Here is a 246337-nt window from a genome sequence, read left to right on the forward strand (position 1 = left end):
CAGAAGACATGTTTCTGAAGTCTCAGCCAGGTTTCATTATCTTGATGTGGCACTCACTCTGTTAGATGTCTCAGATTTGGGTTGTATTGTTATTTGGCTTTACTCTAGGAGTTCCCCAATGAGAGCCACTGGTCTGGTTATTCTCTTTAAAATCAGCACCTTGGTTGGACCAGTTAGATGTTGCTCCAACGTGTTGTTATTTAAAATCACTGTCTGAGTTATCTCAGTGTTTTTCGAACTTTTGAAGGGTCATATAATTTCCATAACCAGCGTTTACCTCCACATTTACTGCCTGTTGGTTAATTTTCATTTCCATGATCTCCTTTCTGTAAAAGCTTGTCAATGTCCTCTGTCAGGAAATGAGGCATCTTGTGCTAATGTGGGCTAGTCCTTCTCTCCGGTGTGATTAACAATAAAATAAATGCTTTAAAAACTGGTAAACACAAAGAATCCTTGAAACGTATAGTTTTGTCAAACTCTCTTTATCATTGGCTAAGAGATAAAGAGGTAAAATGTAAAAATATTTATAAGCTAGCTGGGAGCAAGGGAGAGGATCGTCTGAGCAAGCAAAGAGGTGGAAGAGTGGAATTGCAGTGGAAATGACACTCCCAAGAACATTAACATGTTTTAAGCTTTTCCAGTAGTTCTAGTGTAACATTTCCATGCAATTTTATCAATTTGCATAAACATCTTTTTTCCTCCTCCAATAAAGAACAGAGGGATAGAGAATAGGGCTGCTCAGTGGCACAGTGGTTAGCACTGCCTTGCAGCAAGAAGGTTCTGGGTTCAATTCTTTCTGCATGGAGTTTGCATGTTCTCCCTGAGCATGCGTGGGTTCTCTCCAGGTACTCCGGCTTCCTCCCACAGTCCAAACCATGAATGTTAGGTTGATTGGCTTCTCTAAATTCTCCTTAGGTGTGAGTGTGTGCATGAATGGTTGTTTGTCCTGTGTCTCTGTGTTGCCCTGCGATGGACTGGCAACCTGTCCAGGGTGTACCCCGCCTCTCGCCCATTGACAGCTGGAGATAGGCACCAGCACCATTGCGACCCCACTCGGGACAAGCGTGTAAGACAATGGATGGATGGGATACAGAACAGAGGGAGAGCATCATATAAATGCTATATTTCCACCAATGAAATAACAGAAATTTCTGACTCAAAAACAAAAGGGTAAAATCCTCTCTGCTTTCCCATACAGCAACTATTTAAATCTTCACTAGATATGCACCGTTCGTGGAGAAAACCAGAAAGCCAGAAAAAAACTTTTGCCCAGATGTTCTATTGAGAACAAGCACCAATAACTCCTAAGACAGTGAGATTGAGATCAAAACGTCTTTCCTCTTGTTAACTCTGCAACAGGTTTTATTTACTCTATTATTAGGAACGTTTGTAGTGGCTAAACTACTTTTTGTTAATCAGTAAATATAATCTGACCTCATTGGGGAGCTGACAGGAAGTTATATGAGCACTGTCCCTATGGTAGTAATAGCACAACTCTCAGAAAGACAAGCAAAATATTACTCTTTATCACATGATCCTGTAGCATCTTACAGTTTATGAGTTGGTTTCATATGATATCCTTCATTAATCATAATCTACAGTGAATATTGTGAATTAAAATATGTTTGAATTGAAATGAAATCTTTTTTCTATATCCCAAAAGCCTTCTTCTTGGATTTTGTCATGTCTGTGCTCTCAGAAGAGAAACATGTAAAAAAGCTTATGCTACCAAAATCAACCCATCATAGCAGCATGCCCCTAACCATGAAAAAAAGCATCCTCATGTGTCTTAGTAGGTTCAAAGGGCGAGCAGCCGGAAAGCAGCAACTGGAAACAAAAGAACTTAGGTCAGTTTAGGTCAGCGTGTGACGGAAAAATGGGCACAGAGGAGGAACAGAGGACAAGGTTGGTAAATTAATGAACTGAACATCTATATTTATTTCAATGGCTAGCCATAGTTTGACATACATATTAGGAAAAAAAACTGGTTGTTTTGAAATGTCGTCTAATTTGTCAATATGGTGGCTGTTTTAAGTTTCATTTAGCATTAAACATCATTATTAGTGCCACTCTTGAAAGTGAATGTTTAAATAGAAGTTACATAAATACTTTATTCTAAAGCTATTGCTTAGCTATTGCTTTGTTTACTTTCTTCACGGATTCTTACTAAAAGCTGAAATCAGATTATGATTGAAAAAAGTGTACAAATGTCCTTTATCTATATTCTGCACTTTATGACAGACTGACAATAAATTTGTTTGGATGGTCCTATAAGACAAAGCTGACATTAAACAATCTGAATAAGATTTGACTGATATGTTAAGCAATCTTTTTTTACTTTTCCTACTCAGTTGATCTGGGTGCCATCAGTCCAACTAGTAGCCTAGTCTTTTTAGATAGAGAAGTCCTGGTTAATATCATAGTATGTTGCAGTAACAGAGCAAATTAATCCGTGTTGACTGTTTTCTCTTTGTTAAGATGTTTTTTGCACCCTGAGGCACACAACTAAGATTTTCAGAGCCTGTTTCACAAAACCTCCACAGACTCAAATACCAAACACTACCCCTAGTTGAACCTTTTCAACTGAACTGAACCAAGTGGATACTTTCATCAAAAAAGGCTTGTAAACAGAAAGATTAATATCATTCAGATTCCCCAGTGTTGGGCAGCTTTTTCTCTATCTTTATTTCTAAAGATCAATCTTGAAAAGTGTTGATATTGAGTTTGCAACATTTTCCTAAATCCCTCTCTTATGCGCTATTTGAGACTGTAGAGGCAGCTGTGGTAAAAAGAGGAATACTTTTTTACTCTTCCTGCAATTTTTAAAAGCGGATATAAAACAGAAAAAATATGAATAGGTAACCTTTAAACCTGGGCAATGCTCCTTAATAACAAATTCCTTAAGCTGCGAAGGAGTCTGAAAAAATCTCTACAGGCTCCAATACAAAATATTATCATGTGATGAAGTTGTCTGATAAGACTTCCTGTATTTTGTTTCATTGCTGAAAAATAATACAGCATTTTGTTTCATAAATAATAGAAACAACAGTGGAGAACTCCATATGCAAGACAGAGGATCCAAACAAACTGGAACCTTAAAGGGGTCATAGAATGATTATATAGGGTATTTGGTGCTGGTATTTTTTTGTAAGCAGCCTTGAAAGGTCCTGCGTTGTTTCTGAGCAACTTGTCCGTACATTCAACACTAAAGTTTAGATATCTGAACATTTGCAGCATAGCACTGAGCCTCCAGCAATCAGAAAAGTAGATCCAAGAGTTTTCTGGGAGACAAAGACTACAAGCTAATGGCAATCGCTTTTGCAATAGATGTCGGCATAAGAAAAAGTAATATGTGTATATATAGTTCCACAGATTCCTAAATGCCAGGAAATAGATTTTTTTTCTGTTCAAGGAAAAGAGAGTTCTCCAATCATTTTTAGACCACAAAATATTTAATTTTACTGAAATTTGGCAAACAGTTTATAAATACCTACATTAAAATGCTAAAACCTGCTAGCAAAAAGATTCTATATGCTGGTACTTGCTGTTTTTACTATGAATCTAAAATACACATTATTTTGACTTTCAGAGACCATGAACAGCAATAGGAAATTCCAAACAGCACGGCCCACTTCAGAGAGCTTTAACTGGGGCATGCTGGTATGCGCGAGGGTCTGACGTTTTGAACAGGAAAAGATATACACTGTAATTTTTTACACAAAAATAAAAAACTAAATAAAGCCAATGCACTCTCCAGATCACAATGAAAGAATAGAATAGCTTGACGACTTGAGCGTTGAGGATTCAAAGCGTCTGACCTTAAAATGCACAACTTGAGGTGTTGAATGCCTTTTTGAAGTTTAAAGCTTGTTTAAAGTGAACACAGCAGTAGAATAAAGGCTGATTTATACTTCTAAACTAGGTCGTCTGCGTAGGTGTTGCGGTAAACACAAAGACCTCGCCCCCTCCGCAGACACTCTGCTGCACCTCTCCCAAAATGTAGGTGATCGCAGACAGTGCCACAGACAGGAGGTCTCTGATTGGTTAAATCTACATCCGCTTATACTATGCGTCTCCTGTTTGGTACCTAACCGGCTTGTTTTGTTTGTATGACCGCGATTGTGGAAAACGACTCGTGAAGTTGGACCAGCTAGGAGAGCGAGGTGCGCGAGAACGCTGGGACCCTTTTTCCACCTGGGTCCCTGCTCTTTTTCGCCCTCATGTCCCTCCATTGTCGGACAGACTTGCCCCCATTTCCTCACCGCCTCAGCCGTATCTAGACCCACACCTAGTTCGTGATTTCCTCCTTTTGCGTTTTGGCGTGGAATAAACATAGTGCAGACCACGCTTCAATATTAAGCATAAATCAAAAATATCTGCGTCATACCTGCGACAACCTCACCGCGACACACTGCTGCGTAACAATTGATGGGTATAGATCAAGTGACTACAGTTCATCTCTGGCATTTCTGTTGCAGAGTACAGTAACATCTATTAAAACTGCTTTCTTTCAGCATATTCTGCCTCCTGTTGAATAATCAATTGCTGCAAAACAGTTAACAATTTAACTTGTCCATTTTTGAGCAAGTGGCAGTTATAATACAGTTTGCAAATACCAAAATGATGCAGAGATAAAAAAAAAAAAAAAGCAGTAGAGACTGGGGACAAGATTGGCCAAGAACATGTAGGGAATGTGCTTGGTAGCTGGGGTGGGTCTCCATCAATACCTGTAGACCTGGAAAGGCCACAGAGAAGTTCATCATGGTCCACGTTTGCATTCTATAGGAAATAGATCAGACTATACATTTATATTGTCATTGATAATTGTCCTATTTAGAACTAAAAACTTGTAAGGGTACCTACTCTTCAAAACTCCAAAACATTCATTAAAGAGAGTGTGATTGTGAGAAAGTCCTTAAATTTCCTTAGAAGCTAACCAGGTGTTTTTGATTTGTTTGATTGCTTGTTTTTTATTTAAGTTTTTCTTTTAGTATTTCCATGGTTTTTTTTGTGTTTTTCTAATGTATTCAACTCCATTTCATTCTGGGAGCTTACAAAAAAAAAATCATAGTGACTATATGGCACACAAAGAGCTATGAATTAAGAAGAGGATGCTGGAGCTGATGAAGCACAATGCAAGACACAGTGTGACACAATGCATTTAATTAGTATAAAGGAAGCAATGAATAAAAACAATTCACTGCTGAGAGCTTTAGTTCATTGATCTCTTCCAATTTACATGTTTTCAAGCCAAGGTTCTTCTATAACTGCTTACCAACTAAAGTTAGACTGACTGACTGGCCAACATTTTCAGTTGATAGTTGATAGTGTTTTTATCTTGTTTCGGAATCAGGTGAAATGTGCTTATCTTTGCCGATTCATTAGTGCATTTGATACTTTGATATTACTCATTACTTAAGGAGCATGCATAATCACTCGCTTTGCCTCTCGGCCGGAGGTCATCCTGCAAACTAGATTTCTCGGACCTTCTCTCCCTGGAAGGATCAACTGAGCTTTAAACTGAGCTGTGGTTCAAATAGGAGGTTTGGATCCACTTTCCCCAAGAGATCGTTTGAGCTTCTCACTGAGAAACGGATTATTCTCCACTATGACCCGTTCAAGTACCACAGGAAATCTGAGTGGCAGTCAGTTTCTCCGTTCACCATCTAACAACCGCATTCTGGGTAAACCCTGTTCTGCCCTCCACCGAATCAGACAAACACTGGAACTACGACACACAGAGAGGAGTCAAGGATTCAACAACTTCTCTGGAAACATGAATCAGCAATCAAATCTTCTCCAAGTTCATGGGTCAAATTCCCCACTGAGCCTGAACTAACTGCTGTGTCTTCCCCTCTCTTTACAGTTCTGGTTGAGCAGCGTTCAGAGCAACACTTCTCCCTCTGTTTAACCTCTTCAATAAAACCTGTTATACCTTTTCCCTGGTCTCTCTGTACGGTTTTCTGCATTTTGGGTCTGAACTTTGTAACATCATGACAATCGCAACATTTGCTATTCATTTTTGCGTTATCTGTACTTTTTTTATCGAATGGAGGAAGTATAAGAAATTTAAGCCTAAATAATAATAATAGCAATAATAATTTAACTTTATTGATCTCCCACTGAAGACATTTACCTCTGTTTTTTAACCCATCCCCTTGGGGAGCAGTGGGCTGTGATTTTGTGGCACCCAGGGAGCAGTGTGGGGTTAAGGGTCTTGCTCAGAGATCCTGTGCTCAGTGTGCTACACTGTTCCTGTTTCTATCTTCTTAGCAACTCTTGTTTAATTCATGAATATGTCATATTTACATTTTCAGAAGGAGCCCTAATAGCATAACCAAAAATTGTGTTCTATTGCAGATTTTCACTTTATTTTGCAAGAGCCATGTGCACACCAATTACTTTGGTTACTGTTAACCACTTTCTCCTATAATGAGGGAAAACAAACACCAACTACAAAAACGCATGTCACAACACAGGAGAGCCAGTAGTGTTGTGCAAGATTCTGCAGTACACTTGCACCTCAAGAACAAAGTACACACCACTGATGATCTAAAAGTTCAGATTTTGGACTGGTATGACATATAGTTCAAAAGAGCAATAAAGGAAGTTATCTCTGTTAAAAATGAAAAGTCATCCTTGAACAGAGGGATAAGATTGCTGTTGTAGTGTGCCAGATTGCAGTTGCAACTTCCAAGCATTTACAATTCCTTCATGAAACTCATTCCAAAGAAATATATAGGTATATAAGTACACTCATCATGATTCAAATGTTCTTATTGTTCAGCTCATACAAAATGAAATTGTCCAACAACTCAGGCAGACAACAGGTTGTTCATTGATTTACATCTGACTTGGAGTGTGCTTGGAGGATGGACCTCCATGCTGCTTAAAAATTGCTTTAACATCAGCCAACAGAACAAAAACTCCTGGATAGATGTCAAAACATCTTAAAAAAAACTGAGTGAAAGTCTGGTTGCCTGGAATTTATTCCTGTTTTGTGGCTACCATGACATGGATGACTGAGAATTTACACAGCCATACAAGTACAATCTCTTCTGCTGAAAGAAAAAAAAATCTGGTCTTTCTAATAAGTTTATTTTTTCATTTACTACTACAAGCATTACAAAAAGCAACTACCGTAAAAATATAAGAATACAAATTTCAGTTAAAAAAGCTATTAGGAAGCCAACAGTCCTAAATGCATGGAAAAAAAAACTGAACATGACTGAAATCCTTAAGGTTAAATATATTTAATTAGAACCCCACTGCAGTCATTAACAAAATTATTATACTGTGTGGGGTTTATAAGTCCTTTTTAGCCTGTAAATTCCCCAACAGCCTCCTTACTGACTTCACAGTAATGCAAAGGACAAATATGGGGTTAATGGCATAGGGCAGGGTGGACTGAGATGCACTGGTTAATTTTCTTGACCCACATGCAGAATCATACATGAAGGCCACTTAAAGTGATAAGATGTATTTACAAATAAAGATTTTGTGCAAATCTTATTAGATTTGCTGGTAGGGAAGAAGGTCACAGGAAGGGTTAACCTAGAATGAGGGGTGTGTTGATAGCTGCAAGCAATAGGGTGATGTATGAGAAAGGAGGAAAATAGTCTGCCTACTGTGGGCCTGGTTGGCAGTGGGTGTGAGGAGGGAACAGGAAGGATCTAGTGTGGTGAATGAAGATAAAAAAAATTTAGAGGTCAGTGTGAGGTCAAATATCCTGATGAAGCGAGGTGAAGCACGGGCAGGTGGACTTCCATGTAGAATCCTCAGGGAATAACACAGGAGACTGAATTCTTCTGGTGAGATTTATCTGGAAATAACAAACACCAAAAGAAAAAAAAACAATATTCAGGTGAGAAGATGAGAAACAAATCCAGCTAGTAATGAGAGATAACTTAGAGACATGAGAACAGGCTGAAAGACTACCAGCAACGTTAATCATCCTGTGCTGAGTGGAAGCTCCGTACCCTCCTTTATCCCCAACACTCTTATGAGGCTAATGAGTTCCACCTGCACTCGCTGCTCAGACTCTCCAAAAGAGATCCTCTCTGGAGCAGATGCCTTACTCACATTCACATAAACACAGACATAAACGCACACAATCACATTACTCTATCTTTGTGGAGACTTTCCATTGGCTTCTATTCATTTCTAACCCATTTCTAGAGCCTAACCTTCACCCATATCCTAAACCTAACCGTTAAGGGTTTATAACTAACCCTATCCTCAACTTAAACTCACTTCACATCTTAGTCTTAACCCAACACTTAACCCTAACATAGCATTTGTACCCATGGGGACCAGGCATTGGTCCCCACTTTAGTAGTCGGTGCCTACAATGGGCTTGATTTATGGAAAAAGGCCCCTACGATCAAATAAATACACACCCAAACACTGGTACTCTGACATGTTGAGTTCCCGGTCCATAGGCTTATTGAGTGCATCCAGTAACCATGCAGGCTTTGAACAGAGAATGTCCAATGTACTGCTTCTGAGGTGTAGAGCCACCACTAGAGACATCATTAGATAGGGTGAGAAGCTTGTAGGCAGATCACAAGAAGAAATAATGGTATCGGTTCTTTATACTCCAAAATCACATTTCTTAGAGGTGTAATCATTGTTACTTAAATAATACAAAGTTATGATTGTCTTTCTCAGTGAAAAGATTACAGCTCTCATCTTTGTTTGCCCCTTAATACGTTGATGTAGTACGGTCTACGGAGGTTTGCATATGCAAAAACATTCCAGTGTGTAGCTGGCTGTCCGTATAGGGTGTCACAATGGAGAGCAGCTTAAATCTTACCACTTTGGGGGCTGATTTCAGATGCAGTCAGTTTCATGGCCTCATTGTTGTCATGAGACTGCCTAAGCAACAACAGAAGAGACTGTGCTCCTTAAAATACTTTGAAGATTGTTAATTTTCAAATGGTCATACCTTCTTCATTTCTTTTTAATTTCACACAAGTTTAAGAAACCATCAGAACTCTAGTTCTAATGGTTTCTATGGCCCTTTAACCTGATAACTCTAGGGTAAAGGACCACTCCAGAGTAGTGGTGCGGGGGTGGAATGCTTTTCACCCAACTGCTCAATTGTCCCATGTAGGGGACCCTACACCATCGAGAGGGATGAGGGCTGCTTGGGTCAACTGTTGTGTCGAGCAGTGTTTCTTTATTTGATTCAAGTCATTAACTGTCCATAATGAAGACCGTGTTCAAGCTAAGGGTGTTCATCATTGCTCTTGGCATTGTGACACCCAAGGCTAGAAGTCAATGATCAGGTTTGTAGTAATATCTTCTGAGCTTTGGCTGCATGTCCTGGACTCCTGGGTAAAGAATGGTATGTAGCTGTCCACAGGGATCAGTGCTAGGACCAATTCTCTTTACTTTATACATGCTCCCAATTGGTAGAATTATTAGACAGCATGGGATTAATTTCCACTGTTATGCTGATGATACCCAGCTATATCTGTCTATAAATCCAGATGAAGCTAACCCATTACATAGATTACAGGCATGTCTTGAAGACATAAAAACCTGGATGACTCTTAATTTTCTGCTTCTGAATGCAGACAAAACAGAAGTTATAGTCTTTGGACCAGAGTCTCTGAAAAAGAAACTGATTAGCCAGTCACTTCATTTGGATGGGATTAAACTGATTTCAGATAATAAAGTAAAAAATCTTGGTGTTATTTTTGATCAGGACCTGTCATTTAAATCCCATATCAAAGAGGTTTCTAGAATTTCCTTCTTTCATCTGAGGAACATTGCAAAAATTAGAAATATCCTGTCCAGGGGTGATGCTGAGAAACTAGTCCATGCATTTGTTACTTCAAGGCTGGACTATTGTAATTCTTTACTATCAGGAAGTCCACAAACTGTAGTTAAAAGCCTTCAGCTGATCCAAAATGCTGCAGCCAGAGTTCTAATGAAAATGAAAAAGAGAGATCATATCTCTCCTATCCTGGCTTCTCTTCATTGGCTTCCTGTTAAATCAAGAATAGAATTTAAAATCCTCCTTCTCACATATAAAGCCTTAAATGGCCAAGCTCCATCTTATATCAGAGATCTGATTGTTCCTTATGTTCCTAACAGAGCACTTCGCTCTCAATCTGCAGGTTTACTAGTGGTTCCTAGAATTTCTAAAAGTAGAATGGGAGGCAGATCTTTTAGTTATCAGGCTCCTCTCCTGTGGAACCAACTACCAGTTTTAGTCCGTGAGGCAGACACCCTGTCTACTTTTAAGGCTAGGCTTAAAACTTTCATTTTTGATAAAGCTTATAGTTAGGGTGGCTCAGGTTATCCTGAGCTATCTCTATAGTTATGCTGCTATAGGCTTAGACTTTTGGAGGACATAGGGACCCCCATTTCATCATTCTGCTTCATTCTCTCTCTGTTCTCCTATTCTGCAGAATCTGTTAGTTCAATCTCTAACCTTCTGCTCTCTCTGCTTTTCCTCAGAGTAGCTTGGCCTCGTCTGTTCCTGTTTGGCTGTGACGTCATCCTGGAAAAAAACATCAGCTGTGCTGCTTCTATCAACACCCTTGTTAATAGATGTTGGAGATCGGCCTGTTTTCCAGTGTGGTCCTGTTTCTCTGACCGTGACTGAGTGGATGTGCTCTCTTCGTCCTCTGGCATGGGAGCTGCCTTGGAGCTCGTCTGCCTGGCTGTGTGTTTCCTGGACGGGGCCGCCTTTTACAGCTGCTTTTTGTATCTCTGCTTCTGTCTCCTTGAACCCCAGTCGGCCTCGGCAGATGGCCGCTCACACTGAGCCTGGTTCTGCTGGAGGTTTCTTCCTGTTAAAAGGGAGTTTTTCCTCTCCACTGTCGCTACAAGCATGCTTAGTGTGGGGGATTGTATTTGAGTCAATGAGTCAATGCAATCAACTGGTTTTCCTTAGATAGAAAACTTTGTATCAATTTGACTGTATGATCTGGTTGAACTGTAAAGTGCCTTGAGATGACATGTGTTGTGAATTTGGCGCTATATAAATAAACTGAATTGAATTGAATTAATCACTACCTGGTGGTGAGGTGGATGAGCTGGAAGTGGAGGACGCCAGACAAACTTGGCAGGCATAGGCAGTGTGTGCTGAGAATGTCTGTTGGAGCTTCTAGTCAAGGAAGTCAAGTTTTTCATAGGGCCTGATCTTCAAAGAATCTGAATAACAGGCCCTAAATTTCACATGCAATTCTTTTTTAATATCTAGAATAAATTAGCATGTTGAATATGACCTACAAAAACTGATTCAGTTTTGCCCATTAATTGAGAAGATTGCTTCTACTGGCAGTTTGAGGAGGAGCTTAAAAGAAAGATGAGATTGAGGTTATACTAATAATAACGAAAATAAATAATAATGATTAGTAAAAGCTGGCTTTATCCTGTACTAAAGCAGTTTTGGACCATACCTCTAGTCTTTAAAGCAGAAAAACATGACTAAGATGTTGCGAATGGAATTTATAGGCGAAGCAAGGCAAGTTTATTCGTATAGCACAATTCAATACAAAGACAATTCAAAATTCTTTATATGAATTAAAAAATAAAAAATAAGGAAAAATCTAAAGCATAATGAAAGGAAGTAACATGAATAATAGGGAATTTAACTTCCATCCGGGGGGGACAAATGGTAATGGCATGTACTTATATAGCGCCTTTATTCAAGTCAGGAGACTTGACCAAAGCGCTTTACACTACATTCATTCACCCATTCACACGCACACTTACACACTGATGGTGGCAAACTACATTGTAGCCACAGCTGCCCTGGGGCTCACTGACAGAAGCGGGGCTGCCATACACTGGCGCCACCGGGCCCTCTGACCACCATCAGTAGACAATGCAGGTGAAGTGTCTTGCCCAAGGACACAACGACACTAAAAATCGAAGCCGGGGCTTGAACCGTCAATCCTTCGATTTCAGGGCAAACTCCTACATCCAACACCACTGTCGCCCAAATGAGAATGATTTCAGCTAATTTTACAGTAAAGTTTTTAATGCTTCTTTCAGTTAGGCTTAGAATACCTGTTTAATATGCTATTAGTAAGATAGCTCAGATGCACAGATAAGGTTCCCTTTTAGGTCAGTTGGAATTGCCAAATAATCAGGCAATCTTTGTCAATGTTATCAAAGGAAATAAAGCTAGGTTTCTTGAAAAAAAATGTGCAAATATGATTAAGACCTGAACAAATCTGTCCTCATAAAATGGTTGGAATATAAATAGGGTTTCAATATGGTTATGGTAGACAAAAGAGATAAAGCCTGCCTTAATTAATTTCTCAAGTTAAATGTGTACTTTATGTATTAGCTAAAAATAGAATTATTACAACCTATTTCTCCTCAGCTAAATAAGGAAGAAGTTTGTTCTTAGAAAAATGTGCAAAGTGGACGGCAGCATTTCTTTGTTCCATTTTCCACCAGACCAAGTTTGAGTGCTTGAGGTTAAAAACTATCGTCCTTATTTACATTTGTTCTTATTCACATTTATTGTGAAATTACAACTGTTTTACGTTTTTAGTAAAAAAATTAACATCTGATCATAATAAAAATGGCTTGATTGGAGTAAAATAAAAAAAAAGATCAAACAAGACAGAACAAGTCAGCTAATGCAACCTCTAATCAGAAAGCAGCTGAGTGTAAAAAAAAGAAAAAAATTAAGCCACAACTTTAATGGCTGCCACATATTGGAAAATGCAACATAAACATCATAGCAGCTATATATAGAAAATGTGTTAATGACATCACACGCAAGCACACATTCAGACATGTTGTGCATTTGAATCGTCTCACTGTTTGAAGTAACTCAAAGTGAATATGTGATTTGTCAATTGATTCTTTTGCTCCCAGGCTATGAATAAAATGCTTTAATTATTTATGTTCTGACGTCAGATATTCGCTTGAATGTTGTATGTGCTGCAGACCTCTTTCTCCGGGCAAGCTATATCCCCTCACCCCCTGCTCTAAACCCAGCATCCCCCTTCCATCTCCAACATCCCTCCCTAATCAGACATCCTCCCACCCCAGCTGATAAATGTACCTGTCAAAAAGAAGACTTTAACAAGTTGATTTCAGCTAACAGACATGAACTGATGCAAAAAATTAATTCTGCATCTCTGTATCTGCCACCCCTCCCTAGGATCTGCTGCAGTTGTATTCACAACAGGCTCATTCATGCCAAGTTGGCCGAGCACTGGTAAATGGCAAGGAATTGTTAAATGCAATAAACAGATATAGGCTGAATAAAAATCAATTAGATGAACAGTTTGAAATTTTCTTATCTTAACATTTGTAACATTAAAACACCTAAAGTTTCAAACATGTCAATACATTTAATGAAATGCTTTTTTTTATAAACATTTAAACTATTTTGCATTTGCATGGATAGTTTAATAATATATACAAAAACTGTATTTACAGTGAAGACTGCGGCAGGTTACCATTTGTTTCACATTTCAATGCCCAAATCTCCATCCATGTTAAATATATATGCTAAGTATTGAATAAATGAAGCTGTAAAAATGATTGACAGTTCCAGCGAAGATGTTTCCAAAGCATGTTTATTTCAGTAAAAGTCAGGTCACATTCAGAATACAAACTTCTGAAAGTACTTTAAGTATGAAATTATTACATACTTTTTAATGCACGATAAGTTTAGTTTCATTTGAATGTTCTTTACCAGAAACATTCATGTTTGTCAAAGAACACTACGGTGCAGTATCGGCTGTTGAGCAAGTCCCAATGCTGTATCTGGTGTTTGTGACAACGCACTATTATCCATGATGGTGATGAACAGTGCAGTATATGAAGTAGAGTGCAACAGATTAAAGACGTGTTGTTTTCTTTGAACTGGAAAGGTGAAATAACAGTTTTTTTTTCACTTTTACCCAATGTATTACAACATCCAACAGCCATGCACATGGGCATTGTCAGTTTAACTATAGCGCTCGTGAATTTCAATGGTGAGGTCCTCTTGAAATCTTAAATAACTGATGTTGATTGCAGGCGAGTCTCGTAGTTCCCCCTGATTTTTCTTGTAAAGAAGGGAGAATGGCGCTAGGTTTACCGCACCGTGACGTCACTGCCGGAAGATGTTAGGAGTAAGGTGTTACTATATTTGGGGAAAAAATGGCCATTCCCGTACACAGTGATCGTGACGAAAGAAATTGTTTTTATTTTTTTACTGATAAACAGCAAATTTATTAAATCCCCGCAAAGATATTAGATTTAGGTATAAATAATGACCCATTGGTTATTTCTTGCTGACCGGACTTTTCCTTTAAAATATCAACACTAAATAAGTCCAAAGTGCTTCTCTTTGTTTCAGTTTTTAAACAGAGAACTTGAATATTTTTAGCAAATATACTTAGGTCTTTCTCCAATTTTGTCTAATTTACAGATGTTTAAATTTTTACAGTAATCCTGCCATGATAGAAAGAGGAAAGTTGGGTGAGTTTGATTTTCCTTGTGTGATTATGGTCCTGGAGTTAACAATAACTCTGAAACTTTGACTTGAGTAAAGCTGGGTGATATAAAAAAAAAGGCTTCACCCTTGAAATTGACCCATGCTCCAAATGCTCAAGACTCAACTTGTCTTGGATTTGAGTCTAATGAACTGCTTATGTAATTAGTTGTAAAAAAAAAAATAGGCTTAATAAAAGGGTTGCTTATTGAGCTTTTGAGCAAAGTTTTCTACTCTTAGTCATTGCAGGATAAGAAAATGACTGCTTTATCAGTTGTCTAATAGAATAGAATTGTATAGAATAGTACCAGACCATTTGAACTTTAAAAGGTTTGCGATATAAACAAAACCAGAATGCAAAACACCAAAACTGAACTTAAAGGTATAGTGGCGGATGTTCTTTTTCTGGGTGGACCATCAAAATAAGTGTCAATCATTCTAATTGTCAATCATTCTGGTGACATGTTACCATATCACCAGAAGGCCATCCTATGTGCTCATCCCCATTTTCACTTACCGGTGGTAAGTCTGACATATTGAAAAAAATGCAAATCTTCTTTTGGAAAGTAAGCTTGTATGAACGATGCAAACAGCAACTTTTAAACAGAGAGTGCACAACTAGAAATGGGCCTGGCATGCTACCTTTAAAGTGGAGAGGGTCGGTCTGTTCAAAGATTTGTGTAAATCCTCCACAATACCAACCAAAACTGAATATGAACTGCCACCCAAAAACAAGAAGCCATCATGGAGATTGTAAAGGGTTATTGGAGGGTACATCTGAAAGTGTGGATCCTTAACTTGTAGCAGGAGAGTGTTTTTTTCTGTTGTTAATGTCATACTGCAGGGTCAATAGGAAGCACAGTTGAGATGCTTCTTAATTTATCAAATTGGAAGGGTAAGGACACTTAAGCCGGCGCAGAAGTGCATCAGCGATCAATCTTATCAGTCCTATCCGAATAGAGCTAGAAGTAATGAAGGAGCATAGCTTAGGACCTTTTGACAGTCCTATCCACCGCACAGGAGCTATACGGTTCCCCAGAATTCCTTATACAGGATGGGATACAGCCAAACTAAGAATGATTTTACAACACTACATTTCAAGACATGTGCTGTTTGACAAATGCAAATGTATGCATCTTCTTTTGTTTGGGGTTTTATAATGAAGAGATTCAGTCGTTCTCAACATTTCTGTCACTTTTATCTTTCCTGAAGACTCTAGTCCCAATCATCATCGATGTACATGTCTTGAGGGATGTACATGTCTTAAGGCTAAAGGCTGTCCTGATTCAGCATGGCATTTTCTTTCTTTCCTGCCCTTACAGATGCTATGAAAGATAAATGGATAGGAGCTAAGAACAGGCCATAGGAGCTACAATTTGATATATTAGGAACAGTGGTGTCAAAAGTACACATATTTGTTACTTAAAGGAGAATTCCGGTTTTTAACACTTTTAGCCCATTTTCTGTAGTGTCCAGGATGAAATCGAATGATCGACACCAAAATTTTGACAATTGGTCCTGTCTCTGCTTTTTGGCTCATTTAGAATCACCCCCTGGCTGCTTCAGAATGGCTTTCATAGTGCATGTCCGATAATGTCCTTAAAACAACCTTAAACGTTCTTTTTTTAAAATATGCTACTCACCGGGTCGTCAGCGCTGTTCAATGACGTTCCAAAAAAAGTTTCGTAAAGAAACCCGTTCCTGTAGTGTTTTATTTAGCATTTTGTAAATCCCATTGAGTTCTGTTGGAATAGTCAATATTCCCCTGCCACCGGAAACGGAAATGGGGCCTGTTTACACAGTTGTAGTCTTTTCGCTTCACTCTGTGTACTCCGACGTCGAGGTGCTAACGTCTCTGTTAAACACAAAAACTCTGAAAATGGAATACGAAAGGTGGATTCTTGATTCTCGACGTCGGAGTACACAGAGTGAAGCGAAAAGACTACAACTGTGTAAACAGGCCCCATTTCCGTTTCCGGTGGCAGGGGAATATTGACTATTCCAACAGAACTCAATGGGATTTACAAAATGCTAAATAAAACACTACAGGAACGTTTTTTCTTTACGAAACTTTTTTTGGAACGTCATTGAACAGCGCTGACGACCCGGTGAGTAGCATATTTTAAAAAAAGAATGTTTAAGGTTGTTTTAAGGACATTATCGGACATGCACTATGGAAGCCATTCTGAAGCAGCCAGGGGTGGATTCTAAATGAGCCAAAAAGCAGAGACAGGACCAATTGTCAAAATTTTGGTGTCGATCATTCGATTTCATCCTGGACACTACAGAAAATGGGCTAAAAGTGTTAAAAACCGGAATTCTCCTTTAATTAGAAGTATAGATACTGCAGTTTAAAAACACTCTGGTAAAAGTTGAAGTATGAACTTGACCTCTTTACTCAAGTAAAAGTGAAAAACTATGTGCTCCAAAAACTACTTAAAGTATAAAAGTAGGAAGTAACCGTTACAAAAATCAGGCAGATGCCACTATATGAATTGAAAGCTCAATATTTCAACTGCTTCGAAAAATTCTTTGAGATAGGGCCAAGGATGAGGGAGGTCTTGTTGGTCTCCATCTCCGTCTCCCGATACGCTCTTGCCTGTGTCCGACCTTTCAGACATTTCAACATCGTTTTCTGAATCCAACATTGTGGCATGGCATAGACAATTCATGTTTGAAGAACACCTGCTTGCTTCTGATGATTTCCTTTTGCTAACGAATGATTGTTTGCGTTATATGACTCATCCAATTACACTAGTTTTCAGTAGATGTGGATGGTGCCAATGATCTGCACTGGATGGTGCACATGACGTGAAATAAATATTTATAAACTTTATACCGAAGCCAAGAGTAACAAGTAACTTTTGTTTAAAAAATTTAAGGAATAGAAAGTACAGATACTTGTATGAAAATGTAATGAATAGAAGTCAGAAGTAGGAGAAAAGATAAGTGATGGAGTAAAGTATAGATACCTAAAAAGTGTACTTAAATGCAGTAACGAAGTATTTCTACTTTGACACCTCTGATTAGGAAACAGTCTTTGTCATATCCACTGAATGTGTGAAGGGTTTTTGTGTTTGTGTTTAGATGCTCTTCTGTTTAAGATTTACTACAACAACTGGGGTAAGATATACAGGATGTAGCGAGCTACTTTAACACTGATTCAGCTCGGGACCAAGCGCACTCAGATCACTGTTAAATTTAACTGTTAAATTGTCTCTTTAACACTGTACAATGCGTTGTAAATTGGAGCTATACAAAAAAAAAACTGAATTAAAATAAAGGGATTCAGTGGATTTAAGTTTTATCAAAATCTGTTGTCACTGTTCTCTTGAAATGAACTCTACATCAAAACACTTAAGGGAGTTTTAAAAGAAACAACTTACTCTGACTATAAAAGCTCTCTCTTTTAGATTTATTTAGTAATTATCAGCTCACTTCTACCCATTTCACTGGAGCATAAATACATACACGTATTTTTAGTGGGGCACATATAGTACACCTGACACCTTTTAAAATATTGCATAAATACCTTTAGGCAGTGAGACACTGATTTCATCCCTATTGAAATTTTATTTAGAGCATGTGTGGTAATATATATATATATATAAATAAATATATATATATATATATATATATATATATATATATATATAATGAACTACTGCACCAGCAAACAATGTGAAATATCAAATCACTTTTATTTGATGAATATGAATATCTGTAGAAACCTATATGTTTTGTACAATGCCATCTGAACAGAAAAGCAACACTTCATAATGTGGCTGGAGGGTAAATTGTTGCTTTAAATGAGGCCAAGGATTTTCATTTACTTCACAATGAGCCGCAGCTAAATAAGATATCTTTTCTTGCTATTGTAGCACTGTGTGCTTTTTTTTTATATTTTAGACTAATATGAATGATGAGCAACACTTTCTGTCACAGCACAGCACTATGCAGGCATTTTCAGTACATGTTCCTCATTTTCATAGTCTCTATTGTCATAGTTGCTTTCATAGTCATAGGCATTTAATGGAAAAAGCAGCCAAAGAACAAATATATAATTATCCCAATAACACAATCACCTTAAATAATAGAACAAACAACTGTTAGGGATGAAATTCTGCTTGTTTAATAAGATTTGCACAGCATTGTAAGAAACGCAACTAAAGAAAAGTAAATTTTTCAAAACACAGCCTAAAATTGTTTTAATCTGTTACAACTAAATGAGCGCAAACACATACCTGTCATTTTTAAAGGAAAAAGTTTTAGCATTTCTGAAGGTATCGATATCAATTTGCATTTAGGATATAAAAAATTGTTTCTTTCTGGCTAGAAAGGAAAACACATGGAGCTGATAAAAAGAAACACATAACAACTGCTCATTTTGGTGCCACTTTTTGAGTTATAACCTGTAAAGTACTATAAAAAACTGATCTTCCTGTGCATTAATGCTCTGTTACTAGTTTTTCTACATGTTTTAATTACTTGGTTTGCAAGTCAAATCTGTAAGGTGCAACTTTATATGCTTTGTCAAGTTAATAGATTTTAATTTAAAAGGCTATATTTTATTACTGAATAATTAACCCTTGAGGGTTTAGGAGTGATGACAGTAAAAGTCCCTCACTTGTTGTTAATCGCTTCATTATCAGTCAGTGCTGTTTGGGTAAAAGCTGCTGGGAAATGCCCCGAGGGAAAAGGTAATCGATGGAGGTTTATGGGGTACATTTTGTCTGAGCGGTTCAACTAAATTATTTTAAGCGTTGTTCTGCTGGAGATGGGTGAATCATCCTTGCAGAGATCCATCACCAGCAGTATATTCTGCATTAATAAGCTCTTCATCAACATAAACCTTCACCGCAGATGCATCTGCTTTTTTAAAAGATGCTGGTTTGTTGCCTGGCTAATAGTGCAGAGCAAAGGTGTGATTCACTGTGGTTGCACCATTAAACTGTTGTCTAAACACAGTTGGAGCAAAAACATATGTCAAAACTGTCAGTAAATCTTTATATCTGTTTTTACACACATTGTGATGATGCTGCTTTTGTTATTTATATGTTCTATTTAGCACCCTCGCCCTCCAACAACTATTAAAAAAGAAAGAAAGCACCACCCTAATTAGAAATAAATCTTTTAATGCTTGCCGAGAACCAATGACAACGTGTGCAGAGGGAGACAAAGACAGACAGGCAGAGCTGGGACTGGCGTATGCCATGGATGTGAAGAGATCCTCCTGAGGAGGTGGAGGGATGGAAGGAGGCAGAGGCACATTGAGGCAGATGCAGAGAAATGTGAGAGGGTGTTAGTGAGACTGGTGATGACGCGCTCATGGCTGCGGAGAGCTGGCGAGGCCGCGGCCCTGGCTCTGACTCACCTCATCCCCACGGGGCCTCCTGGTTGACGTCACTCAGTGTGTGCTGTGGCATTTCTCTGCTTTAACTTCTTTGTGCGCAGCAGCCACACTTCAGCCTTTCACATATCAGAGACTGGAAAAAAAAAATACATATGTATATACTATGTAAGCATGCAGGTATTTGTCTCTCTGCCTGTCTCCATCATCTGTTACTTAGACCTTGAAAAATAAATCTTTTAAGTCATATTTTCCTCTGATGCGATGAATCTTGATGCTTTCAGATTCTAGGTGGGGCAGGAGGAAACAAAACAGCCACCTTGAACACTTATTGTGAGCTCTCCATTGTCTCTGAATTTCAGCTGTGTATGTAGCTGATCACTGACGGGGTAAGACTAACAAAATGGAAGGAAAAGTATAAAATTTGCAGGAATCTAAATCAACTAAGTTAAACCAGTATTTAATTTCCCTTATTGAGTTTTTCTTGCTGCGTTTGGAATATATTGTCCCTGTAGCACTATCTTCCCCTTTCATAGTAGTATACTGTCTATATCACTGCTTTAAATTTGGACTTAGCTTAGTTTGTTTACGTTTTTTTCCTAAGAATGACATTAAAATATTGCTAAAAATTAATCAGACATTATTAGATTTCTGATGTGTACAACATCAGGGTATCAGCAATATGAAAGAAAGTGACGCCAATGGCACTATAAATTGGTGTTAAGTAAACTAGTTTAACTAAAATTTGGTACTCGGCCGGCAAGACTAATCAGGGTGATTATAGTGGTTGTCATTATTAGTTTGTTGTAAAGTTTTATTGATGGAAATGTAAGTGACTGTGTGGCAGTTGCAAGGTTAGATCATAAAGCTTTAATAAGGGATGTAATGTGTGTGTGCTGATACACACAGTGATATGCAGTACTGTGTTTGTTTCTTTGCAAATATAAATGATGGCCACTTCCATTAACCCTGCCCTGCATAAATCCTGTTTCCCTGAACAGGCCTCGTCTGTGTGTTTCTAATCATCTTTAAACAAGCAAAGAAAATTACTGTTTCAAAAATTAATTAAAAATAAATTCAAAATTTTTTTTCTTCCTCATGTCCTCTAATTTGGTCAACATTAGATAAAAACTATTCAAAACAATATTGCTCGAAAACGAATGCAGCTACACGTTTTATTATTGTCTAGAGTAATAAATCAAATGGTTTCTATAGCTTTTGTCCCTTTATACATTCTTTACCGATTTATGTACCGTATATGAAATTTTGTATTTTTACCTGTGATGATCTGTACTTTAGGAGGAATGAAAAATAATCCAAGTGCAGACAGTGCATGACAGTATATGGGTTGAAAAGCAAATTAATCCGAAATAGTGGCCTGTTAAGCAAGGGTTTAATCAACACCTAAACACATACAAGTAGGATTTGAATTATTTTACTATAGTAATAAATATGCATACCACTTAATTGACTTGCTGCAAGTTGTATGACTTTTCTAGAATATAGTTAATAGAATAGAATACAAAAGAATAGAATAGACTATAAACAAACCTTTTTTAACTCCTCAGTGGGGAAACTGATGTGTCCCAGCAGCAAGTGCAGTGCAAATGGATGTAGATATAAAAAAAATTTTAATAAAACAAGAATAAAAAACAGGCTGTTATTTGGTTATTATTGGAAATCAATACTGGCATTAGAAAAGGAAAAAAAAAATATTTTCTATAGTAATACTTGATGTAAACCCTTGCAAGAAAGAAAAAAAAAAAAGAATTGTGAATCCAAACGAGAAGTCACTTGTGTCATTCTGGCATACAGTAAGTCTGACATGAGTGGAGCGATGATCTATCTGTTGGTGTTCAGAGACTACACAGCTCTCTGACCAAGGGGGGACACTCCACCCTCACTTCCTACTGTTACTCTGGAAGATCCTCACCCACGGGTCTATCCCTGATGTCACACAAACATCTTGAAGACGGCCACCTGTCAAGAATCAGTCACCACACATGTTTAATGAGCAAATGACACATTTGATGCTGGTTCATTGCCCTTGTCACTTGACAAATAACATCCAAAGACATTACCAAGCAACACTAAGCATCTAGGGATATTTACATTTCTGTTTAGTAATTTCATTATAGCATCAAAAACAGATTTATTAGGAAAGTCAGTGGGGGTTCTACTAAGGTAACTTATCGATGGCAAGCCATCAAAGAGGATTGCCTTCATCTCTAAGTTTTGATGATGTATGAAATCCTTGTCCGGAAAAAAGAAGCTTGTCATTTTTTCTTTGTCAACTTGTAATTATTTCAACATTTACAAATGTTAATAACAATGCTGAACAAGGTTATATTAAAAAGTACTGTATGCTTTTTTTTAATCAGTTTAAAGGGTATCAAAGCGTTATTAGTCTAAAGCACTAAAGACCGGTCTGTTTTATAGTGTAGGGATGTTGGAGGTGATGGCTACAAGTTTAAAACCTCTTGGCCAGTGGCACACTCAGGCTGACTCGGTCTCATTCAGTACTGTTTGCCAACCTTTTGCCAGGTTCTCCATTGCTAATGCTAACCTTTGGTTAATGCTACCTGTTCAGATAAAATAAGGCAGCAAACTCCTTGTGACTTTGGAGCCCATTTGCTTCCATAAGTCTGCACCAATGCTTGACAAATGTTTACCCTAATTTTGCTTCTTTTTGGTTTATTTTTATGTTTGAATATGAGAAATTTAATGCCAAGAATGAGGCAATGGTAGCAGCTCTATTACAGAGGTTCTGCGATCTGGCATAATTGTAAGTAAATATTTATATATTTTGGACACACAAGAAATGATAAAAATTTCGAGTAAAATTATTTTTATTCTGCCCTAATTAGAAAAAGCTCTTACTAAGGCCTTTAAAAAATATTTTTGGGTTGTCTATTTGTGTGCTCTATAACAACATTGAGCTAATAAAGACATTGCTTTTTTACTTTACTTTAACATATGAAATATAGCAGAATCCGTGGTTCTATGTTTTTGCGTATGTTCTCATTTGTTACTGATCGCTGCTGACACTGTATCAGGTTCTCTGTATGCTGGAGAATTATTTCTGCCAAACAGGGAGTTTTCCTTTCCACTGTTGCTACCTTCACTCAGTGTGATAGAGTTTTGCAAAGTTAATGACACAAGCAACCTTAAGCCATATTACATGCTTGTCCAGGAGGAGTAAATAGTATACGTCATGGATCAAATTAAATGTTTACCTTTAACCACTGTATTAACCAATAATAAACTGAACTTCAATACATTACTTTATATTTAGGATATTGATTGTTGGAATTCATTACCTTAATTTTGAATATTGCAAAACAGGCTTAAATAGGAGGCAATCAGACTTGCTCTTCGATTTTCTATTTTTATTGCTGATCGAAATTCACACAGCCAGAATTCGAAAATGTCTTTGTGAATTGGTGCGTAATAAATAAACTGAATTAGATTCTACTTATTGTTCCCATAGAAGAGTTTCTTGATCTAGTTTGCTTTTCATCACTTTTCTCTTAATTGACTGTTATAGTTGATGGTTTGGAACCTTTTGTCTGCGATCCTTCACTCTTATCTTGTTCTTCTTGCCGATGGCGTAACGACACAACGATAGGCCTGTAAGCAACATTATCTGGGTGGGTCCCATATGAAGTAAAACACGTGATAAAGGTTCAGGATACGGCCACAGTTACATGAATCAGCCAAGAAGGTACAATTACGCAATTCTCAGTATATAATCACTAATCACACCTTGAATGGAACCATTGGTGACAGCGCACCACAACATGTTACAGAGATCCCAAGTTCCAAAAACTAATTTCAGGGAGATGCTTATAGAATCAGTATAATTCCAAGTCGTAGTGTAAAAAATAAAATACTCAATACATTGTTCTTTTAAGATCTTTATTGCAGTTTGAAACATATTATATGAGCGTATTTTTTTAAACAGTCTAATGAACTATACACAGTTATTAACATAGTAATTAAAAGTACCGCTGTCTGCTTTGCTATTGGTGTTGTGTTTAAACGGCTCACCATCATGTTGAAATCTGGCATGTGTTGGGCTATAAATACGGTCCGGTCCAGTCAGCCACTTTAGTATTAGGTGGGTTTGAGAGGAATTTTTCGCACCATTACATCTACAAAGAGACATCCTAGTCTACAATTGCGCAGGAGGCCCACCGGGTGTTACTGATGGGGCCCCTATGAGGTCGTGGGCCCGTAAGCAACTGCTGTCTCTGCTTACTGATATTTACGCCATTGCTTCTTGCTACTTATGAAGTTGGGTTATGTTGTGAAAAAGATTTGATTTAGGATTTTTTCGTTTTAGGGGTCTGAAAATACAATCTAATCTAATACCAAGAGCCACTGTCCAGCAAAATTTAGACTACTTATTTAAATATAATTAAAAATTATCTCAACACCATGCATTCAAACTTTGCAGTACTCAGCTACACCATAATTATATGAGTTAGGTGAGTTACTGAACTCTGTGGTTTACTCTCAACCAGCTTCCTTCTGTTTATCATCTTAAGAACGTCCATACTACTAGCACACCACATTCTGTGAATTCATACTTGGTTGTTTCATGATGATGTTTAGGCTTTGTAAAAGTGAGAAGGAAAGAACTTTATCTGAGGATTGGTAACTGTGGGTTTGAAAACACAACTAATACATTTTTAAGTCATTTATAACCCTGCACCGGTCAATGCTTAATTTGTAAACAGCCTATGAATATTGCCTTTACATATAGAAAAAAAAACACACTGATAACATACGGTAAGAACATAAGCTACCACCTCACTACGAGTATATTAACATTAACCTTCCTTATACAATGATCAAATTATTATTTTAGAGCAGAAATTGATTTGATTATATTACAAAATGAGTTCTAGATTTTCAAAATATTAAACAATTTAAAACACCTTACCAATGAGACCTTGGTTGATTATCATCACAAAGCCATAAAATGACCAAGTTATTGCCATAGAGTCACTGATGTGTGAACGAATAACAAGGTTCAGTGTTTACACTGTTGCTGTAATTTCCTTAAGCCAACAATGCATGCTCTGATAATCATTAAAAGAAAAGGTGTCCATTGAAGGCTTGAGCGATCGTTTCCTGTATTCCTGAGAAAATTAGACAACACAAACTCCATCAATTCAACCCCAGGGTGACTGTTCAGCATGTGACCTCTGTTTCACTGTTGTTGTGAAGAGTGGAGCCTCTCTAAGAGCCAAATGGACGACTGCTGGGAATATTACAGGCTTGTACTCAGACAGGCAATTTTCACCAGGGTGAAATAATGGCAGCAAATGGAGGGGAGGAAAGATTTACTCATATACTGCACACGTACTTGGAGGGAGGGGATTTTATTCTGCTATCACACCATCCAGTGTATTGGCTGATTGGTGGTGATTACAGATAGCTACTGTTCTTAAAATTCACTAAAATGTCAATAAAATTAATCTAAAAAAGCACATTTGTTGATATGCAAATGAAGTGGAGCTACAAGGTGTAGGCGAGTATAAAGAAGTGTTTCAGACAGCAAAAAGTAAATCAGATACTGTACTAATGAAGGTTTATCTTTAAAAAAAACCACAATAGCTCAATAAAGCTGGCTATAAGAAAGCAAGGACCAAGATTCTTCCCTCTTATTCATTTACTTTTAACCTTTTAAGCAACTGTCATGTTACAAAATAAAATACAAAGACACCTTTGCATATAGTTTTAATATGATTGGAATCATAAAATAAATAAGTTGAAAGCATGAATATAAAATAATGAAATACACTGAATAGTGAATTCAGAACTTTAAAAAAAGGTTAAAAAACAAACATGCAGATATGGATACAGATGGAAAGTCAGTTTATACAGATTTTGGTAGGAAGGAGAAATACTACAGCAGCATTGATTCAGATTACCACTAGCATCAACACAGGGTGGATAGGGTGCAATGAGAAGAACATTAGTTAAGGCCACACAAGGTACTACAACAGTACATGAGCCATAACAATTGAAAGGTAACCTGCTGGGGACAGATTGCCTCTTTGTCTCAGATTGGTATATTTTAGGCATTTTTTTCTAAATAAAAATGAAATAAGGTGACGATTTAGCAGGTATTGCATTTACATCGTACTCCTAGACTTTTTCCATTACGGTTTACTTAGACTTAGACAAACTTTATTGTCATTTTGTATACACAGAGTGTGTACAAAAATAAAATTTCAATGCATACAGCTTTTCAACAGTGAATGAGCAGCTTTCCATATAGAGTGCAGCAGTGATCAACAGTGTAAACAGTGTAGGAGAAAAGGAAAACCTGTTTAAAAGACCTGGTGCAAGTTTCATAGCAAATAAATGAATAAATATGGTGCAAAATGCAGTAGAACACTGAGCTGAGTTCTATTTAAATGGATTTGAAAATTCGCCACATAGTGCAAGTACTGTATGATGTTTACAAGCGTGTTGCATAGTCTCAATTTGTGACTTGATTAGAGATTCAACAGTTCAACAGTCTTATGCATAATCTGCTGGTCCTGCATCGAATGTTGTGAAGTCTGTTCCCAGAGGGCAGTAGGGAGAAAAGTCCATGGTTTCGGATGTGAGCGGTCATTGATGATGTTACAGGCTCTGCACATATTGCACCGGGATGAAATGTCTTAAATGGAGGGAAGAAGAGCCCCAATGGTCTTCTATGCTGCTCTCACCATTCTTCTCACACTCTTCCAGTTTGAGGCACTGCAGCCCCCACAACATACAGTGAGACAGCTGGTCAGAACGCTCTCTATGGTTGTTCTGTAGGTTGTGAGGATTGGTGGGGGCAGGTAGGCTCTTCTCATCCTCCCCAGGAAGTACAAGCACTTATCTGTCCTTTTGACTAATGAGGTGGCGTTTACAGTCCAGGTGAGGTTGTCTGTGATGTGCACCACAGGAATCTGGTGCTGCTGACAATCCTACAGCGGAGCTGTTGATGAGCAGTGAAGCGTGTCTTCACCAGCCCACCAGCTGCTCCCCTTCCTTGCTGTAGACCTGGTCGTTGTTGTGTCTGATGAGGCCAACCACTGTAGTGTCATCTAGAAACTTCACAATGTGATTGGTGTTGAACCTGGGGGCGCAGTTGTGTGTCACCAGAATGAACAGCAGGAGGCTCAGGACGCAGCCCTGAGGGGAGCCTATACTTAGGGCGATGGCATCAGAGGTGTTCTATCCGACCCGGACTGACTGAGGTCTGTTTGTAAGGAAGTCTAGCAGCGAGTGACAAAGCGGAGTGTTGCAGCCCAGATTTTCCCGCTTTCCTATCAGATGCTGTGAGATGATGGTGTTGAAAGCTGAACTGAAGTCCAGGAACAGCATCCGCAAGTGGGTGTTCTTCTCTACTAGGTGTGCTAAGCTCAGGTGAAGAGCAGAGGAGATGGCATCCTCAGTGGAGTGGTTTCATTGGTAGGCGAAATGGAACGGGTTGAATGTTGGGGGGAGACTGAAGACAATGTGTTCTTTTACCAGCCTTCATCATGATGGGAGTCAGTGCGACAGGCCGGTAGTCATTAAATGAGGTGACTTGAGGCTTCTATGGGACCGGAATGATGGAGGCAGACTTAAAGCATGCTGACACTATGGATTGGTTCAGGAGGGTGTTAAAAATGTCTGTGAGGACACCAGGCAGGTGACCTGCACTCTTCTTGAACACCCACCCAGGTATCTTGTCAGGGCCCGGAAGTGCCCTGACAAGGAAGCAAATAGTTAATCAGATCTAGTGTGAAAAAAATCAGAGATATCAGTTTTAACTCCTATAGCCCGGGTCTATCCAAGTAACAAGTGCAGCTCAAAAGTTGGTGTAGCATCACTTGACTATTTGATCATGTGAGTCCATTGATCAGGTCACAGACCTTCTGGTCAGAGCCATATGTTTAGAAGAAATCTGATGGGATCAACTAGAGTCAGATTTAAGAGCAATCTTTTCCGAAAAACTAAGACCAGAGAGCTAATGAAACCAACTTTAAACTTTGGGCCAAAACTATTCTAAATAACTTTGCCTCAAAACCACCGAAAGAACACCATAATTACAACAATTAATCACAACAATTCATATTACTGGCAGTGTTACGATCTGGGGGTTTCTTTCTTTAGTCTGGCACATGTTTTTTTTCGTTGTTTGATTGTTTTTAGATTGCTGTGATTAAGGATGTTTAAAGGAGACTAATGTGGACAGGTGGGAGTAAATGCAATAACAAAAAAGAAAATCCAAACCAAAAGAAGTCTTGCTAAAAAAAAAAAAAAAAAGTACAGTTAAACACAAATTCACACAGGACACAGAAAATGTAAATAAGTCTTATACTGTAAAATGTTGGAAAATGTTTATAGAAAATGTGTATGTAGTACAGAACAAGATGGTAAAACACAGAGAATACACACAAGAGACCCTGAGTGCCACATGAGAGATGGATATGCAGAATAACATAATTAGTACCAATATAGGGAATCCAATGGAAAACAGGGGAATAAGAAGGGAAATAAGAATCAAGTAAAAACACAAGTCTTCAGTTCATTAATGTTTTTTGCAAAACATAAAAGGAACACATTTGTCAAAAACATCCCAAAAAATATTTGAAAAATAAAATGCTGCTGTCAGCTTGAGACCTTAAGTCTTAAGCTGCTACCAGTCTCTTTAAATTGGTGGCTGGAAACAGAACAAAGGGGCTTCAGATAACCTTCTCAATCGATTTGAAAAATTATAAAATTGGTTAGCCAAAGCACAGTTGTGGCTCCTGGCTGCACTGCAGCATCATAGTAACTTTTCACAACAGGATCCATGAGACCTGCAGGCCTCTCAAACTATATTCAAACAACTTCAAATATTGTGCTTTGCTATGAAATATCCTTTTATAGCAGCTGGAGAAGCTGTGATAGGCAGGTAGCTGGAGAGGGAAAGAAGATGTGGCCTGAATGAGTTTTCCATTTTTTCTGAAATTCAAACACTTTTCTGTCTGTCAGAGGGGTAGTCTCCAAATGATGCATGCCTTTTCCTTAACACTGATAGCTAATGGTCACAGTACTTCACTCTTCTCTCTGCCACTAGCAGAGAAATAACAGAATACTGCTGTCAGGGCAGGATGAATATCAAGAGGAAATGCGTCGTCATTCATTTTGAGAGTGTTGAAATACTGCCTTATACTTTAGCCAGTGAGATATTTTTCTCTCAGCAGCTGTCTTTTTGTTATAATAAATCTCCTCTAGTTATGTTTTTGAGTTTTACTCTCTAAATAGATGACTCCCCAAAGCTGTTAAGTCAAAATATATTTCAATCATCTCTAAACAGTCTAGTTTGACTTTTTTGCTCCAAATTGCAAAAAAGACAATGCAGTCATGCATTAATAAAGATAATTAAAAACCTACTGATTATCATGCCTTCGTATTATTATTTAAAGTATGTGAAACTGCCAGTGATTTTGCAAACAGTTCTGATGGCAATGCTGTTTTGTTTTGTGTGGCTTTTTTCCTTTTCTTTTCTTTTTTTTTTTACCTCATCTAAGGCACTTAGCAGAGACGATTAGGTCAACATGGTTAAAATTTTCTACCTAAGGAAGTCCAGCTGATTGCATTAAATTATTGACTTGCAGCAGACCTTCACAACCAGCATGCAGTGAAAGTGGAGTGGAAAAACTCCCTTTTAACTGTAGAAAACTCCAGAAGACCCAGGCCAAATTTGTCTGTTTCTGTCTTCTTGAGGCTCAAGAAGACAGAAACAGACACAGGAAAATAACATAGAAGTATTGATTCAAAAATACTCTCTATTTTATAAAAGATATCTGTAAACCAGCTACAAAAGTGTCTCTGTCTAGGACAGAAACACTAAAACAGATAAGCAATGAGCTTTTTTCATGTCATGAAAGATGAAAGGGAGCAAAACAAATAGCCACGGTAAACATTGAGCCCATACCTCACAAAAAAAAATAAAATAAAAAAAATGAAGACCACTGGAAACCGAAGATAGACTTTCTGGACACTCAGACAGAAACAATACACGGACACCCACTGTTCTACTGCTACTCTGTTTTCGTTTTGTTTTTTGTTTATTTTTGCTTGTTTTCTTTCTTTACTTATAAAAAAAACAGAGTTAAAGAAGTGAAAAGTTGAAGCTGGGGAAACCACAAAGATTTAAATAGTTTTGAAAGGAAAAATATCATTGGTAATAACAAAACTGTGAATGTATGTAAAGGGACTTCTCTACTGCATAAACAAATTAACTTTTTTTTTAAGACCATTAGCATTTCAAAACAAGAAACAGGTTCATCCACAGAGATTGAAAGCTTAAAACTCATTAAGGATTGCTTCATTTGTTGACTTTTTTAAATGAACAATTGTTTAATAGCCCAACAAATGTAACACAAAACTATGAAAAATTGTATCCCCTTTCTGAACATCATTGATTTGAAAATCTGTTTAATACAAAAGTGGAAATGACCGGTGAAGAACCTGAGCAAAGTTTGACACAATTACAAAGATACCCCAATGTATGCAGTTTATCAGTCCTTCACTTAACATTATCATCATTAGTATTCATCCTTATTTGCTTAAACACTGCTCATTTTCTCTAAAGAATAATAAGATAATGTTCAGCTGTTATGTACAATGCAGATATGAATCTTTACCCTTAAAAGGAAAAACAAAATAGTGCAAATCAGCTTTGTTTAGTGTTCCCTGTAAAATTACAAAGACAGAAAGAGGTTAGATTTGGCTGCATTATACAGGATCTATAAGGTTTGGACACAGGTGCAGCTCAGAGTGTAAAAAAAAATCCTGAATATAAAACAGCTGCAAATAATTATGTTTCAGGAAGTCAATTTATGGATTGATCTAAAGGTTTAATAATAGCATCACCTAACATTATATTTACAGTTATCTCTAAGTTACTGTTTCCAGGGTGATTGAGAATCACAGTCATATATTATAGCATAGATGATGGTTGAAATCTTAGTTATCTTCTTCTCCATCAAGCAACAAGTGCAATTTACCTTTCTGCAAAAGGGGTTTGGAAACTAATAGAAGAAGACTTACTTTTTCTTATACATAAGTGTCTCTATGTATAAGAAAAAAACAAATTGCATACTAAAGCAAAATAGACCAAGCAGCCAGACATATATAAAAAGGCTCCTTTTCAAAAATGAAGATCATATGTTAACTTCAGTTCAGGAGCGGGGCCACGCCTCAGTCACACCTCTAATTACACTACAGTCTACTTACACAAAGCTCATCCATCCATCACAGTTTGATGGATGAGTAAGTTTGATAGATTGTTTTTTACCCCACCTCCCCTCACCAGGGCATTTTTGCAATCCTCATCTCTTCCTCCTTGATGCCTTATCAGCCCTATATCTTTTCTGACTCCTCTGCATTTTCTTTCATTTTATATTAATTTATATACCATAAAGTTTAAAGTTAATAAGGTGAAAAGAGCTATACAAACTAAGGGGTTTTCTGTCTCATTTCTGTATTTTCTTTCTTTCTTTCTTTTTTTTTTTTACATAGTGTTTCACTTTGAGTTTGATCTGCTGGATAACACAAGTGCTCTTGTGGTTCAGGTTATAAACTGACACTGGAAAACACTCTCCCCATTAATTGTGTACATGCGCTTATACTTGTAGGGTCAATGAGAGAGGAGCCTCTCTTTAATAGTCATTTGGAGTAAAGGTGGATTTAACCCTGGTCAAGTCAGACAGGGCAATTACAAACAACATTGCTCATTCACACTTTCTCCTGAGGACAGTTTGGAGACACTAGTTTAGTTGATGCTAATGTTTCCTGGACTGTGACAGGCAGCCAATACCCACCACCTACCTATGCATACATGTGGGGAAATCTCATGCAGAAAGGCCCTGGATGTGGTTTGAACCTAGGACTTCAATGCTACAAGGCAACATTGTGAACAACTGTGCCAATATGCAGTCCCCCAGTATGTCCTTTCCAGATATTCTGCCAGGGGGGCATATTTAATGGTTCCACAACTAACGGTAAAACATTGCAGTCTTCAAAAAAGAGAAGCAGTCCCAGACCACGGCTACCTTATTCTTTCTTCTCAAATGCTATTCTATCTTTATCTCAGGTATGTAACCGGTGGCACAACATGTCCCGTTGGTCTGATTCATACACAGATTCTATTTCCTTTAGAAGGAAGGAAGCCATTTACGTTAAGAGAGAAAAACACACCTTAAACAGAGGTTTCAGCTTTCGAAAACCCATAACACAGCGTTAGAGTGGATTCCTTCCCACTATCATCTCAATCCTCATCGCCATGCAGGTGGTCTAAAACGTCGCACCTGTTAAGCCAGGCCAAAAACGATCCTAACAACAACCTTAACGACTCACCATTACAAAGGGGTGTACCTGTTTTTGTTTCAATTTGCATGTTTCTAAGCCAAAGCCAGGCTTTGTTTGTTTGTTGGGCTACTCTATAGCCCCATTTACACTACCTCTCTGAAACGATCCGTGCCGAGTTTAAACCAAGTTTGGATCAGTTAACCATGCCAAGCTCGGTTCCTTACAACTGTTTACACATCACGCTAGGGTCCTTGCCCCCGAGTGACGTGATCTAATTAGTACCATGTTAGTGTGGTTCAGTTGTTCTTGCCATTTACACTCAACAGTTATCTCAGTTACCTTGATCTGACCGATCTTTGCGATCTTAATTTGAGCCTCATATCCAAAGAAGCAGCGTTTTAATGCTTATGATTAAATTCAGTGCAATAAAGTTTATTTATATAGCCCCAATTCACAACACGTCTTCTCAAGGCCCTTTAAAGTTAACCGGATCATACAGTCAAATTTATTCAGAGTTTTCTATCTGAGGAAAACCAGTTGATTGAATCGACTTATTGATTCAAAGGCAATTCCTCACACTTAGCATGCTTGTAGCGACAGTGGAGAGGGAAAACTCCCTTTTAACAGGAAGAGACCTCCAGCAAAACCAGGCTCGTGTGAGCAGCCATCTGCTGAGGCCGACTGGGGTTAAAGGAGATAGAAGCAGAGATACAAAAGACAACTGTAAAAGGCGGCCCCCTCCAGGAAACACACAGCCAGGCAGAAGAGCTCCAAGCCAGCTCCCATATCAGAGGATGAGGAGAGCACATCCAGCCAGTCACAGTCACAGAAACAGGACTACACTGAAAAACAGGCTGATCTCCAGTGTTGTGCCTGAACGTGTTCATTGAACGAAAGTTCATGAACTCGTTCATTCTGGTGTCTGTGATCGGCACACTCTCTCAGTTCAGCTCCGTTCAATAGGTTGCCAGATTTCTATAGAGCCCTCCAGGCGAAACCCCGGCTAAATCAAACCGTAAACAGGCCTTAATATGTAGCGGGAAAAACACCCAATCTGGCAACACCAGCTACCAGTTTAGGCATTGCGTCCAGTAACTGATTTAAGAATATAACTCATGCTTTAATAATATATTGAGGTCTTAAAGAAAATAAAGTCCGTTTAGGGAATTATTTAGAAAATCTGAATTCTGTGATTATTTCATTTCCTGTTGGACTTTGGGTTTTCTGAGGATTCACTGAAGTCTTGTTGCAGCAACCGGCCAAAACACATTTGAGCCACAATTTTAGCCAGCATACTGTGCTCACTGCACTGCCCTTCGGAGGCACTGTGAATGCTTTGGAAATGAGGGGTTAGTAATAAGAAGAATAACAACAATCTAAGACTTTCACTTTTCACTTAAGCAGGTCTGGATACACTGTTCTCTGCATTCTGAATTTTTTTTTTTACTTGGCAAAAAAAAAACAGCACATTCTTAGAAGGAAATGGTGTCCGATGTCCTATTTGTTGTGGCCCATAACCATTTTTAGCTTTACAGTTTTGGCTGATGTGGCAAACTGTGTGGTCTGAATTATCATGAGAAAATGTATGTTGTATCCACTCAGATTTTCTTTTAACGTCACAGTGCAGCTGATCAGTTTTTGAACAATAATGGGATTAACTGTTTATATCATCTGGGTTGGTCATTTTAATATCCTTACATTTGAAATACAGCAATGGGAGGTTTGGCATTCATGGGTATCAAGGTGATCTTTCTTCTGAAATCAGAGGAAAAGATTTAACTTTCTCTTAGAAAAGTATCTTTATTACATCAAATAATGCCTTCCCAGATGGTGCAAATTCTGTTCGTCACGCACATTAATGCACATATGCTGGCTCTCTAGTGTCAGCTCATAACAAGCTGAATTTCTCTATCATCACCTGAGACAGATTTATGCCAGCTGTCTGAAATGATAAAATTTGGTTGCTAACAGCATTTTAATCACCTACATGCCAAAACTTACTGTCCATAACAGAAGCTGTTGTAGGTTTTAAATGATTGCTTTAGATATAAACCGTGCGACCTTGTTTGCTTCTTAAGGACTCTCGATTCTATAAAGGTTGACTTCTTATAGCTTTTAAACTTTCTCACATATTTACACATAGAGGTGTAATCAAGTTCCAAAATACAAAAAAGTAAACTGCGAACAAAACTGTGAACAGCTCTGTTGAGTGATGGCTTTTCTCAAAAGCCAGAGAAAAGCCATCACTGAAAAAGAGGGGGAGGAGTGGGGTTTCAGCTTCCAAGCATTTACAATTAAGTCATTGAACTCATTACCAAGAAGATACATAAGCACTCCCATTATGATTCAAACACCAATCGCATAGACCATACACAACAAAAGGCTCCAACAATCCAGAGGAACAAAGAGTGGCTATTTGATTTGCATCTGACTTGGAATGTGTGCAGGAGGATGGACCTCCATGCTACTTAAATATATCCAACTAGAGTTTGCTCTGGTGCGAGCCAACAGCATTGACCCCTCGATAGGTGTCGAAACATCTTCTAAAAACTGATGGAGAGTCCAGTTTCTTTCCAATTCGTGTTTTTCCTGTATTAATTTAATGAAAATACAGACTAAAAATTGTTTTTCTTGTCACAAATATTTTTACGCATCATCTTATTCCTTAAGCGACTGAAGCTCTAAAAGCCCGTCCCGGAAAATCTTTTGACGCCCAAGCAACAAGACTTGCCCAAATGAGACCTTATGGTCGGTATGTGGTACAAACTGCAAGCACCAGAATAATAAAAGCAAACGACAGGTTTTAACATTTTAACTTAATTTCAGTGTTAATAAACTGTTTCAGTGGATGTATCATAGCGATCTGTATCAGCAGAGCTGTGTCTATCTCCCTGCCAAGATCAGCTTTTCTGATTGGTTGATTACATCATTATTGTTATTATGGTTATTTACCTAAAAGTTAAGTCAAAATATTTGACTTGAAAATGAAAACAAACTTCTATGTACAACTTAAAAACAATTTCCTTAATGTAATGTAAAAATAAAAAGTTGAACCTGGATGCAGAAAGCAGTAAAGAATCCGTTTACACAGTTAATTAGATTTGCAGCTTGGTGCTAACTAAATAAATGAGACCATCATAGAGATGATTGGCTGTTTGTCTTTCTATCATTTTCTATTCTAAGTTCTATTCAAACCAGGTCAGATACAATTATTATTATTATGAGTTCTAGAGACATTTGAGATTAGGCCGGTCAATAACCTGAAAGCAATCTAATGCATATTGTGTAAAAGGACAACATTTTGGCTGGTAAAGAAACCATAGTGGCTGGTGGCCTATAAAGTTAACTTCAGGCCCTGCCCGGGACCCAAGAAACCTGGAGGATAAGGCAGCTATGAGGTCCTAGTCCACACACTGCATCAATTGCTGCCATATTTTACATGGCACACATATCATTAGAAAGTCTGGAGCTTTAGCAATTCAGAGCATTTATATAACTAGAAGAAAGTCATGCTGCGTGGAATGAATAAATAAGTAAATAAATGAAGAAGGTGCATATAGGTGAGATCAAATGTTTGAAATTGTAATTTATTCTCATAAGAATGTAAATAGAGTAATCTATTTAAGATGCACATTGCCTGATTTCTAAGCTAAAAAGACCCCAAATGCACTTTTGCAAAATGAAAAAAATCATATATCAGTAAATTGGAAAAGCTTTTTTATGTATTGTACATTACATGCATTCATTACTTGGTTGAGGCTTATTTTGCACCATTTACTGCATCAATATTAAGTTGCATAGAGGTTATTAGTCTGTGGCTGATAACCACAGGTTGTAATAGAATCCTTCAGCTGGTCTGGATTGGTGGATCTGGTGTCTCTTTCTTCTTCCTATCAATACTTCATGGACCTATCAAAAATAAAGGACCCTATACAAGCAGATCCACCACCAAAAAAAAAACCTAATCTGGAAAATTCAGACTGGATCAATGCTCACTCTGGCCCCAGACTTTTAAGATTTACTTTTATCTGAAAATAAAGCCTTGGACCCCAACGCATAGTTCAGTCCTTTGTTCCTTTAGCCAAAATTAGACATTACACACTGTGCTTGCTTTAGGAGTAGGTTATTGCAAAGAATGCACAGTAATAACTTATATATAATGCAATGAACTCAGTGTTAATCACCTGAGGGTTAAACTTAGGATAATCACTTATACTGAGAATTGTGAGAGGATAAAGTCTTCTTTGTTGTAGCCATAATGCTGGATATCCAATTCCAATATGGATACCGAAAGCGTATGTGTTCATCTTCTGATACTCCTCAGACACTTGGCCTCTGTGAAGAGTTAAAATAAAAGAAAGACAATCTTAATCTCTTTATGTATCTCAAGTTTTACATCCCACTGATGTCACCAGGAAGGGGCGTAGAAAACTCAGGATACGCCTTTCTTTCAAATTAGCTTCAACAACAGCATATAAATTTAGATGCACTTGAGTATAACTTGCACCACGTAGTTACCAAGGTAACAACATGGGTATATTTAGAGAGCACAAACTGGTGAAAGAAGGAAAGAAAAGTGTTAATAATCTTGTTGAAGCAATTACAATTAGTCAAAGTCAAATAGTAAAGATCAAAACACCTCATCTGCTTACAGCTGAAGGTGAGAGAATGCTCAAGAACAACCACCCAGCTCATTTAGCACCACCTCTGACACTTGCGTCATTCAGTATTCAGTGGCATTACTGATTCATATGGCGCAGTAGAGGATGTACTTGGGCTACTCATCAAGGAGATTCAGGGAAAATATAGACGTCAATGAAATAAAAAGTACTTATGTTACTTTTACATGTTAAGCTTCTGAGCACTGACCAATACAGTTGCCATCTTAAAGTTTTAATCTGTTATGACGACTCATAGTCAGCATCACATTGTATTTAAACAATGAGATTTTTTCACGATCATTTTTGTGCATCATGATATATGATACATGAGTCATAAGTCATCGATTGATAAGTAATAGAAACAAATGCTCAAAGGTATTGTGGAGGATTTTCGCAATTTAGAAAAAAAAGACCCGCCCTCTCCACTTAAAAAGAGAAATGCACATGCACAACCCTGTACCTTAGGCATCCCCAAACTCGGTCCTTGAGGGCCGCTATCCTGCAGGTTTTAGAGGTTTCCCTGCTTTAGCACAGCTGATTATAATGATTGCAGTAGAGCAGAAGCCAATTAATCAGCTTTCAATTAAAATCAGATGTGCTGTAGCAAGGAAACCTCTAAAACCTGCAGGACAGCGGCCCTCGAGGACCGAGTTTGGGGATGCTTGCTGTACCTGCTCCTGAGAGGGAATGCCTATTAAACGCGTGTGAGAGCATGCAGCAGCCCATTTCTCTTTGTACAAGCTCTTAAAGTAAAAACTCAATCACTATATAGAGCGGAGACTATATAGTGGACTTTATAGCGAACTCAGCTAAATGACCGTTCGGACAGATGAGCACTGCTTTTTGCTCCCCGTTGATCACGTAACTCCTCCTCCACTGCATGGTGTTATCAGTCGCCACTGTCGGGTAGCGACAGGCTCCGGCAACAGTGGGCCGCTGTGACAGCAAATACCATAATGCTTTGCGAGGAGATCCCTTTAAATACTTTAATATGAAAACAAAAGGTAATGCTATACAATAGAAAAGTAAGATGTGATGGTAAAAATGGTGTGTCAAGAGGGTGGAATAATGTACAAACCCTGTGACAACTGGCTGGCTGGCTGGGTTGGCCGGGGCATGGATATCTGGCTGGTGTGGGAGGACCCTGTGGTGCGGTACTTTGCTCGCAGTTCTGCCCGGCCTCTCACCCATTGACAGCTGGAGATAGGCACCAGCAACCCTCATGACCCCAGCAGGAATAAGCATGACAGCAAATGGATGGATGGATGGATGGATGGATGGATGGATGGATGGATGGATGGATGGATGGATGGATGGATGGATGGATGGATGGATGGATGGATGGATGGATGGATGGATGGATGGATGGATGGATGGATGGATGGATGGATGGATGGATGGATGGATGGATGGATGGATGGATGGATGGATGGATGGATGGATGGATGGATGGATGGATGGATGGATGGATGGATGGATGGATGGATGGATGGATGGATGGATGGATGGATGGATGGATGGATGGATGGATGGATGGATGGATGGATGGATGGATGGACTCACCGGCCAAGTGGACTGGGAGAGAAAATTACTTACCGGCCAAGCCTATTTTTCTCAGCCCGAAATAAAAATTCTCTCATATATAAAAAATATTTAACTATGGCATTATGTTACAAGCAAACAAACTTACAGTAAAAGGTAGCCCAGATTAATTAAATGAAGTTATTTTCATTAAAGGCATAATCATTTTATTTGATAAATTGGCCATAAATAAAACCATTCAAAAAAAGCTAACCATTTCCACTCTAAGGGGGATTCTTCTTTGCTTCTATTAAGCAGCTTTTATTTCTGGTTGGCGAAAAAAAAAGAAATTGAAATTTGGTTGGCTGGTTCATCCCGATTGTCCATACAGGTCTGTGGTGAGCCACAGGTCGAGAACAGGGGCCGTCTACCATCTGCCCTCAGATAGTCGCTTGGGTGGTCTGTTCTTCACCCAGGAATGAGAGGGATCAGCTCCTGATTTTGGAAGCTGGTTACTCCTCTGTGGAATCTTTGCCTGGACCAGGAAGCATAGTGCACCTGTACCTTTCAGAGGTGATGTCTGGCGGTTGTGCAGGGAGGTGTTAAGAGTTGGGCATGGTCTAGGTCAGGCAATGTAAATCAGCTGTGCTGAAGCAGGGAAACCTCTAAAATCTGCAGGACTGCGGCCCTCGAGGACCGACTTTGGGCATGCCTGGTCTAGGTGGATGATTCCTGTCAAGCATCTTCAACAGACACAGAGAGAATGGGGGAAAGAGACACTCCAATGAACAAAAAAGGCATGAGGTGAAGCAACTTTTACACTACGTTCAGACCGCACGCTGCTGATACACCAGAAGCAGCTGGTTTACATGCAGAGTCAATGGTTGATGCACATCAATGTGCATCAAAAGGTCCGTTAGCACGTCTAGAGCAGCAGGAGCAGAGCATCTCGATGCATAAAAGCAGCGCCTCATGAGCACGTCACACGCTTCAAAACCAGATGCTGGAGATGGAAAAATTGAGCTTTTGCTGCATGACGTGCCACATCAACGAATCAGAGAAGCTGATCTGGGAGCAGCAGGGAGACTCACACAGCGCTGCTGATGCAGATCGCAATGATCACCCCCCTGAAACAGTTTAATGCCTGAATTAACTTAAAATGTCGAAACCTGCCAGCAAAATATATTTGATTATATTATTCTGGTGCTTACCATTTGGATTACGTACATGAAAACCGAAAACCGTCCCTTTCCAGGCACCACAAACCTTAGCTTATGACCCCCAAGAGGCAGACCACAGGTCTGCCGTTAAAAGGGTTTCCAGTGAAAGCATACCACCAGTTTACATGGTTTTCGTTCTGGTCTGACAATGAAATAATATTTGAAGGCAGGATTGTAATCTTGATTAACTGATGCACAGATGATGTTTTGAGGTGGACTTTCTCACTTAAAAACATATCAAAACTACTTTTTACCCACTTATCACCGCAAATATAGCAAACCCGCTTTCTGCCATTGAACACAGGAGCAGCAGAAGCATTAGACGTATCTGAACACACTTTTCTTGATGCGCTTCAGGAGCGTAAAAGATGCACTTGAGTTGCATCAGACATTAATGTTTACAAGCATCAAAAATAAGGCAACAGGTGCTTTTTTGCTGCTTCCAGCGCATGCAGTCTGAACATAGCATTATACCTCATAGCAGCAGAGCTACTCACATCAGTTACTCAGTGATGTCACAATGGTAGACAACAATACCAATTCAAAAACAGCCACCTGTTTAACATGAAGGTGGCAAAAATAGCAGGAATATTGCAACAAATGCACATCAAATGGTCAACACAATGCCTATACAATACCCACTTTAAAACATCCATGGATGTAAATTGTTATTTAAGGCAAAAGAATGTTTAAGTCAAATAGGGATTATAAAACCAGTGTACTGATAGTGAAATACGTTAAAAGGCCTGGTGTTTTTTTTAATCAATTTATTTATTTAATTGAAGGTTGAATGAAGGTTAAAAAGATGAAACAATTTTCCTGGCATTAACTGTAACTTGAGGGTAAAATACAGATGTAATTGGGCTACAGCCCTTTGAGAGAGGATACACGTATTTAACTATACTGAGCTTCTGCAGTCAAGAGAAAGCATTTTGTCAGGTGAGACACTAGAAGGTAAAATGGAGGAAAAGCTAGAATTGTATGTGTCTTATTGGTAATAGAGCTCTTTCATGAGCTAGAACTCCCGAAGCTGCTCCCTGGACTTGAGGTTTCCATACATGCAGAGCCTCTTCCATGCTGCTGTTTTTCTCCTAATTAGTAGGCTAGTTCTTGCTTCTTAGTATGGAACAGATGCATTTGTGCTGCAGAAAAAAACAGCACAAATGACCAGTAACTCAGCCAATACAGTGTTGAAGAGCCAGTGCTGTGCCATGCTGAATGCTACAGCAAACGCAGGTCAAACTGCGTTCTGTCTGAAACGGCCATTAGCCTGTATTATTTTTAACCAAAAGGCCCAAAAGCCATAACACATTTCAAGGACAAACTATTTCACTGCTTTATTGGGCAACAAAACTCAGATATTTGTACAGTATGGTTCTGACTGTAAAAAAAATATTGAAACCATAAAACACAATCCCTGCTGTAACTACCGCCGTAGAACTACACGGAGTTTTGCAGAGCGTCCACGAGGATTCTCTCTTACATCATCTTTTTCTGGAGTGACCACTTTTCTTTGTACAGGAAACCAGTGGGCATTTTTATTACATTCTCTGTTCTTGTCTACCAGTTTTTCCCTTCTACCATTTCTCTTGTTGTCAATGAAGTGGCATTGCTCCAAATGAGATAAATCACGATCCTGCAGGAAGTGTTTGACCAGTCTGTCCTCCAACGAATGAAACGTGATCACGCAGAGCCGTCCTCCAGGTTTTAGTGCCGACCTCGCTGCGCACAGCCCTGTGTGCAGTTCCTTCAACTCATCGTTCACAAAGATGCGCAGTGCCTGGAATGTTTTAGTGGCAATGTGTGCAGGACGATGAAGACGGTCTTTTCTTGCATGGACAATGGAGGCAGGAAATGCTCCTAAAAAAAGAAAGTCAAACAGGTAAATTTGGTAAGAGACTGTGGTGAAAACATTTAGTCGCCTTGTGGCGAATGATGCTCTGCTATTAACCGACAAAAAGAAAATGCATTTGGCGAGTGTTAATATTGGACCCTGGATACAAGTGTACAGAAATCCTCTTTGATTTCCAGCAACTTTAATAAGACATACCAAGCTGAGTGGTTTCCCTGCTACAGAGGCTGACCACATCAAAAAGGAAAGTTTCAAAAGTTTTGACATACGTTAAAAGGATATAGCTTCAACTAATGATAGTCAAACAAACTGGCTGCATGCACAGTGGCCAAAGATCCAAATCTAATTAACTACCTGTTATATGATGACATAACAATATTTCATCCTTCAAGTTAAAGTACCCAAGATATGCTTAAATCCACAAAGAACTATTGGTAGGAGTCCAACAAACAGCAAAAGAAACATGCATTGTCCTCCTGAGACTTGTTATTCAGAAAAAGTTTATGTCCAAAGAAAGCTTTGAAAGACCTTCTGGGATGCTTAGAAACTATTGCTAAATAGCTTTTAAAGAAATTACAAGACATTCTGACTCTTTTGAAAGAAATATAAGAAAATGACAGATGGCAATTTATTTCTTCTTAGCAGTGAATGTGCACAATTCTCAGACTGGAGAAAAAAAAAACTCAAACAGCTTGATTTATACATTGACACAAGACTGATCAGTTCAGAGAAAAGACGTCACAGCAATAAAAAAAACCCTGCTTATTAAAAGTATAAACAAGCCAAAGTTAGGAGTGAAGAGGGAGCATCAGTTGGACTGAGTGGTAGGTCCATCAGAGGCACTGTCTGGAGCAGATGGAGGGTGGAGATGGTGTCGTTATGGCTTATGTGTCACTAATTATGTGTCACTGTCAAATTCAAGTTAACTGTAGAATAATGTACGTTAGCTTAAGTTAATAAAATATAAGTTTCTTGTCTATATCCCCAACTAAAAGCATTTACAACATATGTCAGGCAAAAATTTTCTATAGGTTTTGAAGTCAAAGCAAAAGTCAACTAGAAATATTTAAACTTTAACATTACTACTACATGTAAACAACAAAAGAACAATTAGTCACCTAGCTCCAAAGAGATACAGCAATAACTATAGAGAGTGATGTGGCATTTCTGTCCTGCACTAAACAGGACTAGGTGTGACACTGTCACACTTCAATCAATACAATGCCTGCACAGCAAGGACCGGCTCTGGCTCAACCATGCCATGCACTCTTCCTCCAATTCACCTTTCAAATGTCCTGCAGGCAGCTCCATGGAGGCAGAGGAGATTACAGAAAGAGGAAATCTTCTAGTTAAGGGGGAACCAAAACACGGTGGGTGGGTAACACAGGACCGCAGTAAAAAACTCACATTGCTCTGTTTGTACAAGTTTATGCCTGTGGATAGCTTGTATGGTCCATATTAAGAGCAACTTGAAATAAAACCGTAATATGTCTAAATGAAATCAGGTTGTTTTTTTTTATCTTTAAGCAAAAATGAAACTGAACATTTGTTCATGCTAAAAATCGTTGGGTCAAGATAAATTTTGTTCTTAAACAATCTATAATGAACAAAAATGGATGGAAATCAAGTTTTCACAAACAAAAAGCAAAAATTGGGTTTTGAGCATTTTAGGAAACAAACTTAATGCCAAGCCAAAGCAAGGATGTTCAAGTGTCATGGTTTGAGGTATAGAATCCAACATAAATTGTATCTTATCAAAGAGATGCTTAAGAAAATATCAGACCAACTTCAAAAATACAGAAACCTGAAGAAGAACTGGACCCTTTAATATAAACAAGACCAAAATTATACATGCAATTCCAACAAAGTCTGGGTGAGAATTAATGCAATCAAACTCCTGTGAAAAAATAGCAGCCCAGAATGATCCGACTGATTTATACAATCATTTTATTGTATAAAAGTTTATAAGAAAAAAAAAAAGACAAAATTAAACGAAAGCCTCTTCAAAATCAGATCTATTTGAGCCAAATTCATAGTGGCATGAATCCACTTTAATTAACTTCAAGATTCATAGTGTTAATATGGAAATTAAAAATATAATTAAAAAACATCTAGTATATAAAATAAATGATCTTTAAAAACACGAAGAATTGATAACTGTGCATTAAGATTTCAATAAGCTCAATAAAGTTTATTCATATGAAATATAGTTTTTCTCAGTGCTAGACCTTGCCCAAAATGAAAATTATGAACAATCATAATTATCATAATAACTACATTAGAAATAGACACATTTTTCAAACACGGTATTAGAAATAAAATATGCAAAAAAAAAAAAAAAAGTTGCTCAAGTAAAAGAGGGACCTCTCTCCAGTCTCTGCTGTGATGGCCCCCCTTCCCATGAGCCCAATTTGTGTTAAAGTCGGGGAAAAAAAGGGCTACAATACAGCAGGTCATACTTAAAGTCGTGAGTTGATGAATCAGAAACAGCTTGGAAATGGAAATGCTTGTGTACATTTTGGACTTTATCTGTGCTGCAGTTTGTTTTCTACTTCGGCTCTTTCTACTGTGTTAGTGTTTTTTTCCCAAGCCGGGACACAGCTCCACAGTACCAGCTCCTGTCTACCTCTCCTCAGTGACAGGAAGATAAAAAAACTAAAATGTTTGGTGTTCTTTTTCCTCTTGTAAACGAAATAAAAAAAACAAGAGCACATATAAAGGATAAAAAAAGTATTGAACAAACCAAAATTTTTCTCAGTAACTATATTTCTAGAGGTGCTTTTGACATGACATTTTCACCATATGTCGGTAACAATCCATGCAAATCACACATAAAACCCCTGGCAAAAATTATGGAATCACTGGGCCTCAGAGGATGTTAATTCAGTTAGATTCAGAAGATCAGACATGATACAAAACTAATGTCCTGTCAAATGGCAACAGTCTGGCTTAAACCCCCAGAATCCACATCTGTCTCTGCTCGCCCCGCTCACGTACATCGTGTGGCGTAACTGTCTGTCATATAAATCAATTAGAACTGTTCCACATCCACCGCTGCTTCTCTGCATGTCACCGTCCACGTATGTGTTCTCCGTCATTCACCGTCAAAATACGGAGCCAACCTATTTTTTGCTCAGCTCCAGTCAGGTCAAGATCTGCAATTGCAATTGCACAAAGCAGGAAAAAGAACGTCGAGAAGATACAGTTTGTCAAATTAAAAGATAATAATGATAGATCAGTATCTAAAAATTAAAGCATCATTCTTATATATTCCCCAAAACTAAGACCGCTTAATTAAATGATTGGATGCATACTATTTGTACTTCAACATACCAGGAAGCAGATTTCTCATTTCAAATACAATATTTATTTAATATCGAAAGGCTTAAAATTTTAGTCAAATCCAGTCAAAACTTCCCAGATCTACAGCATCTCAGAATTTCAAAACAAACTTATGGTAGGCATGTATGAAGAGATGCGGTTTGGAAGTAGAGAACAAACATAGTTCATACAAACCAATTTTGTATGATCCTATTTATCCCCGTTACAAAAATACACAACAAAAAGAAAATATTTGGGAATCATGAAAAAGAAAAGAACGCTCCAAAACATCACTAGTATTTTGTTGCACCACCTCTGGCTTTTATGGCAGCTTGCAGTCTCTGAGGCATGGACTCCAGCTTTCTCCCATTGCTGTTGCCAGATCGGCTTTGCAGGTTGGAGCCTTGTCATGGACCAGCCAATGATTTTCAATTGGATTAAATTCCTAACTATTTGCAGGCCGTGACATTGACCCTTATGTACCTTTACTTGACATGCAGTCCCATATCATTAATGACTGTGGAAATCTGCATGTCCTCTTCAGGCAGTCATCTTTACAAGGCTCATTGGAATGACACCAGTCAGAAGTTCCAGCATCATCACCTTGCCCAATGCAGATTCGAGATTTATCATTGAATATGACTTTCATCCAGTTGACAATTATTTTTACTTAGCCCATTGTAACCTTGTTTTTTTTTTCCTGTTTAGGTGTTAATGATGGCTTTTGTTTAACTTTATTGTGTTCTTACAGCTCGGTCACAGATGTCGACTCCAGTTTTCTCCCATTCGATCCTCATTTCTTTTGTTGAGCATTTATGCTTTGATGACTTCCTTGGTCTACCAGTATGTTTGCCTTTAATAACTTCCCATGTCGTTTGTTTTTGCTCCATATTTTAGACACAGCTGACTGTGAACAACCAACATCATTTTCAACATTGAGTGATGATTTTACCCTCTTAAGAGTTTGATAATTCTCTCATTTTGTTTCAATTGACATCTCTACTGTTGGAGCCATGATTCATGTCAGTCCACTTGGTGCAGCATCTCTCCATGGTGTTTCCACTGCAAGCAGGTTTAATTTGACACAGGTGTTAGTTTTGGGAATGGAAATTTACTGGGGGATCTATAATGTTTTTCTCTACAAAATTAAACAACTGAATGAACATCCTCTGAGGCAGGTGATTCCATAATTTTTGCCTGGGGTTGTACAAAGAAATCAAACCATAAATGTCGAGAGATGTATGTGTAATAATGTGGAATGGCACAGGGAAAAAGTGTAAAACACGTGAAGAAAGAGAGGTGCAAAAAGGCAACGAAAGCCAAGACAACAGCCGAAATCTCTCAGTAATTAGAAAGCAATCCTGTTCCTTGTCGGTACAAATTAATATCGGCTGGTTCAGTCCCACATGATGGCTTATAAAAAGGTGTCTCTGGTATCACACAAGAAACATCTCATAATTGGTAAAAGTATAGAGCTTTCTCAAGACCTCCGCAACCTTATTGATGCTAATAATGATGGCATTGGTTGCAGAAGGATTTCTAAACTTCTACTTGTTCTAGTGAGCACTGTTGGGGCCATAATCCTGATTGGGAAAAAACATCATACCCCCATAAACCAACCAGGAAAAGGTGTTCTTCGCAAGATTTCTGACAGAGGAGTCAAAAATAATTATCAAAAGAGTTGTCCAAGAGACAAAGACCACTTGTGAAGAGCTTCAGAAAGCTCCTTCCAAAACTAAACTGTTAGGTGCTCTGTAGGGTGGAGAATTGATACGATTTTCACGATTACGATTCCCTTATCGGTTATGTGAAACGATGAACTTGATAAGTGCACAGTGACATTCTATTTCTACCTGCCTCAGTGAAAACAAAAGGCAGTGAACGGGAGCTGCCAGCCTCTGAACCAGCCAGGCTGCCTGTCTCGTCACAGTGATCCAAGTCAAATGGTGAAGGCATCCGTTTAATAAAAATTGTACATCCCCCCCGATTTAAATAAACAAGCGTCACAGAACTCCCCATTTTACATTGGACAGAAATCCAAAATAATCATCAAACTGAATTTTGGAATAAAAGTAGGCTAACATGAGGCTTTCTGGAATGGCTCGGATCTCAAAATTATGTTGAATATATGCACTACCCTTAAAAAACGTCTTCTTTGCACTAACAATTTCTTGAATTTAACCAAAACAAGGGATCGCCTTGTTATTTGTAACCGAAGAGTTCTGAGACTTAAAAACTAGACTTTCTGTTTTGGGTGATGTCAATTAAAATAATGGTTTGCAAACAAACCTTACCTTTAAAAATAAATTATTCAATAGCAGATTTAAAAGTTTTGTTTTTAAATTTTTATTTATTTAAATTTCCTCCAAACTTGTGCACAGAAAAAAAATGAACACCTAGGAGGTAAAAAAAAAAAACACCAAACAAATTAATGGTCAGAAATGCATAGAGGACATATGCAGGTCACTCCTATCAGCTCATTGCTGGTATGACTCTGTAGGAGGCTTTGGCACCAGCATATTTGTATTCATTTCATTTATCACCCGCTTGACTTAAACTGCTAGTTAAGCAGAAAAAAAATTTTCTAATGTGCTCAGTTTTCTTCTTATTGACATGCTTTAGTGATGTCAGTATACTATATGTGTATGATGTATTGCACATAAAGAAAATATCTGTATTCTAATCTTTATATTGCCAGTTTTACTCATGATTCTTAAAAAGAGCCAATTAGTACCATTAAAGTTTGCTGTTAAAAACTTAGCAAAGTATTATATTTTCAAAAAAACAAATAATTATTTAAATTTATGGAGTTTAAAGGAAGAAACAATATTCAAAACTTCACTGCCATTCAATTTATCCAAAATACGTGTCTCATTGAAAGGTAATAAACATATGCAAAGGTTTGACTGACGAGAATTAATACTATAGATGTATCAATCTGAGCTTCCTGTGGTCTGGAACTGCTCCACTGCAAGCTCCAAGAATCATTTACTGTCAAACAGAGAGTGTAAAGCCAGTTTTTCAGAATCAGAGTTCATGTTATAGCTCAAAGCCTAAATGAGAATATATAATGATAATAAAATAGGAAAGCAAGACGTATTGTCTGCATTCACCTGTTCACATTCAGAACATTCAAAAGCCTCATTAACACTTTATATGAATTTTTGACTTTACAAGGTTGTTTTTTTCCCGAAGGAACTTCGAACAAAGCTTGCACTTTGGCAACAACATGTAGCCTACAACGTTGTTGCCAGAATGCAAATGATTGCTGTAAACTGATGCAGTGCTCATATTTACTTGTTCATAGACTATGAACCTCATTAAATCACACCTCACATTTTAGGTTGTGATTTAAGTTTACAACTTGGACATTTTTAACAGTTTTACTCAGACAGACGATGTTTTTTTGTGTGTATTTTTTAAACGATTCAAACAAATCAAGAGGGATTTAAGAAAAAAACACAGGTCCAGGTGCAAGTTATGTACATTTCATTATGTATATTGAATAAAGTAGTTTGCCAAATGTGCTGTAGTTTTCTTCTATACCCATCTGTTTAAGGTCATCTATGTAAGAACTATTATATATAAAGACATGTACCTTTTCTGTCAGCTTTTAATTTAGATTCAAACATCAAGGCTTCCAGCTGATCTAAAGGCTTAGTTTTTATTTTTCATGTTTTTTTCATGCAACCAGAGTAGATGAAACCAGGAGGACTCAAACTTCACCTATTTTTAAATAACTTGTCATTAATTGCAATAAAGATGAAAACCCAGTAAAAAACGGTTAAAAACATTTCTTCCTTCAGAGATCAGACTTCATAAAACTTTTTCTGATTATTTTCTGACAACAGGTGAGCATAAAAAAAAACCCACCAATGAAATTTTTTAGGAGCTGATGAAGCTCTTGAAAAGACAAAGTTAAAAACGCATTTGTTTAGAACTGCCTGTGACTGTTGAAGTTAAAGTTTTAACTGAGGTATCTTAACACTGTGTGCAGAATTATTAGGCAAGTTGTATTTTTGAGGATTATTTTTATTAATAGGCCACAATTCAGAATCAGATCAGAATCAGAAATACTTTAATAATCCCAGAGGGAAATTACTTTTGTTACACGCTCCAGTTAGTTATATATATATATATATATACACACACACATCCATCCAACTACACAAGATAATCAAGATAAAAATAAAAAAGAGATAAAATATACAAACATATAGCTCTTCTAGATATATATATATATATATATATATATATATATATATATATATATGCATATGTAAAACTAAATCCAAGTAAAGTGAAAATGTTTCCTATTTTTGGAAGTTTGTGGGTTTTTTAGATTTGGCCATTTTATGAGGATGTCTGTGTGTGCTGGTAAATATTAATATGCAGAATTATTAGGCAACTTAATAAAAAACAAATATATACCCATCTCATTTGTTAATTTTCACCAGGTAAACCAATATAACAACTCAAAATTCAGAAATAAACATTTGCGACATTCAAAAACAAACAAATCGGTGACCAATATAGCCACCTTTCTTCACCATGACTCTCAAAAGTCTTCCATCTATAGATTCTGTCAGTATATTGATCTGTTTGCGATCCACATTGCGTGCATCAGCCACCACAGCCTCCCAGACACTGTTCAGAGAGGTACAGTTTCCCCTCCCTGTAGATTTCATATTTCATGAAGGACCACAGGTTCTCCATGGGGTTCAGATCAGGTGAACAAGGGGGCCATGTCATTATTTTCTCTCCTTTTAGACTTTTTCTGGCCAGCCACCGTGTGGTGTATTTTGATGCGTGTGACGGAGCATTGTCCTGCATAATATCATGTTTTTCTTGAATGATGACGTCTTCTTTTTGTACCACTGTTTGAAGAAGGTGTCTTCCAGAAACTGGCAGTAGGTCTGGGAGTTGATCTTGACTCCATCATCAACCTGAAAAGGTCCCACAAGCTCATCTTTGATGATCCCAGCCCATACCAGTACCCCACCTCCACCTTGCTGGCGTCTGAGTCGATTATTGTTGCTAAGAGGGTCAGAGTTGGTCGTGATCATGAAATTGATGCAGAAGGACAGGATAATGCCAATACTAGGACTGGGGAGGAGGAGAGGAAAGAGACAGATGAGGAGGAGCATGAAATGAAGGGAACAGAAGGGAAGAAGTGAACTGCAAGATAATAGTGCAGGAACCACAAAAAAAAATAGTTCCAGGTTATGGTCCAACATTCAGGGCTAAGTTGGCAGCAAGTCTTCAGCAATGCCAACCCAGAATTACATTAATATCTAGAGATCCAAGGATTGTAGTCCAAACCTTCTGAAAATGGTCCGAAAAGTTATAAATTTTCAGGGCTAGTTTGTATCTTAGGATACAGCTTTGTTTTGATTTTTTATATTTGACTTGATATTTTTAATAACCTTCTTGTTTAGCAAGCTTTAAAAAGTTGAACTTTTTTTTTTATTTCTATCATCAAAGAAAAACAGCTTTAAATGGTGAAAAAAGTATTTTTATACTGCAAATAATGTAGTGGTTTTAAAATGTGTTTCCATTTGTATCCATGGTGCAATTGGATAAAAGGTTGAAGGGCAAAATTTGTCAAAAGGGGAATGAAAATATACCTGAAAGATGAAAAAAGTCTGAAAATAGAGAAACACAGATAAGAGAAAATGAAGACAGATTTATAAGAAACAGTAAATTGATGATAGATTAGAGAACCTCTAGTCTTTCTCTTTAGCCACATCTGTTGCCAATACCCCCCCCCATCCCCAAAGGCCAAAATGCTAGGGGAAACACTGAAAACCATCAAAAATGACACATGTATCCACTTGTGATAAATTTCAAAGTTAACAATGTTTTTCTCATAACCTTTGGCATAAGTGGGCTGGTAACTTTAGGGTAAAGTTAACCTGGTTACACTATCGTCACTTTACTATCTTACATGTGTCACTGTTATGTGTAGAACATGAAGGGATTTATGGCTGAGAAGCAAGGGTACTGCGTCGTCATGGTTACCCATGTGTAAGTGACTGAAACATGGATGGAGATGTAGCATTTCAGACCTGTTGCTGTTCCCCGCGTGTCTTAGTGAGCTGCACACTATATGCAGTGGGGTAGTAAAACAGACAACAAATAATCTTAAATCTTTTGGATTCTTTTATGAAATGTGACTCAACATAATATGCATTTTTGTCCAAATGAATAAAACTAAGATTAAAACTAAGATTAAAACTAAGATGGATGCCAAACACAACAGTGATGGTAAAGCAGTTTAAGCTGTTCTTCAATGGAAACTGTTGCACATACCACACCATTTAAATTTATTTGGTTTTAATGTTCTCCTGAACGCATCAGTGCTACAGGTGGTCAAAGCTGCTCTCCAAGGAACTTTCCTAAATCAAGATGTCTAGGATTGTTTCAAATAAACAAAAATTGTTACTCGCCTTGCAATTGAAAAGAGATCAAACAGCTGCTCTTACTTACACCTGTTCTCCCAGGGTGAAACTGACGCATACACCACTGTTCAATAACTGCTGCAATGACATCTTGCATCTTAAAAATGAATTCATAAGGCTAGAATAAAAAACAATCACTGAAAATATAACTAAGCCATTTTGTACACACACGTACATCAGTTGTCCGAGGACATGTGGGTGTTTGGATGCTTGTTAGGTGTATATCTGTGTGTCAATAAAGAGGGGGGTGAAATGAAACAAGGAGTGTGGAAGGAGGGAGGGAGGAAGATGGGTAACTGCATATGAAATACTGTTTTCAAGGCATTAGCCACATTTGTTCCAGCCACCTCCATCTCTGTCTCATCTTCCCTCTTAAAAGAAGGTGTGGATAAAAACACCTTAAACTGAAGCAGAAGGAAAAAAGGCTGATGGCTGAGATCGCAGTCAGTCTAATTTTCTCAGACGTGTCCCTCAGGAGACAGCCTTAATAGCTCCACTTGTGTTTTATTTTCCCTTACAGCCCCAAGAATGATGCAGGAAATTAATCAGGGTAGAGTCTCACTACCTGCAACCACACTGGCCAGCTGATGTGTCCGGGTGATGGGGTTGACACGACGCGCCTCCACAATGGCTGAAGCTATTTTCCTGGCGTGTCTTTCTTCCCCATATGCAGTGAGGATAGATGCAAGAGCCTGTTGATCTAAGGTATTCACAACGTCAGCAGCGCAGGGCATGTCAGGGTACCTACGCACAAAAAGAAGCCCAATTAAGCTGCTTGACGTCATGTCCTTGCTGACAGAGGCGAATCCTGACAACTCTGAGATACAGCTGAAAGCCTGTATGGGGGACAATTCTGAACAAAATGATTTGGAGGCAGGGGAAAAAAGTGAAAAGCTGCCTTTTCATAAGTGTATGATGAGGTTAAGTTATGAGGTTGGTATGAAGATAATGCAATTGTTTAAAATAAAGCCATTTTTCTCAGCATATTTTACTATTTTTGCAGATACATGCTACAGTTGTTTGTATTGTTTATATACTTAATAGCAGGTTATTAATTGCTGTTTTAAACATTGGGGACATTTAACTTTCTTAATTATGAAAGAATGATTAGGAGCATAATGTTAAAAAAGATTCTGAAAATTGGCAGATATTTTAGTCATACAGAAAAAAACTATACTCAAAGTGTTACTGTAGGGTAAAGTTTTGCTTTGATTATTTTTAGACTTATGGTAATAGGAAAAAAATGTTGATGGTAGGAGATGGAGTACTTCTTATGGCTTTTTTATTTCAAAGTTTTTTTTTTAACATCCAAAAAGACCAAAGAATTTCTGATAAATTAGCAGAGGATTTGCTTTAAATGATCTTGCATTCTAACCACTGAAAATACAGCTGAGGGCAATTTGTTCAGGTTCCCAATTATTCATACCTCTTCCAGATTGCCGTTTAATGTAATCTTTAAGCAAAATGTATTAACATTGATACTAGTATAAAGTAGTATCAAAGATACTGAACTTTTACTGGATACTTGCTATTGTCGCAAATTTGTTTTGAAAAGACCTGCCGTCTCCACTTAAAAAAAAAAAAACTGCACATGCACAACCCTGTACCACATCCCAACAGGGAACGTCTATTAAAAGTGTGCGAGAGCCCATTTCTCCTCGTGTACGCTCTGCTTAACAGTTGCTGTTTGCATGGCTCATACAAGCTTACTTACCAAAAGAAGATTTGCAATTTTTCCACTATGTCAGAATATATCAGTGAAAATGGGGACGGCCTTACACAAACATCACCAGAATGATTGACAATAAGGAGGACCACATGTTTTGATGATCCACCCAGAAAAAGAGCATCCTCCACTAAACCTTTAACTCCCCTCTGACATCTAGGAGGAGGAGGAATAGCTATGGTCTATAAGAGGGTCTATAAATGCAAACAGCGATCGACTTCATTTGTCTGCTTTGAACTGTGCTTATCTGAGCTGGGTAGCTCTAACACCGTACTGTGTGATGTGATCTACCAACACTCTAGATATGATAAGGACTTTTTTAATGACTTTTCTGATTTCCCGGGTGTAATCATGGCCAAATATGACTGTGTTTTTTATTGTTGGGGATTTTAATATGCATGTGTTGTCCTGATAAGGCAAGGGACTTTTTAAATCTCATTGACTCTTCTAATCTTGTGCATTCTGTGTCTGGACCAACGCATAAGCGCGGACACACACTTGATCTGGTTCTATCATACGGTCTGCCCATTCTTAACCTAGACATTTGTTCAAGAGGTATTTTCTGATCATATGCCTGTACTATTTAATGATGCTCTTTCCTGTACTGTAGTTAAATCTGCTGCTAGGCGCCATCTCTCATTAACCCCTCCACTGCTGCTCAGTTTTCTGCAACCTCCATTATCCTTGAGTCCAGTTCAGAGGAGCTTAGATCATGGTTTCACTCTATCTACCAAACTGTCTTAGATACTATGGCTCCATTGAAAACCAAACACCTTAAAAGATCACAGTCTGGGTAAAAGACAACTCGCGCTGTCAGATGCGAGTGCCGTAAAGCTGAGCACAGGAGGAAAAGGGACATACTACAGGTTACTTTTCAAGTATTAAATGAGTGCTGGTGACATTATCAGAGAACTGTGAAGAATGCTAAGAGGGAAAATCTACTATTATTCTGTCTAACTGTCAGATTGACTCGACTTGGTACAGAGGCCGCTCCCACTGATTTTGAAAAATTTCTTCACTTTTTCATTGGTAAAGTCTCTTCTGCTAGATCTCTCATCTCCCCAGCCATTTAAGACCCTTGAATCTTTGTCACCTGCTCTGCTGTTTTTGACCAGTTCCAGCGTGTGACTCTGTCCTGATTACAGGACACTGTTGGTGAGAGCCTAAGGTTCTCCAAATGATGCCGTCCCTCCTTGGCTATTTAAAGAGGTCTTACCAACTGTTGGAACCTCTGTTTTTGCACATATCAATAGCAGTCTGTCCTCAGATGTGGACCCTGTTTATTGCTGTTTACTGCATTTATAAAATGCAGTCATATGACATCTGATAAAAAAAACCTGGGCTAGATCCTGTAATTCTTGCCAATTTCAGGCCCATTTTCAAGGAGCCTTTTATTTAAAAACATCCTTAAGAAGATGGTTTGGAGTCATATAACGGCCTTTTTAAACGTCCAAAATCTTCTTGATTATTGTACCTCCTGCACTTTATTCTAAACTTACTGAGGCTCTTGCTTATTTTTTTTCCAAAGTCTAGTCTTATAATTTTCAATTCTTTTCTTGGCTGACATGTGAAATCACTGTCTTGCTCCCTTTTTTCATTTAAGGAACATTTCAAAACTAAATAGCCATTTGTTTAGCTCCGTCTTAATACTTTCCACTTGATCATATATTACAGTAAAAACAATTTGGAGAGTGTTCTATTCTTCACTTTGAGTGGTAAAATCTTTAAAGAAAACCTAACCTTTGGAAAATAATTGTCTAAATTTAAAACTTTCTAGATAGTAAAGGTTTTCTAAAGTCTGATATAAAATACACTTACTACAAGCGCTTACGAGCTGATTTGCCCCAACCTCGCACAATGCACATTAGAGACTGACATTTTTTCGGGAATCCCACGGGTCACGGGATTCCCGTGGAATTCCTGTGGGATGGGAGTCAGTATTAGTAACGTGATCACGTGATTGGGACAGTACACGATTAAACATTAAAGGGAGCAGACGGGAGCGGGAGCAAACCAATAATGACAAAAAAAAAATAAAAATAGGATCGATGCCAAAAAATAAAATAAAATAGAAAGTAAAAAAATCCAGTACTGGCGTGGCGCCGCCATTTTGTAATTTTTTTCCTTGAGGACTATACTATAATGCGAGTGAAAAAAAACTACACGACCCAAAAACCAACAGTGCTTCCGCTCTGTTTTTTACCCGCGTTCAAAAAAAAAAAAAAACAAGAATGGGAGTGGTGCAGGAGCGGGAGTCATTCTGAATGGGAGCGGGATGGGAGTGGGAGTAATTTCACCAGGAGTGGGACGGGACAGAATTTAGATTTCTACTCTGGCCCTGGATCGGGAAGGGACACAATTTTTTTCTGTAGGAGTGGGACGGGGCAGGAGTGAAAATCCACTCCCGTGTCAGTCTCTACTGCACATGTGCAAACATGGGAATTCTCCTTCTTCATAGTCAGATTGCATAAGAGCATTGGGTTTAAGAGCAGATATCATGGTTTCGTTTTACAGTTTGCGCTGTAGCTGATTGAAAATATCATACAGTGTATGCCCGCCCTAAGCAGGAATTAAAAGTATTCCGGCTCGTAGCAATTGCCTGTGGGTAAAAATAAATAAATAAATAAATCACTCAAAAATAAATTGACTGTAAATAAATCTAAAATTGGCAATTGAAATCCCTCTTGCGTTTGTCAGCCAGTGCTAGCAAAGGAGCGTTCTGAAACTAACAATATTAGCCAAACAGAAGAGGAAGGGGGTGAGTGCTGTTTGTGCGGTCGCGCACACTACACGTTTGCCGGGAGCTGCGGCAAGAGCTAATTTACCAGTATCAATAACTGACCGTGTATGCGAGTTAGCGAGTTAAAAATAAGGGTTTGTGCTTTCCTCACTGAACACGACCTTTCATTCAAACTAGATATAGATGCACTTTTGCCATCTTCTGGCCATGTTTGGTAAAGTCAAATTTAGTCTTCAATCATTCATGCCATCTCTGATGCTATGCCCCACACCCAACTGGCATACACACACACACGGATATATATGTGTGTGTGTGTGTGTGTATATATATATATATATATATATATATATATATATATATATATATATATATATATATATATATATATACCAGGCCTCTGGTAGAGGACCCGAGCTTGAGGATGACACATACCACCCCACGAGGGGTGAGAAAACAGTTTTTTATATATATATATATATATATATATATATATATATATATATATATATATATATATATATATATATATATATATATATGTAGTTCAGGCTCAGGATTTTTTTTTTTTTTTTGCTTTAATCCCTGCCTAAGAATTAATGCTGGTCTTAAGGCAAAAGGGGCCCTGTACTACCATGGCTGATAAGTAGGGTTGGGTACCAAGAATTGATCAGAACCAGTTCTAACCTTTCAATTCTCCCAAAATCGTTTTTCTTAAACTCTTAGTTAAGATGTCCAGTCTGACTGAACTCGAAGCTGCCTAATAGCAGTGACGAAGAATCCAAAGGTGTGTATGCGCAACTATCTCTTTGTGTCGTATTTAAAAGTCTGGCGTAAAGCTAAATTAAAAATGACCAGTGGGCTACCTGCAACACTGGTGATGGGATTATATTATGCAAAGGCTGCAACTGACATAATTAAACATTGCTTAACTCGTCTTTAACCTGCTGTACTGGTGTTGCAAGGTAGGCTCCAGAGGGAATTTGTTTCTCCACTTAATTTATAGCACACCTTCAGGAGGGAAATGGAGCCTTTTTTATACTTTCTTCATCTTACTTCACATCTTAACAGATACTCGCCTTGTTTCCCAGGAATTCTGAATAGAATGGAAAACACTTTAATCTTGATCTGTCAGACTTGTAAATAATTCTAAGCTTAACTCCATCAATTGTTTAATTTAGCTCATTTGGGATTTGTTTCATATAATTAAACCCACTAACTAAACAATGTATTATGAAATCTAATCATTCCTCTATCCACAATATTAAAACATCACTACTTCAATGTCTAGCTGAGTGGAGCTGAGGTGCAGTAAACAATGCTGAGGATATAAATTCTGTCAGGATGCCTTCCTGCTGTGCTGCTTTTTCCTGCAGCTCACACACTCAGCCGAGAACCGCACCATAGTCAGAATCAGGTCAGTAAATAATAAAATGGTCTTATTCCAAATAAGTACCTGAAGCATCAGACAATGCATATATGGAAATGTATTTTAATTATGTATTCAAACAGGAAGCTCTGTCAAAAAATGTGAAAATAATATTTAAGGGTTGAAAATAATTGTGTGATAATTTACAGAGTTATATGTATAATAAAATTTAATTTTATAAAGAGGTTCACACTATTTTATCCAGACAGAGGTCCAGTTAGCCAGCTAATGTTATAATCCTTCCTCTTAAAAGAATCGGAATCGGTAAGAACTAAGATGGAAACGAGGAATAGGAACCATCCAAATCGTCCAAGTCACTGCCATCCATCAGTGTCTGGCACTTTAATGTGCCAGTCACTGATGGATGGTATCTATGTGGCACTGTCCATCTTATATCTGAAAATACTATTCTGTTAATTCTACATAAATATTTAGCTTTATTCCCTGGACAGACTCCCCTCCTCATCAATCAAAAGCTGCTAAGCAGTTATCAATCTAAATGACTGAAGCATCACTGAGGAAACAGGCACATCATCCTGCTATAGAGTTTATGATTACCCACAAACATCTTTGATAACTTTGTAGATAATGGAAAACGTAAGAAATTCCCAGGGAATTACAAATGTTTCATTTTTATTTACGGACTCTTTGAAAAATCCACTAAACAAATAGAGTAGTACTAGTTATCCTATTAATATTGGCTTGATGTTTAGTATTATTGTATGAAAAAAAAACTTAAATGTTGACTTAAAAAAAAAAAAAAAACTTGCATTGGCAAGCAAAGGCCAACATAAATAAAGAACTCCATAAATTCTTTATCTGGGATCAAGTTATATCAAAAAACAGTTGCTCTTTTAACTTCTACGATGTGAATTGTGTTTTTAAGTCGCACATAGGACGCTTAAAGAATTATGTAAGAATTTAATGTAAGTCCTTTTCATTTATTAACATCTAACACCAGGCTCGCACTGAATGCTGTGCAGCTGATTATTTGAGTTCCATGCAGGGTAGACTCTACTGGGAACTCAAATAATCAAAATCAACGTGTACACGCGTATAAGCCGCTGTGTGGTGCAGCTGCATTACTGAGGCTGTGTGGTTCGACACAATGTTTTAGCAAGAAGGTGGTATGGCGGGAGGCCGCAGGGTTCCTAGCATCAAGCTCCCAAAATGTACACGCCAAACAGAAGAAGTTGGGTGCCTGTATAGGAAAAAAAACCTGTCACTGTGAATTTCAAAATAAAATCAACTATCGGATCGAGTATGGTGGCCATTGGACAATTTTCCTTTAATCGCCCTGCAACTGCTAAACAGAAACACAAAGAAACAGAGGGGCCACTGGGGCATAAAAAGGGATATGAATGCACAAGGAGCAAGTTTTTCAACTCCATGAAAGAGAATGAATCTGAACGTCTGTTTGTCTTTAGAGCAATTTCTGCAGACTAGCCGCAGCTATTCTAGCCGGGTTGCAGTGTTCAGTTCAAGTAACTTTGCAGCAAACCTGTGCCGCAGCTGCACAGCAGCCTCACTACATTCAGTATAGGCTCAGCGTGAGATAATTGCTAGGGATGCACTATGTTGGAATTGTGGCTGATATCTGATATGCCGATATTTTACAACTACACTGGATGATAATCAATACTGATATTTTTTCCCAATTACCTACTTAGAGCAACTATTTAGTTTTCTTTCTTCTACACTTTGTAGTCATTTCAAATAACAGTTTGGCTATACGTTTCAATAACTTAAACCTTGCAAACCACCAACATCTTAAATTCAGCATTTTTCCTTTAGCAAACTTATGCCAGATTTGAGAGCATGCGACCTTTTGGGGCTATTGGTATAATCCTCACTTTTTTGTCACAAAAAACGAGTTACCTTTTATATCGGTGGGTTAGGCTGATGGAATGGTCAGTGTTAAATGTTTTGTTTAATAGCTTATATCTGCTGATATTAATAACACCCCTATAATAATATGCATCGATAATTATGGAATCAGTGAACAGTTAAAATTATCTAAATTTTCTAGTGGCTTAAAAAAAAATCCAGCATATCCAAATGAAAGTACCAGAGTACGTAGAAAACATCTTACCTCTCACCGTCCATTCTCATATCCAAGGGCCCGTCTTTGCTGAGGGAGAAGCCTCTCTTCGCCTGATCCATCTGCATGGAGGAGCAGCCTGCATCCAGCAGGACAGCATCAATGCTGCCTGGCTTAATGTTCATGTTAGACATCAAGGCTTCTAGCTCACTGAACCGGCCAAGCAGGGGTTTCACACGACCACTGGAGGATTCAAGGGAGGAAAATAATTAGATTTTGAAATGCAGTGCCTCCAACATCATTGAGCTTGCCGTAAATCTAACTAGTAAAAGAGGGTATACATCTGAGCTTTTTTTTTTTTAGATAGTACATATTTGCTTTTTATGTCTGAAGTAAATCAAATATTATTGGAATGACTCTAATCGTGTTCATAATTTCATTCTCTCATCAATTAGTTTATCTAAAAGCAACAGTAGTCTCCCCCTGGAGCATGTATGAGAAACCCCCGAGCAAGGTCTGGGTTTTCCCCACGGCCTTTATTTTCTCTCGAAAAACCAATAGTAGTACTATTCCTCTACTTTAATCTCATTATAATCTGATACCAACCAGAGTTCTTTTTTTTTTCCTGTCAAAATACAAGCACAAATAGGCAGCCGGACTATAGGTAGCACTATAGATACTATATAAATATTTCTGAAGAAGCATTGATACCTATCCTAGAGTTTTAGTCAATTGACCTGGCACCAACTAAGATCGCTCAATCTCCTCAGAAAGTCAAGCCAGTATTATCTTATCACACCACCTATGGCGATTAGGCTCTTCTTTAGGGAGGATGAACAATCCAAGAGCTTTTTTGCATTAAAAACAAATTTCCGTGACTATTACGTTAACCACTAACAAATGCTACAGTCATTGTGCTAGTTAATCTGATTGAAGACCCACCTAATCTCAACTTTTAGCAGGTATGATTGCTCTCTGCCTCACATCAAAGCATACTAATCTAAGAAAGTTTGCATTGGTTTACTGAGCTTGCACAGTGCGATCCCAGGGCCTATTCCTGATGGGACGTACCTGGAACACTTCCAGAGTGAGGTGGTTCACAAAGCAAAAAGATGTCCTAGCCCCCTCAGCTGACACCTCTCAATGTGGAGGGGAAACAGCTCTACTCCGAAAACTGTCTATGATCGAGCTCCTTTCCCTGTATCAATAAGTATATATTGTACCAGTCCAAAATATAAATGTATGGCCAGCCAATGTTTTGGGTTTAGTCTGGTTCACACCAAACAATTCACCTTGTTCACCTGCTGCTGGTCGCTTGACATTTTGTCTGTCTCACAAACCATTCCAAAACGCAAGGCTGCAACATGTACCCAGCTTGCTTTACAGCGGCATCAAATAAGTGGAGCTTCTATCAACTAGCCGGTTTTTATTGTCTGATTAACAGTATTGTGGACTTAGGAAAAGTGCTGTATGTAATGTGGAAAGCTGACCAATGGCATCAGGGCTGTGCTCCTGCCTCCATAGGAAGTACCACTACCATTTCAGGAGCTGCCTCTGGACATATGTCACTTCCAGGGGTACTTCAGTTTTTCCAGGAACCAGTATCAGGACCTGCTGTCCCATATCGGGGATAGATGGGTGACATAACCCTGTATTTTTTCTATTATTTTACCAAAGGAAAGATGGGTGATTTCAATCACTGGCCAGCTGGCTGTTTTATCCACACATTAAGCTTATTAAAGGATGGCCAACATAGTGCACAAGGGCATTGATAGTGCAACAGCAAACCCAAAACTTAAAAAATGGAGCAACCTGTAAACACAATTAAACTGCATCTGGTTTAGCTGTATATATGTAAAAAAATAAAAATAAAAATAAAGAAATAAAATATATACAGCTAGTCTCTGGTTTGCATCAGTTCTTTTTTTTTGTCTCAAGTTTTAGTGGATACATTTCTGCAGAAGGGTTGCACTGGGGAGAAAAGCTGCAGCTTGAAGGAGTTTTTGTGTATCAATATGAAACAGCATTAGGTTTTTTTGGGTCAAAAACAAAAAAGCTCTTAAAAAATGCTCTTAAAAAACTATCATTGAATGGCTAAATCGAGGTCAGCGCAGCCAAAATTACATCATTTTGGGCTTCCACGCCCCTTCACACAGACTCCATGTGGACAGCTGATACTAAGTGAGGGTTTGCAAATCTAAAGATCTAGAGACATCCTGTGATTTAGCTCATATATATATATATATATATATGTATATATATATATATATATATATATATATATATATATATATATATATATATATATATATATATATATATATATATATATATATAACCACTCTCAACGCATTGTGGAAAAACTCCAGGAAAAATAAATGCTCTCGAATTGTTCTCAAATTGCTGTCGAACGGCATGAAGACGCTTTGATAAAGTTGTAAAAGGTTGTGTTTTCTACTTCCTTGTGTGTTGTGGTGTTGTCACCCCCAAGAGCTAGCCAGAGCCAGCCACAACAGGAGAAAAGTTGTAATGAGAGTATAAATGCTACAGAAGATGTGACGGGCGGATCATTTTCTGCTCGGAACGTCCGTACCTCCAGCATAATGAGCCCTTGAGTCTAACATTGACGGTGGAAAGATTTGTCCAATCACCCAACCTGTAGGGTGTGATTTTCTTTCTGAAATCCTACTCCTCCTTGTTATGTGGCGGAGGTTTAATTAGATCACAATTCAGAATCCTGGAGAGGAAGAAGTATGACGCTTCAGCTCCTTGTAAGAAGGTGAAGGCCTATATCTATTGGTTTTTTATTTATTGATCTCACAGTGGAGAAATTTGCCTCTGCATTTAATCCATCCCCCTAGGGAGCAGTAGGCTGCCATCATGGGGCGCCCGGGGAGCAGTGTGGGATTAAGGGTCTTTTGCTCAGAGAGCCATAGTGGCGGTCTGTGGGAGTGGGGCTCCAACTCAGAACCTAAGGATTCCAAGCTCCATGATCTGACCACCAGGCACCACTCCCCTACAAATGTTAATCCCTTTATTGTTGCACAATGGAGAAACTGGTTCTCTACATTTAGACCCAGCCCCTTGGGGAGCAGTGGATCAATCAGGGATTAAGGGTTTTGTTCAGGAACCCATTGCAATTTCCAGCATCTTAAACAGACTTTTGAAATATAAGAAGTGGGGTTATTTTTTTTTTTTTTTTTAGTAACGCTTGCCTTGAAAATAAAGAAAATCCATAAAGTTCATAATTTTTAAAGAAATTGCTAGCTCTTTTCACTTTGGGTTCATATAAAGTTACTTTTAAGAATTTGTTCTTGCCATAAAATTGTCTACCAGTTTTGTTTGTTGTCAGTATGGACTGTATATCTGTATTTTCTACATCCACTTCTATAAGAAAAAACACCTAATGGCAAAAGCAAAATAATCCAGTTAGATATATAACAGTACAAGGTAGAGAGATATTCAATTCAATTTGAGTTTGAACCTTCCCTTGAATGCAACAGGACACTTTATCATAGCTTGTTAAATCTGATGTCTCACCCTTCTTTGAAGCAACTAGCAACCTGCTCACATACACTGAGTCACTGCTCTAAACACACAAAACTCCATCTGGAGGAAAAAGCTTGTTGATCTAGTTCAGTGGTTCTCAAACTTTTTCTGTCATTCCCCACTTTGGACAAGGGGGAATTTTCAAGCCCCGCCTGTCCCCATCGCCCCAACACAATGCTAATGAAATATTCAACAATCTTAAAATGTTCCAATTTTATTGAAGTAACAAGTAGTATCTAAATACAAATCTACATCAAATAACAGCAAGCTCAAAAATAAAGAAAATAAAAATGCAGCTGTGTCAAAATTTGTATCAAGCTCAAAGATAGAAAAAATTAAAGTGCCACTCTGCAATCTGTTAATAAAAGAAAAGAAGTGAAATCCATCTGGCAAGACAGGTCTATTTATCCCTGCATTAGTGGCTGCAATGAGCCTGTTTTGCATTGCAGTTTCTCAAAACGGGGTTGCAGGCTTGATACTGCCACTCTCAAGTCATGCTCAATGTTCAGCTGAGATCTGTATTTTGTTTTCATTGAAGCAGCAGCTGAAAAGCCCATCTCACAGAGATATGATGTGGCAAAGGGAAGAAGAATGCACACAGCTCTCTGCCCGATGAGTGGATACTCGCTCTCCACTCCTAACCAGAAACATGAACATGTGGCTGTGTGAATCAAACGCCGTTATTTATTTAAGATAAAATATTTCAAATTCAGTTATTTATGATCAACCTGCGCCGTCAATCCCGGCGCATGTGCGCTTTATTTGCAGTCTGGACGCAAAAGTTAAACATGCTGTGTCTCTGCTCTGACTGCAGCGCTGATAGGGACTCCTGCAATAGCGGGGGAGAACGGGGTTGGGACGGGGGAGGCGCCCCACGGCAGCACCTGCCGCTGGAGGACAAGAAAAGGAACGATACGTGCTTTCACGTAAGAGTCTCCAAAAGGCGCTAGATTTGTTTTTTTGAAAAAGAGTCGCTGGAGGGGTCTGAAATATAGCGACAAAGTCGCTGAGTTGGCAACACTGGGGCGCGAAAGTTTATTCTGTTACAAATAATATGCCGACGTCACGTCAATCATTATTTTGGCACTTCAGTTCCAGGGGAAATTTTTCTCATATCTAATGTTCTTTTAATTAGACTGCATGTAGGCTAGTAATGATTACTTTGTGGGTTTGATTGGTCTAAAAAGCGGCAACATACAGCTATAAGGACAGTTTGCTCTCACACATTCTACATTTATAGTCACACACACACACACAGACTGGTTTCCATGGGAAGTGGGGACTAAGTTTTCTATCATCACTTGTGGGGACCACACTTTCTAGTGGTTCTACAAACTCAAAAAAAATATTTTACACTATTTATAGCTGTATTACCCTATACACAGCTTCAAATAACTCAATTTCAAAAGTAGGGTAATCAAGCTGTCTGGGCCATCCTTTAAGGGGACTCAATAACTTTCTAAAAAACATGTCAGATGGGGACCAGATTTACATATTATTTGCATAATTTACACATACTAACTTACCTAGTGGGGACCTTTGTTCAATTTCCTGAAATATTCCATCAGCCTTATTAGATTTAAACAGAATGATCAATAATTTATCACTAACATCAGAAAATAACATCATTAACATAAGGAAATGATTACATAAAAACAAATCATTGCAGAACACCTTTTTATTTAACTAAAGGCACAGAGATGCTTTGTGGCTGTATAAGAAAAAAAGAAACAACCTTATCCTAAAGGTGTCAGAAATGAATCTACACTTCAAGTTTTTCAAATAAACATTTAAAACAATGAAATTACAAAAAATGCTTCTTTTAAATTAACATTGAAGCACAACGATGCCTTGTGGCTGTATAAGAAAAAAAGAAACAACCTTATCCTAAAGGTGTCAGAGATGAATCTACAATTTAAGTTTTTCAAATAAACATTTAAAACAATGAAATGACAAGTAATGCTTCTTTTAAATTACCATTGAAGCACAAAGATGCCTAGTGACTGTATAATAAAAAAAGAAAACCTTATCTTAAAGTTGTGAGAGATTAACCTACACTTCAAGTTTTCCAAATAAACATTTAAAACAACGAAATGACAAAAAATGCTTCTTCTAAAGTAACACTGAAGCAGTATGTAAAAAACACATCAAACAAGTCATTGGAACTTACATAGAAAAAGGAAAATGAAATATACATAAACGCCTATTTAACGGCTCTGAAGCTTCTTCCTGTTAGTTGTAATGCGGTTATGAATGAAAAATTTCACATTTTGCCATGTTCGATTTTTTAAAGCCACTGGTTCTGCCTTTAAGCATTTTTCACAATGATGTTTTCCTGGCACTGTGAAAGATTTTATGAAAGAACCCAGGTGTTTCTCGACGGCATTAACTTCGTCTGCAGTCCACGGTGTTCTCTTTGCAGGTCCTTTGCCTTAAAAAGGATCAGATAAGCAAACTGAGAAACCTCAGAACACATGTAATAATAAATACATTTATAAATATTGTGGAATGGCGGAATGAGAGAGAGGTAAATAAATAATGGGAGTATGACTGCTGGAACAACAGACCAGGCTGTTGACTAAGAGGTTGCGGGTGTGAGGGGCAAGAGAGAGGCCAAAACAGAGTAACTAGAAATCCATTATAAGGCCCACTCCAAATACTTGCATGACACCCTAACATCCCACAATGAGTTGTGGACTGAGTCAAAGTACGTAAGGGTTGTACTGGTTTACCTTTCGAGCAAGGTCTTGTTGTGCTGCCTTTCAATTGTATCTCCTCTTGATCATTATCTGTTGAGTATGAGGGTGGTGATTTACCTTTCCTTGATGCTGGTGGTGTCATGTTTCTATTTTGAGGAAGGGTTTGCACTTCTGATGGTTCTACAAAAATTAGAGTAGCATGCTTTTTATGATAACAACTGTGAATACAGCAATTTAGATCTTGCGTTGTACTTAAGGAAATAAAGTAAAGATTTGTTAAAGTGAAAATGAATTTTGGAAAAATATTCTAATTCTTAAGAGTTAGGACATCCTATAAGAATCTTTCCATTTAGTTACAAACAACTCAACTGTGTGCTCAAACCAGGTTATACATAAAGTGAAAAAACTAACAAAAAGTTGCTCTAAAATACCTTATATTGTATTTTACATATTCAAAAATCTTACCAATAGCAGAAGAGATTTCCTCATCCACCGCATTGTTGTCATCCTTGTTATCATCAGAGTTTAGATTTTCTGTTTAAACCACAAAAACATGTATATTAAAGGACTGTCTAAATCAGTTTTGCCAGATTTGGTGAATTATCTCACAACTGGGCAGTTTTTTTGCAGTTAGAATTTTTCTTAAATGAGTGGACAGGTTAGGAGCATGGTCAAGTTCTGAATTGACCAATTGAAAGTACATTTTAACTAGGGCTGCAACAACGAATCGATAAAAATAGACTTTTAAAAGCGTTGGCAATGAATTTCATCATCGATTATTTGTGGAGCGCGATTAATGCGTCATCCGCCGCCGCCGTCATCACTGCCACTTGACTGAAACGGGGGAAGAAAAAAAATTACGGCAGAGTGAGCCAGCGCTGCAGGTGCGCAGTGTTGCCAACTCAGCGACTTTGTCGCTATATTTAGCGACTTTTCAGACCCCTCCAGCGACTATTTAAAAAAAAAAGCGACTAGCGACAAATCTGTCGACTCTTTGGTGTCACTGGCGGCTTTTGGAGACTCTTACGTGAAAGCATGTATCATTTCTACTCTGCCGTGGAGCGCCTCCCCCATCCCAACCCCGTTCTCCCGCAGGAATCCCTCTCAGCGCTGCAGTCAGAGCCGCAGGATGTTTACCCTCAGCGTCCAGACTGCAAATGAAGCGCGCATGTGCCGGGATTGATGGCGCAAATTGATCACAATAATTAAAATAGCCTTTATAAATAAATTAACGTGAAAATTATGAGGGCAAGGCTTTTAAAGCTTAAATCTTCTGGCAAAGATAGAGTAAAGAAGATCCTGCAATTTATGGAAGTAAAGCAGAATAAAATCCAGCAAGATTAGTAATATGTCAATTAATTATCTGCCACATTCCCATGTAAATATCTGTCTTTGGAGGATGTGTTTTTTAGCACCCCTAGTTCTCTCATTTTTATTCCAAATACAATTCATAATTTGAATCACAGGGCTATTTTTATCTCTATGGTTCAGTATTTTCTCAAGCAGCAACTTTAACTGCTATACTTTCCAGTCTTAAAAGGCAGAACTCTTCTAGTCTAAAAAAAAACTCATTTGTTGAAATGGGGGGACCTATTGTTTGAACCCCTTAGGGGCTTTTAAAAACAAAAATGCCTGTCTTTTTTTGCGCTTTATGAAACAAAGTAGCCTATATTTTGTGGATGTACAGCTACATTTCTAGTGTAAGTTTGCATAGTTTTATCACAAACATTTATTTTTCATATTGCACCAGTACAGTTAATGAGCAACCTCTACTTGTGTGCTTGTTTGTTCTGTCTAAAATGTTTATTTTGGAATAAAGAGGTTAGTATAAAAAATATTTTTTGTCCGATTCATCGATTAATCGTAAAAATAATCGGCCGATTCATCGATTTTTAAAATAATCGTTAGTTGCAGCCCTAATTTTAACCAATCATCTATAATAATTAACTCATAGCCCTCTGAACTGCATTGTAGAAGATGTCTAATTCATTTGTGAATCATATATCTTCTGGTTGTACGAGCTCACAAAAGTCAAGCTCGTTGTGAGCTTGAAATTTGTGCATGTGGAGGAATATTCCAGTGCAAACATCAAGCACTGAGACTGCAGCTCGGAAAATTGGCAGGTGATGTTTAGAGTAGACAAAAAGCAGCTTCTGAGAAGCAGTTTGACCAGCTATAGTCTCCATAGGCTGTATTAATTTTTCAGTACAGTTTTCAAAGCTGCAAATGATGCACAGAACAGATAAACATACCATCCGGGTCGATCTGAATTTCATCCAAGTTCTTGCCATGAAACTCTGCCAATCTTCCATTTTCTAAGGCCATCAGAACTTTGCTGATCTTGGCAAGTTGTAGGGTCTTCTCTGGAAGCCTGTAGAACTCACGATGAATTCTAATGTCATGTCCCAGAAAGGTTGCCAGTTGATCCATTTCTGTATTAGTCATATTCAAGACAGTTGAAAGTGTTGCAGCATGTTTTCGTAGTTTGGTAGATGTCAGAGACCTCGGACACTTGGCGCCACAGGCTCTTGCAAAGTCACGGAGGCAGTCTGAGCCTCGGAAATGTGTCATGGCTTCTGGTCTTGCAAACAAATATAAGTTGTCTTTTAAAACGCCACAGGCTTCTCTCAATTTAACTAGAAGTTCTAAAGCAGACAGCATTTTAGGAGTTAGAAGAATCGGAACTGGCCGCCCTCGTTTTCCTCTGGTGACAATCCTTGAGAAGTGCTGACAGAGTTTTTTCTCCACTTCAGTAAGTGCCCAGTCGACATCTTGGTGCTGGTCAGATGTATCTCTGGACAAAAAGGCTGCCAAAGGCATGCTAGCAACTTCTCCTTCTCTACGTCGGTTAAAAAGAATGATCTGGGCAAGCAATGACTTTGTCAACTTTATCCAAGCTTCTGTAGAGGAACTTTCGGAGAGCAAACAGCAGCATTCATCTTGGATTTGATTGAGATGTGCATGCAACTTTTGGACATCTTCAGTAAAGGGCATGAGAGTTGGTACGTTCCACTTAGACTCTCTGATGTTTCTTAGGGCAGTAGCAGAGATTAACTCATTCCACTTCTCCTGATGGACATCTTGAAACGCAGTTGCCTTTCTCACAAGTTCTGAGTTATTCCAGATCAAACCCTGTGCCTTTAACAGTTTGCTAACTTTGACTAGAGAATTTCCAAGTTTATTAGCCAGTGATGGGATCTTGAACACGCTTCTTTCACTATCAAATCCACATGTGAACTGGACAGCTCTCACAGTCTCCATGTAGTTTTTTGGATCTATGAGTTCTTCCATTTTTTTTAAAGTTGTGTATTTCCTGGCATTGTACAGCAACCTTGCCAATTCTCTCATCTTTTCACGTACACATTGTTGATTCCTGAGTGAAGTACCACCCTTGTTCAGCAAATGTTGCCCTAACTCAGTAATTACAGAGTCATTCTTGACAAGATCTGTAATTGGACCAGGATTCATTGCACTGATTATTCCCCACAATTGTTTGCCAATGTTGGAAGGTACGCCACCAACATAAGTACAGAAGGACTGCACGCGATTTTTTCCTGGTTTTAAACGGACTGATTCTGGTCTAAGAGCACAACTCCGTATGTGGCGCCATAGCACTTTTCTTGTAAAAAGACCTTGGCAATATGCACAGTGCATGAAGTCTGCACTCTTCATTTCTTCCTTTGGTCGCTTGAATGGCACCAACACTCCATCACCTGATTTTATTACGTTGGCATTGTGAGCATAGTTTCCTTTATTGCGGATGAAATCTAGATGTTTTTTTCTCTCCTTGGAACCTTTTGGAAAGCTAAGTGCTTTAGCCACGTCCATTTTATCTTCATGTACTTGCTGGAGAGGTCTTGCCATTTTGGAAAATGGTTTGCAGCAGTACAGGCAGTAATGCTTCTTGTCGTAGACCCTTTTTCCTTCCTTCTTTTGGCATGCACCAACAACTATAGAGCATGATTCATTGCCAGAAATGTCTGAGACAACATTGACAGATGTACTGTCACATTCCATAACAGTTTCTGAAGATGAAAACTTGCTGATCAAGTCTGTATGGGAATACTTGGGCTGAATATTTAATGCCTCACTCCCAGTATCGCTTTCCTCAGTTCCGGAATCAGGTACGTATTCTTCGCCACTACCCGATAGTGAGTCAAAAAGGTCGTCAGAATCTTCAAGATCCACATTTTTCATCTAAATGGGACACAAACAATGAATATGCAGTTTTATTTTTAAAGATAGTGGTTCTCTGTGTAATACTAGGTGAAAGAAAAGCGTAAGAAAAGCTTACTATGACACTTTTAGCACGCCGCAATTTAGGTATTAATTTGTTTTCATCAAGACACTGTGTGAAATTCTGGAAAAGAGATAGACATATTTGTTTCAGTAAAGAAACTAGAGCCATGAAACCTTTGACCATTAAAAAATGAGAAACAAACAAATTACGAAATAACTTGATTATTAAGGAGATTTGATATCAGGATAATTGAAGATTCCTTTTTTTTTTTTATTAATGGCTGATTTTTTTTCCTACAAGGACAATAGAAAAGTTTCACAAAAGTAAAAAAAAAATTAAAAAGACCTCCTGTGTAGCATAAACATAACCAAACCATTTCCTGAAAATCAGTTTGCTTCAACACTTAACAGTGGTTAATGTGTGCTGTGGGGGCAATTAGTGTCCTTAAATAAGGATACTTAATAAGCAAACTTCAAAAACTATTCAGATAGAAAAATTCTTGAATATAGCACTGCAGATCCACTTCTACACGCACTGGTGTTCAGGACTAGTGTCCATTAAATGCAAGTTAAAAAGAATAATAAGTCAAACACTGTTAAGCATGAACCAAAATCTGACCCTCACTGTTACATTTGATTCAATTAGTATTGTTACTAAATTCTCGAGGTCCAACTCAGCAGCATCGAAAAGCTAAAACAGGAACCTGATACTGTAGGTGTCCAAATGCTGAATCATGTCAAAACCAAAGAATCATGACTAGAAATTGGAAACTAAAGCCCTAAATTATATTAAACTTAATGTCAAAGAAATAATCCAAATCTTGTACTTTTTCAGGCATTGCAACTGGGATTAGTGTTTTACAAATGCCTCAGACATGAGTTATGGGGACCCAACACACATGCAGTTAAACGTCCTTCTGGGGACCAACTTTGTTCCAGCATCTAACACACTAGGTAACACTGGTTAATGTGTGCTGTGGGGACTCCGTGAGTGTCCAAAAGAGAACAATGGTTAGCAAACTTTGGAAACTGTAACACTAGATTAAGTCTTAGTTAGATGTAGCACTGCAATTGCATTTTGACATGCAGATCATTCAACTGCTTGCCGTATTAGTTTTAAGGATTTGTGGCCATCAAATGTCAGTCAGCCATACCCCATGTCAACACAACACATTGTACAGGCACATCTGACCCTCACTGTTACATTTGATTCAAATAGTATTGTTATTAAAGTCTCTAGGTCCAACTCAACGGCATGTAAAAGCTAAATCAAGAATCTGATAGGTGTCCAAATGCCGACTCTTTGGTAAAATTTACCAATATACCAAATCTGCCACTGAGGATCAATATTACAATGATTTAAACAGAATAATAAGTAAAACAGTGTTAAGCATGAACCAAAATGTGAGACAACTACCTGTTTAGAAGCTCTGTCTTCCTCAGGGTCATCAATGTTCCTCTGAGAGCTTGAACAAAGTGACGGAAGACTGGAATCCATTTCTGTCGGTTCCACGCTTGCACTGGTCAATGTCTGGAACATTTAACACAGAGTTGTTGGTATACAAACATGGACAGCCAGCTAATTCAATGGAAACTAATTTCTTGAACAAATACATTTTTCAAATGAAACCAAAGAATCATGACTAGAAATTGGAAACTAAAGCCCTAAATTATATTAAACTCAATGTCAAAGAAATAATCCAAATCTTGTACATTTTCAGGCATTGCAACTGGGATTAGTGTTTTACAAATGCCTCAGACATGAGTTATGGGGACCCAACACACATGCAGTTAAACGTCCTTCTGGGGACCAACTTTGTTCGAGCATCTAACACACTAGGTAACACTGGTTAATGTGTGCTGTGGGGACTCCGTGAGTGTCCAAAAGAGAACAATGGTTAGCAAATTTTGGAAACTGTAACACTAGATTAAGTCTTAGTTAGATGTAGCACTGCAATTGCATTTTGACATGCAGATCATTCAACTGCTTGCCGTATTAGTTTTAAGGATTTGTGGCCATCAAATGTCAGTCAGCCATACCCCATGTCAACACAACACATTGTACAGGCACATCTGACCCTCACTGTTACATTTGATTCAAATAGTATTGTTATTAAAGTCTCTAGGTCCAACTCAACGGCATGTAAAAGCTAAATCAAGAATCTGATAGGTGTCCAAATGCCGACTCTTTGGTAAAATTTACCAATATACCAAATCTGCCACTGAGGATCAATATTACAATGATTTAAACAGAATAATAAGTAAAACAGTGTTAAGCATGAACCAAAATGTGAGACAACTACCTGTTTAGAAGCTCTGTCTTCCTCGGGGTCATCAATGTTCCTCTGAGAGCTTGAACAAAGTGACGGAAGACTGGAATCCATTTCTGTCGGTTCCACGCTTGCACTGGTCAATGTCTGGAACATTTAACAAAGAGTTGTTGGTATACAAACATGGACAGCCAGCTAATTCAATGGAAACTAATTTCTTGAACAAATACATTTTTCAAATGAAACCAAAGAATCATGACTAGAAATTGGAAACTAAAGCCCTAAATTATATTAAACTCAATGTCAAAGAAATAATCCAAATCTTGTACATTTTCAGGCATTGCAACTGGGATTAGTGTTTTACAAATGCCTCAGACATGAGTTATGGGGACCCAACACACATGCAGTTAAACGTCCTTCTGGGGACCAACTTTGTTCCAGCATCTAACACACTAGGTAACACTGGTTAATGTGTGCTGTGGGGACTCCGTGAGTGTCCAAAAGAGAACAATGGTTAGCAAATTTTGGAAACTGTAACACTAGATTAAGTCTTAGTTAGATGTAGCACTGCAATTGCATTTTGACATGCAGATCATTCAACTGCTTGCCGTATTAGTTTTAAGGATTTGTGGCCGTCAAACGTCAGTCAGCCATACCCCATGTCAACACAACACATTGTACAGGCACATCTGACCCTCACTGTTACATTTGATTCAAATAGTATTGTTATTAAAGTCTCTAGGTCCAAGTCAGCAGCATCGAAAAGCTAAATCAAGAATCTGATAGGTGTCCAAATGCCGACTCTTTGGTAAAATTTACCAATATACCAAATCTGCCACTGGGGATCAATATTACAATGATTTAAACAGAATATAAGTAAAACAGTGTTAAGCATGAACCAAAATGTGAGACAACTACCTGTTTAGAAGCTCTGTCTTCCTCGGGGTCATCAATGTTCCTCTGAGAGCTTGAACAAAGTGACGGAAGACTGGAATCCATTTCTGTCGGTTCCACGCTTGCACTGGTCAATGTCTGGAACATTTAACAAAGAGTTGTTGGTATACAAACATGGACAGCCAGCTAATTCAATGGAAATAAATTTCTTGAACAAATACATTTTTCAAATGAAACCAAAGAATCATGACTAGAAATTGGAAACTAAAGCCCTAAATTATATTAAACTCAATGTCAAAGAAATAATCCAAATCTTGTACATTTTCAGGCATTGCAACTGGGATTAGTGTTTTACAAATGCCTCAGACATGAGTTATGGGGACCCAACACACATGCAGTTAAACGTCCTTCTGGGGACCAACTTTGTTCCAGCATCTAACACACTAGGTAACACTGGTTAATGTGTGCTGTGGGGACTCCGTGAGTGTCCAAAAGAGAACAATGGTTAGCAAATTTTGGAAACTGTAACACTAGATTAAGTCTTAGTTAGATGTAGCACTGCAATTGCATTTTGACATGCAGATCATTCAACTGCTTGCCGTATTAGTTTTAAGGATTTGTGGCCATCAAATGTCAGTCAGCCATACCCCATGTCAACACAACACATTGTACAGGCACATCTGACCCTCACTGTTACATTTGATTCAAATAGTATTGTTATTAAAGTCTCTAGGTCCAACTCAACGGCATGTAAAAGCTAAATCAAGAATCTGATAGGTGTCCAAATGCCGACTCTTTGGTAAAATTTACCAATATACCAAATCTGCCACTGAGGATCAATATTACAATGATTTAAACAGAATAATAAGTAAAACAGTGTTAAGCATGAACCAAAATGTGAGACAACTACCTGTTTAGAAGCTCTGTCTTCCTCGGGGTCATCAATGTTCCTCTGAGAGCTTGAACAAAGTGACGGAAGACTGGAATCCATTTCTGTCGGTTCCACGCTTGCACTGGTCAATGTCTGGAACATTTAACAAAGAGTTGTTGGTATACAAACATGGACAGCCAGCTAATTCAATGGAAATTAATTTCTTGAACAAATACATTTTTCAAATGAAACCAAAGAATCATGACTAGAAATTGGAAACTAAAGCCCTAAATTATATTAAACTCAATGTCAAAGAAATAATCCAAATCTTGTACATTTTCAGGCATTGCAACTGGGATTAGTGTTTTACAAATGCCTCAGACATGAGTTATGGGGACCCAACACACATGCAGTTAAACGTCCTTCTGGGGACCAACTTTGTTCCAGCATCTAACACACTAGGTAACACTGGTTAATGTGTGCTGTGGGGACTCCGTGAGTGTCCAAAAGAGAACAATGGTTAGCAAATTTTGGAAACTGTAACACTAGATTAAGTCTTAGTTAGATGTAGCACTGCAATTGCATTTTGACATGCAGATCATTCAACTGCTTGCCGTATTAGTTTTAAGGATTTGTGGCCATCAAATGTCAGTCAGCCATACCCCATGTCAACACAACACATTGTACAGGCACATCTGACCCTCACTGTTACATTTGATTCAAATAGTATTGTTATTAAAGTCTCTAGGTCCAACTCAACGGCATGTAAAAGCTAAATCAAGAATCTGATAGGTGTCCAAATGCCGACTCTTTGGTAAAATTTACCAATATACCAAATCTGCCACTGAGGATCAATATTACAATGATTTAAACAGAATAATAAGTAAAACAGTGTTAAGCATGAACCAAAATGTGAGACAACTACCTGTTTAGAAGCTCTGTCTTCCTCGGGGTCATCAATGTTCCTCTGAGAGCTTGAACAAAGTGACGGAAGACTGGAATCCATTTCTGTCGGTTCCACGCTTGCACTGGTCAATGTCTGGAACATTTAACACAGAGTTGTTGGTATACAAACATGGACAGCCAGCTAATTCAATGGAAACTAATTTCTTGAACAAATACATTTTTCAAATGAAACCAAAGAATCATGACTAGAAATTGGAAACTAAAGCCTTAAATTATATTAAACTCAATGTCAAAGAAATAATCCAAATCTTGTACTTTTTCAGGCATTGACACTGGGATTAGTGTTTTACAAATGCCTCAGACATGAGTTATGGGGACCCAACACACATGCAGTTAAACGTCCTTCTGGGGACCAACTTTGTTCCAGCATCTAACACACTAGGTAACACTGGTTAATGTGTGCTGTGGGGACTCCGTGAGTGTCCAAAAGAGAACAATGGTTAGCAAATTTTGGAAACTGTAACACTAGATTAAGTCTCACCCCAGGCTCACACCGACTCCGGTCTTACCGTTGCGGTGCGGTGGGTGCGGCGCCGCAGTGATTCCAAGTCATTAAAAAGACGTAAACCTCTCTCACCGGCTGCTGAGCTGTCCGGCTGCGGTTACCGAGACACTCCGGCGCTGCAGAAAATCCCGCAAGAAAGCTATCCTTGCGGCGTGCCGGAGCCCTCCGCAACAAGCTCTCGCAAAAATCCTTTATTTGGGCCGTGTTATCGCGTGAAGTTACGTGAACTCAAGTGAACTTCTGTTAAATCTCCGGACCTGTTGCCGGAGCCGCAGAGCCGCACCGCACCGTAGTCAAAAGGGCGGTGTGAGAGGGGGTGTGCGGGAGTTGCGGTCTCCGTCGGCTCGGTAACTGCACCGGAGCCAGTGTGAGCAAGGGGTCAGTTAGATGTAGCACTGCAATTGCATTTTGACATGCAGATCATTCAACTGCTTGCCGTATTAGTTTTAAGGATTTGTGGCCGTCAAATGTCAGTCAGCCATACCCCATGTCAACACAACACATTGTACAGGCACATCTGACCCTCACTGTTACATTTGATTCAATCAATATTGTTATTAAAGTCTCTAGGTCCAACTCAACGGCATGTAAAAGCTAAATTCAAGAATCTGATAGGTGTCCAAATGCCGACTCTTTGGTAAAATTTACCAATATACCAAATCTGCCACTGGGGATCAATACTACAATGATTTAAACAGAATAATAAGTAAAACAGTGTTAAGCATGAACCAAAATGTGAGACAACTACCTGTTTAGAAGCTCTGTCTTCCTCGGGGTCATCAATGTTCCTCTGAGAGCTTGAACAAAGTGACGGAAGACTGGAATCCATTTCTGTCGGTTCCACGCTTGCACTGGTCAATGTCTGGAACATTTAACAAAGAGTTGTTGGTATACAAACATGGACAGCCAGCTAATTCAATGGAAACTAATTTCTTGAACAAATAAATTTTTCAAATGAAACCAAAGAATCATGACTAGAAATTGGAAACTAAGCCTTAAAGGAATAGTACACCCAAAACATGATTAGCCTTCATTTTCTACTCACCCCCATGCTGAACAACACTCTGGAGTACTTTTTTGATATCTCAAATGCATCTGGAGATCTGGGAGGCTTCTTGCTGTCTGCTGACATTCAAATAATGGAGGTCTATTGTGCCCGAGGCAGAAAGGTCCATAAAAGTCCACAAAAACGTGTCAATATTCCTCCATACTGCTCGTCCAATGTATTCCAAGTGTCCTGAGTGGGTAGCATCCAGAATTTACTCGAAACGAAGTCATTTAGAATGTTTTTAGAGCATAAACAGTAGTGTATAGGACTTCCTGAAAGCGCGCACATGCGCGTTCACGACGCTACGGAAGCCGGCAGACCAAACCAGCGCATTCAGCTTGGCAAAGAACTCATGCTCTTCCTCAACACTGAAGTCCTCAGACATTTTTCTTTCGTTGTTTCTTTCTTTGCACAGGTAAACAGCACATTTCTTCTTCTACGCTTGCATTATTGGCAGAGCAGACGCTGAATGCGCACTTTCATCTGGTTTGGTGTGCCGGCTTCCGTAGCGTCGTGATTGCGCAGGCTCGCGCTTTGAGGAAATCCTATACACTACTGTTTATGCTCTAAAAACATTCTAAATGACTTCGTTTCGAGTAAATTCTGGATGCTACCCACTCAGGACACTTGGAATACATTGGACAAGCAGTATGGAGGAATATTGACACGTTTTTGTGGACTTTTATGGACCTTTCTGCCTCGGGCGCCATAGACCTCCATTATTTGAATGTCAGCAGACAGCAAGAAGCCTCCCAGATCTCCAGATGCATTTGAGATATCAAAAAAGTCCTCCAGAGTGTTGTTCAGCATGGGGGTGAGTAGAAAATGAAGGCTAATGATGTTTTGGGTGTACTATTCCTTTAAAATATATTAAACACAATGTCACAGAAATAATCCAAATCTTGTACATTTTCAGGCATTGCAACTGGGATTAGTGTTTTACAAATGCCTCAGACATGATTTATGGGGACCCAACACACATGCAGTTAAACGTCCTTCTGGGGACCAACTTTGTTCCAGCATCTAACACACTAGGTAACACTGGTTAATGTGTGCTGTGGGGACTCCGTGAGTGTCCAAAAGAGAACAATGGTTAGCAAACTTTGGAAACTGTAATACTAGATTAAGTCTTAGTTAGATGTAGCACTGCAATTGCATTTTGACATGCAGATCATTCAACTGCTTGCCGTATTAGTTTTAAGGATTTGTGGCCATCAAATGTCAGTCAGCCATACCCCATGTCAACACAACACATTGTACAGGCACATCTGACCCTCACTGTTACATTTGATTCAAATAGTATTGTTATTAAAGTCTCTAGGTCCAAGTCAGCAGCATCAAAAGCTAAATCAAGAATCTGAAAGGTGTCCAAATGCCGACTCTTTGGTAAAATTTACCAATATACCAAATCTGCCACTGGGGATCAATATTACAATGATTTAAACAGAATAATAAGTAAAACAGTGTTAAGCATGAACCAAAATGTGAGACAACTACCTGTTTAGAAGCTCTGTCTTCCTCGGGGTCATCAATGTTCCTCTGAGAGCTTGAACAAAGTGACGGAAGACTGGAATCCATTTCTGTCGGTTCCACGCTTGCACTGGTCAATGTCTGGAACATTTAACACAGTTTTTGGTATACAAACATGGACAGCCAGCTAATTCAATGGAAACTAATTTCTTGAACAAATACATTTTTCAAATGAAACCAAAGAATCATGACTAGAAATTGGAAACTAAAGCCCTAAATTATATTAAACTCAATGTCAAAGAAATAATCCAAATCCTGTACTTTTTCAGGCATTGACACTGGGATTAGTGTTTTACAAATGCCTCAGACATGAGTTATGGGGACCCAACACACATGCAGTTAAACGTCCTTCTGGGGACCAACTTTGTTCCAGCATCTAACACACTAGGTAACACTGGTTAATGTGTGCTGTGGGGACTCCGTGAGTGTCCAAAAGAGAACAATGGTTAGCAAATTTTGGAAACTGTAACACTAGATTAAGTCTTAGTTAGATGTAGCACTGCAATTGCATTTTGACATGCAGAACATTCACGAAATGATCTACATACCAAATCTGCCACTCAGGATCAACATGTATTTTTCCAACTTTGTGTTTAAATTACAATTTTGCAAAGTATTACAAATCTTTTATATTGTGTTGATGACAATTCTTGATGTATTTTTTTCATGCTTCTCAATACTTCACTCTTTGCTAAGCTTCTTACCTGTGTCCTCCATGGACACACTGAACCCCCATAATCATAGGTGATTTCTTCTCCTTCTTTAATGTCGTTAACCGCAAACAAACAAAGGTGGGGTTTTCCATTCACATTAATTTTTTTCATTTTGCAGTTCGGTTGTCTGTGGTCATCATTTATGAGTCTACCTAGTGACCCATCTTCTCTGGAGGCATCAATGCTTTAAAGGAAAAAAATGATAAAAAGCAGAAAACATAAGGATAAAATAAACGTGCAAAATCCATTCATCAGAATTTTTCAAAGTACAGAAATATTTTAGCCCTCACCACCATGTTTTGCCGTGCCACTTAAATGCAAACATAAAAGCAGCACAAGCAGGGTGGTACAGTCTCCTTCTTCTCTCAGATTCTTCTTCAGTAATCCTTTCTCCATAATACTCAACTACAAACTCTCCTTTGTAAATTGAACTTTTTGCAAAGACCCCACGTCCTATAAAACATAGCACAGTGTCCTCTTATTAATTAGTTGCTAAAATGTTGAGATATGTTTGGTTGCTGGACAGTTTGACTTTGTTATTCATCTTTGATTGAATTTGATAAATAATGACATCTTACCTTTCACTGGATTAATGTACTTCACCTCAAGTTTTGATATTTTGTCTGTTCTCGAAACAACATGATGCATTGCATCTTTCATTGGACTGATACGTGGTGTCATCTTAACCTGCAAAACATAAAAATAAGCTCCAAACCAATATTTCTATAAAAGATGAAAACCTTAAAACAGCTAACTATTATTGCCATTTTTTGGCACTGAAAATATATAAAATACACATAAGCACTCGTGATTGCAACACATAATTATATAAACATTATTTTTGGAAGCAGACATTTTATGCCATCACTGATAATGAACATACATTACAACATGAGTTTCTTTCACAAATTTTAGAAAAATGGTGACTTAATGGCTAACCATGCCTCCCAATCTATGAGACATCACATGGCTAACCACCTGTGATTTAGCTAATGACAATAAAAGCACATAATTCATCCAAATTTATTCAAGTGCTCAGGGGATTTACCTCACCTGAAATGAAATTCACATTTTATCACTTGACACTAACAATTTAAAACCAAAAATGGACATATCTGAAATGACAGGACTTAGCTTCCTAGCTAGAGCTTGTCTTGCTAAACTACACATGTTTTTAAACAAATCACAAATGGCAGAAAACAACGATATGTAGATAATACATTACATTGCAAAACTTTCATACTTACTGAGCATTTTTTGGACCGTCACAGTTTTCTTAAAGTCCTGCGTGTTGTTTTTATCATGGAGTGAGCATCAAACACGTGAGAAACCAAGCTACTACCAGTTAGTTGCTACTTCCTGCTGTTTCCAAAATAAAAGCCTATAAGAGGAAGTAAAACTATGACGGAATTCTGAAGTTTTTTTTATTTATTTAAGACATTCCATAGTTTTTTGCAATGCTTAATATTGAATATTTCAGTTTTTCAGAAAAATCTGATTTAAATGTTGGCGATTTTAATTTAAAGGAATTCAGAAAATAAATAGAACGAAGGTTACATATGTAACCACGGTTCTATGAATCCCAGATGACCGCCAGAGGCGGTGCTTAAAGCACTGAATGATCACTCTTGCGCCAGAAAAAAAAAAAACTTTCCGGGGCGCAACTAGGGCTGGGTATTGTTCAAAAATGTTCGGTTCCTGTACCAATACCGATACCTTCACTTCAATACCGGTTCCTGAACGATACATTTTTTCGATACCAGTTTTATAATATCAATTCAAAGAAAAAGAAAATTACACAACATAAAAAAGTACAAATCTTGAGTTTTATTTTAAGCTCTGATTTTTCCATTTACATTTTTCCTCTTACATTAAAAAAAAAAAAATCAGTGTCTAATATTCACTGTTACAATGTGAGGACCTTTTTACTTAGCAGTTTTTCTTTAGAAAAATTACCATGTCTGGGATCCTACTGACAGCGCACCGCTGGTATGTGGGGGTCTGAGCAGCTCCGACAGAAATATTGGAAGGCAGGATGAACTGACTGCACTGATGTAAGTTTTCAGGTGGATTTTCCCACTTAAAAACATAATAAAACTACTTTATTCCCACTGATCACAGCAAATATAGCTGCAAGGAAAATAAAGGATAGAGTAGCTCCGCCCAACGTGTGTCAGAGCCACTTTTCGACTGCGCAGCCAGAGCAGCAAAGCTTCTTCAGCCGCGCGTCAGAAGCTGGTACAAGCAGCAAACAGGAAGCAGCAGATGTGATTTTGCTGCTCCTGCTGCGTCCAGTTTGAAAGCAGCATGATTCACTCCGCTCTGGCTTTGCTCTGCCCACGCGCTGCTGAGAGGAGGATGGTGGCGCCAGCTGCGGTCCGCTCTTCTTGCAGTCAAACACCGAGCAACTTTCTGCTCTTAAATTGTTTCCGTGCACGATGTATTGCATTGCGCACTATTGGCATCAGTCTTAATAAAGTGAAGCCGCACTTTTGACCTGGGGGGCATTTTAAAGGGGTTCCACGACGCTGCAACCATTTCACAACAGATACACATGAACCCTGGCTGTAGGCGGGACCACCTGTGTATTTTTCCTGGATGACGCAATCATGTTAAGTGTTACAGCCAATCACCGAAACTTGGTACCGAAAGACGAGGCATGTTTCGATACTCTGTAGAACCGAAGCATTTCGGTCGGTACGATGAAAGAACCGAAGTTCGGTACCCAGCCCTAGGCGCAACACAGAAAAAGAAAAAGGGAGAAGGATAAAGTTGTTGGCGGGATGAAAAAAAGCCTTTCAATGTGGTTGAAAGACAGTAGGTAAGTTCTGTCAGTGTATCGACAACAGGACAGGAGGGTTGTAAATATTCAGGTTAGATAAAGCTAGCCTGATACGGAGTCGTCCCATATTTGGCTGTTAAATGTTGTGTCCCCTTTTGATTCAATAAGGAACGCGATTTCTTCTGTATTGCTAGGAATATCTGATACATACGCCTGTAACACACACATATCCACACACTAAATGTAAGAATGACCGAAATAAAACTTGTGAAATATTAACACAGGAAAGCTAAAATGTCTTGGCCAGTGCTCAGCTATGGTCCAACGCTTAGCTGCAATTTATTCACTCATATGTACATTTCTTATTATTGATTTTTTTTAATTAAAGATGAGATGCACAAGTTTATGTGTGTATCAGACACATTAATCCAGTGTCATTATAGCCCTTAGACTCGGTGACCCATGTTACCAACCTTTTTGGCAGGGGGGCACTTGAGTTTAAATGTTTTATTCAGTATCACTACAGTGGTGTTGTGATGTATCTGATAAGTCAGATAAGATGCAGGGTCCAGTCAGTAACTGTTATCCAACAAGAAGATCATTCAAATTTAAATATTAATTTTTATTGTAGTTTGACTGCTTTATTTTTTTAACCCTACTTAACATAACATTAATGTAATTCAGCTGTGAGGATGGAGAGAAAGAAGAGAAGATGACAGAGGAATAATCAGTACAGACAGGGGAAAGCAACAGGTTGGTCTAATATTAGGTGGAAGTGAGGGAACAGCTACTTAATCCCAATCGATAATGTTTAAACATTATTTTTAAAAACTGTATTAAGATCTGTAATTTTTACAACTAATTTATAATGCTTTTTGACCATATCACTTAGTGAGAATGCCACAGAGAAGGGGTGAAGGAGACAGACATGAGGTCGGTGATAGAAGATACATTAGGGAGGCAGCAAAAACATAAATACCATAATGGTTTGAATTTCTGATGACCATCTCTCATTGTGTTCTTTTTTGGGAAAATTGGGAGAATGTGGAACAGAAAGGTGCAGATGAGGGAGAGGAGCAGAGAGGACCAGATGATGAAGAAGAGGGAGAGGAGCATAGAGGTTCAGATGATGAAGAGGGAGAGGAGCAGAGAGCTGCAGGGGAGAGTGCTGAGACAAGGCTTTATTCAGAAGATCCATCTGAATGGCCTTTAACACACAAAATGAGGGACATATTTAGGCAGTAGGCTACATGGTTGAAAATGACCCACCGAAAGTTTCTGATGGCCCATATCCAAGAGCAGAGAAGAGTAAGAGGATGACAAGTATGAGGAAACAATGTCTGCTGCCTTCACAGAGGGGGATTCAGGAAGGCCTATGGAGGCAACATGTTACTGATTGTTCACTCCACATTGCCTAACATTCTGGTGGAATACAGTGATATTCAGCCTCCACTGAAGTTCTAACATATTCTCATCCTTGTTAAAAGAGCGTGGCAGCAGCAGGAGAGTCCCTTATCCTCCACTGCACAGATTGAGACAGTGAGATAGATACTTAATAAACACTAGACGGTCATTCGCTGAAATCATATGAAACTATGTTTTAACGTCAATCTCCTGTATCCGCAGCTACCTATTAAAAAAGTAGTGCACTATACACTGGATATTTGCAATGCAAAATTCACTTTTTATGGACTCTGTTTCATACTGAGTTACTAATAAATTCAAACAATGAACCCCATTTTTGTATTTTTTAACTGTATTAAAGATCAGTAAACAGACAATAAAAATACATATGAACAATTCTTGATGGTGGGTATTTTCACATAACAAAAGTCTAAATACTGAATCAGTGGAGTCAATCTATGTAGAAAAATGTCAATTTTTAGTTAGAGTTATGAATTTTATCTTTTAAGTTGATATTGTCTTTTAAACAAAATCATTTCAAGTTTTTGCCATAACCTTCTTTTTGGGGACCAGGAAGAAGGCGGTACCCAACCATATTTGGAAAAGTGTGTGAATTACCGTGAGGTGCAGTACCAACCTGAAACCTTAAGGGGGCAGTATTGGGTCTCACACACTAACACAAAAGTGACCGAAAAACATGTGATATGGGCCATTGCTGGAACTTCACCAGCACCCTTAAAATGTCTTAAATAGTCATTTTAACCCATTTTCCTTATGGGGACCAACTTTTAGGTCCCCATGAGGGAGGAGGTCCCCATGACGTGACTGTGTAAACAATCCGAGGTCCCCATGATGTGATAAAAACAAGAACACACACACACCGGAACTTGGCGCGCCCCACCTGTCACGTCTCAATTCCCCACCAGTGGGTCGCGCCACACACTTTGAGAACCGCGGATCTAGTTGATGCCCACCATGTGTAAGCAAGACCACAATAAGCATTCAAAAACAACCTCTACTTTTGCAAATGTTTTCCATGCCTTTTTACAAGACAGGTTGGTATTTTAAGGTACACATTCACACATTTTAAACCAGTGTTTGTACTACTGGTTAAACATTAAAATAAATGAAATGAAAAGTGTCTTTCTTGTGTTCAACTTTAGTCTTTTAGCTGGCTATTAGTAAAAAAAATTTCTCTTAATACGGGCATTTAAAAAAATGAACAGAAGCTGTCAGGTCCTTTATTTCACAGTCCTTTACAAGAGGAGACTAAGTGGTGAGGCACCCATGCCACTTTTGCTTTGCTGCTGTTATTCACCATTTCTCATGGTGGCATTTCCTTAAAAAGTCTACATCAAACTTGTTGCTTTACTTCCTCACCTGCAGCATCTTTTTGTTTCATCACCTCCTCAGTAGCAGTCTACCATCTATTTTTCCATTCATTTAGGATGTCTTTATAAAAGTGCCTCCGTAGGCCATTTTAGGAAAGAGTTTAGAAACTTTTTATTGTCTCGCTTTTACAACATTTAACTTAACCTGGATTCTGTCTAAAGAGTTTTTTCGTTGACAGCTGGAGGTCAAGCTGTCCTGCACTGATCATGACTCAGCTGGTCTTGGATGCTAGTTTCCAAATTTATCTACCATTTAGTGCAGCAGACATAGCACACAGTGCAGCAGACACAGCATACAAACAGGAGTCTTTAAATGAAGAAATTATGGCAGAGACATTATATACATACATACATATATATATATATATATATATATATATATATATATATATATACACATACATATATATATAAACATATATATATATTATATATATATATATATATATATATATATATATATATATATATATATATGTTTATATATATATGTTTATATATATATATATATAATATATATATATGTTTATATATATATGTATGTGTATATATATATATATGTATGTGTATATATATATATATATATATATATATATATATATTTATATATATATATAATATATATATATGTTTATATATATATGTATGTGTATATATATATATATATATATATATATATATATATATATATATACATATATATATATACACATACATATATATATAAACATATATATATATTATATATATATATAAACATATATATATATAAACATATATATATAAACATATATATATATATATATATATATATATATATATATATATATGTATTTTTTTTTTAGGTATTTGTGCTGTACAATATTATTTATATAATATTTATATAGTAATCATTTTTTTCTAGGTCAAAGGACAAGTAGATGCAGATTCACCATTTCTTCAAATGTTTTTTTTCTAAAAATTTTTAACGTCAGGTTATTAAACAGTTGGGGAAATGGGGCAGTAAAAGAGCATTAAATCTCTTTTAAATTTTGATTTCCTATAAGCCTATTACGCTTGTCTATGGACTGTGTTGAGAGCAGAAACAAAATGTTTTGGCCTCTATTTGACCAAAAGGCTTGTCAGATCTACATCTAATAATGTGATCCAGTCTGTGTATGTCCTGCCTGTCAAGTTCTGGTGCAAACTTGTACAAGCTTATCAGCAAATTTTCAGCACCCATTTTACTTTGGTTTGAAACTGTAGAATGATGAGTCAAATGCTGGGGCGAATGCTTTGGAGAAGCTGACTCAAAAATAGTTTAAACACGAGTGTGAGAACATTGGCAAGATCCTACAACCATGCCGAAACCTTTGCATATTTTACAGAGATGGGGCTGCAGATACAGAACATACTTAACATCAGTGCCTTCTTGTTTACATTAATACTTTAAGGACAAACAAAGAGTCCTTGCTCATCAACAACAATGGATTCTTGTCATGTACAGAGAGAGTGAATCTGTAAGGCTTTACGCTATCAAGTGAGTGCAATATAAGGGATAACCTGTCACAAATGCATAAAGTGAAATTAAGCATTTCATTCACAAAATGATTCTGCAATGTTGAGTTGTTCCTTGTCACTATAACCATGCAACTTTCTTCTTTTGGCGTTCGGCAAATTATCAAAGTGGAGCAATGTTGATTAAAGGAGGATCTATTTTCTGCTACAATAAGCAATTGATTTAGGACATATGCTACGTGAGGAGAGAGTGTATGTCCAGGTTGTCAATTTGCAGTACCTTTATTCTACCTAGAGAGTTCACAAGTGTTATTTTGATACATGCAGGTGTATTTATAACCCTGCACTGCTGCCGGCAGCAAGTGTGACGTCAGCTTTTGTAACCTGGAAACAGGTTACATCAATGGATTTATGGCAATCACCAGCGATTTTTACCTCATCTCCTCTCATTTCAATGTTGGAAACTTTTATAGTTTGTCAACTGCAACACTGAAGAAAACAAAGCAGGAAAAAAAGTAATGCATATTTTAGAGTTGCATTAAGGGGCATCATCTGTCATCATAGCTTGATGCAGACAAAATTAACTTTGGTTTTCAGAATAAATCAATCCTAGAAATGTTTCTGTAATAGCCCACTAAATGCCAATAATCTGAAAAAACATGATATAGGTAAGAGGAGAGGCTAACTGTCTTTATAAATACATAAAGACGGATTAAAATATGGACAAGAATGGATAGGAGAATGTTTTAGACAGAGATACAACAGAATTATAACAGGAATGTCTGGATGGAGAAACATCAATAACAAAAAAAAAAAACAATAATATACTGAGCAATAAATTGAGCTGTGAATATATAAAAAAAAAAATCATGGCCTTATTTAGTCAGATATTTTATAAGTAGAACTTTCCACAACAGTGCCTGTGCCGCAGCTATTAACAGAAGATTCAAATAGTGACACCGCATAAAAGGTAAGAATGGTAAGAATAGGTGGACTGATAAGCTTACAACTTGTACTGCATGTCTGCCAGCCTACCAAAAAAATAAAAAGGTCTACGCAGCATATATACGTAAATGCAGATTAGAAATATACAAAATAGAGCTATAATAAGAAGGTCTAAGAAGTTCAGCTCTGGGAGAGGGTTGGATGTGTGCTTAATAAGACTCCACGCAGTACTTAAAAGCGTAAGATTGTGAAAATGTGAAAAAAAAAAAATGAAAAAAATATTTACAAATTTACAATTGTACACAATAAGGTCAAACAATTAATAGAACAGTTAGTTCTATTATGTTTTTTTTATGAACAAAGTCCAACAAACGGTACTAAAACCTTGCGCGGTTTGCAGTCTCCAGTTCATATGGCCCCCACAAAGCTGTATAATGTCCCAAAAAAGTCCCCAATGAATGGGAAAATACAAAGCCTGCATAAAACTGACCAACAATAAGCAGCTACTAATAAATGACATACACATTATATTCCATCCATTCCATTCATCCGTTTTCCGTCACACCTATCACGAGGGGTGCTGATGCCTATCTGTCTATGGGCGAGAGGCAGGGTACACCCAGGACAGGTCGCCAGCCAATTGCAGGGCAACACAGAGACAAACAGGACAAGCAACCATTGAAACACCCACTCACACCTAAAGCCCAGCATACACTGTGCGATTTGCGGGGCGATTTTTAAGTCGTGCGAAAATCTTTCCGTCGGGCCAACTTTCAGCCTGATCGTGGGTCAAAGAGTCCTGCGCCGCCGCCCTATAGAGATTCTGCGTGTCCTATGAACCCATCAAGCCGCCCAGCAGAGATCATACCTGGCCTGGGACAGCCCATGGGCTACCTCCCAGAGAAAATTATAAAGTCTATATGTCATGAATTTGGGCCATTTGAATGCTTGTTCCTGCTTGCCTCCAGTCTGCCCAAAGACTCCAGTAAGTTCTGCCATCATCCACCTACTTAAAGCCTGCTTCTAGTCTAACTGCCTGTATCAGGTACTGTCTTTTAAAGCTCGCTACCAGTCTGCCTGCCTGCATTCCTAACAACAAACCTTATAGGGATTACACCATATCTGGCTGATTATGACTAACTAACCAACTGTATCACTGTATGTAGTTAATTAGTGAATTATAGATATTCATGCATTTAATTGTGAAAAATATTGTAATTAAACGACAAGCATTTTTGTACATGAACATGAAATGATATGCCAAATAACAGGTTCTTATAAAGTTTTGCAGTTTTTCTATGCTGAGAGGTTGGGGGAGTACCCTAAAGCATTAAGGAGGTTTATGACGTTGACCCTTTGTTTTTATATGCTCCATTCACCATATATGCTTTATTTGCAATAATTGTTACCATTAATTGATTTGCTAATAGCATTTTTTTCCCAATAGAAAGCACACCTGTTACAGTGCTTTCATGTTTAGTCTTCTACTTCTGTTTAATTGTATCACTTTTCCCAGATGGAGCTAGCAGTGGTGGGTGGTGCATTTGGTCTTACAGCTGCTTATGAGCCAAACTTGTATTCTCTTCTCTGGTCATCATGTCAATATGAAATATGGACACTGGATCCCAATATCCGAAAACCATTATCATGGCATATGGCACAACACAATGATGGGCGTGAAGGGGTTGATATCACCACTGTCACATTTTAATGAAAGAAACCACCAAAAGTATTCAAATATGAAATCTAACAAGAGCAGGTATAACCGAGAGAAGGATTAGCATGAGGGTCAATACAGAGATTAAGCAAGAAGCCCAGTTAAGACAACGGCAAACTGTCCGCCACATTTACATCATCAGTAGCCATTCAGATTCAATATGCATCTAATTACCAGATAGAATAGAGCCTAAAGCATGTAAATAAAATATATCATGATCACAAAGCCTTCACAAAGCAGTGAGGCTTTGAAGGCTCTGACCCTCCGCCACTGGAGGCTAGTGCTGTCATTAATGACAGTTCGGCCCAAAAATAATTTGTACCACCGGTAGACTAGGATATTAAAAAACATTTTGTGTTCAGCTTCATAGTTTATTAGTGATACGAAATTAGACCAGTGCATCTCTTTCTAAATCACATTAAAAAATATGCATATTGAAAATTATTATACCCTTTTCAATAAATCATTGTAAAAGTCTTTTCAGCATTTCAGCAATCTAACTATGTTACTGATGGCCTGACCAACTTTATGCCTCAATTTCAATAGGTAATTTAACCACTTATATTTGCTAATGAGCTCCATGTATTGAAGGCTGGAAGCTTAACATTCTTGTCGTTACCCCAAACCCTCCATCAGCCAACGCTATGAAATTCAACTCTAAACTCTAGCCATGTCATTCAAAAAAGTGTATATTACTTTGACTTAGGAGATAGGTCCGTAAAACCTAAATATTAATTTAAACCATGTATTATTAATATATATTAATAAAATTTCTCCATTTTCTTTTCTACATATAGCAATGTTTCTGTATCTCTTATTTCCTTCCAACCCCACCCATTTGCAACAGATGGTTGTTCACACAGAGCATGGTTGCGGAGGGGATTTTGCCTAGTTTAAGAGACTGATTCCCTTCAGATGTTGCAGCACACTTGTTCAAGATGAGCAGTTTCTGCAACTGAGCTTGAGTATATGAAGTTGGATATTAATAAACAAATGATTAGACTTTAATTAAATTACTTTGGTTAATATCAATTAAGTTTGTAAACAAAATGGATTCTGCACAAGTACATAAATTAGATTTATTTGCCTTGGAATTAAATCTGTTGGCAAGTGGTGCTTTAAAAATAAACTGAAGTAAATTGCACAAAGGTGGACTGAGTAAGACTGGACAGGCACTGATAATTGTTAGCTGAATAAGAAGGGTTTGGATAACCTAGGAAAACATACCACTTAAATGTTTAAAGGATAGACATTATTTGGAGACCTTCATAATCATTTTTCATACATGGAATATCAATAGTGTTTTCAGACCTGAACAAAAAAAAGTGCTGAAGAGAAAACAGACTAATCTTTTATTGACATATTAAAATAGTCGATTCTTCAATTTTAACCTTAATAGTTTTATTGAAGTCATATAATGACTATTAGTCTTAGCATCTTCAACAAAACCAGAATTGGTCTTCCACTATTAAGTGATAATCATTCCTTCTAATTCACACTGTGACCTCTCCCATGTTTTGAAAGCATAAGAATCTTTAAAAAAATATGCAAAATGGTTACATAACATTTTTAAATTATTAACTTCTTTATGTGGTTTAGACAGAGTTGGAGATATAAATGCCTTATGTAAGGTCTTATATTATTAAAGAGGACAAGTTTTAGTGGTTTATGTTCCAACATTCAAGTGTCACTGCATTAAAAGTGGGATTTTCGTCAATATGCGGCACTGTAGATTGTCGTGGAACTTCAGGTTAGCGGCAGTTTACGGCAATTTGCAGGCTTCGCCGAAAACTCCCGTAAATTGTCAGAAATTGACGTGGACTTTGTTAGGCAGTGTTCCCCCCATGCCTCCCCCCCATGGAATTCTAGGGGAGGCTTTAACATGTAAATGAACATGCTGTGAGCTATACAAATGCAAATCAGGGTTGCAGGGGGGGTTTTACTCCAAGTGACATTTTTCTAAAAGATAAGAAAATCTCTGATACAAAGAGATCAGGCTCAGTATAGCCTCTTACATTTTAGCTTGAATTGATTTATTTAATTAAAGTATAGAGACCAAAACAGATCTTTAGCTGACAGAGCAATACATTTAGAGCAGTAATTATTTAAAAAAAAAATTGCATTTAAGATAAAAAATAAAATGTTGTCTGTCAATATGCTCAATTCACAATTACTTAAGTGGAAAAGTTTCAAGAAATGAGTCTGAGATGATTCACTTTATAACATGTGGCATTATCCTGCTGGAAGTAGCCATCAGAAGATTGGTACACTGTGGTCATAAGGTCCGGCCAGGTCAAGATCCGCAATTGCAATCGCACCAAACAGGAAAAAGAACATCGACAAATTCCGGTTCGTCAAATTAAAATATAGCAGCAACAGATCGGTGACTAGAAATTATAGCACAATTCTTATATATATATAAAAAAAAAATCTAACACCGTTTATTTAAATGATTGGATCCAAACTATTGGTTATTCACCAACGAGGAAGCAGATTTCTCATCTCCATCAAAATATTTATTTTATACCGAGGGACTTAAACTTTAATCAAATCCATTCAAAAGAAACTTCTTATTACAGGAATGAAAAGAGATGCTGAGTTTGGGAGCATAAGCGTCGTTAGACCTATTTAAGGGTGGCTTCAGTCATCCTTTCTTTGGCATTAGCCACCCTATAATTATTTTGCGATTTAAAACAAAATATTTTTTTTTTCTGTATTTATTTTTTCCTCATATTTTCCCAAAACAAATGCAGTAAAGCACCAAATAAAAGCCATAAAGAAGACAAGTTAATCTGAACGCCTTAGCAGTTGTCTGAGACGCGCAATATCTTCTAGGGGCTGAGCCACCCTTGTCTCTTAAACCTAGAGACGCCCCTGTTTGGGAGTAGTGAACAAGTTCATTCAAAAAAGCAGTTTTGAATTATCCTTATCCCCGTTACAAAAATCTACAAAGATATATATATATATATATATATATATATATATATATATATATATATATATATATGGGCAGAAACTGAACATATGCTGGATGATGGTGGGATTGTTTTAATATGTCATATTAAATTAAGCACTCACAGGGTTCATACAGGAATGAGTGACTCTAATTTAATGCTATTTTAATGCTATTAGAAATGATTTTAATGCCATCAACAAGAACCATGTACACAAGTTATTAGTGTACATGAAATATGAAGGAGCTGTAAGCACAGTTCCTTGACTCCTGTATGTATGTAAACACACACACACACACACATATATACGTATATATATATCCTCTAGCTTTTTCTACGCCTGGAGCGATATAATATATCTGACGAAATTGTTTTTATAAGCATTTTTTATTAAAGAATTATAAATACTTCGATAAACATATTTAAATAATTTTAGTGCCAATTAAGGCCTTGATTTAAAAAAAAATGAATGATTTTTTTATTATTTTTATTGATCCGCGGAAACCCTGGTTCATCTCGCGCATGCTCTCTGCAATCTCCAAGAAACTCAGAGCGGTGCAGTGTGCAGCCACAGTGGAGGATGGATGCTTTGCTTTGTGCAGGCAGTCTGGAGCGGAGTATGTCGGATTTCGGGGTAAAACTCCTCTTGGACGCGATGGCGACTCTGCATCGAACAAGACGAACTCAAAGAAGAGATGATAGCGGTAAATATATGTTCGATTACTGCCTGCTAAGCTAAAAGCAGCCTAGCCTAAGCTACGGCTAATAGCAGCCTAGCCTAAAGCTACGGCTAATAGCAGCTAATAGCAGTAGCCTTGCAAGAACAAGCTTTATTAAAGTGTATTTTTTTTGATTCACAGGAAGCAGTACGCCGTCTTCACAACTCGGAGACTAATTGCAGGCGCTATGAACCGGAGCAAGTGTAAGATTTAAAGAATATGTTTCATTCTGCGGTAAAAGGCAATGGATACGGATAGATACCAATGATCATGGCTGTACATTTTGTTTTCACAGACTACTGTCGTCTCACAATGAGGCGGTGACCTATTTGCTCGGAGCCATATCAGCAAATCCAGATTTGCACGATGTTGATAAAGACGACATTGTGTGTAAGTGACTTGTTTTAATGTTTTCTCCTTCCTTGTTACTGTGACTTGTGTTTGATCTTTTATTCATACCACTCTCATTTAATTGTTTTCCAGCTGCCTGTAAGACGTATTTTCAGACGGTACGCAGGAGCTTCAGATATACGCAGCCAGCCAGCACGTTGCGTGCGGAGGCTGCTCGGAGTCGGGCCAGAAGAAAGAGGGTAACACTTTATTTGGTGACTATTTTTCAGGTGCATTGATAGATGTGTTGTGTCCATACGCAGTGCGTTGATTCATTGTTTTTTTTTTTCAGCTGCTGAAAGCGAGGCAGAGTGTGCTAGCAGATGAGGAAGTGGAACTCTGGAAGTCCGCCACCGTCGACCTCATGTCCGACGAAGAAGATGGCGTCGTCGGCGGTGTCTCTGGATGGATTGTACGGTCGCCGCCATTTCGTAGGCCGGATCTCACTGAACTCTGTGTTAAGCTGCAGTCCCGGTTAGAAGCGATGCCAAAGTACAGGGCCACGCACAGTAGGCGTCTGCACATCGGACCTGCCTCGGAGGGAATGCTGCCAGTTACCTCCAACCCCGAGGAAGCAAACGGACCGTTCACGGACTTGTAATTTTTAGATACGCATGTGTTTGGATACGCGTTGTATATAGTTGTGTGTGTTTTAATAAAGCTCTTTCTTTGCATAAACAGCTTCCTGGCAAATGTTCATTTCCTGTATAAATTCATTCATGTCCTTGATGGTAGCCTAATAATTGTGTAGTAGTGTAGGATAACATAAATACACAGCATATGAATGAATAAATATATGAATGAATATATATATATATATATATATATATATATATATATGTAAATATATATATATATATGCCAACCAATCACGAGCGACTTTACTTGTTTAAAAAGAAGTGGTTCCGTCCAATACTCAGTAAGAAAATTAAAGCCTGGCGTGGCCACGTGTGGTTTTGCTGCCAATCACGAGCGATTTCACTTGTTTGAGAATAGTGGTTTCAGCCAATACTGAGTAGGTTATTCAAGCCAGACCTGGCCAGCCGCGCGGGTTTGCTGCATTCATATGCTAATTAGGGCCATTAGTACAGCTGATCGCTCTCCACATACGTCAGAGTCCGTTTCTGACAATTTGTGGCACGACAAACGCGGACAAGCGCGGGTTGCAAATTGTCGGAAACTGACGAAAATCAGGGAGATCTGCGGGAGTTTACGGGGGTTTACGGGGACGAAAATCTCACTTTTCATGCAGTGTGTTGGCTCATAATTACTTAAGAGATCTAAGTGTTTTTGAGTCTAGTATGGACAACTCTGACATCATATTATTTTGATTATAGTTATCAGTGGTTCAGACTCTGGTTGTATGAATTTTACTTAAAAATGTCTGGCAACCATGAAAAACTTTATCCAATAAACGGTATGTTTGAAAAAGCTTGTGTCGATGAGGAAAATACCGTCTGTAAGTCAATATTAAAGGAATAGTACACCCAAAACATGATTAGCCTTCATTTTCTACTCACCCCCATGCTGAACAACACTCTGGAGTACTTTTTTGATATCTCAAATGCATCTGGAGATCTGGGAGGCTTCTTGCTGTCTGCTGACATTCAAATAATGGAGGTCTATGGTGCCCGAGACAGAAAGGTCCATAAAAGTCCACAAAAAACGTGTCAATATTCCTCCATACTGCTCGTCCAATGTATTCCAAGTGTCCTGAGTGGGTAGCACCCATGATTTACTCGAAACAAAGTCATTTAGAATGTTTTTAGAGCATAAACAGTAGTGTATAGGATTTCCTAAAAGCAAGTTCACGAGCCTACGGAAACCGCGGCAGACCAAACCAGACGAAAGTGCGCATTCAGCTCGGCAAAGAACTCATGCTCTTCCTCAACACTGAAGTCCTCAGACATTTTTCTTTCGTTGTTTCTTTCTTTGCACAGGTAAACAGCACATTTCTTCCTCTACGCTTGCATTATTGGCAGAGCAGACGCTGAATGCGCACTTTAGTCTGGTTTGGTCTGCCGCGGTTTCCGTAGACTCGTGAACGTGCTTTTAGGAAATCCTATACACTACTGTTTATGCTCTAAAAACATTCTAAATGACTTCGTTTCAAGTAAATTATGGACGCTACCCACTCAGGACACTTGGAATACATTGGACGAGCAGTATGGAGGAATATTGACACGTTTTTTGTGGACTTTTATGGACCTTTCTGCCTCGGGCGCCACAGACCTCCATTATTTGAATGGCAGCAGACAGCAAGAAGCCTCCCAGATCTCCAGATGCATTTGAGATATCAAAAAAGTACTCCAGAGTGTTGTTCAGCATGGGGGTGAGTAGAAAATGAAGGCTAATCATGTTTTGGGTGAACTATTCCTTTAAGTGGAGCCTCCCATCTAAAAAAAATTTAATAAAAATGGTAAAAAGATATGCTTCCCACTAAAGGTCTACAAATATTTCCTGATTTCAAAAGTCCGGACCGCAGTTGATGAAATGCTTCAATCTTGTCATCTTGTTTAATCTTCCACTAACCACATAATGAGGTTAAGAATTGCTCTTTACAGAATCTGCAAACATCTACAGTGCCATGCCTACCTAGAAGAAATACATTTCCGAGACACCAAAATGTCAGTCTGACCATTTCTGTTGACTATTGAAAAGAAAAAGAAAAAAAAGGTCAATGTCCTTCACTCACTTCACTTTTCCATCTCATCTCACATTTTTATTATAATACTAGAGAAGCAGCAACCTCGGATTGAACCATGGTCATTCAATATGAGGCAGCCTCTTTACAAATCAAGCCAGAAATATTCCATTGTGTTCACCTCCTTAGTTTCTTTACCTACGTCACTGAAGCCTAAGACAAGATACTGATTGATTGCTTTCAGCAGGGAAAAGGGGACAAAAACAGTGACTGAAAAAAATAAAAGAATAAAAGAGGGATAAAAACTGGACCTTGTCAGTTTTTTTTTTTGTACTAAAAAAAAAAGAGCCTCAACTTAATTAAAGTGGGATACGAAAGATTTTCTAGTAGGTAATTAGTTTGGGTTGGTAAATAAATGGCTGCTTACTCTTATTGTGCATATATTTTATTAAACAAACATCTTTTTTTGTTTATTTTTCACTTTTCATTTTAGTCTAATTTAATTATTCTATACAAATGTATGTTTATCCATTTGGAAAGAGCTGTAGACGTGTGAGCATTCCTTCCATCTCCTCATCTTCAAACTTCAGTCAAGTACACCAGTCCTTTCAGGAAGAAGGGACCAAACATCAACTAAACTACTTTGAAAGGTGTCTGGAAGCATCCTTATCAATAATTGTTTGCTCTTTCTGTGTCTGATCTAAATTGGTTTAATTTGACAATTCCTTTAACAGGGTGTAAACAGGAAGGAGGAACTCTTAATTTAATGCTTTTTAATGCTCTTAGAAATATATATATTTATATACCTTTTTCTGTGCCTCGAGCTTCTGTTCCGAACAAATGGCTTTAGGATCAACCAGGAGCAGTTCCACGCAAACACGTAGAACCAGATAAATCTGATATATTTTACAAAATTTCTATTATTTTTTTTAATAAAGCATTTTAAATGCCATGATAGTCACATTTAATGAATTTCAATGCCACTTAAGGCCTTAATAAAAAAAAAATAATTTAATGACTTTTAATGCTTTTTAATGACCCGCTGAAACCCTTTTTAAGGAACAATATTACAACCATCACTGTTGCTAAGTGTAATACGATCATCGGAAATATTTAGAAAGCATCTTTAAAGCAAATATAGGCGCCTCTTCCAGACAACAGGTTTATCAAATTTCTGAATTCACCAAACTTGCGGGACAGAAAATGGTTATGTTTTCCTTTTCAGTTCCTAAGATTTACTGCGGTTAATTTAAAATGTTTTCACTCCGAGTTACGTGTGTGTATCAGTAATTGGGGATAAAAAAGCCAGTGTCAATGAAGCTTTCATACTTTGACTGACCATGGCAACGGCTAAATAAAGAAGAGCAACTCTGTTTAAATATAACTGTGCAAAAAATATCCTTCAATTAGCAGACTGGTTGACATTTGATTTAATAGTAACTAACTCTTCCGTGATTGAATTGAATATCTCTTTAATGCATGTAGTACAGTAGATGAACATCTGGCTCTGATTGGTAGAGTACTTCTTTAACAGGTGCTACATTTAAACAGTGATCAACAATTAAAAACTTCTATATTTTTTTAGCTTTAGCTTTGACAATGTATCAGATGAAATTGTTCCCATGAGTCACTTTGTATCACAGAAAGACACTTTATAGATTTTATTATGTAGTTGAAATGAATCACAATACAGTGATGACTGATACATTACTAATGTGGGTGTGCTGAAATGACTGGATGACGGGCTGATTTCTTATTCTCTCCTGGACAGCCGTCTTACAATGTATTTGCTAATACCTCATAGACATTTACTGCATTTAATATGCAGACACATAGCAAATACACCTTGTAGCCTTTTTTCCAAAGAGGGCTTTCAACATCCAAACCAATAGTTCACAAGAGCAAGCCCAAATTCAAACCAGCACTAAAAAAAAAATCAATAACAAAATAATTTCGTCTTTAGAACTTTTCTTTGCCTGCAGTTTGGCCATATAATAATTTTATGGAATAATCTCTGTGTGAGCCTTGGTTTATTAAAACACTATATCTCAAATAAATGTTATGAAAAAATAACATATTATGTTGAATCAATGGCCGCAGCCACAGTGTTTTTCTCAACATACTGACTTTATAAAACCCTGGTCTTTAAGTATTTCTATGTGGTTCTTTGAAGTTTTTCCAAGTTTAGAAGCCCTGTTTTATGGGCTGCAATAGTACGTCTAGTATTACCATCCTCCATCAAGAAGAACGTTAGAAGCTATTAAAATATGACTAAAAACACTGGATGCACATAAAACTTTGCATTCAGATTCGATAGAGAGCTTTCAGCATATTTCTACGAAATGTAGAACGAGATGTTCTATAAGTTCTGATGAGGATTTCTGCAGCTCACAAGCCAAAACAAGAAAGTTTAATATCCAAGGAACACTGAAGACTGTTTTATTCGAGGTCGATTAGGAAGAGGATCTCTTTTTGTTTTGCTTTTCTTTTAAAACACAATCTAAATCCTTTAAGCAAAAATGATACACATTATAAAACAGGGCGAGTAAAACATACTAGAACAAAGCCTTAAAACACCAGTGAACTACTACATTTCCTTGTTATGCATTAAAGAATTCAGATTCTATGCTGATGATAAGTAAATCATTAATCAGTGTGTGTGGCCCAATGTATAATTACCAATCCAATGTTTGACAATTAAATAATGACTAGTGCCATTTCAGACATGTATTGTGGGCGCCACAACTGCAGAGCTTCAAGCGCATTGAAGTCATAGCAACAAGAAGAATGATGCAGAGAATAGCAAGGCTCAACATGCAGGAGGCAAATCCCATTAAATACATGGGTGAATATTACTTAGGAAGCAGAGCTGCCTTTACAACCTTGTGCTTTTTAGGTGTTTGGACTTGAAATTACGCTTCTTGTGTGGTACGACTAGCTTCACCAGCAATCAACAGTTTGCATAAAGGATTTACTTTCCACAAGCTGCAGGAATAGAGAGGAGTGAGAAAATCCTCTAACCCTATTGTGTGGATGGACTGCATAGGCTGAAGGGGTCTTTTACTTAGGCTCGCAATAATATTGGTTAATTGCTAGATTTCTCAAGTCTCTCTCAACTTGCATCACGATTAGGCATGAAGCGGTTTACAGCAGGGGTATATTGCTGCTGACAGAATACAGGGTTCTCATTCTCGCTCTCTCTCTTAATTGTCATTCCCCTGCTCACAGGCACATTTCTCCAGCAGATTCCCTTGAGAGAGGTTTCCCCAGAATCTACGTAAAAGGATTCCTTCCCACGCCATGGTCTTAGGAACATCTCATTTTCATCCGCCCGCGCCTCGCTCATGCACACACACGCACTCCCTCCCTCTCACCCTGGCACTGTGTCCTCGTGTCTCCCTCCTCACTGTCTTTTTTCTTCTTCTCCCTTCACTTCTGAAACACCCATTGCCACCCCCTCCCTCTTTCCTATAACTTATGGATCCTCCGTGGGAGGCAGCATCTCCCTCACAAAACAGGCGTGGGCTCTCCTCTGACAAATGACATGCCGGGCCCACCAGCTTTGCGTGGGGGGAGAAAAGCTTTAAGTTAAGAAGGAAGGATGGATTTGATTGGATGCTGCAACTCATGGGCTGTATCTTGGCAAGCTGTATTGGATTGGTCTCAGGGAAGAAGTGAGAAATGGATGGAAAGCTGCAATGCTGCTGTTTATCAAGCCAACAGTATGTTTTAAGGGAAAGAAATGACCATAAAACCTAACACTCCTCACAACTGCCAAGCTGTCAACTGTTACAATATAAAGCAGAGGTAAAATATTAGCCATGTGACAGCATAAATATTTGTCTAGACAGTGTGTGGCTTTAAGTCCAAACTTGTGTCCAGGTATATTCGGACTTCTGCACTAAATCACTCACAAGTGCTGCTTGGCTAGCTGCTGAGCCAGAGAAATAGCTTCGGGATCTCGATCCAAGGCCAGGACCGTGACTTCAGGAACCGTGTTTAGTATCGCTTTGGTATGACCACCACCACCGAATGTCATGTCCAGGACCACCTACATGCGAGAAAGAGAGAAAACAACACATTCATCTCACAACAGGGCTCCGTATTGCACGATTCATCATGGTCACAATGTTAGCTCATTATTTAAGTATTTCTTTGACAGCAGTCTACAGTCAAAACATTTTTTGTATCTCTTATTTCAAGCAACACAAAATCTAAATGACAAAATGAGAAAAAAAATTAAATATATAACATATAAATATACATATATCCTTACTTTCTTCTAAAGTAAGATGGCTTTTTAACAAGGTTTAATAAGTTTATATCCCTATGCTTATTTTGACCCTTTACATCTTGTTTAAGTTTTGACAAGTAAAAACATTACTGAGCTAACAAGCATGACACGGCTTGTGTTTGTTTAATCATTCTTGAAATTGGTTATAATCTCCAGCAAGTTCTGGAAAATGTCAGAGATGACAGTGCGTTATTTCCAACAACAATAGTTAATTTGCAGGCTAAGTCGGTCATTAATCTTCTTCAGAAACCAAATTAATTGCTTCAAAATATAAAATCACCTTGTCCTCAGTTAAAATTGGAAAAAATCAAAATAAACTTAAATTAAAATGACAACTAAGCTTCGCTCTATATCGAACATACATGGTATAGGTACATTTATTCATCTAAATTGAAAACTGGGATCCTGGAATCCTACAAAATACACTTTGCCTATAACACATTTGATAGGCCATTATATTGCATATTTTTGCAAAAAGTATATTTGGTCAATTCTAGTGATAGACTTTTCATGGTTAAAAAATTGTTAAAAGTACCGGATCGTTTCATCCATACATTGCAATATTCAAAACTTAATAATGAAATATCCTGTTTTCCTAAAAATCTTGTTTTTTGCATACTTGTCTTTGTGATAAATTGCTGCCATTAGAGCTGCACAGTGTTTAAACCAAAAGAATATTCAATACATGTACTGCTATCTGAAAGGACTGTTTGGTTGCAGTATTTGGTAGTAATTCAGGTGCCATACATTAAAGTTTGTCACTAATATACATTATTTGTTGAAATCAATTAGTGTTTGGTGGCTTACAGGCAAGTCTGCTTTAGCCCTTTAGACCAAAAACCAATTACCGGTACTAAAAGAATACAGGGGTGATTGCAATGACCAGAGAGTGAGCCAACAGTTTAAAACAAATGCTGGTTAATCATAACTGGTACTGTCATTGCAGGATTTAAGAAGAATGCTGTAATTTGGGTTTCCTAATATTGTGCACCCTTAGATGAAATCTCAGTTCAATGTGCAGTGTAAACTGGCTAAGGTCTCGCAAGTTTGTTTTTATTTTCTTGGCAAATTAATTATCTGATTTCTGCTTGCTTGTAACGGCAGCCAAATTATACAGCCAGCTGCTGACTAGTAGAAAGTTAATAGGAAGTTGGATCTTAATAAAGAGCAACCCTGAAAGGTACCTGGAACATCCTGCTGAGGGAAGTAATTTTAAGTAGATTTAATAAGATTTTTTTTCTCAAAAAAGGTAAGTAGAATAGGTAAATAGGTAAGGTAAATAGGTAAAAAAGGTAAGTAGAATAGGTTAATAGGTAAAAACTGGTAAGTAGAATAAGTAAAAAAGGTAAGCAGAATAGGTAAATAGGTAGGGTAAATAGGTAAAAAATGGTAAGTATAATAAGTAAAAAAGGTAAGCAGAATATGTAAAAAAAAAAAAAAAGGTAAGTAGAATAGAGACACTACACATATATACAAGAAAGAAGTTTATATGAAAAAAATTGTTGTGATAAAAGGGCCTAGGGCCAGAGTGCATGTAATGTGGTAGATAAAAACTGTAAGTGCCCCATGGAGAGAAAACCTCGAGGCCAGGTTGAGGAGACTTGTTGAAGCTGGCTATTGCAGGTACAGGTGGCTATACAAGCAGATAACCATGCAGTAAAACTTTTGGTTTTTTTTTTGTTCTGTTCAGGACAAGGGTTGTGGAAAATTGCATCCCTAACTCCTTTTAAAATCTCTCCAAAACATAAAACTTCAGTGTCACATGAAAGCTGATTAACTTTTAAGTTGCTCACTTCCTTTTGGCAGGAAAAAAACAAACCCTTTGGATTAAATTTGGGTTGAAACCTTCTCCTTGGTCAAACTACCTCTTTGATGACTTTCATAAATGTAGTTATCTATATTTAAGGTGCAAAATATTTGGATTGGTAGAAAGTTTTAATCTACAGTAACGTCAAACAGGAAACAGGAAGCATTAAACCACAAAACTATCAGGGTAGATTTGCTGAAGGGTAATTTTAACACGTGTTAAGTCTCATATGTTTTCATTAATACATGCCATCTAGTCTGCCATGAGACTGCAATGATGTAGTTTAGGAACTGAACTTTTACCATTTGCCATCAAACCCAATCTCAAACGAAGTAATTCCTAATCTTTGAATCTTTTATCAAATAATCTTTTTTAATCTCTAATAACTGAAGTAAACAAGCAAAAAAAGCCCTTTTCTGCCCCCCAAGAAACTTAATATCCGTTTATTTTGCCCACAGCTTCACCGTATTTTTCTCCTCACTTTGAGTGGAGAGATCTGTATGATTATTCATAAAACATCTTTTAAATCTACATTTCAATAATTTTTTGGGGCAAATATAAAGGGTCATTTTGTTCATATTCCACTTAGCATACCTGGCATAAACTGATGAAATTTCTGTTATTAACCCACAATATCAGAGCGCAAAAGCAACTACCTGTTTCCTTTGAAAGCTGGCTTGATGAAGGAAGAATCAATTAGACCCGCTGGCATCTACCAGTCTTTAACTGACAAAACAGAACGGCAAAATAAATGATGAAAATAAAACAGACTGGATGAACCCCATAATGCAGTTAGAATTTTAGCGTCCCACAGTTCTTCTCTTTTATACATATTTTAATAAATGTATGCATGCAAAATGCCAATTTAATATGGAAACTAAGGTTTTAGCAGAGTATAGCAGATTTTCTGTTTTTTATTTCGTAACTTCTAAACTTTACAAATCGGTAAACACTTTTTTTCTTTTGCTTATTTCAAAGGAAACTCAATGACATATTGTCATAATCAGTTAAAGTGTTACAAACATTACCGTATTAATCGAGTCACTGGAGAGAGGGAATGGTAAAATGAGCAATAACTGTCAAGCATTATGCACCATATTTACTGTTAGCTGGGTCACTGTCTCTTCTGCATGGATAACACACAAGAAATCTCCAATTCAGAACTCAATTATTACATGAAAGATAGTCCTGTCTAGGCAATCAGACAAAAAAGGAGCTATCAAGTTTTTTGTTGTTGCTTATTTCTCTCATTTCCTCCTTTGTTATACTCTCATTGATGAGTATGAAACAGATGTGAAATTGTTCTAAAGCGAAATGCCACCTTTCTTTACAAAAATAAACATTAAACATGCTGATCGATAGTGACGTTGAAGAGAGGGCGTGTGCGTGCATGTGTGAGAGAAGAAGTGATCAATGGCGGTTCCCTTCTCCTTTCCAGCGCGCAACAGCAGATGGGGAGGGGGTGTGGGCTAGTGGGATGAGTCACACGCATAATGAACTTGCCTGTTGTGCTGTTCAATAGAGAAAAAAAAGTGAAAACGAAAACAGAAACACATAAAGCAAAGTAGGCTGTTTCTATAAAAATCATTGATACAGGTAAACCAGGAGGCAAACTGGGTCTCTACAGGAGTGAACAGAACCTGTCAAAAACAATTTTTTTGCAAAACTGTAGGAAAACTGTGGGCTTGAAAAAAATCCAGCTTTTTTTTTTTTTCAATGATCGAAATAATGGAAAACTGATCCATAATCTTTTTAGAAGTGGTAGCCAGTTTTTAACCCCTGGGAGCATCTTAAACTACCGCAAAAACACCACACCTCTCTAAATTTTCATTAAAATAAAAAAATAAAATAAGAAAATTGCATGTTTAGTAAGTCTTTCAGAAGAGCTTAATTGAAGGTATGCTCCCACTGTGAAAAGAAAAAGAAAAAAAGACTCCTTAGAGAAGATACAGCAGCTGGAAAAAAATATCCTCCTTCTACTATGGCTGGCAGATGGACAAAACAACTCCTTGAAAAGATTTGGTGATAATAGGTTTGGCATTTGCAAAGATGACTGACACCAAACTTGGGAATGAGTCATTCACATTGATATTTCATACAGAACAGTGCCTGCAAGGCCTTCGCCTATATGTGCCTTCGCAAAGAGGGCAGCTGGCTTCCAGAGCACAAAGTGGGAGATCTTGAATGCTCTAATACTCTGATAGAAGAAATAAATATTAAAAAAGGTAATTGCTCCTGTCTGCTTCATACTCTTTGAGAGGTGTGCAATATCTGCCTTTCCCAGCAGAGGGAACAGAAGAGTTAGGAGAGGTCCGAGTTGCACTGAAGCTGCAAAGTGCTCTAATGCAGGACGCTTAAGCAGTCATCACTCAGCATTATTATTGGGGACTTGTCTCTCCTGAACAAAAGCAAAGCTATATTAAAGATCCTATTTTGAACTGCTTAATGAATACAACTGAACGCAGATTTACCTGCCTGTTTGGGGGGGGAAAAAGTCACATTTTAACAAACAAAAAACAGCATGTGCAACAGGATATTGTTTCAAGACCATGTGGCAAACAAGACCCTCATCTCAAGCTTTCTTGTGGTTGAATTCATTAGGAAAAGGGGAGCAGGAACCTGAGAGATGCCAGAGTACTCACCTAAATCCTACTTATGACTCCCCAGCCCAGGTCAGTTACAGTGGGGGATCTAAAATGTCATTGAGGGGAGTTTTTACAGATCTTGTTACACCAACACACAGACCATTAGTGAGACAGATACACAGGTACAGGATCGCTTTTCTTGTCGCGTCCGTTGTCATGGTAAGACTGGAGGTAACCGGTTTGCATTTCTTTCTCTGTCACACAAAGTTCATGGCAAGTTACAAGTGTGAACAAATTTGGGGGATTTGCAGCATAAGAGCACTGTACAAAAGGCTAGATCTGGAAGTCTGCAATAAAGAAAGAGTTTTTGGGTCCACTAATTGCTAACAGAGAGCACTGCATGTCGCGTAAATCTCACCCTTAAATCTGCTGCTCAGCATGGCCTATGTTGCTATCATTTTACGATATGTTTTTAGTGACTTAAATGCTTGCTTATCTCTTTATTTGGAATCGTTTTACTTTTAAAAGGTGTAAGTAAAGCCTCTCCTATTCATTCAAATTAATGTAATAGCTCTGCACAAGGGTATAGCAGGTAGGAGGCGGACGTGCACAAAACAGATGGCCAGTGAGAGCAGACAAACTCAAACGGCATGAAAGCTTCCCACAATTATCCTGTCAAGAGATTATGTTGATGGAGATCAGTCATGTCTGAGACACATGCAGCCTTCTGCCTCATCTACTTAAATTAATAACACATAAATTCAATACTACAGTAACAAGTAAATAAGTAAGACTGAGTAGGTCAATGAGTGATAAAGGAGCATTAAATGCTGTAAAAACTCTTTGCCACAGGGGATCCTTCCAAATACCTCTCTATATGATGAACTAATCTGTCTTTTGTCAAAGGAATGCTGTAGAGTTACAGCAAACATTTTCATTCCTCATCCATTCACTTCTGTTTGTACTTTCCTGGCAAAGGTTTAAACAAATGTAGCCGAAGAGGTATTTCAACTGGTCAAGACAAGACTCGTCTGCTCGTGTAAAAACAGCATGGTTCATTTAAGAAAAAAACTGAAAAGAATGCTCGTCTGAAGTTTGTAGGTCATTCCTAAATCCAGGCATGAATAAATCCAACCTATCGTGCAGACTGTGTTTTCCTCAGTAGAATACAAGAAAGTGGTTATGAACCAAAAGCAGACGGAGATAAATTTGGAACTTTGGTCAAGGAAAAAGGACCACGCAGTTACACAAGTATGTGTCGTATATACAACATCATCAAGACATGATGTTATTTCAAAGGTATGGGCTTAACATTATTACGTGTTTTCATATATTTTACCATCAGTTAAGAGAGTTTGTCTTTAAGTTTGTCTGATACCAAGTCTGCCTATCAGAACTTTTTTTGCAATGTTATGAAAAAAAAGAAAAAAGTAGTGCATGTAATAATTTTCTTTGTTGACATCATTTGACATATTATAAACAACCCATTGAGAATTGTCAGCAAAAAAATGTGACGGAATTCTAGTCTAATATTTACATCAACCCATAAATTTCCAACATTCACCGTTTTATTTGAACAGGTCGTTTCCTTCTTTGTCCCTGTGATTGCCTGCAGCTGATCATTTCTCTAAATAGGAAAACTGAAAAAAATGTGGAGCTACGCTGATTTCCCAATTTTCTGTCACTACTTCGCCGAGATCTGGAACAAGCCCTCATAATATCACACTTGGAAGAAAATTAATTGATTAGGATGTTTGGAACCCATCCAAGAACCACCAAGGCTCAAGTCTGCCATGGATTGGAAACTGCAGGAAGAGCAGTTTCACAACATATCACTTCAAAACAAATGGGTTTTATATTAAAAGGCTGCAGACCAGGAACTTCACCTGGAATTTTAGACTACCTCTGTAACTTGTCTAAAATTAAGCTGCAACTTGCTGCTGTGCATATATAAAAGGACCATAAAAGATAAGTTAGACACTGTAGATGTATAAATATGTGTACAAATTTAATAGCAACAGCTTCATAAGAATTGGTCTGTCTTTAGTGAATTACTTTGAAAATACAGATGTTGTGCTTATTCATGTTGCTGTTTGCACACAGTTATTAATGTAGAATCATCCTGAACTGGTTTTTGGGCCTATTAGTTTCTGGCCACGTTCCAGCCCACATTGGTCTCTGCCTGGCCACCCCTTAGAAATGACTTGGCTCTGCCAATGTCTCTGGATAAAGTTTTATTCCGAGCTATTCTTCTATTGAATTATTGGTGGCATCTAATCCGCTACAAGTGATACGGAGAGATTACAGTCGGTGTATTCCTATTCTTAATCCTTCCTTCTAATTCTTCAAATTCTCCTTAAATTAATCATGATTTGTCACGCTGGCTCAGTGCTCCCACGAGTCTAAACACATCACAAAACTGGTTTTGGAATGGATAAATCAGACAAGCAATATTCCTCCTGAAATGTTTTTCTCAAAGTACTAAACCTCAAACTCTATTGAAAACTTTGGGAAAAAAAAAAAAAAGTTTTCCAAAATAAAAATAAAAACTTTGGAAAATTTTTGGCATAAACTTGTTCTGCAATGCTTGGCCTAAAACCAGTACTGCCCTCTATAGGTTGAAATGTTGCCACTGCAGTTGTTTCGCTTTAGGAAGGGGCTCTTCTCTGATCTGAAGAGGGCAAACCTCTTCAGGTCAGGAACAATGGACTTGGACTTTAAGGAGCTGATCCTCATCCTGGTTGCACACTATCCCAGTGAATACTTGCCCAGGTCTTGACAGTGTGCTGCCAATGGGACCAAATCCTGTGCAAAAAGCAGGGACAAAATCTACAGGTCCCTGAATCTGACCCCCTTGAGCCTTTGCCTATTCCTAGGTTCCTGTGCATAAAGAACCAGTGATGGAAGTCTGCCCTGCAGGAGTCCAACATACACTAGGAACAAGTTTGACTTAACACCAACAATGCAAACCAGACTCCTGCTTCACTTGTGCAGTGAGAGGATGACCTCTAGTAAAGAGCGTTGCGGGGATAAATCATGCCTTACATTGTCGTATCAGTCCACATGCATGACTACACTTCAATAGATATAAATTACTTGGACTATATATAGATATAGTGCTGGGCATAGACTTCTTTTGTCTTGCTAATTTGACATATTTAAATGTTTTAGGTAAAACAAAGTCTGAAATCAGTAACCTAAATAAAATACATTTAATTTCAGTTATTTTCCCTTAAATCTATTAACTTTTTGTGCTACATATATGTTGGTGGCAACATCTGTCATCAAGTGTTTGTTAAACCTGGCAGTGTCTTTTACACACTTTTAAAGGATTCCTCTCTTTTTGCCCTCTGAAGGATTTTACAGCATGAACTGCCAGTTTAATGTCGTACCAAAGTACCTCAATAGTATTTAGGTCTGGATTTCATCCAGGTAGCTCCAAAACCTTCCATTTTGCTATTTTGGAAGTGTCTTTTTTTTCACCATTTAAAACTGGACTTGGTGAAGTACTCTGTATTACTTGTCCAGTTTAAACCAAGTGTGCTTGGACATAAGGTTATTTACCAATGGTCAATGTTAAATGATTCAGCTTCCTGATTTTCTGGTTCCATCAATACAAAAAGAGACTCAATATTCTGTATAAAAAAGAAGCCCTAACTCATCACCCTAGCACCATCAATGTTGGAATGTCAGCATGATAATCTCTTTTCTGAAATGTTGGCACATTTTCAAAAAAGTTCAACTTTTGTGAATAAATTAAAAAAACAATAACCGAAAATTTGGATGATCATTCAGCTATCTCTTCGCTTTTGCAATTATAGTAATCTAAAGTTTTCAACTTAAAAATCTACTATGGATGCTGTCTTTGTCCTGCCTCCTTGATGTTAAATATTGAACAATGATAATTTAATGATTCAATGACATCATGCTGTATTTGTCATTTATTAGTGCTTTTGTGACTTTTCTGTAAGAATTCTTACTGTGTTCTTTTACTTATTCTTCTAATTTGGCAACTCATGGTAAACCCCAACAAATAGGTGTCATGTCTTTTAATGTACTTCAAGTTTCCACACAGGTTCTATTAAAGTATTATCTTGTTTCTACAGCTGTGAAAGAAAGTAGACTTCTGTGTAGTTCTTGAAACTGAACACAGCTTCAAAGAAATATGGAAAATTATACTTTATTCATAATTTAACAACAAGTCCATTACATTTTCATATAGGGTCAAGTTGGGTTAGATTCCATTTTTCCTTACCAAATAAATCATCAACTGAAAACTACTTTCTGCATTTGTTAAGGTTATCTTTCCTTAATTTTAAAACAAGAAGTGTGTGAGCAGGCAAGTATTTTTCCAAAGCACAGTGAGTAGGAAATACCAAGCGTTGCTTTGAAAGTGTCTTACATTTTAACCATGCACAGCATTTTGCCCAGCTTTTCCTGTTTTTCTTAGGACAGTCCTAGTTTGTATTGTTTTGAAGGTGACATCAGTCCTTGGCTGAGAGATCTGTGTACTTTTACTGGTAGCAGGAGACTGGGGACAAACTTGAAAAAGTATCTGAAGAATTTCAGGAGGCTGGCTAGTCAGTTTGTTATGGTGTCTTCCCAAACCTTATATAGCAAATTTTAGGCACAATCTAAGCCGTTATTAAACACATAGGAAAGGTTAAGCATATTTATGTTCACTCTTATGTCACTTTGCTTTACAGATCGAAAAGATTTATTAGGGTTCACACAGCGATGAAGTAACCATATTAAATTGATAGAATTTGTGGAAAAGCAACTAAATCAGATGAATCAAAAATGCAAAGATGGTAAAATGTTTAATCTTTTTTTTTTTTCAATACACCACATTGGTCATTTGCATAATGGAAATGGACACATTGCTATTTATTTAAAAGTATTTCTTTTTCTCCTTATTTGGTTTTGTTTTCAATTTAAAACACATCTAATAGTATTAGCAGAGGATTGAGAGAGAGAAGGGAGATTGAACCTAGAGGCCTGATGAGGAAAGAGAAAAACGATACCAGGCTTGAAATGCAGAAGAGGAATTACCCTCTGTGTGGCAGTGGGGGCCTCGAGGACAACAAGACCTTTTAATTTTCAAGTTTTGAAGTCAGCTTAAGCAGAAGTTGTTTAGACAAGTTAAAACAAATCGTTTATGTTTTGTTAGAATCTTACGGTCACAAATCAAGCCTTGTGTGCAACTTTGGAGTAAGGAATTGTATGGTTTAGTACAGACATTCATAGAAACAAAGGCAACTTTGCTCATGTAAAAGTACTGATCTGATACAGCTAACGGGTAGCGGAAAATATTAGGCTGGTCTAAATATTTTTTCACTCTACTTTAATTTAATTAAGTAAAGACCCAATCAAGAGGTCATGGGATTTTAAAGGATTTGGCAGTTGTGAGAATATAATTAAAGCTCTGACTCATAGAGATGACAAGATAAAAAGTAATAAACGGATTCTTAAGTGAGAATTTTAGCTGAAGCCTTTTGTTTCCTTGTTTTGTTGCCTTGTTTTTTTGTTTTAAAAATATGTATACAACTATGCCATGAACGCTGTCCAGGGTTCTGATCCTGTGACCACTGTAGCTGTGGAAGGCTTCGGAGGATCCTTGACTTGGTCCAAAGGTTTTAAATAAAAAAAACAGTTTAAAAACCTATTTTCTAAACTAGAGAGTGTAAGGTTCTAGAAAAAAATGTCAATTAAAAGTTTATTCACAGTTTAAACATTGTTAATCAGAACCAAAAATTAAATTGTGTTTAAAAATAGTTGATAATACAGGTGCTGGTCATAAAATTAGAATATCATGAAAAAGTAGATTGATTTCAGTAATTCCATTTAAAAAGTGAAACTTGTATATTATATTCATACATTACATACAAACTCATATATTTCAGATGTTTATTTTGTTTAATTTTGATGATTACAAATGACAACAAATGAAAATCTCAAATTCATCATATCAGAAAATTAGAATATTGTGAAAAGGTTCAAAATTGATGGCCCCTGGTGCCACACTCTAATCAGCTAATTAACTCAAACCACCTGCAAAAGCCTTTAAATGGTCTTTCAGTCTAGTTCTATAGGCTACACAATCATGGGGAAGACTGCTGACTTGACAGTTGTCCAAAAGACGACCATCGACACCTTGCACAAGGAGGGCAAGACACAAAAGGTCATCGCTAAAGAGGCTGGCTGTTCACAGAGCTCAGTGTCCAAGCACATTAATAGAGAGGCGAAGGGAAGGAAAAGATGTGGTCGAAAAAAGTGTACAAGCAAGAGAGATAACCGCACCCTGGAGAGGATTGTGAAACAAAACCCCTTCAAAAATGTGGGGGAGATTCACAAAGAGTGGACTGCAGCTGGAGTGAGTGCTTCAAGAACCACCACACACAGACGTATGAAAGACATGGGTTTCTGCTGTCGCATTCCTTGTGTCAAGCCACTCTTGAACCACAGACAGCGTCAGAAGCGTCTAAAGAGAAACAGGACTGGACTGCTGGTGAGTGGTCCAAAGTCATGTTCTCTGATGAAAGTAAATTTTGCATTTCCTTTGGAAATCAAGGTCCCAGAGTCTGGAGGAAAAGAAGAGAGGCACTTCATCCACGTTGCTTGAAGTCCAGTGTAAAGTTTCCACAGTCAGTGATGGTTTGGGGTGCCATGTCATCTGCTGGTGTTGGTCCATTGTGTTTTCTGAGGTCCAGGGTCAACGCAGCCACATACCAGGAAGTTTTAGAGCACTTCATGCTTCCTGCAGCTGACCAACTTTTTGAAGATGCAGATTTCATTTTCCAACAGGACTTGGCACCTGCACACAGTGCCAAAGCTACCAGTACCTGGTTGAAGGACCATGGTATCCCTGTTCTTAATTGGCCAGCAAACTCTCCTGACCTTAACCCCATAGAAAATCTATGGGGTATTGTGAAGAAGAAGATGCAATACACCAGACCCAACAATTCAGAAGAGCTAAAAGCCACTATTAGAGCAACCTGGGCTATCATAACACCTGAGCAGTGCCACAGACTGATCGACTCCATGCCACGCCGCATTGCTGCAGTAATACAGGCCAAAGGAGGCCCAACTAAATACTGAGTGCTGTACATGCTCATACTTTTCATGTTCATACTTTTCAGTTGGCCAACATTTCTATAAATCCTTTGTTTTTATTGGTCTTCAGTAATATTCTAATTTTCTGATATGATGAATTTGAGATTTTCATTTGTTGTCATTTGTAATCATCAAAATTAAACAAAATAAACATCTGAAATATATGAGTTTGTATGTAATGTATGAATATAATATACAAGTTTCACTTTTTAAATGGAATTACTGAAATCAATCTACTTTTTCATGATATTCTAATTTTATGACCAGCACCTGTATAGCAGCAGAATCAGCTGTCAGACTAGAAAAATAATTATACATAATATAGTGAGATTTGTATATATATATATATATATATATATATATATATATATATATATATATATATATATATATATATATATATATATATGATTTATTTACCCTGTTTAAGCAACACTTGCAGGTAATTTCAAGATGATATGTTTCAGTTCCTTCAATGGATTCACATTTTTTAAATAAAAAAAAATAGCCTCAAAAATCTGACAAAGAAACCGTTAGGCTTATTTCCTCCTCCACAAGTACAAGCGTTCATAAAGCCCATGTCAAGTGTCCACCCACTTCAAAGAGTCCGAAGACACCTCTCACACCATACTGATGCCGATGAGGTCTCCAGAGAAACCAGCATAAAAAAAAAACAATACTTGAATTCTTTCTGAGACTATAAGCATAGAATTCAATATCCACTTTATGTGGGCATTGCAAAGACATATGGAGTCTGGCTGTTTTATAGACTACATTTGCTTTGAGGTTCCAATGTATGACCAATTAAAAAAATAATAATAAAGAGCACAAGCATAAACTCACTGGCATTAAAAAAAAATGTTAAGCCTGAGAGAGAAACCATCTGATTTGGATGCTATTTGTTAGACATGCAGACTAGTGACAGTTACTTTGTTATGCAAGGGGCTGACGCATCTAGAACTGACACCAGAGGGCATCTGCGGTGTTATCGGGAGTGGTGTTTATTAGGCAGTGCCCGGAGAATCCGACAGTCAATCAAAAAACCTACAGGGCATAAAGGATACCTTTTAAGAGAACTTTCAAGAATTTGAAAAGTATCAGATGGAGACATAAATAAAGTAAATAGCTTCAGGTTAAGTTCACATTTTTTAAACTAAATATATTTATGTTCATACTTTAGAAAATAAATATTCCAGTCTAAGTTTTAATATTATCCATTTCAATACTATATATAAATTAACTGAAAATACTAGGATGTATATTTATGATTCATTTATTGAGTGTTTTGATCAAATAAAAATTATTTATAGTGCACGGATATCAAAATAACTGAAAGAGGGAACGATTATGAGTAGGGCTTTATGTTGTGTTCAGTGTTTAGAAGTTTAGAAATAATATTTACACACATTTCTTTAAAGAGGGAACTTTACCTGAGTGTTACTATTTTATTGTAATATCACAACTTGTTTCAGATCAAATACAATAGTCTGTGATGTTGTTCTTTACGGCTTGAGAAACAGAAAAAAAATGTAAATAATGCATTATACAATATGTTCCAACTCATGAGAATATGGATAAAAATATTCTTTGCTACTAATTATTATTATTTCTAAATGAAGAGCTATGATTTTGATCATGGGTAACTGCGGTATAATCGTGATACATTTGTAAAACAAACCATGAATTCTTTTTTTTGTAAAACAGCAGGCCTCCCTTTACATCTCTTGAAAATAAAAAGGATAAATCATGCAGTGTTTTTAAATATTACACTAATGATCCAACACTGATTTATTTTATCTTTGTTGTGTGTGGCACCACACATAACTGTTGGCACAAACAAAAACTCCAAGCAGACATCCGTAAAGAGACTCAGCAGAACCTATGGACGGAAAAAGATTATGAAACTTCCATTGGGCAGATTCAGGTAATTGGTTTGATTAAAGTCTAAGGTACATCAGGTCACTTTTGGTTGGGGATCAGATAGGCCTGAAACAAATAGGTAAGTAACTGCCCTGCTCCAATTTACCCCTACTGAGGCAGGACCCTGGTAAAGTCTTTCAACATGACAATGTGAACAAAACAGCCTGATGTCTATGAAGGGGCTGTTTAACTTGAGAGTTCTTTAGTAGCCAGCCAGATAAAGATGTGCGATAGCAACGGAAACACCCTAGCCTTGTGGAGATTTGACGGATTTTAAGGATAAGGTACAACAGATATGGTTTGACTCATGATGAGTAGGTGGGGTTTTAAAACAGCTTTATGACTTTACAACCAGGCCTAAGAGGAGTGACAAGGACCAATAAGAACATGACCTTCCTTTTACTTTTATTTCAACCAGTCTGTGAAGGAGCTTGCTTTTTCTAGGCAATTAGTGATAGTTGATTTAACTAAAGTATGTTAAGTATATGCATCAAATGATTATAACTTGAATTTAAGACATAACTGTATCCTTCAGTCAAAGGATTAGTCAGACTTTGACCATGCTGGAGGCAGAGGATTCCTGTCTGCATTCTGGTGTAGTCATGCCTCCAAGGAAAAAAACTGTGTGACAGAATGATATAGGCCGCATTTTTATTTACTAGCCATATCTTAAATGTTTGCAAATTAAAGCATTGTGGGGATCAGACTTGGAGGCAGTGAATGACAGCAGTGAAATAAAAAAAAAAATAATGACAAAGAAAAACAAGGAAAAGGGAGGGACCTGTACTGCGTGCATGAGTCATCACTCTCAGCCCCCACCCCCCAGTCAAACTGTTTTTTTTTTCTTCTTTGCAGGTTAGAGCTCCAGAGCTGCATGTTTTTAATGGAAAAAAATCCTTTTTGAGAAAAAACAGAAGACAGGCATCAAAATTCTTTGTATACATAAACATAATTTTACAAGCAGAAAATATCAGCGTTTTTCATGTATACTGGGATGTGCTGCATTTGATAGGGTTGCACAATTAGATTTATTTCCACCACATTTATATACCCACATCTGCCCTGTTTTAGTTACAACAATAACTATGATGCATTTAAATATGCAAGTACCTATTCTTCCTAAAAACATTTCTGTAAAAAACAGGAAACATGCTTCAAAAATGGGAGACTATACAGAATACAGCTTTCTTTTTGTAATGCTTGCTTATGGAAGAGAGTCACTAGTGCAAAATAAAAGGCATTACCATACAAGTTTGCATGGAGAAAGAATGTTATTATGGTAAGATGGTTGGTCATAATAGGTCAAATAAGAACCATCGTTAAAAACTCTGCTACGTTACAATGAAAAAGCAAAACCTCTTTGCTTTTTAAATGACATTTAAAAGAAAAGCCTGTCTGTGCGACTTCAGATTTCATCTATAACAGTTAGAAATTAAAATTCCGAAATGATTTACATTTTTCATAATCAAGGTTTCATAATAAGGAAAATTGTCCTGGAGGTATTTTATCTATTTCTGTATACATTTCTGTTTAGATGTAGTATATCGGCTTTCTTTTGTGGGAGTCAGCTCTATTGCTTGTATCAACAACCCTTATGAGACTTCCACATCTTAATCAGGGTCAACCTGTGCTTAATTTAATGCATTAAACATAATTAACATCTTGCACTTGTCTGTAAAATGTGTAACAAGTTAGGTGTGTCCAGAAGAAAGGGATAAAAAGGTCAAGTAAAGAGGAATGCATGGACTAGCGAGAAAAAAACATTATCTGAAAGTGCTCTTTGACATCAGTTAAATTTAGTTTATTCATAAAGCACCAATTCATAACACATGTCACCTCAAGGCACTTTACAGAGACAATTCAACCAGATCATACAGTCAGATTGGTTCAAAGTGTTCTATCCAAGGAAAACCAGCTGATTGCATCGACTCATTGACTCGAAAGCAATCCCTCACACATTGTGACGTACTTACAGAGAAGCTGTCAGTCTAGAGTAGTTAAAGGTGATTGATCTTAATTATATAGATAAGATGCAATGAATATAACTGATATGATCTAAGCCTTTTAGCCATGATGGCAGTTCTTCTTAATTAATAGATCCTCACACACTCAAAAAACAACATATTAGTAAAAATAATAATATTTGCACAGAAATTTTCAAAAAAAAAAAAATCAAGACAAAACAACTTTTGTGCACATTAGTGGGGAGTGGCTGCCAAGTGGTTAGGGCATAGAGCTTGGAATCCTGAGGGTCTGAGTTCGAACTCCACTCCCACAGACTGCCACTCTGTGTCTCTGAGCAAGATCCTTAACCCACGAATGCTCTCGGGCACCCCACAATGACAGCCCACTGCTCTCCATGGGCAAGGGGTACAAGCAGAGATAGTGGAGTAGTCTTGGCCTAGTGTGTTGGAGCAGTTCGCTTGTGGTCTGAGAAGGTTGCTGTACCCGGTTCGATCCCCACAGCCTCAATTCTGGGTATCTGAGCAAAGCTCTTAACCCCACACTGCTCCCAAGGCGCCACACAATGGCAGCCCACTGCTCCCCAAGGGGATGGGTTAAATGCAGGGATAGATTTCTCCAATGTGAGATCAATAAAGTTCAATTATTATTATAGTTAGTAACATTCTGCAGTCTGATCCAGTCAGACTATGCAAAAAGTTTAAGCCGACAACGCAAGAAATAATCATGTCTCTCCACACTGCCTAATTCCACAACAAAACAGATATAGTATCATCAAAATCACTGTAATGCACCTGTATGAAAGGCAGTGAGCCTTGTGGTTCTATCTTTTAAAATGTTTGGATAAATGTGACTTTTTTTCCCCCATCCCTAGTGGCAAAATGTAAAAACCATGTAAAGGCATGTTTCACATTATTTAAATTCATATTATTTCACATAATTTCTGTGAATTTGTGTTCCACCTGTACTGCCCTGTCTTTACCTATATATAAATAAATAAAAAACGCAAAGTAGTAGTGTCCAAGCAACCATGGCAACTGCAGTCAGTAAGGTAAAGAGAAAAAAAAAGTTCAGTATAAGGCTGTGTAATTAATTGCATTTGCAATATGACTGCAATTTAACAAAACACAATTATCAAATCAGGAGGAACTCATTTATGGTCATGTTACATTTAACAAAGGTAAGAAACCAGTTTGCGGCTGCACGGTTGAGCTGTGGGTAGCGCTGTTGCATGCAGCAAGAAGTTTCGAGTCTCAGCCCGGGGTATTTCTGCATGTTCTCCCTGAGCATGCATAGGTTCTCTCCGGGTACTCCGGCCTCCTCCCACAGTACAAAAACATCTCTAAATTCTCCTTAGGTGTGGATGTGTGCATGAATGGTTGTGCGTCTCCGTGTTGGTGACCTGTCCAGGGTGTACTCCACCTCTCGCCCGTAGACCGGCCCAAACTCGACCTTGACAAGGACTGAGTGGGAAGGGAGGGTGACACCAAATGTTCTCATTCCAGACCTATAGGTGGCAGTAATACACCAGTATTACCCAAGTGCCCCACACAGACGGGAGGAAGGAGGTGCAGCTAGCACACAGATCCATGCATGCAAGTAGAAGTAAGAACTTTTTCACATAAACGTTACAGTAAAGTCCAGCAACAAAGGACTTTGGACAAGCAAGCTTTCAGGGTCATGAACAACTGAACCCCTGGAAAGAAACATCTGCATGTGTGTGCTTATTGCAAGCAAAACCATAATAAAACTGGTATTGTATTATGGGTGCAAAATAATGGAAAAGTCGTTCAGCTCCAATTCCATGATAATAATATGATGAGGAATGTAGAGCTTAGGACATTGGACCTTATGAATACAGTTTTGCCATGTTGCCCGTTCATCCACAATGCAAATCAATCTATACCATATATCCTCTAGGGCTAGCATGGCTTATGGATGACTCCCCATTACCAAGTGTGTAGCCAGCTCCCTCTATATTCACAAAAACAAGGGCTAGCACCGTGTTACCGTTTTTTCTCTGTACACCTAGGGTTAGCTGTCCACAGTTAAACATTTCCTCTCAAAAAATATATGTATTGAACAATACATATATTTAATCTTGAATTTTGTAATGGTCTCTACAAAAGAAAAGCAAACTACAGTTGGGTGCATCTTAGGAGAAACAATCTCACACCCAAGCCAAAACTAAAAGCAAACCCAAACTTTAAAACGCTCTCTAGCATTTTGTTTCAGCTTAGACAGATCTTACTTTTTAAGCTGTGATTTTTATTATAAAAAATAAAAATTTTCACAGGCATTCACAGCAGCAACTGCTTGCTCTAACAGCTTTATCCTTGTGTACTAAGAGACCTGTGGCTTGTGTCCACAAATTTTAGCATCAGGACTCTTCAAAAACAAAACAAAAAAGATATCAACAACTTTCTACTAGAATAAGCAGAGATATATATTTATAATTACCAAACCTCTTAAAATAAATAACATATTTTTATACCTTTAAAACTTGACTTGTTTTATCCACAGCGCATGCAGACGGGCTATAAGGCCCCACCCTAAAATAATAAAGATTTGTTTCAAATCCCACCATAAAACAAGTAGTTGGAAACAGTTTATCTAGGACTATATATGATCCATTGCTAAAAAAAAAACCAACAAAAATCTACAGATGGACAAAAAAAAATCTCCAGGCATGTTCTGCAAACACATAACATGTTACCTAGATACAAATAAAATTTTCATCTGACAAGAAAGGTAGCAAACCCTGATCTACATGAATAAAAAATAAATCACTGAAAGAAAACTCAATTTCTTGTCTCAGCTGTAGAAGGAAAATGCTATATATAGCTTTTCCTTTTTTGCTGCCATGTGCGTCACATTACCTATATAAAAAAAACTGTCAGAACTACCATTTCTCTTTTTACAGAAGGCAATTTAAACTGGAAAAAGCTGTTTTAGTTTTGTGCAGTGGTTTTATTTGAGAGAAATATAGGATACCAAGGTAAGCAATTAAAAGTTTTATCAAAGGATATCAAAGGATTCTTCTTTGTTTTCCCAGGAAACAAGAAACAGGGTCAAAATTATGCCCCGAATCTATTCAAAAAATTATTTCATGCTTCATTGACGCAGCACTGAAGGAATTCTCTTAAGTGTAACACCACTGTCAATACAGTGGGACAAGCAAACAATGCAAACTACATAAAGCCGAAGACAACATACGCACAAAAGCGAAAAGAGTGGAGGGGGGACCCTTTACTATATTCACAAAATGTAAAGAACCAACAGACAAGATGGCTTTCTCTCCTGAAGGTAAATTTCATGGCACTAAAAGAAGACAAAAGATGAACAGGGCCATGTCCATTAGGGAGTGCAGAGAGAAAACAAACAAAATGAGGGTTACATGGTGAATGGCTCAGTAATTGTAAAAATAAATCTAGAGGCGTTTAAGACGAGGCTTCCAGTAGTTTGAAGCCTGGGCTGTCAGTGTGCCAAATGAAAGGAACTGGGCAATGGGGTGGGGCTGGAAAAGTGGCTCGAGGGAAGTGGTGGGCTTGAAGGAAATAAATAAATAATTGGTGTTCTTAGGGAAAATTTTTGGTTTAACAACACCTTATCTGTTTTCTGTCTACCAGATTCATTAGTCGGTACAAATAGAAGTTATACGTATGCCCCCATATTGTTCATGTGAGGGATGTGCTAAAACAAGTTAGCCCAGTACTAGTTCTAATGACAGTAACTGACGTGTTTAGCCCAGTTGTTTTGAAGCGGGTACTTTACTTTTTTGGAATGGATATTCATAGTTAACATATAGTTTTTGGTAAGTTTTGTTAACAAATGGGAATAATTTCAAAAAGGCTGATATTTACAACCTTGCCATGTTAAATCTCACATACAGGTAAGGCAAAGTAAAATATATTTTTCTTTTTTTTTATTTAAACTTCTGTTAATATTTAGGTTACTCTTTGCTACTCTTTATACTACATTTAATCTAGCAACTTCTTTTTTTTAACATAAGATAAATGTCATAATTTCAGTGTTTTGATGTTTTTGATTTTTAGCTTTCTCTTTTTCTTATTTCATTGTGCTCTTTAAGTATTGCTTTGTTCAGTTTACGTTTTGAGCTCATTACTACTAATTGGAGTTTTTCTTTGTTCATTTTTTTATAATAATTGAACTTTATTAATCTCAAAGTGGAGAAATTCCCTCTCTGCATTTGACCCATCCCCTTGGGGAGCAGTGGGCTGCCATTGTGCAGCGCCTGGGGATCAGTGTTGGGTTAGGGATCTTTCTTGCTCAAAGAGCCAGAGCGCAGGCTGTGGGGATCAAACTGGGTATTTGCAACCTTCTCAGAGCCATAGCGCCCTGCTCGAACCACTAACACCTGCCCTCCTGGTTTAAGTTCTTACCTTTGTTGTATTTGGATTTTCCACATATCACACATCTTTAGTCATGTCTCTCTAATTTATCTGTTTATTTCTAAAATGTCAGGTTTAATTTTTTTTAGGATCTTCCCACTTGTTCTGCTCTACTTTAGTTTTATTATTTTCTTTTCTTGTCTGTGTAATTATTGGGATCACATTCAACTGTTCTCAATCTTTTTTTTCCCTTCCATCTTCTCTCACTTAGTCTCTCAGAATCATGGTGTGGCCGGAGTCTATAAGCGAGAGGTGGGTTTGAAGTTCAGTCGGCCCTCGTGAGATGTTCGGGAGCAAATCCTGGTGTTGAGGCAGAGCTATGAGCGTCTACGAGCCGAGCTGGTTTACCAGAACCCTGGGCATTGCGCATGCAATGTGCAAGGGAGATCTTCTCCTTCTTCCAGATTGACGAATCCTAATAGCACCATCTCTTGGCATGTGGCATTTGGACGTACAGTGTGAGCAATTAGATTGCATCAGAGCATCAGGCCATACAGTGTGAGAACAAGCATCGTGAGTAGAGTTGCCACCCGTCCCTTGAAATACAGAATCGGCCCGTATTTGGAAGTTAAATTAAGCATCCCGTAATGAACTGATAAGGGACGCTACTTTTTCCATATTTTCACGAATAACCAATAAAAAAAAAAAAAACAGTAATTTCGGTTGCATTTGTGCACAGAACAACTCTACTATTGTGTGACCTATGTCTGCCCGTCCTGATTCTCTCTCCCTCCCTCTCGTAGCTAGAGCTTAGAGTTCTACTGTTCTTGATTCACCTTCCCCTTATGACGTTGTCTGTCTAAAGCATTCTCCACTCGGTAATCTCTCTTCTTGGGGCGATTGTCATGGTTTCCTGGTGACGGTCCTCATGTTTAGTTCTAGTTTACAAGTGCCCAGCTGACCTGCTCAGGTGTATTCAAACAAATACGTAGACCTTTACACATGAATACCGCTAGTCAGAAACTTTTTTCTTGTGTTTTCATCCAAACATCTATGTTCAAAATAGTGCCCAAAATAGTATTGGTGCTGTCAAATGAGCCCATTGAATCTGCAGTGTCTATTTTCATGCACAGAGCCATATTATTTATTTTGTAGTCCTGGAGCTGCTGTGCTGGTCTGAATATCCATACATCCAACATGATCTTGGACAGTGGTTTTCAAAGTGGGGGCCAGCACCTTGGGGGGCCACAGCTGGTTTTGCAGGAAAAGTATATCACTAACCTTGCACCAGTCCAAGCACGCCATTTTTTTTGTGAGGGGATTTTTGTGTGCGATGATACTGTGCAAACTTAACATTTCCATTTATTAATTATTTTAATTGGCTGTAGCTTATTGCAAGAAATACAAGCCACGCTCAAAGATCAAAATAAAGGTATGGTTCTGTGTTGAGCTGAAACGGGACACAACTTGATTATAATGCAGGAAATTGCATCTAAGAAATACAAAATTTTCTGGGGGAGGAACCCCGGACAATGAAGTTTCTATAGCACCCCCTCATCCCTTATTTCCATTTCTGAAAGGTGGTAACCCTAATCGTGAGCTTTGAACTTTTAAACCCTGCGTTTTCCACATACAGTTTGTGCTGCGGCTGAGTACAACGATTGTAAATATCGTACAGTGTATGCCTGCCCTTAGAGAAGCCAATTAACCTAACAGTCATGTTTTTGGACTGTGGGAGGGAACCGGAGTTCCCCACGCATGCAAACTCCTTGCAGAAAGACCCCGGGCCGGAAATCAAACCCAAGCCTTCTTCCTGCAAAACAACAGTGCTATGTCACCATGAAGCCCACTCTTGTTTTCCTTGCTGCCCAATTATCTAATTCAGTTCATCTAGGTTTTGCATCTCCTGCCCACCACGTCTTTCATGTGCAGCCGGGCATACACTGTACAATTTTTTGCTCTTTTCAGCCCAACTTTCAGCCTGGTCGTGAGTCGTGTAGCGTACAGAGGGTAACGAGGGGCAATCAGCCTCTCACGGCGACCTCCGGACCTGGAATCGTGAGGTTGGGAGAAAATCAAACCGCCGTGGGCAAATCGCTCAGTGGTCATGCGCAAACAAGGAATCTTCTTCTTTTTCTTCCTCTCAGATGAAAACACAGAAGCATGGCAGGGGTGCGAGTGGAAAAAAGTTCTTTCTGCAAAATTGACAGACTGTAGTAGCCACGTTTGCTCAGCCATGTCTTTGTCCAAATACATCATCGCCTTTTCTTTTTAGGGCTTTCAGCACACAAAATTGCACAAATTGCCAAGGCAGCGTGTTACACTCTAGTGAGCTTCATATTCCTCTTCTACTCATTTGACTTCCTGATAGACGAGTCCGAGTAGCGCCATCTCACTGAGTAGCTGCTTTTTACAGTCCAATATTGATACAATGCCAAAAAAGTCTGTTTATCTAGTCCATACTAGTTTTGTCACCCATGTTCTGGATGGGAGACCTTTTCATTTCAAATTGTTGTTTTACGTCTACCTAGAAAATAAAGGCTTTGCATCAAATGATTTCTACTAATCTGAATCACTTTCATTTTCTAAAACGGGAAATCGAGTGTTGGCTCTGCCTAGAAAAGCCCTTGGTTTTAACACAAATTATTTAAACAGTTACTTATGAACTAACATTAGTATAAAATTTAATTGTTCACCTTGTCAGGTCTGGATTTTGCCAAGCGAGAAACATTGTGGCCTTTAGAGTTTCTTCAAACGTGTGAAGCAAAATAAGTGTTGCAAACACTCTGCTCATGAAGTTCTGAACAGAGATTCATTTTTTTTTTTCTAAGGAAGCACAGTCTACTTCGGCTATGTAGAGTCAGAATGATAAGCGAGCGCTGAGAAATTAAAAAAAAACTGTTACTGGTTGAGGCCAGTGCAGTCATGTAAGATCAAGTGGACATGGTCCTTCCTGCCACATTAGCCAAGAAATAAAGTAGTAACGAGAGCCCCAACTCAGAACGAAAGAACCTTATTGGAACGCCAAAGGACTACAGAACATGTTGGCTACATATGATGTACTACATTTAGTTAATGAGAAAAGGTGCAACATCAGTTTATTAAATCTCATATAAGATACAGCAATAACTCACCAAAACAAGGAAAAAGGGGTTTCCCTATCAACTGGTTTTAATAACCTTTGGGTTGTTTCTGCCACAGGACTTGTCTTAAAATACTGTTGGAAGGGATTTTACAACTGGTAAGTTGATGCCAATCATTTTCGTCTCTGCCTCAACTATCATGTGTCAGGTAAAGTATAGAATTACCCAATTTACTTTACAGGATTACTTAGGTCCATACACTGTATGCCTAGATGATTTATTTTTACACATCATAAACAAGAGAATATCTGTATCATGTATAAAAAAAACATTTCAATTTGTTATTTACCTTCAAACACATTTAAATTATACCTTGGTCAAGCAAGGAAAATGACCTCTAATAAATATTTTTATATAATAATCCTAGACATATTTAAAAAAAAAAAAAAAAAAAAAGGGCTGCTGATTATGTAGCTGGCCCTGTTTCTCACACCGACTCGTGCGCACACACACTGAATAAAGATGTGTTGCAAGAATGAGTCATCTCAATCCAGCTGTCCACAGGGCATCCATCTGATAAGCATACCCACACTCTCACATCAGGAACAAATGTAAACATTGCAATAAAAACGACTGTAATAAAATCAATTCTGCATTCAAGATGGGCTCTAAAGTTATACCATTTAAATACTTGGCATCCAAGCTATATGCAAACACAACTTCTTGGTCTTAGTGTGGTAGAAGCACAATCTTCCCCGATGTGTCCAAATCACTGCTGTTAGTTATTCAACATATGCATAATGTAGAGCGCTTTGACTCACAAATCCATTGATCTTTCTTTCAGCTTTCTCACCCTAAACAAAAGCTTGGGTTCAGAAGGTTTACTTGTAAAGGGTAATTTATGTTATGCTTTAACCACATACAATGGGGCAAAAAGTGTTCAGTCAGTCCCTGATTGAGCAAATTTCTGCTACTTAGAAAGATGAGAGAGGTCATCATTTATCATAGGTACACTTCAACTTCGAGAGACAAAATGATGGGGAAATAAACATCCAGGAAATAACATTATATGATTTTTAAAGAATATATTTTAATTAGGGATGCACGATATTGGGATTTTGGCCGATATCCGATATGCCGATATTTTAAAACTCATGTAGCTGATAACCGATACCGATGTTAAAGCTGGACAAAAATAAGTAGTCATTGAAAATAGCAGTTTTGTTATCCATTTCTGACACTTTGAAAAATAATATACTCAAATATATTTTTATATGCTGATATCAAATTGATTTTTAAAAACGCGGTATCGATCTATTTTACTTTCAGAATCTCGTGAAATTTCATCGTTCTGTTACAAACTCTCGTGATATTTCGCAAATTCTTGTGAGATTTTGTTAGTAAAATAGATGGATACCGCGTCAATATCAACATATAAAATTTTGGCAACATTTCGTGAATTTTCGGGGATTTCGTAGCATAACGATGACATATAGCAATATTTCATTAGTAAAAGAGATTTATATGGTGTTTTTAAAAGGCAATATATCAACATATGAAGATATTGTGATATTTTAATGTATCAATATTTTATCCCTCGTCTTTAGAAGTTTTTAAGTCTGTATTATATCGTGCATCCCTAATTTTAATGGCAATGCCAATGATGCTTCAAATCAATCTCGATCTCTCTGTAATCAAAACCTCATAATACAAGGCCCTGTTCATTCTCCCCTTGCAGTGGATCACTCGTCAAATTTTCTTTGCAGAAACAGAGCTTTAAAGTATGATGTTCCAATCCCATGCTTCACCTTAGGTATGGTATTCTTGGGTCTGAATATGTACTGGATTAAGCAGGAGGACTGCTGTGTTTGAGTTCTTCTCAGTTTAGTGTGCTACTGATGTTTCTTTGGTCCCAGCACCCTGCAGGTTAGTCATCAGGTCCCTCCATGTTGTTCTGGAATTTATTCTTACCGCTCTCATGATCATTTTGACCCCACGGCATGAGATCTTGTGGGGCCCTGTGTTGTTGAAGATCATCATGTCTTTCATGCCTTCTATTTTCTAACAGTTGCTCCCAACGTTGATTTATTCACACCAACCTGCTTGTTTAAAGTAGATTTACTCTTCCCTGCCCAGTGTAGACCTAAAATGCTCTTCCAGGTTCCCGTCGACAGCTCTGTTTTTAGATATAGTTGGGTTTAGAGTTAGACGGTTAGAGGCAGTGGTCAGGTGTGTTTTATAAGGATAAGGAGTTCCGACAGAGGCCAAAAATACAGGTAACGAGAGCAGGACAGAAGAGCTCCTTAAAGAAGAAACTAGTGATCTGTGAGGGCCAGACATCTTGTTTGTGTGCGACACTGTAATTGACAAATATATTCTTCAAAAACCTACAGTGTGTTTTCCTACATTTTCTTTTCTCCTTTGGCTCTCTTAGTAGACGTTTGCCTATGATGAAAATTACAGACCTCCATTATCTTATACTCTATGGCGCCACTCTAACATCTTGGTTGCGAATATTTACTGTCCCATTTATTAGGTATACTTTCTGGTTTTGGGTTAAATCCCCTGCATCCCTCAAAACATATTCATTGACAGCATAAAGTCAACAAGTTGCCCGAAACATATATCCATTCATTTTCCATCACGCTGCTGGTGCCTATCTCCAGCTGTCTACGGGCAAGAGGTGGGGTACACCCAGGACAGGTCGCCAGTCTATCAAAGGGCAACACAAAGACAAACAGGACAAACAACCATGCACTTACACACTCACACCTAAGGAGAATTTAGAGAAGACAATTAATGCAACAGTCATTCTTTTGGATTGTGGGAGGAAGCTAGAGTACCTGGAAAGAACCCAAGCATGCTCAGGAAGAACATGCAAACTACATGCAGAAAGACCCCAGGTCGGGAATCGAACCCGGAACCTTCTTACTGCAAGGCACAAGGGCTACACACTGAGTGGCACTGCCCAAAACATTTAGCAGAAATGTTTCTCTGTATTAACACTCTGTTGTGAGCCATCTACAGACCTTTAGATGCATGTTCCTTTACATTTAAAATTAGCAATAAGCTTAGTTCAAATCGTATAAAAGCCTCTTTCCATATCAATATCAATCCGTTTTGCACCCGGTTTGTTTTTTTTTTCTCCCACACTGTTTACATTTGATCACTGCTGCACTTTAGGGAATGGAAATGTTCATTTCACTGCTAAGCTGCTGCTCGTTCACTGTGTGAAAGCTGTAAAGTAAGTTCCCACTGAAATTAGTGGGAAATTGACCACCTAACACTCTACATTTGGCTTCCTTCCCATTGGCAAAAAAAAGCTGGGTCTGACCTACTGTACGCTGGCAAGGTGTGTGGCCTCTGTGCGGCGACTGCTGCGTGTCTGGTGATGCCATCACGCTGGGTTAGCGTTGATGATGTCATCAATCTGACAAAAATCAGGAAAGTAAACCATTTAAAGCAACAGGGAAGGGAGCCAGGTCATACCAAGTTTGTGTTATTGTTTCATTCTTTTGTCCCCCACATATTTTTTGAGATCATCTACTGCTACAGTTCATTCGCATTAAGGTTCATCTTACCTGAAAAACAGATATTTAATTCAGCATGCCTTGGTTTTAACAAGCTTTTTAGCCAGAATTGTCTCTTTTTTTTAAAATTGTCTTTTTTTTCCTACTTGCTTTGACTCTGTTTTATTTTCCTATATTTTAATCATATAAAGCACTTTGCATTGTCTTTATACTGAATTGTGCTATACAAATAAATTTGCCTTGCCTTTCTCACCATGTTAAACAAATAAGGAAATTCTGCACTATATATGGCAATAGTAATACATTTCATCCCACATAAATGACCCCAACTGTTTTTTTTGCTTTAGAGGTGAAATCTGTTACATCCTAATGCCTATAGGCCTACATAAGTCAACTTTAGCCCCTTTTCCAATGAAAACTTCAGCTCTGCACAGCTCTAATCCACTGAGTCTCTCTTAACTCTGCACAGAACCTGTTGCGTTTCCATGATCCTGCATCCGACTGGAGCTATACCTATAAGCCCCACCTTTATCCATCAGTGATGCGCTCTCTGCCACTATTAACTGTTACTGTGTGACATTAACACTTCACTTTTAATTTCTTTTTCCTTCTCCCATAGTCAGTCATTAAACAGCAGTTTGGTCACATAATATTTAGGCTATACTTGGCTTAGTTCAAATCTACTCCTGGGTCACCAATTATATTAGCAAGCTATGAAACAAGTGTCTGTGTCCATATATGAACAGAAAGTACATTTTGGAGGTAGTTTTAGCAATGAAAGATTGATATTTTTAATAAAGAAGGTGGGGATATGTTTTTTTACACTGTTGATCATCTAAACTTGAAGCTCAGGTTTGCAAGATTGAAGTCCAAACAAGTCTAGCAGACAAAGCGGTGAAGTGCCCTCAAAGAGGCGGTTTGCTCAGCAAGGCTGAACAATTTGGCGCTCTTCAGGCTGAGGCACCCCATTTGGCTAATGAAGTCTCAGACTGTCTTCACACCACACCCCCACCCACCGCTCCACTATGAAATGTTCTACTCATGAAAGTAATGAGGCAGGGAGGGAGAAAGACTCTTCTGGCCACTGATAACCTCAGACTAAACTTGCAACCTTACTAGACAAGGGCCTAATATCTGGCTGTCAATCAGCCCCAGCATCCCCGGCTGGAGTGTTTAGTTACAAGGATCAATTATTTACTAGCCTCCTCTTTCACTACTCAGTGCACCCAAAAAAGGAGTGTGAAGACATAAGACAAGAAAAACACTGTCAAGTGGTAGCCACTTATGTATAAAAAAATGGAAAAAGAAAACATTTGTTTAGTGTCAAACTAAGTGTTTGACAAATTAACTGAGAATTACATATGATCTCACTTTAGAATATTACAAAACATCTCTTGCACGTTTTTCCACATTAGAAACAGCTGTTTTAGGTTGTTAATAGACTGAAAAAACACTTAAAATAAGATATCTGACAGCTCTAAAAAATGTTGATATCTAATGAAAACCATGTACAAACAGTATTAAAATGATGTAATTGCTCTGAATACATGTACTTCATATTTACTCTTAACCCACTGACTGCGAAGCCGAAACAGCAACTTCAGCCTTTTAACTAATTTAGAGAGAAGATCATATTACTGCTTCACTCAAATTATCATTAGCACTTCACCATGCTGGATGAGTCTGGAAATAAACAAAGTCACAGAGAACGTACATATGTAACCCCAAATATTAAGCAAAAAAGCACAACATTTATTTCCGGGTCAAGTCTGCGCTGTTATTAAAAGGTATGATTATATTTAAGTATTACTTCTATGGTATTTTCAGCCGTCCTCTCTTAAACTGATCAAGTTGTGCGATTATACTTCACTTTTTGAAAGAGCATCTCTGTTGAAGACTGAGGAGGAAAAACACAAATATGTACAAAACAAGAGTCTATGAAACAGTTTGTTCAAAGCGACTGAAAATTACTCCAGAGTTCCTAATATAATTAAAATAAAATCTATACATATTCTAAAAGTGTCTAAAATAGGATCGCATGATTTTGTTAAACTTATTGTGTTTTTTATTGTGTTTATCGGGTCCCGGTTACATTCCCAAGAACAATTTTTCTTTTTAAACTAATACTAAATTAACATTCATTCTGGGATTCCAAACAACACTGCTGGAATACATTAACTCTGCCAGCAGATGGCAATAACATTAACTAGTACACATATATTTAAATGAAGAAGATTCTCAATTAAGGTTAAATGTTTAGTTTAATTCTTTTGAGGTCAGCTTGTGTGAATTTATCAGTAATGCATCCATGAACTCCAGTATCGGATTAATCATTAATAATGGATTATTGAAATAATCATCAACTAATTTAGTAATTGATTAATTGTTAACTGGGTTATAGAGACACTAAAACAGGCCTTTAGCTGACAGAGCAACCCACTTAGAGCAGTTATTGTAAGAAAACTGTAAAAACATACATCAATGTTTTGCACTAAAGATAAATAAAAACTTTTTCTTCTGTCAATATGCTCAATCCAGAACTCCACAAGTGGAAAAGTTTGAATTTGACCTGGTTAAAAAAAAGTCCTCTTTAAGGAACCTTTTGCTATCCGAATAATCGATTAATCTAAAAAAATTATTGAAAGATTAATCAATTTGCAAAATAATCATTTAGTTACAGCCTTAGTCACATCAACACAACGTTACATCTTCAGAGTAGTGAGCCCTGACGAATTAGTCGGACGCCTGCTAAATCAATCCACCTAAGAAGAAGAGAGTACCACCCTTGATGCTCTTACACAACTCAAGAGGTAAATCCGAAATCTAAAAGTTTACATGACCCCAAAACACAAGTCCAACACAACCAGAAAACTGAACGGCTGATACAAGGCAGTTTAACCCATTTAGGCCTAAAACGCCTGGAAAAAACACCTTAAAAACCTATGGCCGATTTTAAAAAATACCCCTAAAACCTGAAGTTTTTCTGTAAATTCAGCAACTGTGTCAACGCCTTAATTATTGATATCTCAGCTTCTGTAGCAGATAGAACTCAAAATATATTTTATCTTTGAAATTCTTCCAAAAAAAAATGTGAAAAGCAGTAATCAAAAAAAAAAAAATTCAACCTTTTATTTTTTCCATATGTGATCATGTCTTCATTGAGAATGTGCAATATAAAACGTTTTCAAAATAAAGAACAAACATTACATAAATAACTATCTGATGATTACTTATTAACAGTATTATTATGCATAATAATGCATATGTCTGTGTTATAAATTGCATACAACTTACCTCCAGATGGCCACAAATCTGTCCCGGGACATATTTTGGGGGAACTGCGTCCTGAAGAGAGGTTTACATACACAGCCCAATAAATGTCTTCATCTCCGTCACAGTCACGGGTGACCACTTTGCCATCTTTGCTCTTGTTGGAGTTTGGTTTGTTTGGTCACTGTACCTATTCGTCTCGGTAACTAGATGCATCCAAAGTTCTTCATTAAAAATATGCTCAAATGCCTGCAGCGGTGTGGCGTCTGCAGGCAAATCAACTTTCACTCCAGGTGTGCGGTTGAAAACACTCCGTGCATTGCGGTGGTAGTTCGATTGGTTCAGCGCGTTCAAAGTCATCATTTCATCTATACCGTCATCAAAGCAGACACACTCCTCAAAATCACTGCCTTCCGACAACTCTTCTCTGTCAAACTCCTCCATGTTTGCTTGAAAAAAACTTCTTTCTTCTTGCTTGACTTATATGCTCTCCCGGCGTCAATGGTAGAATGACGCAACAGCACCCCCGGTTTGAATGGTAGAAATGCGGTAATGCTTTCCCGGCCTAAATGGGTTAATGAATCGTCTATCCAACTACTGAAGAGAAAAATGTCTTAACATTTTTTCTTTTTTCTTGAAAAAGTAGTTTGACTGGTGTCCGCTATTTGACCAATAAAGCAGATTGTTTCTTTATTACTTTACCACCTAACCAACTCTTAACCTTCTTAATCTTCATGCATAATGAAAAAAATTACTTTGGCACTTGTATGAGAGGTGTTGAAACCCTAAATGGACTAATATTTATAAATGTGCAAAATAAATGTATTTCCAAGCAGCTCCTTCCATTATGCATTCTGAACACGGAAACATTATGATGATAACGCGTTTGGAGTATTCTCCACCTAAACAACCTTAAATCAGTGATCTGATCAGTAGATATAAACTTTTATCTTACAAGACCAATTTCACCATTATCACAATTTCAAGAATATAAAATCAATTAAGGGAATAATTAAGACTGGATTAATATTAAATTTAAATCACCATCAATAGCTGTTGATCAAAGGTTTTGAAGAATATTGCATTCATATGGCCAGACTTGTTGACCATTTGTACACAAAATATGAAAAAAAATGTATAATTGATTATTTTTGGATATGAAAAACATTAGAAAGTTTTTATACTAATCAAACAAAAGTAAATTAAAACTATAAGGCTCATATTTTCCAAGAGGGGTAGTGGGTTAAAAAAAAAAGAAGTGTAAAAGTAGTCAGTTTGCTTCTCGTTCAGCAGCAGTGCAGGGTTCTTCTCCTGGACTCACAGCTCATTAATCTATTCCAGAGGAGGGCCTTGAAATCCCCCTATGCAAACCTTTTTTTAATCACAACACTATTTGTTTACATACTTAGCTGAAACTTATAAGAATCTAAAAAGAAAATTAATTCTTTAAAAGTCTTTTTAAATCTCAGTTAAATGCTATGTCTCTACTAACCAGCAGTACATTATATGAGGAACAGGCAAACATGGAGTATCCTAAAATACCTGAAATGACAGCAATTACCTGGTTGACAGTAGATCTTTAAGATACCTGCTCTGTAATGCAAACTGGGTTACCCTAAACACCTCAAAGGGTTAAAACTGTAACAGAGGCAAATAAAATAATTAAATCCACAAAGTTACAATTGGCAGCTCTAAGCTAAGTGTGCAGATAAACCGCTTGATGTGGAGGGTATTTACTCAACTCCCTAAAGGCCAGAGGATTTAGACATAAGAAATTGGGGGAAAGGTTCAGCAAGAAGCCTTTAAGAATACATTGTTTGGTATTTATATTTAGAGCTTGTGTGCACATGCTTATATACATATAGTGCATAAAAAATTAAGAACAGATTTTACTTTGTGGACAACTGAGCTGAAGCAGGTGTTTGCAAGTTTGAGTGAATTATGTGAAAGACTACTTAAAACAAGTGCAAGTTACAAAAATGATGTCCAATACCTGCGAGATAAATGCTTCAGATGTGGAAAAACGTTATAGAAGAGTGTAAAAAATATATTCATAATTCCATTTCCTAAACAATGGATGTACAATTCAGATTTATGGAAGGCCATGTTTAAAAAGATGGATCAAAATGGATCTATAGATTTTAAAAGGCGAAGACATTTTTAGATGATTATGTCAAAATGTTGATGACACATATTTTATTTTTTGTTTACATACCTTAAAATTAAAAGCAATATCAACTTTCATGCCTTCATGCAGCCTTTTCTTGTGTGTACTGTATTGCCAATATAGCTGTGCAAACAATGTTCCAGAGCTAGATAAAAGGCCAAAAGATTTGCTCTCTCAAGCAGACCATTATGGTTCTGCCATAAGCTTGGCTTTGTACTTTTATATGTAACTCTATTGAAAATCTTTTAGGGAATAAAATCGTACACAGAGATGAAAGCAAGGTAAGAGAGGGGATACGAAATAACGGGAGACAAAAAGAGATAGAGACAGGAAAGAGGGGCCGTTTTGTTTGCATGATTCCCGCCTTGAGAGCTGTAGTGTCGTCATCCCCCGATAAGAGTCGAGGAACCATGCTACCGTGATGTGTAAATGGTCGTAAGAACCAAGCAGAGCAGGGTTAACTGATACAAGCTTGGTCCATACACTGATCGGTTTCAGAGGGGTAGTGTAAATGAGGCAAACGACATGGTGCCCCTATTGTACTTATTGCATTCCTTAATAACTGGTGGTGGTCTAATTAAAAATAAATCAGTATGAGATTTTATTTTTAGGCCATATCGCCCAGCCCTATTGAAAAGTCACATTTTTGGAGTTATGGACAGTGGTGTAGTGTCTCCAATTAAGTCAGATTTCTTGGCTGTGTCTGGCAGAGTTCTTATACCTGATCCTAGAAAGATCTATCAGGCATATCCCTTGGAAATCCAGAACCCAGTACCAGCTGGCTATAACATTTTCTATTTCTGAAACTAACTGTCCTTTTTTTGTTGTTATCCTCCATCAGAAAGTAGGCAATATGACAATGTTATTATTTGCTGCTTAACTCTCCAGTAATATCAAAACCACAGCAAATATGCATAGCCCTTAGCAAGGTTCTGCAATTAGACTGTAAAATCCAAAGCTAATTTATGAAGGAACCTTAATCAAAGTTAACCCACAATAAAAATAGGCAACCATCTCAAATATTGCCCTGCAAATTACCTTTTTCCCTTTTAATAAACTAATAAATTCTCAGACAAAGCTTGATTTCCTGAGCTGCAAGCCAACCCCACACTGACATAACCTTATTTAGAAAATGTATGACCAGGGGACGTATGCACAAACGAGTGCGCATCTTTCATACTAAAAGTTCAAGGAGAGAGATTTCCTCATCATCATCATCATCATCAAACACAGCTGAAAACAAAGTGCTGAACATAGCTATTAAACTCATAAAAGAATAAAATACAGCATAAAGATATACATTAAGTCTTACAATAAGACTTTGTTTAAGCTAAATAAACAAGATCACAACAACTAAGTCCTGTCACTGTGAAAAGGCAGTGAAAAAAAATGAATTTTGAGCCATGTTTTAAAACTTGGCAGGCAGGGCGCCTCCCTAATGTGCAGCGGGAGGCTACCCCATAAACGAAGAGCAGTGATACAGAAGCCTCTCTCCCCTCTGAGCTTCGTCTTCAACCTCGGTACCTGCAGGGACTGCTGTTCTGCTGACCTGAGGGACTGGGGAGGCAAGTAAGGGTGAAGGAGCTCAGAAGTAGGATGGGGCAAGGTCATTTAAGCACTAAAAAACAAAGATAACAATTTTAGAATCAACTCTTAAATGCACAGGCAGCCAGTGGAGGTAGGCCAGGACAGGAGTTATATCATATTTTGGAGTAAAAGTTAAAAATTGTAGTAAAAAAAAGTAGACTCTGACACGAGAAAGTAAAGTCTGTTACGGTAATCCAATCGAGGTGAAATTAAAGCATGGATGACTGTTTCAAAGGGGTGCCTTGAAAAATGTTTAATTTTGCCAATTGACTGATAAAAGCAAGATCTGAAAACTGCTCCGATTTGCTTCCCCAATTTAAAATCACCGTCCACCTTAAAACCCGTATTCGTCCAATTAGAATATGGCGTCACATGGGCGATTTGGTCCAAACACTATAACCTCCGTTTTCTTCTCTTTAATGTTTCTTCTCTCGAAAAAGGTTAAGAAGCCAAAAAAAACATAAGTTACTGCGAACCTTTCCCTTTTTAAATCCCAATTTGAAATTGAGCTCAGGTGCTGCATGAACTGACCCGTCCTTACCCAGATCCTGCCTATCCATGAATGTGCAAAGTGGAATAAATACCAGCAATATTTCCACCAAATAACCATTTGGCATAACAGCATTCAATAAGACCCAAAGAAAGGGGATATTCAGCAACTGAATAAAGAAAAGAGAGGAATCTTATTAGCTAGAAATACTGTAAACACAGCAGGAGATTAATCAGACGCTGGGCAAAAAAAAATAAAAAATCTGATAGTATAGGTGACATATTATCACAGCGACTGGACACACCAAGCAATTCAAATTGACATTTTACAGGAAGATCAAGGGAATGTAGCCTTCTGCTATGTTGCCCACTCAGCCACTGTGCAGACTGATTATATATCCATTCTATATAAAGCCTATAGGGCTGGGGTAGATGAATGATTTAACCAAAAATTTGATTATCTTTAAAATTGTGATTTTATTTTTATTTTCCTTTGCACTAACCCAAGCTTGTAGACGTTTTACCCCAGCCTTTCAGTTTTTGAAATCTTGCTCAGCCAGAATCCATTTTTACTCTATTAGGTGAAAAAATGGATCTGCATGAATGGATCTGCATGCTAGCTGCAACTCTCTCTACCTTTCTGTGTGGTGACAAATCTTCTTTTAAGCATTTAACCAACTAACAGGAAATTTAATTTCTTACTCTTCTTAAATATAGTATAATAAAAAATCTGTGCCCCTGCAGATGCAAACATTTTGTTAAATTGCGAGTATATTGCAAATGCAATCAATTGCCCTGCCCTACCGTCAATTACTCAACCCATAAGCGTGCTACCTCGAAAAGCTCTAGTTGCAAAGAATCTCAGAAAAGGGACAAACTCAAATGGCACTCGCATTGTATGGTTCCTATTCTTTTTTTTTTTTTTTTTTTTTTTTTTTTTTTTTTTACATCCAAACTTATGGGTGAATCAACAAATGAATTTGTTTAAGTGTTGCCATTCAGTAGAGGGCGCTACTCTTAATTCATAAGCGATTAATCGATTAATCATTAAAGTGACCCACTTAGAGGAGTTATTATATCAAAATTGAAAAAAAAAATATGTAAACATTTTGCATTTAAGATAAAATCCAGAACTCCTCAAGGGGAAAAATGTTATTTTTACCTGGTTTAATTTAGTTTAAAAATTCTTTTTTATGGACCCTTTGGTTGTCCGATCATTAATTGATTAATCCAAAAAGTTATCAACAGATTAATCGTTTGCAAAATAATCATTAGTTGCAGCCCTAGTCTGAGCAGTGAAAGATGCTAGAGCAGCAACGTGAATCTTTCGATTAAGGTCCGAGTTTACTTACATAGTATAATGACCACAAGGATGCAGAATGTACTTACTAAATAAACTGAATAGACTCTTTAATGTATCACCAAAATTGTGCCTATTACTTCCAAATCAAATGTTATCCAAAAGCTGTTATGGCATTTCCCTGATAATAATAGAGCATTATAACAGCTGATATGTTTGTGACACAGAGAAAACTGCTGCAAATTTAAGTTACTTAAAATATCTCCTTCATAGATTTGATTTTTAAAAGAAAAAAAGAAAAACGTTTGAATGTGTCTATGGAATAAGACTAGTAAAAGGAACTATATTAAGCTATTAAAAAAAGTTGACATGAAAGCATGCAGTGGTCACAGAAACATGAGTTTTTAATAAGCCTTTAGGTAAATGAACAGCCTCCTAAAGGGAAATGATGCCTGAGAGACATAAATACATAAAATCTATCAAACTGCTTTTTTTCTTTTTTTTTTTGGGAGCATCTGATTGGCAAGCCGTCTTGGGACAGTTGGCAAATGGGCGGTCAGCGGAGGAGTTTAGAGGTGCTAAAGTTCAGGCAGGAGCGATGCAGCACCCTGTGTCCTGCCAACAGCCCTACAGTGGCGCAAATCCTGACTAAGTTGTTGACCCGAGGCCCCCACCTGTCCTGACCATGTATTATATGAAGGGAGGGGGGAATCACTTTCCTTCCTAAGCTGCCTTCCACACCAGAAGGCTTTTGACTCATGCCCATCTGTCCTGGTACGACATACATTAAATGAAAGCCAAGATACTGGCAACCTGTCCAATTCATTAGTGCCTTGTTGTGTGAAGTGTGAACACGATCTCAGCAACCGTTTCAGCAGGGAGAAAAATGATCAGTTAGGAGGTCATTCTAAATAGTTCTCTTCAACTTGCAATTACAGATAAGAAAGATTTATGAGGTGAACATTTAGGGAATTCTTTCTAAACATAGGTACCATTATTTAATCGCCCCATTACAAACAGAATAACGAGATAAACACTGCTGTTTTCAATAATTGGCAGTCAAATTTTCTCACACATGAAAGGAGCTGAATTAAGGGAATAGAGAAACATCAGTCTCTATGAGTTTAAATGACTGTGCCATTACTACAGCAACCAAAGGCAGAAGCGATAGCAAAGGCCAAAATACAAATATGTCCTAATCACTTGCAAATACCAGTGTGGCCAGTCAACCAAGAGAATCAGTTTAGTCATAAAATCACACATTTGCCTACACTCTAATCACGATCTGGGTCATTTTTGGTGTGACAATACAATAGTGGGTGAAGAATTAAATTTGAAGTGACAGTACCAAAAGGAGGCGAAAGAAAATAAAGCGTTATTATTTGAACAACTGCTTTAAAAAACATGTGGTAAGGGAGAGAGTTTGCTGCCCGGTGACGGAGCGGGTAGCTGTTGTTGCCTTGCAGCAAGAAAGTTCTGAGTTCGATTACTGGCTAGGGGTCTTTCTTCATGGAGTTGCCATGTTCTCCCCATGCATACGTAGGTTCTCTCCGGGTACTCCAGCTTCCTCCAACAGTCCAAAAACATGAGTGTTAGGTTAATTGGCTCCTCTACATTGTCCTTAGCTATGAGTGTGTGTGCACATGGTTGTGTGTCTTTGTGGGTCTCCGTGCTGGCGATCTGTCAAGAGTGTACCCCGCCTTTCCCCCATAGACTGCCAGAGATAGGCACAGGCCCCTACCTGACCCTGACATGGACTAAGCGGGAGAAGATGAATGGATGGATGAGGTCACAAATTGTTCTCACTCCACTGACGGTAATACACCAGTATTACCCAAGTACCCCACACAGACGGGAGGAGGGAGGTGCAGCTAGCACACAGGTCCATGCATGCAAGTAGAAGTAACAACTTTTTCACATAAACATTACAGTAAAGTCAAGCAACAAAGGACTTTGGACAAGCAAGCTTTCAGGGTAATGAACAACTGAAACCCTGGAAAGAAACATCTACATGCTTGTGGTTATTGAAAGCAAATCATCATAACATTTTAATTGTATTATGGGTGCAAAATAATTGGTCTTTGGGTTTGTGGAAAAATCGTTCAGCTCCAATTCTGAGATAATGATAACACAAATCAGAGCCCAGAACGTAATAGCTGTTCCAAATCTACAGCTACAATCAATTGACTTAAGTTTTGGGGAAGACGCTATAAGTCTAAGGTGTCTTGTCTTTAAAATGTTTTTTACCACTTGTATTTATTAGAACTTACTGGAACTTACCCTCAGTATCAACTTTATTGATTATTTCCTGGATAATATAAGTAGGGACTCAAGTTAGTGTCATTAAAAATAGCTTTAGATGACTTGAGGATGTAACCAAGCATCAAAACAAGGAAAAGCTGAGGAATAAATTGATACTGAACCTGGTAAAATAGAGGCTGATACGAAGGGAAAAGCTGGATTTATTCAAGATTTAATCTGGCTGGAGCAAGGCTGCTCTGATCACTCAGACAGTGCCGATCTACTGGGATTCTTATCACCAAACATCTCTCAGGTTTAAAGTGCATGGTCAAAAAAAAGTAAAAGAAATCTATTGAGCAGTGTTTTCAAAGAGAATGGGGAGACTAGACTAAAACGATAGTTAGGCAACAACGGTTCAAATGACAAAAATTACAAAACTCAGTTAACATATATAGGTTAAACAAAGTTGGACGATGGCAAGATGTAAAAATCCTGTCTGTTTTAATGATTCAACACTTCAACACCATTAAACATAAGAAAAATAAAACAATGGATCTCTCTTGCCTCATATCAATGGTTAAGGCTGGTAGTGGTGCCCCTTTGGAGCCCTTAGGGTCTAATAAACATCAGTTAAACATTCGTCCCTTTACTACCACAGAGCTTTAATCTTCTTTTATGTCAATTTGGATTATAACACCTCGTCTATTCTAAATAAATGCTGAATTCTAAAAGGGAGTGGAAGGCTAAAAGAGGTACTAGTAAGGTATAGTAATACTTTAAGATGTGAACATACCTGAGCTGGTTTGAGGTCTAAGTAATGAAGAATTTCTTTCAGCATAACAGGTGTGTGAGGAGGTTTTTCATCAGAAACAGATGAATCCGAGGAGCCAGGGCCAGAACACAAACCAGCGGCAGAACTCAGCTTCCACATTAATGACCTCCATGCTGTCAGTGCTGCTGGGCTTGTTTTCCATATCATTATTTTGGCATTAAAAAGCATGTTCTTGTAATGACCTGTGGAGAAACAACAGCATGTTATGCTAATTTGATGTACTACTCCAGGTTTGTGGCCCTTTTTAACAATATGAAAAAACTAGAGGTTATGTAGTCTGACATCATGGCTGTTTTCTTGTATCTTTGTTCATTCTGCAGGTTTGATCCTACGCTGCTGCTATGAATGCGATGTGCTGAGTAGCCTCGGCTTACTGAAGCTCAAGTCAATGTCATTTTTTGACAATACATACTATTCATCCTGTTCTGAAACTTGATGTTTCATTCAAACTACATAGTTATTATCAAATCACATTCCAAATCACAAGTCAATATTTATCATTGGCAGAAAACATAAAAGGAAAATATTTCTGATCTTAGTTTTTATTGTTGCTTTACCCACTAAGTGGCAGTGATTTGGCTGTGGGGCTATGCCCCCCTTATATTACATGTAATACAGGTGCTGGTCATAAAATTAGAATATCATGAAAAAGTAGATTGATTTCAGTAATTCCATTTAAAAAGTGAAACTTGTATATTATATTCATACATTACATACAAACTCATATATTTCAGATGTTTATTTTGTTTAATTTTGATGATTACAAATGACAACAAATGAAAATCTCAAATTCATCATATCAGAAAATTAGAATATTGTGAAAAGGTTCAAAATTGATGGCCCCTGGTGCCACACTCTAATCAGCTAATTAACTCAAACCACCTGCAAAAGCCTTTAAATGGTCTTTCAGTCTAGTTCTATAGGCTACACAATCATGGGGAAGACTGCTGACTTGACAGTTGTCCAAAAGACGACCATCGACACCTTGCACAAGGAGGGCAAGACACAAAAGGTCATCGCTAAAGAGGCTGGCTATTCACAGAGCTCAGTGTCCAAGCACATTAATAGAGAGGCGAAGGGAAGGAAAAGATGTGGTCGAAAAAACTGTACAAGCAAGAGAGATAACCGCACCCTGGAGAGGATTGTGAAACAAAACCCATTCAAAAATGTGGGGGAGATTCACAAAGAGTGGACTGCAGCTGGAGTGAGTGCTTCAAGAACCACCACACACAGACGTATGAAAGACATGGGTTTCTGCTGTCGCATTCCTTGTTTCAAGCCACTCTTGAACCACAGACAGCGTCAGAAGCGTCTTGCCTGGGCTAAAGAGAAACAGGACTGGACTGCTGGTGAGTGGTCCAAAGTCATGTTCTCTGATGAAAGTAAATTTTGCATTTCCTTTGGAAATCAAGGTCCCAGAGTCTGGAGGAAAAGAAGAGAGGCACTTCATCCACGTTGCTTGAAGTCCAGTGTAAAGTTTCCACAGTCAGTGATGGTTTGGGGTGCCATGTCATCTGCTGGTGTTGGTCCATTGTGTTTTCTGAGGTCCAGGGTCAACGCAGCCACATACCAGGAAGTTTTAGAGCACTTCATGCTTCCTGCAGCTGACCAACTTTTTGGAGATGCAGATTTCATTTTCCAACAGGACTTGGCACCTGCAAATAGTGCCAAAGCTACCAGTACCTGGTTGAAGGACCATGGTATCCCTGTTCTTAATTGGCCAGCAAACTCTCCTGACCTTAACCCCATAGAAAATCTATGGGATATTGTGAAGCAGAAGATGCAATACACCAGACCCAACAATTCAGAAGAGCTAAAAGCCACTATTAGAGCAACCTGGGCTATCATAACACCTGAGCAGTGCCACAGACTGATCGACTCCATGCCACGCCGCATTGCTGCAGTAATACAGGCCAAAGGAGGCCCAACTAAATACTGAGTGCTGTACATGCTCATACTTTTCATGTTCATACTTTTCAGTTGGCCAACATTTCTATAAATCCTTTGTTTTTATTGGTCTTCAGTAATATTCTAATTTTCTGATATGATGAATTTGAGATTTTCATTTGTTGTCATTTGTAATCATCAAAATTAAACAAAATAAACATCTGAAATATATGAGTTTGTATGTAATGTATGAATATAATATACAAGTTTCACTTTTTAAATGGAATTACTGAAATCAATCTACTTTTTCATGATATTCTAATTTTATGACCAGCACCTGTATTATGTCAACTAAACTAATCAAACAATGATAATTTTACTCCAAATAAGAAAACAGATATACAATTCTATGTGTACACTATTAATAACTGAATAATTAATACTAAAAACATGACAAAAAGATGAGGATCTAGAAAGGGCAAAGATGATGCTCTTTTATATTTTCCACTCTTGAAAATAGGATTTGTTTCGTCTTTGTTTAGGCTTCTTCTTTCATACTTGTAGAACCATTGAAATAATTTGATTGATTGTTCTGCATTTCTACAAGTCTTTAGCCAGATGTATTTCACATTTAGCCATCATAGCCTGAGATCAATGAACACTATATATCCATATTACTAATGATGATGATACCAATTTTTACTGACCCTCCCTAAAAAATAAAAAACACGTAAAAAAAATTGCCTAATTTTGTCATTTTTCACCAACGTGTTACTGGCCCTCCCAAACAACTCACACCTTTGTCAGTGAAGCCAGGTGCTCCAACATCTCTTCCTACATGGTGTCCATCTACATTAAGATCCAAAATTCTGAGATTAAAGTCAGAATTCTGAAAAATAAAAAAGGTCAGAATTCCGAGAAAAAAAAAAGTCTGAATTTCGAGAAAAAAAAAGTCAGAATTTTGAGAAGCGTCAGAATTTTAAGAATAGAGCCAGAATTTTGAAATTAAAGTCAGAATTCTGAGATTAAAGTCAGACACTGAGATTAAAGTCAGAATTCTGAGATTAAAGTCAGAATTCTGAGATTAAAGTCAGAATTCTGAGATTAAAGTCAGACACTGAGATTAAAGTCAGAATTCTGAGATTAAAGTCAGAATTCTGAGATTACAGTCAGAATTGTGTTTTTTTTTTTTCTCATATTAGCCTATACTGAAATAAAATGTAAAAATCAGTTAACTTTTTTGTTTTTTTCAGTGGCCCTAACCCTCTTCCGTAATGATGACTTGTAGTTTGCAGTCACTTTTAATTGTACAATTATGAAAATGTATATGTAATTAAAACACAGATGTATATATAGACAAAGATAAACCAGTGCTTGTTATTGTGCCTCATCGGTTGCGAATTATAAGACAAATGTGCATTTCTTGTAAAGTCCTTTGCGTTCTTAAACGACGCGCATAAACTTTACACATTGGTTACTGCACTGAATCACCTTCAGCGATGCTGCTAAAAGTTAGCTGTTTACACTGAGTCACATTGAGAACAACTGAGTAACAGAGCGATTTGATTTAGTTTTAAAACGATTAAACTTGGCAACAAAATATGTTGGAAATATATGGCATTAGCATTATATCTTACAAGTACCGTAAAAAAAGATCCGCCACTACCTCCACATGTGGAGTAAAACATGACAAAGTCGTGACAGTAATACTAGTGAATATATTGACACCGCTTCGCTACCATACTGGACACATTAGCTTAGTATCCTGTTCACGTGTGTGCTAACAGTACGGAGTATTTCAATGTGTAACATATGGCAATAATCGACAAACAACTGGCACGCCGAACGTGCCACCAAGATGAGAAAGCTAAGCTGCAGCTTACCGTAGTGGTCTGGGTGGTAGCTCCACCTTCTTCTTCTTCTTATGGGGTTTTATGGCGGTTGGCAGACTTGTGAATTGTGCATTACCGCCACCAACTGATATGGAGTAAAGCAAGAAAACAGAAAACGATTCACCCCCCCCCCCCCCCCCCCAAAAAAAAAAAAAAAAAAAAAAAAAAAAAAAAAAAAAAAAAAAAAAAAAAAAAAAAAACCTGTGTAACTTAAACCAACATAATACTAAATCACATTTGCCCATATAATTTTTAATTTACTCTAGGTCATCTTAACTCTGCCAGTTTCTGATGGTCCCATCGGTCCTCCCATCATACTTCCAACCATCTCCCAGTTCAAATCTTTAATGTCCAGATATTTTTCTGCAGCCTTCACTATTATTTTGATTTTTTCCGTTTTTTTTGTTGTCTGTGCAGTACAATTAATTACTTCTACCATGAAAAGAACAAAATTTGTCTTTTTAACAATAAGTGAGTCTTCATCAATTTTTTGATTCTCTAGAGGTTTGGAATTTGCCGTGTGTTGAACTGTAGGTTTGGGTTTTTCTGACTGAGATGGGATCCTTTTTGCAGCTTCAGCGTAGGTTATTCCGAGCTCAAATTTCATTTTTTTAATTTCCTCAGACCTTTTGCTTGCTTCACAGCCGCGATAGGCAGCAGTATGTTCTCCACCACAATTACAGCATTTTATTTTAGCTTCTTTTCCACATTTTCCGTACTCATGTTCTCCTGCACACCTTCCACACCTCTGTTTCCCTTTACAAACTGCTGCAATGTGACCGAATTTTTGGCATTTGAAACATCTCAATGGTGGAGGATTGTAGATTTTGACATTATAGCTTATGTAACCGATGAATACTTTGCTTGGTAATTGCTCTTCCTCAAATTTAATTAGCACTGATAAACTGTCAGATCTTTCTCCGTTTCTTGTTGTTTTTAACCGTTTTACTTCTTTTACTTTTGCACCGCTTATGTTTTCCAGAATCTCTTTTTCAGAAATTTTTAGAGGAACTCCTCCAATGACTCCCCTGCTGATCTTTTTGTTCTCCATTAGGCTGCACTGAACTCTTATCCCGTCAATTTTGTTGATCCGTATTGCTTTGCCTTGCTGGGCGCTGTCTCTGCAGTTAATTAGCAGGTCTCCACTGTACAGAATTCTGGCACCTCTGACTTCTCCGACAAGTTTATTGATGGTTTTTGTTAAGTGAACCGGATTCCAATTTGTAAAAGAGTCTGCCTGATTAACGACTTTGAATATGACTTTGAATTCATTTTGTTGTGCTGTGGAATGTATGGAATGATCATCACTGGATTGTTCTGAACTAGATTCCCCTTGAACTGATCTCTGTTTTTTCCGCTTTTTCTCATTTTTTGATGTTGCTATCTTCCAACCTTCATTGTCACTATTTCCCTCTTCCATCCCACAAGAATCGCTTCCTGTTTCCTCACTACTCACGGCCCAAGACATTTCTCCATAAGCAGCTTCAAAACACGCGCCATGCACCAAACGACCATCCACATCGAAAACTGGTAGCTCCACCTCTAGCAGCCTTAGCATGACCCCTTTCGTCACTTAGGCCCCGCCCATCGTTCTTTGACTCCCAGCCAATCAGCGAATAGACAGGAAGAAAACTCCTGTTTGAAATTATTGGCGCTTGTTGTGCTAGCCGTAGCTACGTGTTGCTAACGAGTTTCTTCTTATTTTGGTCCGAGCTAATTATATAAGGAATAAGGGGTTGTGTAAAGACAAGCAGCCACTGTTTTAACAGGTAAGAAGTATAAATTACAGACAGCTTTTATTGTTATGGCTTCAATGAAGCTAACTTAACGTACCATGCTAGTTAGCATGCGTTTGTCAGCTGTGAAAGAGGCTTTGGTGTCCGTGTTACATCGTGAGCTTCTCTATGTGTCTTATATATTTATTATATATACACGCTATTATTGGTTTCGTCTTAAAAATATGAAAGAACAACAACGTTGGTTGCCTTAAATATTTGTATAGCAACACTTAAATGCATTTTACCGTTAGTCGGTTTCCATTGTCTTGAAATATTAATGCGTTTTTAAAGTAAATGCAACATATCTACCATTTTAGACTAACTTTTTGTTTTGATAGGGACAGATTTCACGTTTGAATTTCAAAATATTTATTAGTAGCTTTAGTCTTTAAATTATTTGACGTATGACATTACCTAGTATAAAAAAACTATAAATAAAAAAAAAAGATTAGTTTCTATTCAATGACAATCTAAATACTTTTTTGGCTTATTCTTTTATGTGCTGAATATATGTGCAATTCTTGTCTGCGTTTCACATGTCAATTTAGAATCCAATCTCTGTCCAATTTATCAATGTTCTGGTTTTTTTAACCAGGATATTAACCTGAATTTAAAGGGAAATTTTTGTGAATAGTGAATCTTGTAAAATCTGGTGATACTCAAAACATTTAAAGATGAAATTAAACCAGCAATGAACCAAAATGGCTTCAACTATGTGCAAACATAGAAGGTGGTCAAAACATTTTAAAGTAGACCGCATAAACCGCTGCAAAAGTAATCAGTCGCTCACTAATAAATTGTATTCACCAAAAATTAAAATTGATCACAGCTTAGTCAATTATGAAACCTGGAGTATTTTTTTGTCAATTCTTCTTAATTTCGAATTTTTACTTCTTTGTTATTTAGTTGTTGTTGTTTTTTATCATTTGTAAATATTCAAGTTTGGCATGTATTCTTGGGCTATTGACACTACTTTGCTTTTGCTAGGTTTTGTTTACAAATTCCAAAGAATAATTTTTGACGAAAGAAGGTTATCGTTATAAGAATTCCAAAGATACAATAGACTAACAATAATAAAATAGACTAAGAAGTTTGTATCCCCCTATTCTTTGTAAGTTCAAAACCTTTTTCTAATATATTTGCTGTTCAAATACCAAATGTAAAACATCCAAGATAAGCAGTTCCTGCTGAAAATCCAAGGCAGATGATGGAAAAAATAATTAGCAGTTGTCTTTTTATTATGCATGGAAGGAATATTATTCTCTGTATCAAATGGTCATGGATTATTGGGCCATCCGAATCAAACTCTTCAATAGCTGATCCTGTTGTATATTTTTTTTCTAACTTTGAAATGATCTGTTTAAGGTTCCTATTAGAGTCAAGGTTGTTTTTCATAAGTCAAAATAGTAAAAAGTCCACTTTTTGTGTCTGTGTTACAGCAGAATTCAAATCACGACAGCACCATGGCGGAAAGTGAGGTATGCAGCCATGTTAAAGTTGTCGTTCGGGTTAGGCCGACCAACGACATTGAGAAGAAGGAAAACTGTCGCAATGTGGTCCAAGTTGTCGACAGCCACATGCTTATATTTGACCCCAAGGAAGAGGACATGTCCTGTTTTGGGGCACAAAGAGTTAGGGGTCGAAACCTCAACAAGAGAGCGAACAAGGACCTGAAGTTTGTCTTTGACCATGTTTTCGATGAGAACTCTACTCAAGTTGACATTTTTGAGAACACAACTAAAGGAGTGCTTGACGGTTTAATGAATGGATTCAACTGCACAGGTAACACTAAGGATGCACTATTTTAATACATGTTATCATTCTTTCCTGATTCAGGTTCATGTTATCCCATCCCTGCAAAATAGCTCATCAATAGAAAGACAATCAGTTTGAAGAAATTAATGGTATAAGAGGTTTGCCCTAGGAGAAGGCATGAATCAAACCTCACTTTTTCTGAATTCCTTTAATATTTTATAAGACTCATGAACAAATTGTCCCTCAACTGCTTTCTCATTACCCTGTAAGAAGTTCTGCATTCTTGATGATTAGTTGGAATTGCTATTTTGCACGTCTGTTCTGCATCAGCTGCCAGTTCGGAGAAAATGGCAGACAGAGAGTACACCGCAAAGAGAGGAGTGGGAGGGGAGTTACTTTATTACAGCATCCAGCCATCATTCTCACTTTACTCCCTCCATACAAGTCGATCCACTTTTTCATCCCGCTGTAAAGTGTAATGTTAAAGTGGTGATGATAAAAAGAAAACACCAAAATAAGTTATTTGGAACTGTCATTAGATGAACAATGATTTGTGTGATTTATGTGTTTTGTTGCTAAATGTATGGGTGTACTTATGTGGTATACATTGGTTTGCAGAGGACTGAATTTAGATTTTGCATATATTTTTCCTGAATAACATTCACTTTCTTCCAAGATTTCAATGAAATACAAACTGCAAGCACCAGTATAATAAAAGCAAACATATTTTGCCGGAATATTTCAACACTTTAAGTTAATTTAGGCATTGGTAAACAGTTTCAGGGGAGTAATCACACTGCTCTGCATCAGCAGTCTGCCATATGTCATTAAGGACCCTGATCTCAGACGGTTTTGAATGTTGACCCCAGACTGAACGGTTTGGATTTTTTTTATTGTTTCCATGTCTGTGCTATTATGGAAAATGATAACAAATACAGTAAAGTATTTGTGTTTGTATTTTCAGACTTTTTTCCATATCCAATTGGTTTTAAGATAAATCCATTAATTGACCACCATCCATTTATTTGTCAGTCAACCACCTGTCCAAACTATTTTGTTTCATACATTTTCCATCCATCTAGCTATTAGTCCTGTCATCCTTTCCTGTTTTTGTCCATCCATCTACCCATATCCATCACTTTATAAATTCTTCTATTCATTCATCCATTGTGCCATTTATTTATCTACCATCCATCAAAACGCATCCGTATTTTTTATATTGGTCTAATCGATCCCAAATATTTGCTGCATTTTTCTTCCTCTATTTACTTGATAGAAATGATACAATGTTAACAAATGTTACACAGGTCTTAATTTATTCAAAAAAGAAACATTTAATAACATATCAAGCAAAGCATTAGGAAGGGACTGCACACAAGTTCAAGGCTTGCCTGCTGAATGACTAATTAATAGACCAATATGGATGCTGAGGGGGAAAAACTTGTTACTATAGACCCAAAATATGACCAGGCTGATGTATCTTGGCCTAAGTCTTGTAAGAACACTGTGTATAATAGCAGCATTTAAAGACCTGGTTTGTGGGCTTGTGTACTGAAATCATAAATTACAAATTTATCTGTTTTTGAAATATCTACCGGTATATAACTTAGGATAGAGAACATTTTCAGTGTATATATAATGTATTAAAATAAATAATCTTTGCATAATTTAGTGGCCTCTTGTTTAGATTCCCATCTACAAGGATTTAATTTAAGAAATACCTTGTAATTCTATAACTAGTTCCATTCATTCTCCGTATTTGCTCAGTTTGCTGTTTCCGTCACTGCATTGTTTGTGTTTGCGTTCCTCTTCCTTTGCAGTAAGCGTTCCTTTTTTATCTCACAGTGTTTGCTTATGGTGCTACCGGAGCTGGTAAAACCCATACCATGCTGGGCTCACAGAATGACCCTGGAGTCATGTACCGCACAATGAAAGAGCTGTTCAAACGAATGGATGATGCCAAGGAAGAGAAAGAGTTTACGGTTGCTTTTTCCTACCTTGAGGTATTTTCTATATATGTGTTTCCACAGAACTGGCTAATTTTTGTTTAGCTGACAGAATTTATTCACAATCCAAGTAGCTTATCACTGTGTGTTTAACAGCATCACTTCAGGTTGTTGTCTTTACCAGTCATGATCTTTTCTGTACAGTCCTGCATTTTCTATGACCTTTTTTCCCAGGTCGGTTCTGATATTATTGAGATTTGCCTTTCACATTATCTCTTTGATTCACAGGTTTACAATGAACAGATCCGAGATTTGTTGGCTAATGTTGGGCCTCTTGCTGTCAGAGAGGACAGCTCCAAAGGAGTCGTGGTTCAAGGCCTCACACTCCATAAGGTTTGTATTATAAAAATAAATGCAGATCCTCCTTCTTTAACTGTAATTTCTTCTTCATGTAGTCTAATTTAGATTCATATTCTATGATTGTATTAAATAACTTTCATGTAACTATATATTTAAATGCCTCACTTATGTGCAGTGCTTTTCATATGAAGAATTAACACAGTTTTCTGGCATATATTATTACATCTCAGAAACATTTTGAGCTTAACTTGCATTTTTATCTTTTTTGTATTTTGTTGAAGTATGGGGGCAATGGAACACATGTAAATGTGCTTTTTTTCATTATTTATTTGGAATACATTTTAGATGTGTGACTATTTTCAAACTTTATTTGAACATGTTAAGAACCTATTCTCTTGATTTTTGACAGCCTAAGTCTGCAGAGCACATTCTTGAGGCTTTGGATTCAGGCAATCGAATCAGGACGCAACACCCAACAGATATGAATGCCACTTCCTCTCGATCTCATGCTGTATTTCAGGTATTCCATTTTAGTTCTATTAAAAGAAGAACAAATCAAATATGGCAGAGGTAAATGTGCTTGTCATTGATGTTAAGTTACATAATAAATATCAAAACCATCTTTTAGACTTGGACTTAGACAACTTTTATTGTCTAAGTTGTTTATTACAGCTTACTTGTACTTGGCTTACTTGCTTACTTTAAAAATATGTTTTTAATTGGTTTGCATGTAATTTCCAGATATATTTGAGGCAGCAGGACAAAACAGCCAGCATAAACCCTAATGTCTGCATAGCCAAAATGAGCTTGATTGACTTAGCAGGCTCAGAGAAGGCCAGCGCCACCAATGCCAAGGGGGCACGCCTACGAGAAGGTGCTAATATTAACCGCTCCCTTCTGGCCCTTGGAAATGTTATAAACAGCCTTGCAGACCCAAAGGTGAGCTCTTGTTTCTTGAATATCCTAATTAAATATCATAGTTAATAACATGTTGATTATCTTTTATGTGGACATTAAGTTTGTTGCTGTTTTTTAAGGCGGTTATTCAAAAACTTGGAAGTCCATTACAGCTTGTTTTTCTTTCAGCAGAGAAAAGGGGAGCATTGCACTTCCCCTGGTACTAATTCCTTGGCTTTTCTCTATGCTCAATGCTCAGATTTTCATTTTAAACATTTTATTTCATGTGATGTATAAAATGTATACCATTGTTGTTCGGCAATACTTAGTGGATATTTTCAAGAGTAATAAACGGCGTGATTAATTTTATGCAGATTTGATAGGAAACCTTGTACAGCTAGCTAATCTTGAAGCCTATGAAAGCAATTGACAAAATATGTTTGTTTGTTTGTTTTTTTTTGCTCTTTATTCAGAATGTAGTTAACTAATATGGAGTAAAGGAAGAGCAGAGTCAGCTGAGTATTTGGGTATTATGTCATTCCAGCTGCATACATTAACCTGGCAAGCAGTCTTCTCATTTTACACACTAGTCTCAAGAAACGAGACACAAGCAGTTGATATGCATTTAGGAAGTGCTGTACAAACCTACCACTGCCATGTTGAAATGCAATCCATCTTCAACAGGTTGCAACTTTATTCTTGGGTTTGAGATTTTCATCAGGATAGTCTAGTTGTTGCTTTTCTTTGCCTACCTTTTTTTTTTTCGCTCTCTCTCTCTCTCTCTTTTTGAGAGCTGCTGTCATGGATTCCTGCTCTGCCCACCACAGCTTTCCTATGCTGTCCCTCATGGTTATTGGTCCAATAAAATTGATGTTGTGGTTGGTGTTTAGAGGAAAGAATTTCCTCACTTGTTTCTTGACTAAGAGGGCATTCATTTGAGAGATCTGAAGAATGTTTGCTGGTTCTGTTTGGGCTTTTGGCTCTGTCATCTTCATATTAGGCTGCATGTATAGAGCTTTCTGTTGCAAGTTGCTTGCCTTAGGCGATGGCCATACTTAGGCTGATACATCAGATGAAACGCTCCTTTTCTCCCTCTTGCCCGTGATCAAACCCAGTCTATCACATCTGCAAAAAATGGGACCTATGTCAGCTGCAATTACACAAATACACTATTATTTATTAGTCTGAATGACAACAATATTCTTTTTCAAAAGTGTTTACATGTTTTATTTTTTCTTTTCAATAAAATGACATAATTCCTAATTGTTCTGTTTTCTGATATGCGTTAAAAGTTCTCTGTTTTCCAGCTCTGGAAACATTTTTAAATATGTTGAACAGATGGCATTTGTAAAAATCATGTAATGTTTTGACAGCAGAAGCTTCTTTTGGGATTTTCTCAAGCTTTTTGTCCCCGCAACCACGTTTGGTGACGGCAGGCATGTATCTGTTTGAGATTAATAACATTGTATGTGTTACAAAAAAATCTGACACTGGTGGGCTAATAAAAGCTGTAATAGCTGTGCAGTCAAAACAAGGGTTTAGTCATCTATGGAATGTCATAAATGTACTGCACTGTTCTCAGAAACCATGTTGTTTACTTTTTGTTGCCTTATAAAGAGCGGCCGGCTCTAGTTTAAAATGGATATTTTCCCACATTAATTCTAACACTCTGAGGTCTTTCAACCTCGGTGTAGGTGCATTTTTCAAAGGACAGAAAACCCTCTGACCCCCAGATTGGACAATATGCTCCTTTTTTTTTTTTTTTTTTTTTTTTACGTACTTTAACTGCAAATATTCAACATCCTAGAGTCACTGACAGTGTGACTCACCTAAGCAACTGTAGTATGTCTAATACTATTATTATTGGCTGAGCTGCAGAGTGCTGCAGAAACACCGGATCTTACAATTGTACACTGTTCTAAATCGTTTTTCCAGTTAGGTTTATTGGTTCCTACTAATCAATGCAATGTAGCAATACCTCTGTTGTGGTCCAAATGGAGATGCAAATAAAGGCAACCTTTGTATGTAATTTTTCATTTTATTCTGGTTAAACATACTTTATATATTTGTAAGTAACCGCAGTGACCTCAAGGTTTATTAGTTTTATTGACTATTTTCCTTTTTTTCTATGCAGTCTGTAAGGACACTAGCTTACATTGTGCAGATAATCCTTATGTTTTTTATTTCATCTGTTTCAGAGTAAGAAGGCACATATACCATATCGAGACAGCAAGCTGACGAGGATACTTAAAGACTCCTTGGGGGGCAACTGCAGAACTGTTATGATTGCCAATGTTAGCCCATCATCCAAGTCCTACGATGACACCCACAACACACTTAAATATGCCAATAGGGCCAAAGAGATAAAGTCCTCGGTCAGTGCTAAAGCTCTCACATAGTTAACACTCTGTGATATAATGGCAATGAAAATTGTAATTGAATTTATGAAATCCTCTGAAAGCATTACACATTTCTTTTTCATACTTATCTTTCAGCTCAAGAGCAATGTTGTGAGTCTCGACAGCCATATTGGTCAGTATGCTGTAATCTGTGAGAAGCAGCGGCAAGAGGTAATGAGGCTACTGCTACTTTTATTTGCATCAGTAACAGCTTCCTGACTTTATCTCTGTGCTTTGTTTCATGCTATTTTTTTTCCAATATTTTTTTTGCATCAGATTATCCAGTTGAAGCAGAAACTAAAAGAATATGAGGCTAAGAACACAATGCCTGTGGCTTCCAACGTCATCTCTTCCCAGAAACAAGAAGAGTTCAAAAGGTAAGCCTGTGATCTGACTCCCAAGGAAACCTACAGCATGTCACCCTTTTTGATTTGTCATAAATCTTTTATGGCACACCCTGTTATTAGAATGAAGACACCCTTCCAAGCACAAGATTGAAGAGCAGTGTAATTAACTTGTTACTACAGCAACCAATACAAAATTCTTTTGTCTTGAGAAGGAAAATCTTACCTGATCACTTGCAAATGTCATGGGGTCAGTTTTTGGAGAATTTAATCAGTTAATGAGACACTCCATAAGGTGGGTGAAATTGATTTTTCCCCTTTCTGTGTTTCTCTCCACCTTTTTCCCCAAACTTTTCCCAAGTTGGAAAAGCTTATCCTTGCATAATGCAGCGAGTGTACTCCTTGGTTCCCTAGGCTAGTAAGATGCGAGAACAAAAATGTAACAACACAGCTAACTCGCTATGTTGTAGGTTTTAACTTCTACAGACTGTGGGTTCTCCCTCTTTTAGTGTTTCAAGGTTCAAGTAACGGATAATGCACTCCTCGTCTTCTTAGCCAAACCGGGACGTGTAGGCAGCAGTCTTAGCGGAGACTTCCCTCTCCAGACACATATTTTCCACCTCTGCTGAGGGAGGCCCAATGTGTTCCCAGGTCAGCAGAAAGTCATAGATCCTCCAGCATTTACTGGGCTGTCCTTAGGCCTCCTACCGGTGGGACGCACCTGGAACATCTCCACAGGGAGGTGTTAAGGGGGCATCCAAAAAAAATACGACCAAACACCGGTTTCGGTTGTACAGAGACAGGATGACCCATAGTAAAAGGACTCCTGACTCTACTACTGGAGCACCCCCAACACGACATTATGCAGGACACAGTCAAATGCCTTCTCTTGGTCCAGAAAAAACATGTGGACCAGTTGGGGCAAACTCTCAAGCACCATCAAACACCCTGCAGAGGGTGTACTGCAGGTACAGTGTATCACAGTCAGGATGAAAACCAAACAGCTCTATCTGAAGCTGTGGTTCAACAATCAACGGGACTCTCTTCCACAGCATCCCAACACAGGCCTACCAGGAGAGACTGAGAAGTGCGTCCCTTTAGTTGGAACACACTCTTGGGTCTCCCTTCTTATGGACGCGAACCACTACCCCAGTATTCCAGTCCATGGGCAATATCCCTGACCTCCACATGATGTTGAAGAGGAGTATCAACCAAGCTTTTGGCTAGGAATATTTCATAGGGTGTACATCTTGATGTATCACATCTTTAGGCTTTTATGGTGGTCCAGGGGTATCCTCCGCTGGAGAATTTTGAAATGAGGACTCCTTGAAATGCTATTTCCTACATTTTCAGGTGAACTTTTTGTTTTTGTTACAACACTACTTTTGACCTGATTTTGGGAAGTATGTGTGCTTGAATAGGGACATGTAATTAAGAAGACATGAGATAATTTTAGGTACAATATTATGTTTTATAGGTTAATTAAATCAATCAGAAAATATGCATTGTTCACGTCGTGATTTGAGCAGCAAAAAGCGTCTGTTGCTTCATTTTTGATGCTTCAATGTCAGTTGAACATCTTTGATGCTCCTGAGGCATTTCCAGTAAAGTGTGCACAGATGCGTCTGATGCACGTGCTGCTCTTGTGTTCAGTGGCAGAGATTGGCTTTGGTATATTTGGTGTAATAAGTGGGTAAAAGGTAGTTTTAACATTTTTTTTTTAATGCAACAAAATCTACCTCAAAAAATTGCCTGTGCAGTCAGTTCATCAAGATCACGATCCTGCCTTAAAATATTATTTTGCTGTCGGAGCCGTCGGAGTTCAATTCAATTCAATTCAGTTTATTTATATAGCGCCAAATTCACAACACATGTCATCTCAAGGCACTTTACAGTTCAACCAGATCATACAGTCAAATTGATACAAAGTTTTCTATCTAAGGAAAACCAGTTGATTGCATTGACTCATTGACTCAAATACAATCCCCCACACTAAGCATGCTTGTAGCGACAGTGGAGAGGAAAAACTCCCTTTTAACAGGAAGAAACCTCCAGCAGAACCAGGCTCAGTGTGAGCGGCCATCTGCCGAGGCCGACTGGGGTTCAAGGAGACAGAAGCAGAGATACAAAAAGCAGCTGTAAAAGGCGGCCCCGTCCAGGAAACACACAGCCAGGCAGACGAGCTCCAAGGCAGCTCCCATGCCAGAGGACGAAGAGAGCACATCCACTCAGTCACGGTCAGAGAAACAGGACCACACTGGAAAACAGGCCGATCTCCAACATCTATTAACAAGGGTGTTGATAGAAGCAGCACAGCTGATGTTTCTTTCCAGGATGACGTCACAGCCAAACAGGAACAGACGAGGCAAAGCTACTCTGAGGAAAAGCAGAGAGAGCAGAAGGTTAGAGATTGAGCTAACAGATTCTGCAGAATAGGAGAACAGAGAGAGAATGAAGCAGAATGATGAAATGGGGGTCCCTATGTCCTCCAAAAGTCTAAGCCTATAGCAGCATAACTATAGAGATAGCTCAGGATAACCTGAGCCACCCTAACTATAAGCTTTATCAAAAATGAAAGTTTTAAGCCTAGCCTTAAAAGTAGACAGGGTGTCTGCCTCACGGACTAAAACTGGTAGTTGGTTCCACAGGAGAGGAGCCTGATAACTAAAAGATCTGCCTCCCATTCTACTTTTAGAAATTCTAGGAACCACTAGTAAACCTGCAGATTGAGAGCGAAGTGCTCTGTTAGGAACATAAGGAACAATCAGATCTCTGATATAAGATGGAGCTTGGCCATTTAAGGCTTTATATGTGAGAAGGAGGATTTTAAATTCTATTCTTGATTTAACAGGAAGCCAATGAAGAGAAGCCAGGATAGGAGAGATATGATCTCTCTTTTTAATTTTCATTAGAACTCTGGCTGCAGCATTTTGGATCAGCTGAAGGCTTTTAACTACAGTTTGTGGACTTCCTGATAGTAAAGAATTACAATAGTCCAGCCTTGAAGTAACAAATGCATGGACTAGTTTCTCAGCATCACCCCTGGACAGGATATTTCTAATTTTTGCAATGTTCCTCAGATGAAAGAAGGAAATTCTAGAAACCTCTTTGATATGGGATTTAAATGACAGGTCCTGATCAAAAATAACACCAAGATTTTTTACTTTATTATCTGAAACCAGTTTAATCCCATCCAAATGAAGTGACTGGCTAATCAGTTTCTTTTTCAGAGACTCTGGTCCAAAGACTATAACTTCTGTTTTGTCTGCATTCAGAAGCAGAAAATTAAGAGTCATCCAGGTTTTTATGTCTTCAAGACATGCCTGTAATCTATGTAATGGGTTAGCTTCATCTGGATTTATAGACAGATATAGCTGGGTATCATCAGCATAACAGTGGAAATTAATCCCATGCTGTCTAATAATTCTACCAATTGGGAGCATGTATAAAGTAAAGAGAATTGGTCCTAGCACTGATCCCTGTGGTACTCCACAGGTAACCTTTGAGCGTGTTGAAGATCTATCATTAACATGAACAAACTGAATTCGATCAGATAGATAAGATTTAAACCAGTCTAGTGCTGTTCCTTTAATTCCAACAAAATATTCAAGTCTTTCTAAAAGAATATTATGGTCAACTGTATCAAATGCAGCACTAAGATCCAACAGGACGAGCACAGATACAAGTCCATTATCTGAGGCCATGAGAATATCATTAGTGACTTTCACCAGAGCTGTTTCAGTGCTATGATGAGCTCTAAAGCCAGACTGAAACTCTTCAAAAAGTTCATTATGGTGGAAGTGATCGCAAACTTGTTTGGCAACTACTTTCTCAAGAATTTTGGATAAGAAAGGAAGATTGGATATAGGTCTATAATTGACCAAGTCATCTGGGTCAAGAGACGGTTTCTTAAGCAGAGGTTTAATTACAGCAATCTTAAAAGCTTTAGGTACATATCCCTGTAACAGAGATAGATTAATCACATCTAAAATGGAGGAGGAGATCAAAGGGAATACCTCCTTAAATAACCTGGTTGGAACTGGATCTAACATACAAGTTGAAGGCTTAGATGAAGACAATAATTTTGCTAATTCAGAGAGTTCAACTGGATCAAAGCAGTCTAAACCCGGTTCAGATTCCATGACTACCTCAGGTACAATCGCGGATAGAGGAGTGCTTATGATCTTATTTTTAATAAGATCAATCTTATTTATAAAGAATCCCATAAAATCATTGCTGCTAAGAGCAGGTGGAATGGACGGTTCAACAGAGCTATGGCTCTGGGTGATTTTGGCAACTGTATTAAAAAGAAATCTAGGATTATTCTTATTCTCCTCTATTAATGAGGAGAAGTATGCTGCTCTTGCTTTACAAAGGGTCCTCTTATACAGCAGTAAACCATTTTTCCAGACTAGGAAGGACTCTCGCAGGCCTGTGGAGCGATATTTTCTCTCCAGTTTCCTAGCATTTTGCTTCAAAGTACGCAGCTCTGCATTAAACCAAGGAGCAAGCTTTCTATTTGTAACGGTTTTCATTTTCAAAGGAGCTGCGTTGTCTAAGGCAATACGCAGAGAACTAGCAACCCCCTCAACAAAATCATCAACCTGTGAAGGGGAATAAGCTAAGCTTTTGCACTCTGCAGCACTGCTCAGTGACACAGAGCAGAGAGAAAGTGAAGCAGATTCTTTAAAATTTATAACTGCACTATCTGATTTATAACTGCACTATCTGAATTAAAGCCCACTCCCACAGACTGCCACTCTTGGTCCTTCAGTAAAGACCCTTAACCCCCACACTGCTCCCTGGACGCTGCACAATGGCAGTCCATTGCTCCCCAAGGGGATGGGTTAAATGCAGACAGTAAATATTGTTGCTCTTTACTTGTGACAGTGTAATGACATAAAGAAATGTATAATAAATTTTCCATTACTATTCGTGGCAGCTGGAAGTAGATGTTAGTGTTTTTCAAGCATGTGATACAAGCTGCAGGCAACAGAAAAATAAAAGTAAACATATTTTGCTTGCAGGTTTTGACATTCTAAGTTAATTTAGGCGTTGTTAAACACTTTTCAGAGGAGCGATCAGACCCCTCTCCAAGGGCATTTAGGTCTCCGTCAATATAGTCTCTCATCTAAGCACTGAAACCTATCCTCCACATTAACACACGGTACGAAGAGGGGATAATGTGTCCCACACAGACAATGTCTGATACTAAATTAGCTACATTATGAAAATTTTCAAAAAATCATTCTTAAAGCTCTTCATAAAGTAATATATGAAATCAGTTCTCTTAAGCAAAGTTAAATGTGATAGCCTCGTTAAAAACATCACTCTTTGCAGTGATTTGATATTTTTATTTTATTGTGTATTTGCGCACTTATTTATGCATTTAACATGCATACAATTTTTGTCCTGCTATATGAAACTGTCATTAAGCCCATTAAAGAAGCATACACCTGTTGGCAGATCTAGGACCTAGTGTCAGAACCGATAACATTTATGAGAACATTGAATACTGAATAGCTTTCTTATTAAATATGATTTATGATTTTTAAGCAGCTTGTTTGTGTTACTGTGTGTTATGAAATACTCCCACATGAACCTGACAGTTAGACCTCTTAGAAAATCGCTTCTTCCTGGAAAATGGCCTACCTCTGCTGATGACCTCATGCTGCCCTAGTGGGTATAACAAGTCACATTGATTTAAGACAAAACACACACAAAAGCTTCCAGTTAAAACCTTGCTGACCACAAACCAGTGAACTGTTTATTTTCCACCCCTCAGATTTATAAGTATACAATATATGTCCTGTAATCTCCCCATTTGTTTCAAATCTTGAGAAAATGTCTTTATATCGGTGATTTAGGTTAAAGACAGAATCTTCGTCAGGACGTTCATAAGTTAAAATGTAATAATAATTGTTATACTGCTAAATTTATGCATGCATCACCTCTTCAAAAGTATTCATATTGTTTTTTTGTTTTGTTTTTACTGTTTGTCCCCTTATAGCTACCATGATATATGTATGGTCTTAAAAGTATTGAATTTGCTTTGATCACTTCTAAGTACAGGTATGGGAAAAGTAAAAAAAAAAAATAAAATGTGTCAAAAAAAAGCTTACATTTCTAGATCTAGTTAAATCTCATACTTTATGGTTTCAACATGACAAAAAGTTAAAGTGGATATATACTTTTCCAAGATACTGGGTATAAAGGTATAAATTGGTTGCAAAATGTGTATTTGGAGTCAAGTAGACCTGGGGAAATTGACAGTGTTAAGTTCTGTTTTTAATAGCATGTTTTTACAGCATAGTGCTTAAGGTCATCTTGCTTCCATTATGTATTACTTGTTTAAACAAGCATGTCTCACATGTTGGATTAATGGCAGCTGTGCTCTAGGGCCCAAAGGATCAAGATTGCAAACTGTTGCAACTGACAGTTATAAAAGAAAATGCCGTTTAATTTGGAGCTGCTTTTTTTCATTTCCTGTGTGCCGCGATGAGCAGCAGGGAAGGAATGAATGTAGAGTTTTAATCTTGAACAGTTGTGTCCTTGCTCTTCTGTACGAATGATACACATTTATTTTCCTTAAATCACACCAGCTGCATCTTATGTGGCTATCTGTTGGGCATAAAGTGGCATCTGTTGGGGTATTTTTGGGTGGTGGGGGGATTAGGGGAGAAAAGCTGAATGATTCTCTCTCCCACACGCTTCATTCACTAGCATCAGAATTCACAACTCGCACAGAAAGAGGCTCGGAATAGAGGTTGCACGCTTCTCATGCTATTAAAAATTCAACAGTCTAGCAAGGCCACGGCGTCTCCTACGTCACTAGAGTTACATTGAAGAGTGCAGTCACATTTCAGCGACAGCTCTCCAGCATTATTTACCTGCATGCCTCTCCTACCTCTTATGCTGTCTTAGATGACTAAACCCTGTCTACTAGACAGCATCCAATCAGCGCATCAGCTCTCCTCTATTTCAGGATTACATATGTGCATCATATAGCTAGGAATATCTAACTCTCTCAGTTTGAATAAAAGTGGCATGTTCAAGAAGCTGCAGACATGAAACGAGTTCCTTAGTTTGGCTCCAAATAATATGGATATGGTTATTATTCATGACAGTAATTGTCTTTGTTTTTCTTATTATGGCATATTTATGCAGCATTGTTAGTTTTTAGTCAACCAAATAGATAGCCTTAAATAAAATTATTTATTTTCTTTGTAATGAGGTCAAGATTCATTTATGCAGTTGCCAGATATATAGAATCTGCTTTGGCTTTGTTGTTCAGCAGCCCCAAGTCACATTTTCCTTTGCTTGTAAATTACTGGGACACACAAATTAAACTTTTAGGGCGCTAGCAATAATGTGCATCCTGTCTGGTATAGGTTAGACTGACAACACAGCTTTAAATATTGCTGTTCACAGCTGGCATTAAAATCTGACCTAAATTATCAGCTTGCAGTTACCCACTCTATATGCAAATCCACACTCACTCCATGCAGGTGTCTGGAAATCAGTAATAGATCCAGTTACCAAATAAACATAGTTCTGATACAGTTGAATTTGTTTATTAAAGAATCCTTTACAAATGTTGAATAACAAAGAAGTACCGTACCATAAATGATTTCTACTCTTGGAGCCAATTGACAGAGCAAAGACATTGATGGTTGAAAAGCTGTGTCTTTTTAAATGAATAAGTAAACTGCTCCAAAGCAGTTAACAATATCATAAAAATATATATTCAATAATGCAGAAAGATCACATTAACAGTATATATAAAAAAATACTCATCTAAAAAATGTTGATATGTTTTAGCTCAGAAATCATTTAAAACTTGGAGCCCTAAAAGTATGTTATCTCCCCAGCTACTTGAGAAAAAATCAAATTCATTGTTACATATCTATACAGCATTTTCTACTTCATCACCAAAGTATATAAATAATTAGCCTAACTGTATGTTATTTGTACATCTGGCTAATTTTATTAAAGTCGAACTGTTTTTTTTTTTCTCTTTATACTGTATATAGTGATACTGGGATCCTTTTCAAAATAGATTGAAGTCTCATGGTCAGTCAATTGTTATTTTCCTAAACATGACTGCACATAAAACCTGAAGTATTGTGGAAAAGCATGATTTGCATTTGATTTGGCAAACTAATGCAGATAAAAGTATCCCTGTCCACCTCTGAAAGTAGCCTAAGGGATGCCGTTTCAATCCGTTTTGTTTGTTCTCATCAGTATTTAATGCCCTGCAGATTGTACATACATTATTGCCTTGTCTGAGTGGTCTTAGAGGAATTTTCAATTTTCTACCTTTTATAGTAACAATGCTTCAAGGTCTTCGAGTATTATGTAGTTCTGTCAGCCTCACAGAAGTAGAGTTATATGAATAACCTACTTACACCATCTGTAAAAATTGAGCACAACAGCCCCTAGATTTGTTGCCTGTTGAGATCATTAGAGAAGTGCAATACAATCACTCCTAGCTTTGAGCCTTTTAAGCCTCCACTGATTGATACCTGTGCTGTGCTGCGTAATGAAAGTCATCTTTTCTTACTGTTGCTTAAAAGTTGTTGCCAAAATGTGTTTCCTCTAATTCCAGTTTAAAAAAAAAATGTTTTGGTTTTATCCCAGTTACTTTAGCAGTTTGAAAGAAAGCATAACTTTTTAAAAATAAATAAAAAATGAATTCTCATCCCTCCAGAGTGTCAGAGGCTCTGCGGAGCATCTTCTCCAGCCGTGCTCACATCAGACGAGAGCAGCTGGACCTGGAGAGGCGACTGAAGGAGAATGAGCTGCGCCAGCGCTACAGTGAGGAGAGTAACCTACAGGTCCAACATTTCTGTGCCAAAGAAAAGATGGAAAAGGTAACTAATGCACACACGGCATGATCTTTTTGGAATTCAAACTGCTTACTCATCATTCTACTTTTTTGTTCTGATGGTTCTTATTATAGTGCATTTCAGGAAATAAAAGGTCAATGTTCATCAGTCATGAGATCTCCACCATTTGAGAGGATTAATAACTTTGAAAAATTATTTCAGATCAAAGAGATCCTTAAAGATTCTGTATTGGTCTGTTAAAATGAAATTTTTATTTTTCCGATTTAAACAGGCTACTTGTAAACACGAACGAAAAATTGCCAGCTTACGCACACAGCACCAGCACATATCCAAACGTCTGAAGGAAGAAGAGACGCGTTTCCTGGAAAATGATGGCTTGCTTCATCGCATTGAAAATGAGATTAAGCTGCTAAAGTCAAATAATCCGACCTCAGAGGTGAGTAAACCTTTGTCAACATCTAGTAATATTGGAAACTGCTTCTATGTATATCACAAACACAATTATCTTGTCCAAATCCATTGTACTACTAAATTGTTTTCTTTTTCAATCTAAACTATGAATGGGCCAGGATGAGATTCTCACAATATGATAACAAAATCCCCATATTACTATAGTTAAAAAAAGAAATGTTAAAAACAATAGTATTAGGGTATTAATCAATTCTGGAAATAAACAACCACTAATTTATAATCAATTAACTGTTAACTGGGGTATACAGACTCTAAAACATGCCTTTAGCTGGCAGAGCAAGCAACTTACAGCAGTAATTATGTCAACATTTAAAAAAAAAGGTTGTATTAAAGATAAGTTAGAAAAAACTTTTTTGTCTGTCAATATGCTCCAGAGTTCCTTAACTGGAAAAACTTAGATAATCTGTAAAAAAAAATCTTCTTTAAGGGACTTTTTGTGGTCCGATTATTAATGAGTTATAATCGAAAACTAGATAAAAGTTATTTTTAAAATTATAAGTATTAGCTATGCAGTCTTCAATTCTGACAGACTTCAAAAATAAAATAAGAAAACAGCCTTTTTGCTATTCTGCTCTTTGAATATTGACACAACTAAAAGCTCATTAAGAGGTTAATTAGTCAAGCCGCTGCTCAGGTTTCCACCTCACAGTCGGGTGATTAACAGACATGTTACTAGTAGTTTTCCAGCTGTAGTCTCAAAACATCATTGCTTTAATAAGGGAGATGGCAAGTACTGTTTTAGTTTCACCCTGCATGACAATAGAAGCCTCATTACAATAAGTGAACAGAATTGTTAAACAACAGGTTGGGGAGGGGCAGAACTGCTCAATCTGACACTTTCTCTGGCATCAAATTAAATAAACTTAGGAATGGTTTTACAAAATTGTGGCTTTTTAAGCTATATGTTTTAAGCCCTTCTTAATAGCATACCACTGTCTACTCGGAGTGAGCTGTGTCCTGTCGCAGTAAATCTGAAGGAGCCTATTTATGGGTATTGTTTTATAAAGGTGAACAACTAATGACCGTGGCATTAGAGACACATGCTGACAGGCTATCTATAGCCTTTTGGGGAAAAATAGATCAGTAAAGGTAAATGATATGGTAAATTAGATGTGTAATTGCGTAATGTGGGGCTGAATGAAATGTAGGAGCGCAAATGAGGAAGAATTGATACCAAGAAAAAGTAACAATGTGGGTCACGTTAGTCAAATAGCATCTCTAAGTGATTTTTGTTTATTTATTTTGGAAGGTAGTCTGTGTCTCTGCTGGCACTGTGACCATCTTTGTTTCCTCCCCATCTGCTCTCCCAGTAATTAGAAGCATGTTTATTTTATTTCTTCAGCTCACTCGTGGATCAGTTAAGAGAATAAATCAATACCCTTTGCTCATTCTTCTCACAGCAGCTTGTTACCTAAAACCATGTCCATGTTATTTTTTTTTCTTCTTTATCCATTCTTCCAGGAACTGAACCAGAACTATGACGCACCCAGCGGTCAAATGTTCTCTCTGCTGTTGCTTCGTAGTTTCTTTACGTCACGATTCTCTCTTTCTTTTTTCTCCCCGTACCTGAACTATCTGCTTTTCTGATCAAACATGGATGAGGACAGAACTTTATGTCCTCACCTTAATATAATAATCCTCAGCTAACCTTTTGTGTTTGTTTTTGCCAATCAGGGCTTTTTTCTGTATTTATTTTTCTGTGTGTTTGAAAAGTTTTTCATGTTATTTGTGCTCTGAACCTCTCTCTGGTTTAGGTTTTAGAGAAAGATTTGCACTGCCACAGACTAGAGCTACAAGTGAATGATCTCAAACAGCACATCAAGCAAATGGTGGAGCTCACTACTCTGCAGGATCAGGAGAATCAGCGCATGCAGAAGTAGGTTGACTGCAAATATTTCTGTTTGACTACTGCACAAATGAAAAGTGCTCTTTCTAACATGGAACGTGTTGTTTTTACCTTGCTTTTATGTTTCAGAATGGTAAACATCCTGTTGCCTGCTTACAGTAGGCAGTACTCTGCATTGCATGGTGCTGGCTTGGTCAGTGTAGCAGATGAGATGGAAAACCAAGAACTGGAGCACGTTGTGTTACGGGAGCGAGGTGTGGTCTGGGCAGATCAGGAAGGAACAGAGCAGCAAGGGAAAAGTGAAGCGATTGGTGACAGCTCACTGGAAACATGTCGAGCAAGAACAACTAGGCTCCACAACGACCTGGCTCCTGTCCTGTCTTTCTCACATCTGCAATACCACCAGAGTAGCCCCTGCAGTAAGTCAGCATACCTTTATCATTCTGAACATTTAAATCATCATGTGTCTAGTAGTTTTTTATCACTACTAAAGTTTACCATAAGTTGACATGGAAAAATGTCTCTTGCCAGAGTATATAAGAAATATATGCTTTATATATATGGTATATATAAATGGAAAGACCAGTGTTGCCAGTTTTTCTATAAGATCGATATTGAAGCAATAAGTATTCCTATTTCTATATGGTTGAAAACTAAAGCAGAAGGGCAGCAACCTTTGTAGACTTCTTTTAATAATCTCAGAATATAATTTTTCTCCCCGTCTGTGGACTGCGCTGATTAATGTGGCCAAATCTAATGTCAAGATACATTTTAGTCAATAGGATATCATTTCGACGCAAACAAAATTAGAGCCTCAGAAAGGCTGCCAAAAAAAGCCCACAAAATAACACATGGAAAATGATTTTGCCAAGTTCATAAAACTCCTCAAATATCACCTTTTTAAAAATATTTGCTGGAAAATAACAGCACATTTAACTACATAACACTAGGAATGTCATTTAAAAAAAGTTTTTTTTTTTTTTACGTTATTCACACATAAGATCATAACCTGAAGTCAGGAAAAGAAAACAAAAAAGACTGCAGTTTGTGAAGCAAAGCAGTAAGCTTCCACCAAAGCTTTATGCCTTTCACTATGAGACAGTTGGACTGGAATTAAAGCCCAGGCCCAGCCTCTCACACCCTCATCATCCTTCTGCACCACCCAGGAAAGCACTGAGTACTGGTTTCTGTGCCAAGGCTTAACATCTCTCATCTATCTTTCTTCTATGCGAAATGCATACATCGTTTAACTAAATCTACATTAATTAATATATAAAATATGTGGAACACCTAGTATTTTTGTCATTGTTTCTTTTTAAAATACTTTTTTTTTCCTATTAAGAAGGAAAAATCTTTTTTGTTGATCTGCTAACGTTTAATTTCTAACATCACTGTTTTTCACCTCATACTTTTCTTTGGGGGCTTTACCGAAATATCTCATACAAGATTTTAGCTAGGAATATTTCATAGGGTGTACACCTTGGTGTATCACACCTTTAGGAGGTGTGCGGTGTAGAGGACTCCCAGAGAATTTTGAAATTTAGACTCTCTAAAACTATTTCCGGTATTTTGAGGTGGAATGCAGCTAACTTTTTGTCTTTGTTACAACACCACTTTTGGCCTGATTATGTGAAGTATTTCATAAAGAAATCATTTTTAGGGCTTGGTATTTTCGCCATAGTCCTAAATCGATTAGATTTTTATTCATACAGTTCTAAATCGATTATTTCGATTCGATCTGTTTTTACAATAAAAAAAAAGTGCTTCAAGTGTCTTAAAATACTCATGTATTTAATAAAAAATTTTTCCCTGTCATATTAAACACAAAGTGCAAACTTGTAAATCGGACAGTTTAAACTTGAGATGTGAACAAAACTGTCTCAAAGGGTCAAACTTGTTTGTGAAAAGTGAAAAAGTGAAGCCTCACTCGAGCAAGCAGACGTGACACAGCAGACATGCATGAGCTGCATTATCTTCTCTGCACAAACCATATTTGCAGTGTTGTCTGTAACAACTACAGGGTGTTTGCTGGTCAGCCTCCATTTGTTAATGTCTTCAATCAACCTATTGGCTATATGTGCAGCTGTCTGGCTTGAAGTAATCTTAAGTGCATCTTTCCTGCTCATTTGAATGGGAACGTCACGTGCGTCACTAAGAAACTAATCGATCTCATTCCCTTGACATTGATTTTTCAAAAATATTAAGGAATCGATTCAAAATCGATTAAATCAGAGTTTTTACCCAGCCCTAATCGTTTTCAGGTACAGCATTATGTTTCATAGTTAAATTCAAACAATCAGAAAGTGTAATGCTACTTTCACATCGCACGCCTCATAAAAGCTTGTGCTGCTTCATTTTTTAGGCTTGTACACATTAAGGTCAGACTTGCTTAAAGAGCATCTTTGATGCTCCTGAAGTACTTCCAGTAAAGTGTCTATAGATGGGTCTGATGCTTCTGCTGCTCCTGTGTTCAATGGCAGAGAGATGCTTTGTTATATTTGCTGTTATTAGCTGGTAATAAGTAGTTGTAATATATTTTAAACCAGAAAGTCCACCTCAAAACATCGTTTGGTCAGTCATTTCATCAAGACTACGATCCTGCCTTGAAATATTTCGCTGTCGGAGCCACTCAGACCCCCATATACCTGTGCGCTGTCACTGGAAATCCTCAGCAGCCCGTTCACCTTTTGGGGGGTTTTCCCCGGCTGTTCGTGTCAGCTGGAAGTAGATGTTAGCGTTTGTCATGTACGGGGCTTAAACTGCAAGCACCAGAATAATAAAAGCAAACATATTTTGACATTTTAAGTTAATTTGGGCTTTAGTAAAAGGTTTCAGAGGAGTGATCATAGCGCTCTGCATCAGCGGCGCTGTCTGTCTCCCTGCTAGCTCGCAGATCAGCTTCCACGTTCGGTTAATGAGGCGCATCGAGCAGCAAAAGTTTAGTTTTTCCAAATCCAGCATCTGCTGCTTGTAAAATTTTTAACATTTGAACAAAGTTCCAGGGGAAAAAACAGGGCATACATTTTGGCATTATTTTATTAAGGGGAGTACAATGTACGCCCGTACGCATTGCTAGCTGAAAGCTCAATCTCATATGTGCTTGATGATGCACACCTGAATGACAATAGGATACAAAATAATTTTCTCTGAAATTGTATCAGAAGGTGTCTGCTAGACTCCATACTGATGCTATCCACCTACCCCCTAACAACAGGAGTCTCCCTGATCAGACTCCAATTTGACCCTTCTTATTGCAAAACTTTGCTTTTCTTACTTAGTCTGAGTCTTGATTGGCTTTAAGGTGAACTTGTGGGAAGTCTTTCATGATCCGTCTTCAAAAACAGTGGCCCATGTTCTCTCCCTAATGCTGCAATAGTGGTGGAGATTCAGCAAAAGTGACAGGTGAAGGAGAGCACACAGGGCGTCACTCCCACATGCATTTCCAAAAAATTCAATCTGAATCACTCTGTTGTGAACTGACTAATTGACCTTATAAAGATAACTGTGGTAAATAGGGGAAAACTTATTTTACAGGCAGTTACCCGGTATAAGAGCATGTATAAGGAAGAAGAAATGTGTATGTTTAACTCAATGTACAATGTACCTTTAATAAATCAGTTAAATTCACCTTGCTCTGTTTTGTTTTTTTGTTTTTAGTCTATTTTGCTTTATTTTTCATGTTTCAGCGTGTGTGTATGTTTGTTTTTGTATGTCTAACAGAAAATTCTAATAAAAATATCTTTGAAAAAAAATAAAAAATAAAAAAAATAAATCAGTTAAATCCATAAACGGTGATATGATTGTTAATATAAATTAAATTGAGTTGTGTTTACCTTCTTTTTTTTTTTTTTCTTTTAAAGGTTTTTTAACTACATTAACCACCTGTTCTGGCCCATCAAATTTGCTGGTATGGAGCCACATAAAACCATGTAGGGGCCCCACGTTGGAAACCTGTACCGGTTGAAAGGCCTCGACTGGCGTTGGAATGTTTCATTAGAATAACTTGCAGCTCCTTCTCCTTTTCTATGCATTACAGTTTTACTCATAAAGCTGAAGTTGAGAGGAGCTCCAAATGTCTCAGAGATTACTTCCTTATGCTAGTTTCATGTTAAATGTGCTGAAGTTGCCAGTTTCTCATCAGAAGAGGTTTGGGTATGGCACATTTTACAGACGTTTGGCTGAAATGCAAAAAAACACTCATTATACCAGCTTTTTCTATTGCTGTTTAAGAACATGTGTTTTCAACGACCACACAAACGTGTTCACCAAGCAACGGCTCTTCTTTTAGTGCCTATTCCAGTTCGGCTGTACAACCTCTGCTAGGTGCAACAGCCTTGACTATTTTGCCTCCACACTTTGCTGCTGTGGGAAGACACTAGATCTGTGTTGTGCAATTCTACTGACATCTTAGCTTTTTCTGATGCATTTTAAAGCGAGATGTTGACTTAATACAGTCTGTGGTTCAAAGGACCACCTGCACTGTTGAAAATGTTTGCAATGCAACTTATTCAGGTGTGACATCTGGATATTTTTACAACAGCTGTAAATATTAAAGTCAGCTGCCTAGTTAAAGAGTAAATAGTACCAGGTGTGTTGGTGCAGGGTCAGTGATGTTCTGACGGAGCCATGAGACTGCATCTTTCGGTTTTAACTGTCATCCCAGCATGACCTAGCTGCACCAGCCACTCTTGGCGCATAAAAGTATGGCAGGCAGTGGAGCCTGAACTGGAGCTGGCCAGCATTGCCCACCGCAATAGTGACTGGTGTTTGTCTAGAAGTAAAGACTGCACCTGCTCCTCTGCTCCAGTGTTTGCTTGTTTTATCTGAAAGTGCTTCTTGTTGACTTTTAATTAAATTAAATGTCAGTATAACAAAGGATCCAGTGACATATGAATAGGGATATTAATCGGAGCCTTTTGTTTGTCATAGTTTAAACTTTAAGATATCTGATATTTGATAAAAAAAAAAAAAACAAGCTAATATGATTTTTTTTTTTTTTTTTTACTTTTACATTTGATTTCTTAAAAATATGCATTTGTCAGGCCATGTTTACATTTTTGTCAAGAATATAGAATACAAATCAGACCGACTTTGGATTATTATACTGTAACCTGCTGTATTATAACAGCAATAACTCGTTAATTTTTATTTCTTCTCTTATTCTCAGGTGCTGAGAGGCACACTAACAGAGCCTTACTCTGCAGTGCAGCCCAAAAACCAAAAGGTAAATGAGTTTCCTTCTTTCTCTTGTTAGATTTATGCAGCTGGTAATCTATTAGCTCTGCCTACCTCTGAATCATCTCTTCACCTCAGTTTCTCTGGATAATATCTCTTCTGACATTTTAGACCCTATGCACTTTGGCTGAAACAATTAATATCATTAACTGATTATTAAAGACCCTTATGATGAGTACAATAATTGGATCCAGCGTTCCCTCGCCCGGACGCGGGTCACCGGGGCCCCACTCTGGAGCCAGGCCTGGAGGGGGGGCACGATGGCGAGCGCCTGGTGGCCGGGCTTTTACCCATGGGGCCCGGCCGGGCTCAGCCCGAAGAGGAAACATGGGTCCCCCCTTACATGGGCCCACCACCCGTGAGAGGGGCCATAGGGGTCGGGTGCAATGTGTGTTGGGTGGCGGCCGGGGGAGGGGACCCTGGCGGTCCGATCCTCGGCTGCAGAAGCTGGCTCTTGGGACGTGGAATGTCACCTCGCTGGTGGGGAAGGAGCCGGAGCTAGTGTGTGAGGCTGAGAGGTTCCGGCTAGAAATAGTCGGTCTCACCTCAACGCATGGTTCTGGTTCTGGAACCAGTCTCCTTGAGAGGGGCTGGACATACTTCCACTCTGGAGTTGCCCACGGTGAGAGGCGCCGGGCAGGAGTGGGCATACTTGTTGCCCCCCATCTCGGCGCCTGTACGTTGGGGTTTACCCCGGTGAACGAGAGGGTAGCCTCCCTCCGCCTACGGGTGGGGGGACGGGTTCTGACTGTTGTCTGTGCTTACGGGCCGAACAACAGTTCAGATTACCCACCCTTCTTGGAGTCCTTAGAGGGGGGTACTGGAGGGTGCCCCTCCTGGGGACTCCCTTGTTCTGCTGGGAGACTTCAACGCTCACGTGGGCAATGACAGTGAGACCTGGAGGGGCGTGGTTGGGAGGAATGGCCGCCCTGATCTGAACTCGAGTGGTGTTCTGTTGTTGGACTTCTGTGCTCGTCATGGATTGTCCATAACGAACACCATGTTCAAGCATAAGGGTGTCCATATGTGCACATGGCACCAGGACACCCTAGGCCGCAGTTCGATGATCGACTTTGTCATCGTTTCATCGGACTTGCGGCCGTATGTCTTGGACACTCGGGTGAAGAGAGGTGCTGAGCTTTCCACTGACCACTACCTGGTGGTGAGTTGGCTCCGGTGGTGGGGGAGGATGCCGGTCAGACCTGGCAGGCCCAAACGTGTTGTGAGGGTCTGCTGGGAACGTCTGGCGGAGTCCCCTGTTAGGCGGGGCTTTAACTCCCATCTCCGGCAGAACTTCGAACACATCCCGGGGGAGGTGGGGGACATTGAGTCCCAGTGGACCATGTTCCGTTCCTCCATTGTCGAGGCAGCTTATCTGAGCTGCGGCCGCAAGGTTGTCGGTGCCTGTCGTGGCGGCAACCCTCGAACCCGTTGGTGGACACCTCCGGTGAGGGATGCTGTCAGGTTGAAGAAGGAGGCCTATCGGGCCTTTTTGGCCTGTGGGACTCCGGAATCAGCTGATGGGTACCGGCGGGCGAAGCGGCATGCGGCTCGGATGGTTGCTGAGGCAAAAACTCGGGTGTGGGAGGAGTTTGGAGAGGCCATGGAGAAAGACTTCCGTACGGCTCCGAAGCGATTCTGGTCCGCCATCCGGCGTCTCGGGAGGGGGAAGCGGTGCAGCACCAACACTGTTTATAGTGGGGATGGTGTGCTGCTGACCTCGACTCGGGACGTTGTGGGTCGGTGGGCGGAATACTTCGAAGACCTCCTAAATCCCACCAACATGTCTTCCATTGAGGAAGCTGGGCCTGGGGACTCTGGGCTGGGCTCTCCAATCTCTGTGGGCGAGGTCGCCGAGGTGGTTAAAAAGCTCCTCGGTGGCAGGGCCCCGGGGGTGGATGAGATCCGCCCGGAGTTCCTCAAGGTCCTGGATGTTGTGGGGTTGTGTTGGCTGACACGACTCTTCAACATTGCATGGACATCGGGGGCAGTCCCCCTGGATTGGCAGACTGGGGTGGTGGTCCCCCTATTCAAAAAGGGGGACCGGAGGGTGTGCTCCAATTACAGGGGAGTCACACTCTTAAGCCTCCCCGGCAAGGTCTATTCGGGGGTGCTGGAGAGGAGGGTCCGTCGGATAGTCGAACCTCGGATTCAGGAAGAGCAGTGTGGTTTCCGTCCTGGTCGTGGAACGCTGGACCAGCTCTACACCCTCAGCGGGGTCCTGGAGGGTGCATGGGAGTTCGCCCAACCAGTCTACATGTGCTTTGTGGACTTGGAGAAGGCGTTCGACCGTGTCCCTCGGGGGGCCCTGTGGGGGGTTCTCCGGGAGTACGGGGTGCCGGGCCCTTTGATACGGGCTGTCAGGTTCCTGTATGACCGGTGTCAGAGTCTGGTCCGCATTGCCGGCAGTAAGTCGGGCTCGTTTCCAGTGGGAGTTGGACTCCGCCAGGGCTGCCCTTTGTCACCGATTCTGTTCATTACCTTCATGGACAGAATTTCTAGGCGCAGCCAAGGTGTTGAGGGGATCCGTTTTGGTGGCCTTAGGATTGCGTCTCTGCTTTTTGCAGATGATGTGGTCCTGTTGGCTTCATCAAGTCGTGATCTGCAGCTCTCGCTGGATCGGTTCGCAGCCGAGTGTGAAGCGGCCGGGATGGGGATCAGTGCCTCCAAATCCGAGGCCATGGTCTTGAGCCGGAAAAGGGTAGAGTGCCTTCTCCGGGTCAGGGGGGGTATCCTGCCCCAAGTGGAGGAGTTTAAGTATCTTGGGATCTTGTTCACGAATGAGGGAAGAAGGGAGCGGGAGATCGACAGGCGGATTGGTGCAGCGTCTGCCGTGAAGCGGGCACTGTACCGGTCCGTCGTGGTGAAGAGAGAGCTGAGTCAAAAAGCGAAGCTCTCGATTTACCGGTCGATCTACGTTCCTACCCTCATCTATGGTCATGAACTCTGGGTCATGACCGAAAGAACGAGATCGCGGATACAAGCGGCCGAAATGGGTTTCCTCCGTAGGGTGGCTGGGCTCTCCCTTAGAGATAGGGTGAGAAGCTCGGTCATCCGGGAGGGACTCGGAGTAGAGCCGCTGCTCCTCCATGTCGAGAGGAGCCAGTTGAGGTGGCTTGGGCATCTGTTTAGGATGCCTCCTGGACGCCTCCCTGGTGAGGTGTTCCGGGCACGTCCCACCGGGGGGAGGCCCCGGGGAAGACCCAGGACACGCTGGAGAGACTATGTTTCTCGGCTGGCCTGGGAACGCCTTGGGGTTCCTCCTGAAGAGCTGGAAGAAGTGGCTGGGGAGAGGGAAGTCTGGGCCTCCCTTCTTAAGCTGCTGCCCCCGCGACCCGACCCCGGATAAGCGGAGGAAGATGGATGGATGGACTGATTATTAAAATAATCCTAAGCAAATTTAGTAATCAAATAATGGTTGACTGGAGTTTGCAGTCTCTAAAATTGTCTATTTGCTGAATGAAAAACCCACTCAGAGCTGTACTGAAGCCCAAACCGTACTGCTGATTGTCTACATTGCAACGGAACATGTTCTCTGACAACGGCATGATTAAAAAAAAAACAGGTTCCAGAGTGTGAGGATTCAAAGAACAGGCCTTCTTCGTTGTTGTGTGCACAGCCGCCCTCACTGCTCTGTAACAAGGAGACATAAAAGCAAACAGCATAATGAATTCATCTACCTGATGTAACCGTATAACCACTCTCCTTTCTAAACTACTTTTTAAAAGGTTTGTCTAATGGCTGCCATTTTAAGCAGGGAGTGATCGTGCACGAGTTGTTGAGTTTCAAAGAACTCACTGTCTACTAGCGGCATGGAGGAGAAACTGTGCCTTTTTGTGTTTCATCTAGGGCCGTGTGCTTTGGCAATATAATCAAAAAACTGTCACACAAATGTTTTGACAGAAACAGAAGTAATCTGTTTTAATAGATCAGGGCTTTAATCATTTCATCGCAATTCAGCAAATACACATTAAGACACAGCTGGAACAGTGCTCTTAAATCAGTACACTATTTAAATGCAATATAAACTTCAAATGCTTATGAGCAAGTCTGAAATTCCACTTAGTCCCTTTTAAAGCTTTGAAGATGTTTCTCTGAGTACTTAAATAAGAAACACAATAAAAGTCGTTCATGTAATATATTGTGATTTATGGTTGTGCTGTAGAAATTCTTTCCAGGCCCAAATTGAAATAATGAAATGAGGTAAAAACTCATATGCAATTGTATTCAGAGTGTGCAGAACATGGAGAACCTTTGGGAAATTGTTATAGAAAACGTTTGTGAAATACAGCTATTCCATTTGGCCCTGAGGATATTATTTATGGCACATGGACTATGTTTTATTGAAGTATTATAAGGGAAATGAGTTGAAAATATTTTTGCCAGACCAGTTTCATGAATACAAATTAAATGTATACACATCAGGGAGTTACTCTTTGTAATAATTTAGATGTTTTTTTCACATCTGAATTTATAATTATTAAAAGATGTACCCCTCTCTGTTACCTTCTGCAAACAACTGCCTGTCGAAGTCTCCTAATTATTGAACCATTTCTACCAGTCCATTTCTGAGTAATTTGATGTCAGTCTAAATAGAGCTGTTCTTTGAAGACTTAACAGGTTATCTGGAAACCATTGGTAAACAAACCTGGGGAACCGAATACAGGCCCGTACATCTGCTTTCAATTGTAAATGGCTGCAAGTTTAAATGTTAAAATGCGTTACTGATGGTTTTCCTAGTGGCTCAGATCATAAACAACCATCTAATGTGTAACATAGGGTTGATGCATCAACTTCTCATGATCTTTCTCACCTCTTGAGCCAAGACTTGCATAAAGACCCAAGCTAAGAGTGACTGATGCTGCACAATGTATTGCATTATAGCTATCATCGCAATACGATTGTGGGTGCAGTCATAATCTGTTAGGAATACTGGGTTTAATTACTGTTAGGTTATGATGTTTCATGGTATATGTATTCACTTTCTGCATGCAAATAATCTTAGACTTTCTCCACAATTGATGCACAAAGTTTATTTTTGTTGAAAGCAATGGAATGCTAACGTTTGCATACAGTAGAGGGATAAACTGTGATGGTGGAAAACGATAGAAAATTGAGAAAAAAAGACCAAAAACAGTGTAATCGGGATAAAATTAGGTCCCAAAGCATCTGTATTGCTAGTATTTAGATATGCCTTTTTTAGCCTAAATAGAATTCAAGCACCGTGTGCTGTGAGCAGACAGAAACAGACTAGTTTGCCGTCTACCAGCATACAGTGAAACTAAACAGATGGTGACAATTGACACAATCGCATAATAGATCCAAACCGCCCTGCAATGCCTTGAGGTAAAGCAACAGCTAGGCGTTGTTGAGACCAGCCTCTACAGCAAATCTAGTTTTTCATGAATTTGGTAGGATATTACTGTTCCTACCAAACACAAACAGGGAATCAATGATAAGTCACAGGTTAAAACTGCTTTATTGGAATGAAGACAAATTCAGTGCATAAAACAACCCGACTTTGTTTTAAGGGCATTGCATTTGTATACTAGTACTAGTAGGTTTGCATAGTCACATAGATCAACTTAGCAGCAACCACTGGATGTTTCCACAACATTCATACTACAGTCCAAGACCTATTAAAGTATTTTCCCTATTTTAATGTTTGTTTGTTTTTAAATTAATGTATTTAAAGTGAAATGAATATTTCACTTTTTTACACAGCATCTTGGACCTTTTTTTTTGTTGGTTATTTTGGCAACTCCACTGGGTGTTCCAGCCTGGCTGGCCCCCATTACCTGTTATGTTAAATGTTGTAGCTCCACTCACATGGTGGTGTTATTGTACTTATTCACAAAAGGGCTTTATTTAATCATAAATTAAAGAGGAAAAAGAAGCGCAAAACAGAAAAATAACTAATACACCTTTAAGATGCGATTATTTTTCAAAAAAAACGTATACAACCAGAGTGAGTGAATTTGTAAAGTCATATACTGAGACTATGCCCCCTTGATCACTTTTGATATGATTATAGCAGTTATCCAAATCTGTCACTATATATTGTTGCTTCCCTCATAGATTGAAACTGTTGATGTAAATGAAATTGATCTGTTTGCAATATTTAATCCTGGTGTGTTTTATCAGCACACACTGTTGTGTAATTTACTGCATTAAAACAAAGCTTTGATCAAATTAAGGGGCTGTTTTTTTGTTTGTTTTTTTATAATTAATGAGCAGACTTGAAAGGGGAAAAAGCCATGGATCAAATACTTGTAAACCTCCACCACATGTGATGCTTATAATTGCCATCTTGTCAAAATGTCTGTGGAACACATAAGATACATGCAGGCTCTGCTTTTGTAAATGATTTTAATTGACATTTAATTTTTTCATTTATTAATCTGAAGCTTCGTCTATGCATAAATATTTTACTGTTAACCCTCTTAAAAGTGTCACTGTTCAAACTGACCTGTTAAAAACTCATTCATGGATTCTTAATTATGATTTAATCATAATTTTACTGAGCTACTAATTTCACATGCGTCTCATAAATCCTTAAAAAAAAAAAGAATGTTCACAGTGGTTCAGCCGGCCAGCTTTATCAGCTGTGTAAAGATTGTTTTCACTGATGATACCCGTTTTATTATTCTGACAAACTCCTCCTGTTTTCATCCTGCTGCTGTTTGTCGGTGCCTCAGTGCTTTCACAGCCTGATGGTAGTCACTGCACCATGTTATGAGAAATGGCTCCACCCTGCAGCCTGCAAAGCCAATGAAATTTCAGTGGTTTTAGTGAGGGTTGTGGTTTTGAAAGAACATTAACTCTTTGCGGGCTCCATTTTAATGAAATAATCATTACCTGCGATGGTCCTACAATTTTTCTTTCACCTGTCTGCTACAGGATCTACTTTGTGGGGGTTTTATTTTTAATTAATATTTTATCCTAATGAATATTTCATTATAAAATTATCTAATTTGCCTTTAAGTTCTTTCATTTTTAGGTATGCTTTGTGCTTTAAACGCATTTGGTTTTCTATTTTCCCCCTCTGCATTTCTTTTCATCCTATCCTCAAATGTTTTTCCTCTGTCTGTCTAGCATCTAACCCTCCCAATCCCTCTTGAGCTTCATTCATGAAAATGCAGATCCACAGCAGGGCAGGAAAAAACGTCAACAGACGTAAACTCCCCTGCTCCACCAACCAGAAACGGCGCACTATAAAAAACAGGCAGCAGCAACCAGGCGACCCTAATTCAGTGCAGCTCCCACCAGAAATAGCAACTCATGCATGTATTAATCCCCTACTAGCCAAAAATATGTGATTGAAGAAACTCTGCTGCCATTTATTGCTGGGGACATCTCCTCTGCCACAGGAAAGGGGTTATTTATCACTGATTCCTCACACAGAGCTCTGTCTCAAGTATGACTCACGTTTGCTAAAAATTGCATAGGATATTTGTGGAATAGTATAAATCAGTCATTCACCTTAGCATTTCGTGTTTTCACTTTATGTGCTGGCATTTTTCTTTTTTAAGCCTCCACCACGCCTTTGCAGGAAAATGCCAGGATTGTTAAAGTGCACCTAAAGTGATACAGAGACTTTCATTTAACCTCTTCCACAGCGCTTACCATATTTATTTGTTGCTATCTTTCAAATAAAAGCTGTCGATAGGTGATGCAGAAATCTCACTTTGAATTTGTAGCCATCATTGCCAGTTTAATCTTTTTTAATTGCGAGTTCAAAAGGAAACAATTCGTCCCATCTGTATGTAGTTTCTGGAGAAAAATGACAAAGAACTATTTCAGATCACTTTAATTATTTAAAGTTCGAAAATATACTTTTAAAAAACGGTTTTCTTTAGTTCAGAAAAAAAAATGCTTACTTGTTAATGCTCTGCTTGCTGATCTATTTTTAAAAAGTGCTGCTTGTTAGCTGAATAATGCATGTCACAGCCCTGTTCTGATTTTAACATTTATAAACAACAACAAGGCACCATGATGTGTAATGGCACCGTGCCAATCTGACATCAGTGATCTCACTTTTGTATTACTTAAGGAAAAAAACGGTCCATGCTTTTTCTAAATGGTGACATTTGAAGCTGAGCTTAAGCCCAGGGCGAGCACTTCACTTCTTATAACTGATTACTGGAGTGCAGTAAACTAGAGCTTTTGTTTGCTTTTCCATTTTTTTTTCCTTTTTCATGGATTATGTCATTTTCTTATATGTTCAAAAAGCATTTTTTTCATGTTTGCACCCAGATAATCTGATTATTATTTAACCCAACCTGGTTGTTTAACTCTCTCCGCAAAAAAATAGACATTTAGAATATCTGCACAAGCAAATAATCCTCAAATTATCAGATTTTGAATTTAAATATTGCTTAATTGATGTTATTCATATGAGATTATAGTCATGATTGTGTTATTTTTACCACAGTGCATTTTATGTCTATTAAATCTGTTAAATAATTTTTTTTTGCTTCTTTTTGTTAGATGGAGTTCAGCCTGATAATTTGGGAGACAAGCCGCTGAAAGTGCCCAGCAGGAGAAATCTGTCCACATTGCTCCCGCCAAAAAGCCCTCTGAACACTGTAAAGTCTCAAGCGTTCGAGGACGGCATGTTCCCACTCCAATGCACACCAGAACCTGCTCAGCAGCTGCTTCCCTGCTCCAGCTCCATGGATCCAAACGTGACATTTGAAGTCGTCGACAATGAAGACGAGAGTCCAAGCAATGCAACCATTATTATTAACGACAGTAGTCCGTGTCAAGCATCGACATCCAAAAACGTCTCAGGCCCAAGTCAGCCAAGGGAAACACACAGAGCATCTGAGAGGAACCAGACTGCTGTCAAAAGGTTAGAGAGTGATCATCAGGGTTCCTGCACAGGATTTCAAATATGGAATTTGATACCAGTTATTTTCAGCCTTGATATTTATGCCAAAGGGAATTAAGTGTGAGGGAAAATATTACAGCCTCTTGGGGATTTAGTGACATTGGGCAGTAGTACGTAAACATCAGAAGAAAACTAGTGTTTACAAAGACAGACCAAGTCTACTAACGGATGCCAAATCTGGCTTTAGCCACTAACAATGTCTTCTGCTTAACGATAGAGGTTATTAAAATTATGCAAATGCTGAATTGCAAAAATCTGTATGTTTTATGTCTGCAAGGGCACCATATTGGGTTAAAAATGTGCTTTTTAGATGTCGACACTCATGCCTGTTATTACCAGCTCAAAACTGACACACTGAGCTTTGTCCTTGTGACCAGATCGTTTAACAGTGCATGTTAATGTCGGATACGATCAGAGCCATCCGAGGGAAGGAGCAGCAGATCACGCAGAATAAAATGAAGCCCCAGTTAAACTATTGATACTAAAAATGAATCTTTAAAATATTTTTAATCGCTGGAGGAGAGAAAATTCAGAATGAGGTCTTTTGATTTTTCTTCTATCAAATGTTTCAAAGCTTAAATGATCTTTTTGGCACAAATCTGAAAGTTTCTAAGCTCTCAGTCTGTACTGCAACTAAATCATCCAAAAGTGGAAAATCCTCCGAACCTTATTCAAAACAAGCTGGGAACTAGAGTGCAAACACTTGGTGTTTTCACCAGCTGTGGGTTTACATTCCGGAAGAGTGGGTGAAGAGGCTTAAATCTGCTGAAAAGGGCAGCTCATTCAAGTCTTCAGCAGGAAATGGCAAACTGACACAGGAATTATTGGATTTTTGTGGAGAAATTTGATCCTCCAACACAGAAAAAATATCTTACCTCAGAAGAAAACTTTTTATCACAAATATATTGTAGTTCACGATGTAGCCACTGCTTGCAAACGCATGTAATGCTTTAAGAGCTGCCTTAAAGTAGATGATTGGTGGTGAGAAAAATATCAATTCATTTTAGTGAAATAGCACCAGATCAAAAGAAATGTCAAGTCAAGGCTTTACAAGGCTGTCAGTTGCAGCATTTCCAAATATGCTGGAGTAGAAAACAAATCAGATCATTCTGAAGGCATCCGGTCATGTAGAGAGATGGATGTATTGAAGCTGGATCCAAGGGAATCGAAACATAAAACAAATCGTTTTCCAGACTTTTAGCATCACCTCTAAACTGAACCGAATAATAATTAATAAAGACATTAAAAAGTATAATTGGAAGATTTTGTTAAACTTTTTATTTTTTTTTTGCAGGTTTTTGTCAGTTTGATTCTTGGAAGAATTCTAGAGTTTCCTTTTGTTCTATTTATCCGACAATTGTTCAAGTTCAGTTAGAATCATTTTGTATAAAAATAAATAAGCATAGCTAAAAGTGCATTAAAGCTCAAGCCGTTCATATTCTCAGATAATAAATAAGAAATCATAATAAAACCTCTAAAGCATTTGTTTGTTGTTACTTCTGGGAGTCTGAAGGAGTGCTTTTGTCATTACAGAGATATTGAGCAGCCATATATAAATACAGCTTTCAAAGTTATTGTTCTGTAACAGTATTCCAATAAAATTTTAAGTGGAGTTTTCTAAGGTTTTTATTTTTTTAGGCATTCGCTTTATTGTAAGCTTTTCTCCTGCAGACAATTCGTCGCTCCTTTGCAAGAGACAAAACGAACGAACCCGACCTACATGGAGATGACATCAGCTGCACAAGGAAAACGTAAACTCAACTGGTAATCCTCTTCTATTATTCTCAGATTTGACTTATCCTGTACCCAGGACCCAGGATGTAAATTATAAGAAAGTAAAAACTTAATTATTTTTGCCTTTTTAACTGCAGCAACTTCAACGAGTTCCAGGGTTCCACAGCATCGAAACGGATAAAGAAAGACCCCTCCGTCGTTCAGGGGCCCGTCAGAGTGCCACGTTTCACAGGTAAATGCCAAATTGATCAATATAAAAAAAGAACTGCAATAAACAGCATCAAGAATGTTTATTTTCTAGCCCTTCTTTGATAATTCAGTTATTTATATTGGGGGAGATGAGAGCCCTCATTATGTGAGTGATAAAGCAGCTGGGTTTACCGTTTTACCGATTTGAAAACAAAGACATACCATTTTTATTTTTCAGCTTTAGCCTTTAGCAAAATCTGCATTTTAAACTGATATTAGCTTTCTTTTAGATCTTTTTTTTTAAACCCTTGTCCTCAGGCCAGACTATTCTCAATGTTTTAGATGGTTACTAGCTTTAGCACACCTGATAGAATTAATTTTAGTTAAGTTATGTTCTTAATTATGTTAAAGCAGAGAAACATCTGTCATGATTTTTACATAGCTCTGATATACTATTACAAAAGTAGGACACTCTAAAGAATAAAAGCAAATTTGCAGGAATAGTTTAGGTCAGATTTGTTTAAGTGTAACCATTTTAACTGCAAATTGAGGTTTGGGGTCAAGTCTGAAAAAGTTTGATATAAGTGGATGGATTGTACAAAATGGTAGTGGTATACGGGGTCTCCACCCACTGACCTTAAGCTCTACAGATAAGTGAAATGAATTATTTTGAATCCTCTTGCTGTAGCGACGTCAACAAAGGAAAGTGTTTTAGTTGCACTGATAGAAATTGGATGTGGTGCTTTTACTGACTGTCCTTGACCTGTCATGTCTTTTCCTTCAGGTTCGGAGTACAAGCCCCGCAGAGTTGTTAGGAGCGTCTCCGAGGGAAACCTCAGTGGCATTGAACGTCAGAAACACAAATCCCTTTTCTACAAAACATCCCAACACATCAAACGAGTGGCTAAGCGGATCTAAACACGTTTAGATCAGGCCTTAGTGTTTTTTTTGGCCTTTCATCTAATTTTACCAGTGATTATTCACTTGATCAAGCAAAGATCTACCAGCAAAACATGGTCTGTTGTGTAGATTTGCTCCAGCAGCCATGCTCATGTGATTTTTAAATAAAGTGTAGATATTTGTTGTGTAGATTAATGTGCTTACTTTCTCTTTAGCTTTTGGAAAGCTATTCAAAACACTTGTGCATAACATACACAAGAAAGCAAAGAGTCCTGTGGCTGATCTTTCACAAACATTTGCAACTTAGAGGATGTATGTAGAAAAAAAATTTCAGAAGGCAGCTAAAGAAGCTGATATTGCTCTATTTAGAGTGGTTTTGTTTGTCATGTTTTAAATGTATGAATAATAAAACTGATTTACTTTATGTAGCTTTAATAAGTGTTTGTTATAGACCAGCTTGTTATTAAATGCAGAAATCCCTTTTTAAAATGGTGCATCCAGTCTTTGTGTTGTTGCTATTGCAAATAGAGCTTGGTTTTAAATGAAGTCTCAGTTACAGGGTAATAGGTATAAGACTTGATAGGAAGGAACCTTTTTTATCTAATTTCAATGAATATACCTGAGCAGATGTGTAGTTTACCATATAACAGGTTAAGATGAAATAATGGTGCTTCAACACTACATGAATTGGGAAAAATTGGATAACATACACTAAAGATATTTTTTTTTTTTCAGATATTTTGTTTGTTTTTCAGTTATGGATTTTTTTCCTAGACTGTTTCAACCTAGAGTCTTTATTATAGCTGCCTTGTTAAAAAAGGCCAGTTAATTAAAGTGATATTTTTATTTTTTTACATTTTCTAGTATTAAAGGGGAAGTTTTGTAGGTTGTTGCCTCTGCTGTATTTCCCGATTTACAGCATACCATATGCAAGCCGGTGGGTTTTATTTTCAACTCCAAACAGTTTAGTTCTCAGTTTGGGGACAGTTTTTATAGTCTATTTTTGTTTACTAAAAAGTTATTATTTAAGAAGAAGAATAAGCTATTTAATAAGAATAATTAATAAAACTTATACCCTGTTTCAAAAAAAAAAAAAGGCCAACATACAATTCAGAGCTTGCATAGAAATAATCTGCTTCACATTTGGTTTTTACTAAAATGTAAATCGAGCTTTCAAACCATTTTTTTATTTTGGGGATTATAAGGAGTTACTATCTTGCGCCTAATACATTTCTTTCCATCCAGAGGGTTTATTAAATTTGTTTTTATCCACTTCAGAAGAAAGTTGTCAGACTAGGGAGAAATCATAACTTGATTTTGTCCACGATGAGGAGATTCTAAATACAGAAAAATGATTTAGTGATTGTTTTAAACCACTCTCATCATGACGTTATTTAGAAAAAATATTTTAGTTAATATAGAAATAACTTAATTTTATTCATTACAATTTAATGCACATCTTATGCATACCTAGTCAAAAGCTACTTTGATTAGACTTTTGATGTTCCTTTTTTTTTTTAACCTACTTTGATTTTCAAGTTGTTGGATTATTCTATTGATGTCAGAATGCCTAAAAAATCGACTGCAAGAAAGATATTGATTTGTAATGATTGCATCACACTTCAAAAAAAGGGAATGAAGTGTTTCTTTTTGCATTTTCTCTCAAGACAATAAAGAATCACTAGTGTCTTTCTAAATGATATTGTACTATTTAGATTTCTAAAGCATAGACCTCTTTTAGGTTCTGATGCATGCAATTTAGACTAATTAGGGCGTTCTTTCTTTGAACAATAAAGAGAGTATGAGTTTTTAAATGTTAACAGTAATCAGCTAACAAGAGAAATTAACTAAATCAAAACTCTAAAAAAGGACTGAAAACATAGATCTTTTACAGTTTTGATAAGAACACAGCAGCGTGGGTTAATATGAATGGACTTGTGGTTCTTTAATGGGCTGTGTGGGACAGCCTCAGACAATAAAGACCAGGAACTGCTGCTGAATGCCTTTTTTTTCCCAGCTTCATTTTAAAGTTATTTTGGGCTGTCTTGTCTTGCATTTTTAGCCTGATCAAACGCTGTGAATCGCTGCGTACGAGCTCCTGTCAGGACTCTGTACTTAAAAGCAAACTCAAAAAGGAAAACAAAACAAAAAATACCTCGTGGATCTATTATGAAGGTGGGACCTCATTGCTCCGTCTGGAGAGAACTAGACTTGTCACTTTGAATTCAGTCTTGCAACTTTCAGTGGCTCAGTGTGATCTTTATTTTTAGCTCAGGAGCTCAATGCATATATCAGCACTGTACTGCGCAAGCACTGACACCCTCTCATGCTCTCATTCACAAGAATCTCTTCATTGTGTGTGTGTGTGTGTGTGTGTGTGTGTCAAAGAGAGAAAGGAACGGGAGGGTGTGTGCATTTGCAGAGGCAGGTCCTGGCTAAAGTTTATTAACTTTCTCCCAGCCAATGGGGGGCACTGTGCGTTTTTCCTGCTGACCAATGGAATGGGTCGAGGGGTTGGAGGTGGGTGTTGCTTAGCAACTGCAGGTAGAATCTCAGATCATGACAAACCCATTGTTTTATCTCAGCTTTCTGAGAGACATTACATGCTATGTGTTGTCATTTATTTTGTTAGTAAAAAATCTAACTACAAAAAAAAAACCGTGCAAGGGAAATGTGTCAAAATTGGCTGCTGGATTTTTGTTTATTTTTTTAGCTTTGGATAAATTAAAGTAACTTTAATGACAATTCAGCCTAAATAATATGGATTTATAATGACACAAAGTGCATCATTCATTTTGTTGTTGTTTCCTCAATGTACTTACCTCACTTTCAGTGACAAGTGAGTGATGGCAGAACAAGCAGAGGCTGGATGTGTAAAAGAAGCGTTAACTCTCTAAGATGCCATCACACACAAATAACTGACACACAGTTCCTTTAATTAAGGAAACCTTGGGAGCTGACCTAAATGAAACTCTTGATGTTTTAATGGACCCAGCATCTGCAAACATCTTTTTCAGTTTGACAAATAAGAGCATACCACGATGTTTCTCCTTATCCCCACAGTGTCACGCGTCACTGCTGTGAACTTTTCATCTTCTGTCTAATTAGATGACCTGATATTATAAAGCAATACGTCAGAGGGGAACAAACCGGTGGAGAGCCGACTACTAGCACTCCGTGTTCCTCTGACACTTGTTGAATTTTGTCACACCTCTTCTAGCAAGGAGTTATTTCTGGGGCCTTAGAAAGGGTCGCCTTGTTTCATGTCACCGCTAAGGTACTTAAAAACTACACATTTTTCCTAAAATACTGCTTTCAGATTTGCTTGCCGATGCTAAAAAGGGAAATTGTTTTAGACTTTTTTGTCACATGGTGAATACATCACATCTTTCTCAAAAATATTAAGCCCCAGAGAAGCAAAACAAAAAAGATGAAAAAATAAAAAATCAAGTCACAGAAAGTCTTCCTCTGCTTCTCATCCTGTCCCATAATGCGCAATGCAAATATTTAAAAGAGGTTTATGGAAATCCATGGTATCCACCCTGGTTTGACATGTAAAACAGGGCCACGAGGATTGTTGTTTGCACCACCAACATTTGTATCAGTAAATCCCCCTACTCCGAGAGGTAAAGAAATAAAAACTATAAAACAAGATCAGCTCGGCTGTCTACCAACCTGCAGCGAGACCACACGCTCAGAGATACTTCACTTCAAAAGACAGTTTAAAGTGGTGACTCTGGACAAGGTAAGCCCTCCCAGCTTCAAGCTTTGGATTTAAATAAGTGCAGACACAATTAGTTGATTAGTCCCAGTGCTTTGATTTTTATAAGCTGCTTGAGTATTTTATTTTTTCTTTTTGTGGAGGAGCAATATTCACCTGGTTTGGGATATGTATGACATACAGTGCTAAGTTTTTAAAATTGTCAGAAAAAAAAAAAACTGGTTGTGAGGTTTGCTGCTGGTTAAAGGAACTCTAGTAAATAAAAATAGATTTTTATCCTAAAAGAAAATCTGTAACATGACTGGCAAGATGTAGCTCCGCAGGCTCGCAACCCTTATGCCCCCTCCCTATTTTAAAAACTACTTTGTGTCTATAAACAAACTAGTTCCTTACGACATACATAAGGTCCAGCGTCAGACTCTCTCATTCTGTTGGTTATTTGCAATGTTGGCCACTTTGCAGTTTCTGTGTTTTAAACCCAATTATCTTTATTCTAAATGGGAATTTCTATTCTGGGACACTTTGTCCCAACCATGTGTCATTATGTATGTTACATACACCTAATGATCATTTGAATAGAATTTTCTATATGTTAATAAGTCTGTTGTAAGAACATGTTGCTATAAGACCCCAGTAAATGGGATTTACCAACAGATTAACATTTAGGAGGGTTTTTTTTTGTTTGATTATAACGGTAGCAGTCTGTAATATTTCACAATGCGAGAATGTTTTTAGTTTTCCTTTTCTTATATATGAGGTTTTAGTATTTTCAGGGTGAAATTCCATTTCATTATGGAAATATTCAACAACATCAAAAATAGAGATTAGACCATCATCTATATACATAAGTAGAAAAGGTTTGGTTTTCTTAAGAATTTTATCGTAATTAAACATCTACACAATGTTTTTATATTGGGGGGTTAGGGCATAAATTGTCCCAAAACCTAATTTGTATTGGAGAGAAAAGGGGATTTCTATCTCTTGCAATAAATAAACGATTGCAGAGGTGCATCCTGGATAAGCAGCCAGGCCATCACAGGGCATACAACCATGCTGCACAAACCAACCTATCAGTCATGCTTTTGGGCTGGGGGGAAACCAAGTCACCTGGTTTTACCCCAGAGACAGATTCATGCCATCATTTCAACCCAGGACCCACCTGCTGCAGGGCAACCCTACTAACCACAATTCCACAATACAAGTTAACCTTAATCAGACAATATTATCCAAAAAAAAATGTGTTCCCAAATATTTTTATCCTGACTCCCACTCAGAGCTGCTAAGCCATAAGAAAAAACAGATTAGGACTTTTTGTCAAACCAAAACAACTGAGGGAACGGCAGACTAGGATTAAAATCTATTAAATTACTCCAAAGGTAGGTACAAACATACACACTGCTAGTATGAAACTCTCTCTAGTAGATGGCACCATAGCTTACCTGAAAAAAATTAAATACGTAACAACCAAAACCTCAAAGGTACAAAATGTCCAAGGTGAGAAATGAATTGCACCATTTCTGTCCAACAATTTATACGTTGCAGATCTATTTTCTACATACTTGTTTTTTATTGTCTCAGATGTGTTTCTTGTTTATACCTCTACCTGCATTTGATTCTGCGTGGAGACAGATGTGGCTGCAAATACATGGCTCTCATTATCAATACACGGCTGACTGTTGACAGGGCCTTGTGCGGGCGGTAATCGTGGGGGGATGGGTGAGATTTACAGTTTTCTTTACCAGGTAACGTCTCCTGTTGTGAAACAATGTGACAGAAAATCAGTAGGTCTGTGATGCCTCAGCAGTGTTTCTTTACCGCTCTACATTCTCCTCAAGGAGCTTGTCCAAAGCCCACCTCAAACATAGCATATGTAGTCGGTGGATGACTCATCCTTGGGAGAAAGGAGCTGTATGGTGCAGGTAGCCTTGCAAATAAACATTTCACAATTTGCAGTGTCTACTCAAGTACTTTGCTGAGTTAAAGTCGGATCCAGTCAAACTGCATACGCAAACACTGTTTTTACTCTGCTTCCCGTGGTTACAAATGCCCTGCTGTCTGTTGCACATGTGGTGACTTTTATCACTAAAACACTTAGATAACACCTGGCAACATTTCTTTGTCATTTTGTTTATTGAAACAGCAAATTTGTCATCATTGCAGCAATTGCCATGGTTACAGGGTTAATTCCCAAACCTGCTGCTGTTATACGCTGCAAGCTCATTACCACAACTTCCAGTAATCCAGGAGTGGATGGGTGACTCCTCCTCTTAGTGGATGATTAGGGAGAATGTTCACATTCAAATAATCCTTAATTCCTGGTAATTGTTTGGACATGATTCCCTTCTGAAAAAGGCTTCTTCGGTCGTGGTTTTGTTCTCAGAGTCCAGTGATGTTCTGTGTTTTTTGTTTCTTGTTTTCATGGTGATGTTCAATGAAAAGTTTGTCATAGTGGGTGGTTTTAAATGTTATTTATATGTAGCTAAAGTGATTCTTTGTTAACTTAACTTTGTTTTTTTTTTATTTTCCTTTGTTGATTCACTTTATGAGCTTTTAGCCCAAAAGGAGATAACTGTATTTTCTTGTGTATATTCTCGTCTGAAGAATCTGTGCAGCTTACTCGGAAAAGAAAATTAAAATAAAAATCACACCACACAACTGTCAAAAAGTATTTGCTCCTCCACGTATTTCTCCGGTTTTGTCACACTGAGCAGAAAAAAAAAATGTCCATCCTGACCCAACTCTAAGTAAAAAAATACTCCCCCAGTCTTTTATAGGCCACACTACTCACCTGACGACCCAAACAACCAGAGAACAACATATTAAGCTTATTTCTTAAGTCAATAACAAATCTAAAATTTCAGCAAACAAAAAGACGAGGTTATGATAGCATCCACTGGAGATTTTTAAGGTGACCAAAATGAAGACAAAATGCTACATAACAAAAAAAAAAGTAGAGAGTAGAAAAATGGAGTAGAAAAAAAGAAGTAGAAAAATGTTCTACTTCTTGAGAAGACAGAACTACCAAACTACCCGTCGGTTATTATATTTGGCTGAAAATGTGATGGCTTCTCTTACTAGATGTGACTGTGATAAAGTGAGTTATATAAGGGAGGCCAGATCTGTCCTAAGACACCCTATCAACCAAGTGCAGGTAGGAGGAGACAGACGGACGGACTGCCGCCTTAGGTTCCAAAAGGAGAGTTATCTAAAATCCTTTTTTCCCAATGGCTGTTGGATTTTAAAACTGTCGCTGTTTCCAATAATCTCAATAACGTGTTTATATCCCACCTTTTCAGTTATTAATTATCAATTTTTAGCCTAGTAAACTAGCCCCAAAATCATTTTTGTCTGTGAGTTTGGTCTAGCCTCGATCAATGGGCCCTAAATCTGGCTGGCCAATCACAACGCAGAGATGTGTTTTAAATGTCTGGATGCAAAACGGACGGGGTTTGAGGTCGTGACAACAAAGCTGCGCGACGCTGGAGAAAGCACAACAAGGAAGATGGCAACAACTATTGAACAGTTCTTGTCTGACTCAGCTTTGGAATCAGTTTTGAAAGGATTAGATTTGGGTTTTTTTATTGAAACGTGAGCTGGAAGAGGCTCTACGCTCATTCATTTTTAAGAAGGACCTTTTCGCCATTTTACCGACATGCTATTTGTTTACACTCCCCCAACAGCTTTCTGTCGCACTTACTAGTCACAGTCAGTTGCTCTCATTGGTCAGAGCGTTGGCCAATAGGAACAGACATGGTTTGAAAAACAACGGGTTGTGCTCGTTAAAAATCTTCAGATGTCTCATTCAGACAGGGCCAGACTAAATTACACATTTAATCTCACATTTAGTCTGGTTTATCAGGCTACCTAAAATTGCTTTTTCAAAACCATACTGAGGAATAGAATAACCTGCCTTCACAGCCAGATAGAAGACTCACTGTAAAGTATTGTGAATGCTTTATGGAGGTTTTCATTGCCAAAGGCTGGCTCAATCAAATACTAAGAAAATAACTTTTTCATGTAAGGCCATGTTGGTTTGGATAGCTTTTCAACAAATACATTAGTTCATCATTTCAAAACTGCTTTTTGTATTTATTCTGCTTGTTTATGTGTTATATCAAAAATCCTTGGTAATGTGGAGCATTTAGTGTGATACCAAAGCCACAAGCATAATTTATCTGTAATTCAAAGAGAAAATAATCCCATATCTTATCTTTTGCATTACTGACTAAAAGAATTATCCATTGGCTGCTCGTATATTTACGAAAGGGTCTTAGGCTGGCCTTGTTATAAAGAAATGTTTTTCTTGATTGTTGGATAAATTTTCTACAAAAGATCAAAGTTTTAATATTGAGAAGAAAGTTCCAGTTTGTCAAAAATAAAAGCAGATATGCTGAGAAATTTCAGTTTAGTTAAAAGAGCAGTTAAAAAAACAGAATAAAGTGCTAATACTGTATTAAAGAAAAGTTGGAATACTGAATATGATTTACTATTGCCAAACTTCTATGGCATGCATCTGAATAACTTATATGTAGCTATAAGCATAAAAAATATGCTTTACCTATATTCTAAGATAGAAAATATTTTTATTTATCATTAAATGCCCAGAAAAAAAATACAAACATATTTACACAAGGCATGGCCTCAACATAGAAACTTTATTCATGTTCCCTCATACCATATTGTAACTTTTTGTTGTTCCTGATGAGACCAAAAATCTTCCCCTAAAATCTTCAAAATAATCATAAAATAACAGAATTTATAAATTTTCTAGTCACGCTGACCTCTGAAAATACCTCATTCAACCCTTTCACCTTCACATTCATAACTAGAGCTATACATGTTGCTAGGCAACTCTTCACATGCCAGGCACAAGGACACTGTGCCTGAGGCACAACGTTGTGTGACGTCAGGCAGCCGAAATTGAACCCACAACTTTCAAAATGCAAGACAACTACACTATCAACTGTGCCAGGGGTCTGCCATGTTCAGCTCTTGAGGGCGAAGTGCTTCTGTGGCTCCTCCGCTTTTTTTGTTTAGTAGAAAAATGTAAACACTTTTAAGCCATATTTATTTATTTTTTCAACCCAAACTGTGCATGTATTTCCTGAAACCAAGATGTAATCTGCAGGATGGGCTCGGTAAGAACAAGCTAAACTTCCCTTTCCCCTCTCACCCTGCTGGCTATTTTGCCATCAGGTTTTAGGTGTTGCTGCTGCATGCATATACTGTGTTTTTCTTTCTTCTCATGTGGATGCACCCATGTCAGCAAAGAGACACATGGAGAGACCCTCATTTTTAAAGCCATCAAAAAGGTGTGTGAGGTGTGTGAAAATCTAGTGCAACACAAAAAACTGTTGATCTGCAGATTTATACAGAATAAAACGATGCAGTAGCACTGTTTCAGTAATTTTCCTAAAAAAAAAATCTAAAGCTTAAGTGGAGTTGAGCTTTCATGGAAGAATTTTTATGCTAGGCTCCATCCCATTCAGTCACTTAAAGTCGTAGGGAAGTCATATTTAAATGTCAAATCATTCTGGCTTAAACATGTATATAAATGCACTCTTTATCAGACGAAAATTTCTATTTAAAAAAAAATCCTGTCTTAAAATCTGTGTTGTTTTTTTCCCCGTTATCTTATGCAGGCCAGTTAGTTATACGTCAGCTTGTACACCTAAATTCGGCCAATCATATATTAACAGTCATCTGTCAATCTAAATTTTTCGGTCATAGCATCTTGATTCATATGTCGCAGCTAATATACGCATCGGTTAAATTAAGAAATAAAAATTTAAGAATCATTTACTTTACTATTGAGTTAAGTCCCAGTGTTAACTGGGATGGACGTCTGTGTTTTCAGCAGGCGTAGAGCTAACAGAACTGGTAGCGTTGCGAGGCAAGGGCTCAAACATGTACGGCTGTAAGCCTTCTCACCAAACCAAGCTTCTGCCGCCCTGGCGTCCTCTTCCACAACATCTTCGTCCCTGCTTTCCTCCTCTAAATAAAAAATATATGTCGGAGGAGACTCATCCACGACCTCCGACACAAAACTGCCCTCCTCTTGCATGTTTCCGCTTTCCATAGCGTTCCTTGACAGTGTCGTTGCTAAGTCACCAATTTAGTGCTACTTGGTCCCAATGGAATTTCCCATTGGGACCCTACTAGCACTAAGGTGCTTACTGGTAAGCAAGATGCTTCCAACAAACTGGCCACAACCAAACTTACTTGCGAACCTTCCGCCAAAACAATCCCGCCCTCTTGATAATCGACCAATCACATTCACTTTGTGCACCACTTGGAAGAATTGGGAAATGCAACGGTTGGAACAGCAGTTTCCCTATGACTTTAAGCAGTAGGCATAAGTGCTGTCCAAATAGGGCTGGCAGTAAGGAAGTAGATAGGAAGAAGAAAGAAGCTTCCTAATTATAATTAATTTAGCATGGGGAACACTGACGTTCTGATCCGCCTCTTAGGAGCTATATGCTTTCCTACAATCATTTGAGTGACAGAACCTATTGGCACAGCCTGCCTCACAGAAATGATTGAAAACGCATTATTTCTTCATGTGTACTCTGTTTGACACATGCAAATATACACACCTTCACATGTTTTGAGTTTTACAATGGAGAGCATTCACCACACTTGTTTAACTTTTGTTAGGTGTAGTTAGTTTTTGGAAAGCTGTAGTCTGACGTCCATAAGGCTAAAAGCTGTCCTCATTCAGCACAGCAGTCCAAAGTTTTCTACTCTACCAACAATAGTAATCTTGCTGTTGACCCTGCAAAAGTTGATGGAAGCTAGAAACAACCTGTGGGAGCTGCAATTTTCCCATTTCAGAATCAACTTTAAATACGAGCATAAAGAAAGTGAAGAAGATGCTGCCAGAGATTCTAAAGGCAATCACGTTAAGGATTATAGTGCCACTGAGATTAGGTGGCTTTATGTTTGTTGACAGACTTAGTTTACACTGATGTAGAAAGAAGATCCCTGAAGATTTTTCTACACATAAAAATGTTATACAGAACATAATTTTTCTTAAAACATGTGCTCTATGGACATTTAATTTTCAGTCCTATGTAGGCCTACATTTTACTAAGAGTGTAAATGAGCTGTGAAAAATATGTATGTAAACTTTCTTATGAGTTTCTCTTCACTGGTCCTACTTTATTTGAGTTAACAGCAATTTAGCAAAGAACAAATGAATGCTGATTTAAAACTTGAATAAAAAAGCGGAGATTGTGAGTTTAATTTTTTTAAGAGTTGGGGTTCCATTGAAAATATTTAAGTTCTGCAGTTTTTAAGCAGAATTTACACTTAGCTTTAAGATTTGATAACTCATTATAAGTGTTTGGATGCGGTGCTTTTAGATCCAAAGCTTCCCAAGGTTCACAGTATTGAAGAGGCATGTGTTGGTTGCGTCTTCATCCTCATATTTGTCTCCGCAATAACAAGCTGCATAGATTCAATGTCAGATTCAACTATTACTGCATATTCTGCTACATTTTTTAAAAAAAAGATACTTTTTTTATGCATAAGCAATTTGATTTGTATCCCATAGCATGGTATTTATTTAGTTGTTTTTTTTAAGCTATTTGCGTAGTACAATAAAGTACGATAAATGCTCACCGTTTAGATAAGATTAAAAGACTTACTTGAATAATTTTGAGGAGTTTAAAAAATAATTTTCTGTGTATCTTAAATGCATAATCTAACTTACTGGCCCTCAGAGGGGCTGTTTGAAAGCTACTTCTTCCAGTTTGCAGCCTCTTAATAAGAGATTCTACATTTAAAGCCATGGTGGGTGTAATAGAAACTTAATTGTGAAACCAGAGGCTTCTACAAATAATAAACTTAAATTTATGTGTAGAAATATTATAAGATGAATTATAAAACAAAATGCAGTGGTAATAAAATGCATGGCTCATTTTTAATGTTTTACTTTCTTTTGTGTAGCTTTATGTCTTTTTTTTCGTGATATCACAGAGATATAAGACAAAATGCATGTTTTCACTGCAAAAAAAATTTAATTAAAGTAACATTTTCTTAAAATAAGTGCATGTTTTCTTGAATAGAGCAGGTAAGGGAGACACTTTGCCAATGGAATAAGAAAATTTAAATCTAAAATAAGAAAAAGGCAACTGCAGTCTCTTATTTCGAGTGCATAATATATAATTATCTTATTTTAAGGGTATAAATGCTAATTCCATTGGCAGATCATCTTAGTTTCCTACTCAAATTAAGGGTAAATACACTTGTTTTAAGAAATCTTTACTCATTTTTCAGAAAATTTTTGCAGGGTAGAGACTGGTTTAATTTGTTGGCAAAAAAATTGATTAAAAACCAATAATCAGTTATATGGTTTGACTGCGACTGCATTGAATTTGTAGAGTTATATAAACAACAAGTTTATCTGAGTAAGACTTAACAACATCTATAGACATTTTCAAATATTCATCGTCTAGATGAGCCCATAGCATTAGTGGGTGATTATGTTCTGCAGGTTATTGATAAACTGAACTGGATGTCATCAGTGAAAAAACAGAACTTTAAATCTTACATTGATTATTATATTGATATACACTCTGAGTGCTTATTACTCCAAGAAAACATGTATTGTCACAACCAACGTGAATGTTGCCCATATCCCTAAAGAACACCAAATAATTACTGTTAAGAGAGAAGAATATATATTCTTTATACATAGGAGGGAATTTATCATATAAGGCCCTAAAACGTAGTCAAACACTGAGGACATGACTTTAAAAGTGGATTATTAATCTGTCCTGGTAAATTCTACAGAATATTTATACACATTATAAGCACCTAATAGGGTTTTATTGGGGAAGCATTTAGAATATGAATGAATTCAGATTGTTGCATTGTTCACTTGCTAGGCATGTTGAATGCTCTCTCTGCAGCAACAACTGAATACAAACCCTATATGTGTGCAGTAAGGATCTATTGTTTTTAATATTGGACTTCTGTGACCCATGCATGCCCCTGCATATGGTGCCATTTTAACAATACAACCACACAGCTTCCAGCATTCTCAGAAAGCAAATTCCCAGTCAGGTGTTAGTGATGCTTTCCCACGTGTCCCTGAGATCTCCTCTGTGCTTGGGCACCTTGTTCTGCTCTCTTGACTTACTGAACTGTTAGATACCACAGCAGCTGCATGATGTCACATTGTTCATTTGGTGACACCTTATTACTGTTCTCAGTGTGCTAGCTTCCTCCAAATCAAGTTATTTGCATTACCACCATTTGTTTGCTTTAAAAATGATATATTTATCGTGAAATCAGCAAATTTTCCCTAATTATAGTGTGGCAGATGATCCACAGATAAAAATACTGAAATGAAAACTCATCCTTCTCTTGTCTTTTTAATGAAGTATTGAGAAATGCTTTGAGAAGCATTGCTTTAAAATGGCTTCATCCAGTTGCTTACATTATGTTTCTCTGCAACAGCAAACCTCTGTTCCCTGATTTGGGATTTTAATGAAACACATCTAAAAAGAGTGCAGAACTGAGAAAGTTGTAGAAAAAGGATAGATTGCTTTTTAATATCTTTCAACATTTGAATTTAAAAATGGTGGTGTGCATTTGTAGTATGCCCCCTGAGCCAATCCTTTGCAGAGGCGACTTTCACTGCAGTTACAGCTCCCAGTCTTTCTCTAAGCAAAATTTTGAAATTATTCTGCAAATTGGATTTTTATAATATTGCTGGTTCAAGTTCCATTAGGCAGTGAGTATTTGGCCAGTTTTTTGCATGTATTCTTCTTCCATGTTTAACCATTATAAATTAAACCTACTTTCAATTAACTATTTTACTGTTTATGAGATAGCTCAAGGAAAGTGGTTGGATTTAATTCATGCTTTTAAAGGGGGGTTGCACAGTGGACATGTGGGTAGCACTGTTGCCTTGCAGCAAGAAGGTTCCGGGTTCTATTTCCGGCTCTGGGTCTTTCAGCATGGAGTTTGCATGTTCTCCCTTTGCATGTGCAGGTTCTCTCCAAGTACCCCGACTTTCTCCCAGAGTCCAAAAACATGACTGTTAGGTTAATTGGTTTCTCTAAATTTTCCTTATGTGTGAGTGTGTGTGTGTGCATGGTTGTTTGTCCTGTTTGTCTCTGTGTTTCCCTGTGATAGACTGGCGACCTGTCCAGGGTGTAGCCCGCCTCTTGCCCATTAACAGCTGGAGATAGGCACCAGCACCCCTCGTGACCCCAGCAGGGATAAGCGTGACAGAAAATAAATGGATGGATGGATGAGTATAAGGGGCTGAAAAATACATATCACACTTTTAGAATTTTACATAAAATATGCTGATAACCATTTTTAAAATCTACTTCCACATAACTATTCCACTCTTCTTTTTTACATGCAAATACCAATAAAGCGTTTCACAAAGCATTTTGTGGTTGTAAAGTGGCAAAAAGTCGAAATGTCCAGCGAGTTTAGCACCATAGATTAAACCAATCTTGTACTCCTGTCCTTTTCTGGTAGACTATTTTAAACTGCAACCTGTAACCAGGAACTCTTTAGCACATTGAGTTGGCTTATACTGTTTTTGCTGCAGTGCTTAAGGAAATTCAGAATTAGGCAAAACAACAATTATCGGGTCGGATCTCAAAGAAACCTTAAAATTTAAACCTTGATCTGGCCTTTTTTTTCAACAGCATCACATTGACAATGACCACTTTCACCAAATGTACAGGAATGAATTATGGACTTTAAAATACTTTTTTCCTTCGAGAAAATTGTAACCTTGACAATGATCCATTCTGGCAGAGGAACCTGTAACACACAGTTATAGCCTAGTTTTCTCAGGGGGAATAAAGTCAAAGGGAGGTAGACCAGCTGTGGGGGGGAAATTCAGAGCAACACCACAGAACCTTCATCTTCCCAGACACCCATTATTTTTCTATAACTTTTCTTTTTATTCTGGTCTAATTGGATTTGTTTCAAATAAAGTTAGAAACACATCCATGTTACACCTACACAGGTGTTTCCACTTGCTACACTTGATTAGACCTCCTCTCAGGACTGTGTGGGTGTGTACAGGCTGCCTCATTCACATCTGCATCACCATCCTCTTTAGTTCTGTTGCACTAGTTAGGGAAGCACCAGGGTGTGAATTATACTTAGGCATTCAGGGTGGTCGCCTTTGTCTCGAGGTTCTGATGCAGCTCTCGTACAAAACACCAGTATTGCTTCTTTAAAATAATGTGTACAAGCAATAGATAGATTATGATAAATGATGCTTAGCCCCTTGAACCCTACGGACCCACCGGTGGGTCCAGCTGCTACGTGACCTCGTAATTTTAACAAACCCCCAGTATTGATGTAAAAAACATATTTGGCACAGTTTGGTGACATTTATGGATAAATGTGCCAAAATGGCCTCTCCGCCTAAGAAATTTCTCACTAATACCATTCTAAAATAAATATGATTCATCTGATTGAGTCCAAATTTGGTATATTTTTACACAACATTTAGATTTGAAAGTCTGTACTACTTTTTTGTGCTATAAATAATATTTTGGTAGTGTTTTGCAATGTTTATTTCAAAGAAAATTTTGGCGAGGTTCAAAAAATGCAAAATATTTTGTATTTTGTCCCTAATATTTCAGGCAGGGTCAAAGCTACAATGGTGCTGACACCAGAAAACCATTCTATGACATCTTACCTTTACAGACGTACCAAAAGTTTCTTCTTAAATCTAATAGCTTTGAGGCTATAAGTTATTTACTTTTGTCTGTTTTTGTCAGGCAGAAATTTATTTATACCCCCTTAGGGTGTAAGAGGTTAGTCTAACCTCTATAGGATAAACACCCAGTGTTTTTTTTTCCTTTTTCTTGGTTGGATGTCGCCAACAAAGCATTTTACATTTTAGATTTAGACAGAACAAACCCATAATTAACATAAATGGACAGATTGTTTTATATCCACAGATTTCCAGGGTTTTATTCACATTCAATGCATTTTCTCATATAATTTCTCCAAAAAATAAACTTCTCATTAATTTGATCTAAAAACATCAAACTGAAAAGATTAAGAAAATGTGTAAAAAAAATAATAATAATCTGTCTTCTCTAGTAATCTAACACATAGATATGGTTTGGTTTTGCTCTGTATTTTTCGGTAGATTTTAAGTCCAATCTTTAAATAACTCAGAGAGTCATAGCAACCTGTGTCTTTCACAGCATGTAGGGGGTATAGATGTAAATATGTAGATTAAAGATCCGGTTTATGTGAAAGATTTTTTGAAGTATGTATAACTGTGTCTGTACCAGGTTTGCTCATCTGGAAACAGGATTTTCTAACACTTTGAAAAAATGTGTTCAGTCTGACTTACAGGAATAGACAAAGGCTATATGCAAATCAAAATGTTTAAGTTTTCACAGAGATACTACACTTGTGTTATTTCTGGACTTTAAGGGGGCACAGCATGGTTCCGAAAACAAGTGGACCTTTGCTCCAATCCTCCTGCTTCTAACACTTTTTCTTTAAGGATAACTCCAGTCTATCCATCGTCACATAACGCCAACCATTTTCCCTCTTTCTATTAATAAAAAAAGCCTACAGACACCATGCTTCACTGAAAGGGGTGGCTAGGTCTGCCGTGAAATATTAGATTTCCGCTACAATTAGTTTTATGCATGTAGGGCAAAAATTTTCAATTAGTTTGATCTAATAAAAACATCCTTTTAAAATATTTCTTTCTCTCTACTTGGCGTTGTGCAAACTTTCAGAATTCCTTTTAACAATGACATTGTTCTTTTAAATCGTCCATTAACACTGGGTTTGTAAAGTGCACAATTTCCTATTGACATCTGTTGAACTTTCCAAAGTTTCCAAAGTCACTTCTCTAAATAATGATTGTTAGACTGATAAAAACCCAAGAAGAAGAGTGATTGTTTTATCTATCTGTTCACCGTTGAATTAGATGTTTTGTTTTGCCCTTATCTTATACAGAGGCTTAACTTTTAAAGCATCTTTTTTTCAATCTCAAACTTGCTACACTCAGGATGCCGTTACTGAAGACTAGCCAAGATAACAAAGGCAACATTATTTCTTTCCTCAATTTACTGTAAAATCATTGGCTGCAAGCAACAGCAGCTGGTTAGGTTCTTAATTTGCTGCCGACTTAGCCACTACATGCTGAGGATGAAGCGATAAGAGGGCTTCAAGAATAAGAGGGAGACACATTTCCTGCCGCAAATTTACAGATGTTCTACATCTCACACAGAAAGAAAGAACACTGAGTGAATTAAGTCCTTCGTCTCCATCTGTTGCCTCCAGTCACTCTGCCTGGAACTAATGCTAAGCCAAATGTTTAGCTTGTTTGGGTTGTCTGTTTAAGTTGTTACCAGCTTGTCAGATTTATTTGACCGGTAGCATGTTGTTGAGGGTCTCCTTTTATACCAAGTTTGGGTGCATCAAAATTTTATGTAAACAAAAAATATAACAACAATCATATAGTTGCAATCCTGAAATAGTATGACACAGTTTAGACTTATTGTATTTTTTCCTTCCTTAATTTCATGCTTTTGTTATTGTTTGATCATAGTCATGATTTGTTTTTTGGTAAGTAGATTAGAAATATCACACATGTAAAATTGCTATATATTTGCAAGGTGAACAATAATTGCATTTGCGATAAAGAAACAATTTATGCAAACGTGATTTCCAAATTGCAGAAGCATTAAATTTTTGACTTGTTACCTTTAAGGAGAGTAAGACATACATTTTTTACTCCAGTCCTTGAGGGATCACAGATATTTTTAATGTGAGTTTTCTGGCACACAGAAAAGACAAGAGAGTTTCCGCTAGCATGCAAAAACATACATGTGATCTGGTATTCAGGACTTTCCATGCATTCTGTATGAGACCGAATTTAGAACCATTAAAATGATGAAACCCTGGAGCCAAAGCTGTATATATGCTTAGGTAGTGAGAAGAAATGTCTAAATATGATTGCAATTTACAAGCCAAACGTCTTCTGGAAAAAAAGGTAACGTTTTAAGACTAGACGAGTGAAAATTAGGCTTTTAAATATTAGAATAGTGTACCAGCTGTCCAGTATGGTTGTGGCAGCATTCTGCTGAGGGAATTGTTTTACTGCTAAGGAGACTGAGAGATGGTACATTTAGGCACTTGGGGCAGTGACCTCCAAACTTGAGGAGTGGTTACATCAGATCTCTGGAAATACATCAGACATCTCAGTCCATAAAAGTGCAGCTCTAGGAACAGCAAAGACACTGCACAGAACCCTAAAGCTTGGAGGAAAGAGTTCTTATTTTATTATATATATATATATATATATATATATATATATATATATATATATATATATATATATATATATATATATATATATATATATATATATATATATATATATATATATATATATATATATATATATATATAAAAAAAACTGTTTTTTCACCCCTCGTGGGGTGGTATGTGTCATCCTCAAGCTCGGGTCCTCTACCAGAGGCCTGGGAGTTTGAGGGTTCTGCGCAGTATCTTAGCTGTTCCTAGGACTGCACTCTTCTGGACAGAGACCTCTGATGTTTTACCTGGAATCTGCTGTAGCCACTCTCCCAGTTTGAGGGTCACAGCCCCCAGTGCTCCAATTACCACTGGCACCACTGCTACTCTTACTTTCCACATCTTTTCTAGCTCCTCCTTCAGCCCTTGGTATTTCTCAAGCTTCTCATGTTCTTTCTTCTTGATGTTGCTGTCGCTTGGGATTGCCACATCTATCACTACTGCCTTCTTCTGCTATTTGTCGATTAACACGATGTCTGGTTGGTTAGACATCACCTGTTTGTCAGTCTGGATCTTGAAGTCCCATAGGATCTTAGCTTGGTCATTCTCAACTACCTTAGGAGGTGTCTTCCATTTTGACCTTGGGACTTCCAGCCCATACTCATGGCAGATGTTCCTGTGCACTATGACAGCTACCTGGTTGTGGCGTTCCATGTATGCACTTCCTGCCTGCATTTTACAAAAGTGTTATGTGCTGTATTGCTTCAGAGGCATCTTTGCACAGTCTGCATCGGGGGTCCTGCCTGGTGTGGTAGACCCCGGCCTCTATTGATCTTGTACTGAGTACTCAGTACAAGATATATATATATATATATATATATATATATATATATATATATATATATATATATATATGTATATATATATATATATATATATATATATATATATATATATATATATATATATATATATATATATATATATATATATATATATATATATATATACATATATTTTTTTTTTTTTTTTGGAATTTAATTTGTGAGTAATAGAGCCATATATTGTTTTATATTGGGGTAGGATACATGGTTTGCATCTTAATAATGATGAGTTATAACATATCTTGTTAAGTATGAAGTTTAATTAAGACATGCAAATGAGATTATAATGTATTAATTGTTTACAGAAATTGTTTACAGGCCTTTTTGGCCTGTGGGACTACGGATTCAGCTGATGGGTACCGGCGGGCGAAGCGGCATGCGGCTCGGATGGTTGCTGAGGCAAAAACTCGGGTGTGGGAGGAGTTTGGAGAGGCCATGGAGAAAGACTTCCGCACGGCTCCGAAGTGATTCTGGTCCGCCATCCGGCGTCTCAGGAGGGGGAAGCGGTGCAGCACCAACACTGTTTATAGTGGGGATGGTGTGCTGCTGACCTCGACTCGGGACGTTGTGGGTCGGTGGGCGGAATACTTCGAAGACCTCCTTAATCCCACCAACAAGTCTTCCATTGAGGAAGCTGGGCCTGGGGACTCTGGACTGGGCTCTCCAATCTCTGTGGGCGAGGTCGCCGAGGTGGTTAAAAAGCTCCTCGGTGGCAGGGCCCCGGGGGTGGATAAGATCCGCCCGGAGTTCCTCAAGGTCATGGATGTTGTAGGGTTGTGTTGGCTGACACGACTCTTCAACATTGCATGGACATCGGGGGCAGTCCCCCTGGATTGGCAGACTGGGGTGGTGGTCCCCCTGTTCAAAAAGGGGGACCGCAGGGTGTGCTCCAATTACAGGGGAGTCACACTCTTAAGCCTCCCCGGCAAGGTCTATTCGGGGGTGCTGGAGTGGAGGGTCCGTCGGATAGTCGAACCTCGGATTCAGGAAGAGCAGTGTGTTTTCCGTCCTGGTCGTGGAACGCTGGACCAGCTCTACACCCTCAGCAGGATCCTGGAGGGTGCATGGGAGTTCGCCCAACCAGTCTACATGTGCTTTGTGGACTTGGAGAAGGCGTTCGACCGTGTCCCTCGGGGGGCCCTGTGGGGGGTTCTCCGGGAGTACGGGGTGCCGGGCCCTTTGATACGGGCTGTCAGGTCCCTGTATGACCGGTGTCAGAGTCTGGTCCGCATTGCCGGCAGTAAGTCGGGCTCGTTTCCGGTGAGAGTTGGGCTCCGCCAGGGCTGCCCTTTGTCACCGATTCTGTTCATTACCTTCATGGACAGAATTTTTAGGCGCAGCCAAGGTGTTGAGGGGATCCGTTTTGGTGGCCTTAGGATTGCGTCTCTGCTTTTTGCAGATGATGTGGTCCTATTGGCTTCATCAGGTCGTGATCTGCAGCTCTCGCTGGATCGGTTCGCAGCCGAATGTGAAGCGGCTGGGATGGGGATCAGTGCCTCCAAATCCGAGGCCATGGTCTTAAGCCGGAAAAGGGTAGAGTGCCTTCTCCGGGTCAGGGGGGGGTATCCTGCCCCAAGTGGAGGAGTTTAAGTATCTTGGGATCTTGTTCACGAATGAGGGAAGAAGGGAGCGGGAGATCGACAGGCGGATTGGTGCAGCGTCTGCCGTGAAGCGGGCGCTGTACCGGTCCGTCGTGGTGAAGAGAGAGCTGAGTCAAAAAGCGAAGCTCTCGATTTACCGGTCGATCTACGTTCCTACCCTCATCTATGGTCATGAACTCTGGGTCATGACCGAAAGAACGAGATCGCGGATACAAGCAGATGAAATGGGTTTCCTCCGTAGGGTGGCTGGGCTCTCCCTTAGAGATAGGGTGAGAAGCTCGGTCATCCGGGAGGGACTCGGAGTAGAGCCGCTGCTCCTCCACGTCGAGAGGAGCCAGTTGAGGTGGCTTGGGCATCTGTTTAGGATGCCTCCTGGACGCCACCCTGGTGAGGTGTTCCGGGCACGTCCCACCGGGGGGAGGCCCCGGGGAAGACCCAGGACACGCTGGAGAAACTATGTTTCTCGGCTGGCCTGGGAATGCCTTGGGGTTCCTCCTGAAGAGCTGGAAGAAGTGGCTGGGGAGAGGGAAGTCTGGGCCTCCCTTCTTAAGCTGCTGCCCCCGCGACCCGACCCCGGATAAGCGGAGGAAGATGGATGGATGGATGGATGGATGGATGGAAAAAAAGAGTCTTCAGTAATATCCAAAGAAAGGTCAAGGTATGGTTACCACTGGATATGTAGTTTGTGGCCTTGTTGCAAGGCTTAGTGGTTTATTTTTACCGTTATGTAACACATTGATTAGTGATGTTGTTATGGTTGTGAAAATAAAGAGAGGGACCGATGCTCTTGGAAACCACTGTGAAAAATATCAAGTAATAAAAACTAATTATTTGCTCCACTAAAATTGGCCTTGAAACCTTTAAATAAAATGCCCCATTTAATTGTGTAACATTTTGGTTCTGCAGTCAATGAAGGAAAAAAATACTGTACACAGAGTTGGTGCTAAATTGGTGTGCATCCTTTTTTTCTGAGATGTACGGAAAATTCAAGAAAACAAACTTTGCATAACAAATAGAAGAGCTTCTTTGGTTTTGTTTAAGTTGGTTGAATAGTTATTAAAAATGATTATAGGTCTTAATTTGATTTGAAAAACTAAATATGTTTACATAGATCCTCTTTAGACATAAGACATGTCATGATCTTTGCACCCACGGCTAGCCTAATTGCTTACTCCAATCACCTGTCTAACTTTGCCTGGTTGTTCATTACTGCTCATCTAATCCACCTGCTGCTGCTTCTATTTATAAGGTTCAGTCCTATCATGGCCAGATTATTGATGCTGATGTTCTTGTGTTAGTGCTCATTCCGGGGGCCAGTGGAGAGAGGGTTTTTTAACGTTCTGTAGTTTTTCTGATTTGCTGATCCTGATCTGCCTCTTATCCACTGAGCATGCCCTGTTCGTCTTGACTCTGTGGAGAGAGCAGTTTTTTAGCTTTCTTTAGTGTTCCCTATATCCTGATCTGTTCTGCCTCTCAACCACTGCGCCTGCCAGTTCCCTTTTGGGCGTTCTGCCTGAAATATCTGTGGACTCCTGGAACCCTGAATCAGCCTGTTCCTGTTCTCATCGGTATCCCTGACCGGGCTCTGGACTTCTGGACCTCTGAGCCTTTCTGTTCCGATCTATTTCCCTGACCTGGCTGAGACTCTTACTTGTTCTCTGGGGCTGTGGCACCTGGGACACCCTGTGCAGTACCCGCCGCATTTCGTTGGCAGCCCAAAGGCTGGATCCTACCTCGTTCTTTGGAGATGGACTAAACTGTTAAACCAGGCAAGTGAATGGATAATCATATGGATAATCATCTTTCATCAGATTATCTAGGTGACTGATCTATTTTTTTATCCAACCAGAGTTTCCAGTGATGGGCGTAGCCCCACCCTACCCAATGATACTGCGGATCCATAGTCCACTGTTGTTGCAAACAAACTCTTTGAGTTATCCTTTTGTTTGTCTCGCCTTGAATACTGGGTCCTTCTGTCCCGCTTCATGACAAGATATCTGTAATAATAAATGTTAATACATAAATATCTAATATGATAATAGTTTTTGTAACTAAAATGATTAAATGTATGAGCATGACTGATAACTGCTGCAAATGGTTATGCAACTGACAGGGCTAAAGTGATAATTTTGGTACAAATGCAATTGCCATTTCATCTTGAGAATTAGTAAGATTTTATTATACTTGGCGGTACTCCAGAAACAATAACTACTAATTACAAATAAACATTTTAAATGCCTAAAAAAATCATCAATTTAGAAAATATCTATTTTCATCTATCATGTAACTGCTGAATATTGAATGTTAATTGGAATGTTTTCTATTGTGATCATAGTTGGTGTACAACTTATTCTTGGTTTGTCCAGGGTCTTTCAGAGTATTTGAGTTTTTTATGTGGTAGACTATTTAGATATAAGAGAAGGTAATAAATACCAATAATAATTTTAATTCAGTTGTTTTATTAATGTGTCCGAGTGGCAAGTAAATTGCTAATAGAAGCATGTAGAGAAACACAGCAAAACACATGAAAAAATAAAATATATGGATCAGAGACTGCCTGAAGCATACAGTTGCAATGCTTAAAGATATGCCTCACAAGTATTATTGTTTAAATTAGAAAAATTGAACATCTTTCTGCTGGGGGACTTCAACTCTCATGTCCATCGGTGCCACTCTAGGCTGAAGATCAATGGTCGTCTTTGCAGTCATATTTCGTGACTGTTTATCGTATGTCTTGGACACTTGGGTGAAGAGAGGGGCGGAGCTGTCCATTGATCACTGCCTGGTGGTGAGTTGGATCCTATGGAAGAGGAGGAAGCCAGAAAGATTCAGCAGGCCCAAGCAAGTAGTGTGGGTCTGCTGGATGCATCTGGCAGACCCCTCACCTCTAGGAGAGCTCCTCACAGATTCCAAGTAAACTGGGGACATAGAGTCCAAGTGGACCATGTTCTCTGCCTCTATTGTAAATGCTGCCATCCATAGCTGTGGTTGTAAGGTTTATGTTACCTGTAAGGGTGGCAATACTAAAACCTGGTGGTGGTCACTGACAGTAAGCTGAAGAAGGAGTCCAGTGTGTACTTTTGTCTTGTGGGACTCCATGGGCAGCAAGCACTTACTGCTCAGGTCTTAGAGGAGTTCGGAGGGACTGAGGAGAAAGACGATCAATAGGCCTTAAAGCGGTTCTTGCAATCCATCTGGTGCCTTCAGTGGTGGATGAGATTCACCCAGAATACCTCAGGTCTCTAGATGTTGTTGGGCTGTCATGGTTGACCTGCTTCTCCATCATTGCACATCAGTCGGGAATAGTGCCCCTGGACTGGAAGTCTGGGGTGGTGGTTCTTCTACATAAGAAGAGGTTCCAGAGGGTGTGATCTAACTACAGGAATATTACACTCCTCAGCCTCCCTGGAAAGCCTATGCCATGGTGCTGGAGAAGACAGTCTTGTTGATTGTCATACCTTCGATTCAGGATTAGCAATTTCCTGGCCTTGGAACACTGGACCAGATCTACACCCTCTGGAGAGTTCTTGAGGGTTCATGGGAGTTTGGCCAACTGGTCCGCTGTTTTTGTGGACCGACTCCCTTGTGGTGCCCTGTGGGCGGTGCTCCAGGACTATGGAGATGAGGGGTCTGGTCTGCATTGTTGGTATTAAGTCAGACCTTTTTCGGAGCATGTTGGACTACACCTAGGCTGCCTTCTGTCACCCGTCCTTTTCAGAATTTTTATGTACAGGACTTCTAGGTGCAGCTAAAGGCTTGAGGAGGTTTTGTTTGGAGACCACCAGACAATGTGATCCTTTTAGCTCCCTCCTGCCAAGACTTGCAGCATGAACTGGGGCGGGTTGCAGCCTGAGTGGAAAACGACTGGGCTGAAGATCAGCCCCTCCAAGTATAGGACTCTGGTTCTTGACAGGAAAAAGTTTGCTTGTCCTGTTCAGGTGGAAGGAGCATTCATGCCTCAATCTGAACAGTTTAGGTATCTCCAGTTCTGAGTTGGAGGCGAGGATGTAGCAGTAGCTCAATAGATGGATCGGTGAAGCCGCAGCTATAATGTGGACCCTGCACCCATCTACTCTGGGGAAAAGGGAGCTCGGCCAAAAAGCGAAGCTCTCAATTTATTTGTTGTTCAACGCAACTACCCTCACCTATGGTCTTGACATCTGGACCATGGTCAAAAGAGCGAGTTCTCAGATAGAGGCAGCTGAGCTTTCGACGCAAGATAGCTAGGCTCTCCCTTGGAAATAGGTTGAGGCGTTTGGTCATCCAAAAACCCACTTCTCCTCCATTTTGAGACGAGTCAGCTCAGGTGGCTTAAAGATTTGTTCCGGATTACCCCAGAGCACCTTAGTCAGGCTGTGTTCCCCAGGTAAATCCCACTGGGAGGAAGCCAAGGAGATGGCCCAGGACACGCTGAAGGGACTATGGGCCGGATCTATCAAAGGTTTGCGTGTATAAAAACGTAAGCTATTTCACTGCGCACGCTAAAAAATGTACAAACTGATCTATCAACAGCGTGCTAAAAGGATTTGGTCTTTAAAACGTGCTAAATAGCGCCACTTATCCATTTAGTACTTTTTCTGCAATGAATATGCAATATGGGGCGTTTACACGCAAAACTGCGTCTTGTGGGAGGAGAACATGTAAATATATTAATTTAGCACTCACAAAGTGATTTATTAAACCTGAAAGCAATTTTGCTAACGGTATCTGACTCTATATTTAACACGTTTCAAAAGAAGGTGAAAATGGTCTGTATGCGTAATTGCGCACACATGGCAGCGGTTATTGTCGCAAGAAGGAGACATCGAAATGAAGCAAGGAGACGCAGAGAACGCATTTTTTCACTCCGTGTGAATATTTTTGGAATGAAGGAGGAAACGATCATCAAAACATATTGTTTATCCAGCATTGCCATTTTGGAACTGTTGGGGGAACGCCGAATGGATTTGGAGCCAGCCACAAGGAGGACCCACACAATACCAGATATCACAAAACTCCTTGCAACATTGCACTTTTTTGCATCTGGGGTCTCCCCATCTCGTTTTTCAGAACTGCGCGCAGTCATCTTATCCACAGTCGCTTCTTGTGAGCCATTTGGTATGTGCATTTTTCTACAGGCCAATACAAAACACCTGTTTTTTTTTTTTGTTTTTTTTTACTGCAGTGAAGTAGAAATTCAGCCACATACCACCTTAGGGAATAAAGGTTGCCAAAGTTTATATATATATATATATATATATATATATATATATATATACATATATATATATATATATATATATATATATATATATATATATATATATATATATATATATATATATATATATATATATATATATTGGAGGGGGTGGGGGTGTCACTGTAAGATTAAAATTTCTTAATGCACTAGTTTGCACAAACTACAAACTACTTTACCGCAAACCACAAAACGCGCAAAACCATCATTTAAATAGGGCGTCTCCAACAGTTTTGCACCTGCCACCAGTTACGCAATCGCTCTTGTTAAATCACCCGCAAACCATGGTTCAGCCCCTCGCGCAAAATTCCAGTTTGCGAGCGCAAATTACTGCACACAAAATTGGATCTTGATAAATCCGGCCCTATGTCTCTTGGCTGGTCCTGAAGTTCTACAAGAGGAGTTGGAGAATGTGTCTGGAAAGATACGCTGCCCCTATGAACCCAGCCCCAGATAAGCAGTAAAGGATGAGTATGAAAAAAATCAAACAACAAATAATTGTATAACTGAGCAAGTGGAACTCAAGAGTAAGTCAAAACATGTATTTGAACTCCCAATGAGTTTTTTGGGACCAGTGATAGTTACAAGGTGTAATAGCTGTTGGGAGGAAGGATTTGCAATAATGCTGCTTTGTGGATTTTGGGATGAGTCCGTTTGTCACTGAAGCAATTCTACAGCTTTTTAACAGCTTCACTCATGTGGTGGGGGACATATATGCTTTGTTTTGTTTTTTGTCTCACATTGCTAGGTTGAAGGGTAAGCAAAAATATATCTAGGAGAGACCCATGGTCTCAACAACACCTCAGCCTCTTTAGCAGGTATAGTTTGCTCTTAAAGAGCAGTTATAGTAGTAACACCCTATAGTAATCAACAAAAAAATTCAGATGGGTGTTACATAACTTGTAGAACATAAGTGTAGATTGTTTGCTAGATAGATGGTGTATTATCTTCACTAGTCCACTGCTTCCTGTGGCTGAATATTTTTCTTTGGAGGCATTTTGCTCTAACCAATAGAATATCTTCTCACCAGAAGAAAAACGCTTTTAGAGATCACTCGCTGTACTTTCTTCAGATTCACAACATATGTATGGATTAGACTCCCATGACCCCCTAGAAACTGTTGCATGGGTCAAGATCTGGTCCACTGTCCCCCTGCAAGGATGAAAGTTACATTACTCTTCATGAATTTAGGCTCAGCACACTAGAGTAAGCTTCCCCGGGGAACCTGAGAATTGCGGTATATTGAAAGTCAAAGTAAAAACCTTCTTTAAGCCTTGGACAACAATTCAGGTCTGTAACATAAGAGGTGTAGCCCCAGCTGTGGCTCTTTGGCCACAACTGACAAATTAAAGTAGTTGATATGAGCATGTCCATGCCCCCACCCTCAGCTGCAACCAGGCACTATACCCTACTGTTCCTCCTTTCAAATGCTGGAAAACCACACTGATAGGAGTATAAGTACCTTTTTTTGGGGTTGAGCCCAACCCATGCATCCCTTTCACCATCACCATAGTCCTTTGTTTAGGTTGCTACTGTCTTTTCTCTTTCCTTGGTCTGCCAGAACGTAAATATTATTTCCAGTCCTTTTGTAGTTTTGATCATAAACTAATTGATGTGCTCCATGCTACAAACAGTTTTTTCTAGGCAGAGTTTATTGAAAGAAAAAGAAAGGAAGACACTGCCCAATAAGAATTGTAAATGTGGTTGAAATATGAAAGGTGAACTAAAGGCCTAACAAGACTGACTCCTAAAAGGTTTAAAGTATAATAAGGATTTGCCAGTCTTTTTTATATGACCAATTTCAAAAAGATTGTTTAAAGCTCCTGCTGGTAGTTCCTACTGATAGTCTTAAAATTTAACTCCAAATTATGTCAACTTTTATGCCAGTATTCGTCATAGTGTAATGCCATCCTCACGCACACCTTTTCAAATAAAGTGTTTCCATGGCTATAAAATTTGCTGCATGTGGGCTGGATTTCTGCAGATAGAGGTTAATTAAATTTTCTCCTGCCTACCTTTGGCTCCTGCTTTAAAAAGTTTACAAAAATGTTGCACATGCTTGCATCAAATGGGAACTCTTGTGCTTAAAACGAGTCTCCAAAAATTGCCAACCAACTTCACTTACCATATCTCCTCCCACTTTCTGTACTTTTCCTCCCTTGAGTCCACACAAAGGAGGCACACTCTGCTGATGATGTGCAGCATGTATCTCAGTCAAATAAAAGTAAACTGTAATCATAGGCAGATAATAGTGGAAATATGGCCCTCAGCCTGTCTTTCTGACACATATAAGAAGTTATGACTATATTTTTTCTTGCATCCTGTATGCAGAAGCATTTGGTTTGTCTTTTCAACCTTTCTTTGTAACTTGCATGATTAAAAAACAATATCCAGCTTATAACTACAAGTTAGGCAGACACCCACACTCATTTGCAGTGAAAGGCAAATGACCCTGGTGATGAGTCATCGCATTCAGGAATTTTTTTTTTTTTTTTTACATATTCAACAGGCTTGAGTCTTTTAAGGCTGATTGAAAATCTGCTTTTCTCCTGAGCAAAGCAAATCTATATGAATGTAAAATATGTATGATTTTCACAGAATAAAAAGCATTATTTCTAGGTTCAAAAGAAAAAAATATATATATTTTCTTTATACCTTGTTAACAGCATTTTTTTTTTTTATAGAAAGCTTAGATGGAACCATGAAATGAGGTTTTCTGTGATTTGAGTCATCAAGAGACTCTGATCTTTTTTCGGGGCTCCTCCAAAAAATATCCCCACACATACTCCATGAAAAATACCAAAGTCAATTTAAAAGAAAAATCTCTTATTTTGCCTACAAATAAAGGAGAAATAAAGAAACCAAGACAGTTTGCTTCTGTATAAAGGTAATAACATCATTTGCATTGTTGCATTAAAGGTGCAGGTGATGCACGTTAAGATACATGGAAGACACATTTTTTAACATAGAAACTTGTCCATTTTCTCTAAATACAGTTTGTACAAGGCTCTTTGCAAAAAAGGAGAGGGAAAAAAAATGCAAAAACCACTAACTCATTTTGGACATCAGGGCCTGAGGGCTTCAAGTGTTATCTAGCTGCATCAAGTTTACTTTGTTTGAGCAAAGAATGAATGGTGGTGCATTTGCGTGCATGTGCGTGTGTGTGTGTTTGGGGGGGGTGTAACGGGAGTCTTTAGCAGGGAGTAAAAGCAGGAGAAAGGATTTTTATCCAGTGATATTATATATCTGTGCTGCTCAGGGCAGACAAAAGCACACTGCAAACCACCAGAGAGTAAGCATGTCATCTGAATAGTATCTCTTTTTTGCAGTGCTGTACATCCAAAGGCTTTGTGTGGCCGAATTTAGTCAGTTGGCGATACAAAGGAGGCAGTTTGTTCACCCCTGACAAGTGTGCTTTTATTTGTGGCGGCCCTTTGATGTATAGAGAAACTTTGGCTGGGATATCCCTTGCAGACAAATACACAAGAAATCCCACTCCTTTGTATTATCTTTAACAATTCCCTCACCATTCACTCCAAAGCTTTTATTCCTTTTAAGACCTGTATTTTAAACTTCAGTCTACTGTCTGTCTGTCACCTGTAATATGGTATCTTGTCTTTGACTTTGGGGGGGGGGGGTTGAGGTGTAGTATTTAGGTAGAGATCCTTGGACAGTGAGTAGAATTTTAATCAAAACAGTAATTTGTATCTTGTTTAAAGCCACACATTAGTTGAAAATAATATGCCAAAGGCTAAAAGCAAGACTGAATCTAAAAAGCCAGGAAATGAGGGAAGGGACTAAAAATTTCCAACCAAATTGTTTAATATAAAATTGTGAGAACTACAGTCATTTTTACTATTTTTCAAGGCTGCACTTTTAAAAGATGAATTTGTCCAGTGAGCTGTTTCCAAATGAAATTTCTTTTTGTTTTACACTTGTGTAAACAAAACGACAAATCAAATCTGTCTATACTCTAAAGTCTAAAATAATAATAAGACCACCTTAGCTGCTGAACAGAATAAAGCTAGTTTAAATTTGCCAAAACCTAAGTTCTGCGGAATATCTCAAAGAAGCTGGTGAAAATATTTGTTTCTGAAGCTAAAATCTGCTGAAAATAATTGAATAACTGTGATCTTCAGGCCTTCAGGCTACAATGAATACAAGTTGGATATTAGTCAATGTTTCTGAGAACTCTAATAAAAATACATTGTATTTTATTTAGTTCCTAGATATAAAAAAAACGATAATAAGAAGTTTAAATCCATCCTAATAAACAAGGAAAAGAAGAAAAAAGAAGCATCACCTTTTTTCTTCTTACTAAGTGACATTAAATTTCAAAACTGTTCATTTTTTAATGATAGACACGAAGAAAAAAAATTCATGTAACAAAATATACATGATGACAACCCCAGAGTTTTTCTATTTCATTAATGCTTTGCAAATTTTGGGTGCTTACCTGGCCTGCATACATGCCAGATTATTAACAAATATTACATGAGACAAACAGCAACAGGAACTCAAAAGGATTTCTTATTCAAGAAATAGTAGGTTTACAGTTTTCATGAATAAAACAACTCAGTTTCTTTGTTTAAAAGTGTTTTAATTTATATAATTTATTTTTAAATTATCAGTACATTCTGTCTGAATATTCCACTTACACAATGTGTCTGCATTTATTTCATTAATAGCAGTTTTATTAAAAATTCACTTTTTTTTCTATGACTTATCATAAAAATAAAAAATAATCTTCCCAAATTCATCTCCAGTAGAAACTGTAACAGCATTATAGTCAATGAATACAGAAAGCAATGCATTTCTATGGCTGAAGAATCCCTTTATGCAGAACATTTTCAAGGTCAAGCCAAACACATGTGAGACTTTACCCTTTCAACAACTCTTCTTTAAAAGCCCCTCCTTTAAATATAAATTCTCTTCTTTACGTTAAAATCAGTCACCTTCTTTTAGGGGCTGATTATTTGCTGTGAAAAAACTTAAACGTAGTTATGTAAAAAAAATCTTTGAATATGTTTGTTTTTTTTTTTTTTTTTTGTTTTTTTTTTTTTTTTTTTTTGCTGTGAATCTATATTGTAGCTAACTGCAGCACTTTTTAACTTAAATGTAATAAACTACCTAAGAGACAAGATGGAAAGCCAGCATTCTGCCCCACACTGTGGCTTCCTTTCTGGGTTGTCTGGACATCATCAGCTCTGTTAGGTAAAACTTTGAGCAGGGTTTTTTTGCAGCTCAGGGACTTGAACTACCAGTCTCCAAGTTGGGAGCCTCCACCTCCTGTGCAGATATGTTCTATATCAGAGGGCCAGTAATAGAGCTAAAACTCTCGACCCTCTGTTCCTTGATGCCCATAAGTGCTTAAGCAGATAAAGATTATATTCATCACTCAAACATTTTAGTGTGGTTGTCGGGAAAAGGCTTTACATTTTTTTCTTCAAAAACATTTTTTTTTAAAGTGCTTTTTGCTTTAAAATTTAGCAGGATGCTGGTCTTGGCTGACATTATCCTTTCAGTTTACCTATGCTGATAAATAAAAAATCTATATCTATTTGTTTGAGTTTATATATATATATATATATATATATATATATATATATATATATATATATATATATATATATATATATATATATATATATATATATATATATATATATATATATATATATATATATATAATGTAAAAGGGAGAGAAAGCTAAGAGCTTCTATGTCCAGTCCACAGCTTGTGCTCGGTCAGCAGTGCTTCTCAAAGAATCCCGACTGTACTTTGTTGGGGAATACTTGTCCTGCAGTCCACGGTTTGCAGCTGTAGAACTACGAAGAAAACTTCCACACATCTGTAAGCTATAAGAAATAATCACAACTTTCTCTTTTATGGTCACTTTTAACTTTTTAGTGAAATTCCAGTATGAGTGGCTTTTTGGGTAGAGGGGTCATGCAGAAAGGAATGAATTCCAAAGAAAAAAAAAACAACGGCAGAAACTCAAACCCAACTATTTGTGTTGTTTTTCTTTTCCATCCAGAGTTCGGAGGACAAACCGGGAGGGAGGGACCAAGATGAAATGTGAACATCCATGGCAACGTGTGTTACATGCATGTGCTGCATTGAAGGTCAGTGCCTCATGCCTCTTCCGTGCAGTGCTTGGCTGAGAGTAAAGGGGCTACCATTTGCAGGCTGCCGTGCATGCAAAATTTCAGGTCACCACCACTGGGAGCCAATAATGCCTTTGGCTAAGCAACAAGATGCAAATATATCTATTCAAATCCATACCACTCCATGCACACCCAGGCTTACAAAAACCACCCAAGCACAATCTCGTCTTGTAACAATGAGCTGCGGAACATAAAAAACAATGCATTAATATTAGTCATGAATATGTCAAAATCCTGGGGCAATATTTAATCTCGCACAAATTTGTATTTTTTTTCCTCTCTGTTGACATTAGTTTTTGATCAGAGGAGTTTATACAAAGATTTCTAATTATTCAAACTTTTGTGCTTACCGTTCTTGTTTCTGCAGTAGTTTGGCAGCCTCTCAAGCCCCAATGGCAGGCCCCAAGATTACCTGTCTCACACAGGCAGCCATAAAGATACTCACAGACAGGTAGCATCCGCCACTTCAGGCTGCTGTGCAGACGGGAGGTTAGTCAGAGCTAGGAGATCAATGCCCTCATATGTCACACCCAGAGCTACAGATTTCTTCCTCCGGGGCTGTAAAGACAAAGTTTATATAGTCACCTGGTATTTAACGTGTGCAAGATGGCGAGAAGAGGACAGATGACTGTGTGCACAGTCCCAGAAAAAAAAGAAGAAAATAAAAACAGACTGAAACCATCATTGTCACAGCAGCCCCCTTTGGTGTAATTTCAGCCTGCTGAGCTGCTGGGGCAACCCAAATATCATTCATCCTGACACTGTCCGTGACACTATACATAGAACAGCAAAATTAGCACAAATGCAGCGCTCACCATCAGTGTGAAGTATGGTGGCAGCGGGGCGATTACTTACGGGCTGCATTACTTTCTGAGGACCTAAACTCTGAGTCACCAGCCGAGCCTGATAATTAATTCCTCACTCCACAGAAATATTATGAAGCTGCTCCACAGAATGACAGATGTACAGCACCACGCACAATGTCAACAAGGTGACTGCTCTAAGCTACTTTGACAGGGACCATCCGGAAATTAAGACTTCATCATTTTTTCCCTCTTTTTTTTTTTTTTCAATATTAGTTCTTGGTGTGAATAAATCACTAGTTTCTTTGGGTCTGCAAATGGTTTTCGCTGGATTCCAGCTTGTGTGAACATGAGGAAAAAGAGAGAGTGGTGGATTTGCTTCTGTGTGAGTTGGACTGTTTGTTGTTTTCCGTCTGCTCATTGTTTGCCCAAGCACTTTACTTCCTGTAGATACAAGAGGTAAAGTGTATGTGTCTGTGTGCGTGTGGGGGGGGATACACTGACAGTAAGAGATAACCTGATTCTATTTATAACAGCAAGTACTAGTAAGTGATGACGTAAGGGCACATGTTATCAATATTTATGGAGCAAAGATTAAGACAAAGTAATGATACGTGTGGCCCCGACTGCATCCATTCATGCTTAATAGTTATCATTACGTCAAGGAGGAGGAGAAGTTTTAGTTCATTTTATTGATGATTCCAGAGACCCTACAGGGACCAAATGTGATTAGCAGGTGTAAATGGGGAGAGAGTATGATAGCTGCTGTGTTAGAATGACTTAAAATATGTATTTTTTCTGTGATAGGAAGAATGAATTTTCCAGGCTTTTAGGTGCAATTTTTTTTTTCATTGCTAAAAACTGGTGGAGCCACTATGTAAAAGACTGCTGTTCTACTTATTCAGAGCTGTGTAATTAAAATTGCAATGTATTTTGTATATAAGATTTATGCTGTATGTGACAGGCCAGCAAAGTAGTACATAATTATAAAAGAAAGTGAAATGTTATATTTTTTTTAAACATTACAAATTAAATATTTTATCCCCCAACACCCCAGACGTTAGCATTTTCATCATACCTACAGCTATAAACCAGCAGCAGTTTATACATTGAATTTAGTTCTGGACTTTGATTGGACCATTCTGGTACATGAAGATAATTTGACAAAACAAAATAAGGAGGGTTATTTTTTATTGGTTGCATTCATCTTCCCCCTAACTCACAAGATTCCCATTCCCTGTTGGAAAAAAAAAGCAATCCCGCAGCATGATGTTGCCACCATCATATTTCACAAAGCAGATGGTGTTGTCAGGTTGACATGCTGAGTTAGCCTGTACATCAGCCTGTTCAATTTTGGTTTCATCTGAAGAGAGCACCATCTCCCACATATTTGCTGTGTCTCCTTCGCGGCTTGTGATAAACTATAAGATGAAATCCACATGCGAGGAACACAAATCTAATTGGTCAAATTCATTTTTATTAACAGATTCCTTTGTTCCATGAGATGGCTTGAAACTTCCCAGAAATGTGGTATCTGACTTTCCTGCTGTGTTCCTTGTTCTTCATTTTGCTTTACTTATGTTCACTAACAAAAAGCTGAAGGCCTTCCAAGAACAGCAGAGTTTTTTTTTTTAAACTTCTGATAACTGATTAATGCTTTTGCTCTGTGTACCAATTAGGTGATCTTTGAATAAAAATTGTTTAACTGGTTTATTATTTAGGGTTAACTGAGTCCAATTATTCAGATTTTTTAAAATAACTACACATTCCTCCCACCTTACGAGGTAGTGCAACAGTGTGTTGGTCCATATCGCAAACTTTGTTGTTGTGACAAATAGTGAAAACGTTTCAGAGGCACAAAAACTTTGTGAGCAGATTCATTCATCTTGTCCTGCTTCCTCTGGCAAAATTTTGTCCACCAAAACGTTTGAAAAGTACTGAAACTGAGTAAAAAAAAAAAAGGGTGAAGTATCTAAGTATCCCATTGGAGGCCAGTGCCATGTAAGTCAAATGCAGCCCAGGGGATGGAGTGATTGATCTGTGAACTTGTGCTCGGCCATAAGATCATCATTATGGTGAAGAGTGCGGGGGAGGGCATGGATAGTGCAGAAGAGACGAGCATGAGTCAGTAACAAAGTCTGCTAAAAAAATAAATAAAAAATAAATAAATAAAAAAGCTGTGGGAGCAGAGGAAGTGCTAACAACATCACAAGTAGGAGCAAGTCAAGTTACCACGTCAGAAAAAAGGCCCTATAGTAGGATGATGGTAGGTGCCTGAGATGATGGTGATGGGAAACATACATCCTTAAATCCCATCATATGAGGTGATGAAAGCGGACCACGCTCGATGTGTTACTTCTCTTTTTATTTTATGTCTCTGTGTTTTAATGAGTAGTCCCCCCACCTACCCCCCTGGGTGAGAACCTACAAGGACTGGCTTCAAGTATAATAAGCAGAATGTCACTCTTGGATCCAGCAACTATTGTAGATCAGAGAAAATTCTTCATATTCTATAACAGGAGACAGACACGAATCAGTGATATAAAGCTGATTTTATCAGATTATGCCATCTTGTGTCTTAGATTTAGAAATGTATATCTTTTTGACCAGATTCACCTGTATTTTCTTAAACACCTGTCCCTGCCACTAGAACCAGTGCAAAACAAAGTTAAGTCTGATGTCAAATAATAAAGTTAAGACAGGTTTTGATCCGTTTAGGTCCTTGCCATCTGGCTTACAGAGTGGCACAATCCAGAGAGATCTCTGGTTACCTGGAGCTGTTTGACGATCCGAGGGGAAAACGTCAAAAAATTGACCAATTTAGTGCCTTTGTCGCCTGGCAGACGCAACACCCACATGCAGGTTCCCACAACGCACCACTCAGTGCTGCGTGATTTTCATAAACTATGACCAAAGAGTAATTTATATCACAGGGATGACACTTTTCAAACACACGCACAAAGTCTAAAAAGTTTGGGATGCTGACAAAGAGTCAGGCAAATATCACCTATTACTCATGTTACTTAGTACATTTGGGGCTTCTCTTGCAAAGCGCATCGCTTCGTCACTGCATAACAATCAGATGGCTGAGTGTTGGCAGTGCATCTGATGGAATTTTACTGAAAACAGATTTCGCCTTTGAACTTCCACCTAATCCTGATCAAAAAGTGTCACACCTGATATTTTAACACCGTTGCCACCTCTCCCCGGGGTTATTTTTTTTTTTCTTCTGAGGGGGAACTTTTGGATTTGTCTCATATCTGTCCTAAGGAAGGAAAAAAATACGCAACACTTACCGCAGAGAACGTCAGCGTAAGTATTTTTTAAACAAAAAGAGAGAGAGAAAAGGGAAAAGAAAAGCGGGTTTTGTTTTAGAGCAGCAACAAGTTCCTGGAGAACTTAACACGCAGACATAGGGGCGCTATAAATGTTTGGTAAAGCTTACCCCGCTGCGCATTGTCCGTGTTGAAAAAGATCTAAATATCCAGCGCGTATGCGTAATGGGCCCCTGGCCCTCAGCCAAATAGGGAGTTTACAGTCTGTTAACACAATAAGTCAGAAGTTTTATGTCCGTCACTGCTCCTCTGTGCGGATTTAAAGCTTTAAATACACTCGTCGACTAGAGAAAAAAAAACATCAAAAAAACTAGTATCCCCCATAAAACTTGTGCTGCCGTCGCTCATTTCAATCAGACCTCTAATGGCGTTGTCCGGGCGAGGGTGTTACGTATATCTGTACAAGCTTTTCTGACAAGCCGGGCGTCTTGTTGTTGTTTGTCTAAACTGTGGAGCCACCAAGGTGTTGACTGAGAGAGTTTAAGCACGCCGATATTGCAAAGGGTTATTAGAATCATAAGTCAGTGCAGTGGTGGGCGATCTACTGAGCACAGCAGAAGTTCTCATATGATGACTTCAAACAAGACACACTACCTACCAGCATCTGTTGGAGTGAGTGGATATTAAGACACTTCTATCTCCAGGACAGCGTAGGGGAAAAAATGGTGAGTAGCAACTGAAACACAACAGCAGCAGATGATGGTGATCAGGACATGATTACAAGTAAATAGTCGCGCTTGGTGTTTAGTCTATAGCGCATTGCTGGAAGGGTTGGACTCGAGGGCTACTTGACAAACTCAGCATCGAGAACCCATGTCTGCTGAGGCTGGTGTTGACAGAGCTTGTGTGAAAGAGGCTGTGTGGCATTTCTCTGCTCAGGATATGCCGGTTCAGTGAGAAAGGGGTAAGGAAATATTAGATTGGATCTGCGCGCATTGTGGTGGATGTGATCCGGTGCTGTTTTTTTTGTTTGTTTTTTTTTTGTTTTTTTTTTTTTGGCACTGATGGGGCTTTATGTTTAATGCATGCATCTATGTTCTTTTTGAGAGCGCCGAGATAAATAAGCAACATGTGCCACTTACCTGTGACAGTTGTCATATACCAGGAGGTGAGGGGAACGATACGGGATCGGTGTCAGTAATTTGGCGCTGAGAGTGGTGCTTTTGCATTGAACTGAACCGGCGTTTGTCATGATAGGTGCTCTAATCTGGAAGGAAATGTCCGACCAATATGTGATCAAATATTAACAGGACTTGTTTGGCAAGGGGTGGGAAAATACACGTGACAAGGGGAAGCAGCATAGTTTTTTTTCTCCTCTTTTTTTTTTTTTTTTAAAGAGAGAAAAGCAGTTTTAAGTGGGCACTCAAACCAAAAAGTATGTATCTTTCCTTGGCCCCTCATAGTTACCTTGGCTGTGCTATGCTTTCAGCACGTTGGACAGAGGCACCAGAGTCGTGCATGGACTAAAACGCCGATTGGACGCCAACTCTTTCTCTCTTTTCCCAACCCCCCCTTTGCCAAACCTGGGATTGTTTTTTCAACTTTTGGTAAGCTCATTCTCAAGGATCCTTTGGTCTTTAAATGGGAAAATAAACGGGATTATAAAGAGAGGTTAAAACATAAAAAAATAAATAAAAATAAAAGCAAGGGAGAAAAGAAAGAAGCGCTTGCTATTTTTTTTTCTTTTAGAAAAAGGAGATCTTAATTGTATTTTTGTCGCGCATTGTCAAAGTTGAAATGTAGGGGCGCCTGGTGTTTTACACAGTACATTGTCGGTACCTATAAGCCCCCCCACACTGCGTTAAACTTTGAGACATGCAAGTCTTGGTCACGGAGATCTAACCACGCACATAGTGGTTGTCAGCCCCTTGCAAAGGTAAGAGCACAATAAATTGTTTTCTTGGTAGTCTTATTTTTCATTATTCTTCTGTTCTTTACGCGCTTCATCTTAAATTAAACTCCGGCTTAAAAAAATACAAAAAAAAAAAAAAACTACAGTATGCAGCCTTTCGCCTCGCCTTGACTTGGAGGTGTTAGTATTTATGGACATGTAGTGAGGAAAACAACTCCGAAAATAAGACACGATCCAGGTGACTAAATAAATAGATCATCTCTTTTCATTTTTATTTATTTATAGATTTTTTTTTTTAATGGATCGGTGCGGGCAGGGTGCAGATAGAGCAAGATAAAGAAAAAAAAGAGGTGGTGGTGTGTATGTGTTTAAACGGGGGTTGGATTTCGTGCAGAAAGGGAGGTTTTCGAAGCGTTTCTGGAGTTCCCGAACACTGCCTGCTGCAACATTATTTGCGTAATCGTTGCGTTGTGCTTAATCATGCTCCCAATATGGGACTTAAGACGCTGCAGTGATCCTTTCAGCACGAAGTGGAGTCAAGATGCAGGTGCATATCGTTCTAGCATCTATGTTGTGCTTATTATTCTGCTGCATTCATGTTTTTGCCTTCATACCAAACCCTTCGGATTTTGTTATCAACCAAAAATAGCCCTACTCTTTACCCCCCCCCCCCCTTCCTTTCCCTCCATAGCCCCCCTCCTCCCGTCATCGCCATCAAATCACTTGTGTTTTTACTACGACCGCTCCACGGTTTCATTCATAAGGTGCTTTTCACTTCACCTGCTACCCTACCCCCCTCTCTTTTGTCCGTGCACCGCTCCTGTCAAACGTCAGTTGCGCCAGAGAGTAATATTTGAGAAAGAAAAATAGAAATAAGAGAAGCTGGAAAGAAGAGAGGATGTGGAGGAAAGAAAAAAAAGGATAAGGGGTTGAGTAATAAAGGATTCAATTCTTCTCATTCGCCTTTCAAGAGATTTATTTTAGAGGTTTCGTTTTTTATTATATATTTACAAATTGACATGTTATTATTATTATTATTATTATAGCTTTTTTTCCAGTGTGAAAATTACAATAGCGATGGGCGTGGTTAGAGAGGATCTGCTGACAGATGTTGTGGCTGAATGTGATGCCGAGAGATAAGAGGGCTTGATCTGGTGTTGTTCAGGAAGCGGATGTTTTCTTTCCCGTCTATTTCCTCAAAAAGTAACACGAGACTATTCAAAATTCAGATGCACATTAAAAGAAAAAAAAACGTTTCTGGATTGTTATTTCTCTCTCTCTCTATCAGACGACTTGCAGCCTTTAAAAAAATGGTCTTGCACAGAAGCTGTGGATATTGCCTATTTCCCCCCCTCCCTCCCTCTCCCCCACTACCACTCTTCACATCCCTCCCTCTGTCTCTCTCCCTCTCTTTCTCAGTCACATTTTTTTTCATTTAGTCAAAAGATTTAAGATTTAAGCAAGTGCATGGAAAAAAACAATAAGAGGAGGCGAAAGCTCCCCCCCTCCACACACATCATCTTCTCCTATAACGCCCAACGTTAGTCCCGTTATAATCAAGGCTCATCCTTCCAGGATGCATCTTCATGTAAATATGAGCGCATCCAGTAAATTTCTAATTGCATTCAAATTATGGGATTTCTCCGACGGCGTTTTCCGTATTTTTTATTTTCTTTTGGGTTTTTTTTCTTTTTTTTTTTTTTTTTTTTTTTTTTTTACCCAGCAATGCAATTAAGGCGCGCAGATCGGTTTCTGCACACTGACGCCCATTAGACACTGAAACCAAAAATAGATCATATTACTTATGTGGCTGTCCGACACTAATAAAGGCGCTCTTTTAATCAAGATGCGTCGGAAGCTTCAGATTACAATAAAAAAAGGGGGGATCCTAAAACTGTGGCACTTTAAATAAATGTTTGGCCTTTTGTTTTATTTGTGTTATTATTGCATCGGATTTCTCGGATTAGTTTTTTAAAATCTAATATTTCCTCAGCATATTTCCCGGCCATGTAGCAGTATTTTTATTTCATTTTTTTTCCTCCCCTGTTTCAACTAAGACGTGGGATTATGGTGTGGGCGTGGGCGTATTGGGTGGAGGAGGAGGGATGAGCGGAGGCGGGTAAGGAGGGGTCTGTGGGGTGGCACGACACACTTTGTATGTATGAAGGTTTTTTTATAGCACTTTTCTGCAATGTACGTCAGCGGATCAGTCCATAAATGGGGCTACATGCGCTTGTTTAGGGGCGTGCGCCAGCGTGCGCGCGCGCCTGTGTGCGTGCGTCTCCGCGTGTGTTATCTTTACAGAGAATCTCCCTCCCTCTCTCTCTCTCTCTCTCTGTGCACTCTCAACTCTGCAGAGTTGGGGTGGGCGTCAATAACAAACCTGATGGTAGGTTTTACTGCAAAAAATAAAAAAATAAATTCTGAAATAATTCTTTAGACGATGTAGATATGAAATCAAATTGAATCGCTCTAAATAAAAACGCGACATTAAATCTTAAAATCTTTCCTTAAGCTAAAATATTCATACTTGATTTATTGTTTAACAAAAAACAATAAATGCAAATGTGGGCCTTTATTTTATTCCGTTGAGATCATTTTGGGGGAATAATTTGTGCTTTAAAATGATCCGCACATTAATAAAGTAAAAAAAAAACAAACAAAAAACTGGAACGTGACATCCTACGTTGTCGCAACGTTTTCATTCATGAAATGCCAGCCCCTTTAATCCGGCCTGATGTCTCATACAAATAATAAATAGGATATTGATTATTTTGGGGCGGAAATCCAGGCTCATGGCTTAGCGGACGTCACGATATATTTAGAGCTCAAATTAATCATCCTGATCGTTATGGAATTGTAGGCAGCGCCGCCGCGCCGCCGCCGCCGCGCCGCGGTCCTTGCCGCTTCTGCTTTAGTCATGGCACCATCATCTTCATCATCATCATCACCTCCGTCCAATTAACAGACTTGTTCAAACAAGTTCTGGCAGGGAGGCGAAGCCCTGCACCTTGTTTTGCATCTTCAATTATCGTCATTCAGTGGCGTGATTGTGGGATTCACAGAGACAAAAAAAAAAAACACGATTAGTTATTAATACACTGTGAATATAGTTAAGATATCTCGGGTCGGAACACTGCAGGACAACAAGTATTCACCATACTGTGTGTGTGAGAGAGAGATGGAAAGAGGAGGCTGATGCCATGTGTGTCTCAGCAGGTGATCATGCAGCAACTTCTGCAAAACATTCAAGTATCGAGGTTTATTCGGCTTTTATGTCAAAACCATGAAAACAAACTAAAAATCTAACATAAAAAGCAAGATGCATTTAGTTTTTAGGCTTAGTTTTTAACAGGTCTGAGTAACAACCTAATCTAATATATGCTTATAACAGATATTTCAGCACTAGAATGGCAGAGCTGGTGAGTTTCCATTCATGGAATACACACACACCATAATACACCCCATGCATTATGGTGTGTGTGTGTTTAGCCTATGTGTTTCTGATTTGGTGGTGGTGGTGGTGAGTTGTATAGGTGAGGCTTAGAAATCTAGTCTGCTGTGTCTGCCTCATGATTACATTAAAGGTTATTGTCATCACAGGAGGGATGACATTAGCTCCTGACTCCAGCATCCATTTAAAGGACCCAGCTGACTGGGTTTGTAAGGCTCCCTCAAAGTCTTCTCAACTCCTTTGACGTCACCAGGCCTCTTACTAAATGCTTCCCCGTTTGGCTTCTCCTTCAACAGGAATGCAATTCCACTTTGATCAAAAACACCCCTGCTCGCCCAAGTGAAAATGACATTTCACAAAATGTCATTACGGCTATCCCCTCCCCCAATGCACAAGAAGGCATAATTCTACTTGTTAAGCACTGTTGGCAAGAGGAGCCAAGAAAGGTTGTACAGACGTGCCTAGATGTCAGCTCCTTTGGTAGGCATTTGTTTCAAATCTAGTTTCATCTTTGGGTTTGAAGCTCTGATTCCATGAACGCCTATGACTCTGGAGGTCCTATACCTTATTCCAAGGTAAAGATGCTTCTCTCCATATCATAGGTTCCTTCAAAAAGGAGGATAATGGTCCAATTTCCATTCATAAATATCAACCTCAACCTCCTATTGATCAACAATCTCTAGTTTTGCTGTGATTGCAAAAATGAAAGTGAGACTTGTTGTTTTTGGCCATCTGATGCAAAGTTATTTATCTATGAAATACTTTTGGAGCTCTCCTGTCTTTTCTCTTTCTCTCTTTTTTTTGTTGTAAAATCTTTGGAGTCATGTCGCTCAGTGATTGCTGATGCAACTCTTTGTCATCCAGAGTTTGCCCTCACCTCCTGTGTGCCTTCAGGGAGGGCTATATCTATCCTGGCATGTCCCCGGGTGTGTTGGAGGTAGGAGTGACTCATTAGGCAGGTGTGAGGATCCACTCCCATACTACCAAATGCCAAACAAGAGCTCCATGCAGAGAGGAATCATGATGGCTATACAACAAACCCATAGTAATAAATCTTTCCAATGGACAGCGGCCAAGCCAGAGGGATAACGAGCTGCTATCCCTCCATTAGGCTGCAGCTCATCTAATATTTGGGGCAAAATCTCCAACTGTTCATCCCCCAATTGAAAGACTGGGCCTCCATTGACATCTGACATCTTTATATGAACTCAGTCAATGAATGGGGGTACAGTTTGTTTAAGATGTTGGGAAGTATCAGTAGCAGCTGTTTTATTTTGATAATAATCTGGTCAGAGTGCTAAAGAGCATCTGCAAAATATCCCTTAGGATACATCTCTCCAAAACCGAAATTGTAGAAATGGTAGAACGGCTCAGACTGCTGAGATTTATAAGAAAATGAAGAACATACGTTGGTTTAGATGTCCAAAACTAATACAAAATACTTAAGTTGTTTATTTAATACCATTACTTAGTGCAGATGGCATCAACAAATGCTTATTTTAGCCATAAATCTAATTGTACTTAAATAGGGCATCTTTAAGTAGCACACAATGTATAACGACTTCAGGGGAGAGCCACTATTACGCGCAGAACCTCCAGAAAACTATGCCTCCTCTGTAGGCTGAGTTTTAAAAAAAAGAAAGAAAAAAAAAGGGAAAAATACGGAAGAGGAGAGGCTTCGCTGTTGCTTTGTAATCTACCCAGACATTATGGCGTGGATGCAGCCTGCACGGTTTGCGGACAAACAAAAACGCGTAATGCGCGCTGAAAGCACATTAACAGCTTCGCCTGTGGGCTGTTTAGACAGCAGCTCTGCGGCGACCAGTCAGCCAGCAGCAGGTCACATGTTGCAGCGTCATTGTGTAGTAAAGTTACAGTAGTTTCAAAGAGGCTCCTCATTTCAGCTTCAGAGGTCTCCTCCTGCTGCCGCCGCTGTTTCTGCTGCGACAACTTCACTTTCAGACGATCGCCACAGACGAGACGCGCAGCCATGGGAGTGCATTACCTCAACAGCGCAGTTTCCACCATCAATAATTTAATCTATTTGCTCCAAAGCTGAAGAGAAATCCAAACGCCTTTTTTTTCTTATTATTATTTTTTTTGGCTTCTTTCGGGAAAGTTACAGAAAGGAAAATAACGTTTTAGTAAATTACTGAGGGAGTTGTCCAAAACATCCCAGATGACATCACTATCCTGTTGAATGGTCTGTTTTACGACTGGGCAGTAAAAGGTAAGCTGTGGGTTTTCTTTGCCAAAATTAGTTTGAAATACTTTTAATGTGTTTGAGATATAAAGGGGTAGAGAGTATGTTTAGATGGGATGGGGAGGGTGGGGGGGCTCTGAAAGTAGCTCGATCAAGTCTGGTTATCCTGTGAACAGACAGCCAAGCGGCCCGAGAGGGGATATGCGTAACCTTATCCTGCCGTTCATTAATAAAAAACGCACTTATTATGTTGATTGGGTTTCCAACAGAGAGCGCAGGCTCAGGAGATGTAATCTCATGCCAAAAAAAAAAAGAAATGCTGTTTTATTCCAATAATAAAGTCGACCATTTAACTAAACTGTTTTGTGCGTAAAAGTCTCCAAGTTTTTACGTTTTACTGCGTTTTGACTCTCTTTAAAAAGCTCTAGAAAGTCTGTATTGGTCTGTTTCCGCTCATTCCTCCGCTATGACCTGATCTAAATTATTTCCCACAGTTTTATTCAGCTTGTTTTCTGTGGCGGAAAAAAAAAGAAGGAGAGAAAAAAAAAACTTTGATGGACTCATTAAGACTTTATAGGACACCGGAGACCTAAAACGCTCAGTTGCGGCCAACTTAAACTGTTGGCTTCAGCGTGGTGTTCTGGTACTAAGTAACTTCACGAGATGAAAAACAAAGAAATCATTTAAAGTGTTGGAAAACAACAGACCACATTAGTGACAGCTTCATGGGAAAAAGAAATTGAAGCTGGAGACTGCAGCAGCTGCAAAAAAAGAAAAGAGATTGAAAAAATATCTATCTATCTATCTATCTATCTATCTATCTATCTATCTATCTATCTATCTATCTATCTATCTATCTATCTGTAGACGTGAGGCTCAAAGCTGAGGCTTTTATTTCATGGTCTCACACGCCATCTAGTGTTACAAAAGGTGAAATTGCAGCTGTCTTGATTCTGAGCTGAATGCTTTTGGTCCTGGTGCAGTGGTTGGGTTTCACTGTTCAGGGGTTAAAATGAATTATAGATTTTATTTTTAATCATAAGGCCTTCACAGGAAGCTATGTGCATTAACACATAAACTGGATCGATTGCTTGTGTGAGAGTCAGCTTTAAAAAAACAAAACAAAAGGGGGATAAAAAGAATGGGATGGAGAGGGCGACTAATATTGGCATAAATCACTCCGTGTGGATTTGGATTCCTATCTGTTTCTGTGGTGGGATGCAGATATGATCTATGCTTATGCCCATCTATTACCAAACTTGCTCTTCAGCTTGCACCGGATGGAAAACAGATCTCTGGAAAAAGCGAGCTTCTACATGTGTCAGCCATTACTGCAGACAACTCAATTAAGTCTGAATGCCTTTTTAAGTGCAGAATTGTGGCACACAAGGGGGATTATTGGGGTGATATTATTTGCAGTTTTCCTCAGGAAAACTTGGAGGATTTGGCGCTGTTGTGGTTGTGCATGTTGAGCATGACAAAACATGCTTCTGGATAGTTTTTTTGGACGCTATGGTACTGGATAAATTTTAAAAAGACAGATGCTCACAAGGGAGCTGCAGTGGGAGGACAAGAGCAGAGGTTGCGCACATTTCTATTCAAACACGCAGGGCACACTTCACCCTTTCATCTCCTCTGCTGGTGTTTATATTTCTTTGTAATGGCTTTTAAGGTATCATGCATGCAGTAAGCAGAGATGAAGCCATAAAGAGGGTTGACATGAGGGAACGCTACTGAATGTGCAATAATACTGGCCTTTACTAGTCCTTTCATGCTTTGGAGAAACTTTTCAGCGACTGTCAAAGAGGTATTTATCACTTTAATCCCCACCTGGCACGGAGAACGAACGTGAGGGTAAGTTACACATCCCCGCCATACAGCCGTGCTCTTTCTCTAAGCAGATGAACAGGTGGTCATCTGGAGATGTCAAAGCCAAACACTCACCTGCCCCCATTGTTCAGGGTGTGGTGTTATAGATAAAGGCATGTTTGAGCAGCAATTATTGTAGGCCTTCACTCTAGGTTATTAGCTTGGTACTCTTATGTACTTTTAGATGGCCAAAGCCTTTAGATAAAGCTTGAATTCTCTCTGTGAATACATAGATTTCCATTTTAAATTGGTGTTTAAATCAATCTGGGTTGGAGGTTTGCACTTTACGCAGGTAGCTGCTGACTAAAGGCCTAGTTTTAATTCCTATCTAGCTGTATTACTCACCCTTATTGTGTTAACACCGAATTATTGTATTTGTCACATTTAGCATCTTTATGCAGATACAAGGCACAAATTCATCGTCGGTCCCACAGCAATTAAATGATTCATTGCCTTTATTGTGCTTTAACAGGATGTTGATTGGGAGCATAAGCCATATTGATTGTCCTGATGGAAACAGGAAATCACAGAGATAGAAATAAAATCATCTGTGGTTCCCGGTGTGAGGATACCCAGGGGAAAGGCAGGCAATTGCGCACCGTTGAGTGGCATTACCCCCAGCAACCTCCTCCCTTCCATTCTCTCCCCTATGGAGACCTGGAAGAGACGTCATCCGTGGTTGTTATGCTGCGAAATGACGCTGGCACTTTCTCCACCACCCTACCCTACCATACCCCACCCGCCCCTGCTACTGCAACATTACCCCTGTGGTCTCTTACGGAAGATGCAGCACTCCTCGTCTGCACCATTTCCAGCATGAAGTTTGACGCCTGACAGTAATCAGCTCTTGCTTTCTGCCATCATTTCCCCTCATGTGGAAGTGGAACCACTTGAGCACGATGCTGATAATAATATCAGCCTAAATGCATCCTATACACATAAAGCTGGCCTCGATCCCGTAAACCTACATGGTCCTCTGTGCTGGGAAATCTTCACTGGAAATCCTCGACATTTGAACCAGAATATCACTTTAAATGATGAGTTGGACTTATTAGCAATCCTCAGTGATAATTTAATCATGGACTCTTCGTCCATGGCCTTTAGCCTCATTGTTGTTTTAGTCGCTAAGAGGAAAAATACCCCCATCCTTACACTCTCTCAAACATATACACACAAACACACACACAAAGAGAAGCCAGCCCCTCCCCATGCCCTCCCTCTAACACACACACTCATACACTCTGGTAGACCACGTCACTGAGCTTGGGGAATGAGTGGCTCATTAAGAAGAAGGATGTGATATTCTGAATAGAGACTGTGAGACTCCCAGCACATCTATTTTTAGCAGCGATATCTCTATGGCACTCACCGTGGTGTCTGTTAATTGCAGGCACAGCCCCAGACACCAATTAAGAAAGAAACAAATGCTTTAAGGTGGGGATGTTTTTTTTTTCTTGCTCTTCTTCTTACCAGAGAGGTCCTTTTGTCTATCTTTAGTAAAATCAGGGACTTTTTGTTCACTTGCCTCGTTTTGGCTGGCAAGTCTGGGACATGTGGAGAGCTGTCAAAGAATCAGTGTGCCTAAATCTTTCTGGTTGCTTTAATGTCTCTGGTGCTTGGATGTTCTACATCGTATTGATTATCTGTGAGCCTTAGAGCTTCTTAAAGGTAAGGGACGTGATTGTGCGCTGGTGGTTCACTAATCGAGGATGTATGTTCAGCGTTTCCTCTCCTCATCTGGCTCCACCTGCTGGCATGCAGCTCACCTTGTGATTCCAGGGAGAGGTTGTTCTGCAGTTTTTAGATGATTTCCTGATGCTTTAGTATGCGGTTGGGGTTTTTCAGAGGGCTGATTACGATTCTGGTGGACCTGTCTAAAGGTTGTAGAACACAGTCCCTTGAGAGCTGGCGATCCCTAGTGTATGGGAGTTTATATTTGATGGATCCCGTCTCTTTAAAATAGAAGAGCCCAGGTCCCTCTTTCATGGCCACAGGGTTTGGTGTCAGACTGGTCCTGCCGTGCAGACCAGTTTGTAGCACAAATAGTTTAGAAGTGCAGTGGCGATGTTTGCCAAAGCTGACATAAACACAATGTTTGCAGTTCAGCTTATTCTATTAGTAGATGCTGGACAAGCAAGAGCCTTCTGAGGCGTTTATGCTGGTACAATTCTTGTTTTTTGGACCTTTAAACAATCAAAGTGTTCTAAAAAAAAAAAACTAGACATGGTGTGAGCTTTTAAAGCGAGACCGTTACTGATGCAGAGATGGGTGAATGATAGCTGGAGCCATTATAAAACCACACATGCCTGCACACTCCTTGCCATACTCTGCAACACAAGCCTTCATGAATAATAGCAACCCTGTTAGGATGTTTCAAGTATCTATTTGTGCACTCTTATCTTTAGTAATAAGCAGTCTCTCTCTCTCTCTTGCTGTCGTCTCTCTGATGCTCAGCACAGCTTTGGTGCTTCTGCTGCCAACAAATTGAAATCTAAGCCAGACCTCACATAGATTTACAGTTTGCAAACTGTTTGAAAGCACTGATGACACGGTGCCATTGTCAGTTTGATAAAACATGTTGTGGTTATTCAAAAGCTGTCTGTTTTTGGCATGCAAACAAAGAGATGTTGGTCTTAAAAAAGGCTAAAGTGATGCATTACTGATTAAGAAGGGGGTAACTTGAAATACTCTTTGATTGACTGTTTTGTTCTCTTTCCTCTTTCTGTTTTCCCTCCAGTTCCACCAGGTTAGAAGAGTGATGACCATCCTGTTCCTTACTATGGTTATTTCATACTTCAGTTGCTTGAGAGCTGCGCCCCTGAGAGACGCCCCGGGCATGCGGGGCCATCGGACGGAAGGCTACCTGGGCGCTGCTGCAACGGCCCCCCGAGGTCACGGGACTCCACAGAGTGGCGGGCTAGGCCAGCGGGAGGAGCTCCCGTCGCTCACAGACACGTTTGAGCAGGTGATAGAGGAGCTGCTGGAGGTGGAGGGCGAGGCGGCGCAGCTGGGACAGGGGGGCGACAAGAGCCAGGGAGGCGGGGGTCCGTCACCCTTGGCCGCCGCCGAGGCCAAGGATGTCGACCTCTACAACTCGCGGGTGATGATCAGCAACCAAGTGCCTTTGGAGCCGCCGTTGCTCTTTCTCCTGGAGGAATACAAAAACTATCTGGATGCTGCAAACATGTCCATGAGGGTGCGGCGCCACTCTGATCCCTCTCGGCGTGGAGAGCTTAGTGTGTGTGACAGTATTAGCCAGTGGGTGACAGCTGTGGATAAAAAGACGGCGATAGACATGTCTGGGCAGACAGTAACCGTCATGGAGAAGGTCCCTGTCCCCAATGGCCAACTGAAGCAATACTTTTATGAGACCAAATGCAACCCCATGGGGTACACAAAGGACGGCTGCAGAGGAATAGACAAGCGGCATTATAACTCCCAATGCAGGACAACCCAGTCCTACGTGCGAGCGCTGACCATGGATAGCAAAAAGAAGATTGGCTGGCGGTTTATAAGGATAGACACTTCATGTGTATGCACATTGACCATTAAAAGAGGGAGATAGTGCATAAAATGTATAGATTTTATTGAAGAGTTTAAAAAAGAGAATAAAGAGAAAATATCTATTTGTATATACATAACAGGGTAAATTATTCCGTCAAATGAAAATTTTATGGACTGCATGTAAAAAAAGATGAAGTTTATACAGTAAAGTGATACTACAGTCTATTTATTGAACATATTCATGACCTTGTAAACAATTAAAAAAAATCTGATCAGTCATTTGCGCCCAGTTTAAATTACTATATCACATTAATCGAGACATTGTGATCTGTTTACGTTGCCAATAATTAGAAAAATGAAGGAAAAAAAAACAAACAAAAAAATAAAACAAACTGCAGGCAAAGAATGAGAGGACAGTTCCATCTACAAAAGCTTGCATGCTGCTTTCAATTGTGAATTAATAAATTCTCCACTTTCAGAGAAGAAAAAAACATAAAAAAAAAGGATATGATGCTGACATAAAAAAGTCATTCAGTTCACATACTCAGCAGAAAAAGACTTCCTCTCAAGTTAAATTATCTGTTTACTGTTCGAAACTTCTTAAGGTAATGTTGGAATTACATACTATGTCAAGGTGCTGTTGTCAAAGCTTTGCTGTTTATTTTTTTATCCCCACGAGAGGAAAAGATATATTTAAAAAGAGATATATATATATATATATATATATATATATATAAAGAGAAATCTATTCATTGACATGTTTCTGGGTTAATATTATTCATTTTGTATGTTGTGAAGTTGTTTGCAATATTAAACTGAAATATTTGAAGAAATAAAAATGACTATAGGCAACTGAAAAAACACAATCAATGTCGCTACAGTTTCAACAGTGCATCTTTAGGCAGGTTAACTTTACTAACAAACAAGGAGCTGAGGAGGGGACACATGACGAAAGACAGCATTTTTTTTTTCTTTTACATCAAAAAGTTTCAGGTCATCATCAACAATTTCACATGGTATGAATACCTGTGAAGCTACATGAAATGGGGGTCTGTCTAAGACAAAGAACGATGAAAAATAATAAAGAAAATTAGATAACTAAGTGAAGGCTCCCTTACAGTACAGTAATGCAGCACATGTAAAGTGAACTTTATGATTATTCTTTTAGTGTTTTTTTAACCTATTGATCACTTCACTTATAAGTAGGCCACTTTACAAGTAAGGTTTTAAAAGCAGAAGAAATTTGCCTACACCTTCAAGTGCAGACTAGCACAAGTAGGCTTTGAGTACACATCGGGCATGCCTGAGGTCGACAGTGATGGATTCAGCCACCCATACATTTGTGTACATTTTAGATATACACCCAAGATTTTGTTGTGAGTGTACAGTAATCCCATCTTTGAATTCTCTTCAAAAGAACAGCTGTCACAGATCTTATCCAGCTCTATATTCATTATGAACTGAAGGAAAAGCCATTCTCGACATCTGGGAGACTGCTGCAACATCCCCTCCAGCAGAAACACATCACAGCATTACATGCCAAGTCTAAACGTCATGGTTTAAGATTGTGCTAGAGCAGAAGCACACTTTTTTTGTGTTTGTTTTTTCCTCGCGTGAGAAATTTTGAAACATGTTTCATCAACAGCATCCTCTTCAGATTCCAAACACTTAGTATCTTCTCTCCAATTGAAAGGTGGGTGTTGCTGCTGAATAGGTTAACACTAAACAAAAAGCATCAATCAACATTACCAACTCTACCAACTTCTTTGGTGACACCAGATAAAATAAAGTTTGCACCATGAAATGATGGGTTTCTCACCATGGTCACAAAGCCATAGTGATGCAGGAAAAGAAGCCATCTGCTGTCAAGAAATTCCACCTTAAGATGGAGCTGTGTTACATTTTGTCAAATACAAGTACAAACACATCTTCAGCGGGGGAACAAAAGGAAGAAATAATCCATCATTGAGATTCTTACGCGATAAGGTAGGTGCGTCAGTTCTCAGGAGTATGAACCCCAGGCTGTTTTTGTTTCAACAGTTTGCAAGTGAATAAAACAAAACAAAAAAAAGCATTCAGTTTCTAATTATACACTTCTTACTGGAACCAGTCATCCGATTAAGGAATTACATGGAAATACTTACTGCCGTGTTCGCTGGCAGTAGCATTAAGCACGTTTACATTGTGGTGTGGTGTTTTTTCAAGCTGGACTTTAGCTGAAGAAAATAAAATAGTCTCCAAGATGTACTATCCAAATTACAGCTGCTGCTAAGATTTTTTTTAGTTCTGTTGGGACTTCATATATTTCCCAAATCACCATTATTTCAACAATTTAGTCATTAGTTCAAAGCAAAATGTTTGTTTTTATTTTTATCAATCGCTTTGCTGTGATTAGAATCAGAGGTTCTCCAAAGTTGCATCCTAGAGAGCAGTGAAACAGCAGCAGCCCTTTTGATGGACAAGAAAAAACAAACAATGCTACAATTAGCCACAGGGGGGCAGTAAAGTAACCACTGTGACAGCTAAGCTTTCCTTATGAGGGCTCTGTTGTAATAACAAAAATTATCATAATTTTAACAACTTTGCTCAAGCCAGATGAAGCCTAGAGTTAAATTAGTCCTAAAGTCGAAAAATAAGAACAAAAAACTACATGATATGAATGATAGGGGGAAAACGAAGTGCAGAATATTAAAATATCAAAAATTAATTCAAGTGCATCCCGCTTGGTTTAAAAAGTTTGAAACCGAGCGCAAAATTATAAGATGATAAGAAGTCAATCAACTACTAAACACAATTCTTTACAGAAAATATAAGAGAGTATTATAAAAGATAATTTGCATTACACAGAGAAAAAAAAAATAACAAATTTTCTTTACTGTGTTCCCTGCTGTCCGAGGCTAACCTGAACGCATCGCTTCACTGGCACCTAGCCTAGCCGTGCTAACTTAGCTAATCTGATTTATCGTCTAAGTTAAGCACACGAAACGTTCACCGGGATTGCTAACTATACATTTCTTTATATTCCTTAAGACGTAACATCTTTATAAGACAATTTAAAGTCTGTTTTGGATGATGGCATCTCTCGGGGAGCCTGTGCGACTGGAAAGAGGTAACAATAATTAGCTAGCTAGCTTCAGTTCAGAAACAAACCCACCTAGCTTAGCTTACAGTTATTTGGATAAAACTGGAACTGGCTTTTCGATAGTGTTGTGTTATTTGGTTGAATTGCGTTAAATATGTCTCATAATGTATTCAGGTCGATTTCCTTTGGCTAAGGGTTATACTTAGGCTTTATTGTGGATTTCTCACTCGGTAACTAGCTAACAGTGACCGACCAACCCAGCTGGTCAGGTGTAAATATATAGAGATGGAGTCTTACTGATCTAAAATTCGTATCCATTTCAGAATAATTACGCATTTAAAGTGGCATTTCTTTTCTTTTTGTAACAAGGGAAACTGATTAAAATTAACTCTGTACAATAAACGGTTTATGTTTACCAGTAAGGCTGTTTTTCAGCCTTTTTAAATGGCGTTTAGAGGGAATTGCTTTCAGAGCTTGTTTGAATAATTGCAATTAATTGACAACAAAGTGGCCCTCTTCGTTAAGTTCTGAACCCTGTTGAGCTGATGGTGCTCTATAAAGCATCAACAAGATTAAATCAAGTATTTGAAAAAGAAAAAAAAACAGGCAGTTAGAGCAGTGATGTTGACTGGTTTAAAATGATGAATTTTCTTGTTTTTACAGCAACTTTAAAGATACCTTTACAATCATTTCACCTGGTGAAAGCAGAAGACTGCCCTGATTTTTTGCCTTGTTTTGAGGGAAAACATTAAATACTGCGAATGTTTTAGGAAATAATGAAACAAACCCACCAATAAGTTGTTGTACCTAAATATTTCAACACATTTTATGAGCTGCTTTGAGGTTGTCATGCATCACAATAGTGTGACAAGATCCACAAGTCACAGTCTTGCTATGTTAAGGCCTTGCTATGTTAAGGCTGGATTTGGTAGCTTTATTATATATCAAATAGATTAAAGAAAGAAGGGGGGACATGATCTGCATTTACATAAAATTTTATTACTTTGGTGGACTTTTACTGTTATTGATGCACAGTATTGATTTCAGTTAACAGCTTGCTTAAGCTTGCATAAAGCGATCAAGAAATATGAACCAGGAAAATCAAGAAAAAATTGTGAGAAACATGGAGGGTAATCAAATCTATATCTTCATCCTCCATTAAAAAAAACTTGTTTGTTCGATTTTCTAATAATATGCAGCCCTATTATTAACACAGATGTATGAATTGACTCAATGCTTTGATTTAAAACTGGAAGGCAATGTATATTTTTGCTGCTGCTCAAACAATATAACAGGTTTCACTTTTTTTTATTTTTAAATCTTAGCATAGTAACAGAAGCATGACAGCCATCAACTGGTTAGTTTGTGTGACTAACCGGCTGTGGGCTAACTAAAAGCTTGTCAGTTGTAGTTTTCAAACACCTTTACCCTAGCAATAGTGATGGGTGGCATCATCTATTTTCCTTGTTAGGGCTGGTCACTACCCAATTTTATGTAATATAATCCAGCGTCAGTTATTGCGTTTTGCAGCATCTAATTTTCACCGACAAAATCATGAACCTTGCTTTGTTTGTGAATAATAAACAGTGACGGAGCTGTTTATGTTCTGGTTGACAGATATCAACCGTGCGATTGAGCTGCTGGATAAGCTACAGAGGACGGGAGAAGTTCCCCCTCAGAAGCTGCAGGCGCTGCAGAGGGTCCTGCAGAGTGAATTCTGCAACGCTGTCAGAGAAGTAAGGGGCTTTCAGTAACAGACTATGTAGGCTATTTTGTATCCTGCATTGGTTTATAGTCTAATACTTCTTATAGGTTTATGAACATGTGTATGAAACTGTGGACATTAACAGCAGTCCTGAGGTGCGAGCCAACGCCACAGCTAAGGTAAAGCTTGAGCTACTTGCTCATACAGAACAGTCTTAAATTCCTATTGCAGTGGAGGGCAGCATATTTTCAAATGGTAAACTTTTTTTTTGTTTTTTAGGCAACAGTGGCAGCTTTCGCAGCAAGTGAGGGACACTCACATCCACGTGTGGTTGAACTGCCCAAGACGGAAGAAGGTTTAGGATTTAATATAATGGGTGGAAAGGAACAAAACTCCCCGATTTACATCTCACGGATCATCCCAGGAGGCATCGCTGACCGACATGGAGGCCTTAAAAGAGGGGACCAACTTCTCTCTGTTAACGGGGTGGTACGTTCAATAAATTAGCAATGGAAATTAGAAGCTTTAGCCTGAAGATACATTTAGTGACAGTTGATGTTTCTCAAAGTACAGCTGCATGCAAGTTTAGAAGTGATGCTTCCATAGAATGTTCATGCAGTAGGATTTAGACCTCTGTGATCGGTACCCGCTGCAGAAACAATCAAGTTTAAATCATCAGTGTTTCTCCATCTGACACATCAGAAACAATCGGACAAGGTGTACACCTACAAATCAAAAGTTAATTTTCCCTTCAGAATAAAAAGATCTGACAGAGCCTGTTAAAAGGTAGTAGTTGATTTCACAAGTTTAATGTAATAAGTGACACTCCTTTAAGGATTGGTTACACACAGTTATATATTTGAAGTCTTTACTTCCTGTTAAGCTTGGTAATTTATTTTTTATGAAACTAACATTTAGGTTTACTTGATACTGATAAAGAATGATTTTTAAAAAGTATTTCCATGTAATGTACACTATATGTACTCTTTTAATCTGCTTTTAATTTTGTATGAATGTTGGGCTCCAACTAACGATTATTATTTTGCAAATCGATAAATTTGTTTATTATTTTTTCAATTAAGCTATTATTAATGAGACAGCCAAAGCTTCCTTAAAGAAGACTGTTTACTAAATTAAACCAGTGAAACTCAAACTTTAGGAGTTCTGGATAGAGCATATTGACATACGAAAATTTTTTTTTTAACTTAAATGCAAAATGTTTTTACATTTATTTACAATTTTGATGTCCGGTTTTTGTGGCATATTTTACAGTCTCCATTGTCCAGTTAGCGATTAATTGATGACTTAATTAATTGACGATTTTTTAAATAATCAAGTAATCATGATTAACCCGATAAATTGTTTCAGCCTTATATGAATGTGTGTATCATCGCAGTGTAACATGGTTCGGCTAACATATTTGGCATTTTGGCATCTTTAGCTGTTTAGGGAGGTACCAACACCTGCTGGAATATTCTATTAGCTTCTTCATAAAGCCCGCCTGCAGGGCGAAGCATAAAGGGGTCTGAATGCTTCCTGGTGTGATTCTGACATAAGACTAACCTCAGGAGAAGATTTGGCACCCTGAATTTTTTGCTGTCTCTAGAAACTTCCCGCTGTACCTTCAGCTACACTCAATAACAGTCCATTGCTATCTCTTAGCCCAGGTGAGACTTTTCTGACATTTTTTTTTCTTAAAAATTCATACCAGGATTGCCATAGTTAAAGCCCCTATCCTAAACATTTCCTTTTGAATCTCACCCAACCCTTCAACTCTTACATTTCTGCTTCACAGTCTGAGTTGCTTGTGAACAATTTTCATCTTTTCTTTCCTCTCAGCTGTTGTTAACACTTCAAAATGGAGTTCTGAAACAGACAGGTTCTGTTTGTTTACTAACCACCTTTATCAGAGTGCCATCCTCCCCTTGATGTAATATAATGACTATTTATTAAAAACATCATTTCCATAGGGCTTATCTGATACTCCAAATGTTTCAGAAACATAATATAAGATATTTATTAGACATGAGTCTCAATCATCAAATTTAGCACTTCAAATATATCAGTATCTAACAAATCTGTGCAAAATAAATCAAATTATATTACAGAAATGGTAGAAGAAGCTGAGTTGTTTATTGTATTTCTTTTTAAACCACATTTTTGGAACAGAGATTTGTAGGTTGTGATATATCTGTGTTTTCTGTGTCTTCAGAGCGTGGAGGGTGAGCACCACGAGAAAGCTGTGGAACTCCTCAAAGCAGCTCAGGGCACAGTGAAGCTGGTTGTAAGGTACACCCCCAAAGTCCTCGAGGAGATGGAGTCACGATTTGAGAAAATGAGGTCGGCAAAGCGCCGGCAACAGAACAACTATCCGCAGTAGGATTTATTTTTCCAGCTTCCTGCTCGGCTCCCTTGGGTCTCCTACTCTAGTTATTTTGGTTATCCGCTCTAGTCTTTCGTTTATCTCCTTTTTTCCTTCACTCTGCTCCCTCCATACAAACATAAGGAATAAAAAAAGCTGGACTAATTTTTGTTTTTTCTAACAGATGCTGTATATTGTGCTTCTCATCTCCTCTGTAGCATTTTAATATTCACCACTGTTACTGTACTTGACACTAAAACTCTAGACACACTAAAATGATGATGATTGTCTGTAACTTGACATTTTGAATGCAGATTTTGGTTTGGCTTAGGAGGTAAACCGTGTCACTCCTTTTGACGGAAAATATTTTATTCTTTTTTTTTACCACGGCCACTACCAAGTGCCTCAGGGCAAACATATTTATATCATGTGCTGTGGGAATGTACCTTGCTTATTTTAACACTTTAGAAACAAGTACTGGTAATTAAATACTTTGGGCATTAATTACAATACAGTGATTTGTGTCTCTTAAGGAAATGCAAACTAATCCAAGCGAGCAAACTTTAAATTATACATGTTGAATTGAATGGTATTTTACAGTCATCTCTGCAATAGAAAAATATTTTAGGCCGGTTGTGTACGATAAAAAAAAAAGCCCAGCAGGGATTTAATGGGATCTCAGCAAGAGCGGGAAAGAGCCGCTTCCTCAGAGCCTCGAATTCTGACATTTCTCTGAGTTTGACTCCATCAGAAGCACAAACTCGGCAGTCAGACAGAATCAAGTAAAAACCTGTTTAGCTTCTCCTTTTATCATCATATTTCTCAGCATATGCTCATTAATAAATTTTTGGGTAGCAAATGAATTGTACATCCACAATGTATTGCCTGAGAAATCATGTTTATTTTTAATTGTTTTTCTGTTGGAATGTGTAGCTTTTTCCCGGTTTCACTAATTATGTGAAAGTTTGAAGCTATACTGAAGATTTTATATCTTACTGATGGAAACTTCCTCTTCAATGCGTTGCTGGAAAGCTGTCCCGCAACCTAACACCACCATCACTATGTTTGACGCTAGATTAAGTCTCACATACCACTCATCTTATTGTTACTGTTAAACATTTTACCACGGAACGTTTTCCTTCTGAAGTGATTAGCTTCAAACGTCACTGGAGCTGTAAAGGTGCTTAAATATAAGAACAGAGTTGTTGGGTTTTTGTAATCGGGCGTCATTCTGGTGTAAAACTGTAGATGGAGACACTGGTAGAAGGCCTCTTATTTGGTGGTTTCCATAAGTTTCAGATGTTTTTCTGCTGAATTTAGTAGCAAGCCTTAAAGTAATATATATGAATCCCATTTTTTGGGTTATGACTGTAAGATCTACCATCGTTAAAGAATGAATGATAAGATTTGCTCCCTCTGTTGGGCCTGCCTTTGGAATCTCCCTTGTTTATCAGGCTTGTTTGATTCAGTGAAAGCTGCACGATGGCAGATATGACACAGAAAACTGAGATTTCACAATTGATATTTAAAATGTATTCAAAACTTTGATTACTGGTGCAATAATCATATAAGGAGGAATATAGAAATATTTGATCCTGGGTTCATTTGGAATAGCTGTAGGAAATTCCTTGCCCGCAGCCAACAATATTTGATGCAGTCACAGATGTAACTCAATATGGGATTTCTGTCCTGGAGGTAATGCAATTATTATTATATCATTATAGAAAAAAAATAAAAGATTTTCGATAAACAGAAACAGCAGGAAGTTTTAGCCTGGTGTCGTTCCTCACATGCATGCCCTCTAATTCCAACTAACACAACATGCTTATATGTTATGTTTATGCATTGAACTCCTAAAACTCACTGAAATCTCTCATTTCATAAACACTCCATTAGTATATATAGCACTGCATGGTAACTAATGCTTTTTTCCCCCCAAAAAACTTTGCATCTTTAAATTCTGTAAAAAAAATAATAAAATGACAAAATATTTTATGTTGGGAATAATTTGAGTTGGTAAAATCTCTTTTTGTTAATTACAAACAGGATTCGTTAAATGAGTAATTTCATGCTTTACTAGAGAAGGAATGATTATTAATTTTTTTAATTAAAACAGTCTTAAAACCTCCCCATTGAACAGTTCAAATGTATTTTTTTTCTTTATTTCTAAGATGTGTTTGTTGTTATGTAGCTTGTCCAAGCCATACAGTTGTCTCAGGATTGATATGCTGCATCACTGAGACACTAGAGCTGCAGTAGTAGCTCAATGAAGGAAATAAATCATAGGTAACACAGTGGATTTAACCTTTTTAGAAGGGAATCAGTATAAGTGGCAGTAGTTTTAAGTGTTCTTTTGTGTGAAATCTATATCTAATTTATTAGCTTCTTCTTACATCACAGACATACCATAAAGCCAATTTAAATATAGTCACAAATTGAATTAAATTTAATGTGCAATTTGATATCAAAATCTCTTTACAACACCAGGAGACAATAGAGCTCCCAATAAAATGTGCCATTAGTAGTTCTGTAATTTACATAAAGTATTATTTGGCACATTTTTTGTAGAGATTATACATTACTGTTGATTTTATGTCAGGTTCTTGTGAGGGGATCTACAAAATCTCATTAACAATATATCCTGGTAACTCAGTGCTGTTTTAGTCGTTGAACAAAATGGAAAAATGGTACAGACTAATTGCAAATAAATTATCTATGCAAATTCATTCTACAAACTTTGGGAATAAATGGTGCAAAACAAGCAGATGTCATACAATCTACTTCTAATGAAAATGATGCTAAAATTTACTGTGATGCATGGGAGCTACACAGCTTTATTACATCATTGTCATACTGCCAAGTGTTTACAAATACAGGTAAAATTCAACAAGCCAAATTAAATAAAAGATGTCATGGAAGAACAAGCAGCAACACCTTGTGAAATCGGCATCAAGCATTGTGTTAAGATATACAGTCATGTTGGGGGGAAAAGGTTCAATCACCATTTCTTTCTTAAATTTCTTGTTCTAAAATTATATGACCTGAAGAATTAATTAAGATAAGAACAGAGGGAGAAAAGGGATTTTTTTTTTCCATGACTAAAATCCGAGATAAGTGCTTAATAAAAAGAAAAACTGCTAATCTGGTAAGTTATAATCAGTACAAAATGGGTACAATTTACAATAAAACTGTCATTACAAAATACCCCTTTGTAGTTAAACCTGTTATTGAGACTTTAAAAGCAGTCAAGATGCCAGTATTTTCATAGTTTATTGTAGATTCACTGTTTGGCAAGAAACAGGTCGTTTTTGCCTCCTATCTTGCCCATTAAATAATTTATCTTGGCAGTTTTAATAAGGTTTATAAATTATATCAAACTTGTTTATAGCTGCTTTATTTACTACTAATCATTTATAGGTGAAGTTTTACTATGAAGTAGTACCTAGAAATTTAAGAAACATTTAGTTATTTTTAAGTTATTTATCTTATTGCTAAATAGAGGTATTAGATATAATTATTTCAAAGATTGGACATTGGGATATCAGTTTGTAGCTTTTTTTAAAGTTTACTTTTAAGTTGCATGTAAATAAGTCTTAAAATAGAGTTAACTCTATTCATTATTCCTATGAAACCCAACAGCAGCTTGCTTAGTTTAATCCACACATACATATAGATGTTTATATCAGATAGTAAGCAAACTGAGACTTAGTATTGACACTGCATAGTCACAGTTCCTCTGAATGTCTATGGCCATTGTCTGAGTTCAATTTTTTACAGGTTTTCCTTGTCTGTAAATCCAAACGGTTAATAGAATATTTTTTATAAATGTTTTCTTTTGATAACTTTTATCGATTTTTATAAGTGTTTTTCCTAAATAAAACAATGATACCAGGAATCGGTACTTCCATTCTAACTGTATATCAGGGCAATATCAACTCAGCCTACCCAGAAGGAAGCTCTGAATGACAAGATATACGGTCCAATATTGGTGCTTCTTTTCCAAGCACTGAAATGATTCTTTCATTCATACAACCAAAACCAAACTTAAAACATTTGTTCAAATTGTTGATCGTGTTTTAAGATCTGTTGGTCTATTCTGGTTTAATAATGAGATCAGTAGATGGTGTTGTGTTGTATTATTTTGTGTTGTCTGGCTGTTTTATTTTCCGTGGGACACTGATGTAAACTGTAAATGTTGTGATGTAGAACATTGTATCAGAAATTCAATAAATGTGCTCACATTATAAAATTTCAATGATTTGTATTTATTTTACTTCCTTTGTCAGCCTGTCTTTTAGTTGGAAACGTTTAGTTCCCAAGGGAATAAATTGATCCGCTGGCCTCAGTCTGATTGTGTCATTGGGAAAATTGTTAAAGATTCAATCTTAAATATCAATTTAATAGACAGACTGATTGGCAATAAGGAGGGATATAATTGTGATGATACTGTATTTTTTGTTAGAAGTGATTACTTGAAAGGAAGTGTACAGCCTAGGGCTGGGTGATAATTCAATAACGATATATATCGATCGATAGACGTGTGGCGCAATAGAAAAAAAGTGAGTCGATAAAAGTTCGATAAAAAAGAAACGCAGTTTTCCTTCCTTCTCATTGTAGCCTAGCATATAGGTTTATGCTAGTCACTACTTCCTCCCAACCAATCACAATCACGGACTCAGGCACGCCGTCACAAAGCGCCGCCCTCTCAAACCACAACACAGAGCACATGAAGATGTCGCAGCAAGGAGAGGCGGAGGAAATTGTTCCAAAGAAGGGTTTTTGTAGTTCGACAGTCTGGCAGTATTTCGGTCAAGTCGGACAAAAAACAGTCATCTGGAAAATGTGTCGGGAACCAGTGAAAACCAAGTCTGATAACGCAACCAACTATTTTTTTTTTTTTTATCATCTCAGCCGTTCACACCCGCAGGAGTACGAGCTGTGTAGGCCCCGGCGCAGCTCTCCTCCGAGGAATCTTCGGAAAGTATATATATATTTTCAGTTCTGGGCAGTTTCCCACGTAGTTCTAACAATTGAGATAAAATGGCTAAGGGGCCAGAAACTTCAAAGTAATAACTCAGGTTAAAGCAGGAAACGGGGGCGGCGGTGGGGGGACATTTATTTATTTGTTATATTTATTTTGGTCACTTTAGTTTATTCTTTGTCAGTATTTAATAACATAACTCAGGTCTCTTAAGTTATTTTTCTTTAAAACAATTCTGTTATGGTTAAAAAAGTTGGTTAAATAAAGATATAATTCGAAGTCTGTTTGTGTTTTTTATTAAAATTAAATCATTTAGCAATATTATAAAAAGTCCAGGCAGAGCTGCACATAAAATATGGTTTCAAATCTTTTCAATAATTATCGATATCGATCAATATGCATTTTTTTTTATCGATAACCTTTTTTTCCATATCGCCCAGCCCTAGTAGCCCTCATTGTTTTGTTTCAAAATAGTGCCACATGCAGGCTTATTAAATCATCAATATGAGCTTTATTAACATTGGCAGACAATGTTCGCCTTGCGCTGATAATGGAAGCAAAAAAGAAATAATTTCATTCAAAGCAACATTAAGATTGTGAGGAGTTTTGACAGCAGGAGATTGGTGCAGTTATGCTTTATTTAATTAATGGTCCTGCTTTCTTTAGACAGCTGGAATGTTATTTGTCTAAACATTTAAAGTCATGCTTCACACCAACAGTAATGCAGGCTGTTACATTTACATGTGCCTAAGTGCTTCTTTTAAAGTGGGTCATAAAAACAAGTGCTCCTATACTCAGTTTTCAGATCACACAGGTAAAAGTATAGGCCAACAAACTTAAAAAAGCAAGCAATGATCACTATCATCAGTAAAGGTACCACACACATTTGTATCTAGCATATCATATCTCATTCCAAACATTTGGATAAAAAAAATACTTTATCAATTCCAAAAAAAAAACTATTCACATATAAAACCTGTAGTTTATTTTTGCAGCTGAAAAGGAAAAAAAAACAACAACTTTGCTAGTGCCAAGTTTGATGTGCTACTCCATAAAGGAGGAGCGCTGCCAGAGCTCTGCAAAATGACCTCCAGCGGGCCACAAATGTGCAAATGTCTACACACAAATGGTTAGAAACCCCCTCCATGAGGATCGTATGAAGGTCCGACATTCACAGATGGGTGTTGTACTCACAGCCTGACACTGTGCAAGATGCTCGGCCAAAGAACACCGGGATTGGCAAATTCACCACTTTTAAGGGCATTATATCAAAGTTGGATGAGCATGTAGTGTTTTTCCATTTAAATTTGTGACTCCAAATCCAGACCTCAATTGATAATTTTTGTGTAATTTTTTTGTTGTCAACATATTTAACTTTGTGCAGAACAAAGTAATCAATGAACGCACGTCATACATTCAGATCTATGATATGTGTGTGTGTGTATATATATATATATATATATATATATATATATATATATATATATATATATGTATATACATTCCATTAAAGCTACGTAGCTTTAAAATGAACTTGCAATGACCTCCGGTGCAGCAGGACTCCTGATGAAAACTGTTTAGTTTTATATTACTCAAGAAGAAGAAAAGCTTTTTCCGATGACTTAGAGCAAGTCGTTGGTCTACAGTGAGAGAGGCTGTTAGCGGCAGACGCTGGGGGAGCAAAAATTTGTTTTGTTGAAGTTAAAGTGACGGAGGTGTAATTTGGAGTTAGTTGTAGATAACTTTAAATAAGGAAGTAAGATGGAAGAATGCGAAGAATTAGATGACTCGGATAATTGTAGTTTGAGTAGTGATTATTGTAATAGAAGTGGTAAAACAGGAAACTGGCAAACAGTGAGTCGAGGAAATAAGAAAAGGAAAGGCTTTGAATCTGATGAAGAAAAAAGAGAGGAAAATACAAGAAATGAAATGAAAGTGATTCTTAGATTCCAGAACCCATGTGCATTGAATCCGTTAAAGATAAGTGAGGCAATATATAAAATAGTAGGTGAAGTGAATACAGTCAAAACGCTAAGAGATGGCAATCTATTGGTATTATGCAGAGATAGAGATCAGGTGCAGGGACTAATGAGAAGCAAGACGTTGTTGGGAAAAACAATCAAGCCGCAAATATGGCAGGAAAGAGGAAAAGTAATGGGAGTAATATATGGAGTATCAACTGATTTGACGGAGGAAGAGATTAAAGGTAATATAAAAGGAGCTCGAGTGATTAAAGTGAAACGTCTGTTTGCTACAAGAGAAGGAGTTAAAAGTCCTAGTAAATCAGTTATGTTAGTACTAGAAGAAGATAGATTACCTGAAAAAATGATGATTGGGTTTGTCAGCTATACATAGGCAATACATTCCTCCACCAACCAGGTGTTACAAATGTCAGAGGTTTGGACATATTGCTGCTGCTTGCAGAGCTAAGGCCAGGTGTTCCAAGTGTGGAGGGGAGCATGAATATGGGAAATGTTCTGAAGGAACTAAGTTAAGGTGCTGTAACTGTGGTGGGGAACACAGTGCTGCATTTAAAGGATGTGAAGCTCATAAAAGAGCAGTACAGGTACAAAATATACGTGTCAAAGAAAAAGTTACCTATGCAGATGCAGTTAAAAAGGTAAGTAACTCAAATGTTAATGCTAAAAGTATTTCTGTGCCTCACACTCCACCTCAAAAAACAGAGCAAACCCAGAGCCTGAATACCTCAGGAAATACAATGATTGTGGATAAAAATAAATTTGTTGCATTTATTGTGGAAGTAATAAATTGTTCAGCTCAGACAGATAGTAGAACAGAGCGAATTAAAATAATAATCAAAGCAGCAGAAAAATACCTGGATGGAAGACCTGTCTTTTGAGTCAATCAGTGCAGTTTTAACAGGGATTAATGAAAGTCAACAGTCCAGGAGTGGTGACAATTGATGGTCTTATCCATATTACAGTGGAATGCAAGAAGCTTAATTGCTAATGGCCAAGAATTAAAATATTTTATTGAAAGACAGAATGTTAAACCAAATATAGTATGTATTCAAGAAACCTGATTAAAACCATCACTTGATTTTATTCTTAGTGGATATATTGAACTACGTAAAGATAGAAACCCAAATGTAGGAGGAGGTGTTGCCATATTTGTTCAGCAGGGAATTAATTATAAAGTTTTAAATATAAATGAAGAAATAGAAGTAATAGGGATTGAGGTATGGATTAGTAAATCAAAATTTAATATAATAAATTATTATAATCCATGTAAAAAAATAAGTAGAGAAATACTGGATAGTATTTATGTGAAGGAAAATGTTAAAAATATTTTATGTGGAGATTTTAATGCTCATAATACCTTATGGGGAAGTAAAAGGAATGATGAAAATGGAAACATAATTGAGGAATTTATGGATGATTATAACTTAACTTGTCTAAATGATGGAAGAGGTACTAGATTTGATGTAGGGCATGGAGTAGAATCTGCAATTGATCTTACTATAGTCTCAGATCAGATAGCAGGAATAAGTCAATGGGAAGTAATGAATGATAACTCCCTTGGAAGTGATCATTATCCTATTCTGCTTAAATTGAATAATTTTAAAGTAGCAGTTAAAGAAAATTGGTATCCTAAATGGAGAATGAGGGAAGCTAATTGGGAAATGTACAAAAAGATAGCAAGTGACATGTTTATGGAGATTATGCCAAATTTAAGCAATAATATTGAAGAATTAAATTCAATGATTACAAATATAATATACGAATCTGCAGAAAAGGCCATTTGCAAATCTACTGGATTGAAGAAAAAGAAAATGGTTCCTTGGTGGAACAATGAATGTAAAGAAGCTATTAAAGTTAGGAATAAAGCATTTAAAAAGTTAAAAATAAATCATTCATTTGATAATTTAATATTTTACAAAAAAGCACAATCTAAAGTTAGGAGAACAGTTAAACTATCAAAAAAGAATTATTGGAGAAGTTTTTGTAGTACAATTGGAATGGACGTTAAAATAAATGAGATCTGGGGAATGATTAGAAAGATGGGAGGAATTAGAAGGGATTTTTCTTTACCTATAATTAAAGATGATCAGTGTGAAGCTATAACAAACAAGGAAAAAGCAGAGATGTTTGCAAGGTCCTTTGTGAAGGTGCATAGTTCAAAAAATTTATCAAATGAAGAATTATCATGGAGATTGGAAATGATTGAAGATAATAGAGAAATTTTAAATAGAAAAGAGATTGATGGAAGTATTTTAGATAAAGAATTTACATTGTTTGAAATGAATAGAGCATTGATAGGAGTTAAAAATACATCTCCAGGTAAAGATGGCATATGTTATAGGATGATTGAACATTTATCAGATGATGCTAAAGGAATAATTTTAAAGTTATACAATAAAGTATGGAAACAAGGTGAATTGCCCTTAAGCTGGAAGCATTCAATCATTGTACCAATATTAAAGCCAGGTAAGGATAAAGGAGAGGTTAAAAGTTATAGGCCTATAGCTCTTACTTCTAATTTATGTAAATTGATGGAGAGAATGATAACTAGGAGATTAATGTATGAAATAGAAAAAAGAGATCTTTTATCCCCTTATCAGCGTGGTTTTAGAAGTGGACGGACAACAGTAGATCCAATTGCTTGTTTAGAAAATGAAATAAGAAAGGCTCAGGTAAATAAAGAAATTCTCTTGGCTACATTTTTTGATATTGAAAAAGCATATGATATGCTTTGGAAGGAGGGTTTATTAATTAAGATGAATAAAATGGGAATCAAAGGAAAAATGTTTAATTGGATTAAGGATTTTTTAAAGAATAGAAAAATAGAAGTAAGAGTTGGGGTAAATTATTCAAACATTTATGATATACAAAATGGAACTCCACAAGGTAGTGTATGTAGTCCAGTGCTTTTTAATATAATGATTAATGATATTTTTGATAATATAGATTTTAGAATTAATAAAGCATTATATGCAGATGATGGGGCATTATGGGTGAGAGGAGGAAATCTTAGTTATTTAAAAAATAGAATGCAATCAGCAATTAAAACGGTAGAAAGATGGTCACACGAATGGGGGTTTCGTTTGTCTGTTGAGAAGACACAAGTATTATGTTTTTCAAGGAAAAGGGATAATCCAACAGTAGATCTTAGATTATATGGGCATGAATTGAAACAGGTAAATATGATAAGGTACCTTGGTGTATGGTTTGATGAAAAACTTTCATTTAAGATACATATGCAGAAGATTATTGATAAATGTAAAAAAGGTATTAATATATTGAAATGTTTGTCAGGGAATGACTGGGGGGCAACTAGCTCATCCTTGAAAAGAATATATGATGTTTTAATTCGATCTGTGTTGGACTATGGATGTATTGTTTATAAATCAGCTGCAAATTCTTTGTTGTTAGATTTAGATAGAATCCAAGCCAAAGCGCTTAGGATATGTAGTGGTGCTTTTCGAACATCTCCAGTTCCTGCTCTTCAAGTGATTACTGGAGAAATGCCACTGGACTTAAGGAGGATGAAACTGTCAATAAATTACTGGTTAAATTTACAAGGGCATGAGGAAAATCACCCTACTAAACAGATATTCAGAGAATGTTGGGAATATGGCCATAATATAAGGAGTTTTGGATGGGAAGGAAATATTTATGCAGAGTATTCTGGGATAAGTAATATAACATACTGTAAAACTGTAAGTACATCTAAAATTGCTCCATGGTTTTTCGAAATGCCAATAGTAAATTTAGAAACTAAAAAAATAGAAGAGTCTTGTGGAGGTTTGTATCAAATTATTCAGCAGCATTTAGAAGTAAGGTATGAAAATATGACACAAATATATACAGATGCATCAAAAGAGGAAAATGGTAAAACAGGAGTAGCAGTATATATTCCAAAAGAAAATATTTCTATCAAGAGAAGAACAACAGATAATTTATCAATTTTTTCAGCAGAGATGTTGGCAATTATTTTAGCATTGCAATGGGTGCTGGAGGTGAAGCCTAGAAATGTAGTTATCTGTTCAGATTCAATGTCTTGCCTGACTAGTTTTAAAAGTGGAAAATCTGAAAGCCGTCAAGATCTTTTAGATGAAGTCAGTTATTTAATGTATGGTATAAGGCAACAAAATATAAGTATTCAATTCACATGGGTTCCAGCACACAAAGGAATCTTAGGTAATGAAAAAGTAGATAAGTTAGCTAAAGAAGCAGTTAAAGTAGGAGAAATTGAATATGATGTCCCGCTAAGTAGAACAGAAATAAAAGTAATTATTAAAGATAAAATAAATAAGGTATGGCAGAAGAGATGGAATTTAGAAAAAAAAGGAAGACATTTATATAAAATACATAAAGATATTAGCATAGGATATAACAGTATAATGAGTAGAAGAGAGGAAATATGGATAAACAGGTTAAGGATTGGGCATACTAGTTTAAATGCAGGTCTAAAAATAATAGGGAAACATCCAACGGGTAATTGTTGTTATTGCGGAGAAATCGAAGGAGTAGAACATGTGTTGATCTATTGTAGCAAATATACAAAAGAGAGGAAAGAACTGG

General features: G+C 38.1%; 5 protein-coding genes and 1 long non-coding RNA gene across 18 annotated transcripts; 3 read left to right on the forward strand and 3 right to left on the reverse strand.

Moving 5' to 3' along the window:
- Nucleotides 1–40313: 40313 nt before the first annotated feature.
- mettl15 (methyltransferase like 15) lies at nucleotides 40314–142713 on the reverse strand. 4 transcript variants are annotated; one of them, XM_038283698.1, is made up of 7 exons: nucleotides 142698–142713; nucleotides 141149–141174; nucleotides 137340–137560; nucleotides 98761–98897; nucleotides 59171–59362; nucleotides 51752–51930; nucleotides 40314–41412 (listed from the first exon to the last, which is right to left on the reverse strand). In XM_038283698.1, exons 3-7 carry the CDS (start codon nucleotides 137544–137546, stop codon nucleotides 40979–40981), a joined length of 1149 nt encoding a protein of 382 aa, XP_038139626.1. In that variant the 5' UTR covers nucleotides 137547–137560; nucleotides 141149–141174; nucleotides 142698–142713; the 3' UTR covers nucleotides 40314–40978. The 4 variants fall into 4 exon arrangements, with proteins under 4 accessions (XP_038139626.1, XP_038139625.1, XP_038139627.1 ...); XM_038283697.1 differs by lacking the exons at nucleotides 141149–141174; nucleotides 142698–142713 and adding an exon at nucleotides 140932–141117; XM_038283699.1 differs by lacking the exons at nucleotides 141149–141174; nucleotides 142698–142713 and adding an exon at nucleotides 140909–141116.
- LOC119782655 lies at nucleotides 64365–77761 on the reverse strand. The gene is made up of 12 exons (XM_038283696.1): nucleotides 77658–77761; nucleotides 75861–75974; nucleotides 74567–74680; nucleotides 73681–73794; nucleotides 72795–72908; nucleotides 71910–72023; nucleotides 71024–71137; nucleotides 69662–69727; nucleotides 67620–69564; nucleotides 65833–65901; nucleotides 65401–65547; nucleotides 64365–65099 (listed from the first exon to the last, which is right to left on the reverse strand). The coding sequence occupies exons 1-12, from the start codon at nucleotides 77736–77738 to the stop codon at nucleotides 64876–64878; spliced, it is 3216 nt and encodes a 1071-aa protein (XP_038139624.1). The 5' UTR covers nucleotides 77739–77761; the 3' UTR covers nucleotides 64365–64875.
- LOC119782657 lies at nucleotides 78706–79954 on the reverse strand. Its single transcript, XR_005280694.1, has 3 exons — nucleotides 79651–79954; nucleotides 78982–79090; nucleotides 78706–78856 (listed from the first exon to the last, which is right to left on the reverse strand). It is a non-coding gene; the product is annotated as an uncharacterized LOC119782657 (long non-coding RNA).
- A 57-nt stretch (nucleotides 142714–142770) lies between the features above and the next one.
- On the forward strand, nucleotides 142771–179242 carry kif18a (kinesin family member 18A). 2 transcript variants are annotated; one of them, XM_038283953.1, is made up of 18 exons: nucleotides 142771–142926; nucleotides 144375–144717; nucleotides 146536–146693; nucleotides 146925–147029; nucleotides 147406–147516; nucleotides 147738–147935; nucleotides 150092–150268; nucleotides 150389–150463; nucleotides 150569–150669; nucleotides 159347–159509; nucleotides 159757–159921; nucleotides 161711–161832; nucleotides 161932–162221; nucleotides 166970–167026; nucleotides 175528–175891; nucleotides 177602–177694; nucleotides 177802–177896; nucleotides 178638–179242. In XM_038283953.1, exons 2-18 carry the CDS (start codon nucleotides 144399–144401, stop codon nucleotides 178769–178771), a joined length of 2727 nt encoding a protein of 908 aa, XP_038139881.1. In that variant the 5' UTR covers nucleotides 142771–142926; nucleotides 144375–144398; the 3' UTR covers nucleotides 178772–179242. The 2 variants fall into 2 exon arrangements, with proteins under 2 accessions (XP_038139881.1, XP_038139882.1); XM_038283954.1 differs by having other exon boundaries at nucleotides 142777–142926; nucleotides 144378–144717.
- A 3118-nt stretch (nucleotides 179243–182360) lies between these two features.
- bdnf (brain-derived neurotrophic factor) lies at nucleotides 182361–228165 on the forward strand. Of its 9 annotated transcripts, XM_038283942.1 has the most exons (3): nucleotides 182361–182498; nucleotides 210513–210600; nucleotides 226896–228165. In XM_038283942.1, the coding sequence occupies exons 2-3, from the start codon at nucleotides 210547–210549 to the stop codon at nucleotides 227721–227723; spliced, it is 882 nt and encodes a 293-aa protein (XP_038139870.1). In that variant the 5' UTR covers nucleotides 182361–182498; nucleotides 210513–210546; the 3' UTR covers nucleotides 227724–228165. The 9 variants fall into 9 exon arrangements, with proteins under 9 accessions (XP_038139870.1, XP_038139879.1, XP_038139871.1 ...); XM_038283951.1 differs by lacking the exons at nucleotides 182361–182498; nucleotides 210513–210600 and adding an exon at nucleotides 214735–214757; XM_038283943.1 differs by lacking the exons at nucleotides 182361–182498; nucleotides 210513–210600 and adding an exon at nucleotides 215167–215445.
- Nucleotides 228166–230556: 2391 nt separating this feature from the next.
- lin7c (lin-7 homolog C (C. elegans)) lies at nucleotides 230557–235307 on the forward strand. Its single transcript, XM_038283952.1, has 5 exons — nucleotides 230557–230771; nucleotides 232362–232480; nucleotides 232557–232628; nucleotides 232729–232938; nucleotides 234662–235307. The coding sequence occupies exons 1-5, from the start codon at nucleotides 230732–230734 to the stop codon at nucleotides 234827–234829; spliced, it is 609 nt and encodes a 202-aa protein (XP_038139880.1). The 5' UTR covers nucleotides 230557–230731; the 3' UTR covers nucleotides 234830–235307.
- Nucleotides 235308–246337: the final 11030 nt, after the last annotated feature.

The sequence above is a fragment of the Cyprinodon tularosa genome, unplaced genomic scaffold (assembly GCF_016077235.1).
Source record: "Cyprinodon tularosa strain WSP-4 unplaced genomic scaffold, ASM1607723v1 ctg197, whole genome shotgun sequence".
Lineage (NCBI taxonomy): Eukaryota > Metazoa > Chordata > Actinopteri > Cyprinodontiformes > Cyprinodontidae > Cyprinodon > Cyprinodon tularosa.

Bases quoted from the DNA above. Each gene is read 5' to 3' on its own strand.
- mettl15 (XM_038283697.1), bottom strand. From the start codon at position 140,953: ATGTTTTACTCCACATGTGGAG. The intron at 98,898-137,339 runs GTATGTTCACAT...TCTCGCATGTAG, and splicing joins TAGACCTCAAACCAGCTCAG to GTGGTCCTGGACATGACATT. The intron at 41,413-51,751 runs GTAGTGAGACTC...TTCTTTTTTTAG, and splicing joins GCTGGCCAGTGTGGTTGCAG to GAGCATTTCCTGCCTCCATT.
- lin7c (XM_038283952.1), top strand. From the start codon at position 230,732: ATGATGGCATCTCTCGGGGAGCCTGTGCGACTGGAAAGAG. The intron at 232,481-232,556 runs GTAAGGGGCTTT...TACTTCTTATAG, and splicing joins TCTGCAACGCTGTCAGAGAA to GTTTATGAACATGTGTATGA. The intron at 232,629-232,728 runs GTAAAGCTTGAG...TTTGTTTTTTAG, and splicing joins GAGCCAACGCCACAGCTAAG to GCAACAGTGGCAGCTTTCGC.
- kif18a (XM_038283953.1), top strand. From the start codon at position 144,399: ATGGCGGAAAGTGAGGTATGCAGCCATGTTAAAGTTGTCGTTCGGGTT. The intron at 150,670-159,346 runs GTAAGCCTGTGA...TCATCCCTCCAG, and splicing joins AAACAAGAAGAGTTCAAAAG to AGTGTCAGAGGCTCTGCGGA. The intron at 175,892-177,601 runs GTTAGAGAGTGA...TTTCTCCTGCAG, and splicing joins AACCAGACTGCTGTCAAAAG to ACAATTCGTCGCTCCTTTGC.
- LOC119782655 (XM_038283696.1), bottom strand. From the start codon at position 77,738: ATGGATTCCAGTCTTCCGTCACTTTGTTCAAGCTCTCAGAGGAACATT. The intron at 73,795-74,566 runs GTAGTTGTCTCA...TAAATGTTCCAG, and splicing joins AAGACAGAGCTTCTAAACAG to ACATTGACCAGTGCAAGCGT. The intron at 72,024-72,794 runs GTAGTTGTCTCA...TAAATGTTCCAG, and splicing joins AAGACAGAGCTTCTAAACAG to ACATTGACCAGTGCAAGCGT.
- bdnf (XM_038283942.1), top strand. From the start codon at position 210,547: ATGAAATGTGAACATCCATGGCAACGTGTGTTACATGCATGTGCTGCA. The intron at 210,601-226,895 runs GTCAGTGCCTCA...TTTTCCCTCCAG, and splicing joins ATGCATGTGCTGCATTGAAG to TTCCACCAGGTTAGAAGAGT.